The sequence below is a fragment of the Microcebus murinus genome, chromosome 16 (assembly GCF_040939455.1).
Source record: "Microcebus murinus isolate Inina chromosome 16, M.murinus_Inina_mat1.0, whole genome shotgun sequence".
Taxonomy (NCBI): domain Eukaryota; kingdom Metazoa; phylum Chordata; class Mammalia; order Primates; family Cheirogaleidae; genus Microcebus; species Microcebus murinus.
The window spans coordinates 8,988,974-9,277,331 of NC_134119.1; positions in this window are offsets into that span (position 1 = coordinate 8,988,974).

Genomic DNA, 288,358 nt, shown 5'->3' on the forward strand with positions numbered 1-288,358 from the left:
AGCTTCGTTTTCTCCATCTGTAAAATGGGGATCAAGCCAGGTTGTGACTGCTCTAGTAACAGCCCAACCCAGAGCCGGATTTGCTTGACTTCCATTCATGGCTCTCCCATGTGATCTTGGAAAAATCATTTAAGCCCTATAAACCTCAGTTTCCTCATCCAGAAAATGGGGATAATAATGGCAGCTTTGTAATGATTTGTTGTGAGAACACAGTGAGATGATACATGTAAAACACTTGGGGCATCACCTAGTGCCAGGTGAACATTCTGTAACTGTTAAATTATGAGTATTAAGATTACACGTGACCACACTAGGGTGTCAGGACTGACACCTTCCCCTAGAGCCACAAGCCTCTCATCAAGTCATAATCCAGCCCCATCTGCCACACTTGCCAATGCAAACACACCAGCCCCTGCTCTCCCCCGAATCTTGCGCCCCTTTTGCATTTCCCTTGTCGCGTCTCAAGGCAGCCTTATTTTTCGCCACTGTCCTGTCTCGAGAGCTCTGTAGGCCAGGGACGATGTCTTGTTTCACATACAGGTAATTGGCAATACATATTTCTTGGCAATAAATATTTGATGCATTTGCCGCACTGCCCGGTGGAGCCGTGCTCTCACTCGATTCATCCCACACTCGGTGGACACCTTTGCTGGCCTGCAGTGTGTCGGGCTAACGTCCCCACTGCAGGGACCGGCCCCATGCAGAAGGATGTCAACACCCCCTCTCTACAGCTTAAAGACCACCATACCCAATTTCTCCCTAGGCATTTGGAGATTCAGGATTTTAATTTCCCCAAATCAATCCACAGGTGGGAAGTTCACATTTTGGAATGTTACTAGTTTTGCAAGGATATCTCTCTGGTACTAGAACAATGTGACCAAAGGAATGGATTTTTCAGGATAGTCGGGTTTGGTTTGGGTTTTTTTTTTTTTTTTTTTTGAGACAGAGTCTCGCTTTGTTGCCCAGGCTAGAGTGAGTGCCGTGGCGTCAGCCTAGCTCACAGCAACCTCAAACTCCTGGGCTCGAGCGATCCTTCTGCCTCAGCCTCCCGAGTAGCTGAGATACAGGCATGCGCCACCATGCCCGGCTAATTTTTTATATATATATATCAGTTGGCCAATTAATTTCTTTCTATTTATAGTAGAGACGGGGTCTCGCTCTTGCTCAGGCTGGTTTCGAACTCCTGACCTTGAGCAATCCGCCCGCCTCGGCCTCCCAAGAGCTAGGATTACAGGCGTGAGCCACAGCGCCCGGCCTTGGTTTGGGGGTTTTAAAATTATTTTATTTTTTAGTGAGTGAGAGAGAGAGTAGAGGCAGCATATTATAGTGTTTAAGAGTAAGAATTAGACTTCCTGGGTTCCAATCCCAGACTTCCCAGTAGCCTTAGGCAAGTTTCTAATCTCTGAGTTATTTTCTTACCTACAAAATGGATTATATTAATTTTTACTTCATAAAATTGTTAACCTGCGTCAATGGTGAGAGCACTGCCTGGCACATGGTAGGCACCAGTGCGTGTTAGCTACTAGAATTATTGTCCCTTCAATGATATCGAGTGTGAAACTGGATCCCCCAGTGCCAGTTGAGTCTCACTATTGAGGATGTTTGGTAGGTTTCCTTTAGAGCCTGGGTGTGGTGGGCGGGGTTGGGAGACACCTGCTATGTGCCAGGCACTGTTCTAAGAGGTGTTAACAACAAACAATGTCTCTGTCTGTATATGAAGACAAAGGAAAAAAAAAAACATTGAATAAACATATGAACAGGATAATTTGGTTCTGAGCACCATGAAGCTCATAAGGCAGGATATGTGACAGTTTTTGATTGGTGATTAGGGCGGGGTTCTCTGAGAAGGTGGCATTTAAACTGAGATGTGAGTACCACAGGGGAATTATCACGCAGAAAGCCAGGGGACAGAATACCTGCCAGAGGGGAAACTATGATTAACCAAGCATTTATCTGAATAACATCTATCTCACTCATCTAGACCAGAGATCAGGAAGCTACAGTTTATCAGACAAATCTAGCCAATGGCTTGTTTTTATAAATAAAGTTTTATTAGAACACAGCTATGCCCCTTGGTTTGCGTGTTTTTTCATGTTGCAACAGAAGAGTTGAGTAGTTGTGACAAAGACCGTATGGCCTACAGGTCTGAAATATTGATAGTCTAGCCCTTTACAGAAAAACTTTGCTGGTCCCTGGTCTAAGACCATAAGCCCCTTGAGCGTGGGGGCCACATTGTCTGTCTTGCTCCTGCTGTTTCCCTCCGCCCTGGCTGTGTCTGACGTCACAGACTCCAGTAAACAGCTGGAAAAGGAGGGGATGTAATGTATTTTGTGCCTGTGCCATTGGTTTTATTTTTAAGGACTTTTCAAAAAATAAAAGGTCATGAAATGATGGCTTCAGAACACACGTTTGTCCTTTAGGAGAACATCACCGGTTCCCACATGGACAGCGAAGCAGAAATATGGAAGTGGTGGCCCAGGTGGCAGCTGTAGTTTTTATCGTGCCATATGAATCTCCTGCAAGGGACCCAGATCAAGACGGGTTCCACCCTGAAATGCAGCAGCGGCTCTGTCCCCCCGTCTGGCGAGGATGGAAGTACAAGTAAACCGCCCCCTGGCCAGCTCTGTGGGCAACTCCACACGTGTGTAAAGCCAATGCAGAGCGGCATCGCTTCAGCTTGGCCCACACCAGGGCCCCTCAGCCCTCAACATCTGGGGTCAGAGAAGTCTTTGTCGTGGGGACCGTCCCGTGCATGGCGTGATGTTTAGCGGCATCTCTAGTTGCCACCCAGCAGATGCCAGGGCACCCACTTCTCCAATCAAAAAATGCCTCTAGACCCTGCCAAATGTTCAGGCCTAGGAAGAGGAGAGTGGACAAAATCACCCCCAGTAAAGACGTCCTGGCATACACTGAAATAGTCCTCTTCTTTCTGTGAGAACTTTCAGGTGTTGGAAGCAATTCCTCTCTCAGATGAACGTTTAGAGATTTGTGATATTTAGTAGCCAACCTTTCAGATCAAATCCAGTGGAATGCGGATGCCTATTAAAGATGACAATGTTGATGATGCCCATAACATTATGGAGAGGACTTTTTTACCTACGATGGGAAAAAACTTTTTAAAATTGTGAAATTTAATCTGAGGTTGAGAGTTGTGGGCCTTCTTTAAAGTGGGGTTAGTTATTAAGTGATGCTTATTATTTAAAAGTCTCTCAGGCACAAATGCAATCCAAGTGCTGTGATCCCCACGCCGCTGCCCATGGATCAGATGTGATAAGAAACCTCTGAAGTCTCTCCCTGCCGCTCACGATGGCTGGACTGAACCTGCCTGCCTGCCTCTCACTGCTGCTTAGCAAGAGGCAGCACCAAGAGCAGGTGCACGCGTGGGTAGCATTCTTTGCTGACAGGATCCGGGAGGGGAGCCCAGAACAAAAGAGAGAAACAGGAAAACAGCGAGTGTAGCAGACACCTAAGTGGATTCCATCTTTTCAACAGAAAAGGAAAGGGCATCAATATGACCTCTTGGGAACAGAAATTCACAACAGGGCCATCTTGGATACTGAGCCTCAACATTCGTGGTTGCTTAGTGTGTTTTAACCTCCCTACATTACTGTAACTTTTGATACAGTCTATTTTATTATATGTATTATTATATATCAAATAATTTCAACAATAATTTTCCTAACAAAAAAGAATCATAGGTTGTAAACTAGCAACTTACAAATATATATGCACGCATATATTATAAACACATGTTGTACATAGGCTATATATAAACACATACATAAATGTGTATATAGGCGCATACTTATATACATATATATGTAATACATATGTACATATATATGTCTTTGATTCACATTTTGTTTTTAACTTTGAGTTGCCAATGTTTAAAAATAGAGAAATCTTTTATGAAAAAATTTGGTCTTTTGCTTCTTTCTGAAATCCAAAATACCTGACACTGCCACCACACCCACCTTCTAAAATGATTTGTATTCCCTGGAGACCAGCAGCCGGGTATGTGCTTGCATTTTACCACACTCCCCACCACTCCTTAATACATGAACCGTGGTCATTTCGCACATTTAGATTAGCTGCCTGGAACATGTTGGCAGCTCTGCTTGCAGCTTTTGGGTTAGATTAATTTTATCTGTATCTTTCGCCTCTTTTTGCAGCCAAGCTAAGTCTCTTTTCACTTTCAAATAATCTTGCCCTGCATGCACTGCTTCCATAAAAGTTTCCTCGACTAGTATTATTCAAATTCCTTCCTCCCACGATTTTCTCCCCTCAAATATATCATACTTAATTTATGGCAGCACTTCCCAAAATGTATGTTGTGGAACAAATATATATTTTGTAGAAAATTTAAGGATTCTATGGCTGAATTAATCGAGAAAATTCCATAGTACACAAAGTGTTTTTTACAGCATTATTTTTCAGAACCTATAAAACACAAATGTGCATTGTAAGTCTGCAGGAAGAGGCAGAGTATGTAAGCATTTCTTAGTTTTCCAGAAACTTCGAAAAATTCACTCTGCCATTCTATTTGCTTGCCTTTTAAAAATGTAAGTGTTAACACTAACCATTTAAAAATTTAAACAATATTCTTGATAATTATTTTCAACCACAAATATATTGCAAAAAAAAGGGAGGGGTAGACCATCATGGAGGCCCCACCTTTTTATTTTGCAACAATCATTAAAAAGCAAACTATAACTCCCATCCACAATAACACCTTTGCATAGAAAAGTCATTTTGAAAAGTAGGAAAAACAATGTCTAGATAAAAAGTCCTCCTTTAAATTGAATACGTTTGGCTTGTGAAATGTGTTCTATGTTTTTCTCATTTTCTTTATTTCATTGATGATCTGTAAAATCTTTGTCACAGACTGTCACCAATGTGCAAAACTGAATTTGGGAAACACTGGTCTACATTGCATTAAATCTGGCAATAACACAAACTCAAAAGCCATGATAAAAAGAGTTCACACATGAGAGAGAGACAGTGAGTTTCCCGAGGAAAGGTTTTCTATGAGGCTGTGGAAATATGCTGAAGCAACAGGGGGAGAAGACAAGAATGAGATGAAACTGGACCTTCTCTTTGAGTGACGTCTGTAGGTTTCTTTCCGCTAAACCTGGTCTTACATCGGAATCACACTGGGGAGGTTTTGAATTCCTGCTTGAGCTGTAGGGACTGCCCTTGGTGGACTGACATTGATGGGGACAGGGTGATGATCAAGATGCCAAGTGAATGACCTTGGCAGTTTGGGTCAGAATAAAGAGAAACAGAAGTGATACTCTGAGAGTTGAGCCAGTGTAGTCTAAAATTTTGAAAATATGTGATTTATAAAACCACCTCGAGACGAAAAAGGATGATGATGATTTTAGTGACTTTTAAGGAGGTAGCAATGCAGGCTATAAATATGTTTCAATTATCCATCATACGCATAGATCTTGCCCTCGGAGGGAGGGGTTGTTATTTCTTGCTGCAGCAAATTGAGTCAAAACTGGAATGGAACTTTATAAAACTATTAAGTATTTTGTTAAGTACTCTTTTTCTTTGCTATTTTACTATTGCCACTTGATCAGGGTGATAAAATATGGAGCCTCTGAATAATCCATTTTTAGGGAGAAACTTTTTTCTTTTTTATTATTTTACATATTGGTGTTTTGTCAAGAGATTAATAAATCCTTGAGGGCAAGAACTGAAACTACACCTTTTAGGATCCTCCCTGCCTGGTGCCCAGTAAGTCCTTGCTACATGCTTTTGTGAATGAATAAATCAATGTGAAAATAGTGAATGAAGACCCAAAGACAGACTGTTTCATTTTTTTTTTCATTTTGCACTTTTTAAATTAAACTTGTTATTTTGAGATCATTCTAGAATCACATGCATTTGTTAAAAAAATAATACAGAGAGATCCCTTGACCCAGTTTCTCCTGGTGGTAACATCTGGCCAAACTGCAGTATAATATTACAACTGGGAGGTTGACATTGATACAGATGTAAAACATTTCCAACCTCACAGGGATCTCCACGTTGCCCTTTTATGGCCACTTGGCAGAAGTCCTGGTTCCCCACTCCGCCTCCACTGACACCAGAAAGGGGTTTCCGGAATGCCTGGTTATGGCTGGTGGGTGGGAATTCTCTCTCTCCACTGGCTAGGAGGGTAGGAGGGCCTTGTTGGGGCTTCCCTGTGGCCTGTACTGGCACCCCAGGGGGAGGGGATGGAACTGTTACTGCAGGACAGTGGTGGCCATCCTGATGCTCCTTGGGCCTCTCTGACACCTGCCAAGTGGGGACACTGAGGTGCCCTCTCGTGGCCTCGTGAGAGTGGACGTCTTAGCTTTCCACGGGGTTTTGGCTGGCACGGGAGGGCTGGGGACACATTTTTTTTTCTGTGTTATCTGGCCAATGTAGAATGTTTGTTATTTAAAAGTGTTCTAGAGCCAGGTGTGGTGGCTTATGCTGGGGAAGTACTCAGCTAGTAGGGAGGCTGAGGCAGGAGGATCCCTTGGAGCCCAAAAGCTTAAGGCTGCACAAAGCTATGATCACGCCACTACACTCCAGCCCAGAAAACAGAACAAGATACTGCCTCTAAAAAACATAAAATAAAACAGTTTTCTGTCTGACTAGGCTGCCCCTTTCCGATTCCTTCAGTTAGAGAGAACAGGTATTAGTTGTGGCTTGCTGTAAATACCAGTCGGCGTGTGGCTTCTTCAGCTCTAAGTCTGGATGTGTAAGGCACAGAGAACACCCAGGGCTGTCACCACCACGCCATCCTTGGAGTCTCGGGATCCCCAGCTGGTCTGTCTCCTCTCCACCTTTCAGTCCTATGTTGTGTGTGTGTGTGTTGTGTGTGTATGTGTGTGATGTCCAGATTTTTTAGTTGTACTTAGTGGGAGGAATAGAAAAAGTACATATACACTATCTTTCCAGAAACGGCAGTTCTTATTTCCCATTTAAAAAGAGGAAATTAAAAAAATAAAATCCCCTGAGCATAATACATTTCAATGCTCTTCTTGAAGATTGTGTGTTTTTTATCTAAATGGACACCTATTCAAATATTATTTTAGTGTTCATCCATCCACAAGCGGCACCAATCAAAACTTAACTGGTTAAGTAGTAGGAATCCCATAGTCAATTTAATATATAATAGACCTTCCATTTCAAAAACAAATTCTCACTCATCCTGACTTCCTTCCTTGCATGCATAAAATGCACACATTTACATTTTGATGTATTACTTTTCTGATATCTCTTACCCCTGTTTAGAGGCAAACAGTTTACTTTGAATTAACTTTTCAAAACATAAAAGAAACGAAAGGTCAAAAACTTAGAGTTAGATACATTTGTCTTGTTTTCACATCCAGTCTACTTATCTGAGGTTAACAGAAACAAAAGCACCACAGAATGTATTCTAATTTCTCCTATAAAAACATGTTTTTCCTTTTTTTTTTTAATAAAGAAAGTTCATAAATGTGAGAAATCGCTGAAGCCCTTTCAAAATAAGGAAGGAAGCTTCAAAACACAGATCCATTCTTGATGTTCTCTCATTTAAGAGATAATTTTATTTTAGCGCATGGGGCTTTAGCACATTGGATGTTGGGAAGTGCCCAAGTTTGGGGTAGGCGGCAGGAACAACGATGGGTGTGGAAAGAGCCTTATGCCCGAGACACTTCGATCTACCCCCTTGCATGCCTGGCCCTCGGCTGAACCTCACCTTTCCTTCGGCCGTCGCCTGGGTCAGGCTGACTGTCAGTCTCAGAGGAAAAACACCCAGCTCTGGATTTAAGAATGAGAAGGAATTAACGAAGGGAAACTTATGTTACAGGCTTAGAACATGGTAGAGAAACAGCAAGGCGCTATGTTTACGATAGGAAATTTGGGGCCGAAAACCGAAAATGACCTTTAATCGTAAAAATTACAGTTTGAACCCTCAGTGACTAGAAACCTAGCTGATAGAGCCTCTAAACTAGGAGCAGTGATTTCTTCCTCTCTAAAATATGCGTGCACACAGATAATACACACATTCACGTCATCTATCTTTGAAAATTTCCAAGATGCTTCCTCTGCCATAGACATTCGCAATTCACAGACTCTTGCCTATTACTTCTCCCCTTTTCTCGCCTTTCGCAGTCTCATAAGGAATCCAGCTGGTGCCCTTAGTGGCGTCCACGTGTGAGCCAAAGCCATCTTACCAGCTCGCGTGGCCTCCCCCACGCTAGGGCCGGCGCCTTTCCACGGCGGATTCCTAAGCAGCGAGTGAAACTGACAGCACTCTTCCAGGGAACTGTCTTTAATTCTCCCTCTCTACGTCTGGTCTAGAAGTCCCACTGTGTGCCACCGGAGTTGCATATACCCGGCTCTATCGCAAAATTTATTGCCCGAGCCGCCTGAGACCTGGAGGAAATATCCCCGTCGATTTGATCTGATTTCTCCAGTACCCACCAGAGCAGCCAACGTAGGGTTAGAGCATAATAGTCGAGTGAATGAAGGAGTCATCGACCAACTGCACAACAAACAAAAACAAAACAAAAACCAGAAAAATCTTTCAGAGGCAATACCCTGGCACCACATGGCCAGAGTGCAGTATAGTGGACAAGGCAGGGTGGTCACGCTTTTCCAGACCGATGTGCGTGGCAGCATTGTTGGGGAAAAAAAAAACAAAAAAAACCTGTGCCATCAACATGGGAATAGATAAATTAAATGTAGGATATTTAGCATTTTAAAGGAATGAGCGAGATCAGGAGGTATTGACATGAGGGACCACAGAAACCTGGGGGAAAGAGACTGCAGAATGAGCTGGACGTCATGATACGTTTATATAACAGTAATAGGAATACCAGACAATTCTCTATATTTTGTGTAAAAATAAGAAAACAATTATATATATTTTCTCAGGGAATAGAACATAGATGCAATTTATTTTTTTAAAAAAGGTCGATCAGAAGGCCATATTTCAAACCCATGACTAGTTCCCTTAGGGGAAGAGAGGACTCAAATGAGGACGGGGTCACAAGGGGACATTCATACTATTCTTATAGCTCATTTCTTTTTGGAAGGAATATGTGTAATTTAGTCACACATATTCCTTGCATACTGAAATGTTTTTTCCTGTATGCTAAAAGTTGGTACCTTCCTAGACTTGAAACTTTCGCAATTTGTGACCCCAATGCTCTAGAATATCTTGGGAGGATTTACGGGCTTTTTTTCCTTCCCTTCCCCTTCTTCATCAAAAGCTGAGAAAAACATTTGTGAAGGATATTGTTTAGGCCAATCCTCCTCATTTTGGAACAATCTCATTGTTTGTCAACTGCCAGCTTTGACATTCTCTCTCACTTCCCACGGGCTGGCAGCTGAGAAGGAATCCGCAGCCAACTCGGCTCCCCCCTCTGGAGAAACGGCCTCGCAGGCTGCACTGTATTTGGAGAGAACTAGTAAAATGCGCATTTTTCCCTCTGCTCCAAATGCCCGGGCGTGTGTGTGAAGATGGGGAAAATCTGCCTCGTGGCAGAAATGTCCGATCAGCATCTTTCATAAGAATTAATTTTCTGATGTAGCTTGGTGTTTGATGGAAGGACTTGATAGTCCAACAAAAGAAGCTTCCAGACTCTACCCATTACTTCCAAAAGTTTGCAATTAAAAACAGACGATATGGATGCGAATGTTTCATAATAATGACAAATGCTGACTGAGCGCTATAGATCTCAGAAACTCTATGAACTAAGCCCTCCTGTTACTGTGCCCGTTTTACAGATGAGCAAACTGAGGTCACGTGAGTTGCAGAGGGTCACAGACCCAACATGTGGCAGAGCCACAATTCAAACCGTGACCATCTGGTTTCACTTTTCTATTCTGCCTCATATCAGAGTCTCTCCTACCTAGTTCTTAGCATATAGAAAACCCTCAGTGAACATTTCTTGAATGAATTAATGAATATTTTACAGTTGTCAGACACTTGACTAAAGGACACTGTGCAAAACCAAGGGCGAGGTTGATCAGTGTAGGTATACCGACAACGAGTGGCAAGACCTCAGCTAGAAAATGATCGTGGGATGTGGAGCCATAAAGACATCGATACAATCCCTGACTACTCCACTGACAAACTGGGATGAGGTTCTTGGTCTTTCTAAGCCTCAATGTCCAGGGGCAGGATTCTAAGCCAGCCCCCAACACTCTTGGCCCCTAGTGTCCCACAGCCTGTATACTTCCGTCCCCTAGAGTGCGGATGGAACCTGTGACCGTGATGAAGTGTCACTCCTGTAATTGGACTATTAATCAGTTGACTTGGAGTTATCAAAGGAAAGATTATCTGGGTGGGCCTGACCTAATCAGAAGAGGCTTTAAAAGAAGATGAAGCATCACAGACGTGATTGTCCGCCGGCCCAGGAGAAAGCTCTCTGTCGTGTGTGAAGCGCCCACACGACAAAGAATTGCGTGTGATGCCTAGGAGGTGATAGCAGTCTCTAGCTGACAGATAGCACAAGAAGAGGGTGTCATTCATACGTCCACAAGGAAATGAATGACGCAAACAGGTGGTGAGTGTGGTCGCAGATCCAGAGATGCAGAGGAGAATCGCAGCCTCAATCAGCGCCTGATCTCAGCCGGGGAGACCCCGAGCGAAGCACCCGGCTCGTCCGCTCCCTGATACCTGCCCCATGGGAACTGTGAAATAATAAGCTTGTTTTAAGCTACTAAGTATGTGTTAACTTGCATATAGCGATAGAAAACTAATACAGATAGTGATAACATCATAGAGTGACATAAACATTAAATAAAATAACAGAGGTGAACTGTGCTCCTCAAGGTAAATTGTGCTAGACAATTCACCTACATTAGTTTGCTCGCCTCATCCTTGTGCGATAGGAAGCTGCCACGTACTGTTCTGAACGCGAGTGTGATGGCTGGAATCACAACAGCCGATGTGGCCAATGAGGACAAGAGCCACGTGACAGATGAAGAGTGGGAAGTCGGCGGGAACCCAGAGGCCTTGGCCATCACCAGCTGGGACTTGCGCATCCAGCGGCAGCTCTCATAGCTGAGCTACTCTGGAGCAGTTTCCCTGTTACTTCAGCCCAAACCAATGCCAACTAAGCCAGTTACAGACATTTGCGTACAACCCAATTCATTGACTCACCCTCAAGCTCTCACTAGCAAAAAAAACCTGGCGATGCTGACTTGATTCACAGAAGCAGGATACTCTGGACTGTGTAGAACAGAGGAAGCCAAGTCACATATGTGTGTGTGTGTGTGTGTGTTTAAAAAGGGTTAGTCTGTTGTTGGCCAAGAAGTCTGGAGGAAAAAGGTGAGACTCTGTCTGATTGATTGGCGGAGGTGGGAATAAACGAGTGAGAGAGAGAGAGGCACACGACAGTCCCCTGTGGAGCCGGGATTCTCAGGGTCCCCACGCCGACCTCAGCCCCCTCCTGCATCAGCCCTGGGCTCTCCTCCCTCCTCCCCCCTACCCCCCATCGGAGGAGGAAGCAGCCCATCTGCAAGGCAGGGTCAGACTCTCTCCCGGAGCACGCTGCAATGCTTAAACGGCAGGCCTCTCCTTTTCTGGAGAGAATTCCTGTTTTACCATTAAAACTGCTGATTGTAACCCTGCTAATCTATGAATATTGCTCACACACACAGAAAAGGAGCTAATGCGATCAAACACAACACTGATATTAAATTACCGTAACTCATTTACCTCGCCCGCACGGTGCCATCGCCCCCGCCCCTTCCCAGGAACTTGTACACGCACACACAATCTCTAACGTCTTCCCAGGAATACAAAAGCCTCCTCTATGATGTTGATAAGAAACAGGACAGTCACTCTCTCCTGACATATTTGTTCTTTAAAAACAAATCAATGGCACGGGGATTTGGCACCTGAATGCAGAGCAACGGCTTGATGAGGCAAAGATTGTCTTCATTAAGGACATTAATATTCATGGGGAGTAGAAAATCTGACACAAGAGAGGACTCACTAACCTTTTCTCATATTAGATTTTTACTTCTTAACACAATTACAGTCCGGCAATGACTTAATTAATGCTGCTTTTCGTCAGCCGCCTTTAAAGAGCTGTCAATTTGGTCCTGCAGAGGCTGTCAACGAAACAGAAAGACAGTCATCTCGGTGAAAAAGACACAGGAAGAAATTCAAACACTTAATAATATTCGAAGTGCTAAGCAAAGTCACATATCAACTGGGATTAAGGAGAATTTTTGTCTTTTCCTTCCATCTTGTTTAAGCGAGTCTTGGCCATGGCGCGATTGGGACTCGACTACTGCTTGCGTTTAGAACAGGCGAAGAAACGTGGAGTGAAAGATACAGGGGTGGAAGGAAAGAACCTCCCTAAGTTAAAAATGTGGCATGTCAGTGCCCTATAATCTGGGATGATCTCAGGGTTCTGCTCTTTCTAGCCCCAAGGTGTGGAATTGGAAAAGACTGAGAAAGCACATTGTCCAAACCTCTCTCTTTATAGATGAGGAAATGAGTCAATCCCGTATCTTTGACCCAGATGTTGCAGATTTAAGCACAGCAGGCCAATATTTCACCTGCAGATATTTTTTTCTTTACTGAGCATGCACAGTGTTAAAAATGATTAAAATAAAGCATTTGCCAAGGTATAAAGTTTCAAGATGCAGGCTGTTCTTTAAGACTTAGAAGGCTCAGCCACTCTGTGTCTAAATCTCTTGGTGGCTCTGACCTGCAGAACCTGAGGGCTGATGGCCCACTCCTATTTTACTGCCCTTCCCTTGTCTATACCCGCTTGGCTTCACTCCTTTCTTTAGCCCCCTGGACCTCTAGGCACACGCAGCTGACTCTCTTGCTTTACCTAACTTGACTTCACCTCTCTCCGAACACAACCCCGGACCTTTCCAGATGTTAACACCTGTGCTCAACCCCAGGATTATCCGTTTGCACAGACCATATGACTTTCAAGGCTATTTACCTCTGGTTATTTCTTGACTGAAACAGTGTACTCCTGCCACATGGCTGGAATCCTCCTCCCAGCTCTTAGCCTGCATCTAGGTTTCTCAACTGTGGCACTATTGACATTTGGGCCTCGGTAATTGTCTCTGGTGGGGGCTGTCGTGTGCATATTAGGACATTTAGCAGTGTCCCTAGGTTCTAGCCACTAGATGCCAGTAGTACCCCCCCACCACCACTACCTCTCCCCAGTGTGACAAGCCAAAATGTCTCCAGACATTGCCAAGAGTCCCCTTGGGGGGAAATTCATCCTTGGCTGAAAACACTGGCCTAACTGGTCCCTTCACTATCCTCATCTTCCATGCCCCAGCCTCAGGGAAGCCTGTCCTGATCACTCCAATTCATTCTCCCTCATTCCCTGCTATGGCCACCGTGCATATCACGGGCTGTATCAAACATAGCATTGGCTTTGTTTGTTTCTTTGTTCAATGTCTAGATTAGAAGCAGCAGCATGGAAGTAGAGGCTACTATAAATGCTATTTGAATAAATGATCCAGCCTTTAAAAGATATACTGTAAGATCAACTCTTAATTATGCCTCATCAGCAACGAGTTTCTTAAATCCAGGTTCCTGCACGGCTTTGGGGAAGAAAGGCGCCGGGCGGCTACTCCTTCCTGTTACACCACCAGTCACCACGGGTCACACAGACCTGACAAGCACCTTCCTTAGGACTATGCAGCTCTGATTCCAGTGCTCAAAGGTTTCAAAGGTGAAGCCCCATTTGACACACTCTGGACCTTGACTTTTGGGTTAGAAAAGACGGCCGATCATTTAAAAGAGTGACAATGTGAGAATGCCTTTATTTCTTCCTGCCTAAGAAGCTACTGGAAGCAATTCTGCCTGTGAAGACACAAAGGGAAACTGGCAGATTTTCTTTGCTCTGGGAGGCAGCCCCGCCACAGAGACTTATCCAGGCCCAAATATCAAGAATGCCACAGTTGAGAGACCTGATGTGGCAAAGAGCTGGGAGGAGGATTCCAGCCAAGTGGCAGGAGTACACTGCCCAAGCCAAGAAATAACCAGAGGAAAATATTCTTGAAAATAGAACAGTTTGTGCAAACTGATAATCCTGAGGTTGAGTCCAGGTGCTGACATCTGGAAAGGTCTGGGTGTGTTTGGAGACAGGTAAAATGTTTGTTTGCCTCGACAGGAGGATGTTACAGGACCTCCTGTGGGGTTTCCCCTCTCATCGTTTGCCACCAGAGCTGCTGACTGCAGATGAGGTTTTAAATTTGCACAGGGGCGTGGATGCTGATGCAAAGAAAATGTTCCTGACTCCTTTCCTTTTCAGGCTCATTGTTTTTAGGCCCTGATTGACTGAGGTATTCCTGTCTGAAGTCTCTTGATGGGCCCCAAAGAGCATTTTGGCTGGTGATCCAGAATTAATATCAGTCCCTAAAGGTTTGCTGAAGAAACCTGTCCTTGGCACACCCCCTGTGACTAAAACTGGAGAGATCCTGCCATTCCAACCATGGGCATTGTTTACAGAAATTGCTGACCACACAAGTGAAACCTAAGAGGGCTTAACCCACAGGATTCTAAGTTTGGGCTATCACTCTGGTTGGAGCTAGGATCTTAAGCAGCAAAAAGGCATCCTTGCAGCAGTGAGCAAAGCCACATAGGCTGCATGGGAGAAATTCTCAACAGTGACACCATGTGCAAGCCCCAGAAACAGCAGCAGCTGGAACCTGAGGTCAGTTTCCAGACTTCTCACCTGGTCACCTGTCCCTCCAACTGGCTTTCAAAGCAAAGATGACTTTATGAAGCAAATGTAACTTCTAGAACTCCAGAAAAAGTCACATGGGCATGGGATCAGGACATGGGATCAGGGTATGGGGTCGTGAAAAATTGCAAGAGGGATATATGAATACCAAAATTTCCATTTATGAGTGTTTATGGGGCTTTGAGTAATTAATTAGAATAAAAGAGGTAGGGTTGTTTTTATTCCTCCAGTTGTAGAATCACATTATACCAGTTATGCCTTTCAGAATACACAATTTAATCTGGTTCTGATGTCAAAGACAAATGAATCTGTTATAGGACTACCAGTAACATAGAATTTAAATTTTCAGAACCGAATTTGTAAGAATTTCTTTTATTTATTATTGACCTTTTTTCTATCCAGTAACCTACTGCCTGATGGAAGCACATTCAGTCTGGAAAGTTCTAAAACACAGAAGCAAAGAATGGCCCCTTGCCATGTAAGGTGAAACATACAGGCTTTGGCACGATCTGGACGTGAGTTCAAGGCCCAGCTCTGCCACTTGTTAGCTGTGCAGCCTTAAACAAGTTACTCAACCTGCCCAAGCTTCAGTTTCTTCATCTATAAAATGTTGTAATTATTTCATCCAAGTTAGCACTTATAGTATTGAAAATTTATTATAAGCCAAGGGAAATGCTTTGTATGCATTATTTCATGCAATCTTTTCAAAATCTCTATGAGGCACAGGCACCATTTTTATGAGTAAAAAGGAGATGTAGAGCTGTTAACCATTAACCAGGATGATGCAGCTGGTAAGCTGTAATGTCAGGATGTAAACTCAGGCTGCCTTTGAGCTTGTGCTCTGACCATCACACCATATGGCTTCTCTCATGGGGTTTGGGGATTATTAAACAAGATCAGGGATGTGAGCACTTAGCACAGAATGTAGCACATGGTAAGTGATCAATAAATGCTTTCTCTTATTATTTACACACCTTAGTATCCTACTCCTAAACATCACTTCCTCCTTATTCCTTTCTTTTAACTTAGAGTGAAATCTCCTTGTTCACTTTCACCTTGGCCCAATTCTACACGATTCTTATGTCAAAGCCTTCCTTCTAAGAACTTCTTATTCCCTTTTGTTCACAAAAATCATTCTTGTCATTGTTTGAGCCTTCTTACTCATTCACATCTATGAAGTAAAAATTTTCACACAGTCCTAACGTAATTGTTGGAGTGTCTGCCTGGATCGGAGACCTGTGACCCGTCATAGCATCCTTGCCCCTGATAAGACCCCCTCAAGTTGGAAGTGAGCCTTCCTGTGTGATCTGAGCCAACTCTGTAAAGAGATTGAAAGCTCATAGCTGAATATCAGTGGAAGGTGATTTGGCCTAGCAACGCCTCTGGTGGCTCAAGTTATATTTTATCATTATCAGACTTTGAAGATTAAACCATTTGCCTTTAGAATCATCACTAGAAGACAGACAGCCCTATTTTCCCTCTGTAGTACCCCCTAACCCTTAGCAGGCCTGAACCTGTGCCTACATGGTGGGGTACGGATGGGAGGCATGGACATTCCTCATTCTGCCAAACTTGAACTCGGGGAATTGTCACCCACAGGTGGTCCAGCAGACACTCCGAGGGTGAAGCACATTTATCACTGAATGAACTCACTTATCTCTGAGGACTTTGTGTCTTTGGGGAGTCACACCTGTCATGGGGAAGACTGAAAACACCTTTCAAAGAAAACCTAATTTACTTAAAGAAAAGTGTGCGTGCCCCTTCAACAATCTTTTTGTGTACTATTCCATGGACAGGATGATGGAACAGACAATTTCAAGCCAAGGCACTTTTCTAAGACACCTGTCTGCAGATAACTGATCATGAAATACAAGTATCTCCAACGCCCAGGAAGAGGGATTACTGATGAAGCCACTGCGAGATGCTGGGGCAGAGACGGATGTTTGCACACCTGTTTTAGGTGGATTCTGCCCTACTGAAGGGAATAAGAATAAAGAATACATCTGAATAAAGAATGTCAGACGTAACAGAGCATCGCCTTCATCCTGGACACCCCTCGCCTTCCCATCACGGAATCAGTCTGAATCATGTGACAGGAAAGTGGGAAATACCATTCTCATTCTATAAATGGGTTCGAGGCAATGTAGGGAGAGCAGTTAATATACATAATGATAAGCAATTTACTTGTTTTAGAACTAGAACACAGATATAACAGAATAAACTTAAAATGTATATCTTACTACTATTTTCGTAATTATAAACATGTTTGTATTGATGTATATTTATATAAAGTCGGCTGTAATAATAGGTACTACTTGTTGAAGGCTTACTATGTGCTGTGCCAGATAACATTCTAAATTATTTACGTATCTAATTTAGTCCCGACAACACAGTGTGGAAGGAGTCACTATTTGCATTTTATGGATGGGGAAACTGAGGCTGGTAGAGGATAAGGTTTTTGCACACAATTGGTAAGGAGAGGTGACTTGGAGTGAAATCAGCTCCCTGACTTTAAGGTTTATGCTGTTAAAATTAGGCCATAAAATCTCATTTCACACACACAATGTACATAGAAATTTGTGTCTGTTCACACTCCCAGATTCTCACATATGTGTGTAGATTGGACTCTGGGATGTCTCAGATAATGCACAGATGTAGAAACAATGGGACTGGATATTTGTGCGTGGCAATAATGTTTATGGTGGCTGTCAACAAGCCTTAATTTAGAAATAAACAAAGTGAAACAAAACATGCAAACAGGGTAACAGCAGTATGCCACGTTTACCATTGTCTCTTTAATAAACAACTTGGAACCTGAAACAGAGAAGGGTTTAGTGTTTGGGTGTGTAGAATTCTCATCTTAATGCCTAATGCAACTTCTATATCAAATGCACTCCATGCCAGGATGGATTTCATTTAGCTACACCCATTTGAGGTACTTTGGGGAAGCAGCTATCAGAGGTAGAGCTAAAAGTGAACTTTTCAGTATAAACTTGTACTAACTCTTACATTCACTTTTAATGAACAGGTCATATGTAGTTCTAAGCGTGTCTGCATTTTTCTTTAGACCTCGTTTCTTCCCTTCGGCTGTAATGAGAGGGGAAGAGAGAAGTGGAGAGCCACTTTGAGTCTTGCAATAGTTCATAAATATCTCTTTAAATATGAAACTGTCTAAACCCTCGGTGGCCATGACTTATTTATGAAGCTCCCTATCCAAACTTCTCTCCACATCATGACCACTCTCTGAACTCACATGATGGTCTTTCAACATGTCAAACACTGAACCCTTCTCCCTCGGAGCCTATCACCCCCTTGCCATCACCTTTGTATCGGCCCACATTCTCTTTCATATTAAAATTGAGTGCTAGGTGCAAGTTGCCACTGGTTTTGTCATGTCCCCTGCCCTGGAATCCAGGGTGAACGTAGGGAATCATCCTTAGAACGTGCACGTGTTCTCTCACCGAAATCTTTTTATCCTAGAGGATAGAACCACAACATGTCACTTGGAATCTAACAACACACTTATTTTTCTAAAATAGAAAGCAAAGCATATAGGATTCACTTTAAAGTATTTTTTAAACACAGAAAACTATGAAGAACAAAACTTTAAAAATCACAACAGAATGACAAACACTCTCACCCCAAAGTAATAATTTTAAATATTTTTGTGCATTCCTAAGTGGCCTTTGTCTATGCATTTTTTGCATAGTTTAGGTTGTGCTATACGCAATGTTGTGAATGTTCCTCTTAGTAAAATATGATCTTCACATACCAGTGAAAACATCTCCTAAACATCATGAAAGAAGAAGCACAAAGGGATGTATTTATTAAAATACAAACAAAATAATTAATGGAGAGGGTAAAATTTTACTCCAAAACTTTAAAAGTTTTGGGTGTTCGAGCTTGATCACAGCTCAAATAACATTCTTCCTAGTCTCAGATACAGGATATCTGATATATCCTAGATGGTCTGCAGAGCTGAGTATTGTCCTGTTATTCACATTTGTTTCCCTAATTAATAGTCTTAATTAATATTTTGCCTGACTATATGTTCTGAGAAACAAGGTAGTGTATTGGTCTTATTTCTTACATAGATCCAATTCCTAGCACGATGCCAGGCACATGGTAGAAGCTTAGGAAGTATAGGCTGAACGAATAAATAATTTGTCTCTTTTTATTGTCTAATCCTCAGGTAAGAATTAAATGTCAATCAAAAGGCATTGGAAATAGACTCAGAGAATAGGGAAACAAGGATGTTTCACTCTGGTACTGAACATAACAAGAGGAAAAGGGATTCTTATCTAATGCAGCATTGTTGTTTTTTAATTATTCTGCCTGTTTAGAGAAATAAATAATTACAAATCCTTTTGTGAATTTCAATATGTTTAATCTCTGAAAGATTGGACCCGGCCAGGGAGCCCTTATAAACATGTTAAGCTTTCTTAAATACCTTTTGGGCAATTCTCAGACTTCTTCATGTTGGGTTGATGGTAATTAATACCATCCCAATAGTGCACCTGAACACCTTATTATTCCAAAAGGACAGAGACAGGAAGCAGTCCTATAAAAACAGGAATCAGAAATAGGCACCATCATTAAATATTGGGCACCCCCTTAAATTTTGAGATGCTTTATAAAACTTAGCATATGAGACAAGTTTTATGCACAAGACTCCATATGTAGAAGGAATCATGGCTCATTCCCAGAAATATTTACCAACTGTGCTTTACTTTTATTTTTACAAATAGGGATAAAAATAGTACCTACCTTGTAGGGTTATCCTGGCGGTGACTGGACAAATTAATACCTTAAAGCACTTAGAATATTGCCTGGCACAGAGTATGTACCCCAGAATTGTTATAATCTTGCCTCCTAACAATCTACTTTATATATATTTTATGCCCAATTATAGGAGTTAAAATATTTTTAATGTAGAAATTTTAAGAAAAAAACAGAAAAGAGTAAAAAGAAGAAAAGAAAAGAAAACCCACATTTAACCCTACATTCAGGGATAATCATTACTATTACAAACTAGCATCCTTTTCCTTCAATCATGTTACTGGTTTTTAAATGTTTACAAATCCTTTAGCATTCCCCGCTTCAAAAGAGGGTGCCCAGTTCTCCTCACCTTGAATGGGGGCCTGACATGGTCGTTCAATTCTAACAGATAAGTGAGGAAGGGATGCTGTGTGACTTTCGAGGCTCAGCCATCGAAGGCATTGCTCCCTCTGCCTTGCACATCTGCCTTGCTCTAAGGGAAGCAAGTCACCATATTGTGAGGACACTCAAGCAGCTGGGGAGAGGCCCAGGGGAGGAAGAACTTAGACTTCTCGCAAACAACCAGAACCAACTTGTCAGCCATGCAAGTCAGCTTTCTTAGAAGGGGATCTTTCCAAGATACAGCCCTGGCCTACATCTTTATAACTATAGGAGAGGTCTTGGGCTGGGATCTCTCAGCTAAGCCACTTGCAAGTTCTTGGACAAGAGAAACAATGAGATACTGAATGTTTGTACTTTTTAATCCACTACGTTTTGGGGTAATTTATCCCACAGCATTAAATAACTAGAACAACAATTATATACAGTCAAGTATAGTTTCTAGAATTTCTGTGAGGGTTTTTTCCTTTCAACTAGGTTCATTGTTTTTTTCATAAAATTTCATTATAAATTCTACCTATGGCTTTATCACTTTAAAATATTACACCATAGTATTTTAAAATCTTTTCTAGATTGTCCTTTGATCTGTTGTTACTGGGGAACAAATCCTGTGTGTTGAATTTCTGTGTGCTGACGCTCTCATGGTGGCTTATTTCCTTGTGTGGTTTGTAATGTCTGGCTCTAAACTCACTTGGAAGTGAGTTCAGGGAGTTCCTTGGATCGTGGTCACACCGCTGTGGGGTGGACTTAGATATATGTGTCTCATCTGGGACCTAATGGCTTTTACCAGTTCATATCAGTTTGATGCTAAGTTCTGGTTTCCATGTCTCACACTCAGGAGAGAGTGTGACCAGGGATCCCACAACCTTGCATGATAAAAGTGTGGAATTCCCATTTTCCTACTGTCAACTCTTTCTACTCATGACACTGGGCAACTAATGAGCAAGCTCTCCTTACAATGGCCCTGGGAGGGAGGGGAGTTTCTTGAGCTCTCTTTTCACTGATTGGTGGGTTCCGACTTTATGCCGGAAGTGTATTTCCAGCTCCCACCCACCATACAAACCCGAGGCCTCATTCTCCCATCCACACACTGACATCAACCTCCAACACTGAGCAAATACTTTGTTTGAGACTTCTAAGGATTTCCTCTGCCTGCTCTCAAGCTTAGCTATGTATTTAAAACATATAATTTTCCAGCATTTCTATGTTATGGGGAATTTCAAACATCAACTGAATCTGTCCTATTAACCAGAAATCCTCCAGAATCTTCTCTCTGTGTAAGATTTAGGTACAATTATATTCCTGCTGGCTACACAATTTTTTATTTTGCTTCTTCATTTACTGTTACAATAAAATTATTAAAATTTCCCTAGATTATTAAAATTCTTTGTGCATGGAATTTGAATGGCTGTACAATATCCCATTGAATGGATATAGGCTACTTAATATTCCTTCCCTTTGTTTTATTTATTTTAGAACTGAGGATGTGAGGAAATAATTTATCCATGGCCTTACAGTCAGAGTCAAAAGAAGGAGGCATTCAAGTGGCTTGACCCTCAAGGCGCACTTTGACTCATATCATACACTCTTCAGTAAAAAGGGGCACGGAAAACACGCAGTCACAGCAGCGTTCTCTGGAAGCGCAGACATGCTCATGGAAATCACCAGAAGGCACCTCTGAGCACAGGCAGGCCTGGCCAGTCCATGTGGATCTCCAAGAACTTGGGTTATTTACACCAGTTGCTCTTAAAATGAAAAATGATATCGAGAACTGCACCTGTGAGTGAGATCTAGTTTGAGCTTCAGAATATGTCTGAAGACCCCATGCCCCTCAACACACAAACACATGCAATTTTATTGCGTGTTCTCTAAGCAAACTCTTCTCAAAACTTCACCTTGCCTTCTGCTCCTCTCTGGTGATTCTCAGAGCACCACGACTATAGCATCTCTTCCTTTTTTGTTTTGCGTCTCAAAATATCACGCTCACTGAGACATATTGAATTCCATTGATTCAACACATTTTATTTAATCCAAATATTAGCTATGCCCAAACAAACATATGTGCTTCCTTATAGAACCTCTCGAGGAGGGCTGTTTTACCACAAATACTGTTAAACCCTCTTGTTTGTGGCTCCGTGACCACCAGTACTCATAACACAGTACACTCCCTCTTTTGCTAGCGTACAATGCCAAAAACTGTGTCAGACCCTCTTTTAACACCGCCGGGCTGCCCCAGGGCACGAGTGGCAGTGCCTTATGCGGTGAATAGCCGCTCGCTATTCAATTCAACCACAATAATCAACAATCTACCCTATTGTCCAAGGTATTTGTGGCAACACCATGTTGCCTTTTTTTTCTTCTTTTGATAAAATGGGTGCCTGAGCCTAGTCTTGGACGTTCCGTAACACGCCAAATTCCTCCCCGAAGCACAGCTCGGAGGCTGGCATGCAGCGTGCAGCGGGGCTCGGAACGCAGTGCGCGTGGGGGCCCCGTTTCCATTGAGAACAGCTGCTCCTTTGCTGTGGCGCAGAGGCCTCGGGGTTAGAAGGGACCGAATTGCTCAGCCTTTAATGTTTTTGCAAAATTATCTTGTTGACAAGTGCAGCATTATAAATTTGAATCCATTAGCTAAAAGGATCCATAAATATTTAAATAATGGCCTTTTTAGAGTTTCACCAGTCTATCAAACTTGTCACATGTCCACTTTTTACATTTTTCCCACTGCCGAAAAGAAAAGGACTGAACTAAATCTTCTGGGTGGTTTCTAGGCATGGGCGTTTTGTCCTTGCTCCCAAAATGGAAAGGCTGCACTGAACAGAAGTGGATTAACAAAACCGCACTGCTGGTATGTACCCGACAGGAGTGGCAGAGGAAGGACTGTCCACCCACATCCGCCCTCCCCTTCCACGCGGTGGCAGCTGCCGGCGGGGCTCTGTTTCCTAGCCTCGGGAGTGGCCAAGTGATGAGTTCTGGCCAGTGAAATGTGAGTGGATGTGACATGAGTCACATCCAGGGAGAGGTTTTATGGAGCCCATATGTCTTCTCTGCTGTCTCCGCTGCCTCATTTTCTTGCTAGAAACTGAGGACTCTGGGGGAGTGAATGATGGGGCCATAAACTGGAAGGAACTTGGGATCCCAAACCACTTCCTGGAGTGAAGGAAGCCGCATGCATGAACACCAACGTTGGTGTGTGGCACGCTTGAAAATGCACTTCTACTGTGTTAAGCCATGGAAATTCGAAATTTGAAATTGCAACTAGCAATAATCCAAGTAATAAAGTGACCAATTAGAAGTTAAAATAGTAGCAAGACTTTTTTTTTTCCATACTCTGGAGTTTTGGATTTCTTTGTTTTTCAAAAGACATCTCCTAAATTTTGAACCAGTGATCCCCGAATGTTTCCAAAAGGCAGATCACGACTTGGCCCTATGTTGTTTGTATTAGATTATGAGTCCATTAAAGACTGCCTGTGTGAAAATCCTGGTGACGGGGACAGGCAGGTATTTAATACGTCATTCTACCACCTGTTTCCTGATTTCTAGAGAATGCGGTAGAGCTCTCAACCAACGACGACAAATAACAGTATTGTGAACTCCTTTCAGAGAGCTCAGCCCCAAACTGTCACATTTAAGGTACCTGTGGAAGGTCATTACGTACATTTCATCCACATTTCTAGGCTTTCTTAATTCTATCAGTAGATGAAATAGCTCACAGTAGAGCTTTGTCCTGCAGCTCCTCCCAAACTATAACCGTCTTCCAGGAGTAACAGTTTGGTGTTCTTTCTACGTGTGGAATTATTTTAATGGTTAACATTCACTGAGCTCTCGCCGTGTGCCAAGTACTGTGCTAAATGTTCTACAAACATTATTCCTGCTAATCCTTACAACAACCCTGTAGGATTTACGTAATTATCTCCAAGAAACCGAGACTTAGAGAAGTTAACCAACTTGCCAAAAGTTACGCAGCTGGTAAGTAGTGGAGCATGAATTTAAACTCAGTTCTGCCTTGTCCCGAAGCCATGTGCTGTGGGAATATCATCAAAAACATTACGAACATCCACATGAAAGATTTATTTTATAAACTCAGGGTTTATTAACCTTGACATTTGGGACCAGATCATTTTTTGTGGTGAGGGGCCCTCTTGTGCATTGTACAAGACACTTAGCAGCATCCCTGGCCTCTACCCAGTAGATGCCAGTACCATCTCCTCTCCTTCACATGTGACAACCGGAAATGTCCCCAGACATTGCCAGATGCTCCTAGGGGGTGGCCAGGGGGATACTGCCCTCAGTTGAAAACCACTATTATAACCTAATGTTAGAAATCCATTTCCTTCCCCTAAGGAACTGATGTCCCCCCTTCCTTCTGATAAAGAAAATGATGTAAGTGATCGTGTCTCCATTTTCACTGTGGCTGCCAAGAAGCTCCAAGACAAATCTAAGTTTCAACTATAGCTAATAGCTATTCCCAAAGTCCTGAGTAATTTTATCATTCTCTAAATCTTGATCTTCTCCATCTTTTCCCCTGCTTTCCTTATTTCTTTACTCATTTTTTTTCCCATTAGAGATGTCCTCCTCCAAAGTTATTTGAAATGCTTCATGAAAGACAGCAAGGTATAAAAACAAAAACACTTTTATACTGATTTTGAAATTGAATTGCCTGATTATTCAATCAAAACGGAATCTTTCTAGAAATATTTCTATTTTTAAAAAATATTTTTAATGATATTTTAAAAATCAAAGTTGGATTAAGAACTTGAACTTTATTGAAATTTACTGGCTCCCAGAATCATATTTTAAAATGGGTTCAGGCATAGTAGAATACTACAAAGAATAAAACAAAAACCTAGAAAAGCTTTGGAAATAGTTTTCTCTTCAAGTTTTCCCACTGCAACTGATGAAAATTATCATTGTATTAAAATATTTTTATCATTAAGTTTTTATGGAGAAGACATAATGATAAAATGGGTACCTTTCTAAGATGCTTTTCTAAGATTTTGCTACTACTCATGCTCCCAATCGAAGCACAGGCATTGGTAGAGCCAGTTGAGAGACTCCACTTTTAGAATTCTACCACATGTTTTCACAAATGAATTTTCCAGTCTGTCAATTACTGGGGAGATAAAAATTGGGTCCAGAACAAAGGGTGACTCAGAGGCTCATTTGGAAATTTGGGATTTCTGGTTCTGCTTTGACAGATTTGGAAGAAGAGGCAAAACATTTCCTGTAAATACCATCGCTGGGATGGATTCTCACTCTCTCGTTCCCCCATCAAACAGAAATCTATATTGTGCCTTGAGTTGAGCCCCAGAGAAATTATCAATATTCACACATCTGGCACAAATCTGTTAGAAGAAAAAAAAAAAAGCATGATGCCATCTGTATTTCTTCAATCGTTTTATAGCACAGCTCTAGTCTCTTGCAGTCATTTTGTCACTCGGTCTTGTAAATATAAAGTTATATTACTTCTTGGCTTGTTTGAGGACACTGTTCATCATAAAGGGAGGATGAGGAGATGATGTCACTGCCAGGAAAAAAAAACCCAAAAAAACCCCACAAAAAAACTTGCCTTTCCCAATCCCCCACCTTCCCGGGAGTGTGGAGGGGCCAACTCTCATCAAGTTTGGCACAGTTGTAGGAATTAACATGACTGAAATGTATGCCAGATTTCAAAACAATTTCTAACAGTTTCTGTGAGGCCGTGTAAGCAACTGAAAATTGACATGTTGTGTTGTGCCCGAGCCAGCCAACTGCTGTCACTGCATAATTAGATTTTCCTGCATGAGAGGAAAGAGTTTCCTTTAAAAAATTATGAAATAAGGCAGAAGCTAATATAAAATACAAGTGGACCTGGTACCCGCAAAGAGGTAGCCTTCCGCCGAAGGATGACTTTGGACACACACACACACAACACCCCCAAGAGAGGCCAACGAGCTTGGATTTCTGTGCTTCACAGGCAAGAAATGCTCTTTGCAGAGGGAAGAGGATTTACGGCACAGGCCAGATGGCAGCGGGCCCACTTGGCTGCCCAGGGAATGGCTGGAACCCAGAACCAAGAACAGATTTGGAGCTAATGAATGTGCGGTTACTTCCTTCCGATAGGGGATAATAGACGTGGCAGAGCATGCCGGGTGTCCCCAGTATTTGTTCTGCCCTTCTTCAACGGTGATAGCAGTTTCTGTTTGGCATGGGGTCGCCCAGCCCCCTGGCACCGTAGGTTCTGGCCAATGAGATATGGGAAGAAATGAAAATTTCCACATTCCAGATTCTCTCTCCTCTCTCCTTTCTTGTCTTCTTGGGGCTGGGAGTAGAAGCACAGTCATGACCCACCGTTGACCATAAGGAAGAGATCTGTGGCACATGGGTGAGAGCTAGCCCTTAAAGGCTGCAGAGCAGTAAGGAAGAAAATGACATGCTTTTGACACTTTTAAGTCACCTTACTGGCCTTAGATGGCCTTCTGGACTGTTCCATAAGAGAGAGACTAGTTAGTACTCTGTTTAAACCATTGTATTTTCAAGTTTTGCACAACAGTAGCCTTTTCTGTTTTCTAACCAATACTGCACACTTGGAAGTGAATGGCTTTCCAGAGTTCATCAGAGCTAGACCCTTGCCGACAGGGGACTGTTTATACCTGAGCACAGGTATCTTTGTTCTCCAGTAATGCCCTTCAAAATAGATACCTTTCCCCAAATAATCTTATCTGTGTGAAAGGCAAAGTATGACTCAAAATATCATTCACCTATGATGAGGTGGTTATAATTATTGTTACCATTTTACAAATGAAGAAACTGTGGCTTAGGGAAGTAAAGGAACTCACCCTAAATTTCATGGCTAGTAACTTCAGGGTTTTTTTTTTTTTTTTTTTTTTTTTTTTTTACATCATATACTCAAGTGGAATTCTTAGCATACAGAAAGGCATTCAATAAATATTTGCTAAGTAACTGAATCAATCCCTACACCCTTAAACTAAAGAAGTAGGTCAAGACCAAGACTAGAACTCAGGTCTGCTGACTTCAAAGACAAAAATGTTTCTGTTCCACAACCACGACTTAAATTAGGATTCTCTGAGTTGGATTTGTAATGTTGGATGAGTAAATGTTTCAGCGTATTTATAAACAACAACAACTATTTATAAACAACTATATATATATATATAAAAGAATCTTCAATTTGTTTAAAGATATCTTACATCAATATATTTTCCTATGGCCAACAATAGAAACTTTTCACTTAAACTGGCTTAATTATTAATGGGCCTTACTGACTTACATAACTGAACCCCCAGAACGTGACTCTGTCGTCCCTCGGCACAGTCCTCCTCCAAGTTGGCTTTGCTCCCAGGTTCCACATGACATCAAAGTGGCTGCCAGCCTCCCCAGGCCTCCATCTTATTCTGTTTAATTCCAACAGAAAGGAGCCCTACACTCCTTGGTCTGATGGCTTCCTGGCCTGTTTGCTAACTAAACAGGTATTAGAGGGCTCAGGGCCCTGACTGGCCAGGCCACTGGCTCTAAGAGTATAAAAAATGAGACTCCTCAAAGGCCAGAGTGCTGTTCCCAAAATAATAGGAAATGGACACTGGACAAGCAAAAGTAACAAATGCCTACTGCAAGAGCAAGACTCTTTACATACTCAAAGCTGCCCTATCGTAGGAATCTTATATGCTTTCCTATCCCCTACCCCAACTTTGACCTAAATTATTATCATCTCTCTGCAGAATATTTTGCTGATTTTCAATCCTAGACACATACTCACAAACATGGACACAAAATCAGTACACACACACACACACACACACACACACACACACACACACAGAGCTCATTCCTCTGCCCAGTGCTATTTTAGTTTCTTTCAATACCACTCATTTTCTGGTTGCAGCCCCCTCCACGGGTAACACTGCACCACAGTGCTGGACATTGACCACCTGCATTTTGTAGCCCAGGTCTGCCAAAAAGTAGTTGTGTAATCTTTGCAAGTAACTTGACCTTTGTAAGTCTTGATATCTTCATCTGATAATGGGATCACAATCACTCCCACCTCGTGGAGGTGTTGTGAGGATGAGATAAAGAATGCATGTGACACTCTGAGCCCACGGCCTAAACTCACAATATGTGCCAGCTAGTGCCGGTAATGGCTGGTCTCCCTAGACCTCCTTCCTCTAGAAGTCCTGACTTCTCTAACAATCTGGCCTGAACTGCCCTTGTTCAAACTTCCATAATTTTAAAATTGAAATAATGTTTATTTGGTTCTGAAGCACATGCTATCTGCGCTGGTTATCTGTCTTCCCACCAGTTTAACCTCTGTGCCAGAGCATGTTGCCATTTCCACACTGGGATTCTAACCCCCTTCTGGTGGGTGAACTTCATAGTAGATCTGGAGTCAGCTAGACCAGGCCCAACTCCCAGCTTTGTCCCTTACCAGCTGTGAGATCATGGACCAATTATTTCACTTATATGAACTTCAGTTTTCTCCTCAGTAAAATAATAGGGTTGATGTCAAACATAAAGACTGCAATGTATATACAGCGCTTTAGTATGGCTCCAGACACAGAGTAGGTTCTTAATAAATGGCAGCCATTGTTTTATATTGCATATATTTTTAACCTGCATCAATTTCCTACCTGAATCATCCCAAGAAATGGTCATGGAATGAATTTAGTTGACCTAAAGTCCCATCTCTTCTATGCATGATTGGATCAATCTCTGGACATTCTTTACAAATCCCATTAGTCTACATGGTCATATCAGAGCAGAAGGTACACTCATATTCTTGACTAAAAAAATTTAACCTGCCAAGTTCAGAGTAAGAATAATGACAGGGAACTAAGAAGAACTGAGTTCCTATTATGAAGTGAAAAATGCACTGGAGACTAGTTTTCTTATCTTGTTTGGTCTTCCAGTAATCCTCAATAATGAACCACCCCCGATATGTTGTGGCTTAAAATAATACCAATGTAATATTTTCACAATTCAGTAGATTGGCTACACAGTCACTCTGGTGGTTTTATTTGGGATCATTCATACAACTACATTCAACTAGATGAGCAAGCAATCTGTAATGTTCAAAACTGGCCTCACTTATAAGTCCAACAGTTGCTGCTGCCTAGCAGTTAGAGGACCTTGATTCTTTTGCAAGTGGTCTCTCATGTAAATCCAACTCGCTTTCTTACAGCATGGCAGTCTCGGGACAGAGTTCCAACAGGCAGGTTCCAACAGAACAAGCACCAATGAGCTAGTGACTAACAAGCCACAGCTTGCATAGTTCGTCCCAATGGACAACAGTGTTCCACTGGCCAAAGTCAGTCACATGGTTGAGCCTAGACTTAACCTGGATAGGCACTTAGACTCTAACTCTGAATGAGCAATATGGCAATGAATTTGTGGACATTTTTAATCTATTTCAGAGAGTTTAAACCAGGGAGTCTGTGGCAAATAAATGGCAAAATTTATAATTAAATTCAGGTCTGAATATTGTTGCACTCTTTCCAACATACCAATATATAATATCGGAATAGACCATGGATGATAATTTCCACAATCACTTAGATTTGTGCTTTCTTTCTTGTGATACATATTAGAGTTCCTGCCATGATCAGGCATCATTTCCAGCTCTGGGGATGGAGCAGTACATACAAGACAACCAAACACTCTGCCTGCAGAAGGATAAGAGCATCAGATAATGTCAGATTAGTAGGATGAGAGTAACCAAAGGAGAGTAAGACATCAGACTGATTGGTCAGGAAAGGCCTCTGTAGGGAAGCCCAAAACAAGAGGGGAGAAGTGAAGAAAGCCATGGGAAGACTGTTTCAAGCAAAGTGTCTGGCAAATGTGACATCCCCAAGGCAAGAAAGGCCTGGTGTCAGGGGGACAGAAATAAGCCAAGATGGCTGGAATAGAGGCCAAGAGGGAGGATGTAGGGGAAGAGTTCTGAGGAGGAGAAAGGGCCTAGAGCTTATGGGATCTTGGAGGCTCAGAAAGGTGTCTATATTTTGTTCTAATTGAAATGCAAAGCACTTGGAGCATTCTTGAGCAGGGGATTGATTCAGTTTACATTTGACCTAGGTGACACTTGAGAAGACACCGTAGTCCCAGCTGCTAGGTGGTGTGTAGATTGTGGGACAGGTCAGGGAACAGAGAGCCCAGTTGGAAGGGTAAGTGCTGACCATGGCAATGGACGTGGAGAGAGGAGGATGCTCTGTGACTTGCTCTGGCATAAGAGGTTTTGAGATTTCTTACGAGGTGGAGGTTAGTAAGGATGGAACATCAGGAATAGAGAGCTGAGAACGCCGGCAAACGCCACGCACTGGAGCCACAGGTAAGCAACAAAGGGGGAGTCTATTTAACTATGGAACCAAATGTCTTTATTTTCTAAACAATGTCGTTACCTGTTTTCAAGCAACATGAATAGGCGTCTTTTTGATCCTTTTCAAATTCATACAAGTGCAGTAGGTGGAAAGGAAAAAAATGCTTTAATGATGAGTAAAGGGAGAAACAAAAATTTGGAAATACATACTTTCTGGTTGCTGAGAACGCTTTATATCCCAATCCTATTCTCTGATTAGAATGTGGGTTTCCACCTGTAAACTAAAAGGCAGTCAAAGCTAATAAGGAGAAAAGAAGAGATGGATATCACTTGGGCTGCACCCATTGCCCACACGGATACTTAGTGGGTGATACATCCAAATGCAGTGCAGTAATCATGGCAATAGTAATATTTCTCAATAAACTTGAGACATATTAGCCTCTCCCTAATCTAATTCCTAATTCCCCAGGATCCTCAAGCCTCTATTCAGTCCTTTTCTAATTCACAAACTCTAAAATTGCCCTTGGCACTTGTATAAGTGGAGCAAACATCCAACCTTTTACATATACTTGTTAGCTTCAAAATACCGAAATCGACCCCTATGATTCAGAAGGCAGCCACACCTTGTCAAGGCAAAAGACCTAGATCCCCATCTTGTCTAATAAATTACATCCCGAGACTTCGTTCCCTGTTGTCTGCATATTTTTCCTGCATAAATCTCCCTCAAACAATAAATCATCTTCCTGTCTTACCCATCATGTATGGGCTCATTACTTCACACATCATAATTATAATCAACGAACAAAACTCAAGAAAAAAAAATTCTGAACAATGGAACGGTACTTTTTTTTGCTTAACATCAGTGCAACTTTGTATGATCAAAGCTTATAATAAGATAGATGGGTACTTTGGATGATTTCAAGGTAGGTTTTTTACATTTTGCAGAAATTCTTAACAGGTCCAACTACCTAAGGAAAAAAAAATAGCTCTTTTTGCCTTTAAGACTTCTAAGTCTGATTTTTTAAGTGCACAGATAACTTTAATACCTAAATTGAAAAATGAGAAGAATATCCGTAGGGAAAAAGGAGCTTATTGCTGCCTCCCTAAGTTCATCAAATGTTGTCACATATTTCTCTAACATTTTTGACTTGGTTAAGTGCAAATTTAGGTGAACACACTCTTTTCCCAGGGTTCATGGCAACAGAAATATAATATGTATTTTCTGATTAATGACTGTAGCTCTACAGTCTGAGTGAACTTAGGTAAATGGTACTTCCTAGAGGCAGAGGGCTGGACCAAATGACCTCTCATTTCCATATTTCATGACGTAGTTGTCACTCACTTTTTAAACACTCACATCAAACTCCTTCTTAGGTATATTTGTGAGGTACAAAAACCTAAAATCCCCATTGTCAGAATTTAAATCATAAACAAGTGTGCACATTATTTCCTCCTTAACTATGGAGCAACACTTAAGTATAAACATATAGATAAAAGGTAAAAGAAAAAACTCGTCTTTAAGTTATTATACCACTTGGGAAATCAGTGGGTTCCAATTCACGTGATTAATGAAACACTGCCATGCATATAAATCTAAATCTAAATCCAAATCCTTTCTTAATGTGTGCGATTTGGGGCAATAATGTCTAATTCACTGATAATAGACTAGATCCTCTTATCAATCTGGCTTTTTATTTCATGGTTATCATTGATGCCATTTCAAATGCCTTGTAGTTATCAAGGACAAAATGACAGAGACTCCTAGGTCATGAGGAAACCTATCTTGGTCAGGAAGCTCATAAAATGCTGACCTCACACCACAAGGCGGCCCCTGAGAGTATATGCTTGTATATGCAAACCATGACCATCTCGTTCTGTGTCATATCCCCCTGAATCTTTGTCTCCTATTAGCTCTGTGACCTTGAGCATGAAGCTTAACCATTCTGTGCCTCAGTTTCCTCATCTGTTGAATTTGGGTTGTAGTAAGAACAAAATGAGTTAACACTTGAAAAATGCTTAGGAGGGCATTTGGTAAGTCTTAAGAGTGTTAGCACAGATATGAGTCCTGTTGTTATTATCATCTCCTTATTTGGTGAACTTTTATTTGTCCTTTCTGCTCTAGCTGTCTAAGCCCTCCTCTGAGAAGCTTTCCTGACTTTCATAGACAAGGTTAGTAATCTCTTCTTCTGTAGTTCCATACTTCCTTGATTCTTAAGAAATTTGATTGTCATCATTTGCTCTTACATCTGTCTTGCCCACTGATCCTGTCTGGCCCCTTGGTTGGTGTTGGTGTCATTCTAAAGTAGAAACAATGTCCTCTGTGTATCCATCCCAGATACTGCCATATCACCTTGCACATGTGAATTGAGGAATGAATTTGTTTCTGGTAAGTTTATTGGTAAAGAATTTAGGCTGATTCTAGAAATAATAAATCATTTTGCTTAGTCTTAACCTTTTTAAAAGGTTCACTTGAATTAGAATATCACCGTTTTGTAAGAATAAAGGAATGAATCTACTCAATGATCAATGGCTGCTGTATCAGAACATAATAGATACAATTGGATATTATGAGCCTCCTGATAGAGAAATCAATGCTATCTCTAAAATAGTCCTTCCTCCAACAGAAAAGCAAACTTGAATTAGAGCAAGCCTCTTCATCCTTGATCATATTCTAGGAAATACAGAAGGCAGAGGGACGTGTTACTAATTTTAGTGAAATTAGTAAAATCTAAACCATGACTAACTCTACAGACAAACTCTCCAAGATAAATGAACAAATAAAATTCAGGGGAAAAAAAGAAAAAGAGAAAGCTGTAGATTGAAAGAGATTTAAGATTCTGCTGAGATGTTCACTGTAAAAAAAAAAAAAAGAAAGAAAAGAAAGAGACTTACAATACATGTCAACAAATTGCAATATGTGAACTGTACTTGGATCCTGATTCGAACAGGATCCAAATACTAAAATTCTAAAATAAGTTAAGCACTGACTGGATATATGATAATATTTTTGCTTGGTCTGCAGAGAGTTTAAAACTCTTTTGAATGCTTTTCTAGACTTTAAAACTCATAAAATTTCACATAATAATCTATATTTTAGGGCTTTATTTAATAGAAAAATCAGAAGAGCCAACAGCAGTGGGCCCACGTTTCTACATAGTCATTAGAAGTTAAAGTTCTGAAGTAGGTGAGAGATTTGTTGAATGTAACATTTTAAGGAGTAACATAAAGACCGTGTTTAAAGGAGAAAATTCTAAAATCAGAAATGCTTTTTAAATATGGTTTAAAATAATGAGGTCCTGGCCAATGTAGAGGCAGAGGGAATGAAAAGAAAGGAGGAAGAATACATGTGCAGACCTGGCAACAGGACTTGGTAACAGAATGGACTTAAGAACTGAAGGGAGGGATGAGTCATAATTGGGTCGTTCTTTAGCGTCCATGGCCAGAAGAATGAGGGTTTGGAGGCAGGACCTTTGCCACGTTGGGACCCTTAGAAACTGGGACAGATGTTGATTTTGTGTTGGAATCTTTTGGAAGATGGCAACACAAGAGATCAGTATACAAACTTATTTAAACTAAATAATGGTGTAATATCCACATCCGTATCTTGAAGACACTTAGAAATAGGGAAACGGGCTTTGTGTAAGAGGCAGGAAAGGTAGATATTGGAAAATTGCTCAGTTCTCTACTGACTGCTTCAAAAGATACAAGACTAAGACATAATCACCCCTCCACTCAGGAATTTTAGAGTGAGAACAGAGGAGAGAGGTGTACAATGAGTAAAGATGCACATGGCCAGTGTACATTGGATGAATGTAATGCAAAAGAATGTTTGTATGTTCTGAGGACATTTCTTGAAAGAATCGCCTCTTCTTGAACATGCCATGGAGGAATAGTAGAGACAGCACAAGAATGTGGAATCAATATAGCAAATTTTGTGCTGACTCGACCAATATTTAATGTGCTCCTAGTAAGTGAACAACACACACAATGTATCTCTCCGCTTGCCAGATATCACATGACGTGTTAATATCATATATGTGCTAACATGCTTGATTCTCGCCTGTCTGCCCCAGTGGAATACAAGCTCCGTGAGAGCAAGAACTTCCTCTCTTTTGTTTCCCAGAGTATCCTCCAGGCTTAGGACAGCTTATGAAACACAATTAAGTTCTCAGCCAATATTATTTGGAAGCGTTTGTCATCACAGAGTTCATACCCCACAATCAGAGGCAGAAAACTGAGCAGGCAATGCCTATACAGTGTGACCAGAGCGAAAAGTTCCCAGGCCATGGAAGCGTGTAGGTGTGGCCCGGAAGTATCACTTGGAAGAAAAGCTTTTGTAAAACCCAGCTGATAGCTGACCTCACAGGAAGAGAAACAAGAGAGCTCATTTTCTTTGCAAATTGATTAAACAGCTGGTACTGAAAGACACACAACCCAAAGCTACAAGGGTGACAAAAGTCACACCAATTTTGACTTCTATCTCCAGCTAACACCCACCTTATATAAATGAAAATTCTGGGTGTGATTTTCTCACCAAATTTACGGGTCCCTGATGCCATTTAAATGGGGAGTGGAGAGACCCAAGCTGAAGCTGAGAATATCCATGGCATTCGTGAGCTACACAAAATCAGCTTAGCCTTGGTGGAATTCATTTAAAGCTCTGGATGAGGTGTGTGTGTGTGCGTGTGTGTGTGTGTGTGTGTATGTGTGTGTGTTCAATTAGAACGCATTTGCAGCCATGGGAAGGGAATCGGTGGACAGTCATCATGGCTGGAATACCAACACTTCCCCTCTCACCCCAGCTAGCCCGTCTGAACATCAGGTAAGCACCACTGCCCACTTATCAAACGCTTCCATTTGCAAAGCAGCAAGAACTTGTCAGATACAGATGGTGATGCTGACTTCTCAATAGGGGAAAAAAAGGGCCTAAATTAGACTTCTATAAAAAGAATATTGCATATTTATTTCCACAATAACACCCAGGAAAAACGTTAGTCAAGAAGCAAGCAATTGGGTGAATAAATAAGCTTGTCTTTGTTCTCATCAATTAAGTTATTACATCAGTTGGAAAACCAGTGAATTATAATACAGATGTTTAATGAAACACTGCTGAGCCTATAAGTCAAACTCCTATTTTGTGGTGTGATTTTGGCTGCATAGTTTTGTGTGTGTTAAACCGTATTTATTAGCTGATACCCATTATTATTTTGAGCAAGGTATAATTCAGTTGTCAGGCTCCATCGCAGGCAAGGAGATTTAATCAGTAAGAGCCGCTTTGCTACTGAGTATAAAACAATGTGGGTTTCATGAAGCAATCACGGCAGTGTGAAAAAATGGGATTAATTAGTATTGTACAAGAACAGGCAGCATGCTCATTAAAACCTTGTGAGGTGGCTCTTGATAAACTGCCACTTGATAGGACCGCATTAATGTGACAAGGCAAAGACTTCATTTCCAAATCCTTTCTGATTGTATCTCGCTTTTTAAGTTACCTGAAATGACCCACACTGGTGTTTGGAATACAAAGATCAAAATGACTGCCAGGGATCCCCGGGCCACCTGGACCGAGGAATCCAAGCATAGATGGGGAAGCTTCAAAGACAACTTTTTTTGAACTCACAGTCAAACATGAATCAATAACTGCAAATGAAGCAGCGCCAGGGGTGGTGGATTTGCATTCGCACTCGGCAGGTTGGGCAGAAACTAATTTGACAATTGGCAACCCACCTTAATGAAGGCCACATACAAATCCTCTGTCTGTCTGTTTACTCAGTGCTGGTGATGTTTGGAAACGTATATGCCTGAGGAAGCTATCAGGGGCTCCAGAGAGCAATGGGGCAAAGTTGGAGGAAAAGAGGAAGGCAGTAACTCAGCCAGCCCTTTGCAGCACCTTCCTGTTAGTGCCCACTGATAATTGCGGTCACGCGTCGCTTAACACCAGGGGGTACCTTCTGAGAAATGCATCGTTAGGCAATTTCATCGTTGCGTGGAACATCATAGAGTATACTTGCACAAACCTAGATGGTATAGCCTACTACACACCTAGGCTTATGCTACAAACCTGTATAACGTGTTACTGTACTGAACACTGTAGGCAATTATTATACGACGGTAAGAACTTGTGTCTCTAAACATAACTAAATATGGAAAAGGTATAGTAAAGATACCGTATCATACTCTTAAGGGGGCACCATCCTATAGGAGATCCCTGACTGCATATGGATTTCCAAAGCGTTCTCATGGTTCCTAAAATGTATAATCATTAATTATTTTGCTTTGTTTCCACAGTAAAAGCATCTGTGCATGAAAAAAAGCCCTCTGAGAACAATCTGCTTTGGGTAAGGAGCATTTCTGATGTGCATTGGACTCATTTTCCCCTTTGGGCACCCAATTTTATTCTCTTTCAAATGTGGAACGGTTTGGGTCACATCTTCATACTGCAGTCATTTGGGGAGGGGGCGTGAACTCACGTTAATATCTCTGGAATGCATTCTGAACAATTTATCAAATCCATAGATTCCTCAAAGGATCTTTTCTTACCTGCATCCTTCCAGCATCTTACTTTCCTGGTGGCTTTAGCTAACACAGCATGTAAGTCAACTCTACATGCTACAGCTATTTGTTGGGGATAATTCCTAGGACTAGAAAATGCTGCTCAGAAACCTCAAAGTCTCTGCACCCCTCCCCCAATTATTTTACTAAAAAACATCTTTTTAAATCTCACCAGCATATTAAATTAATGCTTTCTACCATGAAGCTCAAGTATTCAGCTCACAATTATAGGTTGTTTGCAATTGAACTTGGGTAATTCCACTGCAGTGTGCAGATTCAAGGCACTGGGCAGAAGTCAGGCTACCTGAGCAGGCTAGATAGGATTAAACACACTGCTTTATCAAGTGATGTGTTGCAATATTATTAATTTAAACCCTAACATCTCATTGTTGTGATCTGAGCTGCATGATGTAATGCAATATGACAGCCATTGAATTAATAGAAAATGGAATTCATCTCTCAAAATTTCACACAAAATAAAGGCACAGAGACAGACAACAATAAAGGGAGAAAGACAGACAGATAAATACCTATAACACTTTTCCTGTATTCAAATGAGTCTGCCCCTATCTGGCAGCATTTGGAGTATTATATAGCATCAGCCCATTTGTGCAGAGATCCACCATCTTATTTATTCCTCTGTAATGCAAAGTAGCGAATATGTTCCTATTTTGTTTCTTTTATTTCAGCAAGTGAATTGCATAGAGGTAATATGCTGGAAGTGGAGGTTCAAGCATTACCATTTATGCATGACACAGTAATAGGAAATTTTCTGCCCCTCTTAGCTTGATGAGAACCTTCTGCAAAGACCCTACAACTCCTTCAGGTAGTAGCCACCTACTTGATTTATAATCTCACAGTGGCGGAAGAGCTTAGCTGGGTAATTTAAATCAGTAGATTTCACTAATGAACTAGGGCCAGGGAGAAAGCACTTTACATTGTAAAGGCTCCATTTCACCTTCCTTTTGCCCCACATACTTTATCTCCAAATTTTTACATTATTTATATAAAAAGGGAAATGGTTCTCTCACAGGAAAATGAGTGAGCAAAGCATCTCCACTGATAGACTATCTCCTACAATTCCCTGCAAATCAGATACCCTCTCTCGGGGTGATAAAATAGGGTGACTAGATTTAGCAAGTAAAAATACAGGATGCCCACTTAAATGTGAATATCAGATAAACAATAAATAAGGCAATGTTTGGGACATATTTATATTAAATGTCATTGGTTGCTTACCTAAATTTCAAATTTAACTGGGCACCCTGTATTTTATCTGGAACCCTAAACTCGAAAGAAGATAGACAGGAGGCATGCATACTTAACCCTGTAAGGGCCCCACACGAAATGTCAGAAGGAAACGCTCTGCAAAGCTTTGGAAAACCGACGTTCAGAGCAGCCTTCTGGCATCTCTGCCTCTCGGTCGAGCATTTTTATTCAGCAGATTACTAAAGGCTTCACTGAGCTTTGAAATAAACTATTGGTCATTATTTTCCCCACATGGATAAGCACATTTTAAATGATGTTTCCTTCATATTAACTTCAATGAGACTTTGCTACTGTTGTAGTTTGTATAAAAAAATATACAGTGGATCCTGAAAAATCCTAGAATGTTCCACCCACACCACCACAAACACCAAATATCTCCATCTATCTCTGTAGACTGCAGATTGAAAAATATCGATCTTATATTTCCCCAAAGAACTGAAAACAGATACTCAAACAAATACATGCAGGTGCATGTCCAAAGCAGCACCACTCCCAATAATCAAAAGGGTTACCGAAACCACCCAGAGGGCCATCAGCTGATGAATGGGTCATCACAGTGTGGTCTATACCCACAATGAAACATTCAGCCATAAAAAGAAACGAAGTACTGACACATGCTGCAATGTGGCTGAACCTTGAAAGCTATGTTAAGTGACAGAAGCCAGACACAAAAGGTCACATATTCTATGATTCCTTTTATATGAAACATACAGAATAGGTAAATCTATAGAAACATAAAGAAGATTAGGCATTTTCAGGAACCAGGAAGGGTAGGGGGTTGGGGTAGGATGGATAGTGACTGCTAATACATGTAGGTTTCCTTTTGGGGAGATGAAAATGTTTTGGAACTAAACAGAGGTGTTGGCTGCACAGCACTGTCAATGTACTACCTAAATGCCACTGAACTGTTTACTTTAAAATGATTAATTTTGTGTTATGTGAATGTCATCTCAATAAAAATAAATACATAAATAAACAAACAAAATCATCAAATTTCTTAAGGAGAAAATGAGATTTGTTAGTCTGCCTTTGGTCTCATTCTGAATTTTTTACCAGCTACAAAAAGACCTTCTCATTTTCTGTAATGCTTATTAACTAAAAGACATTTCCATATAAGATATTAAACTCAACTAATGCAAACTGAACACCAATGAAAGAGTCCCGGGTAACTACATGGACCCTTTATGCAGATCAGAAAGGGGTCCCCATCTGAGGCTACTTGATGCATTGACAGTTTGAGATCCATATATATAGCCTGTGTTGTATATTCTTTTTTGTCTTTTTAAAAAAAATAACCCTTTAAAAATGTAAAAACCATTCTTCACTGTCAGGCCACACACAAAAAAAAACACTCCACAGGGTTGAACTGGCCCACGGATAGAAGTTTACCAGCCACTGCTTTATGTCATAATTCAGGTGTTGGTTACGTGGACATATGCATTTGTCAAAACTCATTGAACAATACACTTAAGACTTATGCCTTGTACTGCATGTATTTCTCAATAAAATATAGAACAGTGCCTGGTAGTTGAGTTAATGGTCAAATAAACATTAGATGATATTATTTTAGCTTCATATAAATGATATACTTATTTATTTTACATTATAGCAAGGAATATATAATTCTTCTACATTGTAAGAAAAGTCCAAGCAATATCTTTTAAGGTCTCCATGAGATTCCCTCAACTCCCTACCACCACTTACACACTTCCATTGTCTTTCCACAAAGAGAATGTGATTTATTAGGGCAGCATCTCAAACCTGGGAACACTCCAATCCAGAGAAAGTATTCTCAGACCTCAAGAGGTCCTTGAACCCTCGTCAGGAAGACAGACATCCATGATGAACCAAACGCAAGAAGTAGCCGCAAGTCCACAAGGTCATCTTGCCTTTGATTAGCGTGCTGCTCATCTCCCTTCCCAATTAGAGCTCTCATGTCAGTGCTGAGAAAACGCTTTTGAAGAAGTGCAATGCGTCACGCTTAACATCCAACCAGATAACAATTTGAAACATTTCCAAAGGCTACGGCACTATTTCTAGAATATATTCTGTACCTTCCTATCTACTCACGTACATAAGGGCACCACTTTTCACTCATGCTGAGGAATATTCTCTGTGGAACCAGCAATTCAATAGTGCTGAGCAAAGCAGTATCAGAGAGTATCATGGGGAAAGCTCCGTGTGGAACGGAAACTGTCTCATCTGTTTCTAGCTGCAGAAGCCCTGATCATGGTGGCGATAGGTAACATAAAAGTACTTTGCTAATTGAAGCATAACAGGGCACTGGGGTGTGGCTACCACAAACCAAATTATTGCACTTTTTCTTAAAATTCCCATCAGAACCCTGAAGTCGAGAGACTGTGGTGGGGATGTTATTCCTAGCTAGGGCTTCTTCCTGTAATTAAATTATTCATCTCTCTCTCTCATTCTATGAGAATATATGAATATGACAGATAATAGCGATGGGAAAGAAATAAACTGCTTAATTAATGGAATTAATTTAATTATATTGAACAGTTTTTATCACTAATTATGTCTCCGTGAAAGGAGGGAAGGAACAAAGAGGTGTCGATTGCCATCCTTAGGGAGCCGACAGTCCTGCTGGGCAGATAAGGTGAGTGTCCAGACACTGCCATTACAACAGGCATGATGCCTGGCCTTCAACTTTGGGTGCCTGACTCATTTAATCCTAACCACCACCCTGGAAAACAGACACTATTTTTTATATGCATTTTACAGATACAATAACTGAGGCTAGTCAAGTAACCTGGCTGAGATTTGACCCCAAACAATAAGAAACATTAAGTGATGGAGTTAACATTAGAGCCTGACTCTAACTTCTATGCTCTTGAATCAGATCTCTTTACTGTGTTCCCAAATACAACTGAAAATATAAGTAACAATGGGCCGCACTGTAGCTAAAATTCCAGAAAAACACCCAAGATGAGTAAGGACTAGAATGGAAAGACTGTAAATTAAGTAAGACTTTATCTCCAACTGAAAATAGGAGTAATTTCTGGGTGTGCAAAGATAGGAAAGGATGGCGTTTCACAAGGAGACCCCAACTTATCTGGGCTAGATTCCTGGAAATGTCACTTTAAAAAAAAAAACACATGAAATTCTCACAAGGGAACTTCAGTCCAATTTAAACAGCTTCAATTCATTTGCTGTCAAGCATTATCTTTTTACAGATACCCGATCTGTTAAAATTGATCAGAACATGATGAATCTTTCAAAAAAATTACTCTTCCCAAAGATGGGAACAGAGACATGTCATAGAATTTGGGGCAACTACTCACATTAGAGTACTACGGGAACGCCACAATTTTGCCTGGTAAATGGAGATGGGTACCCTGTCTCAAATACAAGCTGATGCATATTTTATGTGCATGGAGGTTGTTGGGGAGAGAAAGGGGGGCCGTAGGTATGAAGAAATGGAAAATAATTCCAAAGAAGTATCCAGTCTAGAAACATCTAACATGTTTCACTTCTCTCTTCGATGCTCAACAACTAAGGGCTGAGTAACTTTCCTAGACTGTTGAAAGGGCAGCTGAGTCCTGGAAATGCCCTTTGCACAACTCCACCCCCCCTACCCCCTCACTCCCGCAGCTGGGAGGACCCTCCCCTGCCACCCCTTGGCAGAGGGATTCTGGGGATTCTGGAGAGCAGGGAGGAGGAGCCTTCGCAGTGGCTCCTTGTGGCCTCTGTTACTATGGCAACCTTCCCCTTTGTTTCCCTGGATCCAGAGCTGCCGCCTCATTGAGCGACTGGCATTCAGGTGAGGCAGCTGCGTGATGGCATTAGGAAAATGAGGAAGCGGAAAAACAAAACTGCTTGAGCAAACACACACACACACACACACACACACACACACACACACACATGTATCCCGGCCCCGAGAAGCCTTTGTCGGGATGAGTTCCCAGGCCTCTTGCCGCTTTCTCTTTAAGCCAATCAGCGTCACAGGATTGTGTTGAATAATATGCTTGGAGAATTTTTGCTTTATTCTGGCTGTCATTTGGATAGCCAAATGACAGAAGAACTTTCACAGGTTCTTCCGTGTCACCTGCAATGCTTTGCTCTTCCTCACCCCGTGGAGAGGTCGCTTCCCCTGCCAGGGTTTCCCTGACCACCCCCTCTACCCTCTGCTAAGATCCTCTCTCCTCATCCTGTTTGCTTCCTTCCCTTCCTGGCAGTGAGCACAATTCCTGACTATGTCATTGACTGCCCTGCGTTCAGCAGCTTTTGATCTGCCTCCCCAGCCAGATTCAAAGCTCCATGAGGGCAGGACACGCCATTCTTGCACAGAAATGTGCCATGCACACAGAATCCAATGGATGTGCATGAGATAAATGAATCATGTGATAATCGTGAGAGTATGAGCTCGGGAACTGAGCTACTTACTGAGTGCTGTTCCAGTGGCTTAGAGTCTCTCAATTCTCCTAAATGAACAATAAACGAGAGTCATATTAAAATCATAGAACTTGACCTGAGTCTCAACTCCACTGTGCTCTCACTGCAGTGCCTGCTTCATTCCCTCATCTTACAGGAGCCTACTTGTATATTTACAACTGAGTAGTGTAGGGAACAGGAGAATGTAAAGTTGTCATTTTAGGACTAGGGCAAATTGAGCATCCTTTGACTAGGTATTTTCCCATCAGCTTGAGACCCTAAGAAAGGAAGGACCTCAGTACCTTTATATTTCAAATGGTCTTTATCATAGAGAGAGGGAAGAGAGAAGGTAGGATAAGTGAGAAAGAAAACAGAGAAAGTGCCACAAATGCACAACATCCTTTCCCCATCTGCTCATTTGGTTCTTCAGGATGTCATGAGGCTTATTTACTTTCTTGATCTCCCTGTTTAGAAAGTTCTACAAAATGAAATCTACTGGTTGTGGGAGGTAGGCATTCCACTACCCCATACTGGAATATCTTTTCAAATTTATAGTGGACATGAATGAGAAATTGGATGCATTTTATAGAATAGTATATTTTAGGCAACTTTGATGGGACTTATTCTTTCCAAGATACAGAAGCATTTGGCCAAGTAAAATGACTCAGTAAGAATGTATATCACTCTCATACACATGCAAAAACATTACCAAACAAACAAAAATAAAATTTAAAAACTTAAACAAAAGCTAACATGACAAGATCTGTTAATTCCACAGAAGGCATATCAGAAGGTAATTTTAGAGATGACTTCATGGAAAGGCAAAGTATCATACCTTCCTACCTCTAAAAATAATTCCTGGAAGGGAGAGCTATGAGCCATTGACTCCTGGTAATTTGTCAGTGATCATACTAATGACAAAACCAGAATTATTTCAAGGAGCTGGAGGTAACTCTACCTTTTCTGACAATCTAAAATTTATCTCATATAAGATTCTCTACCTTATTGACTCATCAACCAATGGTCTATATTGTTCCTGCTTTGCAATATTTTAGGCTTAATGGTCTGAGTTGAACATAACTGGCCAAGCCTAAGTTTTGAGCCTGTGTTAGAAGCCTGGCTTCAAGGGAGCCAGGAAAAGGAATATCTGGTCTTCAGGGCTGACATGTGGCATGTGGGCTCTACCTTCCACCAAGACACATATCATGGGAGATCATGGTTAGGCACAATCAAGTACCAATGTCCACTCTGGAAATGCAATTGGTTATGCAAGAATTGATGAGTCTCTTGACCCAAAACTGTTTAAGGAGAAATTGGATGATCTGAAGGGTTGTTGGCAAACTTTTTTCTATAAAAGCCCAATAGCAAATATTTTATGCTTTGTCATCTCTGTCATAACTACTCAACTCTGCCATTGTAGCATGAAAACAGACATAGAAAATGCATAAGCAAATGAGCGTGGTTATGTTCCAATAAAACTTTAATTACAAGAACAGGAAGCAGGGGCCAAATTTCACCTGCAGACGCAGTTTGCTGACCCATAGTTTACAGCATGTGTTCTGGGGTCTGGTTGCCCGGGTCTGACCTCAGTCACTCCCATCACTGGCTATGTGATCTGGGGTGGTTTTAATTAAATCTTCATTTCAATGTTCTCATCTGTAATGTGTGACTCTTAATAATGCCCCCTACCCAGAGTTATTATGAAAATTACATATCATCTGCACAGTGAATGAAACAGGGTCTGAGGCCTGTGCTCAAAGAAGTTCACTATGTGCTGCTATTCTGTAGGGAATCTCAGCATCAGATAGGAGTACTGTGCACAAGTTTACTTAGCCTCCCTATTATCCTTTCTTTGGAGACAGCCCTCCCTCTACCAAACAGATCCTGCACAGTTTATGTCGGGGGTGAGGTGGACAACATAATTTCTTTGTTCCAATGATGGGTGACCCCAGTCACACCCAATAGAACTTTCTTCCTCTCTGGCCATACTGAATATTTTTTGGTGGGCACATGACCCACGCTGATTTCTCCCTGAGACTATTGTCTATTAAAAGAGAATTCAATAAAAATAATTTGAAAGGTCCAAACCCAAGAATCAATAAAAATACTATTAATATAAAATAAATGTCATAGAACCTATAGAGCTGTGGTTCTCTACCAGGCATACCTGGGAGGTTTTTTTATTATTATTATTTGTTTCTTTGTTTGTTTGAAGCACAAACTTGGTCCACTCCAAATAAATCTAATCAATCAGTATCTCAAGAGAAGGGACCCTGGTATAAATCTCTAATTAAAAAGCAATTTTATAGAAATGCTAGATTCCTACAGACAACTGAACTATGCTTTCACATTGTATTTAGATCCCCAAAAAGGAGTATGTGGAATAAAACTGGGGAGAGAATTCATTCAACTGCAACTTAAAAGATATTTCTTATAGTAAAAAATTATGCCATAGATCTATAGGTTAGGGAAACAGATTAACATTAAGAATGATAGAAAATAAATAGCCGTATTAGCCAGGATTCTTTTTGGTTGCAAGTGACAGAAAACCCAAAAGGTTAAGTTAAAAGGGGGAAGACAGACCAGCTCACATAGTTGGGAAGTCCAGGGTTAGTGGCTACCATTAGGTAAGGCTGGACCCAGAAGGTCAGGGTTGTCCAGGCTCTCTTGTTTTCTCTATTTTAGGTCCTGCTTTCCTTTGCTTGGATGTGTCCTTCAACATGACAGAGGAGACAATCCCACACGCTCTACCCCCTACAAGCCACTATTGAAGCTCATCAACTCCAGTGGAAAGAGGATTTCTTCTCTTCAATGTCTATTTGTTAATTTCAGAGAAGACTCCAAACAGCTGAGCTAGTTAGTAGTTCATGCCTGGACCAATAAGAGTACCAAAGTCATGGGTCCTTTTATGAGAGGCCCATTCATAGTCACATGCCATGGAATAGGAGATCATAATTAAAATTCCTGGTATGAGGAAAGAGGTCAGCTGCCTCCACCCAACCCTGCAAAGGAGTGATGGAGAGAGAAAAGCCAACATGTGACCACAGTGAGTCCCGCCAAAGACTTTCCTTTATTCTTCATTCTCAGTGACCTGCCAATGACTCCCAAATGGATGAGATACTTACCAACAATAGCAAAATCTCATTACTGCTCAAGTGCAAATCGATGTGTACAGCACTGGCCTAGAGGGCTGTTGAGCAGAGCTCAGATCTGCAAGAGCCCTCCCTAATTAGAATGAGTCTTAGAGGACAGTAAGATCTGAGTGTTTCATATCCCTGAGACTTTATAAAAACTCTCTCTTCCATTCCAGTGAATTTAGTCTTCTCAGTGGTAAACTGAGTCCAAGAAAAGGGAAGTATCTGTCTAAATCTCCTATGGTTTCTGATAAAAGCCAATTCAAAACTCTTGAGTGGTACCTAGTTCAGCAGTCTAGGTAAACCTTCCAAAAAAAAAAAAGCTAAATGTTAGTATCCAAACCAGCTGCTAAGTGGAAATAACACAATTAGTGCAAATAGCTGCATTTACATGAAGACTTTCTGCCAAGAAAGCTTTGCAAACTGAACTTTGCAAATTAATTGTATTGGAATAACACCCCCTTCAAACCACTCCCCCTAACCACGACCACCACATGTACACTGGAATCACAACTGGAAAGCACATGATAAGAGTTCTGAATGCACCATGATTGGGAATAAAGTATGTCTGGAACTGTGGGAATAATTTTAATATGTCAAAGTGTCAGGAAACAGAACCAGATTGGCTACTGTAGGTCTCATGATCAAATGTATGGACTGGGCCACAGGCTACAAAGACAACGAATGAAACTAATAAGTGACTAAGTCCATCAGAATTCATAACATTCTACAGTGCTGAGTGGCCTCCTATCGCACCATGGATTATACATTCAGATGATAGCTCAGTTCCAAGACCTGTAATATTTGCATAAAATTTATCAAACAAGAATATATTGTGGAGTGAAGATATTAAATCAGATTCAATCTAGCCTGAATGAAGTCAGGGCTAAGGTGTTGAAATAAATTCTAACGAAACCCCAAATTAACTCACGGTACTCTAAGGCCAACATTTTGTTTTAAAAATAAACCAAAGGTATCCATTAAAAAAATAACAATGTCATTTTCCAAAGTTTCCAAAGATACTTTGCATTGCAATTCAAAATAATAGAATAAAATAGCATAACCACCACTACCACTTAGGGGAGGCATTTGGTTCATTTGTTTAGTGTATATTTATTGAACACTTAACATGCCTTTATGTGCTCAGAATATAGTAGTAGATTATATCTGTAACCTCTAATGGTGGATTACTCAGTAGATTACATTGCTGGCCTCATGCCTCTCAAATTGTCATGGAGAAAGAGCCAAAAAATCTGGGAAATAAATAAATGCACACATAACTTTTAGACATTAAAGTTATTTTAAAGCAGAGGTTGGCAAACCATGGCCTGCAACCTGTTTCTGTTTTATTAGTCCACAGCCATTCTCATTTTTTCCCCCCATGCATTGTCTTGGGCTGCTTTGGTGCTACAGTGGGGAGTTGAGTAGTTGTAACAGACACCGTGTGGCCCACAAAGCCTAAAGTATTACCTATCTGGCCCTTGACAGAAAAAAATGTGCTGACCTCTACAAAGAAACCAAAGTGCCTGGGGTGTGCAGTTGAGTGTCTGGGAAAGAGTCAGGAAGACGGTGGCATTCGAGTTGAGACCTGTGTATGAAGGAGCCAGTCATCGGAAGCAATGTGCTTTAGACAAACAGAACAATATGGCCATTTTGGTGTTTTTTGTTTGTTTGTTTCTAGCACAGTATTGCCATCAAGATGATGAACAAGTTGCCGGACTATCCCATTAAGCAAACATCAAGAGGTGAAATAAACACAAAACTTTCAGCTTGTTCCTTGTGCAAGGTGATGAACGAGCATCTGAGTCTCCTCTGTGTTCTCATTCAAAAGAGGCAGGTGGGTTCTACATAGTTCAACAAGCAACTGTCCAAAGAAGGAATGCGCTGGCCCATGCCTGGATAACAGCCTTCACTTTTTATGGTCAAGGGTTAGAGCGAAAACTCTACTTTCTTGAGCAAGTCTTTCTCCTTGCTTTGACCGGGATGAACTCATCCTCGTCTCCAATTAGGATTCTCTTTCTCTCCCCTCCACGCCGCTGTGCTGATACAACACACCTGCTTGAACCTTGCTGGGGATACATCTTTTCTCAGCCAGGTATTCCAATATCACTGGGGGAGAGCAGGAGAATCCGGACCAGGGAATCCAAGTGAACAAAATAATGAGGAAGGACATCCAGCCTCTCTAAAGGGAAGCGCTTGTTTATTTCTCCCTGCACCTTACGTGCTCGCTGTTGCTGGAGCAGGTAGATGCCTGACTGGCCAGAGAGCACTGCTCTCTTCCATGTCCCCAGGCGGGACACTTTCCAGTAGAAGTTAAAAAACCCACTTCGCCTCTTGTGCAGTATCTCACACCAAGGTCCCTTTCACTCTCCGTTCTAAAACCATATTTGAAACTCTTTCCGGTGGAAATCCGCACTTAGCAAGCATATCCTTGCCCCTATTAAAAACCTCATGCTCCAATTTCAGATCTTTCCACGATACTTGCGGTGGTCTTGGATGGATAAATTAAATCTGCTTTTCTCCTGATTGCCTCGCTGGCCCTCTTTGTAACTTCACTTTGTATTCCTTTCTGTTCAATACTTTTCAGAGTACTGAGAGTTTAAAGAGGTACAATAAATCCCAGATCAGTTTTTAATGACCACGGTAAGCCTGCTTGTAATATGTCAGTAAGCTGAACCTAAAAGCCAATGGGGAATAGGCCATTTCTGCCTTAGTAATTGCCTCCACAGAAAGATTTATAATGTCATTATCTGAATCTATAAGAAATAACTCATGGAGCTGAAATACCCTAAAAAAATATTACAATTCTCTTAAAATCTAGTCATTCATAAATGCTAAATCATAAAACTTTTTTCAAGATGTTTTATGTTAAAAGTAAAACCCAGTAAAAATATAAATGCTCGTTTCTTAATCAGATTCTTCATTCTTTATGTATCTGTTTGTAGCTTTGCAGTTTTCTGGGATATATTTATAAACCTAACATTGGGCTGCCAGAGTCCCCAACCACTACAAGAAGCTATGGCATCTGAAAAGGCATTTCTCCTCACCTTTTTATCTCTGTGTGATACCAGGGAGTGAGGAGGAAGAGGGCTCATTAGCCTGGCAATAAAATTAATTTCAGCAATAAAAGTCACCTTTCCCCCTAATTTCTCCATGGAAAAACACATACACACACAGACTAAACTTGCTGCCAAATGCACCACTGAGCTGTTTTAAGCCATTTCTGCAGCTTTTCTTCCCCTTTAATATGTCCAAATTAAAAAAAAAAGAGAGAGAGAGAGAGAGAGATCAGTCACTTCTTTCAAATAGCAGGAAACATCCTCCTCAATTTGTCCGGAGTTTAATAAAGTCTTACTATTGCCATGTCTTCTCGCTTCCCTATGCCATAAAATAAAGCAACATTTATACTAATTTCTGCAGTGCTAAAATGTTCTTTGGAGGAGAGAATCTATTACCATTTTAAAATGACACTTCAGATGTTTTTTTTAATTTGTAAAGTCATATTTTCTCCCTTAAAACACAGTAATTTGCCACAAACTTGAACACTGAATTGAGATCCTTCCAGGATTCCCTCTTCGTCCATTAACCTACTCCAGGTTGGGAATTTTCTCTACGTTTTTAATATCGAAGACAGCTAGGCCTTTGAGGGGAGCGGGTCTATGCAGAAGGTGATTTAAAAGCATTTGGAAAGAAAATGAACCGCGTGTCTTTTGTTTGCCATCCCTATTGCTCCTTGCTGAGCTGGCATCATCGTTCCATTTCATGATTATGATTTTCCATTTTGACATATCTAGAAATGGTAACTTTCATGTATTTTAAGGTATCTTGAGTCAACATACCCAAAGCTGAACTGACCTTCCTCCCAGGAACCTGCTTATCTCAGTAAATAATACCACTTACTTGTCTGTTTCCTAAAAACCAGAAACCTAGGAAGAAAGGCAAAAAACACTTTGTCTCCTTTTCCCTCACCACCTGTATCCAAAGAACCACCAAGAAAAAAATTCACCTCCACATGTCTCCCAGATATAAATATTTTCTTCTCTCCCTACCTCTCCACCTTAGTTAGCTCATCTGGGCTATTGCAACTCCTTCCCAATGATTGCTGTAAATATGTACATATGTTAATATATATAAAAAACAAGATAGAGTCGCTAGTGAGGAAACAAACAAAAAAAAAAACAACTATATATGAGAGCTATGAGGAACATATACCAAAATCATACCACAACACTTCCAGGAGGTGGAATAAGAGTTTAGATCTAAATGCAAAGAAGGAATTGGTCAATTGATTACTGAAAAATGCAGAGGAAGAGAGGTCCAAGCCAGAGGCCAAGAAAGTACAGGGCTCCTTTGGTACAAATAAGATTTGTGTGTTCAAGAAAGAAGACAGTGTGGCTGGAACATAGTGATTTTTGAGCAAAGATGTCAAAATTGAGGCCAAGGCCAGATCACACAAGGTCATGGGTGATGGTTCATTTTACATGTCAACTCGACTGGGCTAAGGGATGCCCAGATAGCTGGTAAGACATTATTTCTGGCTGTGTCTGTTAGGATGTTTATAGAAGAAATTAATATTTGGATCTGTAGACTGAGTAAAGGAAATCACCTTCCCCAATGTGGGTGTTCCTTATCTTATCCATTGAGAGCCCGAATAGAACAAAAAGGTGAAGGACAGGCCAATTAGCTCTCTCTTCTTGAGCTGGAATGTCCATCTTCTCTCACCCTCAGACATCAAAGCTCCTAGTTTTTGGGTGTTTGGACTCCGGTACTCAAGCCTTCAGACTTGCACTGAATAATTCCACCAGCTTTCCTGGTTCTGCAACTTGCAGATGGCAGATGGTGAGACTTCTCAGCTTCTATAATTGTGTGAACCAATTCCCGTGATACATAAGTCTATCTATACTTACATCTATACCTATACTTATGCCTACACCTATATCTACATTGCTGTACTATTGGTTCTATTTCTTTGGGGAACCCTGACTAACACATCATGTAAGCTGCAGCGTAAAATGTAGGAAACCATCTGATAGTTTAAAGTGAGTGAACAACATGATCAGACTTTTATGTTAGAAGAATCAGTCTGTCCACTTTTAGAGAGTGGATTAGATGGGAGCCATGCATGAAGGCCTTGGTCTGTTAGGAAGCTGTATACATATTTTAATTTGTATACTTACTTCAGTGGCTACCCATTGCCTATGGAATAAAGTTCAAGTTCCATCACATGACATTTAAAGCCCCCTAAGTCCTGGTCCCTACTATACCTTCAGGCTCACCCCCTTATACTCCTTCATGGTCCTTATACTACCACTCGTTGACACCCAGCAACTTGAACCCATCTTAAATGTTTTCTCTCCAGCATTGAACATATCGGGCTCCCATTTTTTCCAGTTTCCTTGAGAATATGTCCCCTCCTTCAAATCCCAGTTCTTACATACATACATACTGCAGAACACACTAAGCCATAGCAAACTTTCTTCCTCCTGAACAATGGGGTGTACCTTTTTAAAACAAACAAACAGAAAAAGCAGATATTCCTCCTGCCTCCTCTTGGATTATTGCTCTGTATTGCTGTTTATCTCTTGCTTAGTTATTTCCTTTTCCATGCGTGTGTGTGTCCCATTCTCCAGCCACGGCAAAGGCCCTGAGGGCAAAGACTTTGCCTGTGTTTCTGTGGGTCCCCGCAGCGCCTGGCACCAGGCCGTACCCACGGCCCCACGGCGTGGTGCCCGGGGCACACTGATCTGCCGTGGAGGCAGCACGAAGGCCCTTAAAACCTAGAGAAGCATCAAGTGACCTAATGACTAGGTAAGTAAAGGAGTTAAAAGTTGGAGAGACATTTAAAAGAAATATATAAATACTCTTATTTTTTTTTAATAGCTTCTTTCCGGAAAGCTTTTTTTCCTATAAAAACCACCATGCTTTGAGTAGCATCAGATATGGAATGTGAAATAAGCTTGACGCACGGTTGATCATTAGCTCTGAAGCTCTAATCTGGATCGAGATCAAAGATTTAGAACTAAACCCCTCTGAAGGAGCAGCTCAAAGAATCTCACAAAGGAAAATGCTGTGCACTCGGTGTGGCCCTGGATAAATTAGACATTCATGTGGTGAGAGGTTTAAAAGTGAACGGCGGATTATAGGATCGAGGCCAGAGAACGTCAAGGTCAGGTGGAAAAGGGAAGACGTCGACATGGCCTATTGCATTGCGTGTGGCACCACCTACCTGGCGGAACTGGGAATTAGGTTTGGGGAGGACTGGCCCCTGGTTTCTCATTGATTCCCATGCGTCTTCACTTTTGTGGGCGGGAAATTCTACTGACAGGTCAAATGTTAACATGGAATAAGAGAAGGCTAAAGGTGCAAAACTGAGCGAATCACAGCAATGGCACTTCTGTTCTGTAAAGGTAGTTTTCTGTGTTTGTCATGTTGAAAGCCCAGGAAGGGGACCATGGAAAACCACATGGAGAAAGGGTGAGAGCTCTTCAGTCAACTGCATGTAGAATGTGGAACTGGTAGCTATTGGGGAAAACAACACTTATTATCTAAGTTTTTTTTTTTCTAAGAGGAAGAAAGAGACAATTCAGGAAAGATGGAGTTTCAAATTGCTTCCCTGGAATTAAGGACAAACTAGAACTCCCCTCATGATAATCTTCTAAATCTAGATACTTAGGAGTCTCTATTACTGGAGCAAGCTCTAGCACAGGGTCCCCAGTCTTGCTATTATTGACATTTGGGGCCAGATGATTCTTGGTTGTGTGGCACTGTCTTGTATATAAATGTTTACTACCATCCCTGGCCTCTGCCCCCTAGGGACCTGAGCCCATTCCCAACCCAGGTGCAACCTAAAATGTCCAGAAATTGCTAAGTGTCCCTGGGGTGGAGGGAGAGGGGGGGAGCAAAATCACCTCTAGTTAGAATCCACTGGACAACAGTCAGATAGACCTGAGTTTCATTTTCAGATTCTCCATTTTCTTATCTGTACAATGGGGATAAATATCAGTGACCTCAAAGAGTTTTGGGATGTACTTAATAGATGAGGAATGCCAAAACGTAAGGACAGTTGTGGCACATAGTAAGGACTTCATACATTTTAGCCATCACTACTACTATTGTTATTGTTGTTATCTACCGACCATGGCTCAGGCACATAATGCCACACTCTCAATATTAGTTTTAACTTTTTTAAAACAATTTAAAGAAAAATCCGTTTTTCTCCATATGACATTATGTCTCATCCCTGCTGATGAGGAATAAATGTATCTCTCACCAGGTAATTTCTTACAGGTAAGTTCAAGGCCCTTGAATTTTCTTAACCTCACACTAAAATCAACTTGAGCATTAAGGATGTCTTCTGATATTTGCCTTCTCTAAGGGGGAAAAAAAAGAGAAATGTTCATTTTTTCTCATCTTCAAGTCAGTTTTCAAATGAAGCCGTAGATGAATGTCACGCACACCAATTATCTAATTGTGAAACTGATCTTCACTTAAAGCATCCATGTTTTTGACATAAATAGTCATGAGTGGTAAGTTTTTAGCGTGATTGTTAGGCTGATTGCTGAGTTCCACACACCAGAGGCTAAAAGGAGGAGTAAGTTCAAGAAATCTATTGTACGGTGTGGTGACGACAGTTAACAACCATACATTGTATTCTTGAAAAATGCTAACAGAGTGGATGTTAAGTGTTCTCACCACAAAAATGATAGCTATGTGAGGTAATGCATTTGTTATTAGCTAGATTTAGCTATTCCACAATGCACATATACTTCAAAACATCATGCTGCACACAATAAATACGTATAATTTTATATGTCATTAAAAAAATAAATAAATTTGAAAAATAAAGTGGTTTTAGCCCAGAAAAAAAAAAAAGAAAAAAGAAAATACAGTAACAGCTTTCAGTTGAAGAAAAATACTTTAACTCAATTAAAATAAATTATTGCCTCAATGTTGGCCCTACATAGTCACCAACCTGTGTGTTAGAATTAGTGGTCTTGTGACAGATCAGAAAGGAGTACAGAAAAGAATTATTTTGTTTTTAGTTCTTCCATGACTGATTTTATTTTGTTTTGATTTAAACTTAAGAAGAGATATGAATAAAAGAATATGAATGCGTCTCTAACTTGGGAACAAATCTTTTTTCCTATATGTGAACTCTACAGGTAAGCTTGCCAACAAATAGCAAAACTGTGCAGGTCAACAGAGTATTTCCATGCAAAACAATTAGATACATGGAAATCCTAAAATGCACACCAAAATATATATATATATATATTGCATCAAGGTTAAAGGTTGGCTAACTTTTTCTGTAAAGGACCAGATAGTAAATATTTCAGACATGTGGGCTGTATAGTCTCTGTTGCAATACTCAACTCTGTTGCAGCACAAAATCAGCCAAAAATAATATGCAAACAAATGGGTGTGGCCATGTTCCAATAAAACTTTATTTACAAAAAAGGCAGCAAGTTGCATTTGACCCAAAGGCCCTAGCTTGCTGACTTCTGATTGAGGTCATACCCCAATAATTGGCTTATCCTCAAAATCACTGGTCTTCATTATGTATCTCTGTCCTTTCAGTGCATCGAAGACCCTTTCTGTGAAAATGCCCTTAGGGAAATGATAAATACATAGAGGCCTTTTCATGTTCATAGGACTCGACAGAGTGATCGAGAAGGCTGCTCATTTTAACAAAATTATTTCAATGTCTTTGCAGACTAAATAAGCCTTGTATGCAGCAGCACATTTAATTTAATTTTTCCCCTCCAAAAATAAAAAGCAGTTGCTTCAGGAAATTCCATCACTCAGCGCTGAGAGGAAGCTCCTTCATGTCTTCAGGGCTGCAGTAATTACTGGCAAAGAACCCCCGATGAGAGCTCCTTGAAAAATGGAAAATGTACCCAAAGAACTAATAAAAACCCAGTCAATTGCTGTTAGATATTTCTAAATAAGATGCAGGGAGGAGAGGAGGAGAATTACAGGGTTGCAGCATGCACCCACTCCAAAGTCAGAGGAAAAGACTTAAAGATGTTGATTGTGAGCAAAGAGCCTTGGGAGTACCACTGAGGGGGATTTGGAATTTTTCCTGGGATGTGGGTTTGGAATATAGTTCATAGCCATATTATATAAAGGTTAATTCTACAGGTCAGGATAGCAAGAAGACAGAAGATGGAAAAATGTCATAATCTTAGAATCAGCTGTGCACATTGATATAGTTTACTATTTAAAACCATGCACGGACAAAAGGGAGGAAGCAAGGAAGGAAAAAAGGAGGGAGGGAAGGAGGGAAGGAAGGTAGGAAAGGGAGGGAGCAGAGTGGATTTAATCCTTATACACATTCTTGAAGGATTATTACCTGCCGGTCATCACGAAGGGTATACATTGATAAAACAGATTTAACCCCTCCCCTTCTGGAGTTTACAACTTAGTAAGGAAGAGAGGTGATAAGCAATTATATATGTAAAAATAAAATTGTATGCATGCATTGTGATAAATATAAAGGGAACTAAATGGATGCAGTATTAGGTAAAAATTATATACGCAATAGATAAAATGGTCAAGGAAATCTCTCTAAAGAGGTGACAATTAAGGTAATACCTAAAGATTAAATTGCAGTAGTTATTATTAATAGTACTGATACCATTATCATTCATTAAATCTAGGGTAAAATTACAAGTGCATAATTCAAAAACATTTATAAAATTCAACTGTAATAATTATTTTGCATAAAAATTAAACTTAGTAATTATCCGTGCATTCAATATACAATTACTGAGTACCAATGTAAATCCATTCAACCAACTGTTGGTTTTACATCTTGAAATGAACATGAAAAACGTGTGAATCAACCAAAATGAAACAATTCTTACAAATGTCCATAGAAGAAAGAACATATAAATATATGTATGTATTTGTAAATCTCTTTGTATTTCTACCACGAACCTTCCAAGTTTGTTTCAAATTTCCTTGCCAACATTAAAGTCATTATTACTCTCTATCACTAAATGACAATAAAATGATGTCTTTATTTATTTTGTGAATTTTCTAATTCCCTGTACTAGAATATAAACTCTCAAAGGACAATGCCATTTTCTACATGTTTCTCCACTGCATCTATAGTGCTTAGAAGAGTACTTGACACATGCTAGGCACTCAATAAATTGCTGTTGAATGAATGAATCAATGCATGGATAAATATGTTTGCATTTTACCACACATATTTGCATCACAGAATTGCAATTTCGCACTGGGTTTAGTCAATGTTTTTTAACACACTGACACTTATAATCAAGACTCGGAGTTTTACTTATGCTAACAAATGCTGATTCTTCCTAATATACAGTATTGCTTTTCCCAGCTCTGAATATTAGCTCCTCATTCAATCTTTATGACATATATTTCTGAATAAATAAATAGGGTCCCATGTGTAGTAGTAGTGTCTATTGTAAAATGGATCACTATTATTCTATTTCATTAGGGGCTGGATACAGGATTAGAAACCTTCTGGGAAATACAGAACCATGACAAGACCATACAGATAATTATGAATGGAACCAAACTCTGACAAAGCACATGAGTCTCCACATGGCCAAAGCCCCTGAAAGGGTCAAACAAAAAAGGGGGGAGATCATAAGTAGATAGCATGGTCAATACACCTGGGTGAGGGGCCTTTGCAATGGAAAGATATTCATGAAGAACCAGTCCTTGCTGAATGGGCATGTTTCAGTCATTCTGGCAACCAGAACTGCAACCCCATCTCTTGAATAAGATACTGCTGCTCTAGCAGATCAAACGAACCATTAATGACACCAACTAACCTATGTAATCCTCATTCGTACCACTTTATCACCTTCCATATACTCCGTGTGATACATTACCCATTCTATTAATTGTTAACATACACTAGAGTCAAGATCTTTTATTATGTGAGGTCATCAGTCAATGATAACAGAGATATTGATGAATTAGACTCCTCATCAGAAGTTGAACATTTCCATTCAGGGTGATACATGGACTCTTAAAACATACTCAATAATATTGAGTCTTGGTCTTCTGTAGCTTTTCTCTGAGTATGCATTTAGACCTTTATACATCTCGCTACCCATCCCCCCCAATTCATTAAACATTCAGCATCAATTTTCTACTCTACAGGCCAGAACCATGTTTATCTTGTTCCCTGTGGGGCCCCTATTGCAAGGACCTAGCACACCATAGGAGCTCTGCACACTCTTGAGATTGAAAGTACATAAATGAGGAAGTGGTAGGAAGAATTCTAAGACAGCCCCCATTACCTCCATCCCTGGAGTTATTCTGTTGATAATGTTATATTACGTGGCAAAAGGATTTTGCAAATGTAATTAAGGCTAATAATCAGTTGACCTGAAGACAAGATTATCTGGATAAACCTAATCTAATTATGCAAGAAATTTAAAAGCAGAGAGTTTTCTATGGCTGAGAGCAGAATGGGAAGTCAGAGAGTTTCAAAGGCCAAGGAGGATTCAAAGCACCTTTACTGACTTTGAAGATGAAAGGGGTCACAAGAGGATCAGAAAGTGGTCTCTGGGACCCAAAGTGACTGCTGGACAACAGCCAGCAGGAAGCCACAGTCCTACAACCACAAGGAACCGAGCTCTGCCAATAGCCTGAATAAGCCTGAATAATAGCTCTGCCAATAGCCTGAATCCTCTTGTGAGAGGATTCTTCCCCCAGGGCCCCAGAGAAGATCCCACCCCAGCTGACACCTTGATTTCAACCTGTGAGACCCTAAGTGCAGAACACAGTTGAGCCCACCTAGACTTCTGACCTGCAGAGCTGTGATATAATAGATGTACATTCTTTTAAGCCAGCAAGTTTGTGATAATCTGTTATGCAACATAGATAACTAATATGGGGGAGGGGTGAAGTTGATGGTATCAGTGACAGTAAAATATTTTAACCTTCTAAAATCCTTACATAAAAACAAACATACAAACTAAATTCTAAAACCAAAGATTCGTGGACAATATATGCTAAAAAAAAAAAAAAAAAAAAACAGGTAACAAGGAGTTTCTACAAACTCCATATTCCAAGTTGGGGGACAGGGACAAGAGCACCAAGTCCTCAAGAGGTCAGACACTCTGCTCAGAGGAAGCAGAGGCAAGAAATGGGATGTCCGCAGACTTGAGAGTGGTAGAAACCCTAAAGAACTGATAGGAACTCACTGGAAAAGATAGTGGGCCAGTCTGAGGCAGCAGGCAAAACTGGGAATGCTCTGACTACTCTAACAGAGGCCAGTGTGAGTTCCAAAAGGGCAGGAGCCGACCAGGCCACACAGGTTCTCAGTGGCAATAGCCAAAGTCTGCTCCCAGTACTGGGCCCCACACTGAGGAGAAACTACTGGGAAGAGAATCAAAACTGAAGGTTCAGATAAAAATTGGAAAGAGGAAGGTGGTTTTGGAAAACCAGCCAGAAAAATCTCAGAAAGCAAGTCACTGTGTTTGTAAACACTAAATGAAAACAGATGAGGAAGCTCTATGAGATCAGAAAAATTATCCTGAACCACATTTCCTTCAAAAGTTCAGGACAACTAATTTCACTTAACAATGATGACAGAAAAGTATTGAGTTCACATCCCTTGCAAAATTATAAGAGAAAAAAAAAGAAAACTAGGAACCAATAACATGCTTATAGACATGAAAACATGCCAGAAAAGTATGTCTACAAACAGATGAAAACTGTAGCATACAATAACATGTATACAAGATCTGAAAACACAGCACAAATCAGAAGTAGATTACTCAGAAATGAGGTGAAAGAACACATGAAATATTTAGAAATAAAAAATATCATTAAGAAAATGAAATTGAAGCTAGGAGAAAAATGCAAGATTAAAAATATAATAAATACAAGAAGAAAGGAACACAATATACAATGCCTTAATGTAATAAAAGATTTAAAAATAAAATTTTTTAAAATTAAAAGAAAATGAAGAATTTTAAGAGAAAGTGCCAAATATCGAAGATAGGCAGTAAAGATTCAAAAATACATGGAAAAGAAGAATCCTTGAAGACATAAAACCAATGCAAGGGAACAGAACAAAGACCACGATATATAAAATAAGAAAACTGTACTGAAATTAAAAAAAAATAGATTTAAAAATGTATAGTGAAAAGACACACCAATGTATGGAGAATAGTAACCCGGAATAACAATCTCCAAGATACATTCAAATAAAATCTATTGGACTTTCAAGCAAAAGGAATATTAATTAGACATTTAAGCAAAGAGAGAGAACTATTTATAACAAAAAATTACTGTTATGAAACTTGTGACAGCAACACTTTATGCCACAAGCAAATGGAGTACCATATTTAAGATATTCAAGGAAAGAAAATGTGAGTCAAGGATTTTTATATCCAGCAAAACTAACTTCCAAGTATATAGGGCACAAAGTATTACCAACACACAAGAACTCAGAGCAAAAATCAGAACCCCCATGAACCACAAATTTCAAGTGAGAAGATGGAGACAAGAGGCATAAGTCCTGGGTGGATAAGACTATGCAAAAGATGCAAAGGAAAGAAATCTGGCATTGTATCTTTCCAAAATTCATGTGTTGAAACTTAATCACTGAAAAGGCAACACACATAACCTAAACATTTGTACCCCCATAATATGTTGAAATAAAAAAAAAAGAAAGAAAGAAAGAAAAAAAAGAAACTTAATCACCAAGGTGATGGCCTTAGAGGGTGAGACTTCTGGAATGTAATGAGGCCTTTGAGAGCTATACCCTCATGAAAGGGATTAATGCCCTTATAAAGGGGACCTGAAGGAGCTTAGCCCTTTTTGCCCTGCTGCCAGGTGAGGGCACATTAAAGTTACCATCTCTGAGGAACAGATCCTTACCAGACACAAATCTGCTAGAGCTTTGACCTTGGACTTCCCATCATCTAGAACTGTGAGCAATCAATGTCTATTATTTATATATGAACCACTGTAAGGCTACGGTCCCCAACTCCCAGGGTGTAGACCAGTAGCGCCCTGTGGCCTATTAGGAACCAGGCCGCACAGCAGGAGGTAGCAGCAGGCAAGTGAGTGAAGCTTCATCTGTTATTACAGCTGCTTCCCATCACTCGAATCACTGCCCGAGCTCCGCCTCCTGTCAGATCAGCGGTGGCATTAGAATCTGCATTATGGTGAGTTGGATAATTATTTCATTATATATTATAAATAACAGAAATAAAGTGCACAATAAATGTAATGTGCTTGAATCATCCCTAAACCATCTCTCACCCCAGTGCATGGAAAAACTGTCTTCCATGAAACTGGTTCCTGGTGCCAAAAAGGTTGGGGACCACTGCTCTAAGGTATTCTGTTATAGCAGCCTGAACAGACTGAAATGGGCATTGGACGGACTTCAGAATAGAGGAAACTCTCAGCTGTTCTTGAGAACCCTACCGGAGAACGAGCTTCAGACAATCAAAATTATTAGAGAAGCATCTACATTAGGATACTAAACATACTTATAGATCTAAGACTAAAGGAGTTAAAGGGGAAAGTGTAGCATGTAATGAGCACATGCTCAGACCACGTAGATACAGTAGAACAATCTTAAAAATAGAAAGGAGTACTGAATAAGGAAAGCATGTGAAAAATAATTTTAACAGTTTCAAGTAATCATATTGGTAATAATGGCATTAGTATTGTTATTCCAAGGTCATTGTACAATGTGACATAAAGCAAATGAGTAATTATGAGATATTTTAATTTTATTATTCCCTATGTACTTGAGAACAAAAGTTATCAACAAGGAAGAGAAGGAAATATAGATATAATGTAGAAGAGGTATGTCAAAGTCCTGAATTTGAGTTGGTAGTATCAGTAGGAACTCACATGGCATTTTATCTTCTTGGCTTGGTATACTGTAAAAGTCTAAAAACAATGACCAACCCCATAAAACGAGCATCCACAGTCACCTATCACACAGGTTGTTGTCTTGAAATGCCATTTTGAAAGGGAGGAGGAAAGGCTCCTTCCAGATCTGGGACAGAAAATGTGGAAGATGAGTTTATAACATCTTCTCACACCAGAAAACGAAAGACCTACCAGACTTCACAGTCATGTCAGAAGAACTCAGGAGCCAAACTGAAAAATCTCCCACTGGCAAAAATGCGATATTTGAGCTTTATTGTTATAAGAATAATAAGTGCAATGAATTAGAACTCATCATATATCTCATTATCTTATAATGACACATAATAATAATACTGCTAAATGGCCTCCTTTGGAGGATAACAGAGAAGAAATTCAGCATCTCAAAAACTGATAAAGAAAAATAATTGAGCATTTATCTGCCTTTCCTATATGGACTTCCAGGATCTCAAACGAAAAATAAGGCAAAGTGTCTTTTTATAAAAATAAATTGCAAGTTATGCATAAAAAGGAATTGATTCAATCAGAGTATCTTTGCAAGTCACAATGAATGATCAGATCCAGGCACTGTACCTCACCAGCTGTAGCATCACAGACAGAGAGATGACCAAACATTCTGTGCCTGGTGATGAATGAACTTACCCCCACCAAGAGTCTTGCTGGAGAGACTGAACCCACATCTGATCACGTCTCTGGATGTAGCTCTCAATTTGCTGGAAGTACAGTGGACAGAGGAGCACGCTGCACTGCACCAAAAGGATGCCACCTCCAAATTCCAGGTTGTGGGAAATTACCGGTTAAATGGCTGAGTGTTCCACAAACAAACTGCAAAGAAAATAATAGGATAGAAGGAGACCCTGTAGATTAAATAACATTTGAAAGACATGCAATAAAGAAAAGGCAACCCTAAACTACAGTGTCTAGGGATGAACACCTGGGTGATAAAACCATTTAAAAACTTAAGGAAATTTCACTATCAAAGTTAAGGTTAGGAATTGGCAAATTGTGTCTGCACCAAATATTTTTAAGACTTCGAGAGCCAGGCAGACTACTCAACTGCTCAAATATGCCAGTATAGTGTGAAAGCAGCCACAGACAGTAAATGAATGGGTATGGCTGTGTGTGCCAATACAGCTTTATTTACAAAAACAGATGTCAGGCCAATACCTGGCCAAGAGCAGGGCTGCTTTTGGGGAAAGGGAGTGAATAAGAAGTGGGATGGATACATGAAGGCTTTTTGCAGTGGCCAGTAGAGTTCTATTTCTTGAGCTGGGTGTTTGTTTATTATGAGGGTGTTCAGTTTATATTTTGCATTAAGCTATATAATTCTTTCATGTGATTTTCAATATCAGTGCTTTATTTTAAAATATAAAGGCAAAGTCAAGTGCTTTGTGTAGGGAAAGAATAAAGATCTGCTATTCAGTTTTCTTATGAACAATAAAAATTGCCTTCCCTTCACATAATGCTTTATCTTCAAAAAAGCCAAGTCAGTCCTGTGGGTGGTGGCCTCGTGAGAAAGCCCGTGCCGTGGAGACACTCCCAGGATTTGGGTCCTAGCTTCTCCAGTCACTAACTGTGTGGTCCATTTTAGGTGTCAACTTGGCTGGGTTACACTATCCAGATATTTGGTCAAACCCCAATCTAAATGTTCCTGTGAAGATATTTCCTAGATGAGACAACCATTTAAACCAGCAGACTTTGAGTTAAGCAGAAGACTTCTGTCACGTGGGTGGGCCTCATCCAATCAGCCAAAGGCGTTAAGAGAAAGAAGACAGGTCCCCTGAGGAGAGGGAATTTGGCCTCATATGGCCTTCAGACTCCAGCTGCAACATCAGTTCTTCCCGTCCCCAGCCTGCCGGGCTGCCCTGCAGCACATTTTGGACTCGCCAGTCCCACAATTGCATAGGCCAGTTCTTTAAAATCTCTCTCTCTATATATATATATATATATAAATACACATAAATACACAATCATCTTATTGGTTCTGTTTCTCCAGAAAACTTTTACTAATACACTAACTGTGTTACCTTCCATCTCTGTGCTCCAGGTGCTTCCTTGGTAAAGTGAGACAGTAACTGTAGCAATTACAAAAAATTAATGTCCCAATGTCCCAGGAAGGGCTTCCTGCATAGAAGACACAGGCTTCCTGGGAGAAGGCCATGCAGCTTTTCCGCCTTGTCCTGACATCGTAAGAAGATGCCTGGACGAGTAGCAGCTACCTCGTGACCACAGAGATGAAAACCACATGCTGAGGATTGTGGACAAGCAAACGCGAAGCAGCCCGGGCCCCTGATGTCACCACTTGGCCGTCACACCTGGTTGTGAGAGAAAACTGCTAAGTTGAGCCAGAAAATTGCTGTGGTTCAACCTGATAAATCTTACTGTAACCTTCACCTTCAGAGTCAAGCACAAGACTACAGGCAGAATAATGAGCAAATATACTTTGCTTGGAACGGTACCCCAGATAGGAAGCGCTCAACAGATACGGTTACTGTCATTACCGCTGTGTGCCGCCCTTCCACGCTGATCTCCGCCAGGGATCTACGCGGCTGCAGCATTAGCTTCAGGTAATGGGATCCTTAGCCCCAAATCCAGAGGAGGAAATTCGTGTCTCTCCCTCTGGCATCCACCTACGTTCTAGTCTTGGCTCTCAGTGGCCATCAGAAATGCTGATCTGACCTAGATCAGTCGGGGCCCAGGCCTGGTGCTGAGGGTTGGGGCCCTGTTGTCCAAGTCAGCAAATAGACCTACAGGATTCCCAGTTAAATCTGCATTTCAGATAAACGATGAGTTGTTTTTGTTTTAATACGTCCCATGAAACAAAAGTATCACTGTTTATCTGGCGTTCAAATGTAACTGGGTATTTTGCATTTTTTCTGGCAGCCCTATTTGGGGCCCGTTACACACAAATACCCTAGCTGAGAAAGTGGTGGGAGCTATAATTCTGGGGCTATTTTACCAAAGTCAGGTGAATGTATGCTTGGAGTGGGAAACACACACACACACACACACACACACACACACAAGCGCGCGCATGCGCACATACACGCACATCAATATCTTCTCCAAACATCTCATTTTTCAAAATAAAACAACTCATAGAAATTGCAAACTGAATATCTGCAACGGATATCTATAACGAGGTGGTACAAACCTTAAAAATGCAAAATTTAAAGCATGAAAAAAATCCTACTTATACATAAGGTAGTTGTAATCTAACCTCATTGATGTTTATGACAGACAAAAAATTTCTATTTTTTCCCTCCAGTCATGCAATTGCTGGATGAAACCCCCAATAAGACATAAAGGAAATCATAGCACAGAGTATAAAGATTCAGAGAGAATATAATTATACGATAGGGGTGTGTGTGTGTTGTAAGCTTGCACATATCTATCTCTTTCTTAAAAATAGAGTGCATAAAGAAAATCTCTGATTTCATTGAAAACAATAATTATGTCAGTTATACTAAGGAAAGGATTATAATACTCAGAATTTGGAATACGTGGTAACTCACAGTCTAGTATTCTGCATATTTGTTGCAAACTGGTATAAGCTGGTATAATAGATGCCAGTGTGTGTCTATGTGTGTCTGTGTGTGTCTGTGTGTGTATATACAGATATAGGTATACACATATATACATTTTTTTATTTTCCCTGGTTTTAGCCTATGATCTACTTGGATCTAGTAGAAATACACTACAGAGACATGATAGGAATTAACAATATTATATGAATTTCAATGGTCTTAAATTAGACAGCTCCTAGAATGCCAGGACTCAAGTCCTTTGATTTTATATAACTGACAACTTCTGCACAGTGCTTTAGTCAGGCAGACCCTACAACAATTAAATAAGAACAAAAGGCTTCTAGTACTGACATTATTGCAAATATATACGGGATGTGCAGTTATTTCTCCCCCTTTACATATTCCACTAACAGCCTAAGCTATAGCCTCACTTCTCTTGTCCTTTGTACAAACACAAGCCTTGTGATGATGGAGGAATTCGTTTCCACTTTTTTTTAAAAAAGTGATTTTTCCATAATGGACAAACGAGTTTTAACATATAACAACTAAAAATTGTGTTTTCTTTTTCAACAGAAGGTAATAAGAAATCTGTTTTTAAAGTCATCAGCATTGAATGAAAAACATTGCTTTTCCTTCACTCACTTTTTCAGTCATTCATCCAGTGTTAACTGAGCACCTATTTTGTGCCAGACACTAAGCACTGGGGACACAGGAGGGAACAGGACATATTGTCTACCCTCCTGGGAAGAGACTTTCACTCTGGATCATCAAGATTGCTCTGTTGCTACAATCCATGAAGTGCTTCATGTGTTTGGGTCTCTTGTCCACTGGAAAAATGCTAAGAAGAAGAGTTATTAGAATGAACTAGAGATATTTTATGCTTTTGCTGCCCAAAGAGTGGTAAATATATCCCTCTTATACACAATACTACTTTAGATGGTGTACAGATGAACACTATTTAAATTTTATTAGCTATAAATTTATTTTTTTGTCAATGCAGCCTTTATATATGGATTTTCCAATACCATTTCCTTTTAAAATAGATTTATAAGTTAGTTAAGACAGTGAAAAATTAAGTAGAAAATAATATAGGTGGTGCATGGATTGGCAATATTCACTGGAAGTGACTTGCAAGGAGCAAACGCTGTTTTGTGTCATTTCAGGGACACCAGGAAGAATACTGCCTACGTGAATTCCTGACGGCTTGTCTTCCTAGAGGTGGGCATGGAGGGGAGGGATTCCTCTCCTCACAAAATCATCCGGGAGATGTTGCAAAGCAGTAAGATAGGAGAGCAGATACCACCACTACGCAATCTAGCCATATTACACTTGTACCCCATGCGTTTATACAAATAAAAACAAATAAATAAATAGAGCAAATATGCTTGAGCAAAAGAGCATCTTGGCTTACAGTTATACAAGGCATAAGTGAACTACCTGGGTCATTCTGACATTTTGTTAGAGTCACCACCGGAGACTACAACAGTCTCTGGAAAGGAATCGAAGGCCAGTGGAGAAGCAGTGGGTGGGGCTATATGAAGTTTTATGGGATTTGGTGTTTTGAGCCAGATAACAGTATCAGCACTGATTTCCAGGGTCCCACAAACATATGGTGATGTTTAGAGCAAAAAATGAAACTAGAACATTCTTGGTTCTTTATGAAAGATAAAGGGCTTTATATATTTCATTCAATCTTCCAAAGAAATAAAACCACAAGGTGGTACTGTCCCAATCCATATTGTATGCTTGAAGGCATATATGCTCAGAGTTGTTAAAGTTAAGCCAAACTGGAACCCAAATATCAGCCCTCTAATTGTCATTCTGTCCTCTTTTTTATTTATGCTTTGTTTTCCAGAAAGACGGCAAGAAAAAGTAGGAAAATATTGAAAATAGAAATGGAATTTACCTTTTAATTCTTCTCCCTGTGACCACTGTTGTTAATCTTTTAGTGCTATTTTTGTCAAGAGCTTTTACCAGGCTAATAAAAGAAAGCTTGGTAGACAGATGGACAGACAGACGGATAACATGACTTTAGGACATATTCTTTATTCTCTTCTTTTTCTTCCTTTATATATTGTTTTTCTTTTGAAAAATAACTATACTCACATTCAGGATATCTTTCCATGCTTCTACCTCAGATGCACCTCCATTCTGGGGTTTTAGAAACAGAATATCTCATCCTATGGATGTACCATTCCACATTAAGCCTGTCTCATTGATGGGCATTTGGGAGTTTTCAGACTGTTTTTCTATCCAACAATAATGTAGTGACCATCCTCATACATATCTCCTCCCACATTTACATAAGTATTTACGTAGAATTCATTTCCATCAATTTGCTAGTTCTCTTTTAATTTTTAGTTTTGATACATACTATCAAATTACAATACAACCAGCAAGAGTTGTGGGACCCAGCAACAACTCAAAATGGTATTTTTACTTTATTTCACGTTTCTTTTTCTTTTTTGGTACAAGGTAGGAATGATCAAAAGGATATTTTTAAGTGAAATAAAATATTAGATAGTAAAATCCAAACAGGAAAAAATAATAACAAGTAGCATTTATCTAATACTCTACGGTCTGCAAATACTCCCAGTAATTCCCAATGAATCTTTTCGTTTGATCTTATCGATGAAGGAATCCTCCTGAACCTCGGCTCCCAAAATGAGGTAGAAGGCCGTGGCATACATTCAGCTTCAAAGAGTTGAAATTTCTGTTACATTTCAGACCTCTATTTCCTGCTCTGCCTACAGCAAAACTGTTCCTTTTAATGACACGTTTCTTTGTATCCTCAGGGGAAAATTATGAGACCTCTTATATATAGAAAAGAGGGATTCTCTGACTGGTAGCACTTTAGGGGGGTGTGTGTCCCATAGTCGGTGCCTTTAAGACTCATTTCTTTGAACTCCAATTGGTTTGTCAAAACCAAGTAGCATTACAAAAATATGACAACATTTGCATTATAGGCATCACTTAGGAATGATAAATCATCAAATTGAATCAATGTGGATAATGAGGCTATTTACATATTGTGGGTTTTGTTTTGTTTTGTTTATTCTTTTTTTTTTTTTCATCTCCACTTTTTCCCTAGTCGATCCATTCTCTACCTCCATTTACATTTAAAGGCATCTGGTTAATATGATTTAATTTAGGGACTACTGTAACCCTATGCTAGTAGGGACCAGCGGCATCCACACCCCTGGGAGCTTGTTAGAAATGCAGAATTCCAGGTGCCAGCCCAGACCTCCTGAACCAAAATCTACATTTTAACAAGATCCCCAGGTGATTCATGTGCACATTAAAGTTTGAGATGCCCTGCTGAAAATCTTTCCTACACTCATCCAAGACAGAAAATTGATTTTTAAAAAATAATAACAACAAAAGAAGGAACCAAACCACAGATAGGACCCGCACTAACCTGCACTGACACAGGCGGGGAAGAAGGAAGGAGGGGAGGGAGGGAGAGAGGGAGGGGGGAGGAAGAGGGGAAAAGAACAAAAGGGCTAATTATTTACTAATCTGGAAATATAGACCTTATTTCAAAGAACACTGTAATAATATTCTCTTCCTATTCCTGTTTTAAGCATGACTGTTCCGTATTTCTTCAGAAAAGGGGCTAAAAGCTAGAGCGCCATATATTTTGTATAGGTGAGGCTTTAATATGCTTCAGACCCCCCAGTGCCTAATGAAAGCCTTTTAAGTAAATCTCACCAAGCTCTAATCTCAAAGAGCCTCCCATGTTCTTCTCTGCTGTTCTTATTTAATTTTTAATAAGAACAATTCCACACAGCTCGAAAGCACGGCTCAATTAAGAAATATTCCTACCAGGCATCTTTGAAATCTTGCAGCATTCTCTTCCTTCTGTTTCCTCGTGACCCTCAATTTGGTTGTGTTGAGACGTTTGTGGGGAGGAGGGGAAAAATGAGGCTTATTTTTTAATTGCGAGTTCAATTTCACACTGTTCTTTATGAGATGGCAAGACCAGTTTTTAAAGGCAGAAATGCAACTCATGGAACTGCTGCCAGAAGGCTACAGTGGCATATCTTAGTATCCTATTTTGAAATTTCAAGTGGCATCTTTGATCTGATTCCTTAGGCATTAGATGTCCTTGAAGTTATATCAAGGTCAAGAGAAATAATTTTGAAAGAAACAATTGTGTCTAAATCACAGAACCCCAACCACAAGTATTATAAAGTAATCTAAACTCCCTAATAATGCTGTATGGTTTATAATAGAATTATTGCTTAGTTCTTCCTAGTAAAATTTACCTTGCATTAATATGTCCTTTCTAAAGACTAGTTTCTAGAGATTAAAATTCGGCCACAAATTTTCACTAGCTGCTCTTGTTTTTCAGCTGAGAACTCATGTTTATACCTGTATCTGCTTATCTAATACATCAAAACACATACATGTATGTATATATGTGTATGTAACAACCACCACCACCAATAGTGTTGCCCTCATTAATTCTGAAATCACAAAAGCAAATGTACAAAATTACACATTCATTGTTTTTATGATATTTGTGACCCATCTACTGTCTAAAATGTGAGGAAGCTTACTGAATCAAATATAATATAAATGGGATAATTATATATGGAATCACTGGGGGGAAAAGACATTTAAAATGGCAATAAGACAGACTTCACCATACATCAGAGCTACAGGTACACTGACCATTGAATTTAACTTTGCCTGTCCTAGTGGCAGAGACAAAGAGAAAAACAAATTGAACTACATGTCTCACACTCCATCACAGGAGAAAATGTACAAACATAACAAAAGTAAAACTTTCATGGCCCTAAAGAAATGTTCACATGAATCCATATTTCAGGGACCTCAAGCGACCTAACAACCAATGTCTTCAAATATGGCCACACCAAAGACAAGATACAGCTATAGTGAACAATCTTTCTATTGTTCTATCGGAACAATCTTTAATAACTTAGAGAGGTGATTCCTACAGGTAGATGGGATATATACCACATAGTTCATCATAGGCATGGAAGTCAGAGATCTTGGCATAGACATGGCTCAAAATGTCCCATTTCCCTTTCAAATTTCAGACATTCCCAGCAAAGTCATCAAGGTTACTTCTCAGATTAGCTAAACTGCTAATATTCCATTTGATTTACCTGGAGACTTGGTGCCTTTAGAAACCAAGTGTCTTAAAATAAAAATTAGCATCCTACCATAAAAATATAGAAGCTTGAAAGTATATTTATCTCGGCCACAAAGTACCTTTTTAAAAATAACTTTATTGAGGTATGATTTATATAATGTAAAATTTCATCATTTCAATTGTTTTTAGTAAATTTATGGCATTGTACAAAGATCACAACAATCTACTTGTGAAATATTTTATCGCCCAAGAAAGATCATGCCAATTTTTAGTTAATTTTTCCACCCCCCAAACCTAGGCAACCACTAATTTACTTTCTGTCTCTATGGATTTGTTTTTTCTAGACATTTCATATCAATGGAATCACACAACATGTGGTCTTTTGTGTCTAGCTTCTTTCACTTAGCATGATGTTTCTGAGATTTATCTATGTTGTAGTACATATCAAGACTTCATTCCTTTGCATTGATGAATAGTATTCCATTGTGTAGATATACCACATTTTATCTATCTATTCACCAGTCGATAGACATTTGGGTTGTTTTCTAATTTTAGTCACAAGGAAGCTTTCCCATCTGAAGAGAGATTCACAAATCCTAAAGGTGGGGCCCATAGCACTTTGGATTTGTTCAAACACTTGGACAAACAAGGAATGTCCAAAGTCTCCGGTTTCCAGATCATGTAACATGCAATAAATAAATTGGGAACACGTTTTTCCGAATCATAAAATAATATTCTGTATGCCTCTCCTTTTGCCCTTCCCTTAGCTAAGTTTTAATAATTACCTTAGCTTTATTGAAGGCTTATAATATTTGAGGCTTATGTTAATTTTGCATGTATTATCTCATTCAATTCTCACAATAATCCTATGACATCAGGATTATTTTTGCCTCCTTTTAATAAATAATGAAATCAAGACTTTTGTTAATTACTCACTCAAGATCATGTAGTTAGGAGCAGGGGGATTAAACAATCTCCTAATTTGATTCCAGAGCCTGTGTGTATATCCACGGTATATACTGCCTCTTCACACGGCAGTGCAAACCTCCCTTCCTCAAAGGAGTCCTTTCCTAATCCCCTGGGAACTGAGACTCCTGGTAAGTGTCCTGAGACCTCTGTGCTTCTTCATGGCACCCCTGCCCTGGTAATTAACGTTTCACATGCATATTTCCTTCCAGTCGGTTCCAAGAGGACAGAGAACTGGACTTAGCTCTGTTTTCTTCTTCTTATACTCTAGCCCCTGCCCCATCCTGAGCATATTATAGGCATTCGACAAATGTGCATTAAATATATAAGTAATTTTAAAAATTAGAAAAACTTCCTAAAGTTCACACCAGGATAAGTTTGTTAGTTGCCAAGCACTTCCAAAAAATGGTATGATATTTCTACTCTCTTTAGATCATTTAGTATTGACATTTAAATATTGGAGAATCCTTGCCAAATGCAAAGAAAAATATATGATTTCAGAGTGTTTGATGATAAGGAGAGCCCTTTGTGTTTTTTTTGTTTTTTTTTTTTTTTTTTTTTTTGAGACAGAGTCTCGCTTTGTTGCCCAGGCTAGAGTGAGTGCCGTGGCGTCAGCCTAGCTCACAGCAACCTCAAACTCCTGGCTCAAGCAATCCTCCTGCCTCAGCCTCCCAAGTAGCTGGGACCACAGGCATGCGCCACCATGCCCGGCTAATTTTTTGTATGTATATATTAGTTGGCCAATTAATTTCTTTCTATTTATAGTAGAGACGGGGTCTCGCTCTTGCTCAGGCTGGTTTCGAACTCCTGACCTCGAGCAATCCGCCCGCCTCGGCCTCCCAGAGAGCTAGGATTACAGGCGTGAGCCACCGCGCCCGGCCAGGAGAGCCCTTTGAAGTGAATTAATCAATGGGTTTGTTTCCTTCAGTGGGCTGAGATGCTAAAACCATGTCATAAACCCAAGAGGGGATTATGACATAAACCCAAGCTGGTTATCAATTAGAAATGCTTTTTGCCTGCAGGTTACAAAACCTGTATAATATTGGCTTAACAAACAAGAGTGATTTTCTTACAGGACAAAAATCTTGGCATCAGGTAGTTGGTTCAAGCCAGTGCAGTGGCAATGAGATACAGGTTCCTTCTATCTTTTCCCCCTTCCATCGGCATGTTGGGTACCGTGGTGAAAAACGGCTTCTGTCCCTCTCAATGTATCGTGGCTGAGAGCACAACTGGAAGAGGTTGGATGCAAAAGTGTTTTCCCAGAGTCATCCTGTCTGTCATTCATTCATGTAAAACATATTTACTGAGCAACTATTATGTGCCAACCACTGATCTAAGCTCCAACGATGGGGCAGGGAATAAAATAGTCTCTCTGCTCTCCTGCAGTTTGTGTTCTAAACTGCCTCAAGCAGCTCACATTTTCTGAGTAATCATTAAGGTCTAGGCTAGGATTTCCCAACTTTGTACTATTGACATTCAGGGCTAGATAATTCTTTGTTACGAGGTCTGTCTTGTACATTTTAGAATGTTTAGCAGAATCTCTGGCCTATACTCACTGGGTGCCAGAGGCACCTGCCCCCACCCCCAGCCCACTTGTGACAACCAAGAATGTCTTGAGACATTGCCAAATGTCCCCTGGGAGGCAGACTTTTCTCAGTTGAGACCAGTCAAGGCATTTTTCTAAGTGTGCCATGTGTATTAGCTCATCTAACCTTTACAACAACCCCATTTCAGAAATGTAGGGAAAAATAAACAAACAAAAAACCTTAGCCATGGAGACACTAATTCTCCAAAGTTGCAAAGCTGGCACCAGAGCCCACCTCTTAACCAGTCTACCAGCTGCACTGCCTCTTGTGGGCACAGGGACACCTTAGCTGCATGGGAGTCAGGGGCAACAATAACATGACCAGCTGATACTAATCCCAATCCATGGCCTTCATATATTAAGTGAGTAAAACCCACATTACTAGCTTAGAACAGTGCCTGAAACATAGTACAAAATACCTAACGTATAGCTATTATAACCATTCTTATTGCCTGGGTCTGAGCACATTGTCACCCAAAACAAAATTAAGGGTTATTAGCCAGAGAGAAGCATGGGCTGGATGTCATGACAAAAATGACAAATAATGGTGCATTATATAATAGCATATAACAATGTCAGCAACATCTGTTTCCTAGTACTGGGGGATCAATTTCATGTAATGGCTCTACTAAGATATTGAAATGTAAGTAAAATAGGAAGCACGTTGAGACATAGTCCCCTCTTATATCATTTGAATCTGGAAATTCATCCATCATAAGAACTTAACTACTTACTATGAGTTTAGAAGTGATAATATGTTACAGGCTTTAAAAAGCATTAAAAGCCTGTGTTTTATTCAGAGAATATTCAGTTTTCTTCATCTATTGTTTCTGCATGTGAAGTTAAAAATGGATGAGAAAATTACGAAGCACATAGAGGACAGATGACATCCCTAACCACGTCCAGACTGGAGAAAGGACTAGTAACTCAAAACTGTGCCCCAGCCAGCTCATTACCCATAAAGATGTAGAAGGATTCAGTCACTCATTTAACAAATGTATATGGAGATATATAAGAATCAATAATTATTTTGAGGTCATGCTCTGAGCCAGATACAGTTCAAAACACTAAGGATACAGCAGTAGGAAAATCACACAAACTCCCTGCCTTCATAGAGTTTTCATTCTAGTAGTGAGACAGAGAAAATCAACAAGAGAGTCAGGATTTGTACTCGGAACAGCAAGATTCCATTCCATTTTGCCCTCCTTCCCTGTATGGCTTTGCTCTATGGAAACAAAGGCTTAGATGAGATTCACAAAGGCTGAAAAATATGTTTCAGATAACATCCAACCGAAGAATGGTAAGGAACCCTTTATTTTGTAGATAAGAAAATCGAGTCCTGGAGGAAGTGTCTTCCCTAAGGTCACACTATGTATTAACCAGAAAATTTTAACAATAACAACGAAAAAACTTCAACTCAAACTCACTTAGCCCTAAAAATGGGCAAATTTGGGTCGTATAATTGATTGGCACGCCTGATGGGTGAACCATGACAGCAGGTAAGGTTTGATCCAAGACTTCGGGTCCTATTGTCGGAACACTGACACTTTCACATGTCTCAGTACTGTTTTCTTCTCTGTTTCCATGCTCGTTGAGCCTCACTCTATCGTGGTCACTCTACAAGAATGGCTGCAGCCAGAGACACAGGTTCAAATCCCAGCTCCACCACTTACAAGCTGTGTGACTCAGGTATATTCCTTTAACCTCTCTGTGCCACAGTTTCCCCATCTGTGAAATGGGGACAATAAAAGTACATGCAAGACGGGATTTTTGTGAAGATTAAAAGAGATAATTCATGTGAAAGCATGTTCTGAAATCAGTGCCTGGGAAAGAGTAAACACTCAGTAAAGGTTAGATAGGATTATTGCCAGTTTATTCATTATTCAACTCAGACTAGGCTGGGCCTGGGCCAGGTGTCCACTCCTCAGAGAGTCACTGGAGCTGGTGACAGGACACCCTGATCAGCCGAGCTGGAGCCATGAGGTGCAGGAAGACAACACAGCCTGTTTTCAATCCCACAAGCTGAAACTGGGGGAGTATGAATCCCCAGAAGAAAACAGGCTAATACCAGAAGGGGAAAAAATGCACGCTGGGTTTACAAACGAAATAGCTGTCCATTGCAGAGAGCTTTGGGCATGTAAGGAGCTGGGAAATGGAGACAAAGAGGGGTAATGTGCTAAAAAAAAAAAAAAAAAAAAAAAAAAGTACCAAGGAAGACACAGTGGTAGAATAGGGGAGCCACCGAGCCATCACTATGTGTCAACTCAAACAAGGATATCCTGAGAAATGAAACCGAGCCAACAAAAACTTTTCCTCTGATGTCCTGTGTTTAGGCCAATATTTCTGGTGGGGTTATGGGGTTGTAGACTTTGTTTTTAAATTTGATCTGAGATCTTGCAATTTCTTTGACCATTTTCACTGCACAAAATTTTAAATTCCTGAAACTTGATATATAGCCAAAGTGACAGACTGGTTTTACTTGAGACGAGTTTGGCTTTCAGAGTGCCTTGCTTCACCCCACAATGTTTTCTAAAAATTAAAATAAGTTTCCCAATATTTGAGAATAGGGAGACTTTGATTGCCTTGCGGATTTCCAGTGTCCCTTTTGACCAATGGAGACAGTGGGCACTTGGGGACTGAATTCCCGCTTGGCAGCGGGTGGCGCTGAGTTGCTCCTTGGGACAAAGCCAGTAGGTTCCAGATCCTTGAGACGCAAAGCATGGTCCAAGCACCAGCAGCACGCGCATGAGCCAGGAGCTTGTCGGAAAGGTAGGACCTCAAGCCCCACACCAGACCTTCTGAATCAGAATGAACAAAACTCCCAGGTGATCTGAATGCATGTGAGAAACACTGCCCCCACCTGGGCCTTGCTCGCTTCTCACACTGAAGGTCAGAGCCCAGGCAAGAGAAACAGGCAGGGCATAAAATTTAAGGACGTCCTCGCTCCCAGCGTCATGCAAGTGCCTCCTCCGTAGGGTCATGCAAATGCAGCGTCAACCCTTGCACAACTGAGAGCACACACCTCCTAGGTACCGTGCCCCGCACGCAGCTGTTGCCTGAATCTGGTCCTGGCTCTGCTGAAGATGTTCAATTTACTGTAATGTCCCACTTGCACAGTGTTAGGACTAGACAGGAGCACAGAAAAATCTAGTACGACTCCTTAGTTTTGCAACTGGAAACATAGAACTAAAAGAGAGAATACAACTGGCCCAGAGTTGAGCTTCTGATTGATTAGTGGCAGAACAGAGAAGAGAAATCAAGTTCCCACTGGCTGGGGCTCACCAAAGCTCTGCCACCAATCCACAGCAGCTTCGCTCCCAGGTTGGCCACAAGCCCTGGATAAACTTATAAAGGGACGAGACTTTGTAAGCAGATCAAGGATCATGGAAAGCAAGATTTTCTAATTCCTTTATCAACAAATCATTACAAATGATCACCTCTTGATAAATAACTCAGTTGCCTAGGTAACATAGATAGATTTAAAGGAACTTGAAAGTACATTTTCTTTTACTTGAAGAGAAAATCAATTTTTAAAATAATCAAAGGCAAAGATTTCTTAGATATAACACCAAAAGTCCAATGCATAATGGGAAAAAGATAAATTACACTTGATTAAAATTAAGAAAAGAATGTTAGGAGAATGAAAAGACAATTAATTCACAGGAAGGAAATACTTGCAAACCATATATCTGATAAGCTACTTCTATCCAGATCATATAAAATTTTAAGAAAATAAACAGAACAATTAAAAAATGGGTTAAAAACTTGAACAGATACTTCACCACAGAACACACACATGGATGACAAAGAAGTACATAAATAATTGTCAACATTGCCAGTCATTAGGGAAATATAAATTAAAACTACAGTGAAATACTACTATTTAACCATATAAAATTATAAAGCTGACCGTGACCATGTTGATGATGTTGTAGAGCAACTAGAATCCTCACACGCAGCTGGTGGGAATGTAAAATGCTTCAAGCACTTTGGAAAGCAGTGTGGCAGTTTCTCAGGATGTTAAGTGTATGCCTACCATGTGATGCAGTCCTGCAATCCCAGGTATGTACTCAAAAGAAATGAAAGCGTATGTCCACGCAAAGAACTCTATGGGATTGCTCACAGAGCCTTGCTTGCAAGAGCCCCAAATCAAAAATGTCCCAAATGCCCACCCACAAATGAGTGGACAAATATATTGTGGAATGTCCATACAATCAAAGAACACTTGTCAATGAAATGAATTATTGATACATACGATATGCCTGAATCTCTGAATTATCATGCCGAGTGAAAGAAGACAGACTAGAACAGGACACTACTCCATGATTCTGCTTATACAAAATTCTGTAAAATGCAAAGGAAGTTATAGTGACAAGCAGCAGGTCAGGAGGGGGATGGGGGTGTGGGAAGGACAGTGTGATGACAAAGGGGCACCAGGAAACTTCTGCAGGTGACAGATATGTTCATTATCTTGATGGCGGTGATGGCTTCATGAGTGTACACATATGTCAAAACTTATCAAATTGTGTACGTTAATATGTACAATTCATTGAATGTAAACTACACTTCAATATTTTTTTAAAAAGTACTATGACAACAGTAATACAAATATAGTCAACCTTCTCATCCATCAGCCTTCTTACTGTTCCTTACACACAACAGAGCGCATATTTACTGCTTCAAGGACTTAGCATTGGCTGTTCCCTCTACCTGGAATGCTCTTCCTCATGCATTCAAAAAGCTTGCGCTACACATTCTACGTCTTTGCTCAAACATCACCTTCTCTACTATGGCTTAATCCTTTCCCTTCGTGTTTCCTTTTCTCCTTCCCAGCTTAACTGCACTGGCTCACACTTCCCATCTGACATGCAATGGAGTTGGCTTATTGATCATCTGCTTCTGCCCTCTAGCATATAAGCTGTCTTAGAGCAGGGGGTTTTGACTGTTTCATTCACTGCTATATTTCCAGCACCTGGAATAATGCTTGGCACATATTAGAAGCTTGAGAATATTTGCTGAATGAATGTATCCACTTAAGTCTTTACCATTCATGTGTTCACAGCACCCTACAGTAGCATTTTTTGTGGTTACACTGCAGATACATAACATTAGATTCAACTGTGAAAAAACGCACTTGTCAAAATTATTTTTTTTGAGTTATCAGTTTATGCAGCAGAATTATTTGAAAACCAAAATTAAATATGAGATAATGGATGATACAGTACTTTATAAGCTGCAAAACACTGTATTATTATTAATAATAATCAGACTTATGAAGAACCACAGGCCAATTTCCTGAGTCTGGGGTAACATAATTCTGAACAAGTGACTTGGCAGTATCTAGACCTCAGTTTCCCCACCGACAAACAGTCAGAAACCAACGACGGCTAGCATCTTTTGGGAAGTTTAGTGTCGTGGTTAAGAATATAGACTGCTGTCAGACAGATCTTGCCTCAAATCTTGGCTCTGCCCACATTCTCACAGATCTTGGGAGGTTACTTAACCTCTTTAAGCCTCAGTTTCCACATCTGTAAAATGGGGGCAAAAATTGTCCCTGCCTCTTTGGGATGCTTTAAGAGTAAAGTGAGATAACATCTGAAAACTGCCAAGCATACAGTAAGCACTCCAAAAATGTTATATATTATATATCATTGTATCCTTCCTTTCTTGAGTTTTTGATTCATTTTTCACTCACCATTGGCTCCATCTGGTATTCCAGTCCCTTCTATCTTTTAGAGGGATTTGAATTTAGTTCTGATTCTAATATTTCTAAATCTTGAAAGCGAATGAATTAAAGCTGCTAGCCAGTGAAAATTAATTAATAAGTGCTCCCAGGTAGAAAGTTTCCCTAAAAAATTGAGTTCCACCCACCCATCTGGGCCTGGAGAGTCAGTAAGTGTAACCACATTGCACACTGCTCTATTTTAAATGCCACAATGAACAGCACAGGCTTAACTGCAATTAAATAGTCCCTGCTGACCACTGAATATACAGTACATCATGTCAGGAGAGGCAAAACTGTCAGATTAGTGGAAATTCATTTTGGGATTGCTGGGTAATTTCAAGAGCTGACAGCCAAAGAAAAATCCGTGATCCCTTGTGTGTGCCAGCATATATCACTCTTTAACAGCAGTTGTTTGGGAACTCAGAAGGCAGCAGTACTCCAGACTCTAAAGTTCACTTCTAGAGCGAAGTTGGAAAAGAAAACGTGAGCGATGAGATCATTGTTTTAAATCATAAAACACGGAAAGAGACCCTTCCTATACCAACCTGAGCTAACATACAGGAACTGGGCTCGCCTAGCTGGAACATGCCTTTGTGGCCAGGCACTTCTGAGCTACGGACTGAGGGCTACTCACGTAGACAACCGCCAGCCACCAGTTCACAATGCTGGGGGGGCCTGTGGCTTGGGGTCCCTTGCCTGAATGGGCATTCTTTTAGACGGACTTTTGAAAGTTGCTTGGTCCTAGCTTGAGGGTCTTCAAACTCTCCACTCCAACCAGAAGTCGGATGCTCTCCATGTGAAAACATTTTGATGAGAGAAAAAAAGCCAAACATTCCAGTAAACAGATCCGATATCACGGGCTTAAAGTAATAACTATAGTAACATGAATTAACTGCTCACTGTGTACCAGGCACTGTGCTCAATGCACTGCCTGTATTTGCTCTTAAGCCCTTCTTGGGCCTTATGAGGTTGGCATTCCTGTACCTATTACATGAGTGGAGAAGTCCAGAGAGGCACTGCAATGTGACTGCAGTCATATCACTATGACAACAAGTGGCGATGATTAAATCCAATCATCTCATTCTTGAGCAGAGGTTCTCAACCAGGGGTGATTTTGCCCCACAGCAGGCATTAGGCAACGTCTGGAGACATTTCTGGTTGTCACAACTGCTACTAGCGTCTAGTGCAGGCATCCTCAAACTACGGCCCGCGGGCCACATGCCGCCCGCCTAGGACCTTTATCGGCCCGCCGGGTGTTTTTGCCACCGCTGCCTGTCCTGCTTAGCAGCCGACTCATCCCAGGCCCACAGTGCACACTCTCCAATGGTCTGAGGGACAGCGAACTGGCCCCCTGTTTAAAAAGTTTGAAGACCCCTGGTCTAGTGAGGAGTGGCCTGAGAGGCTGCTAACACCCTATACTACCCTCTGCAACTGAGAGTTAGCCAGCCCTCCATATCTGCGGCATGAAGTTGGGCAATGCAGCTCTAGAACAGTGATTCTGAAGTGTGGTCCCTGGACCAGAAGCATTACACCAGCTGGGACTTTGTTAAAAATGCAAAATATAGGGCTCCACCCCAGACCCACGGAGGGGTGGGGCCAGCAACCTGTGGTTTAACAACTCTCCAAAATTTGAGAACCACTGGTCCAGAGCCATCAGAACACAGAGGCTGAGCTCCACGACCCACCCCAAATGCTCGCCAATCCTCCAAGTCCAATACAAAATGAGTTTTAGGGCCTTTGGTTTGTAGAATTCTGTCCCTGTGAGAATTCTAGATTGCTGGACTCTCTTTCTGGTTTCTGAAGCTACAAAAGGATGCCACATGCCCGTGCAGGTCCTCCACCCGAGAAGACCAGGAACCAGGCAGTGTGACAGTGAATTCTTCAGGAGGAAGCAGAGTCCCTGCCGGTGTTTCTCAGAACATTGGGGTACTGCTATTAGCAACATACACGTGAATATATACTGACACCCCCGCCATTTACATCTGATTCACGGAGAGGTGCCTGTACATGTGTCATCTCAGTGATTATCAGTTATAAGGATAATGGTTATTTCTGTTTCCAGAGAACATTTCACATGCCAGGTAGCTGCTAAACATTGACCTGCATCATCTCATTGTTCATCGCTACTCTGGACATTAGGTTTTGTTATTGTGCCCATTGTAGAGATGAAAAAACTAAGGCTCATGATTGCATGGTAGGGATGTTCCATCTGATGCAGACATGCTCCAAGTGGCTGCCAAACTCCACCAAGCTAACTTTGTTGGCAGTGGGGGAAGAGCACCAGGCTGGGGTTCATGGAAGTCTTATCACTAAAGTCAGTTTCTGTCTTTGTAAAATGGAAGGTGAGAACTAACATGGCTCTAATTTCCTCCCACATCTAATCACCTGTAATTATAGCGTATAACAAAGTCTCTAGTTCCTTAGGATCCGCACAAAAAACACTATAGCTATTTACACTGATATTTCCATTGATTTCATTACATTACATTGATAAAGGACTTTTGAATTTTCCAAGTGTTTTCTTATCCATGATCTCATTTCAATTCCCAAACATTGTGCGAGGTACAAAGGCAAGACATGTCGACTCCCTTTGATCTTTGAGTACTAGACTAATGCACTGTTAGCAAACACTTATTGGATCCTTGCTGCATGCCTGGCATGTGCTGGGTGCTTTATGATTCTCGTCTCTTTTACCCCAACAGGGACCCCATAAGATAAGCATTACCATCCCCACTTTTTAGATGAGGAAACTGAGGTTCAGAGAGAAGTCAAGGCCCAAGGGGACACACTAAGTGCCAAACCTGCATCCACACACTGACCCCTGATCCCTTATTCCCAAGCCCAATCTTTAGCCCTCCTATACACAGGTCTTCTGAGAAACTGAGGTACACAAACAGACAGGACTTCCTAACATTTATCAATTTCAAACCTAGAATAAAGTCCAGGTGTCTGCCTCCTGCCCTGTCCTGCTGCCAAAACACAATTAGACCTGACCCTTTCCTTTTTGGGGTGGGGATGGGCATAGAATCAACGCCTGATTCATCCCCACCCTGCCTGAAAATCTGCTCACCTGCACCCTACGCTGCACCATAGGGAGGCTGGGGGGGCGGATCTGCAGAGCGCTCGGCTCCCTTTAAACAGATGCGCCAGCCTCTTGGGAGATGGAGCTCGTTGGTTCTGTCACTCGTGAGTAATGCACCATAGCTCCCTAGTGGGGAAAATGCCAGATTATACAATAGCATGCTTTGGTGTGCAACTGTCTTTAGAATAACAAATCTCCTCTTCTGCTTGTGAGCATTACGCTTTAATAAAAACCAAAATAGTGGCCACAAATCCCAGCTCTAGCTAAAGGGCATGTCTTGTAAATTCATGTTACGCCCCTCACCATACCCCACCCCCAACACACACCTTTTATAGTTCACAGGGAATGGCCCAGCCTTTGGCTTTATTAATTACACTTTTGACTTTTTGCTGGGGGCAGACGCGGGGAGCAGAGTTTCACAGCCTGGTAACTGTTAACATTTTGGGTGGGCTAATTCTTTGTTGGGGGGTTGGGTGTCGAGGTGGGGCAGAGGACTGTCCTGTGCATTGTAGGATGTCTAGCGGCATCTCCAGCCTCTACCCACTGCCCACCAACCCACGATATATGTCGTTTTTCTCAAAATTTGAGCAGCATCTTCATCCTAGTTGTGACAACAAAAATACCTTCAGATATTGCCAAATGTCCCCTGGGGGCCAAAATCACCCCCCAATAAGCACCACTGCATTAATAAGAAAACAAATAGCCAACCATGTCCTCAAAGGGTTGGCATTGGTAGATGTGACGCCTTATACTTGACACTTTTTTCCTAAAAAATCCCACTAATATAGTCTTTGATGGAAAGCATTCAGTCCCACCAGTGGGCAACATAAAATAATGTCAGCAGTGTGGTCTTAGCTGAATGTCACCCATTCCTCCCCCGTGGCTCTTGAGGGGGAAATGGGGGTGTCGCAAATACTCTGCGGTGCTGGCCTGGAAGTCCGGGGCGAGGGCGCCTTGCAGAGTGAAAGCCCCCGGGACAGCTGCTGCCCGCCTGCTCTCAGCTGCGCTCGCTCTGCCTTCGCACGTTCCAAACTTAGAGGTGAGAGCTCCAGGTGAGAGATGCGCAGAGCCGTGCAGAGCGACAGGTTGGAAATAGCACGCTCAGGGGTGCAGTGGGACGGGTTTCCTGCCTGCCTGCATTCAGAGCAGGGCAATATGGCATAAATAAATTTAGGCATTCTTGTTGCAAATGGGCACTGAATCAGTGTTCACCTCCGAACAGTCTACTTCTGAGGCTCGATATGCCCCCCAAAAGATATTGCTTGCCCCCATGGACTCTTAACATTTGGAAATGGGGATCTTACTCATAAAAGTGCAGATGTCAGGCTTAAGAAAAATCAGAAGTTCTGGATGCCTGAGGCCAGCAAGCCTGTACACAACCGTGAGTGGACCGAGTCGGTGCCCTGCAGGCGGGGCAGGTGCCAGCTGTTCCCCAGGGACCCACCCAGCGGCTTCACCAACTTATGCTGCCTGCCTGGATACCGTAGACACTTCAGTGCCCCCTCCTCTATGTTTTAAAAATGTGTTGTAGTAGGCAATGTTTGATATACAGGCATCCTGGGGTTACAGACGAGATACGTTCCTGAGAACTTCTTTAAGTCTGGTCTGTATGAACTCAGATTCCTCCTGAACATGCATGTGCATTAATAATAATACCATAATGGCTCATATGTGGTAATAATACAGTGTAGTACTATAATCATAATAATAATACCCCTGTAATCATAAGTTACAGAAACTATTATTTTTCCTTTTAATTCAAACAAACAGAACATAAAAACAAACTCATATAAAAAGTTTAGATAGGAGACAGGAGAAATTTCAAGAAAGAATAGTAAAGTATAACACTCACCTAACATTGCATCAGTGTCTTGGTTACTTGAAGGGGCATTTTTGAGGCAAGAAGGCAGCTGACATTCATTGGAAGGTCATGATGGACTGGGTGCTGGAGGGGACGGACTGGGCGCTGGGGGGGACGGACTGGGCGCTGGGGGGGATGGACTGGGCGCTGGAGGGGATGGACTGGGTGCTGGAGGGGATGGACTGGGTGCTGGAGGGGATGGACTGGGCGCTGGAGGGGACGGACTGGGCGCTGGAGGGGATGGACTGGGTGCTGGAGGGGATGGACTGGGCGTGGAGGGGACGGACTGGGCGTGGAGGGGACGGACTGGGCGCTGGAGGGGACGGACTGGGCGCTGGAGGGGACGGACTGGGCGCTGGAGGGGACGGACTGGGCGTGGAGGGGACGGACTGGGCGCTGGAGGGGACGGACTGGGCGCTGGAGGGGACGGACTGGGCGTGGAGGGGACGGACTGGGCGCTGGAGGGGACGGACTGGGCGCTGGAGGGGACGGACTGGGCGCTGGAGGGGACGGACTGGGCGCTGGAGGGGACGGACTGGGCGCTGGAGGGGACGGACTGGGCGCTGGAGGGGACGGACTGGGCGCTGGAGGGGACGGACTGGGCGCTGGAGGGGACGGACTGGGCGCTGGAGGGGACGGACTGGGCGCTGGAGGGGACGGACTGGGCGCTGGAGGGGACGGACTGGGCGCTGGGGGGGACGGACTGGGCGCTGGAGGGGACGGACTGGGCGCTGGAGGGGACGGACTGGGCGCTGGAGGGGACGGACTGGGCGCTGGAGGGGACGGACTGGGCGCTGGAGGGGACGGACTGGGCGCTGGAGGGGACGGACTGGGCGCTGGAGGGGACGGACTGGGCGCTGGAGGGGACGGACTGGGCGCTGGAGGGGACGGACTGGGCGCTGGAGGGGACGGACTGGGCGCTGGAGGGGATGGACTGGGCGCTGGAGGGGATGGACTGGGCGCTGGAGGGGATGGACTGGGTGCTGCAGAATCGGGATTCAATTCTGTCGCTGGAGGAGGGAACTTACCATGGAAGTCAGTTTCTTGAAAAAAGGCATTAGTGTTGTCTGCACAGCCTTTTTCTTTTTTTCATCATAAACGGCCTTGTACCAGCTGATGTTCTGACTAACCGCACGGTAAATCTCTGTGAACCGCTCACTGTTAGGTCTTGCTCCCCAAGCTTAGCAAATCTTGCTTCAGTGAGACAAAAGGCTTCAGCTCATTCTTTCCTCGTAAACTTTCTCAGCTGTGGATCTTCCGATTCCTGGCGTTCTTGCGTTTCTATCAGCTGCTTCTCTATCTAGCTACGGGACTAGCCGCTGCGTAAAGACGCCGCACCGATGAACTGCTTACGCCATGCGGGTTTGTTTACACGCGTGGAAGAAACTAGAATATGTTTTCCTCAAAATTTGATGACTATTTACGGGCAAGGAAATGCGATCAGAGTCCCTGAAAAATGCTAGCTGGCCTTTTAAACTGGAGGCTTAAACAGGGGAGTTGCCCAGCAAGGGAGAAGCGACAAGAAAGAAGGTTCCAGGTGCTGATATGGCGGGCCTGCCATGTCATAGCAGCTCCAGGCTTAGCAAGAATGAACATCTCTCTTGGTTGAGCCAAGGTCAGGGTGGGTCTGCACGAGAGCAGTCAATCCTCTGTGCTAACCAGTACAGTCCACAGGTAGGACCCCTCTGGGACTGGAGGAAATTCCTTTCCCCTGGGGGCAGGTTCCCAACCACAGCGGTCCTCTGACCCCTACCGTCCTATCCGCTGCCCCCATGAAGGTGATGAGTGGCCCTCAGGGTCCAGGGTCCCTGCCCCAAGCACCACTCCCTTCCCTTTCTCCGAGTTTCCTCTCTCTCTGATCCGTCTTCCCTGGTTGACAGTCCCTTTAACATTTTCCCTCTCTCTGTCACAGTTGGTTCCGTCCCACCAACACCCTTGACTGGGCTTCATTCTTGGAATATTACAGGATCATAGAGGAAGGCGGCAACAAGAAGCAGCTGGGATGGGAGTCAGAGGACAATCTGGTTCGGAGGCCAGAATTTTCAGATTTTACCCCAAATCTTATTCAGAATCTGCCCCAAGACACATAATAGACAGCCAAGATTTAACAGGGGCCCTCAGACTTTTTAAACAGGGAGCCAGTTCACTGTCCCTTAGACCATTGGAGGGCCGGACTATAGTTTAAAAAAAACTATGAACAAATTCCTATGCACACTGCACATATCTTATTTTGAAGTAAAAAACAAATGGGCAAAAATATCCACACGTGGCCCATGGGCCATAGTTTGAGGACACCTGATTTAAGAGAATTTGACATTTCTGGAAGAGTTACGGCCTGAAAATGTGGAAGGCGGGCATAACCAGGTGTCCTCCCTGACCAGAATGAAATCTTCACAAACCACCTGTAGCTACGGTAAAGCAACTTGCCAGGGAACCTTCCGGAACAGACCGTGCGTGCGAAATGCACACCAAGGAGACGAAAGGAAGTGACGTCTTATATGAGATTATTATTTACACACCAGGAAAACCTTGAGGAACATTTGCCAAAAACAATAGTTTTAGAAGAGTTGGTTGGAGGCCGAGCCATCTGACAACAATGAATTAGTGGGAGCCGTTGCCTATTCAAGCTACTTCAAGGAGGATATAATGGAGCCAGACCACTTGACAGTAAGAGGAGGCTTATTTTTCAGTTCTCAGTATTATTACCAGGGTTTGTCTACAGCGCATCTAATAATGTCGTTTGCTCATGGGTAAAAATAAGATACAATAGTAACAACACGTGGCAACTATTTCTTGAGTGATTTCTACATGCCAGGTAATAAACCAATTGTTCTATACATATTATCTCATTAAAATTTTATAGCAAAACATATTAAACATGATGTACATACTATCCCCATTGCCATCTGAGGAAAACCAAGGCGTGGCAAAGCCAAACAACTTGCTGAAGGCCATCTTTCCGGCGAGGCAAAAATTCAGAATTCAAAACCATCTTTGTTTCATCTTTGTTTTTAACAGTTACAACAATATTTCTTAAACTCCATCCATTTGTGTACCTCATGCACAATTTTTACTATGTCTGGGTGACAACTGTTATAAAGATGTGAAATACTTTTCTTTCCATTAGCTTTCCCTTCCTTTTGGGTTAAATTTATTTAAATGGCAATATTTTAGGAAAAGCGCAAATGTAAAACATCAAATATCATTTACCTTAAATAGATAACCAGCTTGAATATATCACAAAGTCAACATAAAAGTGTCACTGAATTCTAACCGGACTTGCAGGTTGAGAGTCTGAGCCTGAGGTCAGCTCTTGCTTTGTTAAAAAGGAAGATTAACAAGTGACAAAACTGGCGCTGGGGACGACATACACCAGCACCCACTGAGACAGTCTCCCCACCCAAAGCAGAAGGATCTAAAGAATCCAATGGGCAAATCTTTGCCACTAGGAAAGACTAATGTCAGTGTTATTTGATGATGAGTCTAGGTACCCCCAAATCATACTGAGTCTCCTTTTGTTCTGTTGTTTTGTTTTTGATATACCACATTATGCTCGACCCTCATACAAAAGATGTGTGCAGAGAACAAAGATTTACTATTTTGGACATTTTTAAGATTCTACATCAACAATCTAGAAACGACTTTAAGCTGGCTCATCTTGAAACCCATCACGAATTCCTGCTCATGGACTAAAAACCTGAGTAAAGCAATAAAAGTCAAAATCAATCTACTCTTCTTCAAGATGGCTTTATCCATTAATTCATGAATTCATCCATTCAGTGAATCATCCTTGAGAGCCCCAGTGCTGAGAATAAAGAGACAGGCAACACGGACGTTGTCCTGCCCTCACAGAGTTTGTGGCATGGAATAATGGCATGACTAGCACACGAGGCAGCAACACTTACCAAACAGCAACGAGGCAATCGTGTGTAGAGCCTTCTGCTCCTTAAGGAGGACATGTGAGAAACTAGACTGGCAGATAGAAATGCAGAGGAGGGATCGTTCTCTGGCCTCTCTCAGATGGTTTCCGGGGGTGGCAGCACTCACAGACTATGATTCTCCTATGGGAGCAAGGAAGCTGGGAGCCCCTGAGGTGAGGAACCCAACAGGCTCTTAGAACTCCACAAGACAGACGTGCTATCGGCATCCGGCGGGTAGAGACCAGGGATTCTGTTCAACCGCCCACAGTCCCCACCACAGGGGGTATCAGGTCCAAAATGTCCACAGTGCTCATGTTCTGGAGTAAAGAAAGCTGCACCAAACCAGTGTCTGGTGGCGAAATAAACCCCTAGACTGCCTTCAGTCAGGACACCTGTGCCCTCGTGGGGCCAGCTGATGTGAATGAAGATAACAAGGGAATTTCAAAGGGAAGGAAAGTTAGATGAGAGGGGAAAATGGGCTTGGAGGAGAATCTCTGCTGACTTGAATATCTACTTTATGAATCTAATGAGAGCAACAGACATGGGTGGTCCACAGACTGCTTGGTAGTGTGTCATTCCTTTTTTGTGGGGTCTTACACAAAGACCTGCAAGAGAAAGACTCACGAAGTCAGAGATGGGAGGCAAAACTCTGAAGTTTGACTCAGTAAAATTTCACACTCTTTAAGGACCTGGAGAGGCAGTGGTTTACCGGACAAATATGGCTCATATCCAGTATTTTGACTTTTGTGTATGAACCAATACAACGCAGTGTAAAAGTAGAAGTAGGAGCCAAGACAGAGGGCAGCCCAGAGTTCAGCTGGATGATCCTCCGGGTAAATAGGGGTGGGGGGACTTGGAGGGCAGCAAGCGCGGGGCAAAGAACCCGGGCTGCCAAGGGAGTACTGACCCTACCTCCTAGCTGGGGAGGTTCCTTCATCTCGCTAAGGCTCAGTGATTTCATCTGTAAAATGGAGATGCTGGGAGGACTGGGAGAGATTAGACATGCAAAGCACCTGGTACGTACACCACTAACATTAGCTATCATCATGGCTGGAGTGTGCAATGTCCCAGCTTGGTTTTGAAATAGGCACTGAACCCAGCACAGAATAAATGCTGCTAACCTACAGCCTGGGCTACTGGTCTGGTAGGTAGTTGGGCTTCTGACGGGAACATGTTCTCCGTATTTGAGCAACTCTCACTGGGGGCATGAGGTCCAACCCAGGATCAAGCACGAATGTGCAAAATTTCTATCTTCTGTATAATTCACAAGCCCGAATTTCCAGTGCAATCTTGGAGCCTATCCTGTCTTTCTTTAGGATAGAAATATTCTTGAGACAGAAGAAACTGTAGACAGCTCTCATTGCCTTCTGGGTAATCATGTCTTTAAAGTAAAACTCCTGAGGCTTATTACGAAACAAATTGCATTTTACCCATGTCCTTGGAGAGAAGTTTTAGATGGATGGGTGTTGAAGTGAAAGCTTCTAGAAGCTGATCTTGTTTCAAAGGAAAAGAATGTGCTTTCAATTTTTGATGGTGTGCAGTGGATTATTTTTATACTTATTCCCGAGTCTTTCATTGGAACACATAATGGCTACCTGCTGCCACAACAGCGAGGGAATTTTCTACTCTAATGTCTGCGATCCTGTTTCATCTTTATGATGTGCAGAAGAAATGAGAGTTTGCCTGGAATTAGCAGCTTTTGACCCATCTTCTCCTAGGAGCTCAAGATGCAACAATAGCATCTAGCTAGCATTTATCGGATGTGTGTGACTCACCGTGGTGGCATCTTTTGTTGCAGTGTTCTAGAAGATACAGTTACAACTGGGGTGAACTCTAGGGAAGCGAGAAGGGACGAGGGCTGGAAGTGATAGTCTGAGTCAGTCAGGGTCTCAGCAGGAAGGAGATACCCATTCAAACTGTGTAGTGCAAGAAATATTTAATAAAGGGCCTGCTTACGCAGACTAAGGCAGCGTTTCGGGAGAGCGGGACATCTGGAATAGTAACAGCTGGAATCAGGCCTGAAGGGGCAAGAAGAAAAAGTGCCACCAGAAGCCAGACAGGTGACTGCAGGGAGAGGGGCACAAGAGAGAACCTGCAGCCTTTGTTAGAGTGACACAACCAGCCCGTGGGCATGGGACGGGGAGGGGCTGAGGGAATGCATGCTCCAAAGCCTTTCTCTCCCACCTTGTGATCTTTGCTGCCCTACTAGCCAAGCAGACAGGAAGCTGGAGGGCAGAGAGCCCATCGGTGCAGACCCCACAGCGAGCCTCCCAGGGCGCCTAGCCGGGGGACTGACCAGTGGATCTGGAGAGACATGAAAGAGAACCGACACTGGCCCCAGAGGCCGGTGTTCTTTATCTGTGACGTTAGGATTTCACAGGAGGAGAATGCATTAACATGAAGGCGGAGAAGGAGAAAGAGGGAAAGGAAGAAGCTAGCAAAGGCAGTAACTGGGAAGAAAGACAAGTAAACAGGCAATTACATTCAGAGGGAGTGTGTCCCGGCAGCAAGCACCGGTTGCCATAGGAACGCCAAAGCAGAGTCTCTCCCTGGGGCCTGGGGAGGCAGGTGAGGCCTCCGGAGGAGGAAGGAGTGTCTGAGTATGAACCCGAAGGGTGGGTGGGAATCAGCCAGGTGAGGGGTGGAGAAAGGCGTCTACAAAGACCCTGAAGTGAACCGAAACGTGGCTGGTTCTCAGAGGTCAGGTAAGTTTGGGGAGAGGCAAGAAGACAGACTGGTGAAGGAAACAGAGGACCAAAAAGAGCCTGATATGTGACAACAAAGAGCTCAGATTTCATCCTACGGAAAATGAGAGACATAGAAGAGAGTGACGAGAATAAATTGGCACTTTCATGTTTTCCTCCAACTTGACTCCCAGGAAGCACGTCTGATGCTGTCAGCCTCTCGGCAAACACATACCTGTTTGTCGCCATACTTGACAAAAAGAAAGTGTACAGGGAGGATTGATCTGTCTTTTGAATCCGTGGCAAAGATCCAAGTGGCCAAAGAAAAACACAGGTGGCTCCTTTGGTTAGGTGAATGTTTCCATGACAAAGGAAAATGTTGATGTACCTCTCCACTAACCACTGCACGCCTGAATAGAGACACCAACATTTCAAAAGGCAACCTGACACACCTTTGGCATTTAAGAAATAGAAGTCTTAAGCCTCAGCATCATGAGCTGAGCCCAGATTAATGACCTTTCAGACTATAGGCTCCAGGAATTAGAAATAGGTCAGCCTTGCAAAGAATTTTAAGAAATCACCGAACCACTGCAAATCAGACAGCTTCTCACTGGTTCCACCCACCCTTAAGAAAGTGACCCTCCCAACCCCCACATCCTGTTTGCCTCTATTTCATCTGTTCCCTTCGTGTTGGGTGTTGGGAGAGCAAATATAAATTTCCTGCAAAGACACTACCTTGGGTGCAAAACAAAGGATATATATAATTAGAAGTATGTTAATTTCTCACTGGGTTCATGGAGGAAGGCCGATTTTCATAACTCATGTGCGTGTCCTTTGCATAATTGCTTTTTGTCAATTATGTTTTATGCAATAAATAAATCCTGCAATATAGTGATCTGAATGATAAAATTATCAGGTCACATTTTTTGTTTTATCTTTATCTTGGTAAAATTTGTTCTGAAATTGTGAGTTTGGAAATAGAAACTGTCTTCTCATACCCTAGCATGGATAACCACTGACAATATTCTCAAACATGAGCATGGTCCATTAAATTGATCAGTCCGAACATCTCCCAGAGGGCAGCAGAGTTCTACTGATTTGACCTTTCTTTTTCTGGAGTCCTGAATTTTGCTATTGAGATGTAAGCACCAGCACTCACCTGATGTCATTTTCTAACACACTGAATACCCTTCCAACATTCAAGTTTACATTTCTGCAAAGGGCTGTTTTTGGGAGAACCAAGGCTTTTCCATAAGGGTTCTGTCTAGAATAGCTACCCTTTCCTGTGGCCAATGGCTCCTACTCCACTGTCCCATCTTGCTGGTGGGAGGTGTTTATCACAGCACTCCTGCCTTCTTTGTAACCACATGAGTGGGGACAAGCTGGGCCAATGGTCCCATCATATCCTGAGGCAGTAGTGGGTCCAGGGATGGCTCTGAGTCTGAAGGCAAGCACAGCTTCAGAAACAGGGTAAGACTCTAAAAGTGAGTGTCAGGTTGGGTCAAGGCCCTGGATCCACTCATGCCTGAAGCTATTCTGCTCCATCCTTCCCAGGGTTTGATTACGTAAGGTAATCAGTGTCCCTCCACTTTGATTTCTCTATAATCTGAAGGAGTCCTGATAAATGTATTATTCTCTTCATGCTCTTTAGAAAGTACAATTCCCAGTTCTTTCTACATATTTTTCTCTAACATCTCTCCAGCTGTTCACAACCACAGATTTGCACAAGAGCTTGGTTTTTGCTGCAGGAAGGAAAGGAAAGAGAAGATACTAGAGGGAACATCAGATATCAGTGCCTCCTAAGCCCATGGACTAGATTTGATCATCTTTAGCTGGAGTGAAGACCAGAAGCTGCAGAACCCATTTTCATAAGAAGGAGTGTGAGACCCTGAGCTCCGGGACCCGCCTCATGGCCAGGGGGTATAACATGGGACAGATTCAGAAAGGTGGTGAGATTTCCCACCTCTGCATAGAACCTAGAGCCAGTCCATGGGCATGTAACTGAAAGAGCACCTCGCATGGAACCCCGTGCTCAATCAACACTGTGCTGTTACAGTCTTGGAATGTTATTGTTTGAAGAAGAGGCCCCAATTTTCATTTTGCACTGGGCCCTGCAAATTATGTAGCCAGTCTTGATAGAACACAGCACTCATCATCTCAAAAGTCGTAAGGCAGTGGCTTCTACACAAAGGGCATCCCCAGTAGGGTGATGGCAAAACTCCTTCAACTGGGTTTGTAACCAAAGGACACTAATCAGTGGCAGGAAGAGAGAAGAACACAGAGGATGGCTGTTGATGGAATTGGGTGTGGCCCCACGCAAGATACTCTTTTGGGGGTTTCAAGAAGGAACTGTGAAGACTTGCTTGGGTGGAGTCAGGGGAATGGACTCTGATCCCAAAATCAAGTTAGCTAGTGGGAGACTTAGAGCTTTCAAATGGAGGAATAATATACACACAACTGGCCAGGCGCAGTGGCTCACGCCTGTAATCCTAGCACTCTGGGAGGCCAAGGCGGGTAGATTGCTCAAGGTCAGGAGTTTGAAACCAGCCTGAGCAAAGAGCGAGACCCTGTCTCTACTATAAATAGAAAGAAATTAATTGGCCAACTAATATATATAGAAAAAAATTAGCCAGGCATGGTGGAGCATGCCTGTAGTCCCAGCTACTCGGGAGGCTGAGGCAGGAGGATCGCTTGAGCCCAGGAGTCTGAGGTTGCTGTGAGCTAGGCTGATGCCATGGCACTCTAGCCTGGGCAACAAAGCGAGACTCTGTCTCAAAAAAAAAAAAAAAAAATATATATATATATATACACACACACACACAACTCACATACATAGGGAAAAAGCCATCAGGGGCAGAATCTCTGCAATCAGACTGCCTGAGAGTCTCATTTCTGCTACTTCAGAGCTGTATGACCTTGGTCAAATTACCTAACTTCTCTGTACCTCACTTTCCTCACTATAAAATAAAGCTAATAATTGTATACATCTCATATTTCATTAAAAATGATATTAAGTGATCCATGCAAAGCAAATAGCACATTGGTACACATCAAGTCTTTAATAAAAATGAACTATTATTAAAATTATACATAATTTGGAAATAAGTAGTTGTAGGTATATGAATAACTAGTTAATAAAAGAGTGAAGCATTATCCACTTTTTAGTGTGTGTTAAGCAATGTTCTAAACCAGCGATGAAACTTTTATTTCTCAGGATGCCTTTAAACTCTTAAAAATTATGGAGCTTCCCAAAGAGTTTTTACTTATAGGGCTTATAGTGATCAATATTTGCCATATTAGAAATAAAAACTTGGAAAGTTTTAATATATTTATTTATAAATTTGTGTTAAAATAGTAACAAGTTAATAATAAATGGTTATGAATCCATTACATGTTAACATAAACAACACATGCCTATATAAACATAACTATGGTTTCCAAAGATAGGATTAATTTTTTAATGTCTAGTTGTAGAAAACAGCTAAAGTCTAATTTCTTTTCCTATATTCAGTCTGTTGTGATATGTTGTTCTGGCTGTAGTAAGTATATGAGGAAAATCCAGTCTCACATATATATGTACTTGGAAAAGAGAACAGAATTTTAAGAAGCCTTTCAGATAAGTGTGGATTTTCTTCTCTGATACTATACCAAAACTCAACAAGTAACAGTTTTTCAAAGGTTAGTTGTAATGTGGAATTTGAGCCCCTATCAATAGATTTTTCGTATTCTGCTACATTAAAATCCTATCTTGCAATTTGAATGGAACTTTTACCAATGCATGATTTTGTAACATCGTATTTTTTGGTCATTTGGAAAATACTGACTTACCAAGTTATAAAGACATTCCAGATCTTGACATATTTCACATCAACACCACTCTCATCAGAAAAGTATTTAAGTAGGGAGAAGCTGTCAAGCTCACAGTGGTGGATTCAACTTTTCCAAAATTCTAATTGTTGCTTGAAAATAAGAATGTTATCATTGGCAACAAATACCACTAGCTGTTTTCCTTGCAGTGATAGCTCATTTTGCTCATTTAAAAAAAAAAAATCTGCCAGATCCTGAGGTCTGAATAACCATAATTCATTAGTCATTCTTCCCAATGAAAATGATGTTTCATGGAAACAATGGCTGCTTCAGCTTCAACTCAAACCAGGCAAGTGTTTTCACTAGTGGCAACCATCACGATGCCTTATATAGCAGAAGTGCTTTATATATACTTCCCTTTTTATCTCACAGAATATTTAAAAATATTGCTTTAATAAAATTAAAAATTCTCCCACTTCATCAAAGACACTCTTGAAACTCGTGTTTTGTTCTTTTTTTTTTTTTCCCTATCAAATATGTCACAATGAATAACACAATGACTGCTAGTACAGCTGGTACCACTGCCTTGATTCACGGAAGGCACCAGCAGTTCCACCCAACACTACTCTTGCACCATTAGTGCAAAAGCCAACTCAGTAAAAAGACAAATTCCTTCTTAATGTTATTATGAAAATACTTTTGATCCTGTGAATCCCAGATCTTTGGGACCCAAACCCAAACTCCAGATCTTTGGAGTTTCCAAACCACACCTCCTTTGAAGACTGCTGTTCTGAACTGTCCCCATACTCTCAATCATCACAATAACTCGGTGACATAGGTGTTACTACTATCCTCATTTTAGAAATAAGAAAACTGAGGCAAAGCAAGCTTGCTTAAGATCATACAGCCACTAAGTGGAAGGACCAGGAATTGGCTGGAGTGTGAGCTCTTAGCCACTAGGATGAAACAAGGGTGTGGTTTTATCTGCATATTTTATAACCACATATTTCCCAGCTTTTTCAGAAAATATGCTATGGTGATGAGAAAAAAGGAAAAAGGGCCTAAAGCAAGACTGACCAAGGAACAAAGAGAAAGATCACAAAGGAGATTATCTCTGATGAAATTTACCATTCACCCGTGAGATTAGGATACCTCCCTAGACACAACCAGAACACAGCACACTTAAAATTGCATTGATGTAAATACAATTTAGATTTTTTTTGAAATTAGGTGATATAATAATGAAAAGTGTCAACTAAAAGCCTTGGATGATACACTTGGGTCAACATCAGAATTCGAGGAGAAGGTGGTTAGGACTGAGCTGGGTTCTCAGCGAACAATACGCTGCCTTTACTTTAAAGGCAATTTATCAGGACTTATCCAAGCCTGTAAGAGCAATCCCTTAAGACCATCCAATTTCCTTTCTTTCTAATTCCATACTTAGCACAGCAACCTTCTGATAATTAATTTGGTTTCTCAGGTAAGTCAATACCGCGAAAGAGACTGGTTGAGTTATTGTGCTGGCTATATTGCCTGCTGTAAATGAATAAATTGGTTTGTGGATTTATCAATCTACCTCCCCAGAGTTCAGTTTGCAAATACCACTTTTCCTATGGTACACTGTCATTTGACTTGTAGACCTGCAGTGCTATGTGACCAAAATGAGCAGGGCTCATTCAAGACTTTCGTAACCCTGGCCACTCTTGTTGTAGGAAGTACCACGCATGTTATACCAAGTACATTCAAATGCACTCAGTCCCAGGGCTGCCTTGTTGCAAAAACAAAGTTCTGAATGGAGCTCCCTACATGTACATTGTGCAATACATGGCCTTGCTTCTGCTACACAGAAAATAAAATTTATATTGTTAAAGATAAGTGGAAAGACTGTTTAGAAAGCTGCTTATTTAGTTCTGAGTCACTCACTGGGCCAAAAGTTCCCAGAAATCATTATGAATGGCAGAGAATGCTCTCAAAATAGACTTTCCATTTCTCCATTTTAGTAACAGAACCCTCTCCTTGCACCCAAATTTAAAGGGTATAAAGTCACCTAGCTGGAGACTTTCCTTGTACTTCTAAATGTAGTGCTGTGTATTGCTCAGAGCTCACCAGAGAAACAGAACTAATGCAATACAGAAAGATATGTAGAAAACAATGTTTATGAGGGATTAGGAAGGCTGAGAAGCCCCACAACCTGCCACCTGCAAATTAAAGATCCAGGAAAATCAGTGGTCTGAGAACCACTGAGACCACTGGGGAGCCAATGGTGTAAGTCCCAGAACCCAAAGGCCCAAGAACCAGGAGCTCTGACAGCCAAGGGCAAGAGAAGACAGATGGCTCAGCCCTAGGGGAGAGAGAGAGAGTGAATTTTTCCTTCCTCCACCTTTCTATTCTAGTCAGGGCCTCAATGGATTGAATAATGCCCACCTACATTATTTTTTTACTCAGTCTACCAATTCAAACACTAATCTCTTCTGCAAACACCCTCACAGACACACCCAGAAATAATGTTTTGCTAGATTTCTGGGCATCCCTTAGCCCTGGCAAGTTGACACATAAAATTAACCATCACATCATGTTGTTGAGCCTGGCCAAAGGCATATGAGCAGGCAGAACATGTGTGACTTTCGGATAACATTCCTTTGAATGGAAGACCCTTGGTTTCTCTTACCATCATTCCTTCTTGCTATGAACTACATCATCCACATCGGACTAGTTAGTCAAGATTAATAACAGGGACAGGGACAACGGCTCAGGGGCTGGCAGAGCAATGAGATGGAAGGAACCCGGGCTCCTGGATGACATCACGAAGCATCCCCCGATCTTCACTCTGCAGTGTGAGACAGAAATAAACTACTGTGTTGTTTGTTTTATTTTGGGGTGTCTCTGTTACATACCCTTGTCCCATGCCCTAATATTAGAAAATCAAATCATACATTTTTTATTAGTGTTAAACAAAGCCAGTACCCTTGTGGCTATAGCCGTATCCTATCTGGCTCCTCTCTGCCCTTGTTTCCACCACTCCCTGCGTCACAGCTCAGCCACACTCATCTCCTTGTCGTGTGTCACCACGTCAGGCATCCTCCTCCCTCGGGATCTTTGTACTTGCTATTTCTTCTCTGTGAATTCTCTTCCCGCCCTTATGAAACTTCACGGCAAATTCCCTCACCTCCTTCAGGCTTTTGTTCAGACGCCACCTTCTCCACGAAGCCTCCCGCAATGACCTTATTGAAAGGTACACGTTGCCACCACCTACCACCAAGGGCCACATTTCTCCTCCCCTGGCGTATTTTCTTTGTGGGACTTAAGAACATAAGATGCCACATTCATCTTGTTTATTGTCCTTCCATTCTCATCACAAAAGCAAGTATTTGTGTGTTTTGTCCACTACACTAACCCCATCACCTAGTATACAATGGAACCTAGTAGATACTTAATAAATATTGGTTGAATTAATAAATTTGTTAATTTCAAGTTAATTTTTTAGAGGTTAAATACAGTGGTTTTTAAAAATGTTTTAGGTCTTAAATATTTTAGAAGCCCTTAAACACTGTATAGACTATAGGTACTCTATAGTTCCTAATGTATACAATAGCACCAGCACTGAATGTGTGCATGTTGAGGGGGGTCCTCCTCCCCCAGCTTCTACCCTGCAGGTACAGAGCACTTGGCACCCCTGACCAGGGACAGCAGACTCTGCCTGTGCTCCTCTCATACCACTTTGATTCTTTTTACATTTTCTGTGCATCCTGCTCTCACCACTAATTTCTGTGGGCCCTTGCTTATTTATACCTGTGATTCTTTATTTTTTTTTTTTTTTGGAGCCAAGATCTTGCTCTGTCACCCAGGCTAGAGGGCAGTGGGGCACTTGTAGCTCACTGTAACCTTAAACTCCTGGACTCAAGCTATCCTCCTGCTTCAGCCTCCCAAGTAGCTGGATCTACAGGTGCACACTACCATGCCAGGCTAATTTGTTTCTTTTTTTGCAGAGATGGGGGTCTCTCTATGTTGCCCAGGCTGGTCTCAAACTCCTGGGTTCAAGCAATCCTTCCACCTGGGCCTCCCAAAATGCTGGCGCATCTGGCTATACCTGTGATCCTTTTTAAGGAGCTGCCACAGGCTATGGGAACTGCTTTGCTCACAGGGAAGAGAACCGTAAGTGCCTGGGAGTGTACACCCTCCCAAGTGGCTCTTAGCCAGGGACCAACTGTGGGAGGAGTATGAGAGCCCCATTCTTTTCCCACCATTTGAGAAAAAGATCTGAGATATGATTGATGCAGTAGAGCTCCCCAGGGGATCAGGCTGTGGCTGGGATTTGCCTGAGGTCACACCTTGCTTGGCTTCTTTCTCTTCCCTGTCCTGCTCCTCCCATCCCCCTACACGGTTCTTCTGGGGGAACATTCTCAATAAACCCCTTGCCCATGAATCCTCATCTCAGGCTTTGCTGTGGGGAGTCTGACATTACCACAGCAGCCTCCCACCCACATTTGCCTAAATTCCCTCGGAGATCAAAGTCCCTGTGGCTACCACTGCTGCCGTCTTCCCCTTGAGGGTTAAAGTAAGAGCGAACAACACTGTCATGCTCTTCAGGGAGCAAATGCCTCTGTGTGAACAGACATCACCAGGCAGATAACTAAGAGGAGGGAGAAATTACTGGATGAAACAGGTGAAAAAAAAAATGACCACAGGGTACTCAAAAGCACAAAGGTTGGAAAATAATGCCAAATATTGAGAAATGGGTTCAAGCTCAACTCACCGACAGATTTGTTACCTGACCCTAGATGAGCCTCCATTTGATAAATTCTAGCTATCTTGCCCTCTAAGATCAAGTCTGTGTTGAGCTTTTGATTCTCCCAAAGAAAATTATACCACTGCATAGCTCTCGTTTCCAGCCTGCTTGTTTGAATTAAAGCTTTGCAGCATTTTAGTTTATGGTATCTCTGGGGAGGAGTGAATATGTCAGTGTAATTAACTCATCTGATGAGAGAGGTCTTGTTTATTTCCCCTACAAAATAACAGGTGGTGGTTGAGCTCCGATACATTATGGTGATATGAAATGCATTTAGAATAAATCACATTAAATAAATAGGGAAACAAAATGATTTCAAGGTACATTTTTTATTGTTTTAAATTAAGTTTTGAAAGTGAACAGCTGCATACCAAAAAGCCACAAAAAGCTGCTACTCACCTCCAATCTGCTCCTCTGAGAAAGGGTTAATGGGATCCTCAAGTTCAACCGATTGGGACTAATAGAAACTTGAGGATTGTTTTCAAATTACTATCAGGACAATCACTGGGTGTCTGAGCACCCTCTTTGTGCATGGGACACGACAGTCTAACCAATTTGGGTGATTAGTTAAAACAACCATATGCAATTCATTTTACAAAATCCACAATGTCCTGCATTTCATAAACATGTAACAGTAACACCATGTGTTGAGCATTAAGTACATAAAAACAAATATGGCAGAGTCTTTGCCACTGGGAGCTCACAGTCTAAACAAACATTATAGATAAAAGGTATTTCCAGGTATTAGAATTGTAAAAGTTATTACTCCTACTTCCAAAAATTTAATGAAATTTTAGAAATTGATTTTTTTTTACAATTAAATAAATCAAGATCTAAAAAGCAAGAACAACAACCACAACAAAATAGCATCAGCAAACCAGACCTATTGAAGACTTCCTGATGTGGCATAGGTGAGACTATTTGATCGGAGCTGTGGAAATGTTAGGCTGGAGAGAGCCTTTGAGAAAGACACATGGTGTAAGTGAAGGGGAAGGTGGCAATCTGGAGAGAAAGGGGGAGAGAAGGAAGATGAGAAAGGCAGGTGAGAAAGAGGGACAGAGAAAGGGAAGGGAGACAGGGAGATGAGAAGAGTGGAGGGAAAGAGACAGGGAAGGAGAGAAAGAGGGACAGACAAGGAAAAAGGAGGAGATGCAGGGAGAAGGGGGGGAGGCTGGAGGTGAGGAAAGAAGAAGGTGCTGAAGGCAGGAGAGGAGGAAGATGGGAAGGGAAATGGAAAAAGGAAAGAGGTAAGTGCTGGGAATGTTGGAGAGGGTTAGAAAAGGAAGGAGAGGGGCTGAGTAGCAAGTTTCTCTTTGAAACTTGAAGGCAGTGCTCAGCTGGGTGCGATGGAAGAGGACATGTCTGGGACTGTTGGCACAAGGGCAGCACTCCAGCCTCAGAGTCGACAGCCGGAAGGAGCAAAAGGGGCCCTGCCCGTAAAAGGCTGAATAAGGGCCCTCAAAGATATTGGGTCCCTGTCCCTGAAGCCATCAGTGTTAGCTTCTATGAAAAAAAAAAATGGTCTTTGCAGATATGGTTAGGGGTCTTGAGATGGTGAGATGATCTTGGCTCAAAATGATGCCCGCCCACCCTCCCCCCCAAAATTAAAAAAGGCATGGAGTATAGATTCAAAGTTTCTATTATTTCTCAAGAATGAATTCTAGAGGGGAAGAAGGAAAGTATTAAACAAATAATAATAAAAGAAAACCTCCTAGAGTTGAAAAATAAAAAAAAATCTTTAAATTGAATGGGGTGTTTATACATCAAGAAACATAAAAACTAATAATATTAATAAGAAAATAAAAGACTCACCCCAATAATCATGATGGCAAAAGTTCGGAACAAAAACCAAAAAGATAATCTGAAAATATGCAAGACAGCTAAAATAATTTACCTAAAAAGATTAAAATTCGAATTGTCATTAGATCTCATTGATAATACTGCAGGTTAGAAAACAGGAAATCTAGAAGGAACATTGTTACAAACTTAGAATTTTGCACCTAATCAAACAAGCTCTTAGATCTTTCCTAACATGAGAAATCAGAAACTTTACCATCCACAGATCCTCTTTGAGTGCCTTGAACATGGACCAAAGGAAAATTACCAAAGAATCTATGATAAAGGAGAATGACATACAAGAAAAGATAGGAAACAAGAAACCAGTAAAACATAAGGTCAAAGTGTGGAATCCCCAGAAAAGCTGAACACATAGAAACAGAGTAGAACAGTGGTTACCAGGGACAGGGAGTTGGAGGGAGTGAAATGCAGGTCAGAGTGCACAAACCTCTATAGTTCCTTCTTTGATTAAGAATCATTAAGTCTGGGAATATTACAGTGAACAAAACTAGAAATTATCTCTAGTCTACTAACAATAATCAAATAATCCCTCATTTAATTCTCACAACATGCCTATCAAGAAGCTACCATCATACCACCTTGGAAATGAGGAATTTGAGTCTCAGAGGGGCCTGAGGGCCCAGGCTAGTTAATAGTTGAGCCTGGCAGTGTAGCCATTTTTCTACACTGCTGAGGGTGGTGAGCTCTCTGAGTGGGTTGCAGGTGTCAGAGGTGCATGCCAGTTTCATATCTGGTGGATCAGGGGCCCTTGGCTGCCTCCCTAAGTGCCCTGCTCCCAGGATCCCCTGGGCCCTCATTGACCATGGCATAGACCTGACTCTATTTATGAAACTGCCTGATTAAGCCCATTTCAGTAGCCAGCACTTTCGCCTTGACCTTGAACTTCCCAGCCTCCAGAACTGTGAGAAACAAATTTCCGTTGTTTATAAGCTACCTGGTCTATGGTATTTTGTTGTAGCAGCCTAGACAAACTAAGGCATTCCTTAAGTAATATTCTTTGCCATTAGTTACAGAATAAGCTTCAACTGTACAGAGTCCCACATGGCTGTCCTCGCTGAGAGCAGGTTAAAGCAGCATAATAAACACAGGAGTGCAAACGTATCAGTGAATCAGGAGCTACAAACTAGACACCTAGAATTGGGTCTGGTTCAAAGACTTATTTAGTTGCTCTAAAAGTAAAATGATAATAATAATTAAACAATTAAACATCAGACTATCCATAATAACTCAGGTTTCTGACCTCTTTTAACAAAGTTTGTCAATACTGAGACCGTATTCAGACAAGAAAACAATCAAATGGTACCAGCTCTGGCTCCTCACTTTAGAGTTCAACAAGGAATCCCCTGCACCTCCTGTTTCCTTACTCCTGCCCGAGTCACCCAGTTACTTTAGCTAACTGACCACAGGAGGTATTTCAATTTGCAACCCTTGCCATAAAGGAGAGACCTCTGTTAGCCAATCTGGGACTAGCTAGAGTGAGGTTTCTCCCCCTCACCCCGTCTGAAACCCAGGCTCAAGGGACGAAGGACCTCAGTTCATAACGGGCATGTTATATAATCACAATGCAAAACAGTTATCGTTTCATTTAAAAGTAGTGACTGCTGGAATTACATTTCCCATGTAAAACAATAACACAATTCCCAGTTGATCAGCAAATAAATAAGAGAAAACAGCTTTGTAATTATTTCGACAGTGGTTGGGCTCAAAGAAACCCATCAAATCCCATTTCATGAGAAAGAGAGCTAAGCAGAACTGAGCAAACATTCTACCTGAGTCTAGCCCAACACATCCTGCTCCGAAGATGACTCCTATAATGAAAATCTGTCGTTCGCAAATGACTCATCATCTGAAAACTGTGCTGAAGATGTTGGGAATGCGGGTGATGCATGTGAAAATGAAATTAATCAATATGAAGATGAAGATCAGCAGTCTATCACAGCTGAGCTGTTTGATAATAATGAAACTAGGGGAACAGACAGGGCTCAAAAACTCATGAAAGTGCAGGAAATGTCAGTGGTAATCATGAATTAGTAACCATTGCCAGGAATGCAGAAACAAGAGAGAGGAAGCAGACAAAAGAAAAATACTGTGTCAGGGAACAGTCCTGTCCACTCCTACCCCCCTCGCCCAAGCCATCAATATCTCTTCCCTGTGTTATGACAATGGGGTCACTTGCCTGCTGTACATCATGTTATCCTTACAGCAGCAAAAATAGTCCTGTAAGAACACAAGTCACATGGAGGCACCCCTCTGCTCAGAAGCCTGTACTGGTTTCCATGTAACTCAACATAAAGCCCAACATCTTCACAATGACCTGTGAAACCTGCATGACTCGATCCCTCATCGCCTCCCATTTCCCTGCACTTGTTCCAGGCACACGAACCAGAAACACGTTTCCAAAACACCAGCCCCGGCTCCTTCTCCACGCGCTCATGAGCACTCTTCTGGGCACTTGGATTTGCTTCTCCCAGGGAACCTCAGAACTTGTTCCTTCACTTCCTTCCATTCTTCCCTCCAAGACCCCATCTCAGCGCAGCCCTCCCACGGCCAACCTACCCCAAAATACAACCCTCTTCTCATCCTACCCATGGACACTTTCCTATGTTCTGCCCTCTTTCACTCTTCTTCTTAGCAGATCATTATCTCAAATGAGAATGTTTTAGTCAAGTATCTTATTTATTGTCTGCCTCTCCTGTTAGAACGCAAACTTCAGGAGATCCAGAAGTTTCACCTGTTTTGTTCTCTGTTGTGTCTCTAGTACCCAGAAAATTGCCTGGAGTGAAGTAGGTACTCAACAAATATTTATCTAATACACAACTATAATTCAGACATGAGTGGGAAAATAACGATGATAACAACATATAAAAAGGATTTGTTAAATTTGCCTGAAATATGTCCAGGTAGCAGGATTTGTGAAGGTGGTGTGACAACTGCAGTCTCCTCCCAAGTGAACAGATAAAGTAAGTGGAGGTTCTGGGACCACTAGAGTTGAGCACTGTGCCTGCAGAGGTGATATCCTGGCCCCTTTTTCTCCAGCAGTTATATGGTGAATCCTAGCTTGAAATTATGAGTCAGTCTCTCTCTTTTCCCCTTTCTTCACCAAGAATCAAAATGGATTGATTTGCAATTCAATTCAACAAACATTTATTTACTGAATTGAATTTTCAAGTACATTAAGACTTTGATGTGACATAAAGGGAAAATTGTTAAGTTGGTTAGTCTTGCAAGGAGTTTTCTTCCACTCGTTTATGAAGATTAATGATAAATATTGGGCACCAATCTGATTGCTTTTTATTTGCACATGTCTTCTGTAAAAACCATTGACGGTAATCTGGCAATATTTGATGCTTTTTAGTAAAACTATAGCAAGGAGTAAGAGCTAGAAAATGGTACATTTGCAAGATGTCCACTCTCAAAATCTATTTTCTGTGTCTGTGTGGGTCCTCCTCCTCTATCTGGGAAACTTATCCTCTTATAAGGTAGATCACGGCTTTAAGACAGGCACAGGGACCAGAAAGGAGGGACCACCTCAGCTGATAGTCCTGGACAGCTATACATCTAAACTGGTGAGTATATTTTTCATTATCATTTCTCCTTCCTTCAACTTAGAGGAACCATCTTGAAGGTCCCAGAAGCCCTCTTGGTAAATAATCATGCTCATGTCTGAGCACATTCTGTTTACTTCCACAATACTCTAGAGCAATATTTCCCACCCTCAGCACTGTTGACATTTGGGGCTAAAAATGCCTTGTTGTGGGGGGCTGTCCTGTGCACTGTAGGACGTACAGCAGCTTCCGTGGCCTCTACCCACTAGACGCCAGTAACACCCCCTCACAATCAAAATGTCTCTAGACGTTGCCAAATGTTCCTTGGAGATCAGAATTGTCCTTAGTTGAGATCTACTGATGTAGAATGAGTCTTTCCATAATTTTAATTGTGTTTTCATCACTAACAGTTTAAAATGGTATATGATCAGGTCCTGTAACTGTATCCCATGGTACATTTTCAAGTCATCCCTTCCTACACCTATGTATGATTCCATACCACCATACCACCATACTCCAGCCTCTCAGGAGCTGTCCTCATCAGGGGACAATTTGGTTGCAATAAAAGTAGAAATATACTCAATTTAACCAAGTAAATAAATAGATGTCCTAAGTATGCACAAGAATTTCTCAGACCAAAGATAACAGGGTGAAGACTTGCAGGACTTACAGAGTAGACAAGTAGTCAATCTCTTCTCTCTCTCTCTCTCTCTCTCTCTCTCTCTCTCTCTCTCTCTCTCTCTCTCTCACCACTCCCCATAGCATCTGTCCTCCACAAAACAGCAAAAGTTATCTCTTTAAAACATAAATCTACTCATGTCACTCCATAATTTTCCATCACCCTTAGGATAAAATATCAAGTCCTCACCATGAGCACAGGGACCTCCTGATCTGGCCACTGCCTATGTCTTGGACCTTACAACTTTCTCCCTGTCTCTCTTCTCTAGCCACAGAAGCCTTCTTGCCCCTCCACATATGCTGACACCTCAGGGCTCTTTCACTTGCCTTTCTGCCTGCAACTACTGTCCCCAGATCTCCATGTGGCTTACTCCCTCCCTTTATTCAAATCTCTACCCAAATAGTACCTTCTCATGGATATCTCCCACAGCTATTCTATCTAAAATAGCAATACTCTCCACCTCTGTTACCCTCTAACTCCCTCTTCTATTATCCTTCATTCATAGCCCTTACATCTATAATATAACTTCAAGTAGTGTTATTTGTTTATCATCTTTCTTTTACTTCTATTAAGCAAATTCTTGGAAGAAGCCAATTCACTATTATAATCCCAAAGCCTAAAGAAGAGGCTGGCATTTTGGTAGGTTCTCAGTGAATATCTATCAAGTGAATAACTATGCACCTAATTCTTTATTCCATGAAGATGGACTCCCTATGTTATGGATGGACACATTTACAGGTATCCCATCATAGATACTCCAAAACAGCAGCCTTAAACCCCGAATCTATGAGAATCTCCAATTTAGGTTCTATTCTAGTTAATTAATCCAGTCATTCTAAATGTGGAGAAGAAACTACCCTGCATGACCAGCATTGGCTGGACGCCCACTCCTTGTTCAACCAGCTGGCATCAAAGATCAGGTTTCTAGGACAAAATATTCTAAGCCATAAATAGGACAGATTCTCTAAAAAAAAAAAAAGTATAGAATGGGCTAAGATGCTGGGATCTTATGTATTGGATATTTAAACCCTTCAGTCCCCACTGGCATTACTTGAAGAGTTTTCTGACTAAAATGTTTTGGGGAGCCATGAATGAAGCTCCTTCACAGGGTCAAAGCTCAGAGTTACATGGTTAATGTAGTTAAGGAGGAATGGCTTGGGTGATACATAGGCCAGAGACCACAATTAGTGGGTGCAACCTTCCCCCATGATTGGCTCATTGCTAGGAGTTTTAGTCTTATGATCAAAGCAAAGATGCCAAGACCAAAGTCAAAGGAGTCTGGTCCAGAAAGAAAATATAAAGTAGTCTCAAAGAACAAGAAGGTGAGAAGACAGTATGTCCCAATTTGAAATCAGATATGATTCAAGCTGAAATGTGACTGGGTATATACATGGGAATGAGTTGTCAGGGGGAAGAAGGGAATATTGACACTGAGAGCCAAGATATGCAGGAAGAAATTGACATGAGGATTGTTAGGGCTTGAATATGTTCCCCAAAGTTCATGCTGGGTTGATTAGGTCACCAGGGCTCTGCCCTCCCATATGGATTAATGTCATTGTCATGGGAGTGGGTTTGTTATAAAAGTAAGTTCGGCCTTTTCCTGCTTTCTTGTGTGCTCTGTCATGCCCATGCGATGCTTTCTGCCATGTTATGATGCAGCGAGAAGGCTCCCATCACACGCCAGCACCATGCTCTTGGACTTCCCGGCTTCCAGAGCCATGAGGCAAATAAATGTCTGTTCACTATAAATCACCCAGTTTGTGGCATGCTGTTATAGTAGCACAAACCAGACCAAGACATGGACTGAGCATGAGGAAATAGGTAAGAAACGGAATTCTTACCTATCGTGTAATAAGCAAGTCTTGCACAAGAAGGCAGGCAGAACGGGATCCCTCAGCAGCGTTTCAGCTAGGATCAAACTCTGATCACTGGGGAGGATGTCTCAACACTGCCTTAGTATTACAGGCCTTCCTGGTGTGAGAAGATGTGTGCTGTGTCCCGAACAAAAGGCTGAGCTCAGCAGGAGGCAGTGGTTGTAGCTGGGCACTGGGCCCAGGAGATTTTTCATGGTACTAATAACCAGTTTCCATCATGAGTCAATCCATCATGTACACTATTTCCATGTTAATGTTATTAGAATGACACTAACAGCATGTCACTCCTTTGTTCCGAAGCCATCAATGACTCATTGATGCCTAGTGGATGGAGTACAAATGTCTCAATCCTGCACTTACAACTTTCCATGATTTATGCTAAAGAGTTCATTGTACAAGGACCAAAGAATGAAAGACTGGGTGTTATGGATTGAATTGTGTTCCCCAAAGACATGCTGAGGTTCTAACTCCCAGTACTTCAGAATTTGACCTTATTTGGAAATAGGGTCTTTGCAAATTTAACCAAGTTCAGATGAGGTCATTAGAATAGATTCTAATCCAACACAACTGGTGTCCTTATCGAAAGGGGAAATTTGGACACAGACATGGCACAGAGGGAAGACCACGCAAAGACACACGGGAGAAGATAGCCACGTGACGGTGGAGGCAGAAATGGGACTGAGTCATCTATGGAGCCAAGGAACACCAAGGACTGCTGGCTCTGGCATCAGAAGCTAGAAGAGTTAGGGAGGGAAGTCTCCCTGGAGCTGCCGGGCAGAGCAGGACTCTGCTGACATCTTGATTTCACACTTCCGGGTTCCAGAACTGTGAGAGAATTAACTTCTGTTCTTTTAAGCCACTCAGGTTATGATACCTTGTTACATCAGCCCTAGGAAACAAATACACTGGAGAAAGAGTGCACGAGGATCTTTTGTTTAATTGTACATGGCTGTAAGGTGACTAATGTCCAGTTTTCCCAGGACTGGGGGGTTTTCTCAGGGACTTCCAGTGCTAAAACTGGGGAAGTCCCAAGCAAACTGGAAAGAGTCGGTCACCTTCTATAGAAGCCCCCTCCCTTAGCAGGCAGAGCTCCAGTGAGGAAGTAAACAGTAGGCACAATGATCCTTTTCTGAGAGTAAATTAGGAAGAACTGTCAGGATGGGACATGGCAGCTTCAACCAGTGCAGAGTGGTAAAGAGTCTCAAAAGATAAATTTCCTAGAAAAATCCCAGAAATTGATATTGGGAAACTAGTCCCCACAGAAGATAAATAAAGCAAATAGTGGCCAAGTGTGGTGGCTCACACCTGTAATCTTAGTGCCTTGGGAGGCCAATGTGGGAGGATCACTAGAGGCCAGAAGTTCGAGACCCCCATCTCTACATAAAATGAAAAAAAGAGGTGTGGTGGCCTGCACCTGCAGTCCTAGCTACTCGGGAGATTGAAGTGGGAAGATAGCTTGAGACCAGGAGTTTGAGGTTACAGTGAGCTAGGATCATGCCACTGCACTTCAGCCGAGGTGACAAAATGGGAGCCTATCTCTAAAAAAAAAAAAGAAAGAAAGAAAAGAAAAGAATAGTAATTCCATCTTGGGGAGATGGTAAGAGATAGAAATTGTCTATATATGGCTTCCTGGTGTAGATTCACCAAATGTCCCACAGCATTGATATTTTTTAAAATTTGCTTATTGAATAGGTAAAAAGATATCTTGTTTTAGTATCAATTTCTTCCTTATTATGGTAGAACACTTTCAAATGTTTATTAGCTGTTTGTATTTGCTCTTGTGTGAATGGAGTATTTGCCCTCTGTTTTCCCTCCATAGGCCTTAGTTTTTAAAAATTAGTTTGCATGAGCTTTTCACCAGTAAATGTATTTAAACTTAAGTTGCATATGTGTTGCATATACATATATATATATATCCATGTTTATAGTATGTTTTTATATGGTTTATGTTGCTTTTCAAAGCATAAATCATTATTTAAATTGTTGATGTTTCCTTTGTGATTTCAACCATTGTTGTTTTTTTTTAATGTTGCTGTTAGACAGTCCTTACCCACAATTTAAAGTTGTTTTTAATTTTTAATAGATGATGTTAATATTTTATCCTTGGAAAGAGAGGACCATCAGGTTAAAACACTCATATTTCTATTTCATTATAAAAAGTCACGTCATCTTTGCTTATTACAGTAAATGGCTCTTGTTCTTCCTTCCTGGGGGTGGCACACCACGGACCAGTGCCTGGATCAGAGAGAGGTGCCCAGGGCACCAAATGGGAAGGTTAAATAGTAATTAACCAATTACCATGTTTGAAAACATAAATATGACACTAAAAATCCAAACAATGACAGAGGGCAACAGGGGAGGGAATGCTAGGAAAAATAAGGAAGAGAGTAAGAAAGAGAATGAACCAACTTTTGAAAATGGTATCTGAAATAAAATAAAGAGGAACCTTCCTAAAGGTGAGCTTGCAAGCATGAATTGGAAACATTTTCATTTCCTTATTAATCAATGCACTAGATACTGGATAACCACATTAATGATTGCTCATTTTTATATCATTTTGTACTTATTGAGCTTACTTGTTTAAGCCATATTTCACACTTTTGGTATGTGGTATCTTTGGCTAGAAGAAGTAGAGGCATGGTGTCTTATATCAGAAGTCAAGATTCATGATGGAATGTAGCCTGTATTTAATTCCTTCCTTACGGAATTGAAGAATGAGGATTCTCAGGCCTCCATGGACGGCGCCTGCTCTCTGTCCTTCTGCACCTGGCCTCCCAGAGGTCAGCATGAACTTGGGGAGCCGGCCGGGAGTTCTCCCCCTACACCCTCTTCCACACTGCTGTGGCATCATAGAAAGAGACTCAGTCTTTCTCCTGGCTGCTGACACATATCTCTTAAATCCCTTGTAATTTCCTGAGTGATGGGGTGACAGAAGCATCTTTGGCTTTAATGAGGTGACTCTTGGTTGGTCCCTAGATAGCATCGGGATGGGGATTGGTTGCCAGAAGGAACATGCCTTGATTAGAAGCTTCGAACTTCCAGGCTCCAGCCTCAGCCTCCGGGGAGGGGAGAGGAGCTGGAGACTGAGCAGATCACCAGTGGCCAGCGGTCTAATCAATCACGCCTACGTAATAAAACCTCCATAGAAACCCCCAAATGACCAAGTTCAGAGAGCCCCTGGGGTGACAAGCATATGCATGTGCCAGGAGGTGATGCACCCCAACGCCATGAAGGCGCATGCTCCTACACTTGGGATCCTTCTAAGCCTTGCCCTGTGTGTCTCTTCGTTTGGCTGTTTATTTTGGTCGTTTATAATAAACCCGTGACAGGCTGGGCCTGGTGGCTCACGCCTATAATCCCAGAACTTTGTGAGGCCGAGGCGGTTAGAGCGCTTGAAACCAGGACTTCAAGACCAGCCTTGGCCACATGGTGAGACTCTGTGTCTTAAAAAACAAGAATAAACCAGTAAACGTAAGTAAAGTAACTTCCTGAGTTCTGTGGGCTGTTCTAGAGAGTTATCAAACCTGAGGAGGGGGTTGTGGGAACCCTCAATCTATAGCTGGTTGGTCAGACGTACAGGTGGCCCAGGCAATGGCTGTCTGAAGTGAGGACAGTTTTAAGGGAGTGGGCCCGTTAACTCACGGGATCTGACGCTAACTCCAGGTAGATGGTGTCAGAATTCAGTGGAATAATTGTACACCCAGCTGGTGTCCAGAGACTTGGAGAATGAGTTGACGTGAGAAGAAACTTCTTATTTGAGGTCAGAGCCATTGTGAGTAAAGGCAGCCCAACTGCACGACTTTTCCCTCTTGAGAATCCCCATGCATGGCGTCTGCCTTTGACAGCACAGCAGCCTGGCTCCTTCCATCCCCCATGAAGGAGCAGAGAGTTCACCTTTTAAAGGAGAAATGATTATATAAAATACTTTATCATTTTTATTATTTATCTTAAGTATTACTTTATGTGTAGGGCAATACTAACAGATTTGATGTGTTATTAATATATGTTCAAAATCTGGGAACATGAGTCATCCTCTTTTATTTTACATCAAATTCTCCCCCAAATAATTCTCACATATAAATTCTTTCTCTAGATGTTGTGCTTTCTTCTTAAGCACCCTTATACTCTATCAAGGACTAAATCATTCTCATTGATAAATAATTTTTTCTTGACTGTACATTGTATTTTCCTGTAATGTAATTTTAACATATAGGAGAGACCCAATCAGTCCCTTCACATTTTTCTAGGACATAACCTTGGCATGTACCGAAATCCTGTGTATTTACAGAGTACTCCGGGCCAGTGCTGTTCTAGGTGCTTGGAATTTGGGTTAACAAGATGGACGTGGCCTTTACCATCGGGAAACTGTAAGTATGGAAAGTGTGTTAGGAAATGTCTTTCCTCTTCTGGCCTTAGTTCTGCCTGTCTGTACTGCTGCACTTAGTTTGTGGACAGGAATGATCCACAGGCTGTTACAGAATTTGATGTGTAGCAAACAAGCTCACCTCTATTGTTTCTTGGTGGGAAAGAGTGGTGTAGCAGCGACTCTGCAATTGTAAGCAATAATTTCCAAGAGAGATGCAAGACATTGCTGATATTGTCAACACCTTGTTGATTAACTTTCTTTGGAAGAACATGTATAGCAACTAATCAATAACAAGTCCAAGTCTTCTCATCTTTTACTACTGACTCTTTGGTTGATTGAGGTTGAAAAAAAAAAAAAACCACTTATGTTTATGTAATTTTTAACAACTACCAGAACAAATCCTGAGTCAGTGTTTGACAATCTAAATCCCTTTAAAGGCCTCCTAGGGATTGCAAGTTGTTTATTGATCAAATCCTCGTGTTTGGCAAATGAATTCCTCTATGAAAATTGGGGGAAGAAAGTCCAACAGTATGAATGACTTAGTCTTTTCTTCCAAGGCTAATAGCAAAATAATTTATAGAGAAGAATTATATGTGAATTAGCAATGGAGACACTGTGACTTATCTTCAGGGGAGAAAATCCAAATATTTGCCCAATTGAAAATAGTCACACTTGTCTACTGTCTGTTAAAGAAGAAAGTAAATAAGAGAGGCAGTAAGTACATTAATCCTAAGAAAAGTGGCTAGAAAATGAGGATTTAAAATTTTACTCAAGAAAAGGAACGAAATATGAAAGGGTTTTTTTTACCTATTTATCCTTTAAACTGGTAACATGTGTTGAAAATACACATTTATAGATATTTATAATCTGGGTAATTGAATAATTCTTTATTGCATTTTGTTCATTAAGTATTACTTTTAGGCAGGAGCAATACCAAAATAATCAACAACCTAAGTAACACCAGCATGCCATAAGCAACTAGAACAGACACTCCCTTCTGCAGGCATTAAGTCTTTAGCTACTTGATCACTTAGGAGTCCTCGGGTGGGGCCTTAGGTGACCAGGACAGGGTAGGGAACATTTAGAAGAAACTGGAGAAGGGGTGACATACAAACTAGTATAGCAACACCAATCATCCTTTCTGAATATCAACTCTTCTCTAAGTTCGAGTTCAAGCTTCATTATAAAGGATGTCACAGAACCATCCCAATTCTTTTTCTGTGATAATATTCGGTTTTAAGAGACTGTGTTACTACCACAATCTTAATTATACATTCTTAGTTTAAAGGTGAAGAAAACAACTGAGGTGTAGTCCCTTTAAAATACCAATGAGGATATGCAAAGTTCTTAGCAAAATAGAAAGTTTTAACATTATGTGTCTGTCATTACCACATTTTCCTTTTTCAAGCTCTTAAATTTTTTGGTATGCTACATCTGATGTGGATGGTGGGTTAATCAATGTTCACCAGAGAAACAGAACTATTGGGATATGCAGAGAAAGAAAGAAGTTTGTTTTAAGAACTTTGCTCATGCAATTGCAAATGCATGGGCTGGCAAGTCCAAAAAACCTGTAGGGTAGGCTGGAAATTGAAATAAGATTTGATGTTGCAGTATTGAGTCCAAATTTGCAGGGTAGGTCAGCAGGCAGAAAACTCAGGCAGGGATTCTATGTCCCAGTCTTGAGACATAATAGTGTCTTCCTCTGGAAACCTCAATCTTTGCCCTTAAAACTGTCAATTGATTAGATGAGGGCCAACTGCATGATAGAGGGTAGTCTGCTTTATTTAAAGCCAGATGATCCTAATGTTAATCACATCCACAAATAGCCTTCACAGTAACATCTAGGCTAGTGTTTGACCAAATAACTGAGCGTCATAGCCTAGCCAAGTTGACACACGAAATTAACCATCACAGATAAGTATTTTGGAAGCTTAATAGTAGGCAGGATGATGGAGCTGCTCATATATGGCAAAATAAAAACCCACAGCTAATTCAGTACCTTTAAACATGTACTCTATGCCAGGCCCAATGCCAAGCACCTCTCTCTCATAGCTCATAGTAGCCCCAGGGGGATAAATGTTGTTGTTATTCTACATTGTACATGACCAAACAATGGTTGAAAGAGATTGCATCACTTGCTGTATTAGTTTCCTATTGTTGCTATAACAAATTAGCACACATTTAGTGGCTTAAAATATCAAAAATTCATTATCTTATAGTTCTGGAGCTCAAAAGTCCAAAATGGGTTGTATTGGGATAGAATTGAGGTGTCTACAGGGCTGCAGTTTTTCTGGAGGCTCCAGGGGAGAGTCCATTTTCTTACTATTTCCAGCATCTAGAAGCTTGGCTTGGGACTCCTTCTCCATTTCAAAGTCAACCATGGAGCATGTTCTAATCTATCTGGCTCAGACCTTGTCCTTGTGGTGACATTGGGCCCACTCAGATAATTCAGGATAATTTCCCACCTCAAGACTCTTAACTCCATAGTATCTGCAAAGTCTCTTTTGCCAGGTAAGTTAACACGTTCATAGGTTTGAAGGGTTAGGACACCCTTGGGGCAAAGGGCATCTTTAGGGGAGGCATCTCTGTGCCTGCCACACTGGCTCAGTCTCACACAGCTGGAAGCCAGTGGGGAAGCCAGGATTCCAACTCAGTTCCATCTGACCCAGAGCCTACACTCTTGACCATGGTGGAATTGCACTTTTCACAAACAGCACCCAAATGGAATTTAAGTCATCAGGGTGACTTTATTTCATGAGCAGAGACCATCAAAAGCATTAGTCATGGAGAAGTGAGCAGATGAACAAAGTACCATTCAATAAGTTATCCAAAGGCACTTGGAAATGCTTTGTTAGAAAGAATGATTAAAGCTCATGGGGTTTTACTTTCATGACCAATTAAAAAAGTGAATTCTTCAGGCTTCCAACACTGAAATGAAGCTTCCCTGATCCCAAAGATTAGCGATGAAGCCAAATTTAGAGGAGACTGAATTAAAGAGAATTTTGGCACAAAAAAGGAGACAAATAAGGACAGTTTAATGCCAAAGGTATGGCTATTGTACTCACCCAGAACCCCCAAATCTCAAGGATCAATTTTCAAACTTGACAGGCTTCCAGAAGCCACATGGATAAAATGGGGTTTGGAGGATTTGGAAAATAAAGCTGGGAATCTCCCAGCTTGTGACAGAACGATGAAGGATTTATTTACTTGAGTAAGGAGGGTTCAAAGCAGAATGCTAAAAAAATCACAAATAAAATTACCCAAGGAAAATGAAAAACAGCAAAATAGAACATTCCACTGTCCCTTCTTATCTTATGTTCTTCTCACTAATTTCTCAGTTAATCAAGTTGCAAGACGATGTTTAAATAATTGACAGTGGGAACAGCCTGTTTGCAGGCACGCAGCAGAGAGCAGTGTGCAAGGGTGCCCATTCACTACACAGACGCACAAAACAACCTGAGTGTTCAATAGCTTGATTCCTACTTCCATTTTCTCTGTACTGGAAGATATTTGGCTGTTGATTTATGGAGGTGATTAGCTCTAAAAGACTACTTTTCTCCTTATTTTGTAAGAAGGAAGTTTAAGCAAAAAGAAATTTTCATCTGCCTTCTATAAACCCTTCCCCAGGCAAAACTGACTGTCTTATAATAGACAATAGCGGTTCTCAACTGGGGCTACTTGCACCCTAGTGGACATTTGGAAATGTCCGGAGACATTTCTGGTTGTCACAACTGGAGGTGGGGAGGCAGGTACCACTGGCTTCTAGCATTAGAGATCAGAGATGTGGCAAAGCATCCTACAATGCACAGGACAGTTCACATGACAAAGAGTTACCAGCTCAGAATGGCAGTAGGGCCAAGGTTGAGAAAACCTTGATATACAGGGTAGTGGGCAAGGGCAGGGCCCCAGAACCAGGCAGCTTGTGTTCAAATCCTGACTTCGCTATGGACTAGCTGAACACCTTAATGCTTCTATACCTCCATTTCCGTATCTCTAAAATAGAGAAGACAGGCACCTGCCTTGTAGAGTTCCCATGGAGATCAAATAAGTTAATCTACGTTAAGTGCTTAGAGTACAGGCCTGGCACATAATTTGTGGATCACAAATGATACCCACATTGTGAAATCTATGATCATATAATAATAACCTCACTGGCTCAAAATTATTTATTTACCTGCCTAGCTCCTTCGACTCTCCCTAACCTGTGAGCATCCTAAGGACCGCACTGCATGTTAATGATCTGTGTCACCTCAGCACCAAGCGCAGAGCCCAAACAGAACAAGCCCGAAGCCAGAGATTCAATCAATAGATTGTAGCCGTCACCACCGGCGATGGCCCACATCTGCCCAGCTGTTGCCACACAGGGCACCGTGGCCTGATCCGGCTGAGGGCTTTCCCTGACCACCAAGTCCACCCTGTGTCCAACAGGGCAGGCCCGAGGTGCCAAAGAATCAATGCCCCCGGGGAGCAGCCCTCGACCAGTAGCGGAGGGAAACTGGCCTATAAACACCCCGGCTCCCTCTCCGCTGGCGTGGGTCACGGTGCGGGGCATGGTCTACACTGCCTCCCAGGCTTCCCCGGCAGGATAAGCTCCAGTCGCCCAGGAAAGCGCTTTGCTTGATAACATGCGCTTTATCGGCCGCCTTCCCAGCCTGGCCTCCCTTCCACTCCTCTCCTAGCGTGCTTTGGCGTCACCTCCCGCACACAGCACCGAGCCCTGACGCTGGTCTCAGAGCTGCTCCCGGGGCGTCCGCAACGCACACCGCACGACGAGGGCGGCACGCACCGAGCCTTCCTGCAAGACGGCAGCATCTCGGACTGGAGTGCCATCTCGCGAGAGTGGGAGGCGAGAACTCGCACCCCGACAGCGCCGGACCCAAGCTCCCCTCCCGCTCGTTTCTCACTTCTCGGGAAGCACGTCCCCCCGTCCAGTAGATGGCAGGGGCTGAAACAGGACGCAGAAGAAAGAAAATCCATTCTCAGAGTGATAAAAATAAATAATACGCCTCCAGGTCTGAGAATGGTATTAAATGAAACTTGAGGTAATCTTCCGAGCAGAGCTCGGGGGCACCTGTGACGTTTAAATGGAGCTACTCTGTTTCTAGGGAAATACATACTTTTAAAAATTACGCTTGAGGCTAAAAGCTTCCAACAATAAATCTCCCCGAGGCGCACTCCTCTAGGGACAAATATACCGGGAAATCTTCAAAGAGGGTGCTTGGTTTATCGCTTAGTGTCTCTTTCCCACTGAGGAAGGAAGTCTCTTTGTTTCCACTGAGAAGCTGGGTCCACCAGGACCTCTTCAAAGGCTGGAAAATTCTCCAGGACCCACCCCCCACCCCCACCCCTTAAAGACTACAGATCATTTCATTCTGAAAATAATCCGCAGGAGTTGAAAGCAGACAGTGTGTTGGCAATCAGTGCTGTTCCCCTTGACCTGAAGAAAAGAAAATCAAACAAACAAATAATGGCAAAAACCCATCCTGCTGGGTTACTAAAATACAACCTCAAATCCATTCTTTTATCCATCATGGAAAACTGTATAATAATAGTCACACAAATTTGTTGAGCATTTACAATGTCTCTTAGTCCATACTCTTATAACAGAATATCTGAAACTGAGTAATTTATAAAGAAAAGAAATGTATTTCTTACAGTTATAGAGGCTGAGAAGTTCAAGGTCAAGGGTTTGAGGGCTTTCTTGCTGGTGAGACTCTCTGCAGAGTCTGGAGGTGGCACAGGGTGTCACATGGTTTGGGGGTGCTAGCTCAGGTCTGATTGTGCTAGCTCAGGTCTCTCCTCCTCTTCTTATAAGGCCACCAGCCCCACTCCCAGGATAACCTATTAATCTATGAATGCATTAATTAGTTCATGGGGGCTCTGAAAGGTGCTATCTCTCAATACTGGCACATTGGGGATTAAGTTTCAACATGAGTTTTGGAGGGGACAGACATTTAAATCATAGCACTATGTACAGGGCATTTAGATTTATTACCTCACTTAACAACTGCATAAAATAAGTAACATTATGTCCATTTTACAGTCAGAGAGTTTGAGAAGCAAAGCTTAAAAAATGTACCAAGGTCATGTCATGTAGCTCATGAATAGTGGCGCTGGTATTTTCAACCCAGGAGAGTCTAACTATTTTAAAATTCTGTACTAGGCGATCACCTTATGTGAAACTTCAGTCCAATTTAACTGATAAACATCATCTGTGTAGAGCTGGCAACTATTCCACTAGATATCAGGCATGGAGACAGGGAACATATAAAAACTGACAGTTATCAGCGGCAAAATTCCAATAAATAGGAAATAATTGTTGCACATTGCGAGTGAAGATTTCCGTCTAAGATTCCATAATCATCGTAAACTGTATCTCTCATATGTGTGTCAAGCATGCATGCAACTATGACACAGTTGTCCGGGAATCTAAACTGTAGGAAGATGAAATTAAAGCCAGGAGTAATTGAATTAATAGAGAAATGAGAGACCAATTTACTGTCACTAAAGAAAGTGAGGAAAAGAGACCACGTCCCACTGCACGGATGCTAGTACTGCGCTTGCAGCACCTCACAGCTTCCCCGGCAGCGAATGTGTTAAGCCCTCCTCACGTTCACCATCTGCCTCACACTCCGAGTGCCAGACTGCCTTGGTTCCACTCTGAGCACCAACACTTGCTAGCTGCAGGGGCTTGAGAAGTTTCCTCATCTTTTGTGAGCCTCTGTTTTCTCACTCAAATATGGCCAGGGATAATACCTTCCTCAAAGGAGTATCGTGAAGATTCAATGAGAAATGCATGCAAAAGGTACAACTCAGAACATAATAGGCACGCAGTAAATATTCCTGGGTGTCCTTCTGCCCTCACCTGAAGGCTGAGACAGCCAGGCAGGTGCACACAGCCTCCTCGGGCCCCAAGCTCTACCCAGCTGCCTGTGTGCTTGGCTTCCCTTGCAGCCCAGAGCAAAGCAGAGAAACCTGGTTAGGTGAACTGGCCTCTGCACCAAGCTCCAGAGAGGAACTCTTGCACTGAAGCCACAACTAGTTATAGGACTCCAAGGCCAGCTTTCATTTGCAGCCCCCCGGGATAGGATCTTACAGTAAACGGCCTTGAGGATAATCCAGCCGGGGTGCATGGATTCTCATGCTTCCTTGGGGTGCACTGAGCAGGACGTGAGTGCTTATAACCAGGAGGAGAAGGCATGTACAGGTGGGTGTCAGGGAGACAGATGAGTGGCGCAGAACATGAACTCTTTCTTCAAACGTTCATAAGAATATCCCCTAACTGGCTGAAGATAACTTAAATCATTTCTAGTCCTCACCATAAGCCCATAAAATGGCACCATTATCCCCATTTTACAGATTGGATTGATCTCAAGGTTCAACTCATCTACCACAATGCCCTATCTGGGAAGAGGTAGATTTAGACTGTAAATTCAGACATCCTGCTACTGACCCCTATAATCTTTTTACTCCCTTCCCTGTGTGTCTCGTGAGTGACTGGTGTTTCCATAGATAACCTGAAAACAGTGGTCGGAGACACAGAGATGCGGGCTCAGCTCCATCTCCCTTCAGGGAAGGCCTTGTTGCCCAGCTGAGGGGCGCGTGGTCAGCAGACAGCCCCGGGCCGCCTGCCCTTGCATGCAGGGGCTGCCTCAGCTGCATGGGGTCCACGAAGTCCCCCTCAAGCCCTCGGGACAGCTCCCACAGTGACAGAGCCAGGTGGGGACATAAAGACCCAGTGTGGACACTCTGATGGGCAGCACCAGGCCCAGAGCTGCCCCGGGGTTGGCAGAGGCTCTTTCGGGGCGGCATGTCAGTTTGCTTCTGCCTCCGCCCGATCTTGCTGCCTCCCCTTCTTCTTATAGGTATGTATCCCAATAAACACCTCAAACCCCCGATTCTGCCTCAGGGTCTGCTTCGAAAGGACATAACCTGTGCTGCAAAGCGAAGCACAGAGTGTGGTCTACACATCAGTCTGATCCTAAAGTCACAATTACTCCTGTTCAGGGGGCCCAGGGAGCTCAGGCCTTTAAAGCCACAGAAAGGTAGGCTCTGGTCATGAAAAACAGAAGTTATATTTTGGAGTCAAAAGACCTCAACTGGACTCCTAGCTCATCCAATTTCTATATCTGTGGTGGGCAATCCGGGTGACCTCACTGTACCTTACGTGAAAATTAAGACTACTATTACTGCATGGGAGCAATCGAGACAAGGCAAATACAGATCAAAGCGCATCTTATCACGTTCATCACCGTCACCCTGACAGCTCCCCTCGTTCCATTATGGATGAACAGGAACAGTTACGGCATGGGCAAAATGCTCTGCTCTTCCCCAGTAACCCAATTCCCCTCTCAATGAGGAGAGCAAATGTCATTCTTTCCCAAAAGTTTCCAAAATCAGCAACCCCAGCGATAGATAGCAGGAAACAGGGAACATTGTTATTCTTGTAGAGCAGAGCTGTAGCATATAATTAAATCATTAAGAGGCAAATTAACTCCTCTAGCAATACTCGTCTCAGTATTTGTGGGCAAACCCATTAGCGTTGTGCCAGTAACTCCTGAAATTTCTTTGCATGCAGACTGAGTAACTACAGCTTCAAAGGCAAGGGACGGGGCGGGGAGTGCGGTGTACAAGTGATTTGATCCACTGTGGACATGCAAGGGAGGGATAGGGTGGGGAAGAGACGGGATGCTAATGGCATGTTGTGACTATATTTCATAAACCCTTTGAAAATATAGCTGCCAAACTTCCCTTACCTAGAGCCAACAATAAATCTATTCTTTTCCCAGGAAAACCATTCAAGAGCTTTTGGTTTCCCATTCACTTAGTCTTCATCAACTGCTCTCAATTTTGCTGAATTCTTCCTGCTTGGATTATTTGTTTTTGGAGGGGGCATAGCTGGGGGGTTACTGAGTAAATAGAACGGGCATCTTCCAGCGTGCCACTTTGGAGCTGTTTATTTAGCAGGGTTAAAAAAAAGAAGAAGAAGAATGAATACAAAGTTGGCTTCGATTCTGTGGCCAAATATATATTTATGCTATTGACTCAAATTCAAGCTAACCAATCTGGTTGGCTGTCTCTGGCCTTCAATTCTTCCAGGCTTGAGTGTTTCAGTCAATATGTTGATCGTTTATATGATGACCCTGCTTAAACCCTTAATAAAATGTAAACAACACGAAAGTGTATTGGAAGTCAACATAACTCATTATGGCTGCTTATACACTCATCAAAATCCTGGGGGGGTGTCTGACCTGATTGGAGGTTTACTCCAGAGTCATACAATAATTTTAGCTGTGAAAAAAAATTTTATGGTGTGTAAGATTAGCCCACACTAATGCAAGGTCAAAAATAATAGAATCAATAGGCAAACTCAATACTGTTAACATTTTGAGAAAATTACTACCAGAAAACAATGTCAACAACAGATTGAAATGAGTCTCCAAAGTCGTCCCATTGATTTCCTTTCAATTTGGTGACAATCTAACTCTTTCTTTTATGCAATATGGAATTTTTCTAGCCTTTTTTTTCCAGCTCTGCTTTAAATGTGAAATATTTCTGTTGTACTTTTTTTTTTTACTAATTTCAAATGTTACATGTGTTGAAAAAATGTGTATGGGTATCCATATCTAAGAGAACAGAATATCAAGATTTATTCCATCATGTAGAGCCTTTAACGGGTCTTTAATTTAGGATTCAGCTGATAAATTCAGGAGCTATTTTAATTATAGCAAGGCACCCAAGTGCAAATGTAAACAGTGCCATTAATAAATTACCAACTAAATAAAAACCTTATACTGGAAACACATGGCCTTGAACGTGGTTTTTTATCAGCTATATCATATGCGTTATTATCCTTGATGTTGGAAGGGGAGCTTACTGCTTGGAAGATCCATGTTCTTTAGTATTACTTGAGAGACCAGTAAGTAACCATGCATTAGCAATGGAATGAGAAACCCAACCCAACCTAGACCTTTCTGCCCAAGCCTTCCTATCTTAGTCAAAGGCTCCATCATCACCCAACCAACTCCCACCTCCACTGATTTATTTAAGCCCAAACATTAGGAATTATCATTAATTTCTCTCTTTCCTTCTTTCCCATAGCCAATCCATCAGCAAGTTCTAGCAGTTTTAAACTCCAGATTATAACCTGAATCCACCCACATCACATCCCTGGTCATTCACTGCAAAAGCCTCTTTCTTGGTCTCCTTGTTTTCAGTTTTCTACCCAACAGGGCACAGTGATCACTTAAAAACACAAATTAAATCATTTTGTACTTGTCCTTTAAATTCTTTCGTAGGTTCCGCTGTACGTCATATAAAACCTTTCATGACCCAGAATATGCCAAGCTCAGTAATATTTCAAGGCCCTCGCCTGGGCTCCTCCTTTCTTCTTCCTGGCACATCTTTCTCCCAACCTTAACCATCACTGGTTTACTGTTTTGAACGGGTCTCAGTTCTAGAAGAACCTTCTCTGATCATGTCATCAAAGGGTGCCCATTTTAACCTCACCCTCATACCTCTCAGTTGCTTCTGTCATCTTTATCATTTCTGTGAAGAAGCTGACATTTATAACTATGACTCCAGTGTGTAAAAGAAAAGGCGGGAGGGCTGAATATATAAATCATTTTATCTAACATATATACCCCTTTTGTTCTCAACCTTCATTTTCATGGACAGCAGGAATTTCTTAATCGATCAACGAAGGGCACTAATACTCTTTTTGTTAAATTTTCTTTGGGGTAATTTTCCAACCTCTCAGAGTTTCTCTCCAATCTCAGGGTTCTTGTCCCCTTCCCAAGATGTATTTGGGTGAAAGGTCAGGTCCTCCTGGTCCCAGGAAGGCATGTCTGGATCATGAACTTCCCTTGCACTTAGGTTTCTTCTGTTCATGGTCCTCAGGCATCGCCCTCCCTACTTATTGCAACCACTGTCATGCAGTGTGGCCCTCCTGCTCTGTGGGTGTTCCAGCCTGGCGTCCACCAAGACGCAGTCCAGCTCAACTAGTCTTTTGGGCTCTGTGCTGGCACCTGGTGTGAATGACTCTGGATCTCACCATTGCCTCTGGGCGCGAAGTCCCAGTCACCTAAACTTCCTTTACCTGAACCCAGGCTTCTTCTAGGGAAATGGTTCAAACAACACTTCCACATGCCCACTGGTGTAAGTGATTGCCTGTTTCCCCTTGATGCTAAGGTACCCGGGGCCTTAGAAGGCTGCCCAGGCAGACCCGTGGTATTCTCTTGTTCCCAACCACGTCAGAAGCACCCTTGTGCCCAACACAATGCTCGTCTCTGGGGCTTCACTCTCCCCAATATTCAAACTGAAAAGCTGTTCTTGCATGGCCTAGAATTAGGATACTCCTTTCAGAATTTCCTTCCCTCCTCTCTCCTTGCCATGTTTCTGGGCTCTTCTTTTTGGACCCCAAGGGCTTTTCCCTACCATTGTGATCAGAAACTTCTTTTACTTCATAATTCCCCCTTTGTCACGCTATGTTTCCCTTTGTGGTATGCCCTCTGAGCCTTGATGTTGAGATATAAAATCCCAGTTCAGGAAGTACCCACCAAAATTGCAATTTCTTGTAGAAGTCTGGCTTATAAGGCTATCTTCTTACTATAAATATCTATTTTGAAACTCAAAGCCAAGAATTGTGATTAAGATAATTATATTTCTGTAAGTGTTGCTTGAGGATTATTAAATACGTTTTTTAAATTTTGAAGCCATCTTAAAATTGCAGAAAAGTTGCAAGGATGGAAAAAAGAATCTTTTTTCCCCCTGATCTGTACAAGTTAAGTTGCTGAACTGATGCCCAAACACCTTACTGTGTATTTTCTACAAACAGGCTACTTTTTTACACCACCAACTAACATAATCAGGAAACTGACATGCTGTATGCCTACCATGGAATCCTCAGATCCCACTCGTGTTTCTCCAGTTTTCCTAATAATGTCCTTGGTAGCAAAAGGTTTGAGCTCAGAATCAGCTGCTGCATTTAGTTCTCATACTTCCGTCGTCTTTGGGCTACAACAATACTTCGGTCTTTCCTTGACTTTCATGCGCTTGACAGTGTGGAAAATTAGACGCCAGTGATTTTGCAGACCTTCTCTGGCCCTTCTGCTGTGGCCTACGCTTAGTGCTTGTGAGACGGTATAGCCTTGTCTGAAGCCATGGCTAAGACAACAGATGCTAAAACACACTTCCAGGGTCACATTCTGTCTTCATCACTCCTGATCGTGTGGTCTTGGCAATGAAACGCTCCGTGTTCAGTTTCTGTGTTGGTAGGATGAAGGTACCCACTGCTGTGTTATCCTGGGGCCGCTGTAAGAATACTCTTCTTCCTGCACACTCCAGCCTGGCTTCCCTGAGGATTTACGGCCCCTTACAAATGACTGGTGGGTACAAGGAGTATAAATTACACCCCACTCCCTTGCTCCTGACTGCGGCAATCGTAGGCATGGCCTGCACTCTGAAGCTCCCCCGTGGGACAGAGCCCAAGTCACGTCCTCAGGACTTGGTGACTTTGCTTACTTGGCCTTATTCTCCTGGCCTCCCTTCCTCGCTCCCTTTCTGGTCTTTTCTGGGGGCACTTCCTAATAAATTACTTGCATACAAATCCTCCTCTCAGGATCTGCTTTTGAGACACACAATTTAAAGTAGCTTCCACCTTCTAAGAAAGCCGTTTGCCTGCCACGCGGAGGACAGGTAGCAGAGAGAGTACCAGTTTGGAAGCTGCCAGAATGGCCCAGATGTGAACCACGTGGGCAGAGAAGGGAACACACACAGACTGTATGTGGAGGTGGAGTCTACGGGATGGATTGGCTTCTACACAGGGTACAGGGAATAGGGAGGGAAAGAGACAAATCAGGAATGAATTCAGGATCTATGCAAATTGTTTCCCATGAGGAGCAGAACAGCACTTTAGCAATGGAGAGCTGAGAGCTGATATTCTTAGAATCTCAGTTAATAATACTAAACATCGTTGGTAACAAGGACTGTAGACACACAACAGAATTTAATCGCTGGTACCACAGTCTCACAATGGGAAATTACAATGCCCTGAATTTAATAGGTTTCATTTTTCAAAGCGAATATTTTGCTTTTACAATCTCTCACTGCCAGTGATGCTCTTGGATTAGAACTGATTAGAGAGTCTTCTTTTATCTAGAAACAAGGCCGTTGGCTATTTACACAGATTGGTTAGCTTTGTCCGACTGAAACAAAGGTCCCTTGCATGCCTCTTCCCCCTTTGTGTTCCAATCTCTTTGACTACCTCGGAAAGGGCTTCCATTTCTTTCCATTTCAGCAAGGCAGTGATGCCATAAGGAGGAAGAATGTGGGGTAGGTGTGGGAAGACCCGTGTTCCAGGCCACCAACCCCAGCACTAGGGTGGGTCACCCGACATCTGATCCCTAGGATCCTCAACTGACTTAATAATTACATCGTGCACAGATCTACTGAGTGGGAATATAGTGACAAAATCATCCTAGTCCTTGACCTCACGGGATTTATAGAAGGATCAAATTCCCCACCTTTATTCACAAACAAAAAGTGGGACATGCAGACATACATTATTAGAATTTGTGTGATTTGTCTTTTCATTGTCTGTGTCTACTTTTAATATTGTCAGTTATAACTCAAATGCCTTTTTTTACATATTGTGAAGAAATAATCACATATGGTTGTAGGGGCCATAATCTGTAACCCTTTATGCCAAATATATTTCAGAATTCAAGTTTTACTTGGATCTTAGTTAATTAGGTTCAGATATATTAAGTAATAATCTCAAAGAGGACTGGGGAAGATCTCTGTAATGAGACAATATTTCTGCAGGGCAACATGAAATTCCCACTCAGTAGGATAAATAAAGACCTCTCTCTCTCTCTCCCCCTCTCTCTCATTTTGGTTTAGTTCAACTCTGGCCATCATATGAATCATCAAAAAAGAAATTTTAAATTAACTTTGGTCTTCAGGTGGTTTTTTTGGATTTCAGAACTGCATTAAAGAAATCGTGGGCCTATAGCCCATATTGTTTGAAATAAGTTGGACATGAGTTGGGACTTAAAAACCAAATTTATCAAAGATATTCATTACAATTGCATTTGCTATAATGGTATTTGACCTATAGATGACCCAGCTTTATAAATAAACTTAAAGCACCTCCAGGTCCATTAATATTTCATTGATCCATAAAATACTCCCAAGTACTTGTATTTATCAGCCTCGTGGAAAGACTGTGTCTGATGTAGAAACCGCACGCATAAAGAAAAGCAGCCTTGCTCCGGTGTCCTGGCTCATAATTCACATGAACATTAGGAGTCAGCGATAATATAATTTTTAAGGCCCCAGGAGGGACCAATGAGAGTTGGCCTGACAGAATTGGACCATGCCATATGGTGGGTCGGCCTCCCCCATGCTTGAGACGGCAGTTTCTGGAGCGGTCTCTTTAAAACGCACGCTCGAGCCCATGACTTCTACTGAAAACCCTCCCGTGGCTTCCCACGGCACCTGGAAGAAAGGCCACATTCCTTGTCTTGGTCTGGCACCATCTGACCGCCTCTTTCTCCATCTCTCCTGATCCTCCAACCACCTGGCTTCTAATTTACAAAGCTCCCACCCACCTCGGCCCCTTTGTGTGAGAGACGGAGCGGGCCCCACTCCCAACCCGCGCTCTTCTTCATCCTTGAGTCTTCAGCTTGAAGGTCACCGACGGGGAAAGATCCCCTGCCCCACCTGCGTCTGATCGCCTTCTCACGTTGCCCTGTTTATCTTCTTCTAACCATTATTCCTCTCTGAAACGACGGTGTAGTTTATTTATATTTGTGTTTCATTGTTTATTGGAATTGCATTGCTTGGAATTTGGTCTGCTGTCTGACTTGTGCTGGTTCTTAGTTTATAAAGGGGACTATGGACACAGAGAGGTCGACGCTGTTGAAAGAAAAGTTCAATGTGACTCACGGTTGCCCTAGAAATGAGAGGCGCATCCTGCAGGGCCACAGGGAAGGGCACCAGGAGGCAGAAAGTGGGCGTCGGGGTGGGGAGACACGGAGGTGTAAGCCATAGCCCTTCTCGGGCTTTCTGCAGGAAAGGCCAGGGAGGGCAGGGTGAATAGTTTGGGATTGGCCAGTTGGAATAATTCTGGTGCCCTCAGGGGCATACAGCTGTCCCTGGTTGTCTGGCACTCAGCTCCAGGTTGATTTAGGGTAGGAAAAATATTGGGGTGGTATCTGAGCATTAACTAAAGGAGAGAGAGGGACCCACCATGCAGGGGTGGGAACCTGCAGCCTACTGATTTCAAGACTGTTCTTTTATAAGCACCAAAGGAGGCAAGAAAAGCTTCATCTTTTTCTGCTGCACCCTGTTTAATACAAGGATTTGTTCTGCAAAATTTGGATTCAGTCAAAAGGCTGCACTTAAGGACCTAAAAGGCTGCATGCGGCCTTAAGGCCACAGGTTCCCCACCCTGATGTGGTGGTTAGTTTTGCTTTGTCATTAATGGATGCCGAATAGACAAATTCAGAATCTAAGAAAACAGAGAACAGTGGCACATAACACCAAGTCCAGAAATAAGAGTGCTTTCAGTGAGATGTAAGTTTATTTTTCTTTTGCATTAAATAAGTCCAGAGGTAGCAAATTCAGGGCCTGTGGTGGCTCCATGGTGTCATCAGGGAACCAATGTCTCTATCTTTCTGTGTCACTGACCCAACACAAGGTTCCCTGCTCAAGATCACTTTGCATTAGTTTCCTATCGCTGTTTTAACAGGTTGCCACTAACTTCAGTGGCTTAAACAACATCGATTTATTATCAGACCATTCTGGAGGTCACATTCCAAAATGAGCCTCTCAGGGCTAAGAGAAAGCTGTCAGCAACACCATGTTCCTGTCTTGCCTGGCCCAGCTCCTACTTGCTGCCCGCCTTCCTGCACTCCTGCCCTCCACCCCCCCCAAAGCATGTCACTCCACCCTCTGCTTCCATCATCACCCCCTTTTCCCGCCTTTGACTCTCTTGCCTCCCAATCCTAAGAACCCTTCTGGTGACATTGGGCCCATCTGCATAATCACCCCATCTCAAGATTTTTAACTTGATCACATCTGTAATGTTCCTTTTGCCATGTCAGGTGACATAGTCACACAGTCAGGATGTGCACATCTTTGGGAGCCATTATTCCATCTACCATATTTTACGTTCTCCAAGGTGGCAACGAGAGCTCCGGGCATCACATGCACGCTCCAGGCAGCAGAAAATGGAAGGAGGGGCAAGTATCACCACCTCCACCTGCTTTAAGGAGCCCTCCCAGAAACCCCCGCAGCACTGTCTCCCACATGTCTTCAGCCAGCTTTCATCGCAGCGCCATACGTTCAGAGTAAATACAAGACAGGCAAGGAAATGTAGACTTCATTCCAGGCTATGCGTGCCCGGCTCAAAATGAAGGCTTGTTACTAAGACAGACGCAGGAATAGATACGTGGAAGCTTCTAGCCATCCATGTTGCGTTCCCCAGCTGAGATGTAGGAGTCATAACTGTAAAATCCTCATCTCTCTGCTCCGTCCTCTCCCACGGAGCTGGGACAGCATCTGGGACCCAGCTGGCCCAGTAAGAGGCTGTAGAAACATGGGATGGAGCCCTCTGGGATCTAAGCTCCACGAGGCTGGGCCTTATCTTCCATGCTCGCTTCTTATCCCCGACGACGTCTGCAGCAGTGCCCGCTGCCCAGCAGGCTGGCAATGGCTGTTGACTGAGGAATCAATCTGATCTCTTTAATGTCCAGGGCAGAGGCCCCCAGGGGATATTTGCCAATGTCTCGAGACATTTGGGGTTGTGACACCGATGCAAGGGTGCTACTGGCATCTAGAGGGCAGAGGCCAGGGATGCTGCTAAACTTTCTATGACACACAGGACGGGCCCCCGCCACAGAGAATTCCCTGCCCCCAATGTCACGAGTGCCAAGGTTGAGAAACTCTGCTCTATGATAGGCTGTCAAAAATCCTTGGACTCCAAAATTCTAAATCTGTTTGAAAATGCCCATCACGAACTCCCTGCTAGGACTCCTGGGGTGGATAGATTCTCGTTGCCCCCGAGTTAGGATTCAGATTCGGTGGCGGTGAAGCATAAAGCTGACGGTGGCTTGGCCCGCACCTGCCCGTCTTGCGTCGTGCCCCCTGGAATCTCTGCGTCCACGCCTGCTGGAGCAGCACCCGCTCCTGCAGGCCACCAAACGCATGTCCTTTGCTCAGGACACTCCTCTCTCCTTAGTCACCTATTTAATTTTTATACGTTTCCTAAGTACCAGTGCAAGGGACATTTTCCTTTTGGAACTTTTTTCAAAATCTTTTTCATCTTCCCATCAGGGTGAACCATGTTCTTGCCATAAACTCCCATAATAACCTCATCATGGCATGTCCCTTTTTACTGGTGTGTTAGTTTCCCATGGCTGCTATTACAAAATACCACAAACTGGATGGTTTAGAATCACAAAAACTTATTGCCTCACGGTTCTGGAGGCTAGAAGCCAAAAACCAAGTTGTCAGCCAGGCCATGCTTTCTCTGCAGGCTCCAGGAAAGGATCCTTCCTCGCCTCTTATAGCCTCTGGTAGCCCCAAGGGTTCCTTGGTTTGTGGCAACATAACTCCAGTCTCTGCTTCCATCTTCACATGGTCATCTGACCCCTGTGTGGTGCTGTTCTTCTTAAAAAGACACCAGTCATATGGCATGAAAGGCCCACCTTGCTGTAGTTTTATTTCATCTTAACTAATTATATCTGCAACGATCCTACTTCCAAATAAGCTCACATTCTAAGGTACTAGGTGTTAGGACTTCAACATATCTTTTTGGGGCATAGAAGTCAACCCGTATCAATTGGTATTGTAATAATTAAATGTGTTGGTCTTTGAAAAGAAAATGAGAAAAAATCCTACCAAATAAGTTTAAGTGAAAGAGGAGAATGTATTGATTTACACACCTAGACATACCAAGGGGATAAGTATAGCTTCAGGCATAGCTGGATCCAGGGGCTCAAGGGCCATTGAAAGGGCTTGATCTCTGTCAGCCTCTAAATTCTGATTTCCACTGTGCTTAGCTTCGTTTTCAACAATGTTTATCTATGCGGTAGCCTCCAGAAATCATGGACCTATCAGGTGCAAATACAGCAGACAGAAACTTGTCTTCCTCTGGTTTCCTGCCAAGTTCATGATTGAATATTACTGCAGAGCTTTGGGTCAGGTGGCTCAGAGCCCTGGCTACATGTCCACCCTGGAGTTGAGAATGGAAATGGTGTCAGCCCTCTCCTCAACTCACGGCCTGCGAATGGGAAGGAAGAATGAAACTAGGGAAAATCAAGAGAATGGATGGATGGTTGGAAAAGTCAGCGAATATTTACTACAGATAATTTTCTGTTCCTTCTTCCCCAAGAGATGCTGAGGGTGTTGATGTAAAGCCTGGCATCCGTCTCCTTTGATTTTATGAGAAGCAACACCAGACAGAGCACCCAGCACACAGCTGCTGGTCATTAATAAATGCTCCCCAAACTGAACTGAGATTTTCTTTTTTCTGGTTCTTTGCTGGTCCTCTTTGGGCATCTCTCCCTTTCTTTTGGTCTAAGTGCCATGCCTTGCTCTTCAAGTGTGTCCCTCTTTTCTCATCAGTGAAAGTAGTAAACTATTCTACATGTAAATTTATTTTCTCCTCTTTTCCCAAAAGTATAATCATACTGTTGGTGGACAAAGAATTACTAGGTAAAGCTACATGGCTGTGACGATCGTGATGACAACGTGTTTAAATGCCCACCTTTCTCTCAGGGCTCCAACCAAAGTTCTCAGAAGATGTCTGATTTACAAGTAAAATATTATGCTCAAAAATTCCCACCATTCCTTTTCTGCCATTCTAGTGTTGCCCGATGAACAGATGTTGGGCAAAGAATATGTCAGCAGCAATTGAGTTCACCAGCTTTTGCCAACAGATCATAAAAGAGTTTGCGATTTTAATCAAAGTTTGTCATCCACCCAGAACTTAAGAAATGAATTTCCATCAAAAGGAAATTTAAGCTTCTGGAAGTTACCGCGCCCAAGAGCAACAAGGGTGAACTCTGGGTCCAAAAAGAAAATAAAAATCAATCATGACAATTATTTTACTAAATTATTTTCAACTGCATTGTATCGAGAAGACTCAGGTAAATGTCGACTGTCACGCCAACAAGCGGTGCCGTTCCCATCACTGACCTTTCTCTTGTTAAAATGCATGTCAATATGCAAAACAGAAGTGTTCCCTATCAGAGCTGAATGCACTCTCCATTTCTAGAGGTTCCCAAAATAATCTGCAGGAAATGGAATTCAAAGGACAGTTCGGTTTCGCTTGAGACGTGTACAAACAACCTTTAAAAAATTGTCTTGTCTAAGGTTTGCTCCTTTTGGTTTGTCAGCTCCCGTTTCAATGGATTCAGACCTGCACTTGCTTCAAAATAAGGTGCAGCGGAGTGGGATGTTCTGATAGCAAAACGTCCTGAAATATCTCATTTATGCAGAGGTCACCTCCCTGCCAACTTTCATCTTCTGGAATATAACTGAAAGCCTAGTGAAAAGCAAATGGAATGGCCCTCTGAGAAGCCAAAACAGATGTGGCCAAACTCAAGCTCTTTGCTGATGAGAGAGCTACAGTCAGAACCTACAGCAGACTCTTCGTCAACTACTCATAAATATCTACAATCTTGGTGTAGCAGTCAGGAGCCTATCAGAAATCAGCCTGCACACTCAGAACGGGGTAATTCAAGGGCAGTGTAGTGAAGGGACTATTTATAACAGGATTTGGTGTAGGGAAGTCAAAGGAGCTGTTACCTTTGGGTAACAGGGTAGAGGAGGGAATAGTTCCCAAAATCTGGAACAAGGAAGACTGCATGGAAAAGGTGCCTGGAGAGGAACACTGACCATCAAGGAAACTACCAGCCAAGGCAACTGCCCAGGAAGTGACCCAGGAAGTAAACACCCCACCCTTCTCTCCCTGCATTTCCTGCCAGCTTGCCCAGGTGACAGCTAGGGAGAAAGGGGGCCAGTTGATGTGTCCCCTAAAGGTCAGCCCTCTGGCCAGAGAGCAGGGTGGGAGAGAGTGGCAGGTGGCCCTGCCAGGGTTAACCAGGAGATGATGGGCACACTTGATTGATCATTGTGGGTTTCTCCGCCCACAACACGTGTGGGGAGACCAGAAGCGACTCTTGCTAGATACAGAACATGGCCATGCCCAGAAAGGGACATTTGACAACAAAATAAATCAGTTTTGCCTGCAGATACTCTACTATTCTAAGACGTGGATGGGAATGTTTGCAAGCTTCCTTCAAAGAGTACAATTTCTTCTCCCCAAAGGAATTCAGATAAAAATTATATGCAGTGGGACCATTTAGGACAGAGCCCCACTTCTCCATGGTGCCAGAAGACATCTCTATAGTGCAGATACCTCAATAATTCAATAATAAGTAACCCACAAACGCTTTTTAAAAACTCCTTAAACTTATCTTAAGCCAGTAGCGACATGTTTGGGATATTTTTAAAAGGTTTTTTCCTCACCATGGTTAAAATTCATTTTAACTCACTAACCACACAGTAATAATAACTGCTACTTTATTGAGTTCTTATTGTGTACCAGACACTACACAGGAACGTCATCTCATCCTCTCCCCTATCTTATATGTGAGTCTGATTGTTCCAGACCTAATGTCACATATGTCAGTGAAGTGATTTGCCCAAGGTCCCACCACCAGGAAGACACAGCACGAGGCTGAAACCCAGGCAGACGCACAGCCTCCCCGGCCCACACCCTCAGCACCTGCCATGTGTAAGCACAATGCTAAGGAGATGATGCTCGTAAGAAGAAGAAAAGAAAAAAAGAAACACTTTTGTGGCACTTCTGCAGGTCTACAGAAAAAGCCCATGGGAATATGTGGTATATTAATTTTCTATTGTTGTGTAACGAATTACCACCAATTCAGAAGCTTAACATAATGCCCATTCATGAGCTCTCAGTTCAGTAGATCAGAAGTGCAGGCGCGGTGTGGCCGGGCTTTCTGCTCAGGATCTAACAAGGCTGAAATCGACCTGCTGATTGAGCAGCATTCGTATCTGAAGGATCTGGGCCAGGCTCCATTTCCAAGCTCATACAGGTGACTGACAGAATTAAGTTCCTTAAGGTTGTAGGACTGAAGTCCCCATTTTCTTTCCAGCTGTTGGTCAGGGGCCACTCACAGAGGCCACCCACATTCCTTGCCATGTGACCCTTTCCATCATCACCGTCAGCATTGGAAAATCTCCCTCATGCCAAATCACTCTTTCTGTGACTCCCTCTCCAAGAAAAGCACAATCTCTTTCCAGGGCTCACCTGATTAGGTCAGGCCCACCTGGAACAATCTCCCCATCTTAAGATCAACTAATTACTCATTATAATTATAACAGAAAAATCATTTTATCCATAAGAGTGACAGCTGGTCATATTCACAGATTCCACCCACACTCGGGGGAAGGGATTACACAAGGTGAAGTCCCCTGAGGGTCATCCTAGCATTCTGCCTATAACACCTGGCAATGCCTAGCATAAGGCTTTGACATAGGAGGATCACAAAGCAGGATGGAGATGAACCACATGAACTTCTAATAAATAACAGATATGTAGAAGTCATTTATTAACCTGGCAACCCTGGACTCAGACTATGGTGTCCTCCCTGGGCTCAGTGTCTATTATTTAAATTATTTAATTTCTCTGAACTTCAGAGAAGTTCCTTGCTTTGCTGTCAGATAAATGATAGTCTATACCTCCTAGGGTTGTTCCAAGCAGTAACGATTAAATCCATGTGGCTACCTAGCACAGCACCTGGCAAGGAGTAGGCTCTGAGTACTCTTAGCTATTACAATTAATATTAGCATTGCTGTTAGCAAAGCTGAATAGCTTTGTAGCTATTCATGTTTGAATTATTTAGCCAGGACTGAAATAAGCCTAGACTGAGTTCAGAGCACAGCTGAGAAAATCTCCGTCGCTTGTGTGTTTTAACATGGATTCCGGGAGCAATAACCCTGGTCACTGATGCATCAGCTCAGGAATAAATGCGGGTGGCCCCTGGCAAGAAAAGAATGAGAATATCCCAGATTCCAGCTCCATGTATAAGATGGCTTATTGCTCTTTATAGAGGCCTCAGATAACAAGAGCACAAAGGCTTCCAGAGAGAAAAGCCTGAGATATTCTAACACGTGTATGGGCAGGAACATTGGTAAGAGTCTTCAAAGCATACAGTCTCCACCCAAAGAGGACAAACAACTGGAGAAATAAAAGAACTCCCCCTCCCTGGATGTATTTAAGCTGTGTGTAACAAGCATCTTCTTTGCATTCGCTTTAATTTAAACATTGTATGTCAGGCTACTTCCCCTGAGATACGAGTCATCTCAGCTCCTTTTTCTCCATCACTCAAGAGAAGGCACTGAAGGAGTCAAGGTGTGGGGGCTGTTTTGTCGCCAGGCACTGTGCTCTTTCTGGAAGCATCGCCCACTTTAACTGGTGCGAGACGAAGAAGTGTTTTCTGATTTTTGTCTAGAGCAGTAGCCTCCAAAGTGGAAAATAAGCAGGAAAAAAGGACAACATTAGATCTTCTATTTATACTTATTTTCCTTCTAAAAATAACAAAGAAATTAAACTGTGCTGTATTTTAATAAGCAGCTTGACACTTGTCTCGCTCGCTGTGCGCCGGTCGCATATGGCACTGCAGAGACGCTGAGAGAAGATGGGAAACCTACTGCTCAGAGGAATCGGGGCGAGGGGAAGACAGAGGTTCTCGCTGCCTCTCGCTTACAGCTTACCCAGTTTCCTCGCCCTCCACACGTGCCCCATAACGCGGGTTCCGGGACTGCATTATCCTCTCCTAACTGCAGCAGCTCTCACAAAAACCACTTGTGCCTTAAAGACCCCTACGAAGCAATCTGAATCGAAGGAAATACCTACAACGCAAGCATCCGCATGCAACGAGAACGTGGCAGAGCTCTGCCTCCTCCCACTCCTGATAGGAGCTTTCTTTCTATCAGTTATGTTGTGATGTGAAAAATAATGGTGACCGACTCGTATCTGTCAAGAGATCGAACAAAAAATAAAGTTATCAAGAAGATTATTTAAGACATAGATTTCCATTTGGATCCGTGGTCCAATATTTTTTGTGCTAGGATGTAGGCTCCAGAAGGGCAGGGATCTTGAGGTTTTTCTAGGCGGTTTCCTCATATTCTTAGTCTGGCATGTCGTAGGTGTTCCATAAATATATACTTTTTTATTTTTTGAGACAGTGTCTCGCTCTGTTGTGTGGGCTAGCGTGCAGTGGCATTGTCATAGCTCACTGCAACCTCAGACTCCTGGGCTGGAGCGATCTTCCTGCCTCAGCCTCCCAAGTACCTGGGACTACAGATGCACGCCACCACATCTGGCTAATTTTTCTATTTTTTGTAAAGACAAGACCTTGCTCTTGCTCAGACTGGTCTCGAACTCCTGGACTCAAGCCATCCTCCCGCCTCAACCTCCCAAAGTGCTAGGGTTACAAATGTGAGCCACTGTGCCTGGCCCATAAATATCTATTAATCAATGACTGAATTTGAAACGATGAGTGGGGAAGATTACATTTTTCAGAAATGGCCTCAGCCATACCTCCCATCCCATATGCTGGCCTATCATGCAATCTTGCTGTCGCCTCATCAAAAGCAGGTGTAGTCTAATTCCCCAGCCCTTGACCAGGGGCAGGCTTGTAACGACTTTGATGGATAGATTACAGTGGAAGGAATGCTATGTGGCTTCAGAGGCTAAGTCAGGACAAGCCACATGGCGTCCCTGTCTGCTTTTCCTGAGATGCTCGTTCCGAAGGAGGCAAGCTTCCATGCAAGAAGTCCAGCTACACGAGACCACCACTGGAAAAGGGTCACTGGAATACTCTGGTTAACAGCCCTAGTTAAGCTTCCAGGGGTGCTGGCCACACAAATGGGACAATTTTGACATCCTTCAGGTGACTGCAGCCTCAGCCAACATCAGACTTGACTACATGACAAACTCCAAGTAAGAACCAGCCAGCTGAACCTTTTCCTAATTCCTGACCCAGAAATCAAGATCAAAACAAAATTGTGAGTTTAAATCACTAAATGTTGGGATAATTTGTTTCACAATACTAGGTAACTGAAACAACTAACTTACCCACAGGAATGTCAAGCACCTACCCCCATTTTAGTAATATCTTAAACCATATAAAATGTAAACATGTTGCTTAGCAAAAGATATCATAAATTAAGTAAGACAAACAATGGGCTAAGAAGAATGTTTGTGACACATATTACAGACTTTTAGTTAATCCTTAAAATACAAAGAGTTCCTACAAATAAATAAGAAAAACACCAGCAACCCATTAGCTAAATGGTCAATTATAGGAAAGAAAATTCAAATGGTCCCAAAGCGCCAATGAGAAGAGCAAGAATGACAACAAAAAACAATTATGTTTCACCCATTAAACTGACAGTACCAAGTACAAAACATTCTGGGACAGAGGTGATTTGGAGGAATAGAGTTGTAAGAATGTGAACTCATGTAAGCTTTTGGGAAAGTAATCTGCTATGTTTATTTAAATTAAAATTATATATACAGTTTGATGTTGCAATCCTACCTTTGAAATATACCCAAAGTAAAAATGTATAAGAGTATGTTAAAAAAAAAAGTGTGTATATGTATATAGACATATATATTAATCCATACATACATGCATTTGTGTCTGGTTGTAAGATGATAGGAAAGAAATAGAAGGATATGTATTAGCTGTTAATATTTGTTACTCTAAGAGAGAAGGAGAAGGAAAGGGATTGAGAAAAAATGTCTTCTACACTACATTGCTACCCTTGCTGTAATGAACTGATATTTGTTTTGTCATGTTTAAAAAATAAAGAAAATAGAGACCTTGTAACTTCATGGTGTGATTTTAAAACAAGTCACATGTTAATCACACCCTTCCTTCTCATGATGAGGACTCTAAAGTCTTTAAAAGCTGGTATTGCAAGTGGTGGATCCCTGTACTTTTCCAGGCTCTAAGGAGTAAGCACTGAGGAAAAAGAGACGGAAGAGGGAAGAAGATGATGCAGAAAGTTAAATTCTTAGAATTTGGCATTTCAAATCCATAGGAAATAAACCAAATAGGCGAGAAGCAACAATAAGAATGTTTTCTCACATAAAATATCTTCTATTATACTCTCCAAATTAGAAACACGTTTGAGATTTGCCAAGTACATATTTTCTAGTACTTAAAAAAATGAAAATATGCAATTTAGATAAATACTGAGAATAATTTTTAAGTACCTACTGGCTGTCAGTCACCTTCCAGCTGCTTCCAAATATTGATTTAATCCTCAAAGCATTCCAGTGTTTGAGTCAACACTCCTAGTCATGTGCAACTTTTGTTTGAAATGTTTAATACTATCATGGGCCAGTCCAGTTTCCGAGGGAGATTCTTCTGGTGTACAAGGGAATTTTGCCCCAAGGAGATGTTTTATTTGGGATTCCTTTGGCAGCAAGAGTCAAAATCTAACTCAATCTGACTTAAGCAAAAAGTGGCCTTTATTGCCTTACATATCATGGAAGTTTGTGTGATAAGCCTACCTCACAGGACTAGATTCAGAAATTCCAAGATTTTATCAGGATTCTTTCTCTCCCTGTTTTTCATCCCTGTTCACCTTAGTGTTGCCTTTATTCTCTGGCTGACTCTCCTTTTGTAGTGACAGAGCCCCAGGCTTGCATGCTATGCACTTTGTAGCCTGGTGGAAAGACAGCTTCTTATTCCCAACAGGGTCAATGAAAGTACTTGGTATCATTGTCATTGGCCATGTTTGGGTCAGTTGGCACACCTGGAGTCATGTCTATTCAAACTCCATGAATTGGAGCGAGGGAGGAAATTTGAAATGTTACTATCAGAAGAAGGACTGGACTTGGGGTAAGCAAAGCAACATATGTCTGTTCCAGGAGATAACAAGAGGGAGTGATTTGGGCCGTAGAGTCCCCTGGACTGTCTACAGACCATCCTATAACACAAAGCCTGCCACGTGGTGGGTATATGAGTGAGAAATCGAGGAGCCCCAGGAAGCCTGAGGTCACACAAGGATAATGGAAACATCCAGGCTGCTGGTTCAAAATCTGCATTTGGAATCTCCCAGTGAATCCTGTGCTCTTTAGAGTTTGAGAGCCCTGGGATCTGAGCTCTGTTAAAAAGGACACCCTTGCTATATCTGTCCATGAACCTACAAGCTTAATAAGAGGACATTTAAGGCAGTGCTGATGAACATGGGCTCTGCAGCCCTCCCTACCACCTGTTAGCGTATGATGTGTGCAAGTGATTTAAATGTTTTGAGTTTCATTTCCTCATCAGGAAAATGTAGCTGATTACCAATTGCATGGACTTCTGGCCAGCATTACATGAAATAGTGTTTTCTTTAAGAGTTGGATAATGCAACAGCTGAGAGGGTGGGGAATGAAACTAATCCCCGTGCTTGGGAGGAGACTGCTCTCCTGCTCACCAGATAGGTTAGCTTGAACAATTTATTTAACTGTTCTGAAATTGCCTCCTCTCCTGGGAAGAGGTAAATTGATAGTAGTACTTGCCTCCCATGTTTTTGTGGGATTAACATCATAGATATATTGAACAGTGCCTGGGGGATAGCAAGCACTCAACATATGGTAGCTGCTGGTGCTGTGAAGGTTCTCCTCTCACTCAGATACAACTCCCATGAGGACAAGGATTTTAATCTTGGTTGAGCTGTAACTTAGAACAGTGCCTGGCACATAATAGATGTTCAATAAATAGTTGTTAAGTAAACAGGTGAATACTTGTCATCAATTCAGTGTCACGTCAACCCTCAGCCTTGTCTTCTACCACTTTGTGTATTTCTCAGATTTTTTGATTAAGATTTTATATTCATTGGATAGTTGTCAGTTACCTATAATATTTTGTTTCAGGTACTCATCTTCACCATGGAAACAGGGTCATGAACAAGACACGCAGAGCAGCTGCTCCTGGGAGTTCATATTGCCCTGGAGAGAGGGAAGGGGATTTTACATCAGATGGTGGTAAGGTCTAAGAAAGAAACAAGTACAGTGATGACAGGGAGTTGCAGGGTGGGTATGGTCGGGGAAGCCTCCTGAGAGGTGGCTTTTGAGCAGACCAGAAAGATGTTAAGGAGCAAGCATGGAAAGGGGCAGTAGAGGGAATTCAAGGTAGAAGTCCCAAGGTGGTGTTACAGGTTGAATTGTGTCCCCACAAAGATATGTTGAAGTCCTAACTGCCACTACCTGTGCATACAGGGCGTTTACAGATGTAATCAAGTGAACATGAGGTCATAATTGATTAGGCTGGGCCCTAATCCAATGACTGGTGTCCTTATGAGAAGAAGAGATATAGAGACATACCAGGAAGATGCCAAGTGATGACAGAGGCAGAGATTGGGGTGATGCATCTACAACCCATAAAATGCCAAGGATTGACAGCAATACCAGAAGCTTAGAAAGGCATGGAATAGATTCCCATAGAGCCTTCAGAGGGAGCATGGACATGCTAACACCTTGAATGCAGACTCCAAGCCTATAGAACTGTGAAAGAATACATTTCTGTTGTTTTCAGCCACGCAGTTTGTGGCACTTTTTTATAGCAACCCCAGTAAACTAATACAAGTGGGAATAATCTTGGCAGGTTCAAAGGACCACAAGGAAGAACAGTGACAGCAGACTGCACAGGAGACAGTCAAGATACGGAGAACATCACATTAAATGAAATTGGTCAGGCACAGAAAGATAAATACCATATGTTCTCAATCATATATGGAAGCTAAAAAAGTTGATCTCATAAAAGTAGAGAGTAGAATAGCGGTTACTAGAGGCTTAAAAGGCACGGGGAATAGGAAGAGGTTGATTAAGAGATACAAAAGTACAGCTAGATAGGAGAAACAATTTCTAGTGGACTGTAACACTGTAGGGTAACTGTAGTTAACAATAATTTATTCTATATTTCCAAATAGCTAGAAGAGAGGATTTTGAATGTTTCCAAGACAAAGAAATGATAAATGTTTGATGTGATACATATGCCAATTACCCCAATTTGATCATTATACATTGTATATAGGTCCCCTACTATATTGTATTGCAGTCTGTCTTTCACTCCCTATTAATATTTGATTTATATATTTGGGTGCTCTGATGTTGGGCATATATATTTACAATTATTATATCCTCTTGCTGAATAATGACCTTCTTTATCATTTCACAATGATCTTCTGAAGAAGACACCAAAAAGTAGGAAGAGATCCCATGTTCATTGATGGGAAAAATTAATATTATTAAAATATTCAATGCAATTTCTATCAAAATACCAAAAACATTCTTTGCAGAAATAGAGAAAACAATCCTAAAATTTGTATGGAACCACAAAAGATCCTGAGTAATCAAAGCAATCCTTAGCAAAGAAAACAAAGCTGGAAGCATCATACTACCTGACTTCAAAATATAAAATAAAGCTACAGTGAGCAAAACAGGATGGTTTTGGCATAAAAACAGCCACATAAACCAATGGAACAGAATAGAGAACCCAGAAATAAATCTACACATTTATAGCTAACTCATTTTCAACAAAGGCACTAAGAACATACACTGGGGAAAGGACAGTCTCTCTAATAAATGATGCTGGGAAAACTAGACATCCATATGCAGAAGATTGAAAATAGACCTCTATCTCTCACCATATAGAAAAATCAAACCAAAATAGGGTAAATCTTTAAATGTAATACCTGAAACTCTGAAACTTCTAGAAGAAAACATTGGGGAAACACTTCAGGTTATTGATCTAGGCAAAGATTTTTTGATAAGACCTCAAAAGCACAGGAAACAAAGCAAAAATAAACAAAGGAGATTATGTCAAGCTAAAAAAACTTCTGCACAGCAAAGGAAACAATAAAGTAAAGAGACAACCTACAGAATAAAAGAAAATATTTGCAAACTATACATCTAACAAGGGATTAATAACCAGAATATATAAGTAACTCAAACAACTCAATAGCAAAACAACAAATAACCTGATTTTTAAAATGGGCAAAAGATCTGAATAGACATTTCTCAAAAGAAGACGTACAAATGTCCAATAGGTAGGTGAAAACATGCTCAACATTACCACTCATCAAAGAAATGCAAATCAAGACCACATCAATTTACCACAGTTAGAATGGCTATTTTCAAAAGGATAAAAACAACACATGCTGATGAGGATGCTGAGAAAGGGGAACACTTGTACACTGTTGGTGGGAATGTAAATTAGTATAGCAGCTATTAAAAACAGTATGGAGGTCCCTCAAAAATTAATTTACATATGATCTTGCAATCCCACTGCTGAGTATACATCCAAAAAAAAAGGAAATCAATATATTGAAGAGATATATGCACTCCCATGTTTATTGCAGCACTATTCACAATAGCCAAGATATGGAATCAGCCTAAGAGTCCATCAACAGATGAATGGATAAAGAAAATGTGGTATATACACACAATGGAATACTATTCAGCCATAAAAAAGAATGAAACCCTGTCATTTACAACAACATGGTTGGGACTAGGGGACATTGTGTTAAGTAAAATAAACCAGGCATGGAAAAATGTTCTCACTCATATGTGGGAGATAAAAAGAAAATGAACTCATGGAGGTAGAGAGTGGAATGACGGTTACCAGAGGCTGGGAAGGGTAGAGAGGAGGGGGAATGAAAAGAGGTTTGTTAATGGTAAAAACACAGACAGAAGGAAAAAGTTCTAGTGTTAACTAGTACAACAGGGCAACATAGTTAACAAGAATCTGTATCATATTTCAAAATAGCTAGAAGATTTGGAATGTTCCTAATACAAAGAAATGATCAATATTTGAGGTGATCAATACCCCAAACTCCCTGATTCAATCATTATACATTGTATATGTATGTATGCATCAAAAAACCACATGTACCCCATAAATACATACAACTGTTATGCATCAATAAAAATTAAAATAAAATAAAGATATAAATTTTGAAGTTTTTTTAATTTTAGAAAATTTTAAAAAGGAATTCAATATGAAAATAAAAAGAAAGAAATTAGAGAAAAACAAAGAGTTAGGAAGAGGCAGTCCCAGTAGGACCTGGCGGACCATGGTGAGAACCCTGCCTGCTTCTTTGCCAGCAGTGGGAAGTCGAGGGAGGAGAGGTGAGTAGGGGAGAGATGTGATCTGATTATGATGTTGAAAATCACTCCAGCACCTACAATATGGGGGAACATGATGAAGCAGGAGGATCAGTTAGCCCGGAGATGGTCATCACTGTCAAAGAGCACAGGGTGGTTTTTATTACCCTGGCAGCAGCATCCTTTACATGCTGAGAGGGACCATCAGCTGAGTTTAGTGAGCCCAAAAGCATCCTGTGGAACCAGGAGTTGCTCAGGAAGCATGTCAGATGCTCGTTTTTCTTGAGCCCTCAGATCTTTCTATCTCTAATCATAATCTGCCATCTTTTTCCCATTCTAAATTCACTAAGAGGCATATTATTTTCTGTGAACATGGGCACACCTGTACATGAACACATATGCATTTTGCACACTGCTGTAAATGAATGAGTCATACTCAAAGGAGAAACAAGTATTGATTCCTGCTACATAATGGTCAGCCTATGTTTTCTCTTTCCCTCTCTATCTAAGCATGAAAATACTGCATTTTGTATTTTTTCCCCCACTGTGATCATCCTGTTTTTGTGACTATGTATTAGTTACCCTGGCAACATGGTAGACTTGGATTTGATTTGCCAGGTTGTCAGGTTCATTGTGAGAGCCAGGGGCCCAGTTTTGAGCGCTAAACATGTGCATGTTTACCAGAGCTGCAAAGACAAGCTTGGTCTGGAAAACCGGATTGAGCAGAACATCCTCTCTGTCTGCCGGGGAGACCCTTCCTCCACCTGCTGTGTGAATGTCCCTTGCACTGCTTTCGGGAAGATGCAAGGGCTCATCTATATCTTTTAAATATCTGTTAGAAAATGTGCTTAGCATTGGTATGTTCAGCCCATGGTGCAGAATGTAGCTATTCGTAATGTGAAATTAATTCTCAACAAAGCTTAGGGAGAATGGTCCAATTGCTGGACCGTGGGATTAAAACCTGTTACACAGACTTAATTCAGACTTGCTGTGTAATCTTAAGTAAGTCACAAATTCAGCCAAATGCTTCATTTTCTGTAAATAAATTTCATTCATAAAGAAAGAGCCTTATCTTAAGAATGAGGTCCTAAGAGCATAGTACACTACCAATCTAAACTGGAATAAAATTGTAGCCTAGTTCTGCCAACTATTTAATCATTTATTTAATCAATTTATCAGATGCATGGTTCACTTATTAGAGTGTGGCTCTATTCATTTACCATTTACCACTTAGGGGAAGAAAACAAACCTCTACCTATAACTGAAAATCTTTATTAGCCAATGAGTAAATAATCCCAACACAGAATAAAGTAAGGTACAGGCTGATACCTACAAAAGTAATAACTATATTTTTCTTATTTTTCACAAATTTCTAAGTAGCCTTACTTGGCTCACTTTTTGTAATCCTTTTGTTTGCAAAGGAAGAATATCACTGATGCCTGGATCTACTACACTCTCTGTGTTTGAACATATTATATTTAACAGTGCTATGTAACCAGCATAGTCTTAATATAGATGTAAAAGTCATTGGCAAGCAGTCATTTTTCACCTGGGTTAAGTGTTACAGTATGTTCAGCTCCGGTAAAGCTAACATTTAGGCTGTCCAATTCAAAAAAGAAGAAGAAGGAAAAAAAATAGTCTGAAGGGAAAAGAGACAAGAATCACATTCCAAATATTCTTCCAAAAAGATGATTGCATAGTAATAATTCCTCTGTTAAAGTTACTAGAAAAAAATGTGAGCTTTCTAAACCTCATACCAAGCCCCCTACCCCCATACTACCCTCATGCAGGAAAAAAATGCCTTGTTAATCATTGCACACAGCAACAAGAGTATGATCAGGGACCCAAACAACTCCTTCAGGGTTCAGCCAATTTACCAAGTGATATTAGCTTTCAAACATCACGTGCTTTCTAAGATATCTTGTGCGGTTGAATTTTGTTAGTGAGTCTTGTTTGCAAGGCTATCAGTAGTGCATACGGATTAAATGTTGTTTACAAATCTGCTAATTTGCTTGCACATAGCACAATGACATGGCCTTAGATTTACCTGAGTAGCGTTAATTCGTTAAGTGTAAATATCTTAAATATACCCCATTTTTATCATTCTACTTTGGTCCGTCTTTATTATCTAACACATTCAGAGCCCCCCAGTATGGAAGCAGCGTGGGACTCTTGGCCCCTTAAGCAGCCTGCTTGCTGTAGGATTTGCGTGCAAGGAAAGTTCTTCTGAATGTCCCTGTCTTGGCCAGGAGGCAGGAAGGTAAAAAGAGGCTTCCCCTCTGAGCCCTGGCTTTGGGCTACTTTCCCCGACTGGTCTTGTGGTATCTCTACTCGGAAGCCACTCTCCCCCACCTCTCCCTTCCTAGAACTCTGGGCCCCAGACAGGCTCCTGAGTGCCACATAGAGATTTTCAAAGAAGACAAAGAAGAGCAAAAAAAAAAAAAAAAAAAAGGAAAAATGCAATATAAGTCTTCGGGGATGGAATTAGCTGCAAAGAAAAATAATAATAAAGCCAGGGAGGGGAGAAAAAGTGGGAAACAACAACAAAACCTCATTTGGAGCCAACAGAGATCATCTGAGGGAAAACAGAGAATGGAATCCACATGAAAGGTTCCGTGCGAGTCCGGGGAGAAGACAGGGTGTTGTGCAGAGAGACAAAAGGACATAGGCATTAATAAAACAGAGGGAAAAATGAAAACGCAACACAAAGCCCTACGGTTCCACATACAAGCCAAGGTACGTACACACGCCAATAAAAGCAGGGAAATGGGGAACAAAGGATGTCATAGCAACCTCAACGAGCCCTGTTGTGCTACGGGCTGCAGCACACATGGGCATCCATCAAGAAGCCTCCGATACCCAAACCGGATGCTCAGGCGGGGAGGGCTGTGCCCCCATCCAGAGCGATCCCGGCCCCTGCAGTGCACTCTCGCCTTCCTTTCTTTCTTCCTCCCTCCCCAAAATCCAAACCAGGTCTGTGCCCAGCCTCTCCCTTCTTTTCAAAAAAAACAGCTGTTTTTCTGAAATGCAGGAAAACATAACCCGGGCCCAGCATCCTGATGCTTCCACGTCCCCCGAGTTATGTTTCCCAAATTGTTTCAAACCTGAGTAAAGTCGAAGCATTCCCCTGTGCCCTCAAAAAATTTCCCTGCTCCTTTGAAAACAAAGACAATGATAATAACAAAAGAAAAGGCACACCAATGTGTTTGATTGCTCTTGCAAAATCGAGCATCCCACGGTTCGGAGTCATTTGGGACTGCGGATGTCCAGTGGGATATGTAGCTCATTTACCTGAGCCTAATTCAAAAGAGAAATGCTCATTTCCTTCCTCCTCTATCTTCTACTTAAATTATAGGTTTCTTCTTTATTAATAGACCATCATTTCTTTCTACTTTCTTGTGGTTTGAGTGGGGGAAATACTGTGACACTGGAAAGAAAAAAAAAAAATAGAAAGGGAAGATGAGTGTTTCACCAGCAAGACTTGGAACGCTGTGGAAAATAAAAGAGAACTAACTTTTACAGGAACCTAATGGAGTTATTGACATGTGTGTCTGGAAATCTAAACTTAGCAAAGTGTAAGGCAAGAACAGGCTTTCTCACTTTATTTCTGTATCTGGAAAGTTTCAGCGGCTGGTGCCATATGAATATTTATTAATGCATTGTGAATCAGAACCTGTGATTATTACTCAAACTATCTTTTTACCTTGCAAGCTTCAACTCAGAAGAATAAAAACACATCTGCTTTTGCTCTTCCCATATTTTATTCAATGTTTTAACAGCTTTGCTGTAAATATCTCATCCATTACGATTCAGTTGTGACTATATCGGCTTCACGTCTCCTGTTTTATTACTGTCATCACAGTGAAACAACACACTGTTAATTCTGTTAACTAACAAGTTCATTGTTTGAGCTAGTCAGCGATCTCCCATTTGTTGGGTCCACATGTTAAAAGAGAATTGGTTATAAAGCAAAGAGGGGCCTGAGTGAGGCGTGTTGCCTTTGTTCAGATGAGTGGGTCTTTATTTGAAAATGTCATTTAATATGCTGTCATGGAAGAAATGAGTAAATCTGTAGATAGGGCCAAATCCAATCATATTAAACGAAGAGGTTGCACAACCCTTAAAGAATTCAGCTCTGGAATATGCAACACTTACAGCCTCAGAATTTCTGCATGAAACCTATACCTCCTTTATAGCTCCCATCCAATTTAGACCTTGTAAACCTGTCTTTTTCTAGATCTTTCCAGAGGAAACTTGCTAATATTTTTTTTTTCCCATAGAGGTGGAAACTCAGTCAGTGTGGTCTGATAGTGAAGAATGTGGACTTTCAAGTCCAGCAGCCCTGGTTTGCTTCCCATTCTGCCATTCCCTTCTTGGTTTGTATGGACTTGAATGATTTAGTTACTACCCATGGGCCTCATCTGTAAAATGGGGGGAGCAGCAACACCTACGTGATTGTGACAATTAAATATGAGCAATTGTGTTTAAACTTCTGTATCGGTCAGGATTCAGTTCAGGAAGTAGGAACCACTCTGGATACTTCAAGCATATAATGAGTTAATTCAGGTTTTAGGTGTACACTAGTTATACACCAGTGACCTATTATTGTTATGAATGAAAACACATGAATGTGCATGTACACACGTGCACACACAGAGATATCATGCTTTAAAACAATGAGCGTTTATTTAAATCATAGGTCTGCAGGTCAGATATTTGTGATAGGCTCGGCAGGGTGGTTCTTCTGGTCATGCTAGGCTCACTGTATGTCTTGCTGGCTCTTGGTTGTTGCATCTTAGCCAAATGTGTAATTCTCTAGCAGGATAGCTGGGGCATTTTCCCAGCAGAGAGAGAAGAGCAAAAGGGCCTCTCCTTGTGTGATGTTGGCTAGTGTCCGACTGGCCAAAGCAGGTTACATGTTGGGCACATAGGCAAAGTTTGGGATAGATAGAATGCCCCACCCAGAGTGCCTGGCTCTTAGGTGACCAACTATCCTGGATTTCCAGGGCCTGAGAGGTTTTCCAGGAAGCAGTATTTTCAGTGCTAAAATCGACAGCATCCAGGACAAACTGGGACAAGTGGCTCCCCCTGCTGGCACTGCAAGTCTATTCTACAAAGACATGGCTACAAGGACGGTTGAAGAGTTGCAGCCGTGTAAAATGGACTGAGAAATTATCTATCAAATTGTTGGAAGGATTGAAAAAGGAACATTGATTTGGAGGTCATGGCACTGTTGTTTTTCCTATACCACTTCTGCTGCCATCCCCACTGCCTGTCACCCACGAATCTGGCAAGCAGACACTGGAGAGCAATGTTAGGTTGACACAAGATCACTCTGTGAGCACTGGTTCATTTGCCATTACAGTCACAAAGCGCTATCTCTGCCCCACTCCCACCTTCCCAGTCTCCCATGAGAGCAACTAATGACTCTAACCCAAAACTCTGGCTGTAAGGGAATCTGGAAACACAGTACTGCATTGAGCTTCCCAACCTTTCCAAAAAGGAAAGGGAAATGGAATGTGAGAGATTCGGTCCAAGCATCTCATGCAAAGGCTTACGTGAACATCTGGATCATAGGAGACGTTAACAGTTATTGTGATGGTGGCGCTCAGGTTCAGTGATATGACCTGCTACTAATTCTCATGATCTGTAACCCTCTGCCTGGTTTAGCTAGAATTATAAGGAGATGGGTTACCTTCTAAGATATTTGATTTCTAAAAGGCTATTCTCAAAGGGCAGAATCATTACAAAGCAAATGACTTTTATACACTTCAACTCCCAAGAATAACCGGGGAATTTTAAAGAAGGGACAAACCTTTTATCACTTTGTTATGCTTTAGGCATTATTGAGTTTTTCTTTCCTTTTTCAAAAAATTTCTCTTCTTCTTCTGCAAATTATCTGGGTATTCTCAACCTTGGAAAGGTTTTGTTTAAATTCTGGGTGAAGATTTATGTCAATTCCCATCACTTTAGCCCAACTGACTTCTTATTATCACACAGTGTTACGAAACAAACAAGAAAAAAGAATGAGTTCTACAAGTATCTGAAATGAGTACCATAGATCTTGGCCTATGTCTGACCTATTCGAAAGAAAGAAAGAAAGAAAACAAAACAAAACAAAACAAAAAAAAAACCTTTACCTTAGGAAGGTCATTTGAGTCTACTGATTTCAAAACACAAATGAACTGAATTTATTAGGGAACATCCTGGTTCATTAGAGCTAATTTTTCTAAAATACAGTTCCTTAAGGAAAACGTACCTTAGTTGTGATTCTAAATCTGTCTCCTGAGAAATCTTGGATGCTTGCCGATCATTTTGAATTCTTTGCCGCCCTTAACTTTCTGGCTGTATGTTAGAAATCATTTTAAATGAATTGAATAAAATTCACAAGTGTTATATGCCAGCAAGTGATGAACTCACAGGAAATATGACTCGAATCCACTTTTTTCATTTTGTTTTTTTTCCTCATAATAAATAGAAATGAACAAATGTGGATTTAATGACATCTTGGAGTGAGAGCTTTTATTGATATATTATCAGTTGGAAGTGTGTAATGCTCTGGTGAAATAAACTCCATTCTGCATATTTATAACCAGATTGAAAAAGGTATGTTTGTTATTTTGTGTGACATTTCCTAATGATAGTGAAGTTTTATATATGAAGATATACACGTACCATCATAAAAATGAACAATATTTCAGCTTACAAAATGTTCCTTTCATTGGAGATGTTTTTGTACTTAGTTAGTTTCCAATTACTTTTTTAACCTGTGCTCACAAACTTAAAAATACCTTTTCCCCCTTCCTGTAAAGCTGTAAACAGATGCTCTAATTTGTGTCAGTTGAGACACAATTTGGAGCATCTGTTTTAGGGTGACAAGTTCTTCTTTGGACAGCTGAGGCTTTGATCACTAGCTAAATACAGTTTGTACCAGGTCAAACTCTTTGGGTTGCAAAAACTGGAAACTGGCTTAAGAAAAAAGGGAATCCACTGGCTCACAACCACTGGCTTCAGACACAGCCTGAGGATGGTATTCAAATGATGTCACCAGAACCTGGTAGCTCCCCAGCTTTGCTTTCTAATTTGTGTTAACTTTCCCTTAAGACAAGTTACCTCCACAAAGTTGCAAGATGACAACCACTCCAGAGAAGCTTCTTTGTTTCATATCTGGCAGAGAATAGTCTCTTTCTTTCTCCCTCTCTCTCTTTTTGTCCTCTCTCTATCCCCCTTTTCTCCCTCCCTGTAACAGCTGAAAAGCCAATGGTCAACCTAACATTAGTTCAATGCTAATATACACACACCAGAACTACCTGCAGTAACCAAGGGTATATCAGTTATCCATTGCTGCATAACAAATGGACCCCCAAAACTTGGCAGTTTAAAACAACATGCATTTATTATCTTACAGTTTCTATGGATCAGAGACCCAAATATGGCTTATCTAGGTCCTCCAGCTCAGAGTCTTTAGCAAGTTGCAATCAAGGTGTTGGCCAGGGCTGCAGTCACTTCAAGAGTCAACTGGGGCAAGATCTTCTTCCAAACTTGCTTAGTCGTTGCTGGCAGGATTCAGTTCCTTGTGGGCTGTTGGACTGAGAGCCTCAGTTCCTCATTGGCTACTGGGCAGAGGCCACTCTCGGGTCTTTACCACCCTCTCCATGGGGCAGCTCACAACAAGGCAGTCAGCTCCATCAGAGCAAGCAAATGACAGAGACGGAAGTCAGTCGTTGTTAACCTAATCTTGGAAGTGGTGTCCCATGACTTTTGCCATATTTTAGTTATTAGTAGCAGGCAATAAGTTCTTCTTCCCACACTCAGAGGGAGGGGATTGCACAAGGACACAAATAACAGGAGGTGAGAACCATGGGAGACACTTCAGAGGCTGCCTGTCACCAAGGATAATGGCATATGCTGCTTGGTTTAAGCAAATCTGGACCCACCACTGGAGCTGAGGGAGAATCAACCACAACACTTTCTGAACTTTGAGTGAAGGTGACCATCCCAAATGGAAATCTGCATTGGGTTAGGAAATCTACATAAGTTATGCATACAGTTGAGTGGCCAAAATTTATGACTGCTATTCATGACACAGTCCGACTCTAGTTTGTTACTATAAGTCTTGAGAATAATATGGTAAGCCACTTTTTCCTGACTTTGGTACCTATAACACTGTTTCATGAGTCACAGAGACAAAATATTCAGAGGCAGTGAGTTAAAACCACAGGAACAATGGTTGCATGACAAAACCCATCTTCACATACTTGAATAGCAATTTAAACAGAGCAGATTCACGTCACAGTGACTCCATAGGTTCCAAATGGAGTGTCTGAGATTGAGATTCCTGGACAGTTGAGGCCTAACGTACACTGTACTATTTTTAAGAACTTGAAAATAATGGGTGTTTATTTTAATTTGTGGTGAGAAGGAAGGAAAAAAAGAGTATTTAAAAACAACTGACTGTAGTCATTTTTCTATGCTAGGGATAATTACCTAATTTATATCAGCGTTGATGGCTCTTTGCTTAGAAAATCTTCTTGATGGCTTGTTCGGCTGCGAGAGGTGAGTTTGGGGACTTAAGTTGCAAACAGAGGCTAATTGGTCTGTATAATAAAGATGGAGACTTTCAGATGCCCAACACGGAGGGAGACAAAGAAACCTTAGTTGGAACGAGGGCCCAGAGAGCACTGTTTGAGCTTTAAATGTCAGCTTTGGGAACCGCTGACACTGGAGTTATGTGACAGTGACAGATTCTGTCTGTTACTTGTTTAATAACCATTCCCTTTTATTGCATGTATAATGAACAATGACTTTTTGTCCAGAGTACAAAAATATTCAGTGAAATTTTCCTTTCATGGGTTGCCTTTTGGCCAAGTGTAGCCATGTGAGATGACATGTCCATGAGACGAACCAAGTCCGCCAGTGGCCTTCTAGGAACACGTTTGCTTTCCTAATAAAACAAGATAGATTCAGTTTGCAGAAGTATTTGTCTCTCTCTTTTTTTTTTCCTTCCTGAAAGCAGATAAAACAACTGGTACTAAAGCAACCGCATTGTAACCATGAGGATAAAGCCAAGAACATCATAGTTGGTGGCCTGGTCATTGCACAGTCATTAAACACACTTCTGAACTTGCTATTATGTAAGAAAAATAAACATCTGCTTTTGTTACTTGTAGCTCAGCATAATCCTAACTTAGGTAATATTTATCAAGTTTATACAGATAGGAAATAAATTACTTGGGAATAAAATTTCCAATAGTTATAAAGCATTCCTGATCTTCTGATTTTTTTATGTACCTTGTTTTCCCATTTTATATTTTTTCCAATAAATATCAATCTTCAATACTCAGACAGAGCCCTCATTATGTCAGAAGGAAACCTCTCTGAAGCTCCAAATCGCAGAATTTGGAGAATTGCAGTAGGAAATACATCCAGGAGTATAGCCCTGTATCCCCTAGAAGTTTCCTTCCTGGAATGTGTTCTCTCGTGTCAGAGTACATCAACAAAACAGAACAAATGATCTTGTGTGGATGACCTTATTCATTGTCTTTTCAATTCTTTAATACTTATGACTTAGAGTTCTATCTCATTTTCTTTGTTAAGAAGATGCTGTCATGTCCCATCCTAATCTGTTCATTCAGAACTTAACTTTCCTCCATGTCTTCCTCATAGTGGAATGCAGGGATGCACGATGACTTTCAACTATTCATTCAAATGTTCTTTATACACATACTTCCGACAAACTTCAGCGGAAACCAAAATGAGGCTTCAAATTGTTCTCAAGAGCATCTTGTTAGACATAAACTCTAGTGAAACAAAATGGCTCTCAAGGGTCTTATAGAAGAGATAAGTCACCCCCCCCCCACTAACCACCTTAAATATAAAGTGATAAAGCAGGAAAGGCCACATCACAGGCAGAGATAAAGGCAATGGGCATTCACAGGAAAGAAAATAATATGAGGGCTATCTAGAAAGTATCCAGCCATGTAACATGAAAAATCGTATTAACAATGGCTGGATACTTTCCAGACAGCACTATTTCTGGAGAATGAAGGGGTCACACTTGAAATGGACCATTAGAGAGGGGATCAGTAGAATTATTAAGTGGATGAAGTCAGGCAGATGCTTAATGAATGGCCTTGAATGCCCACCCACAGAGCACTGCAGAGGCTATAGGGAGCCATTGAAGGTGACAGAACTGGGCAATGGGCATCTGTCATGTGAGCTTCCAGAGCTATTTTAGAATGCTAGACATAAAAATTCATAGTTGCTGCTGGCCAGTGTGAAGGTCAAACAAGAAGCAAAAACATGAAACACTATACCATTTGTAGATATTAAACTTTTCACTAAGTATGGGTTCAGGGAAGAACCCACCTTTTGAAGAGGTAGAATAGAATGGCTTGAATCAAAGCACATTTCAATGCTTCACAAACTCAGTTTAGTTCATTATATACAGAAGTATTTCCCACACATCCATATATCAGTTTGTTGAGGCATCTTTAATTCCTTCGAAATAAATGTGGACTAGAAGTCAAAATGCAACACAGCAAATAAAATGGTAGTTCATCCTTATTTAAAAATCACTTGCTAATCAGATCTAGTGAAAATCCAAGTCAAATGCTCACAGGGGGACGTGAACGTTGTCCCTCTAAAGGGACAGTAGCTTCCTGCTGATATGTGGGAATATCTGGTGTATTCAGATCTCCTGATATTTCAAGAAAAACAGGAAATTTAGATTTGTATGTGAGCTGTCCTAACTATTGGCTCCATAAAAACAAAATATACTAAAACAAGTGTGCTGGCTAAACAAAACTTATTTGCAGGCTGGATTCAATACACTGGCCCCCAGTTTGAGATTTCTGACTTAACGGTTATACTCCTGAAATCAACCCTATGAAAAGAATACCAAATACCAAAGAAAAATCGACATTCAAATTAAAACCTGTAAACAACTCAGTTTAACAAATTTAAAAAGTTAAAAAAGCTATGGCATATCCATTCAATGGACTATTACACAGATTAAAATAGTTGTTAATAAAGCCTATATATTAAAATGGGAAATTCACACTAAAAGGGAACTAGCAGGTCTACAGAGATAGTGAAAAGATTAGTGGTTGCCAGGGGTTGGGGGGAGGGAGGGATGAATAAATAGGTAGTGCACAGAGGATGTTTAGGGCTATGAAACTATTCTGTACGATACTATAATGGTGGATATATGCCCTTGTATATTTGTTAAAAGCCACAGAATGTACAGCACCAAGAGTGAGCCCTAATGTAAACCATGTGCTTTGGGTAATAGCGATGTGTCAATGTAGATTCACCAATCGTAACAAATGTAGCACTCTGGCCAGGATGTTGAAAGTCAGGGAGGCTGTGCATGTGTGGGGACAGGTGGCATATGGGAACTGTCTGTACTTTCTCCCTCAATTTTGCTATGAACTTAAACCTGTCCTAAAAAATAAAATCTATCAAAAAATCAGGAAATAAAATTCTTTAAGCAGCATAATCACAAGTATATAAAACATATAGTTATAAAATTTATACCTATCAATGACTATTATAAAAAAGATACATTTATTTACTAAGTGTCTTTGAGGGGTGGTGTTTATATATACATTTTTTCTCTTGCTCTATTTTCTAAATCTCCTTCAGTGAGGAAATTGTGCAAGCTGTACAGACAAGTGTGGGGCCATAAAAATGATTGTACAAGCTGCAACTGTGCAAAGCCATCTTAATAATCAGCAGTAAGAATTCCAACTGCTCCGTGACCTTTAAAAATGTTTGTCAAAATGTTAAAAACTGTTTTATTGTGACTTATAAATGCATAGGGAAATACAAAAACACTAAAACTAATATTTACTTAGAACACTACAAATTAAAATATTAGAAACATTGAGAATTAAAGTGTTTTTAATCTCTATGAAAAACTTAAGAGTAGTTTGGAGAGTTCTTGTCTTCTCTTTGTGTAAGTTACGATACAAAGAGAAAACCTTTTCCACGTGTTGATGAATTGTCATACTTACCTGTAAGTTTGGATCAGGTTCCCACATTTTGACGTTAGTGCTCCCAATGTTGTAAAATACCTTTGAGAAGTCCTTTAATGTGAAGTCTTTGCCAGCATCACTTCCCCTGGGCCATTGTCATCCTTTCCATCACAAACACTTTTTTTGATTAGTTTAATAAATTTGCCTCTGCGAAGTTACTGTGGTGGCACAGGTAGAGCGTCTCCAACCACGACGGCATCAACGTTGCCATGATCGGCTCTTTCTTCGATAACTTCATTCACATTCAATGCACATTTCACTTCCAGCATTACCGCTTCTTGTTTCTTTAATGCACTATCTTTGCCACTGGTTCTCTTTTTCGATTACTCACTTTTACAAAATGCCATGTGGGTTTATCCCTGGGAGACAAGGAGACAGCACAACTTTATGCTTTGCTGTCTGTGTATGAACTGAATACAGATGCACAGCGATGGGTCACCGGCAGACTTTGAAGAAGTGACGTGATCAGTCACGCAACACGACGTGCATCTGTTATTTACATAGTAATCTGCGGGCTGAAGAGCTAGCAGTGCAGCTTGCACTTTACACAATTATTCACAGTTAACATACCATGGTAACTAAAAATCGAACCACATTGTTGGGGGACTGGAGTTATTTAATTAAAACATGGTGAGTGAAATTGGCACATATTGGAACCGTGCAAAGTAAGGACTGCCAGTACTTCAATATTGGAAAATAAACTTTATTATATAATATTCTTGTTCCTTTTTTTGGTCACGGGCAGACCCGAAGACTAAAGATAGACTACTGAAGAAGACACACTGCTGGCTGAGTTCAGTTGATTTATGGTCCTGAAAACCTCATGGAACAGTTCATAATGCCGTTTTGTTCTCACTCCCTGCGAATACGTACATCTGGAGACATATATATTTATGGAAAATGCTAAATATTTTTTCTCCCCTACCTTATGTCTAAGTAGGTCATGTTGGCAACATTTTGAATAGTCCTTACATTTCAGCCCGTGTATTTTCAAGAGCATATTGAGTGTAGCCGCAGGGTACCCACAGGTAGCAACAGTGAGTGTCTCCCACCTCAAAGTCCTTTAAATACAATTTTTCTCTGGGAAACTGCAATAACACGGATCAAAGCACTGAAATGCAAAGTCAGCTTAGAAACGAAATTATAAAAGCCAGATTTTAAAATTTTAAAAGCCTGATTTCCTTAGTAGGTGCAAAATGGCTAAAATTCAATAACTTTAAGTGATTTTTATAATAACAGAAAATTAGCAATATAGCAGTAGAAAGGAAAATCCTTAACACGATAAGCACCTATAGCAAACGTCATTCTTAATGGTTGCCTATAGCAGGCTGCTATAACAAACTACCATAGACCGGATGACTTACAAACAACAAGCATTTATTTCTCATAGGTCTAGAGGTTGGGAAGTCCAAGATCAAGGCACCAACAGATTTGCTTGTGAGGGCTCACTTCCTGGTTTATAGATGCCATCTTTTCACTTGGCCTTACATGGTGGGAGGGGTGAGAGAGCTCTCCAGGTCCCTTTTATTAGGGCACTCATCTCATACCTAATCACCTACCAAGTCCCCACCTCCTAATACTATCACCTTGAGGGTTAGGATTTCAACATATGAATTTTGGAGAGACATAAATATTCAGTCTGTAGCAACTGTGAAGTTTTAGAAGACTTGCTATCAAAGCTAGCAATAAAACAAGTGTGCCCATCACTGTTATTTTACAAGATTGTCCTGAAGTTCCCCACCAATACATTAAGGAAAGGTAAGCAAGTTGGAGGCCTATGGTTTGAAGTATACAAATACATCAACATTTGCAGCTGAGACCATCAATCAGGAAAATAGAGTCAACAAATGATTGCAACTAGGAGAAGTGTTTGTCAAAGTTGGTAGACATAAGATGGGCATTCAAAATGTCCTGGACACTAGAAATAATCAATTAGAAAATGTAAAGAAGCATCGATGTGATTCCTAAACCTGCAAAGCTGGAGGTAACCAGATAGGCATTAACACAGATAAGCAAATACGTGAATACTTAGGGGACAAGATGAACCACGAATTCAGGGATAGTGAGACTCACAGAGGACAATATTAGCTATGCCCAGGCAAACACTGTCACATGACATGGATATGTCAATACCGTGAAACCAGATAGTACCCGGAGCCATTACATTTCTTAATTGTATGTAACTAAATCACCCAAGGTCACCCAATTTCTTAAGATTTTATTAAATTTGCTTTGTGCCCTCTGTCTAACAGTTCCTGAAAGTTCAAGGCAGCCTAATAATTTATCAAGTTCAATCAATGACAGTTCATAGTCTGAGTCAGAATTTTTGAGCCCATTAGCAGAGAATCATACCTTTCCAGGAAGGCAGCCTTCTCCTGGGCTCAAACCCTCTCCTTTCCCTGATATTTGAGAGCAAGACGCTCATGATTTTCCAGTGTATTGCTGGTTGCAAATCCTATTGAAAGAATTTAACCATTTGAGTCATATCCCTCTGCCCAGAAAAATGCACATTCGTGAAACTACTGCACATATTTCCAGGGGGGTTTACAGACCTCCTGAAGTCTATCCAGGGAACCCCAGTTTAAGCACCCTTGCTCCACAGCAGGTGGCACCTCTGTTTCTAGATGCATCGGTGCTCACCATGGTGGTTCAAAATAAAGAAGCCCTCTCCATGGGCTGCCTGGATTGTGTCTCATCTGTGTGACCTTAGTTATATCACTTAACCTATTTGCACCATAGTTTCATCATTTGCAATGGGGATCCTAACAGTTCCCACCTCATAGAGCAATTATGAAAATCAAATAAGACGAAAGAGGGAAAGCTGTTGGCATGACTCCTGCCACATAACAAATGACCAATGAACATCAGTTATTATTATTTCATTATTAACTACAGTGCTTTTTAAGATAAATATCCTTTATCATCTATACCAGAGTTTTTCAACATTGGCACTACCGACATTAGGGGCCGGATGTTGCTTTGTTGTGGGGGGTGTCCTGGGCTTTGAGGGATTGTCCCGCAGCATCCCTGGCCTCTCCCACGAAGATGCCAAAAGCACCCCCCATGGTTGTGACAGCCAAAAATGTCTCCAGACATCTGCAAATATCCCTGGGTGCATAAAACCAACCCTCCCTGATTGAGAATCAGTGTTCTATCCTGATTATATGGATATTTTTGAGGGGCATTTTTATGGCAGAGAAGAAAGTAATCACAATATTTTAAATGTTACCATTGTTAAGGGAAGCTCAGTGAGGCCAAGAAATGTGTACTCAAATGGAGAAGAGAGGATGGGCTCAGGGTGAGGAAGAGGAAACAATAGTATGGCTGAGGTTGGAGAATGGGGAGCCTCAATCTAATGTAGATGGGAAAAGGTGATTAATGTCAAACATAGGGGTTGTGAAAGAAACAGAGGGAAAAAGAACTTTTGGCAGTGGAAGAAAATAAATTGGAAACTCTTTCAGAAAAAAAAAATCGCTTAGCCTAGAGAATACACAACGTGAACAACACCTGGAAAGAGTCAGTAGACACTGAATATGAAAAACAGGGAGGAAATGAGGGGAATGGTTCTATGGATTCCACGAGAGGCCAACACCACTGATTCAGGATGAGGCTGATGGAGGGAATAACTTGATGTGGAATTAAAGGGTAGAGCCAAGGGATAAGACAGAGAGGCTTAGAAACCTTGGATTAGGACCAAGGCTGATGTTGCACTGAGACTCTGAGTATCAACCTTTTAAGAGACTAACACAGTACACTCATTCCTGCAACAAATAAAATCGATGCCTTGTGTATACAGTCTATATACTATAGCAAAGCTAGGAAATAAGTTTGTTAGGGCTCAAAGACTCCCTTTAAAAAAAAAAAAAAAGGAAGAAGAAGACAGGTCAGAGAAGTTAAACAATCAACCCTGATCATAAAGTACATAGTCTCTGGATGAGACACATGACCCTTCCCTTGAGTGGTGGCAGCAGAAACATGGCATTTCAGTGTTGATGTTGGTAATGAGTTTACTGAGCACTTCTGAACATTTCCCATATGTCAGGCTAAACTATTCGCCTGTTTTACATCATTTCATCTCACAACAATCTCCTGCAGTAGCAACAATTATGACCCCCACTTTACAGATGAGGAAGCCAAGGGTTTGAGAGGTTAAATGCTTGTCCCAAGGCTACATAACTACCAAGTAAGGATTTAAAGCCCAGCAGTCAGTCTTGAAGACTTGCTCTCTTGGCTCCCGGGCTGCACTGCCTTGAGGCTTCTACCACCTGGGAGAGTTTGGGTGCCAAATTCACCTTGTCCCAGTGTGTGCAAGCCAGGGCTAACCAGATTAAGAATGCTTGAATGATGTGGTTCTACTCTGTCTAGCATTTATTTTTATTTCATTAATATGTCACTCTGTAATTGAATGGTCCCTTAACATGTTAGTTGTATCAATGAAAGTGACAGAGGGTAGAAAGCGAGGGGGAGAACATTCAAGTAGGGGAAAGTAAGACAGTTTTCTGCATTGTTAGTTCATCCTACAATGGTTTAAACCAATCTACAGAAGAATATTTACTGCATAACTACTATGTGCTACAATATATGCCAGGTATTTTCATGTAAATTGGTTTTACTTATATTGACATTTTAAAAAAATGTTTCAATATTGGCATCACTATCCTCATTGTTCAGAGAGCAAACAAAGATATCTCAAGCCTCAAGAGAGGGAGCTGATACTCAGACCAATCTAGATCTGACTCCAAAGTCTAAAGTTTTTTCATCAGATCGAAACAAACACATTAAAACTGAGAATCCTATGCTCTGACATCTTCTCCTTGTCTCCAAATTCTTTGCCATGTGTGACCAATTATCACAGTTGGCTAGAACATGGTGCTAATGAGGCCAAGGTCAGGGGTTCAATTCCCCTATGGGGTGAAACTCAATGCTTCCTTCCCACAGTACAGGCTGTGGCCTGAACCACAGCTGGGCCCTTCCCAGGGGCATCATATTGAGAAAGTCTTGCTAAATCACAATAACTCCATCTGCACTATTGGAACAATTCAAAACACATGCAACATTGATGGTGTGACTATAGCTATAAATAAAAACCAACATTGTTATTAGTCGGATAAATTAACAATTTTTGCTTACACTCTATAAATTTTAAATGCAGTTTTTATGGCTCAATGGAGCCATGACTTTATTTTAAAAACTCATGTATATAGATGTTTTGAAATTTTGAGATGTTAAATGTATTGAATGACATGTTGGGTAATACCTCAGTTAAACTCATCAGGAAATGAATTATTTAGTATATGTAAATCATCTTCAGATAATGGATGTGTCACCTTAGCACCAAGACATTTTCATATTAAAAATTTTGGTGGAAATATTTATAAATAAAATTCACATTTTTATGCCTTCTCAAATAGGAGAGATGTAACATAATTTATCCTAGATATCTGTTATTTATAAGAAACACAATTTTTAAAAAGTGACTTTTTTTAAAAAATGGAAATAAAAGTATGGTCAAAGATATACAAAGAAGGAAAGTCAATGTTAACAGTAGAAAAAGTAGAATTTAAAGTTAAAATAATAGTAAGATAAAGAGGAATATAATGTGATGATAAAAGACATATTTTCCAAAGAAAATACTATAATTGTAAACCTATGTGCACCAAATAATATAACATCTTCCCTGAGTTCCAGCTTTTTCCACCTTCTTGCTATTTTTAGCTAAGTAAGCCAAAGTAATTCCTAACTCAGGGCCTTTGTGGCTACAGATTCCTCTGCCTGAAACTCACCTTATTTGGTTCTCTGTCCAAACATCACACCCTAGTTAGAACTGACCACTCTATCTGATTTGTCACCTATGATCCTAAGATTTGGAGTTATTCAATAGCTTATCCCCTTTATATAGAAGATCTTATTGCCATATGAAAAATATAAAGATACCAAAGGCCCTGAACCCACCTGCCCTAAATGTTATTAGATTCTCTAATAGTGACTACCAACTTCAGAATCCTCTAAACAAATGTACTATTTATTACCACCCAAGACTTTAGACTGTAAATTCCATAGAAAAATAAGCCCACGGGCTCTCTCTTCGCCCTTTTTCTCAAAAACCAATTCTAATCTAGAACATTAAGTTCTTATAGACCACCAACTATGTATTACACTATATATTGTATAAGTGCTAAGGATACAGTGATGGGCAAAACCCATCATGGGCTCACCATCTGTAAGGAAAATGGACATTCATTAAAGAGCAGCAATTGCAAATGTAAGATTGCAACTGTGAGAATTTCTCTGAATGAGTCCTCTGTAATGACAGCCTATAATCAGAGGATTGGAACTGCTCAAGAAGTTGAGAAAGAATTCTCATGTGGAGCAATGCTTGTGCAAGGACCTGAGGGAAGAACAGGAGTTCACCAGGTGAAGGCGACAAGGGTAGAGCAGGTACAAAGACCTTATACCAGGAAAACGCACAAACAGAGGGTGGGAGATGCAAGATGAAGCTGGAGCAGTAATGAGAAGCCAGATCCTGCCGTGCTTTCTGGCCATTTTAAAAGTTTTGCTTGATTGTTTGTTTTGTAAACTTAGAGACATTGGGGAGCCATTGAAGGTTTTGCATCAGGGAGCTGGCATGATTAGATCTGTGTTTTGCAAAGATTACTCTGGGCTTTCCTTGGAGAGTGGTTTGAAATGGAGACCAAGAATGAAATTAGTGCACAGCTGGAGGTTCTCGGAGTCCAAGAGGACAGTGATGATGCCTTAGACCACATGGTGGAAGTGTTAAGAGATGGAAAAAAATAAATAAATGAATTTAGGTGGTATTTAAAAGATAAAAGTGGCAGGACAGCATGGATTGGGTACAGGGGTGGGGAGAGGCAGGTGGCAAGGGTGAGCCCTAGACCACCAGTTTTCCTAACAGGTGTTTTGCCATTCACTGAGAGGGAGCACTTATGGACAGACAGGTTGGGACATAGGGGGGTTTATGACAAGCTTGACTTTGGACACACAGAGTTTGGAGATGTCTCTGTGGGATCCCAGAAATGATGTCCGGGTGATCTAATATGAGACTAACATTCAGAGGAGCTCACAGGAAAGGGCTGGTTTAGAGACATAAGCCTGTGAGCCTGCAGGACCCTGGTTATGTGGCACCTGGAGCTCATACAATTTGGGGACCCTAATTAAGAACAATATCACAAAAATATAAAATTAGGTACATACGTTTATATTTATTTAAAATGAAAATAAGAAATCACAACACATTATAAATTTTGAAAAACTTAAAATACCACTAGTTTCACAAGATTGGGAAAAATAACGTAACAGTTTTAATGAATTGCCTGATACGCCTCCACAAGAGATCACTTTTCCACATTTTAGGCTGTCTATAATTTGATGATCTTTTCTTATAACAATAATTTTTTCATATTTTGCATAAAGAATAGTAATTCAGACCTTCCTCTAACATGGTTAATTTAAATTGGTTTCATATTATTGATACTTGGGATACATAAAATAGGTACCTCCATAGACACGTGCTTGCCTTCATGCTAATGCTACCTTATGCCTTACACTTCAGGAATTCTGGGATACTTCATTTCATATTTTTTAAAAGAAAAATGCATGGTGTTTTTATAATTGTATACACTGTACTATAAACTATGTTTGGGGGGGGGAAGGAATTCTGTTTTGCCATGGTATCAGTGAGAAATTCATCTCATCCTCCACTTCAACTTACACATTTGATGACTGGAAAAATATTCCAAAGACCAGCTTCTTGCTCCATAGGTTTTAAAACTTGTGTCTCCTCCACTACCCACTCCCAGTGAGTGCTAAGTGCCTGGAAAACACAAACAGCCCTACGGAGCCTCTGGCCTTTATCTTTGCATCACCACATGCTGGGAAAGCCAGCAAAGTAGACATTAGAAATGTTCTGGAAGCTATTCCAATACCAGCACAACAAGCACTAGCTTTATACAAAATCACCTAAAATCACATGTGCATAATCCGCTAAACACAAACTAAATGAATGCTCAGATCTTTCCCTCAGCCCTGTCCAAACACGGCCGACAGCCACCTACATTTGCAAATTAGATGAGAACACACGACCATGCGAATATATTGCTGTGGTCCCTTCCAGAGCCCGAGAAGGGTTGTGTAAGTGAGTGAGACTCTAAAGCTTTGTGAGCTTCCCAGAAAATTCATCTCCCATTCTGGGTTTGTATGAGACACCTGTAGGTAGAGAGGGCTTCCCTACTTGGGGCTAGATAATTCTTTGCTGTGGGGCGCTGTCCCATGCATTGTAGGGTGTTTAACAGCACCCTCGGCCTCCACCCGCTAGATACCATTGGGACTCCACTCCCACCCCAGTCTTGAGAACCAAAATGTCTCCAGACATTTCCAGATGTCCCCTGAGGGGCAACATTGCTCCGGTTTAAAACCATTGCTCTAGAAACAGAGTTCAGGGAGAGCATAATTTACATATTTAGTGTTAGTTTATTGAATACCTACTATGTTCAAAACTCTGTGGAGGCTCACTTTGCACAAGGCCACGGTGCAGCTGGGACGACACACAGGAGACAGTGAATTTCAGCAGAATGCAATAAGCGCCACAGCAAAGCTATCAAAGACACTGTGGGAACCCAAGACAAACCTCTTTCCTACCATTGGGGGAATCAAAATGACGGGAATTACAAAAGGTGAAATTACTGCATCCGTTTCACCAAAGCATCTCTTAGAAAGTGTGTTCATCATGATGAGGTGGAAGAATCCTCTCCTTTTCTTTCTATTCTAGCAGTTATCTTTCTTACCCCACGCTTTTATTTGCAGTCTACAAAATATATAGATTGACTCATTCCTAGGAGAGGCTGACAATTTTATTCATAGAAGATCGGCCACAGGGGTTTATCCCAGTGAAATGGAACAGGGAAGAGAGAGGTTAAATCAGTGAGAATTTAGCTGGTGACAGCACTGCATATAATTAAAAAAACAAAAAAAACAACAAAAAAACCTCACCTAATTTGACATAAATCATTCCTCTAGAACTCTTGAGATAACCCTGGTATTGTTCTTACCCTATTGTGTTTTCCCTCCACAATCAATTATTAAATCTATTGACAACAAAATAAAAGAATTCAAGGATACATTGAAAATCAGGGCCTATTTCATTCACGATGTCGTCTCAACTATCAAATGCATTTGTTCACCGAAAGCCTTGGAACAGACAGCGTGTCCCTTTGCTGAGCTGTTTGCGTTTCTGTAAAATTAGTAATTGGAGAGGGAATGCCGCTAATTCCCATTTCTCCATCCGAAAGCTACTGCGGGGTTCTTTATCAAATCGAACACGATGTAAAACTGTGCTCGGCAGAAATGAGTTAGCCCATGAGTTCTCCCTTGATTGCATCTAATCACAGGAGCCCCTTAAAAGCATTTTCCTTTAATCTTTTTTTTTAATCATCATTCTTTATTTTGCTGATCTTAATTTGGCCATTGAGAACTTCTAGAGAGTGCTTTGTGGCCCTCACATGGATGAACTAATCAATTATTACTATAATTTCCACTTATATAGTACTTGATCATTAAAAACTCAGTTTGAAATAGACACGGAGTGGCTTAACATTGTGGTTTCAAAGTAGTGATTCCTCAAAATTTATTAGAAAAATAGTGTATGCTAGGGTACTGAACCAGTGATTCTAAGCCATTACTGCTAGGGGTAAGGGTAAATTCATTTAAATTTTTAAAAATCAGGAAAACAATAATGCAGGTGTCTTGTGGATATCACAAAACTCACTGAGAGGGTGTTAAATGAGTGGTATTTCAGAGATCCTAGCTAAGAACATGGGCTTTGGGGCTGAGATAGGCCTAGACTGAGATCCGTGTGTCTCACCTATCAAGGCTCATATAATCCTTGACAAGTTACTGATATCTACACCACAAGCTATCATCTTTGAATGGGGTTAATCACACTCAGCATTGTGATGATTAAGCCAGATCATTCATGGACAGTCAGTCCAACCCTATGCCTGATGTATAAACATGCAAGACATTTTAGGATAACAAAAAAGTTATTACCTTGCTGTACAATATCACTATATACACACACACACACCCACATGCACACGTGCACACAAGCACACACACACACACTGCCATTTCAATCAACCCAAGAGGCCAATTTTATAAAATAACCAAATGTACAGGCTTTTTTACCCATAAATTGATTAGTTATTGAGAAAAAGAAGGGAGTCGATTCATGGTATGGAAAGAGGTCCATATCATTAGTCAGTTGGTTAGTTAACTGATTGGTTGTTTAGGTAATTGACTAATTAGTTATTTAGCATAAGGCTGTTTCTCTGGTTTCTCTGGTTCAGGATCTGAAAATCTCAACATTGGGTCCAGATAATTCTCTATTGTGGGGCTGTCCGGTGCATTGCAGAGTGTTTAGCAGCGTCCCTGGCCTCTACCCACTAGTACCAGTGGCCCTCCCTAGCCCTAGTTGTGACAACCAAAAGTGTCTCCAGACATTGCCACGTGTCCCCTGAGTTGGGAATCACTGCTCTAGCCCAACATGCCAAATGTTTAATCAACATTAATGTAAATTCTTTCCATCTGCTATTTACTTTCCAATCTCATTTCCCTCCAACCCCTACCCTCATTATTTCTGGAGTTCTCACCTGAACTTAATGACTAAACTGAGTATGGAATTTTGAGCTTTGCTAATCATTTTTAAAAAATAGAATTGCCAGTTGTTACTCATTATAATTGTTATTTTAAAATTACAGCCTCAATTTCAAAATATTTGGCAGGGGAGAAGTCCCAGTTATGCCAGAAACTGCAAAAACATAAATGAGTCCCTGCCATCCAGTTTGGGAAATGACACACAAAAGTTTAAACTTCTAAATGAGGCTAACCAAGTGGAGAATAGTGTAATTCCCCAGAAGTGCGAGTGTCTGTGTGTGCCGTGTGTGTGGAGGAGGGTGCGGTGAATTCTAGCAGTGTCCACAAAACCATTCATGCCAGAAAACTGCCTGCACCAGTTTAGGGCCTTCATGTAGTGAATGGGAGGGTTTCTGGGGTTTTAAGAGTGTTAGGTAAGAGATGGAACAGAAAACACAGGGCATCAGGGTGATGAGGGTAGTAGGAAGTTCAAGGTGAGAAATACGGACGTTTGGGGGCAAGGGACTTTTAGGGGCCTTTATGTATGGCACACCACATCAATTCAACTGCTAGGTTAGTCCCTTCAAGGAAAGCTGCAGTAAGGATTTTCACAATTCCTCAAGGTTTGCAGTCGTATTTATGTTCTGTCTCGTTTTGACTTGACCTATTGATAGTGATCAGGGCCTCAAAGGCTCACTGCTATACTGGGGTTGCACCAGAATCTAGAATCCTAAGATCCACAACAGTAGGGACCCATAGCGGATTTACCACCAAAGTAATGAAGCTTAAGTTCTGGCACCCATCAAAATTGCACAGGCACCTTCCCTGGTTCTGAATCTAATGGTGTATATGTAATTTAACGTTCTTTTCCTAAAGAGCCCTGCCCCCCACCCCCCATGAAGGTTTCAGTACCTGTGAGATCTGGCTCACAGGTACTCAATGGCGACAATGTCTCTTCTGTTCTCTGTACTCTCAGCACCTCCCACAGTGCCTGGAATACAATAGCCACACCATTATGTTTGCTGAGTGACCAAATCAATGAATGAACAAAGGCAATAGTGATTTAAACACTTCAGGAAAGCCAGGGAGGCCATAATGGACTGGAGGCCATGATTTATTGCTTACTGATTTAGATGGACAGTAAAAGCCACTGGAGTTCAAAAGAGAGAGAGATCACTCCAGATGTGATGAAAAGGAAAGACATTACAAGCCAATCATAGACTCATAGAGTTTAGTAACAACATCACAATTAACCATAGTAGCTGAGACAATAGTGACTGACTCAGAGCTTGGATTCTGAGCCTGAACTCCAGCTCCACTGCTTACCAGATGGAAACCTTCCCGCCACTCTCTCAAAAATGAGGGCAAAACAGTACCTACAGCATAGGAGAGTGGTGAAGATTAGGGATGTCACCCACAAAGCATGCAACATGGAGCCCAGCATACAGCAGGCACTCAATAAATGCTGGTTGATATTATTACTGAGTGATTTCTCTGTGTCAAGAAGTGTGCTAAACGCTTTCCAAGCTTTAGGGAGAAAAGTTCCCATAAGTAATGGGAGAAGTGATCATTTATGGAGCACCACTGTAGTTCATCAGTGTTCAAGGTATTTCACTATGTTCTGTATTTGAAATTCACTGCAACTCAGTAAATTGTTTTTATTCCAATTGTCTAAGTGTAAACTTGAACTGAGAGAAGTTGCATGCAAAGATGTTAAGTGAGAGAGCAGGGATGAGCCACAAGTTACCTGATGCCAACACCAGTATTGCTGCTGATTGGTTCACTTTGATTCCATCCTGTTGGCTAAGAGCTCTGGCTCAGCGGTCAGGTGTAAGAGTTCACATCTTGGCTCAGCCTTGCTTGAACCTCGGCAACTTACTTGACCTTTTAAGTCTCGGTTTTCTTATCTGAAAAATGGAAAGACAATAGTGCTTACATCATAGGGTTATAGAGAAGATTAAGTGAGATAACGCTTGCGAACAACCCGACTTGGTGCCTGCCAGATACATAGTGAATGTTCAATACATGTTAATGATCATTTTGTCCACACTTATAAACAAAATAGAAAGTTCTATATGTACTGTTTTGTCCTCAAGGCATGCCCTAAGAAAATTTTATAAATTGCAAATTCGAATTATGCCCACCCAATTAACTAAAAAGGTTTGGGCACATCAGTCATTAGTGTGAACGTGACTGATTGAGAACATTCCAGTGGGGAAACTGGGAAGAGAGAGAGTCCGGGATCAGGAGAGAAGAGAATCCCACGAGGATGGGAAGCAGATGCAATTCCTGTGCCACACGGCCACGCCGTCCAAGGTATCTGAGGAGCAAAACGATGGTCTTGACATAAGTGACTCAGGGTCTTGTTGAGGACATGAAGTTTCCCGGAATAGCAACACTGGCCTCGAAGAGGGCAGCCAAACCTTTAGTTTTGAAAGTTATTAATCATTACATGAAATTCCTAGTCAGTGGCAGGGGGAATATTAGTATTATTTAATTTCATTCAAATTACACTACAAAAAACAATTAAGGTGAATAATTATGAAAGTAAGGTCAAGTCAATTTTCTATAATAATGTTTTTTGTTACCAGGCTCATTATTGCTAATTCCTTTCATAATCTTTGCCATCTAACCTCATTTGTTTCATTTATAAGTGGCAAGAAATGCACATCATAAAACAGCAATGAAATCAAGACAGCAGCATGTCACTTTGGTGATCTCTGGAGAAAGTAATTATTGTCTCTAGTTAACCTTTTAGGGATAAACTCGTCTGCATATTCCCAGTGTAGGTGTTACATTTGTCAAAGTAAAATTTTCCCTGTTTTTTTTTTTTTTTTAACATTTTATTTTTCAGTCGTATATCCTAGCTGGAGAGGGGAGAGTCTTGTTAAAAGTTAAGGTTTTATTCTTCTGTTCTGAATACTTATAAACAAAATGAAAAAGCACTCAAGGAGATTTTAAATGGGCTTTTAGTGAAACCCAAAACACACACAAACACTCATTTTTAAACATTTAAAATCATTTTGCTTATGCAGCTTTAAAAAAAAAAGAAAGGTTTTTCATGTTCATTACCAAGACACTCATATTTGAGATCCTTGAGATTTAATTTGCCACCATTCCTGCAATTTAAACCTGTTCTGTTTGGGTTTATGAAGAATCTCAAAAACATCACTAACACAGGCATGTCCTACTTTAAAAACTTTATGTCTTAGACATAGCAATTTTACTTCTAGAAACTTACTATAACACAGGGTGGGCAAACTTTTGAATGATTGACATTCCTGCATACTGGTGTTTAAATATTAATACTTTTAATATCACTCTTTGCTACCACTAAAGAAACATTCAAGAACAAACATAGTCCTGTGCTCTTGAACTCTACAACATATTAACAAATGTACAAAGAAGGGCATGCTTGCCAATTGTGCTAAGTGCTTTCAAGGCCATGGGCATGAAAAAGGAATAGAGAACAATGGAAACTGCAGGGGACAGCCAGCACCCAACCCATGTCCCCTTGGTGCACCCATGATGCCACCTGCAACCTGCTGGGCAGCTCTCTCACTCACCAAGAGCTTCCTACCTATAGCACTGGTGTCTCTGTGTCACAGCACCTTCTCCATGCAGCGAGCATCGTGCTCAGCCCAGGATAGCACAGGCTGGAAGTGACAAATACCACCTCCAGTACTGACCCTCTACCTGTGCCCCCCAAAACAAACTATTCACGTCTACCTTTGTGGAACCTACACTAAGATCAGAACCTATGTGAGAAAGTAAAACATAACCTGGTTCATGAAGGAAGAGAAGGAGCCCGTCCTGTGAGCATCTGGGGAAAGGTATTTCACAGAAGAGGACGCAACAGCACGGCCAAAGGCCCTGCGGCGGGAAGTGGCTTTTGTTACACTGCAGCGCCAGCTGGGGCTGAGACCAAGGCAGGGACTAGATCCAGTGAACCTGGTGGACCACAGTAAGGAATTGGGGCTGTGTCCTAAATGTACCTGCATTTCACAAATGAAGAAACTGAAGATTAGAGAGGCTACGGCACAAAATCAAGTGGCTAGTAAACACGGGAGCCGGAATCTAAAAACAGGACGATGTGTACACAGACCCGATGTTTTTAACTCCTCTCCTACCAAACCAGATACCAAACAGCTTAAACCTGTGTTTCCCTCCTGATTTATACCAGGCTAGCTCCTCTTTCTCTTTTCACACCTTTCTGACAAAGGTCTCTGCTTTGTCCCACTACGGATGTGACAGATAATGAACTCCGAGTCTCGTATCAGCTGGAAAAGCTGAGCACCTGCATTGCTGGCCGATTGCTGGCACATCCCTTTGCAAACACCAAGATATATGGCCTCCGTAAATTTTCCGAGACATATTAACGTGCACCTCCATAATGCCTTAATTGTACAGAAACCATTAGACAAGAATGTTAAGGTGACAAAGGGACCCATGCAAATGGTAAAGAAAGAGAGCAAGATGCCTAAATTAAAAGAGGTGAAGGGTCCAGGACAGTCTTTGATGGGGGAAAAGATTCATGGAGATTTGCTGCCTTAACAAGAATGGACTGCCTCATAAATTATCTCCATATGATGCCAGGAAGTCAAGGGGAACTTTTTTAAAGTAGGAATTTGCAAAAGGTTAAATTAAAATGAAGGCTGAACAATTATTTTTGTCCTACTGCCTAGCAGGGCTTCTGCTAATGTTTGTGTACAGAAGTGATAACGGCGGGATACTTCAAAGGCTTTTCAGGGAAAATCATATCGTTGGTGAGAAAGGATTTGATTTTGTAAAAAGCTTACATTGTAAGTGATATTGAAAATAAAGAGACAAGATTGCATGAGCTAAGTGCTTTATTTTTGTTAGTGCTGGTGGGGTTCCACAGATCCTCATTGTGCCCATAATTGGGGTTTTATAAGTGGGAATAAAGAAGTGTGTGTTTTCCTTTGTCTACGGAGATGGCATTCTTGACCCATCAGTGGAGGGCCATGCACTTTACATTTTGTTTCTGGGAAAGAAGAGAGATTTGCCCAAGAGCTCCTGATTTTCTTGGCAAGGCCATAGCATTTGGCCAGGGACCACGCTGACAGAAACATGTTGAGTTTGCCCTCATGGTGTTCTTGATACTTTGGTTAACTTCACAGAGAGAAAGATGTAAAATAAACTAGTAAAAAATAACGACTTCTACCTCAGTAGACTGTAAGCATCATATAAGCAGAGGATATATATCCTACTATTTCTTATCCTCAATGCCTGGTCCTGGACTCATCACATACAGAAGGTGCATTAGCCGCAAGTAACATAAAACCCCAATGTAACTCAAAAAATGGAAAGCTATTTTCTCATACAACTAGAAATCTAGAGGTGGGGATCACTTCGAGAGTCATTAATTTCCTCCACAAAATCATCCAAGAACTCACACTATTTCATGTACACTGGGTCCACTGGTTAGCTCCCTTTGAGGGCCTCTAATTATATATATATATTTTTTAGAGCAAGAAAAACTTTCTTGGAAGCTTCCTGAAGACATCACTTCACATTTGATTGCCCCAAACGTTGCTTATGTTTATACCTTAAATCAATAGCAAAAGGAGTGGCACTGAGATGATTGGCTTAGGCTTAGACAATCAAGACCCACCCTTGGGTTTCCAGATGGAACAGTCATCTCTCAAACACGTGGCCACTTAAAGGGGGACGAGTTGAGCAAAGTCAATGGCCCTACTAGGAAAAAGGAACGGAAGGAGGGAGTAGATATTGGTAATCAACAGTCTCCGCTAAATATAAAATGTTAGTAAATGTTTATTGAAGAAAACATTGAATGAGCAAATGCATCTCTTTCATGGTACTCATTATTTTCTTCCTCTGGGATGTTGATCTTGGTTTGTTTCTAATGAGTGTCAGTTGTTTTTACCTTTCCAGCATTTATTCCTCCTACTTCTCTTAACAGCATCCCTATTTCTCCTTGAAGAGCCCACGGACTCCATCAGCTGTCCATGTATGTGTTTTACTTGGTGCTAACTCCTCCCAGATACACAGAGAGAGACACATGTCCCAAATCTGACCCATCAGTAACTTCCCTCCCTCTTGCCACATCAGTTGATTCACATGAAAGGTTAATCTAACGAGAGTTAATTCAAGGAACTATGGGAGAGGTTCATGTCTCTTCCCACTGGAATTAGGAGGTATTTGGAGCTTCAATAATGTGATCTTGGACGGTGTTTGTTCATAGCAGGGAGTCAGTAGGAAACATGAGAGTGAATCCAACACTGAGGAAAGCAAAATCAGGACATGCAAAGAGTAAATCTTGATGACACAGTTTAGACTCTGGGTCCAGGGATGCCTGAATGAGCTAAGAAAGTGTTTAATTCTGAACCTTTTGGCCAAATTACCCAGTACATTCCTTGTTTTCCCTTAAACCAGATTGAACTGAATTTCTTTCACTTGCCACCAAAACATTCCTACCTAGTACATTCCTTTATCCCTACACCATGCCACTTAGAACTGAGGTTGTGACATACTGATCTCATCATTTCCATAGTCCTCAGTACCTAGCAGATTGTTTCCCAACCTTTTTATCGTATGAGAACTTTTGTTAAAATAAAAAGATGTTAAGACTTGCACACAACAGTGGTTTTGCTTTTAAATATCTGTTGAATGAGAAAATACATTACAAAAAGCTACTCTGAAACTAGGTATACTTTTGTTCAACAAATTTGTATTTTATGACTCATGAAGGGCTCCACCTATTTTTTAGAACACTCGTAAATAATGTGCAAACATATTACCTATTAAGCCTAGACAAGTTTTTGTTCACATGTTGATTTGTAGTTTCTGAATTTAATAAATACACAAAGGGATCCATAGACCACAGCCTGGGACACCAGAAGAAAGTAGGCGGTAAGGGAATGTTTATGTTAATAGAATGTTATAGAATGAAAGAATAAATGACCTTTTGGAATTCACTTTTCAAATGATTGACTTACGTAAGAAGCACCATCCAAGGACGATGTCAAAAACTCAAGGCTTGCAGATTGTTTTAGGAAATTTTGAAGCTAAACACCCATAGGTCAGGTGTGTACTCTCAACTTCATTATAATTCCTACCAGTCTGTAGTGTCTCCAATGGAGTGAAGCACACATTTAAATCCCTGCAGTCTTGTAGACATTTGGATTTGTGACACCATGGTGTGCAAGGTATTTATAGTTGCCCACTTACTATCTATTATTCCCTTCTTGTTTAGCTTAAAAAAAAATCTGGAAAGTGAAATGTCAGTTTCCCCAGGGGCTCTAGTGCAGCTAGTTGCAGCCGTGGGACATAGTTCTGCCCAGCAAAATGTACTTGGAAATCTGCTGGTGGGGATTTCTGGGAAGCCCTATAAAAGTGTTCCCTATAAAAACGGACCAAATCAGCTGACATGTAACTTCTGCTCATTGACTTTCCTCTTTCTGCCTGCCCGAGATGTTAACATAGTGTCTAGAGGTGGATCCATCATCTTCCCAAGAGCCTGAGGACAGAAGTCACACATTAAAGATGGTGGAAGCAACCCAGGTGCTTGATGCAATCAGGAAACCTTGTTACCAAGCCTGTACTACACAACTGCAGGCTTCTTGTGACAGGAGAAACACAATCCTAACTTGTTGCGTTGTCAGGTTTCTGTTACCAAACTCTGCTGTTGTAGCCATTGTAGCATGAAAGGAGCCATAGATGATACGTCATGAAGGAGCATGGATGTGTTCTAATAAAACTTTACTTACAAAAACCCAATGGACTGGGTTTGGCCTGAGGGTCACAGTTTGCTAATCTGTGTTCTAAATGATTCTCATGTTTGTTAGCTGTTGAATTGTTGCTTATGCTTCTTTCATTATTTCTCCAAATTACTTAATATAATGCTACAAGTCTATAAGAATACACTGGAGACAAGGAAAAAAACAAAATCTTTCCATGTGCTTTCCATTTCATAAAGGTACTAGGATGGATATACATAAAAGGAAATAATGCTTATGCCTTAAAAAAATTAAAATGATCCGTGGCTCAATAATTCTATCAAGGATGGAGAACACATCTTCTCAGGCATCTTTTTTGAGGAAGGGAGTGATTCAAGATCTTGGTTAAGAGCTAGAGCATGCAGGACAGGCAGAATATCATTTAGGAGAATGCTAAGATTCTTTAATGGGAAGCTGATATAAGGAACAAGACACGGTGCTGAGGACAGGGCCTCTGTAAAACACTGCCATGGTTATTGTTTAACAATTCCTATTGTTGATTTTGAGAAAATACATCATGATACATATATTTCAGAGTAGCAGTATTTCACATAGAGACCTAGGAACAAGGGCCCAGGATACTCACTTTGTAAAAATTACCCATCCACTCCCTCTTTTTTGTCTTATTCTTCAGAGTTGATTTGTGGTGCAAGTTTCTCTCTCCCTCCACTCTCTGCTCCCCACACTGCAGAGCAGCTATTAGATGTGAACCCAGGGCAGTTCCCAGTTGGTCCTACCCCTTGTCACAATGGTTGGCTCAAGTTTGTTCCTTATCAGAGTGAAGTTCAGGACTTTTGCTCAGCGGCTCAGTGGCCCTTCCTGAATGCAAATGAGGAAACATTCAACTCCAGTTTCTAAGGGCAGCCTTGATGGAATCCTGGCTCAGGATAAAGCCAACCCAGGAAGGAGGGCAGGAAAAAGATATCCCAAAGAAATGAAACCAGAGTTCTGAATTAGCTCATTTTGAAATCTGCTCTACCTGGATTTTTTTTTTTAACTATGTGATTCAATAAATTTCCTTTTTGGTTAAGCCAAGGGTCAGCAAATTACAACCTGTAGGTCAAATCCAGCCCACCATGTTTTTGTACAGCCCATGAGTTAAGCATAGTTTTTATAGATGGACATTTGCAATTGATTTGATGACAGGGAATACTACCTTTGAATCCTAATTAAGGAAAATATTATCCCCCTCAAAATATGATTTTTTTAAGAGATGAGGTCTCACTGTATTGTCCAGGTTAGGATGCAGTGGCTATTCACAGGTGTGATCATAGCACACTACAGACTCAAGTTCCTGCCTAAAGCAATCTTCCCATCTCAGCCTCCCAAATGGCTGGAAATATAGGTGCATCCCACTGTGCCCAGCTTCCTCAAAATAAGAATTCTATTTTTTTTATTAATAGATATGTATTATAAAAACTTGAACTCAATTACTATATTTTGAATTTTGTCATTCAAAAATTTGTGAAAAATCTGTTTTCTCTCTTGTTGCCTAAGTGCTCGCTTAGTATCCTCTATTTTGCCTCTTGGCTCATGAAGCTTAAAATATTTATTCTCTTTCCCTTTGCTGAAACAGTTTTCTCACCCTTACATTAAGACATGATATTTCAGGTATCTGCAATATGCCCTTAAAATCATGGCAAATAGGACACTATTGTTTTAAGGGAAGAAATGAAATGTGACCATTTTTGCTTCTTAAGTTTCAGCCACATGAAAAAAACTCAACCAGACCCACCAAATTAACTGTCTGAAAGAGATGATTTATGTATCGTAAAATAATTCTTTTATGGTTCTTAGAGACTTCGGTCCTTTCCTGTATCTAAGCATATCCAAAATAGTGAGGCATTTATGACATATTTTTCATGAATTAACTGGAACTAAGACATTGTTTTTTCTCAGAAGATAGCACTTTTTCCTCAAAGTATGAACGGTCAGAAGATGTGGGTGTGAAACTGTACAACACTGATCCTCTTTCTTCTGTAAAAGAACCAGCGTGCTTTGTGGCCCAAGTCTGGCCATTTATACTTCACAGGGCACCGTGACTGGTTCAGAGATAAGCACGTGATGCAGTCAGAGCCAATCACATCTAACCTCAGGATTTAGCAGGTGTTGTTACCTGGAGGAAGAGGCTCTCTTTGCCACTGAACTTGAACCTGGGCTCACGTAAGCTTCTGGAAAGATGGTCTGCCTGAGAAAGAAGTCAACACAGAGGAACTGGAGCGGAGCAGTGGAAAGAGAGAAATCAAGTGCTGGTAACATCGTTGAAAGAAATAGATTCAATCCTGCCTGAAGCTAGAGCTATTAGACTGGACTGTTCAATTACATGAACCAATAAATTCTTTTCCTGCTTGAGCCAGTTTAAGTTGGAGTTTCTGTCACTTACAATGGAAATATACAACCACTATCTAATGTTGCGGCTGTCTTCGGTTGGGTTGTACCAAACGGAAGCCCTCAGACAATGATCTGGGTGCAAGTCATTTGTTTGGGAGGCGCTCCCAGGAAGCGCTGGTCATGGCACAAGGAATGAAGACAGGAAGGGTGAAGCAGCTGAAATGGTGCATGACCAAGCATGCAACTGAGGACAGCTGGGGCTCACTCCTGCCGGGGACTGAGAAACACAGGGCAGGTCACGTGCCTCAGAGCTGTTCTCCCTCATTGCTCCTCACTCCAGCAACAAGGAATCTGGGGTATCTAACCTCCAGCTCATATCTACCACTGGCCCAGAGGCTGTCTCTAGGGGCATTAATGCCTCAGCATTTCCAGCCTGCCCCTGGCACGAGGCGGCTCTCAGGAGGAGAGCTGCACGGGTGTGTAGGAGAACTGCAAGGCACACGCTGGACTGCTGACTGGGAAGTGAGCAAGGCGCTCATCGAATCTGCTCCAGTGATCTCAAGCCATTTACTGAATCTTTCTAAGCCTCGCTTGCTTCACTTGTAAAATGGGGGTGACATTCACATCTGTGATACCCATTTCACAGGATCACTGCAATCTTAGTTAATTCTTGCACTACAAGCGTGAAGTCCCAAATGGTGGCACCAGGAAGCTAGGGGTTTCTGTGACTTCTGGGCCACTTTGCTGGGGCATCTTTAATGCATAAGGGACACACTATGTGTCTATAATTTAGGCCTGTTTGTACATTTTACCTGAGCTGATTCTTCTTTGCCATAGACAAGGAAAAGAAAATAACACAATATAATAATAGTATTACACTGTTGTATATTTAACAGTCCTTTGCATACCAAAACCCTAGTCTAGGCAAACACACAAAAAACAGATAAACCCAAACTGAGGGACATTCTACAAAATACCCAACTGGTACTCCTCCAAGTTGTCAGGGTCATAAAAAAACAAGGAAAGACTGAACTGTCCCAGACCAGAGGAGATCATAGAGACACAATGACTAAATGCAAAGTGGTCCCCCGAACTCAAGCCTGGAACAAAAATAGGACATTAGAGAAAAACTAGTGAAACCCAGTCAAAGCCTGAAGTTTAGTTACTATCCATAGTAATATTCTAATGTTGGTTCCTTAATTTTGACAAATGTATCATGCTAATATGGGATGAAAACATTATAGGAACTGAGTGAGAAATATAGGAAATCTCTGTATCACCTTTGCAGCTTTTCCATAAATCTAAAAGTACTTTTTTAAAATAAAAGATTCTCCCTTTCCTTATTGCTGCTCCCGCCATAAAGCCATCTGAGCAGATAGGGCCAGACAAGGGCGCAGAGACAGCTTGTTGGAGCTTGGGTTCCCTGGAAACAGACTCTCAGACAGAGATGAGTACCTTAGGGATCTATTATGGACTGAATTGTGTCCCCCCCCTCCCCAAAATTCATGTGTTTACACTCTAATACCCAGTATAACAGCATTTGAAGATAGGGTCTTTAAGGAGATAATTAAGGTTAAATGAGATCAGAAGGGCCCCTAATCCAACAGGACTGATGTTGTTATAAGACGAAGAAATACCAGAGGTCTCTCCCTCTCTTCTCACATGCGTATCAGAAAAGCCATGTAAGGACACAGCTAGAAGGCAGCCGTCTGCATGCCAGGAAGAGAGGCCCCACCAGAAACCAACCTTGCTGGCACCTTGATCTTGGACTTCTAACCTCCAGAACTGTGAGAAAATAAATTTCTGTTGTTTAAGCCACACAGTCCATGGTGTTTTTTTATGGCAGTCCAAGCAGACTAAGAGAGGAGCCATCCATGCCTATGGGAGGGAAAGGAAGGAGCAGGATTGGGCATCAGGAGAATCTGAGTTGTGATATAGTCTCAATGCAAGCCTCAGCTGACCATGCAGGGAGTTCCCAAGCTGGAGCAACCTTCAGAACCATCCAGAACTGGGGTGTACCTCCCCATCAATTAGTTCTTGGATGCCGACTGCCCCAGGAAATAGGTAAAGTGTCTCTCTTCAGCCATAGCATCCTGAAAGTGGGACAACCATACAGGGTCATCTGCTGCGGCACTCTTAGCAAGTCCTTTGTCCTGAAGGGGACCTGGGTGGGGCCTCAATCATCCACCACACAGCCCACGGCCCTCCCCACTCCCAGGGGAGGAAGGGGTAAGAGAAGTTAACACATGGCTCATAACATCCTCCTCCAGCTTTATGTTTCTCTAGCCACAAGCCTGCCTGGCAATAATGTTTAAAATGAAAACAAGATGAGAATTTTAAACCAAACAGAATTTTAACAATTATAAGGAAATGAAAAGTTACACAATCTGCCCAAGGTGTCAGGAAGGGATCCACTATCCGAAGGGGAAGGAAGATTCACCAGAATATGTACAGGAGCAGTAACCAGAGAAACACAGAATCACCTCGTGGGTGTAGCCACCGTGGTTCAACTGTTGGTAAACCGGCTGCGTGAGCCTCACACACCGCTGCCCCTTGAACGACACAGGTTCGAACTGCACGGTCCATTCAACACACGGACTTTTTTTCACCCAACACAGGTCGAAAATACAATATTTGTATGATGAAGGGCCAACTTTCCATATATGCGGCTTCTACATGACTGTGAGCAGACTTTGGTATTCATGGGGCTCCTGGAATCCATCCCCTGTGTATTGAGGGATGACTGTACAACAATAAAATGCTCATCCCCTTCCTTCCTTAAAATGCTCTGAGGATACATTCTAAAATCCTATTTCTACAAACCCTGTAGGATCTGGTCCCCTCAATAGCTGCTTCTCCATCTCGGGAGGAAATTTCTTCCTCTCTCAAAGCCTCTGCAAATCCCTCTACCCAGAGTCTCTTCCCCTCTCTCTTCACCAAACTCCTGTGCATCCTTTGGGCATCAGCCTGAAAGTCACTGCTTGGGTGACTTGATTCCCAGACACCCATTCCTTATGCTGCTCCATATCCAAACCTACCCCATATCCCACGCCATGCCCCGGTCACTACTTTGTGCAGTGTGGGAGTGAGTTCTCCCTGCCTCTGTCATTTAACTATCACCATAAACATGCCATGCAACAGCAAAACTCAGTGACTTAGAACAAGGATACAGCTCGGGGTGACAGGCAGTGGTACCTGGAGGAAGCTCTCTTCATGGCCATGGCAGAGGGAAGCCCAACTGTGCTGGCACTTTGCAAAATTGAGCCTGCAGCACTGGCTAACATCTCATTGGCCAAAAGCAAGTCACACGGTCAACCCCATAGCCAATAAAAGGAAGTACGTGTAGCCTGGGTGAGAGTCTTGAAAAGTCAGGTGTCACAGGGCAAGGATGCCCAGGGAGGTGTAAAATCTTAGAGCAATAACTCAGTGTACCACATCCATCACATTTTAACTCTCTGAAAGCAAGGACCCCATGTGCTTTTTTTTATTGCTTTATCTCCACAACCAAGCACAAGACAGTCACATAGTAGGTGCTTCATAAGGATCTGCTAAACACTCTGAATTCCAAAGAATATAGTTCAGCTGAACTCTTGCAACCCAATCCATTTCGGAGTCAGCAACAGCTCATAATGCGAGGATGCATGAAATATATCCCCCCAGAAAGGTAATGGCACATGTGCTAGACTCTAAATCAGCCATCAACGAGCTACTATCATAGTATCTTCAATGGATTATACAAATGATGGCTTTGAAGAATGTCTTTGCTTTGCCAGAATTATGATTTGTTATTCATCTTGTGGATTTTTAAACAGAACCTTGTACTTAGTATTCAAATTAATGACTCCAATGTATTTGCCTGTATTTTTTTTTTAAAAAAAGAACCATTTTGCACAATACACGTAATTGTTACATTTCTATGATAAACTTACTTGGTAAAAGCTTTCTTGATTTTATCATTTAGACAAGTAGATATCAGTAAATCAAACTCGAAAGCCGGAATGGTGCAGGGAGAGAGAGGCTTGCAAACCAGGGTGTGAGGCAAACCTTCAGTTCAGTAAGGACAGTGGCAGGAAAAACAAGGGAGGAAAAAACTCAACGAATATAAGAAAGTGTAAGAATGTTTCAGGATAAGCCTCTCTCAGCAACCTGTTATTTTGCAATCTCTTGATTTGATTCATTAAAAATTCATCTAGCCTGAGTATTACTTGATAAAAAGAAAATGAGCTTTGAAAATAGTCTAGGTTTAAATTCTGGATCCGTCATTCCCTGACTGTGTAAGACAGGAAAACCTGACTTCAGTTCCCTGTGTCTCAATTTCATATCCTGCAAAGTGGGAAAGAAGGTCAGAGGGTCCTACCTCACAAAGTTGTTGTGAAGATTAAAAAAAAAAAAAAAAAAATTGCACAGGTCATTCATCCCAAATGCCTGCCCACAGGCCCATGCTGGTCTCTAAAAATGTTTCCATGTGTCCACCACAGAATGGTAAAAATACAGTGTTATGTGTTGAACTGTGTCCCCCCCAAAAAAGATATGTTGAAGTTTTAAGCACTGGCATCTCTAAATGTGACCTTATTTGGAAATAAGGTCTTTGTAGATGTCATCAAGTTAAGATAAGGGCTTCAGGGAAGGCCACCTAATCCGATATGATGGTTTCTTTATAGGACAAGGGAAGTGCCACCTGAAGGCCAAGACACACAGGGAGAACACCTGAGACGACAGAGGCAGATTTGCAGTGATGCAGCTGCAAACAGAGGGACGGGAAGGAAAAACAGATGAACCACCAGAAGCTGGGAAGAGGCAAGGAAAGTCTACCAGAATTTCAGAGGGTGCACGGCCTGCCACCTTGATGTTGAACTCTGACCTCCAGAACTGTGAGACAATAAATTTCTGTTGTTTTAAGCCAATCAGTCTTTGGTACTTTATTATGACAAATCTAAGACACAAATGCATATGGTAACAGTAAATGTTTAATTTAAAAAAATTATTTGATTAAAAAAATAGTCCTTTTTAAAAATTTTTTATTTTCTTATTCTCTTATAACAAGAAGCGTGAAGATGGCCGTTCAGGGCAGGAGCTTCCTCTGCTTCCCACTCACCAGCCGCGGGGTAAGGTTCTTGTCCACGAGCTGGTGAGTGTACATACTCAGTAGGAAACAAAGGGGACAGACAAGCACAAAAGGCACAGGCGGCCACTCCTTCCTTTAAATCAACTTTAAAACAAGATTTCAGAGTAGTTTAGATATACAGAAAAATTGAAAGATATTATATCCCATATACCCTGCAGCCAGCATTCCCTCTTACTAACATCTTACATTGATATGCAACATTTGTTATATTTAATAAACTAATATGGATACATTATGATGAACTAAAGTCTATATAGATTTCCTCATTGTTCACCTAATGTCCTTTTTGTGTCCTGGGTTCCCACTCAGGATTCCACATTAGATTTAGTTGCCATTGGCCGGGCGCGGTGGCTCACACCTGTAATCCTAGCACTGTGGGAGGCCAAGGTGGGTGGATTGCTCGAGGTCAGGAGTTCGAAACCAGCCTGAGCAAGAGTGAGACCCCATCTCTACTATAAATAGAAAGAAATTAATTGGCCAACTAACATATATACAGAAAAAATTAGCTGGGCATGGTGGCACATGCCTGTAGTCCCAGCTACTCGAGAGGCTGAGGCAGAAGGATCGCTTGAGCCCAGGAGTTTGAGGTTGCATGAGCGAGGCTAACGCCACAGCACTCACTCTAGCCTGGGCAACAGAGTGAGACTCTGTCTCAAAAAAAGAAAAAAAAAAGATTTAGTTGCCACGCCTGCTTGGCCTGGACAGTTTCTCAGTCTTTCCTTGTTTTTGGTAACCTTGTCGATTTTGAGGAGCACTGCTCAGCTATTTTGTAAAATGCCCTCTTCTTGGTTCTTTTCTTGAGGTAAAATTTATATAACATAAAATTACCGTTTTAAAGTGTGCAATTTAGGGGCATTTAGCATATTCACAACATTGTGCAACAGTCACCTCTACTTACAAACAATTTCATCTTCCCCAAAAGAAAGCCAGTACCCACTCCTTCCCTTCTCCCCCCACCCCCTGGAAAGCACTAATCTTTCTCTCTCTACGGATTTGCCTATTCTGGGTATTTCATATAAATAGAATCATACAATACGTGACTCTTTACCACTGGCTTCTTTCACTTAACAATGTTTTCAGAGTTCTATCATATTGTGGTATGTATCAGAACTTCACTCTTTTTTACATCTGAATGATAGTCCTTTATATGGATATTTCACATTTTGTTTATCCACTTGTCTATTGATGGACATTTGGGTCATTTCTACCTTTTGGCTGTTGTGAGTAATGCTGTGTGAACAACTGTGTACAAATATTTGGTTTGAGTACCTGTTTTCAGTTCTTTGGGGTATATACCAAGGAGTGGAATTGCTGGGTCATATGATAATTCTATGTTCAATGTTTTGATGACCTGCCAAACTGTTTTATATAGTGGCTGCACCATTTTACAGAATTTTTAAAAATTAATAGACTATTTTCTCAGGGCAGTTTTAGGTTTACAGAAAAATTGATTGGAAAGCACAAAGAATTCCAACATTCCTCCCCCCATGCACTCAGTTTCTCCTATTATTGACATCTTGTATTAGTGTGATACTTTTGCAGAAGGGCTTCTTAAATAAGATGTTTTCCCACTTTTTCTCCAAGGTAAAAGACTTCAACATGGAATAGCAGTGATACTGGATGGTAGGTTGTGTGAACTTTGGTATATAGTGGAGACTAGATGCCTTCCAGCCTTTTCCCTGTTAATGAGTCAGATCTCAACAGCGCTTGCATGCTCTCATGACGTATCTGCAGAATCCCTCCATCCCAGTGACTTTTCCTGCACAGGACAGGTGCTTGAGTTGAAGGCAACATGGAATTTGAAGATGTAGCAGCCCCAGGTCTAATAAACTTAAGGGAAAGCCAATCAAGGCTTATCTTTCTTGTGGGGATGGAGAAAGCCCCATATTTTAAAATGTGCTATCTCCATCTCACTAAAAGAAGGTGGGAGGACTCAAGAAATCAACACCATCCTCCAAAGTAAGGTATCACAAGAATGGAAGAATAGGCTCCACATGTACTCGCCATCAAATTGGCACTAACTGAGCAACACTATGGTGCTCACAGGGTAGTAATATTCTTCAGGAATTGGGGTTTTGGGGGTGGGTAAACTCACAACTAATGGACGCAGTGAGCATTGTAGGGTGGAAGGGCATGCCTCAAATCATGGTTTGGGTGTGGCAAAGTCATAACATGTAACCAAAATGTTTGTACCCCCATAATATCCTGAAATAAAAAGAAAAAGAAATGGACACCAAAAGAGAAGAGGGATGGCCTTTGGAATCTGCACTTTTTATAGAGGGATAAAAGTGCTTAACACTGGTACAAGTGCATTATCATTTTCTCCACCACAACTCTTGGCATTCACATTTTTCTAATATGAATCCTTTAGTGTCAGAGGTTTCCTCTGCTTCTTAAAGTTCAGGGCCCAGAATGATGGTCCAACTAATTCTTCTAAGCTGTGCTCCAGGAAGAACACACTTTTGTGTTCAAATAACCACTTTTCATGTTACAGCCTGTCTTGATCTGTTTGGGGCTGCTATAATAGAATACCAGAGACTGGGTAACTTATAAAGAAAAGAAATTTATTTCTCACAGTTCTTAAGTCTGGGAGATCTAATATCAAGGTGCCGGCATCTGGCAAGGGCCTTCTACCTGAGTCATCTCAGGTGGCAGGGGAGAGGGTTGTCGTGGAGGTGACAGGGGGGAGGGAGGACAGAGAGAGAGAACTGAATTCGCTTTTTATAATGAACCGACTCTCAACATGACACAAATCCACTCCCACAATCAGAACCGCAATCCATTCATGAGGGGAGAACCCTCAATTCCTAATCACGCCCCGTCAGGCCCCGACTCCCAACGCAGTTGCACTGGGAATTAAGTTTCCAACACAGGCTTGCTTTCTGGTGGACACGTTCAAACCACAGCACAGCCTCCAATTCTTGCATATCATCATGCAGAACAGGAAAGTATATTTAAGTAGCAACTGGTTAGGTTATTTTCTCTTCAAAAGACCCTTCAACTACCAATGAAATCATTTCCTTATTAATTTTTAAATTTTGCTTACTATTTCTGATTTAGTATAATCCCCGTGAAGACTCAACGAGTTAGTCATTTTGAAAATATCTTTCACCTGTCTTGTTTTAGTTTGCTTAAGCTTAAATTTCCAAGCAGGTGGAGTTCCTTTTTCAGATAAAGGCAGTACAAATTTCAGAAGCTGGAACTGGAGAAATTCACCTTTTCCTTTCGTTTTATCATTGTCCCCTGAAGTTTTTATTTTCTCTTACCACATAACGTCACAGTTTTAAAATTTCACACATTCCATGCAAGGCTAGGATAAAGCATTTCTCCTATATATTTTTTTTATTTACCTGTTCCACCTGTCATTTTTCTCTTTCTTCTCTTCTGCTGAAGCACGTATGTCCCCTTCTGATGATCACATACACATACGGGGAGGCAAATAACCACTCGTGTATACCCACATGCATAGTACACACATCACACCTGTTATTCTTCCTTTGCTTTGAATCTTTTTGTTCTACTTATTCATGACTCTTTTAAAATGTGCGAAACAACCTTTTAGTTACCTTGAAATCCACTGCTATGGATGTTTAACTGAGTGCAGAAGCGAGAAAATTAAAATAATCAATGAATGTAGTTTGCTACCTGGTCAATGTCATCAGCATTTAATTTACTCATTCCTTCAAGCTTCACTCTTTGCACGACTAGTTAGCCATAATGCGATTATCTCCATACCCATTCCTACTGGAAGCTGGGATGGCTTAGCCATAGAAGGACCCTTACCTGTTCACTTCATTTAGAAAAAGAGGAAGTTGGACTCTTAATTGATCATATTTTCTTAGACAACAAATACCTAATTTTGCAAATGCTTCTCTAATTCCCTCAAACCTGGTTCCAAACGGTAAGAATGGAAAGTGTAGCAGAGGCCAAAGGTGACCCTCCATATCCCCAGGGGAGCATCGTGCCCATGCGTGTCACATGACAGATTCCAAGCGCCAGCCCCTGGGACTCCCCACAAGAGGGTTTTGCAGGCTGCCAGAGACTCTCAGCCCCTCACATGAAGTGGACAGACATGCTGGGGACTTAGTACTCTTGGAAGCAGCTTTTAACCAATGACTGATTGGATTAGGTGGGTAAACCCCCTAGCTCCCTTGAGCCTCGGCACGAGTGACTCCAGACCTCTGTCCTACACTGTCTGCATAAGTTGCCCATAGTCACAACTCATTAGATAATTCTCCTTTATTTGTTTCCCACACTTTGTTACCCCACACTCCACTCTCCTACCAGGGCTCCCTGGGCTCACCTTCTACCCCAACTACTGCCACTCAAACCCTATCTCAGTATCTGTAGTATCCAAATAGTGTCTCAGTCTGAACCTACAGGATATCTTCAGATTGTAGTAGAAAGACTTGTTTTGGCAAAGAAAAAAAATCAGTTCATTGTGGTCAGTATGTTAAAGCTGCTGTAATTTCAAAGGAGATCGTGGTAATTATTATAAATAACACCACAATCCACCCAGTAACAGAAGGATATTTTTTAACAACCTCCTAAGTTGCTAATTTTTAATTAGAAAATCCAAGGCTCGGATGAACTAGAATTAAAATATCTTTATTCTTATATGATATAGAAACTACTTTCAAATCTGATTTCTTTCTAGGTTTGAGTTGTTTAATGAACATTCAACAAGTACTGGCCATATACCAGACGTGATGCCACCTTCTGAGAATACCAAGAAGAAATTCTTCTCTTCCTGACCCAACAGAAAGAAGTGTAGGTTTCAGTCTGACATGCCCATGAAAGGTTATTTTTAAATGGCCTCTATGTGAGTCTGCAAATATAACCAAGAGTCCATATGCCTTTTGATCTGTTTTTCAGATACTGAGGGAACTGAGTCTATCAAGATATCAGCTTTATGTTTGATCTTAAATTTCATTTGACTCTACAAAAACCACATAATCTTAGATTTTTTTTACTATAAAGGTCATTATTATGAAAATTGGAAAAATTTGAATGAAATCTGTATACTGGATAGTAATTAATATCAATTTTAATTTTCTGGTTATGATAATTATGTTTTCATTATGTAAGAGGATTTGAGAATTTGTTTTTAGTAAATAAACACCTACATATTTAGGGGTAATCATGTCTGCAACTTACTCTGAAATGGTTCTGGAAAAAAATCATTTACTTATGATACATGCACAAATCTATCTATATATACATGCACACATATTTAACTATCTATATACATATAGACATAGTCTATGTGTCTATGATATGTAGAGATAGAAATATATTAAACAGAAAGAATGAGAAGGAAAGAGCAAATGTAGTAAGCATTAACATTGAAGGAATCCAGGTAAAAGTTACATGGGAATACTTTGTATTATTCTTGCAACTTTTCTTGAAGTCAGAAATTATGTTAAAGTAATTTTTTTAAAAAGACACAGTTCTAGCCAAGACATAGTTCTAGCCTGGTGTGGTGGCTCAGACCTATAATCCTAGCACTCTGGGAGGCAACGGCAGGAGAACTGCTTGAGGCCAGGAGTTCAAGACCATCCTGAGCAAGAACAAGACTCCCATCTCTACAAAAAACAGAAAAATTAGCCAGGTATGGTGAAAAGCACCTGTAGTTCCAGCTACTTGGGAGGCTGAGGGAGGGGAATCACTTGAGCCCAGGAATTTGAGGTTGCTGTGAGCTATGATGAGGCCACTGCAGTCTACCCAGGGCAAGAGAGCAAAACTCTGTCCCCCCACCAAAAAAAAAAAAAAAAGACACAGTTTCCTTCTTAGCTAGCAGCACTATGTGCACCAGGTATAACTGGTCCTATGTTCTCAGTGCTTTCTATAAAATAAACAATCTCTTCTAAGGGTTTAATTCACGGCTGTTTTTCTAACTAAACAAATAAATAAAATTGCTTATATTTTGGTTGGAAAGAATTCCTTTATCTCAGAGACTCAGAGTCAACTCAACATTTGGTCTCTTCCATTAAAAAAAATTATTGATTGATTGATTCATTCATTCATTCATTTAAAGGTAGTTCCACAGCTAGAGCTTCCTCCCTGCCTACTGCAAGTGTTTTATCTTCAGTACACTTCACTGGGATTTATACACGAACTTGTCTTTATCCACTCTGAGGAGATGGTAGGAAGCTCCCTGATTGTTTCTGGACTCCAGGCAATTATGGAGAACTGTGTGCATCCTACAGACTTGGAGTTTAACACTGACTTAGCCTATTCCTCTCTAAATGCATTACACCAGTGGTCTTTCAATACTTCTATGGGCCATTTCTAGAGCTTTCCATAATGGAACTCTTCCATTGTTTCACCTACAGACTACTGAAAACTGACCAGAGGCATTATTAACATTTTAGATGTTTCTGTTAGCGAAAACAGCATATTTGCCTTTTCACCTCAGTTGAACTCCATTCCTCAATTCTTACAAGTTGTGACTCTAGACTAGTCATGGAATATGTCCTGCTGACTTACTACACACACAAATGAAACCAGGGACATGCAGGGCTTGAGTAAGAGGCTGTCACAGATTATAATTTCTAAAATTGGCCAAAGTTGTCTACCTGTCCCATAGGCTTTACCAGAACTTGTCACCCTTCCATTAGGATGTAGAATGAATGTCCCTGCTCCTGGAAGCTGGGTGGGACTTTCTGTCTGCCTCAGTGAGTAGAGTACAGCCTAAGCAATGCTGCGTGCCTTCTGAAGCTAGGTCATAAAAGGAAACGTGGCTTTCCCCTAGCTTCGAACGTTTGCCCTTGGAATTCAGCAGCCACTGCACTGTAGGGAAGCCCAGGCCACATGCAGAGGAACTGAAGTCCCCAGAGTTCCCAGCTGACTGACACACCAATTCGCCAGCCACAGGAGTGAGTCACACTGGAGACAGATCCTCCAGCCCTTAGGCAATCCTCCCAACTAATGCTATGTGGTGTGGAGTCCAGCCTTCTCCATAGAGCCCTGTCCAAATTACAGACTCATGCACAGGATAAATGTTTGTTGCTGTTTTGAGCGATTAAGGTTTGGAGAGATTTTCTATGCAGAAGTGGATAACAAGGACATTATCACAGGATGTGCCAAGAAACCCAAGCCTCAAGATGGTGTTTATTGACATTATTATGTTTTCTCATATTTTAAGACATGGCTCTGTTGATGCATTCTTTACTCTTAAAGTGGGCAGTGAGAAGAAAGAAAGGAAGAAAGGTGTTTTACAGACTTTGTTCTTGTTGCAGCATGTTTCACATGTATTTAGGAATAACGTGTAGCCAAGGAGGGGCTGAATCATTGAGTGGTTTCCATGTACAGCTGAAATCTACTAATAATGAAAAATAGCTAATTATGTCAGATATCTTTAGATACCTGCAGAACCCCTCCACCCTTCTCCATGAGGTGTAAGGGGCTGACTGTATAAGAAATAACAAAAGGCTCTCTTCTTCCTTCTGGAAGGACAGTGAGTCAGGCAATAAAGATCTGTTGAAGCAAGAAATTTAGGTGGCAGCATGCTGGTAATTGTTCAAAAACTGGCTCTCTAGGTAAAAAACATGGGTGCATATATACACATATAGGTTTGTTAAAAATTTTACTGATATAAAAATGTGTGGCACACAATTTAAAAGTAATAATAAAATATACAATATTTCTTTATTATAAATTCTATAGAGTTAATTGATTCTCATATAATGCTTTCACTGATTTTCTCCCCAGCTCTTGTATCCATAGTCAACCTATGGTTACAATTGATAAATGAGTGTAGTTGGGACATGATTATTGGTTAACATTTTTGTTTGCAGTAATAAGTAAAATTAAAGTAAAAATATAAAAATATAGGAATTTTACTTATTCCTCAATGATATGAGCTGCTTTTTTTTTCTCAATCAGTAATATCTTTCAAATACTGGAGGAATACACCCTCAGTTTTTTATAGTATTCACAACAGTTATAGACATGAGACATTTTTAAGTTTAATCTTCATTAACAGTTTTTCCATCATTTTCTTAAATCCAGACAATCAGCAAAACAATAAAGCCCTGACTTGTAGTGTTTGCCAATGTCTGTGGTGTAAATACCACCCCCAGGGACCATCTCAGGCTACCAATGAGACATCACTTACCATGGCACTGGGAAATGATCTGCAGTAGTACACTATTACAGGGCATTGCCACCGTGTGGATACAGATACAATAGACATAAATAGCCTCAAGGGCATAAGTAATAGTAAAATGTAAAATAATTAGGAAATAATGAGTTCTGGGGATTTATTATTCTTTGTTGTTAATAATATAATTTATTTAATTGACATTTACTTATTTTTTTTATAATGGTTGTGCTTAACAACTAGGTGGAAAATTCCTGAAAATTTACCAATTGGCTTTCATAAACCGGTATGAGCCCACTAGCTCCGGCTCAGCCAGGAGGTAGGCAGTGACAGAATGTTGATCTGCAATGAGGACAAGCAGTGGTTCCCAACCCTGGCTGCACATTGCAGTCACCTGGGTGGCTCTTAGAAATGCCAATGCCAGGGCCCCACCTCAGAGCAATTAAATCAGACTCTCTGGGAGCAGGCCTTGGGCGCCATTATCTTTTTATGTTCTGCCAAATGATTCCAATGTGCAGCCAAGGTTGAGAACTGCCGGGAGAGAGGAAGAGGCTGACTAGCCTGCTCCTGGAGAGATGAGAGTCACCCAGGCTGGGAGCTCAGAGTGACTCAATGGAGCCCAGAGGGGGTTAGAGAAATGTCTGGAGCAGGAACTCAGTTGTAGGTGAGGCCACCTGGAAGGGGCAATCAGCCCCCAAAGAATCCAGTGCTCTGTCCCTTGCCCACAGCAGGGAGCCCTGTGCAGGTGAGCCCGTCCCTCCCCTGGCTGTTCCCTTCTCAGACAGGTGGGGGCTGACCCTGGCCAGCCCCTCTCCCCACCTTGAGTTATCCTGTAGAAGTGTCTCCCACACATGCCCTCGATACTTTGCTGACTCCAACAGTGTCGCGCCCACCTCGCCAGCAAGGAAGACGCGGCAACAGGAGTTCTTCTGACAGTGCTTTATTGGGGGATCCCTTAGGCTACATTTTGCGGAAGACCCAGAAAAGGGGAAGGGCAGTTCCTTATATACACTGCAAAGCAGGAAACTCATATCATTGGTTACATTCGACACACAGGCGCAGAACTTGTTTACCAGCGGGAGAAGCAAGGGCGAGGCACCGGATATCAGCGCCATATTTTAATGGCGTTGTCACCGCGCCCCACAGCTCCCCCTGTTTTATTTAATAAATGAGCACTGAGCAGCCGCTCAGCCCCGTCCTTCGACAGAGCGATCAAGGCTGCAGAGCCTCATAGCCAACAGCTGTCACCTTGCCTCGTGCAATGAGCAGAACTCGGAGGCGTGCAAAGGCTGACTGCCAGGCAAACAAAATGGGTAAGGCCTCTGTCTTAGGCTACATGGGTTGCTTCCCCATCATGGCTCAAATCTACGACGCTCAATGATGGGGCCCCATGCATTCCCGTCATGGAGTAACCTTACAGCCAACTCGGGGGGCTGCTGGGGCGATAACAGCGCCCTAGTTCAACATGTTTAGCCAAACCTGTGGGTTTTGCCCAAGCTCTAACGCAGCAAAAGCCTGAATCATCAATATCTGATTACGTTGATTCTGACGCGCCATTTTGACAATGCACATGAGCCCTAATATGGCAATAAGCGCAAGGAGACCTGCCAAGGCGCCCATACCAGCCCATTCCTTAAGATGATTGGCAGCCTGTGAAATCCAGCTAGTTAAACCTTCAGCAACAGCAAGATCAACCCGTGTAGAATTAATATGAATAATGGACTGCTGTAACTCAAGTAACAGTCCCTCAAATCCACGAGACCAATTAGACATTAGGTAATGGGACAGTTGGCGAGACAAGTTTGCTGCACGGGACAAATTATGATAGGGGATGGAGGTAACACATAAACCGGGCCACCGCTGCTCGCATCCCAGCTGCACAAGCTGCAATAACGAGTCCACTTGTTCTTGGACTAAGTCCACTCTTTGATTAATGATCGTAATTCCTCCTTTAAGCTGCGAGTTGACATTCAAAGCAAAGTGACCCTGGGATAGTAATGTTTGCGCTATGGGAAAAGTTTGCCTGGTCGGGGTCGAAAGGAACATAAGGCAGGTCCAGTGAGATGTTGGTGGTGAGGAAACGAGGAAAGACGGTGGAGTCATGGCGGATCGGCATCGGCATCGGGAAGACGTCCATCACCGCCCACCTGGGCTCCGCCCCGGACCCCGTCATCATCAGGTCCATCAGCAGGCTCAGCCACAACAGGCTCATCGTCGCTGGGATCTGGGCGGACTAGTCTGGTCAGCCGGGCTGGTACCCAAACAGGGTTCTCTTGGTCCTGTGGGAAAACACAAACAGATCCCCTGGATCTGGCCACTACCGGATCCGGGCCTTTCCACTGGTTAGACAACACATCCTTCCACTTTACCAGCTCCTTCTTAGGCTGTCCAGGTGCAACATGCCTGTCAGCGGCGGAGCGCCCTCTGGCATCTAGGTTCAAAAAATTCAAAGTAAAGAGAGCAAGGGAAAGGCGTCCTTTTGGTGCTATTGCCGGTAAGGCATCTCCCCCTTTTTGTTTTTGCAGATACATTTTGAGTGTGCTGTGAGCACGTTCCACAATGCCTTGCGCTTGAGGGTTGTAGGGAAGACCGGTGCGGTGCTCCACACCCAAGCGAGTGCAAAATTGTTGAAAAGCTTTGGAAGCATAGGCTGGGCCATTATCAGTTTTGACAATCTGGGGTTTACCCCAGGCTGCCCAAGCCTCTAGGCAGTGGGTAATTACCTGACTGGCCTTTTCCCCAGGCAGAGGAGTGGCATGAAGGACACCTGAGCAGGTATCAATAGAAACGTGCACATACTGTAATTTGCCAAATGAAGGAATGTGGGTGACATCCATCTGCCAAAGTTGCAGTGGGCGCAACCCTCGGGGGTTAACCCCAGTGTGAGTAACAGAACGAAAGGGAGCGCAAGGTGCGCACTGCAGAACTATGTCACGAGACTCAGCGCGAGAGATGTTGAACTTGAGGCGCAGAGTTTCGGCTGGCACGTGATACAACTTGTGAAACTCAGTAGCAGCAACAAGTGGGTCTGCTACCCAGAGGGCCCGAGTGGCGCGGTCTGCCAAGTTGTTCTTTGACGCCATGGGTCCTGGTAGCAGAGAATGGGCTCTGATGTGCTGAATAGAAAATGGGTTTTTCCTGTTTAGAATAGTATTCCTAATTTCTGTAAATACAGAAAAGACTGTACTTTTGGCAAGAATGTGAAAGGAGTTTTCTAACTGTTTAACTGCGTTGACTACATAAAAGGAGTCTGAGATGATGTTGATAGGTTCAGTGATAGTACTGAGAACCAGACCGACTATGGCACACTCTACTAGCTGAGGAGAAGAATAGTCAAACTGTTTTGTATACACCTTGTCTTGAATGACATAGCTCCCAATACCTGTTTTAGAGCCATCGGTATACACATCCAAGGCATTAACCAAAGGTAACAGTGACGTTACTCTTGGGAAAATAAGCTCATTTCTCATTGCAAACTGCAGTAAGGCATGTCTGGGATAATGGTTGTCAATGCTCCCTGGGAAGGTGCATCTCAATATGGCCCATACATCAAGAGTGGCACATAAGGTGTTTACCTGATTGGCAGTATATGGACAGATCAGGCTATCAGGAAAGCGTCCGAAATGAGAAACAGCCAAGTTAATACCCTTTAATGCTATCTCAGCCACACAGGTAGGATAATGGCCAATCACTTTTCCTGGAGAGGCTTGAGGATGCACCCATAAAAGGGGACCATCCTGCCAAAGCACTGCCGTAGGAAGCGTAGGAGAAGGGAGTACACAGAGGGAGAAAGGATCATGGTGTTGAATGCGCACTAGTTGCGCCCTTTGAATTGCTTCTTCTACCTTATGAAGAGCCTTAAGGGCCTCAGGAGTCAAAGTTCTAGGAGACGTGATGTGTGAGTCTCCCTCTAGAATTTGAAATAATGGCTTCAGCTCTGCTGTGGTAAGACATAAAAAAGGTCGAAGCCAATTGATATCTCCTAGCAGTTTCTGAAAATCGTTTAAGGTCTTCAAGGCATCTCTTTGGATGGACAGTCTTTGGGGCACAATCTTGTCAGGGAGAATATTACTGCCAAGAAACGTGCCTACCTCTCCCTCTTGCACCTTTTCAGGGGCAATCAACAAGCCTTTTCTTTTCAAGTGAGCCTGAAGGGATGCGTAAGCTTGGCGAAGCATGCCCTCATCACGATGACATAAGAGAATGTCATCCATGTAGTGAATAATCTTTACCTTTGAAAACTTCTGCCTAACCGGCTGGATAGCTGAGGCCACATAAAGTTGGCACATAGTGGGACTGTTAGCCATGCCCTGAGGCAAAACCTGCCATTGATATCTTGCATCAGGCTGCTCGTGGTTTGTGGAGGGCAGCGTGAATGCAAATCTGTTCTTATCCTGCGGATGCAGAGGAATAGAGAAAAAACAGTCTTTGATGTCTATAATAATAAGGCTCCAACGTTTAGGCAATGCTGAGAGAAGGGGCAATCCTCTTTGAACAGGCCCCATAAGCTGCATCTGGGCATTAATTGCTCTAAGGTCATGCAACAGTCTCCATTTACCAGACTTCTTTTTAATTACAAAAATAGGAGTATTCCAAGGAGATTGAGAGGGTTCAAGATGTCCAAGAGTAAGCTGTTCTTGTACTAAATCACAGGCAGCATGTAACTTCTCTTTAGGCAAGGGCCACTGAGGCACCCACACTGGCTCCTCTGTTTTTCAGGGTATGGGCAGAAGCTCTCTAGCGGCGAACGGCCCCTAAGAAAACCCAGCCCTTCCCAAGGCGGGGCATGCGGAGGTGGGCGGTACCGCTCACAACCTGCCGCTTTCTGAAAAACTGGTTTCTCTTTCTTTTTTAGTTTTTCATCTGACTCTGGGCTATACGGGGGCGGCCACTTAGTACCTCCGCCCGCTGCACCTGGAGCAGTTTCAGGAGCGATCTGTGTCGCCTCCTGTGTGTTGAGCCGCCGGAGCTCCCTCCTTAAGTCAGCGAAAGTAGGGCACGGAGGGTCTCCTCCCTCGGAGTCAGAAGACTCGGACGAGGACCCAGACTTGTCAGAGTGAGGCTCAAAGTGCAAGTCTGGAAACTGTGGTACCGGGGGCAGGGGCGTGGCCAATGCCCCTGAGCTAGTCCCCGACCTTTGTTGCTTGTTTCGCAACTTCTCCTTATCACTCCTCGCTGCAGCACCTCTCCCACATCCTCCTTCTGAACACTCGGACTGAACCTCCGCTAATTGCTCTGCAGCACTCTGAGAACCGAGAGGATCACAATTCAAACAATCTAAAATTAATTTATGAAGCAGAAGCACACCGGGTTTTAAATCTGATGCTCCCTTAAGGTCTCTCCCCAGCTTTTTCCAGGACGCTATCGTCAGCGAACCAGAGCCTAAAAACCAAGGAGCAACCCGGTCCACTTCCTTCAAAAAATTCTTTAAATCACGTTTCTCAATGTGAATCCTATTACTAGATAAAAGATTCTTCAGAGGCCACACAAAGCGCCGAAGCGGTATGTTGCCCATAGTGACTTGGGGAAAGGGAGAGAACGGCCGTCCCGCACGTCAGTTCTGAACTCACCTCCTAATGAGGTCGTCTCCGCTGGTGCTTCAAGGTTGTTTCGTTTTCCCGGGTTTCGGCACCACTTGTCGCGCCCACCTCGCCAGCAAGGAAGACGCGGCAACAGGAGTTCTTCTGACAGTGCTTTATTGGGGGATCCCTTAGGCTACATTTTGCGGAAGACCCAGAAAAGGGGAAGGGCAGTTCCTTATATACACTGCAAAGCAGGAAACTCATATCATTGGTTACATTCGACACACAGGCGCAGAACTTGTTTACCAGCGGGAGAAGCAAGGGCGAGGCACCGGATATCAGCGCCATATTTTAATGGCGTTGTCACCGCGCCCCACACAACAGGACTGCTCCCAAATGGCTCGGGACACTCAGGAGCCACTCAAAAAAGAGAAAGTGGCAGTGTGAGAAGTGCTATAGACAGAACAGCTATGTCCCCCCAAAATACGTCTGTTGAAACCTTAACTTGGTGATAGTACGAGAATGAAGGGCCTTTGGGAAGTGATTAGGCCGCAGGGTGGAGCTTTTATGGCTGAGACTAGTGCCCTCAAAGAGAGACCCGGAGAGCTCTTCCTGCCGTGTGAGGACACAGCGAAGAGGCAGCTGTGTGCGAGCCAAGACGTGGGCCCTGAGAATCTCTCAGCGCCTTGACTGTGGACTTTGCAGCCTCTAGAACCGTAAGACATACAGTTCTGCTGTTTATAAGCCATGCAGTGTATAGTATTCTGGGATAGCAACTGAACGGACTAACACAAGAAGGGAGGGTTCCTTCGCCAGCACCTGGGTGTGACTGCACAGTGGTCACACAGATCTGCGGTGCCCAGTACACCAAGTGCGTCCGATCTCAGAATCCTCACCAGCCCAGGAGCTGCACGTGCTACTCACCCTCACTGACAGGTGAGGCAACAGGCTCAGACCCACCTGCTCAAAGTCACACAGCTAGAAAAAGGCAGAGCTGGGCACTGGCCACTGGCCATGTCACAGAGACGCACATACCTGTTCCAGCTGCCTTGTCACTCAGAGGCCTCCACCTAACCTGCCTTTTTGTCCCAAACCCTCAGCACATTTATCAGGAAACAGTGATGATCCTCATTCTTCCATCTGCTTTGGGTGACGACAAGAGTGTACGGTTAGGGGAAAGAAGGCATTGTCCCTGAGGCCATTAACAATCAACTATTTTAAGACACTCTTTAGCAAAGACTCTTCCTCATCTTGGTTGGTCCTGTGGGCCAGGCTGCACATATGACTTGCTTTGGCAATCTGCACAGCGCTGGCTTTGGAATTAGATGGGCCTGGGTTCGAATCCTGGTGCCACTACTCTCAATCACTGAACTGCTCTGAAACCCCATTAGTCTTCAGTCTTCTTGTCAGTTAGTCTATGAGAGGGGATAACAATAATTATCTCATGTGATTGTTTTAAATTCCCAGAGAATTTATTTAAAGGGGCATGTGCTTTACCTATAGGTTCTTGAAAGTGCTTATTTTTATTTATATGGTGTCCTACCTCTTAGATATTCTTCTTGTTTGTGTAAACAAAAGATCCTGATTTGCTGAAAATGTATGGGTGTATTTGGGGGCTTTTGCTAAATGAGCAAATACTCAAGAAGCAGGACGGTTGCTGGCAGGAATGTAAAATAGTGCAGCCACTTTGCAAAACAGTTTGAAAAAAAATGTTAAAGTGAGATATAAATTACCATACAAGTCAGCAATTTCACACCTATGTATTTATCCTAAAGAACTGAAAATCCATATCCACACAAAGACTCATACTCGAATGTTCACAGCGGCATTAGTCATAGTAGGCAAAAAGTAAGAACAATACAAATACCCACCCACTGGCGAATGGATAATCAAAGGGCACACAGTGGAATACTATTTGGCAATAAAAAGGAACAAGGTACTGACATGCGAGATGGCACGGATGATCCTCAAAAACACCACATGAAGTGAAAGAAGCAAGATACAAAAGATCCCATATTGCATGACCATGTACATAAAATGTACAGAAAGCAAATCTTTAGAGACAGAAAATAGATTCCTGGTCACCTGGAGCTAGCAGCAGCAGCACAGAGTGACTGCCAAAGGGAATGCGGCATCTTTTTGGGGGTCAATGGAAAGGTTCAAATATTGAATTGTGGATAACTGCACATTCCTATAAATTTACTAAAAGTCACTAAATTGTACATTTAAACGGGCAAATTTTATGGCATGTAAATGACACCTCAATAGAGCTGGGGAAAATTAAAAGGAAAAGCCAGACATCAGATTACTCAAAAAGAATTCCATTTTTAACCGCCTGGTCAGATAAGGCAAGGCCCTGCCATTCCTCCATCTTCATTCTGAGAAGAGACATCTAACATTTTTTAACCTGCTTTATGCTAGAAACCAGGGGAAATAATAACAACAATCTCTGTCGCGTACGGGCACTCCCAGTCTATCACACCCCACGATAATGACCTGATAGGATTTGTCCCACATGACCCTCACATCTAATCTGCAAAAACCTTAGATGATATTATCTTCCACAAATTTATAGATAAGAGGCTCTTACAAGTCAAAAAAAGAAGTCCGAGATTGCCCAGGACGCAAATGGCAAAGCCAGGCTTCCAATCTAGCAAGAGTTAAACAATCCTTTCATTCTCTCTCTTAAGGAAACCTTCTGGGTACCCATTCTGGATATATTTGTTACCTCTTCTGATCTAAAATGAAAACTTGTACATCAACTCACAACAAATCGGTAAACAGGAAAGAAATACAAGCACACTCACTTAATTGACAGAATTTAATCTATGTTATAAAAGTGAACATATATAATCCCTCTTACTGATTTAAGAGACAACGAAAAGCTCCTTGTAGGCTGAATCTTTGTGAGTTGTAAAAAAAAATCCATTTATGTATCTTTGACATTCTAATATAAAAAGATAAGATTATGATTCTTGAGAATTATATAGCTGATAAACACAGAATAGCTAAAAGACAGAGAAAATGCAATAAATAAAATACCACATTGCAAAAAGCCAAAACAATCAGCATGTCTACCAATAGATAAATAAATTATGGTATATCCATAATGTCAAATATAATGTAGCCCTAAAAAATCATGTCTCACAAAATACTTAATGACATAAAAGTTTAAGATATAATTTAAAGAGAAAAGCAGGATATAAAACTCCATAAAGAATGTAACACCAAATTTGTAAAAAACAATTATAGTATATGCGCACATATACACACACGTATAGACTCAAATAAATATATGTTTATACATTATGTGCATGTGTTTGTGTGTGTGTCCAGGTATGTGTGTGTGTGTGTGTGTGTGTGAGAGAGAGAGAGAGAGAGAGAGAGAGAGAGACTAGAGGAAAAATGCACCAAAAAATAATACTAACAGTGATGGGATAACACAACTTTTATTTTCTTCCTTACACTTTTCTATATTTTGCTCTTAAAATCAGAAAAAAACTATATACATAACTGTGTTTAATGGAAAACATGGTCTTTAAAAAAATGAACTTTATTTTTACAGAAACACTTGCTCTAAATAAACTCTTACCTAACCATGATGTTGATGCATGCATGTGTGACATTTTATGTGGAGAAGCGAGGTCGAGCTTCTCAAATGAAGCTTTTTTCTTTGTTGCACTTGAAACCAATTTGTGAGGCGCTGCCTGGACACAGTCTGTCCTTTCCCGACGGCACCCTGGCCGCCAGCCCCGGACAACTCTGTTCCAATGAAACGGGGACCTTTTTTGTGTCCGCTTCCTGACAGCTTTGAAAATTATTTAGCTTCCATCATGATGGATACTCTCTGCCTAAAATGACGGATGGGCAGCCTCTGAAAATCGACGACATGAAATTTGAAAAATGATACGAGTGCTGGTGGACAGATATTTTTTTAAAAAAGGAAAGTTGACATAAGTTTGAAATATAGCATGGAGGTCTGGCCTATCATTTTTCTCCCTCCAAAGAAATCAGTAGCTGTCCTTTATCCATATGCTCTTCAGGGAAGAAAACCTAGATTCCAGTTAAAATGAATCCTTTCCCCCTCCTTAAAAAGTACATGGGGTAAGCCGCAGGAGTGGCTATCTGTTCACTCACTCAACCATCTACTGAGCAATCTATTGCGCGGAGGGCACTGGAGAGAGGCTGGGGATATAAAGATGAATTAGACACAGGCCCTGCCTCGGGGGAGAGGCCCACAGGCCCACAGCCCAGAGGAGAGGTGGACGAGTACACAGATGATTATAATCTGATGCAATTTGACCGAGGACAGACATACGTGTCTAGAGGTGCGGGGGGCCCGGGAGGAACAGGATGATGGTCTTGCACAGGGCTGAAGGGTGTCAGAAGAGTCTTCTCCTGAGAAGGTGATGTCTGAAATGTGTCCCTTTCAATGCTCAAATGTTTTGCTCATTGTCTTGGCTACATCTTGATGAATCATGAATCATTCGCTTATCCGCTGGAGGCAACCCTTTTCTTGTGGACCATTTTACTTTCCCACATAATTCTAGGCCACCTCTTGGCTGTGGGTTGGCATGTATTCAGGGACTTCCAGTGCTGTTAACAGATTAATTTTCAAATGCTTCATCCATCTCAGCAAAGCAAGGATTTTTCCCCAAAGGTGAGCTAAGTTTCTCTCCTCTTTCCCTTCAACCTGATGTCATCAAGGTATTTGTTTTCCTGTTGGGAGGCACAGGCGGGTGCTCATGTTACCCCAGGTGCTGGGGGTTATGGTGAGACCACCAAGGGAAGTCAGGGAAACAGGAGTTGCCTCACACCCACCCCCAGGGCGAGGCAATGTCATCCTACAGGAGCCCTGGGGACACTGGTGGTTCTGGGACTTGTGTCTCTGAAGCTGACATCCCCTGTCCTCTCCCCTGTGCTTCGTGGTGACTCAGTTACTCTCAGCCCACACCTTCCACCCTTCTGGCAGCCACTTTAGGGCTCCTGCAGAGTCACAGCTCCTGCTCACTCTGTCCCTGTATATCACTCTAATTTAAGTTCAAAGTACCTTCTCTCTAGGCTGTACAGCTGAAAGATCTGAGTAGAAAAACATGCAAAAACAATACATTACAATCTTTCCATATTTATTTTTAAAGTATTTTTATTTTTAATAGATTATGTATATGTAAGAAGATGAAGGTTTTGAAATTCTGACATCCTAGAAGCCAAAAAACAGCAGAAGTCTTCCTAGAAAGGTTACTACCTGGAAGAAAATACTTTGACTCAAGGGTGTGAGCAGACCTAGTGGATCAAACAAAAGAGCTGAACTTGATGTCTTAGAAAGAAACAGGGAAGAGAAGGAGGCGGCTGAGTAAAAAGGAAATAAGGGTTGGGGTGGCTGAACAAAAGGTCAAGTCTGGCTGAAAGAGGGAGAACACAAATATTTTATTTCTGACATTGTTTAGCATTGATATAAGCCTCCTCTCTCTCCAAACCTTCATATGCATTTATGATATATGCATAAATGCTTTGTGTGACTAAGATATTTATGGAAATTTAAGGAAGGCATTGAGAGTTTTATACCTTGGTCAATATAGCACAAAACAGAAACAGTGTATATGATGCAGAAAGACCAGTTTTAAAGAAAATGTACTATTCATCAGAAACATGAACTTGGAACCATCCTCTCAGGAATGCACAGAAGTACTGGGGAGAGCATTAGACTTTCTTACTAGCATGGAATGGGTATGTAGTCAGACTCATTTAGATTTCAAGGGGCAGGGACAGCCTGTCCCCAACTCACCTGTGCAATTAATAGAGACAAAAATAAAAAGAAATGATTTACTACAATTATCTCTAGGTGGAAGAAACACATACGATTTTTGTTTTCTTTTCATTTTGCTTATCTCCACATTCTATTTTTCCCAATAAATATGGATTGCTTTTATCATAAGAATTTTTAGTGAAAAGTTAAAGACTTTAAGAAATTCACATTGTCCAATGCTAAAAATCCTCAGTTCAGGTGGTTTACAGCTAGCATTCATTTTGTCCACTCTGTGTCTGGCCATGGTGCTTGTTAAATATTTTTTAATATCACCAGGGGTAATATTAAAGTATAATATCCTCAAAATCTGGCCACAAGCTTCCTTCTCAGGTCTATATTTCACCACTTCTTCCCAATTCCCCCCATACTGTGAGAATGGCAAGAGGGTAGGATGATTTGTGCCCCCAGAAAGCCTTATTCTCCCATCTCTACTCCTGGAATGCCTTGGCTCCCACGCCTGTAACTGGGGGACTTGTAGTCATTCATCAACCTTCAGTTCAAACATTGTCTCCTTTGGGCACCTTCCCTAATGGTCCTCCTCCACCCTCAGCAGAAACGTTCAATCACCAACCTTAAAGCACACATTGAACATCAAGAATTTGTCCTAGATACTGGTCACCTGGTATTGGCAAGACTGTACCAAGCTGTGATTGTACTGTAAGGAACCAGCCATGCTCTGGGACACCCCACTTCCCCCCAACAACATTTGGCTCAAAACTCTATTACAGTGGCTCTCAACCAGGTGGTAATTTTACTCCCAGAGGACATTTGGCAATGTCAGGGGCATTTTTGGTTTTCAGGACTGGGGGATGCTACTGGCATCTAGTGAGTAGAGACCAAGAATGCTGCTAAACCTCCCACAATGCACAGGACAGCACCCCACACAAAAAGAATTATCCCACCCCGCATGTTGACAGTGCCGAGGCTGAGAAACCTGCTCTGTTATAATGGACACCGTGCAGCTCGTGCTTGCGTCTGCTCCGCAGGCTCACCTCTTACCCCATCCCTCAGCACAGAACAGGCCGCAATATGCAATTGCACAGGAGAATCATTAAGCACGATTAAATAAAGAGATGCCTGCTGCCCTCACTGGAGGGGGCCACACAGAGTTGCCCACAAAGGAGCAGCTCAGCTGCAGATCGACTCCTGAATTCCAAGCACTGCCCCTGTGACTTTTGAACTCGAGCTCACGTTGAAAGCACCGTTTGTTACTCTGACCATCTTGCTACGTCTCTACTCTAGCTGAAGTCACATGGGCCTCCGTTGAACCTGTTTTGGACTACCTGAGAGTAGCCCACCCATCTCCTTGAGGCCCCTCTCACCACCACAGATGGATTTCACCAACTCTACAGAAACTACAAGTCCACATATTCACAACTATACCCTCTAAATTTGGTGAATATCCCTGTAGCTGTTATTGTATAATGCTATAACCAGCAAATAGAAAATTCAGCTTATTTCTACAGATTAAATGATTATGGAAGAGAAGCAGGAAGCCACTGAAAAAGAAAAAATAATTTAAATGCAGTGAAAAAGTGGTATAGAAAGAGAAGAAAAAACAACAAGCAAAAGAAGACACTGACACAGAGGAATAACAGACTCCTAATGCCATGATCTTCTTGGTGTCCAATCTTCAGGATTACAAGGGTCTCAGTATTAAATACATGTCACTATGGCACTGCTACATTCATGGACTACCTAGCATGTCATAAATGCTCAGAGACTATTTATTATGGTTGTTGTTCTGACCATCACCTATAAAAAGTCAGAATTTGTTCTTGACTTTTTTTTTCATAGCCCCAAACAGAGAACCTTCATCTTGAGATGATGGAGAAAGTTTGAAAATCCTCCTAGCAGTTCTCAGCCAAAGCAAATGGGGTCCCCCAAGGTGATGTTCAGAGCTGAAGGAGGGATGCTTTTATTAATATTTGTCACTGTGATGCCAGAGAGGCATCAATTGGCATGGAATCTGCCAGGGGTCTAGGGACCTGGACAGGATAAAATGAAGACCTGGCCTGCTCCTTACACCAGTGTTGCTCTCCGACAAGAGAAACCCAGAGCCAAATGGCCCTCGGAACCCAATGAAATCTTCCATATGCTTTCTGAGTTGCAGCCTCCTCAACAGTGGCAAATCAAATGTTAGCTCTTGAGTGTACTGGGCCTCTCTGGGGGTGGCAACGTAGTTAGCTCGGAGTGCCAGCATAAAAAAGAAACGTGCAAGGAGAGGAAGAGGATTGGAAGGGGGTACATACAATTAAAAATAGCCTCACATTTTTCTAGGACCCTGGTTTGATTTCTCCCTTGCAGTACAGCGCACACTATAAATTAGGATTGCAGAGGCTGGCCCGAGGTTGGAGGCACGCCTATTTTTCCAGTACATTTTCGACTTGGTGTAGTACCATTTAGAAATAAAAGCAACAGGATTTATCTCTCATTGCATTTTATAAAGACAAAAAATAGTTCCCGGCATGAAGAGGCAAAGGGATGCCAAATTTCAGTCTCTAATGAAATTTTGTTCCTTGCTAAAATTCACTGAAAATGGCCATTTATAGTGCAAACTATAATTTACACTTCACTGTGGATGTGACAGAGGAAACCTAGAAAGATTTTTGGAAAAGATAGTAGCTGAGAGGGAAAAAAAAATGAGAGAGAGAAAAAAAAATACACTGATTCCATTTTTCCTGCTGGTTCCTATTTTTCTTCTCTTTTTCTTTTTTAATCAAGATGCTCACATATTTATTTTAATGACTTGACTGGGGCATAGAAACTGTGTCCTAATTTGTCTTATGACCCATTCCCCCTTGAAATGGCCCCTGCATCCCAGATCCAGCACAAGGCGCTGTCTTAATCCTACGAGCCAAGGTTTGTGAGGGTTGCTATAATTCAGTCAACCACTAGGTATCAAATTAACATTCATGCAGTTCCAACAACGTGAATGCTCGCACTCTAGCATATTTAACAGAAACAGATGATACATGTCTGCCCTCCCAGCCCTCGCAATCCAGTTCAGGAATGGCGACGTAGCCTGCCAGCCCGTGAGCATCCACTCAACAAGTATCTACTATGCCATTGTGCTGGGCCCTGTGCCAAATGCTAGGAATGTGGCTGTGGACCTGACAGGTGCATCCTGTCCCCGTGGAGCTTACAATCTAGATGGAGAGATGGATCTTCAATACAAAAAAATCAGCAAACAAATCGCTGCCAGTATACACGGTCAGAGCTAGGAACAAAGGCTCTGCAGTGGGAAAGAATTACAGAAAGACTGGTAGATGAGTTAGCCTGCGTCGGGGACAATGAAGAGCAGATTTGCTGTGTGAAGACAGCTATAGGCAAAGAGTCAGGGGCTGCGAATTCTAGGCAGAGAGAAAGGGTGTGAAGTTTCCAAGTTAGATAAGAATTCACTTCATTAAGGGGAGGCCAATGAGGCGGGGACAGAGGCATGACAAAAAGTCCTGAGGGAGGCCAGAGGCAGAGAGAGGACCAAAGGAAGCCAAGGACAGGGATGAGCAGGTCCAACAATGACAGTCCCCTACTCAAGTTATGGGAATGCCCCCGCTGGTCCTGCGTGGAGCCACAGAAGAGGTGGTTGAGAGTGTCTGCCGAGACTTGTCTCCCAGTCTCAGACAGACAAGTGAGACAGACAAGTGCCATGGGTGTGAGACGCCTCTTGCAGGACTTACTAGTTGGGAAGAGGAGGAATCAAAGATGACTCTGAGGCTTCTGGCTCGAGGACATGCTAGCAAGGCCAAGACACTGAAGGGCAAGGTAAGGAATGAGCTGGGTGAACCTAGAAGGAAATGGCTTTGCAAGTCCTTTGTGGACCGAATGTGTGGGGAGGTGAGAAAACTCACACCCTGCAGCTCAGGGTGTGTTGGAGACACCTGTGAGCCGGGAGGGGCTGAGAACAGGAAAGGTCTGAGAGTGACAAGAACTGTCAGTCATGAAAACTATTTACCAATGCTAATAAACCCATATTTCAATCAACTCAACCCCTTATGTGCACACAGGGCAATTTGCAGCACCTAAACAACACCATGGTTAAGAGCACGGGACCAGAGTAAGAGTATGGACTGTACTGAAGTTCTGCTTACTGGCTGTGTTGAACCCCTCCATGCCTCAGTTTCCTCGTCTGTACAATGGGGGAAATTACAGTTTTAGCCACCTAGGGAGGTAATGAGGATTCTACATCATAACGTATAAAACGAGCTTCACCCGGTGATTGGCACACGGAAAGAGTTCAGCAAACCTTCATGACTTGTGTTTTCATGATTATTATTTTTGCAAATGCTGCACCTTTCAAACGGCCAAATCTGTTTTTCGATGGTTGGTACCTGTCAGGGCTTATTCTGAAGAACCTTGAGTATCAGGGACTCACTAATGTTTTATGATATTTTACCTCACTTTATGGTAGTCATTTATGACAAGACCAGGATGACATAAACTGCCATAAAGCAAAGCGGTGCAATCACACAAATGACCATAAATCAGGGGGCGCAACCGAAAAGGGTCATAAAGAGAAGGAAATTGAGGGAAACAGGAGAGAGGCAGGGAGGGAAGTTGGGAGCTGGCAGCACAAACTTTGAGAGAGTGGAATTTCAATTGAGAACAAGCTCAAAAAGAAAAAAATGAGATGGATGTCTTCAAGGGTTGTTTAAATTTCACATACACATTTGCAGACAAATATGGTCGGTGCACTTTCCGTGGTTTCAAAGAGAAATACACTATTTCATGCCCTACACTGTTATGCATTTTTTATTGGAAATGCTATTTCTAATCCTATCAGTATCTTTGGGATCCATATTGGACTTTAGAGATTTTTATAATTCACAAGACTAGGAAATATTTTTGCAGTTCTGGAGCTATTGATGTCCCTGGATCCTCTTGGTGCCCCACTGGCTGAAAGAGATTTTTTAATAAGCAGAACTTTTTTCCTTTCCCCTTCTTTTCTTTCTTTAATATTTCTTTTATATTATTTTTTTCTGGAGCTCACCATAATGAATAGAAACTCAGAGAGTATATCATTTCAGTGTGCTTGGAATAATTCTGCTCAGGTAGATGCAGATGAGCAGGAAGGATGGATGGGAAGAACAGGTAATAACATTTTTCAAGCCCTTTGTTGAGTAGACTTTGCTAAACTCTGAAACAAAATCCCAAAAGCAAACTAGGACAATTGACTTGGACCTATTTCTGATTGTAACTTTCCTTGCTGTTTTAAGATAATTCAAGTAATGAACAGAAACTAGATGGGGAAAAGATACAAACATGTAAAATTGTACCCTCCAGTTTTCTTACAGAGAAAATATTGGCACCTAAATATCACTCTCACCCCAAGTGGTATATTTGAAAGTACGTGCAGTAGATGCAGTTCAAATTATTTTAGAAAACAAATCCTCTTTCAGATGGGTTAAGGATCTGCCTAGTTAAAAGAACGATTCCCGTTTTTATGCCCCCAAAGCAAACAATCTTTTTGTAACATAAACAGTCTACTTCCAAAAAGTACATTATATTGAAGTCAGAATTCATGTATTTGGAGTTTTCCCAAAGCAGAGCCCATGTGTTTTTCAAACTACATTGATCTTGTGGAGTGTGATCTGCCCCATGTTCCTGTGCAGACTTAACACAATTCCAGGATTTCCCAGGAACCATGCTTGTACCAGCTTAGTGGCTGGCAGCACAAGGCTGTAACTTTGTATGGGGACATTTAAGCTAGGGACTTTTGTGCCTTGTCCCTCAGAAATGTTTGAAAACTCCCAGAAAGCAGCTTCTCACTTCTGCATTTTCCGATTCTCCTCTTAAAAAAAAGTTTTGGGGTTCTTTTTCATTTTGTTTGTATCATGTTTAGGTACCACCTCTTAAATTCTCGACACTTATTTTCCCATAGAACTTCCTGGTATTAGGGTTTTGTTTTTAGTTGCTTGATTTGTTTGATTTTTGCATAAATTTTGAAATTCATGTGGAAAAATGTATACTCACACATATGTACCTGAAAAATCTGGAAAGATATATATCAAACCATAATCAATGATCATTTCTGAAGGGTGGGAATTTCTGAAGAAATTTTCATTTTCACTTCTTACATTTATTTAGAGAACTCACATAATGGGAATATATCATATGGGCATTGTGGTTTTAAAAGATACTTTATTTGGAGAAACATGTTGAGTAAATTCCCTTTTTTTTTTTTTGCACACATAGGTATATGGCATTAATGACAGTTATCTCTGAGGAGTGAGAACCTGAAGGATTATTATTTTCTTCTTCATGATTTTTCCTATTTCTAAAATTTCCTATAATGAACATTTATTATTTTTGTAACATGGGAAATTTAATTTTTTTAAATGTCCTTAAAAATGAAACAAAATAAAATGCAAGAAAGAAAGACCAACTTTCCTACTTATGTCTTTTGTTTCTTAAAAACCAGGGGGCCAGAAGCTCAGAATGTCTGTTTTGCACAATACACACAGCAATCTAATCAACTGTGATGAAGAGAGACAGAGGAGCATAAGTCCGTATGATGCATTTAGAGTTGGAGATGAACAGTTGCCCTGATCGTAGACACATTTGGGAGTGCCTCCCAGGCCCCCTTCCCTGCAAACATCCCCCGACCCTCGGTCTCTGGCAGCCGTGTTTGTGGTGTGCAGCTCATTTCTCCAGCTGTAGCATGCTGCACCAACAGTGGACACCTAGCACAGACGGGAGAGACCCACTGACACAACGGCAGCCAATCAGATTCTCTCTCGAGAATGTCACCCAAGACCCAGGTGGCACTGAGCTCAAGAATACCAGATCCCGGCCGGGCGCGGTGGCTCACGCCTGTAATCCTAGCTCTCTGGGAGGCCGAGGCGGGCGGATTGCTCGAGGTCAGGAGTTCGAAACCAGCCTGAGCAAGAGCGAGACCCCGTCTCTACTATAAATAGAAAGAAATTAATTGGCCAACTAATATATATAGAAAAAATTAGCCGGGCATGGTGGCGCATGCCTGTAGTCCCAGCTACTTGGGAGGCTGAGGCAGGAGGATTGCTTGAGCCCAGGAGTTTGAGGTTGCTGTGAGCTAGGCTGACGCCACAGCACTCACTCTAGCCTAGGCAACAAAGTGAGACTCTGTCTCCAAAAAAAAAAAAAAAAAAAAAGAATACCAGATCCCATCCAGTCAAGCCTGGAGTGGCCATTTTCTGCCAAGTATACACTTGATAGAAGAATAAAAAAATGCTGGTGTTCAGAGAGAAGCAAAATACTAGAGCAGACCCACAGAAAGAAAAGAAGCCCCAAAACAATGTGGCCTTAGAGAGTATAAAACTGTGGTTCCATATCTAACAGAAAAGCAGTTTCTAGCCCCAATGTCCATGAGGCATTGCCATTTCTATAAATTGTGGCTTCCTTGAGCATTTCGGTAAAACACCTTTCACTTACATGGGCTTTGGGAGAGCTTCCATGCCTGGCAATTCCCACAAAATGCCAGTTCCACAGCGTTTTATCAATCTTGGACGTTGTATCCTCAGGTCCTAGAACATAGTCTAAGTAATCAATATGTATTTATTGAATGAACTGATGGACCTAGGGACTTGATGAAAAGAATCCTGAAGCTCCAAAATGGGTAAGAGCCCTGAGAAAAAACGGATAGAGTGGTTTCATTTTTCAAAAATCCACCGGATGACATGACAGGAATGGCTGGGACTTCTCCTACTAGGGTGTGTGCAATTGGATGTAAAACATTCTTGAGAAACTTATATAGCCTTTAAAATCTTCATGTTCGGCATCACTTATACCAACATAACATCCTTGCATGAGCATTTGGGTAGCTGCTGATGAAACATTTGAATGAGTTCACTCTGCCCAGTGTAAAAAGTCAAAGAGAGCCCTTGAATTGAGTGTGTGATATACAAACATATAAGCAGTCCTCAAGCCCATGTATATGCAACAAAACTGAGAGCTACTCTTTTTTCGATGAAGTGGGCTACATTACCCAAGAAGCAGAGCCACAAATGATTGCTGGAAGGAGCAGGAAAATAGAATGTGCTCAAAGAGTACAGCAATTTAACCCACTCCAACAGATAAAACATCATCTTTAAAAAAAAATATATGACTTATGTTTCTTTCTATATCCCAGTAGGTATATTTGCAATGATCCAATTTTATGTTGAACAACCATAATTGAGAGGAAACATAAAGATAGGAGTCTGGGGCAGAACTCTATGGATTGCCTTAATAGGCCAAAAAGACAGAAATAAAGTATCAATAGTAGCATGCAACATAGAGACGGTTTTACAGCTGTTTTGCATAATGTTCTTTCAGTCCTTTCTTCTCTGTCCATGAAGCTTTTTGTTAATTTCTTTTTTGGGTGTTTTTTTTTTTTTTTTGATCTTTCAAAATAAATTCTAGAGAATGAAGAACAGGCATGGAGAAAATAATAATAATAAACCTTATACTCTCTACTGTGTTTTGGCTCAACTAATAATCATTTTCTGAGGCAAAAAGGGCATTTATTAGGATGATGCCTTTGTGGCTACATCATTTGAGAAAATAAAATAAATTAACAAAAGGATGGCAGAGGGAGGGATGAGCTGATATCTGAATTTTTGAAGCAGCCTTTGCATTCTCGTTATTACATTGTCTTTTTGTATTACTTTGAGTTATAATGTAATTGGGAAACTTTAGAAATGTTAATAGCAGCGGTACAGCTTTAAGGATGACAAAGTCGTTTACTAATTATTGTCTTTACATTTGGTTAATTACTGAAGCATGAATTTTCTGAGTTCATTGCAGATGGGACTACCATTAGGGGAGGTCAGGGGAAATGTATTGTCTAGTTAGAAAAGCAACTTTCATAATTTTGTTGTAGTTCCCCTTGGCTAACCTTTTAAAGGAAGGGACACATTATAAACTAAGACTTTTTACAACACGAAGTTTCAATAGCAAACCTTAAGGTGAGTCATTCCATTTTGTTTTATATTTAGATAAGAAATTGTTGCTCATGTTTACACTTTTTTTTTTCAATGTGTGCTGCTCATTATCTTAAGGGAGAGGCTGAGAATGTTGCAAAGATTATTAGTGAGGCTGGTGATGAGATTACTGAACCATTTGGAGTTGACTTTTCTTTTGTGATGCATAATTATAAAGGGTTTATTTACAGTCTTTTTTTTTTTTTGCTTTTTAATGACACACATTTTTATTTTTGTTCTTTCCCCATGAAGGGTATGATTTCTCCATTTTTAGTGTGAATTATTATTTGGAATGTTACTTTATTTCCCAGAATGCTAGAATTAAAGAAAAATTTTCAAAACTAAATAAATAAAGAGCCAACCTGACTACATTAATGGCATCAAGATCTGGATAAAGCATGCCAAAACAGGAAAGGAAAGCATAGAGCCATTATTCAACTAACCCGTTTCCCACTTGTATGGCAATCCTGGGGCATATTATGTTGTAAAACATCTTATTCCCCTTCTAACTTCTTAAATTGTTCCAGATGCTCTTTAACCATAAAGAAATGTAATGATGATTTTTTTTAAAGCTGCATCATCTGTTTCCATATCTGACTTCCCTGCAATGTGCCAGTTAGTTTAGGAAGTTCGAAACAAGTTTATGTACATGGTTCATTTGCACATAAATAGGGATGAAAGACCCAGGGCTGAGCATCACAGCAGTAGAGACTGACTAACCAATCTCACTTTGGCTGAGAACTATTCCAATGCTCTGTGACACAATGTCCTCATCCACATAATGGCAATGAGAATACTGCCTACCTGATAGGTTTTTGTAAGGATTAAATTAGTTCATACATATGAAACATTTAGAATCCAATACTGAGCAGATAATAAGCACTTACTAAGCATAAACTGTTATTTCCCCAAATTTGCTAATCATCCCTTTTATGGACGTAAGATGGTTTAGTGTGATTCATAGAGAAATTTTTCTGTTAATGCTTAATGTATATCAATTAGGAGGCCATGGTTATGAATGGCAGATATTGTTTGAGAATAACAATTTCAACCAATAAACATTTTAAAATAAAAATTATCTTAAAGTAGGGATTGGCAAACTATAGCCCACAACTCAAATCTAGCCCATTGCCTGTTTTTGTATGATCTGTCAATCAAGAATGGCTTTTATAGATGAGAACTAAAAGGAAAAGAATCCCATTTTTTTTCATTAGTAGACCTATATTACAAAAAATAATATAATCTATTATTATATTTTAAATTTCATCAATAAAAAATAGGTGGAAATTTGTTTTCCCTCTTGTTATATAATTACCTATATAATACCCTTCATTTTGCCTGTAAAGCCTGAAATATTTACTCTCTGGCCCTTTACTCTTCCTCTTACAATAAGAAATCCCGAGAAGCAGAGCAACTCTCTGTAGCTGGTTAAGAGAGTGGGCCTGTGATACACCAACATTAAGATTCTTTCCTTCTGTCCACTCTCCTGCGCAAGGCGTGAGCATCACCTGGAAGCCAGCTGCTTTCATGGTGGAATAATGAGCTTCTGCAGCTTCCAGGATGCAGAAAGAGCCTCTCCTGATGTCCCCTTAACAATAAGAAAGCCTTCCCCATATCATTACTTCTGACTTCCCATTGGCCATAGCTGGGTCACATGACCTCCTCTGAACCAGTCGTCGTAGCAGGAAACAAAATTTTGAGAACTGGCTTAGACTAATGATGTTCTACCTTCTTGAGCTAGGAATAGAGTCAGCTTTCCTCAAAGTGCATGACTGCATGGAGGAAGGGTGGATAACCCAATACATTGGAGTTCTATTAGAAAAGAGGAAAGGGGAAAATGGACATTGGATAGGCAATCTATAGCAGGTTTCTTTCTTTAAATGTACATTAGAAAAAGCTAAAATTGGCGCACTGAACACATGCTCTCATAACCCAAATGCTCTCCAACTCCTATTTATTCCTGAGGTCTCGGGTTCAATGTGGCTCCTCTGAGAACTTCCCAATCTTCCCAAAAAAGATTAGGCCACATATTCTATGGTGCCATATTTTTTTTCTTCTAAATAGTTATCAATCTTTTATTCAAATTGATCCCTTGGATGAGTATGTGTTTGATTTCTGTTTTCCCCTTAAGAAGATAAGTTCTATGAGGTTAGGGCTAACTGCTAAATCTACAGTTCTTAGAAGAGGGTCTGGCACATAGTAAGGTTTCACTAAAGAATGATGGGATAAACAAATGAATGAGCTTGTCCCTGTCCACATAACAGAGAGGTCACTGCCTGGGCTGACTGATACTCCCCTAGGACAACACAGAATTGCAAACTCATTTTCTCTTGACAACAAATACTCATTTCTGCATTCGCTCAACAAGTATTCACTGAGCACCTGCTGTGTGCCAGGATCCTTGCAGTCAGTGGGGACAGGGCCATGAACTAACTGACCAAGTTTCTTGCCTCAGGGAACTCACACTGTGGTGGGGAGACTCAAATGAACACAACGAGCAAATAAATATGTGACAAAATATCAAGTAACAATGCACAGTACACAGAAAGCACTGGAATTTTCTTTGAAAACATTTTGTGTGTGTGTGATAGTGGTGTCCTTTTCCAAAAATTGACTGTGTTATGAAAATAACAGCCACCATAAATTTAGCAAGTATCTGAGCTTAGCTCACCTCAGGATGACTCTTTCCATCCGCCAGGAAGAGAGGCTCTGTTTACATGAGGATCTCTTTCCTGAGTGGAAAACAGACAACAAATAATATATTTCAGGGTTAATTTAACTTTTCAAATTACAAATTCATCTAAAAAGCCATCCACTGCTGGGCAATAACTCAGGGTGCTGCCAGGGTTTACGTACTGTAGCGACGGCTGGCGTTAAACTCCTCACGTGCACGTCTTAAAAGATGGCTACCCTGGGGTTTATATCAAGCCTACATAATCATATACTGAAGCTGGGATTATTTATTTCCATGTTTCTGAAGTACTACTAATCATTTTTTTAAGATGGTCGATGTGTAACATAATTAATAAAACACAAGAGCTTAGGAAGAAAGCCCAGAGAAAGAGACCCGGGCAATCTCGGAGAAACAGTGTCACTTCTTGGTACCAATGGAAATCCCAGTCTTGAGAAGATTAAGTCTTAACAGTGAGAATATGAAACAATAATTTTTCTTTCCTTTTCCTTTTGACCTTCTCCTTCCTTTCTGTGTTTCCCAAACTTAGACACTGGTCAATGCTAATGTTTTAAAGGGAAAGAAAGTGTGTGGAAGGAGGGGTGAGAAGTGGTGAATAAAATCATTAATTCAATTTCTCACCGTTTTGCCTCTGGTGATTGCTGTCCCTACGGGTGATAGCTTGTCTGTGGTCTTGACCCAATTCTTAAACCTTTCCTATGGTACTCCAACAATTAATCTAATGGTTCATTAATTGCAAACATCTGAAATCATTAGACTCTGATTGAGCACAGAAGCATCAAACCTTCCAAAGCTGTAACTGCTTAACCAGCAAATGGGCTCACTGCAAAGGAATGTCGATGTTTATAGTAGATGTAACCCAAACTTGGGTGTTCATTGACACATTGTTCCATTTGTATACAACCACCCTGGCATCTGTCTGTTCAAGAGAGCATGATTTATCCAGTGCTACATCCTGCAACTGACAGGCCAAAGATTAGCACTTAACCCAGATGAAAGTGGAGGCTGTGTGTATTCCTAAAACAAATATTTAGTGTCTGACAAGCTCTGCTTAATATTAAGTCATGATAGAAAGCAGTCAATTTAAGCTTAGTTCATGCCAAAATATATTTGGGTTTTGTAAATCATTTTTCAGGATCATGGTATCAAAAATCAGACAAGAAAGAGACTTACTAAAATTGTAAAACTGCAGGGCTGGGTAGGGCTTTCAGAAAACGTCTAGCCCAGAGTTCTAAATGGGCAGCCCATAAACATGAAAGCCTCCAGTAGATGTGATTTCCTCAAATAGTACAATGTTTTAAAATAATCATTTTTAATTATTTGCAAAGTACGAATTTTTTACTCTTCTTACAGGTCTAGCAATACTGGGTCCAAGTTCCAAACAGTCAGCTGAAATCTAGGAAAAGATGTCCTACAAGAGACACATGCTCTCCTTGGCCACAAACCCCCACCCCTCCCTGGCATTTACACATGTCCACTTACACCTGCCCTCTGCTCACCTGAAAGATGAGGAAACTGATGTCTAGGAAGGAAGAAGGTTATCCCAGGTTATTGAGTTAGTGTCAGCACTGGGATGAGAACTCAAATCTCCTGATGCTACTATATTTATTTATTTAGCATCACTCAATGCCATTTCATGCTGATATGCAATGGTTTTAGGAAGAAAAATTCTAGCTCAGTGTTTAGGGGGTTTTCAAAGAGCATATAGCATGCCTGGGTATTAGCATTAATATCAATCAGTCTTCATTATAGGACATGTACATTATTACTTCTAGATGATCTGAATAAGAGTCACTTTATGAAACTACAAAAATCCATTAAGACCTTCCCATCTATATGCATCTCTAATTTGGGTGGGCACTGACCTTCTGCATTGGGATATTGGCATCCTTACCTGACCTCATGCCAATTTTGTAATCATAAGTATAGCTACCATTTACTGGATACCTCCTATGTTCAGAACTTTGTCTTTAAATTTTTTCCTTAGTACTCAAAGCAATCCTCAAAGATAAGTTTATTGTTTTCACTTTATAGATAAAGAATTTAAGTGTCAGGAACACTAACCAACTGTATCTGGTTTACACAGCTAGCAAAAGACAGAGCTGGAATTTGAACCCAGATAAGTTGGGTTCAAGCTCCTAGTCTTGCTACTGTATCCCACACTGCTGGCTGCTGTGAGTTAAGCTTTTGCTCTATTGACACACATAAAAATGATATTCATGCATCATATATGGCTCAAAGTAAGGAGGCAAAGAAGTACAGGAAAGACGTGCAGTTGAGAATGGGTTAAATTTTCTGATAGCACTGGTTTCAAAAATGAACTCTTTGCATCTTTTAAATGTGTGTGGAAGCATATTTCTCAGTGTGCAACAAAAACATTTAGGCTTCCCTGTCATTTTGGTGAATTTTGTTTGCATGCTCTCTTCATAGAATACTGATGTTAATTTTTGGTTAAGTTTAGTCTTACAAAGTATAAAGCAATTTGCTAGAATAAGTAACCTTTCATTAAAGTTCAATACAGTACTTAAGGAAAATGGGACTGTGTGCATTAATTGATAGTTGACAGCTATTATTTCCATGAAAACCTTTTATAGTAAAATTTCTATTTGATAGATTGGAGTTTATAAAATTTGCATTTCACAAAGCTGGATTCAACTGGTAATACTGGGGATGTTTTTCTTCTTCAAACAATATTTCATCTTTACATTTTTATTAAACATTTATTAGTGGATAGAATCTTAATTTAAAGAGTACAGCACAGATTTTATTTAATAACTCAGGTTTAGTAGTGCATGAACATAAGCATTTGCCCTGTATTTGACTTTGATAAAATGTGACTATTTATGAATATATTTATCCATAGAGACTTAATTAGTATAGTTGGGTTTGGGGCAAATTGCTTAATAAAAGAATTCTATTTTATTTATTTTTATTTTTTAACTCATAATAAATCACATAAATATCACTGGGAATTTTTCTTCCAGTTGGCAGGTTAGAAGGAAGAAATATTATCTCAGATTTGTCATATTTCACTAAAATTACAAAAATCTGAAATATAATTGTAATTCTGTTCAAATTCTGCCCCCACCCTACTCCTTTATGAATAACCCTTTACAAAGATACTTGAATGACCACTAAGATTTGGTCTGGCATCTTTATCCAAGATTTTAACAAATGAGCTGATGTTGTCATAAAAGCTATTTTCTATCATCAATTCTGATCAAAATATTAGCAAAATTTTCCATGTTTTTTTATAAAGCACTCACTCATGTTGAAGCTGTTCTTGCCATTTAAGATATGGGAAGTTTGGGGCCAAGAATGGTGAAATTACTTGAAATTAAACTAATTTGAGAAGGTGTCAAGATCAGAATCTAGGGTCTGAGATCTTTTTCCAAATGTAGCCCCCAGATTAAAAGGCTTTTCCTTATGCTGCCCCCTCTTCCTGGAACACTTCCTATTCTCCCAGGTAGACCTGGTTCCATCACAATTTTCAGGATTCAAGTGAAGTCCTCAAATAGGACATTCCAAATCCTCCTCTCTCTATAAGTGATCCCTCCTGTTACCTATCACTGCAAATTTTTATTCTTGCAGAGCATATATAAAGGTGATGATTATATAGTAGTTATATGAGCACTCTTTTATCACATATCTCCCCCATTAGACTTTCCATCTCCGTAAGGACAAGGACCTTACCTTGTTAGGCCACAGAAATGTACAGCCCGTGTGGGGGAGAGACGACCGCTCGAAAAGACTCAGAGTCCAGAGACTTGATGCAAGTGCAAGAGGATTTATTCTCCAGTGCAGCGGAGGGGCAAGTGAGCTAGGGAAGCTGCCACGCCGGCCTTTTTTTTCCTTAGGATTTTTATAGGCAGAAACCACACGCAGGTGGCTAGGGATCACAGGGTGGGGGGAAATTCCATGGGCTTTGACCTTGCACAAACATGTACCAGATGGGCTAATATTGGGAACTTCTAATCTTGGTCAATAGGTTCCAAGGACTAACGGCAAGCAGTTTTCAAGAAGTTACAGAGTGGCGCTGGCGGGGGAGGGAGTAGGGTTGAGCGAGCGGCGCCCGCGGGGGAAGGGAGTAGGGCTGAGCGAGCGGAGTTTACAGAAGCAGAATGGCAGGTTAGATTTTTCTCCACAACCTAATTTGCTCAGCCTCTATACTCTGCTGCATACTTAGTAGGTGACATGGAGTAAGTTTTCAGTACCCTGTTGAATGAATGAGTGGATGGAGATTCTTAAAACTCAGAGCCCAGTTACTTTTATAGTGGAACAACCTGACAAATACTACCCTAGCCACATGATCAAGGTCAACAACCACAGTCACAAATCATGTTGATATCATATGCCCTTGATATAATGTAAAAGTGATACTTCATGACTGTCATCTTCCTCCCAGAAACCCATAACACCAGTCTTACCATGAGAAAAACATTAGACAAATTCCAATAGAGAAGTAACCTACAAAAAATACCTGACCAGTAACTCTCAAAACTTTCAAATCATCAAAATAGGGAAATTCTGAGAAATCAACACAGCCAAGAGGAGCCTGGGAGATACGTTGACTAAATGTAATTTGCTACCCTAGATGGGATCCTGAAACAGGAAAAGGACACTAGATAAAAACTAATGTTCTTAATAAACTATGGACTTTAATTAATAATAATATATCAATGTTTACTCATTAATTATATAAATTATCTCATGTTAATGTATAATCATAATAAATAGGGGAAACTGGCTGTAGGGCATATGAGAACTATCTGTATTACCTGCTTAATTATTCTAAAAATTTAAAACTATTCTAAAAGATAAAGTCTATTTAAAAAGCCTCAATAAATTTTAAAGAACTGAAATCACATAAATATTACCTCTAATTTACAACAGAGTTAAGTTAGAAATCAATAATGAAAACAACATATTAAAATGTGTGGGATTATGCTACAGCAGATATTAGAGGAAAATTTATAACTATCTATACTTACATTTAAAAAGAGGAAAACTCTAACGTCAATTATCTAAAATTTCACCTGAGGAAGCTAGAAAAAGAAGAACAAATTAAACCTTAAGAAAGTAAACAAAAGAAAACACTAAAGTATGAGAAAAAATACTTGCAAATTCCAAAGTTTGCAAAGGAATTCAATACAGAATATAAACAATAACTTGATTATAAGAAGACAAACAAGCCAACAAAAAAAGGTGAAAGATTTAAACAGACCCTTCACATACACACACAAATATATATGTATGTATGTATACACATACACACACCAAAAAAAATACACACAGGCACAGCTCATTTTATTGCCCTTCACTTTATGGTACCTTCATAGGTATTGTGTTTTGAAGGTAATATTATAAATTGAAGGTTTGTGGCAACCCTGTGCCAAGCAAGTCTACCGGTGCCATTGTTTCAACAACACGTGCTCAATTCATGTCTTTGTGTCACATTTTGACACAAAATGTGTCAAATATTTCAAACTTTTCATTATTATTGTATCTGTTATAGTGATCTGTGATCAATGATCTTTGATGTTACTATTGTAATTGTTTGGGGATACCATAAACCATGTCAATATAAAATTGTGAACTTAATTGATAAAGGTTTTGTGTGCTCCAGCTAATGGAGCAGTCAGACCTCATCTTTCTCCCTCTCCTCAGGTCTCCCTATTTCCCAAGACATAACAATTAGAAATTAGGCCAATTAATAACCTTATTGGCCAGTAAGTGTCTAAGTTAAAAGAAGAGTTATATGTCTCTCACTTTAAATCAAAAGCTAGAAATGATCACGCTTAGTAAGGAAGGCATGTCAAAAGTCAAAATAGGTTGAAAGCTAGGCTTCTTGTGCCAAAAAGCCAAGTTGTGAGTGCTAAGAAAAAGTTCTTGAAGGAAATTAAAAGCACTACTCCAGGGAGCACATGAATGAAAAGAAAGCAAAGTAGCCTTATTGCTGACATGGACAAAGTTTTAGTGGTCTGGATAGAAGATCAAACCAGCCACAACATTCCCTCAAGCCAAAGCCTAATCTAGAATGAGGCCACAACTCTCTTCTATTCTATGAAGACTGAGAGAGGTGAGGAAGCTGCAGAAGAAAAGTTTGAAACTAGCAGAGATCGGTTCATAAGATTTGAGGAAAGAAGCCATCTCCATAACATAAAAGTACAAGGTGAAGCAGCAAGTGCTGATGTAGAAGCTACAGGTTATCCAGAAGATATAGGTAAGATAAGTGATAAAGATGGTTACACTAAACAACAGATTTTTTATGCAGACAAAATAACCTCCTATGTAAAAAGATGCCATCTAGGAATTTCATAGCTAGAGGAGAGAAGTCTATGCCTGACTTCAAAGCTTCAAGGACAGTTAGGGGCTAATTAACTGGTGACTTTAAGATGAAGCCAATGTTCATTTACCATTTTAAAGATACTATACAGCCTTAAGAATTATGTTAAATCTACTCTGCCTATGCTTTAGAGGTGGAACAACAAACCATGGATGATAGCCCATCTGTTTACAGCATGGCTTATTGAATATTTTAAGCTCACTGTTGAGACCTACTGCTCAGAAAAAGATTCTTTTCAAAACATTGCTACTCACTGGCAATTCACCTAGTCACCTAAGAGCTCAGATGGAAATGTATAAAGACATTCCTGTTGTTTGCATGCCTCCTAACACAACATTCATCTTGCAACCCACGGATCAAAGAATAATTTCAATTTTCAAGTCTTATTACTAGAGAAATATTTTTCCTACAGCTATAGCTGCCATAGGTAGTGATTGCTCTGATGGATCTTGGCAAAGTAAACCAAAAGCCTTCTGGAAAGGATTCACCATTCTGGATGCCATAAAGAACATTTATGATTCACTGGAGGAGGTCAAAATATCAATATTAACAGGAATTGTAGGAAGTTGATTACAACCTTCATGGATGACTTTGAGGGATTCAAGACTTCAATGGAGGAAATAACTGCAGATGTGATGGAAGTAGCAAGAAAGTTAGAATTAGCAGTGGAGCCTGAATATGTAACTGAATTGCTGCAATCCCATGACAAAACTTTAGCAGATGAGGAGTTGCTTCTTGTGACTGAGCAAAGAAAATAGTTAATTGAGATGGAATCTACTTCTGGTGAAGATGCCGTGAACACTGTTGAAATGACAACAAAAGGATTTAGAATATTACATAAATTTAGTCAACAAAGTAGTGGCAAGGTTTGAGAGGACTGACTTCAATTTTGAAAAAGATTCTACTGTGGGTAAAATACTATTAGACAGCATCTCATGCTACAGAAAAATCTTTCATGAAAGGAAGAGTCATTCTATGCAGCCAACTTCACTGTTGTCTTATTTTAAGAAATTGCCACCCCAACCTAACTTTTAACAATGATCACTCCCAGCCATTTACATCAAGGCAAGTCTCTCCACCAGCAAAAATAATTGTGCCTCACTGAAGGCTCAAATGATCATTAGCATTTTTTTTAGCAATAAAGTATTTTTTTCCTTAAGGTCTATACATTTTTTAAGATATAATGCTATCGCACAGTTAATAGATGGCACTATGGCGTCAACATAACTTTTCTATGTGCTATAAAACCAAAATATTCATGTAACTAGCTTTATTGCTATTTGCCTTATTACCATGGTCTGGAACCAAACCACAATATCTCCAAGGTACACCTGTACACAAATGGCCAAAAAAACACATGACAAAATATTTAATATTAGTATCATTGATCATAAAGAAACACAAATAAAACCACCATTAGACACTCCTATAAATCTACCAAATAGATAAAATTAAAATGACTGACAAATGCTGGCAAGGATGGAGAACACCTGGAGCCCTCACATATTGCTTGTATAAATTTGAAATGATACAGTCACTTTGGGAAACAGATTGGTGGTTTCTTAAAAAGTTAAAAATATATACATTTATTATGTAATCTAGTAATTCCACTCTAAGGAGAAATGAAAATACAAGAGAACTTCAAAAAGTTTATAGAAAAAATGAAGTTAAAAGATAAAAATTAAAAATATAAACCTTATATCTCAACATAAGGTCTACCAAGTTCAAGACAGCTTTTGTAAGAGGTGATACAAGCCATTCAGTCCATCTCTAAATAACTGAGGATCCTGAGAATTTAACAATGCCTATGCAGTCCTTTTTTACACTATTAGCTGAAGAAAAATGGGTGCCCTTTAAAGATTTTTTAAGATCAGAAAACAAAAAGAAGTCAGATCAGGGCTGTAAGGTAGATGCTTAATGGTTTCCCATCAAAACTCTTACAAAAGTGCCCTTGTTTGATGAAAGGAATGAGCAGGAGCTCATTGTGGTAGAGAAGGACTCTCTGGGGAAGCTTTCCCCAGGTATTTTTTTGCTAAAGCTTTGGCTCTCTCAAAACACTCTCATAATAAGCAAATGTTATCATTCTTTGGCCTTCCAGAAGGTTAACAAGCAAAATGCCTTGAGCATCTCAAAAAACTATTGCCATGACCTTTGCTCTTGACTGGTCCACTTTTGCTTTGACTGGACACATCCACCTCTTGGTAGCCATAGCTTTGATTATGCTTTGTCTTCAGGATTGTCCTGGTAAAGCCCTGTTTCATGTCCTGCTACAATTCTTCAGAGAAATGCTTCAGGATCTTGATCCCACTTGTTTAAAATTTCCATTGTAAGATTGCTCTTGTCTGCAGCTGATCTGGGTGCAACAGTTTGGCACTCACTGAGTGGAAAGTTTGCTCAACTTTAATTTATCAGTCAGAATTGTGTAAGCTGAACCAACTGAGAAGTCTGTGTTGGCTATTGTTTCTGCTGTTAATCATCAGTCCTCTTCAATTAGGGCATGAACAAGATTAAATTTTTTCTTGCAAATTGATATGGATGGTCTGCCACTGAAGGCTTCATCTTCAACATCATGTCATTCTTTCTTGAAATGAGTTATCCATTTGTAAACTGCTAATTCCTTCTAGGCACTGTCCCCATAAACTTTTCGTAAAGCATCAGTGATTTCACCATTCTTCCACCCAAGTTTCATCATAAATTTGATGTTTGTTCTTGCTTCAATTTTAGCAGAGTTCGTGTTGCTCTGCTAAAGGTTATTTTCAAACTGATGTCTTATCCTTCTTAGTGTCTCAGACCAGGTCCTGCTCAGATATGTTATACCAAGTCAGTATGAGTTTATTTTGGTGTAAAAAAATATTGAAATACATGCATAATTTTATCATAATATGAATTTTTCCAAGACATTTATGAAGTACCTTCATATATAGCTATTTTATTTATAACAGCCAAAAAATATTAAAACACCCAAATCTACATCATTTGGTGAATAGATACATAAAATGTGGTATTCTCCATGGAATATCACACAGGAATAAAAAAAAATGAACTATTTATTGATATATGTGCCTATTTTAAAAATTAAAAAAAAAAATCTTAGCCCAAAGGATTCAAATGAAAATACATTTTGACAGAAAGACATATTATTGAAAATAAGCCCTGATTGCAAGCAATTTGCTTTCAAGAGTTGTGACACAATTTCCTAGGATTAAAGAAGGTCCCAATAATCCTTTTATAACCTACGAAACTGCCTTGAAAGGTCCTTTGAGCATGAAAACTGAGATCTTTTAGGTCATAGTATGGAAGTCATAATTTGGATGAGTAAAACATAGAAAGGGTTAAATACTTTCACATGAGGGAAAAAAGGGATTTTATGACTCTTTGCTGGCACCTCTAGAGGCTGGGAGATGAGGAGTCTAGAACAGAGAAAAACAATATGATGCAAAGAGAAGGAGAATGAAAAAGGATTCTCAGCAAAATAGTAGGAGTTCAGAGAGTGCCAGGTAGCAGGAAATTCCATACAGCAAGAAGGAACTTAGAAATGTCCAGGGTCAGGGCTGACATCGAAATGCTTTCATTTGCTAAGTATTTCTTGAGCTCCCATCTGTGTCATGCTCTATTCTAGGCACCAGAGACACAACAGTCAGTTAATTAAATAGAAAATTCCCCAGAGGATACTCTCAAATATCTTGAAGCTATTTGCTCCTCTGAGTTGTAATTTCCCTTCACGGCATCACAAACTAGCAACAAAATTCTACTATATAAGCAAGAACATGTTTTTAATGGAGGGTTGGGGGAATAAAGGACAACAGAAGTTGTCCAATGCGAGCTAAAACAAAACTGGCAACTTAGGATGACAATCACAGGAAGGAAGAGTAATGGCTAAAAATAGGCAACAAGCACACCGTAGCAAAGGCTCATGCCAGAAACTGTAGAGGTTCCAAGCAGGTCTTCACTGATGCCACATGACGCAGTATGGCAGAGTGCTAATTTCTAGGGCTATTCGCCAATGTTGCAGATCCCCTCCTTTCCGGAAAGTGGTAGAACTGCACACTCCTGCCTCCTTCAAGTTCAGCATGGCTATAAGATGTGCTTTAGCCAACGAAATATGAGCAGAAGCAAAATATATTACTTTCATGGTGATGCCTTTACAGGAAAATTAATAAACAGCCATGTTCTTTTGTTGTCCCTCCATAGCAACCAGCAGCCAGCCAGGTAGTGAAGGCTCTGTCGCCTTCTGTCAACGAGTAAATTTAAAGAGCCCACCAGCCAACTTGAAACTGACACGGAGCACGAGCAAGAAATCAACCTTTGCTGTTTATAAGCCACCAAAATCTGAGGGTTATTTATTACCACAGCACAACCTCGCTTATCCTGGCTGATACCGGCGGATTGAGCTAGTCTATGTAGATATTGTGGGCGAGCTGAAGGACCCGGGGACATCTGAAATTCTCAAACGTATTTTTCAGGAAGGGAGTACTCCAAAGGAACCAGGAAGAGAATGTGCTTTCAGGTGGCAGGCTGGAACAGATGAGAACATAAAAGCAGTAAATTCAGCCCTAAGGATTCTAGGAGGTAAGACGAGCATCGTGGCAGGTACACTTGTCTTTTTCTGACAGGAAAAAGTATACACTTTTGTTCAGCGACAATACTTTTTATCCCCCTGGAACTAAATTCAAGCCGGATTTGTCCTCTGGGGATTTGTTTAAAGGATGAGTAACAGAGGGAACAACATCTTCTGCCGCAAAATCACAGAAACGCTATAAAACTGGGCAGTCCTCTCAGTGACCCTGTCCAGAAGGAAAAGGCATAACTTAAAACAGTGAGGCAGGGAAGGCAGTTTTCTGTGAAAGACTCGAGACGACATGGATCAAGCATGCGACTCTCTGATGACCTACGTCAGTGTTACCTAAACTCCAGCCACTCAAAAAACAGTTTCACAATTTTTTCCCATGGCCACCTGCTCTCTGTGCTTCACTTACTTGGTATTTTCTTTAAACTGATCTCCATGTACAGACATCACTCAGTTTATTTGAAAAGGAAAAAACTGATTTGAGAAGGATAAATTGAAAACCAGTATATTAGCCATAAACGGAAACACAGGGTGTCCGAAAAGTCACCATACATAGGGAAAATGGGAAATTGTAGCTAAATGCACCTTTATGTGCAAAATGTTAAAATTTTACAAAATGTTTTCTTTGTACAGAGACATCCTGTAAATTAAAAATATCCATGATGATAAAATACACAGGAAAACAAACCAAGGTTATTCCATTTTATCTGGATGTTGTGATCTGCTAACGTTTATAAGCCTGAGGTACGCCTGTCGTTCAAAGGGGAACAGAAAATGATGGCACCAACCTGAGTCTTGCTCCTTCACTAACCAGAATGAAGGAGAATGATAAAGAAAATAATTTTCATACTAAACATTTCAATGTACCACCTCAAATCATCTCAAGTACTCTCTGTGGTTCATGTGCCACACTTGGGGAAATACAAATCACAGTGACCATGAAGATGCATCTGTCCTATCTCTGACAATGGGGAGCATCAATGAGACACAAATGCTGCACTCTGAAATCTGTCACCATGTTATTGAAGAGGCCATGCTTCATGGCGGGCAGCTCCATGAAGGCAGGCCAGTCCCTCCAAGACACGGGACTCCTCTGTCAGGCGATCAACTCTGCCAAATATCCTTAGAGCTGCCGTGCAGCCCAATAGGCTTCCACCGACCTTCCTTCCTTCCACCGACCTTCCTTCCTTCCTTCTCTCTTGGGTTCAGACCTCTCCTCGGTCCACTGACCACTCCCCAGCATCTCTCCCCATCCCTCTCCATCTCGCCCTGTAAGCATCTCCCCTAACAAGTCTCGTGTGTGTCTACCCTGCGTCCGCAGCCGCCTCTCGGAGAACTCAGACTCACACATTGACATCACCTAATGCATCTTTTGCAGACAAAAGGAGTAGGCAGGACAAAGTTCCACTAAACTGTTTTGTTCAAATACCAGATGTCTCAAATAAGCAGCAGATAGAGTGAATCTCGGTCTATCTTCCCAAAAGCTTACACACTGCAGATTGTCTGTATTGTTGATTAAAGTTTCTTTTTAAAAAGCCACAAGATCTGTGTACTGGGACTAAGGAAGGCGAAGCTGACATTTTTGTGGTGGAATTTTAAAAAGCTGCTTTTATTTCCCTCCCGCAGACATTAGGCAAACATCTACTTATCTTTGAAACCCAGCTCGAGCATCACCTGCCCTGAGAACTCGTCCCTGGTCTGACCACCCAGCGTTGGTCCTGTCTCTGCGTCCCCACAATACCCCATTAGCCGCCCCTTCCAGAAAGCACTTACCACGCTGCATCGTAATGAGAGCCGAGTCAGCTTATGAGAATCAGGTTGAAAAGTCAGAGCCTAGAGCAATAATTATGTAGGGGGAAATTATCTTTCAAAATCCTTTTAAAAAGTCTCACGATGCAGATGGACCTACTGTTTCTCAACGAGTCCGTCATGGCTAGTTTTTCCTCCCCCGCTGGAAAAAAAATCACTGTGCCTTCAGTTAAGCACCTCATAAAGTAGTTGGCTTGCACACTATTTAGAAACCACATTGTGTGAAAAATAGAACCATGTTGGATTTTTAAATGTGAGAATCACACTCAACACAAGAAGCTATTCTATGGGAGGCACAGGCAACCTGAGGCTGACTTCGAAAACTCCAGCTTCCCGCCCCCATCTCACCCGCCAGCTGGGGTCTGCGTGTATTGAACAGAATGGCAGCCCTGGACAGTTAAATAACATTTATTTCTCTCACTTTCTTAACCCTTGTGTATTGCTGAGTTCACAAAAGTTAAACTCAGTACTTACTACAACTTCTATCTCCTTCGGTATTGTCTACTTGACTGGAAGCTTCCAGAACCTCATGCACTGTACACAGCTGGTATTCAAAATATGAGAGAAGAAGGGAGGGAGGGAAAGAAGGAAGAAGGGACAGGTCCAAAAGATGGACCCCACACAAATTCATTCCTGGAAGGTGTCTCAGGTTGGGTTCTCCCAGGAGTAGATGCCAAGACAAGGATTTGACTAGAAGGTGATCCCAGGAAGCATAAGGAAGGGAGTACAGAAGTGAGACAGTGAGCAAGTGATGGAATCCTTCCCTGAAGGGGGCATGAATGAGCAGACGACTGCTGTTGACAGCTGCAGCTCCATCCTACAGAGACTTCTGGAAGACAGGGTAGAACACAACTCCAAAGCCTTCTATGCTAGAGACGATTTGTATCCACCAACTCTACCCACGAGCAAAGGACCAACATTCCTATGGCAAGAGAACCCTCGCCCAGCCGAGATTCGCAGCGTGGCGGTGAGAAGCCACAGGCATGCATGAGAAGGTAGGTGAGAGAACATGGGTAGAACACATTCCCACTGCCACAGAGGGAATGGTGCTCTGTTACTTTTATTTCAATCTCTGCCCACTTTCTTTCCAATAAAAATAATTTTACTTTTTTTTCTCACCAGTGAACACTGTCAATTACAGCAAGAGTGAGAAAATGTGAACAGTTTGGGATTCTGATTTTTTTTCTTGTCCTTTGCAAAATACTTTTTTTTTCCTAATTATAGTTTAACAGAGAGCCACTGTCACCCATGTCCCTCTCATGAATCATCTCTTTGTAATCTTTAGCTTTAAACCAATTTCTGAAATAAAAAAAAATATATTTGTAACATTCTAATTTCACACATATTTTAGATATATAAATATATATACTAAATATATAAATCTATATAATGTTTCTGGCAATGAGTTGCATAGTATTCTTGACTGTTAGCATCATTTATACTTAAACGTTTATACTAAGCAGATTTTTATTAGTTAAAAGAAATTAAGATTGTGCAGACTTGAAAAGAATTCTCCCCTCATTATCCATTAAGAGCTTATCATGATGAAATATTTGTTAAATTAAATTAAAGGTAAGAATTTAAAGGTAAAAATTAAAGATCACAAGATCATGAGGCAAGCAGGCTTTACTTTAAATTTTCACATACATGCTGGCACTTGACTGCTTAAATAGAGGGTGGAGAAGTGGGGAGATAAGTTGCATAATTCTGATTTAATGCCCTGGATTCGGGCAGCCTATTCAGAAGTTGTGAAAAACCGAAATGGAGATTCTTATTCTACAACCAACCGATGGAATATGAACTTAGACATTCGTGGTTCTCATTACATCTTCGTACATCAGTATTTCTAGCCTGTTCATTGGCCTAAGCCCGAGATGAATCTTTCACCTGTAGGATATTACGTGGCTTGTTCACTGGAATACTAATTCTTCTCGTTCAAACCCCAGTCCGTGACATTGAGCAGCGTGTTGCGAAGTTCACAAAGGTGCACTTTCCTGTAAGCAGAGGCCGTGCGTGCGTCCCAGATCTCTGTGCTCTGCTGCTGGGGAGGGAATGGTGAGCTCACTCGCTCCGAGCTAAGCCCCAACCTCGGCAGCCTTCGTGACTCATCCCCTCAATCTCTGTCCTTGAGCTTCAGCCCCCTGCCCTGATCTCTCCCCACTGCCATATGGACCCCTCCTTAAATAAATAACTCCAGTGTTTAAAACTCCTAGAAGTTTGTGTTATCTTAGGGAAGCCTACGGTGCTTTTTACGGTAAAGAAGGGAATTGGTTCCATTGTGACCACGGCACAGAAACAGGATGGACTCCACTCAACATTCGGCTCAGACAGCAAGACTCATGACATGGCACACAGAGAGTGAGTGAACAGGTTTATTACTCACATAATGAGGCTCTCTGGGGAGAGTAGAGCAGGCCCCAAGCAGATCCAAAATTCCTTGAGAGCAGCGAGAGATTTACTCGGGCTTTTGTGGTGGCTAAGGGGTGGCTCACAGGAGGGTTCCCATGCAGGGTTTGAGCTTCCTGCCAGCACCAAACTAAGGATTACCCAGAATTTCCTATCAGTTTTCCCAGATGTGGAATAGACAGGGAGGAAGAATGAATGAGGCTTAAAGGCTGTCAGCAGTGAAACATCAAAAAAAGGGAGTCAGACTCTTTTTTTTTCAATGCCTTAATTTCATCAGAGAATTAGGTAAACTTCCGATTACAAAACCAAGGCCAAAATAAATTTGCAAAATTAAAATGCATTGAATAATCCAGTCCATTTAACTGGATTATATTTCAACATGGACATGATTTTGTTCCCCCAAATAACTTTCACTTAGGAAGATTACTTTCTTCCAATATGCGGAACGACAAAACATGCACTTTCTTCTCTCAATCGCTAAGGAAGAGATTTTCTCTCTTGATGGGCCAACGGTCTTTTTTTGCTGCTCTTTTCTCTTCTTCTCTCCCTAGTTTCCCCTCTCCACCAAGCTTCTTTGGATGCACTTGCTCATCTTTATAATCTTGACGCTTATTTCTGCAGAGGCCAAGAAAACGAGGTGTCCTTGTGAGCGCAAAATAAGAACTGTGATTCGTACACCAATCACACGTCTCCTTCCTCTTGGCCTAAGACTGTTCACTACATGGACACCACTTTCACAGAGGTGGAATCAGTAGGCCTGGCAACTTCACCAAGTAGCCAGGCATTCAGATGAGTCATGCGCAAGGAATATTCTGAAAGTGAAGACATTTCTTGAGCAGCATCCTTAGGACTTTCAGGCACCCCGGTAGGCTTTCTTACAGAATCGTTCAATTTTATCTGGAACTGACCGTCCTCAACGACACACCCTGTCCCTGGAGTCAGACTCTTTATTACAATTTCCTGTTAGGGTCAGATCTCTATATATTGATATAATAATAATCATACATAATAAAATGGTTATTTGGGAATCTACTACACGCCAGACACAGCACCAACTATTTACATACATCATTTTTTTTTTTAATTCTCACAACAACCCTGAGAGTTAGTGTCTTTCTTTGGGTTCTCTCCAAAGGAAAAGTTGCAGGATTTGAAAAGAAGCTACTTATTTGGGGAGTTAGGACAGGAACATGGAGATGGACTGGGAAAGTGACACAGGGTGGGAGGAAAGGCGACAGAGGCAGCTATAACAAGCTGGTTGCACTGCCAGTGTCTGGAACTCAATCCAACCAAGGACCCACTGGGAGACTGAGTGCAACATGGAGCTGTGCCCTGTGGGGGAAGGAGGCAGGATATTCATCCACCAGCTCCTGTCCTCATCATTCGTGGGTCGCTCCTGGGGGCACCACCCCTGCCACTCCCAGGCTGCCCACGTGCTGGTTGAGCTGCTGCTTACAGCCAGAGAAAGCCTTCAAGTAGAGACGCTGGTGCTGGAAGTGAGACGCTATCAGCAGGTATGGGGACCTTCCTCTGAACAGCAGGGCACGCCCAAGGTGAGCCATGGAGATACAGGCAAGGTAGCTCCTACCTACCTGCAGGCAGGAGCTCTCATTGTCCCCATTTCATGGATGGAGCTGTGAAAACTCAGAGAGGTTAAATAATGTTTTCTGTGGTCATACATATAATGACTAGAGAGCTGTAACTAAAACCCCAGGCCACGTCACTCTTGAGCTACATTCTTAAGCAAGACACCCTGGTATATTAAGGAGAGGGAAAGAGGGAAATTGAAACTAACAGAGGTGGTGGGGCAGAGCAGTAAGAACACGGGCTTTGAAGTCAAACCGTATCATCTCAAATTTGGACACTACCCCTTACTAGCATGGTAACCTTGGGCCAGTTTATTAGCCTCTCTGTGCCTCAGTTTCATCATCTGTACAATGGGGACAGCACTGCACCTACACCAATCACCTAGTTGTTAAATGGGTTTACACGATGCCTTAGAGTTGCCTTTCCTAAGCCACTATATAAATGCCAAATAAATGCTGTCATTTTTTTCGCATGTTTGTTGAGTGTCAGTTCAGGAGTATCTTGAAACCTGGTTTTCATTCCAAACCAATAGTTTTAGAATATAATTAGTGTGACCTGGTTTCCTTTTTGGAAACCATTTTATATGGTTATATAGTTTCTAAATTACATGTTGGCCTCCCTCCCTTCTCTCTTCTCTGTTTCACCTTCTCAATCTTTCACCACGTTGCCTGCCCTAACTTCCCAAATCAATTGCTTCTTTTCAAATCCTTCAAGTTCTCTTTTTTGGGGGAACCCAAACAACTAAAAAATATAAAAATATATTTATAAAATATGTATCTGCCTATGCAACACATTAGGCCACAAATAAGAAAATTACTCCAGTTGTGTTCAGGTTCTGATCCCTTTCAGATGGGATTTACATGACTTATCTTTCTAAATGCCAAACTTTACACAAGCAACAGCAACACTCTACCCTGGTTGAGTTCTCCACTCCAGCCTTTGATTAGGCAACACATGGGTTAGAGAAAGGTAGATTAAAAAAATCAAACAAAACTCAGGTTTCCTGGCTGCTCAGTGTCTGGAATCCCTGGCCCGTTTCAGTGGACACAGAGTCAAGGAAAAGCCTACCCGGGAGGTGCTCTGTTGACCAGGAATTCTGGCTGCGTTATCTCTGGACCATTCTTCCTCTCTACCCCGTCCCTTTCCCCATGCTCAGTAATAATGACAGCCAATACTTACTAGGAACTGACTGTGGGTCCAACACTATATGAAGCATTTTAAATATATTCACATATTTAACCATTACAACAGCCCTAGGAGGTAGGCAAGGCATGCAGGGAATTAGGCTGACTTCTTTGAAGAACAGTTCAATTGGCCATTTGTGTCGTGGGCAGCCAATCTAATGGGTACCAATATTTTAAAAGTGGCTTTGGGCAGGCAGGTGGGAGCTGTTTCCTAAATTTCTGCCCATCTATCTACTCACAAGAACTCCCTGCAACCCTGATTTAGAGCCCCTTACCCAAGTACAACCCCAAACAAAGCTTTTTTTTAATTTCAGCATATTATGGGGGTACAAATTTTAAGGTTTCAAATAATGCCCTTCCCCTCCTCACAAGTCTGAGTTTCCAGCATGACCATCCCTGAGACGGTGCACATCTCACTCATTATATATGTATATACCCGCCCCCTCCCCCCTCCTACCTGCCCTATACCCAATTACTGTAGTTCCTATGTGTCCACTTAGGTGCTGCTCAGTTAATACCAGTTTGCTGGTGAGTATATGTGGTGCTTGTTTTCCCATTCTTGGGATACTTCACTTAGTAATATGGGTTCCAACCCCACAGAGATATCCTTGGATATTCAAGCAAAGAGAAGGAGAGAAACGCAGAATATGTGAATAAAAACAAGTTTTTTAATAGAGCTGGCTAAAACAGTCACTCCACAAACTGCTTATCAGGTGTGTTTTTTTTAATCAAGAAAATCTTCAGAGATTTCAGCTCAAAAATATAATGTACCTTCTTTCATCAGTAGTCTCTTTCCATCTTCCTTTAACACCAAGTAACACCCTCACCTTGTAGCTTTTGATTTTTTTAACAGATTCTGCAGTAAGTTAGTCTAAGATGAGTGTTATCATTCTATCCCAGATAAGATCCTATAAGCTGAGTCTACATTTGTTCTGCGTTTTGAGGAATAGAGGTATACCCTGGAGGAATGCGCTGGATGCTATGGTTAATTAACTAATTTACTCAATCAAGTTTAACAGTGGTTTTAACTTTAATGAGACCATTACATTTTAATATGGAAATAACAGCCTTGTATCCTTAACAATCCCCACAGTGTGCAAACCCGCCTCCCTCTTCCGCCCACTTTGCTCTGCTGTTGATGTTGATTTGTGAACCTGAACGCCTGCATGTAACATGCAGAACTGTAACACACATGCCCAGGGCCCATTACGGACACACCCCACATAAACCACTCTTCTGCCTTCTGGTGGAACCAGCCCTGTACTTTAAAACCACACAGGGCTTGTCACTCGTGGTTAAGAGCCAAAGTCTTAATATCGGCAGAGCTCTTTCCAGATAAAAGTGGAATGGGAGCTTCTGATACTGAAAACTGGTGTAGAGGAGGACGGAAGGTGGACAGCATCAGAAAATCCAAAAAGAGAGAAACAAAAGGAAGTGTAGCCACATGTGCACGATGGCTCCCAGTTGTCCTAGAGAGACCTACCCTTGGGCTACCATCCCCAAACTGGGTTGCAGTTAATTGGGGCTCCTCTGAAGGCCAGCAAATCATTAATATAACGGCTTTCCAAGCTCTTATTGAGAACTTTTATTATCCCAGATACAGTACTTTGGAGATTAACTACGAAAAGTTTTACAAGACGGTGAAGGTAATGAATCATGAATTCTGTAAGGGTAAACCTAACATGCTGAAACCAAGTACAGCTGTCTTATATTTGCTCTGTGTGCATTTTGCTACCCGTAATTTTGTCATCAATTTTCATCTTTTGTTTAAACATATTTGTCTTTTGGACAAGATAGGTCATATTTCATAGGTTTGATGAATTTTCTCCTTGGTCCAGTTTTACAGAATTTGCACTTAATTAATTGCCCAACCTTTAATTCGACAGACTGTTTTTAATGGCTATGTAGTTTCAAAAGCATATACACAGTGGAATTTCGAAAAAGTAATTGTTTTTGTGTCACTTCCAAAGAAAGTCGCAATTATTAAAATGTGTAAATAATTTGTCAAATGCGCAATGGGCAATAATTAGGAAGATATCAAATAAACCTTTAATGGATATTTTTAATTTGGTGTTCAGCAGGAATATTTAAATAATGCAACAAAATATGTCATTTCTCTCCTCAGGACTAGAGAAGCCAAATTCCGGCGTGAAAATGCACCTTTCAATTGCACAGACTGGGTCATAATGGAGGTGACACTCATAAAAGATTTTCTAGCTCTTAGCAGAGCTGTAAACCAGGACCCCCTCATCCAGGCAGACAGCACAGCATCTGAAAATCTGCCTATCAAAAGCATCATTCAAGCCACAAGGCTCTTCTGTGCCTGGTAAAAGGCAGGCAGGAAAAGAGGAGACAAAGGTCAGTTGTTGTCAATTCTTTATAAATGTGACGGTGCTGGCAGTTTGCAAGGGACTGCTATGTTTCCCTAGCAACTTTGTGTGTGTGCAGATGCGTCGAAGACATTTTTTCTTCTTGTTATTTTCAGATCGTCTTTTGTACTGCGGACTATTTCGAATGTATTCTCCCAGTTACATGGGCCTTTTCATTAAGAGGATTAAGAGGCTGACATTTTTTGGAAGGAAGGTCAGCTGAGTTTGGGGTGGTAAAAGCCAGAGTTCTGTCTTTAGTCAGAGTACAAATCAAAAGCAGGAGGGCAGAGCGCCGGGGTAGAGAAAATATAGTAAGACCAAAAGAAAACTGAAAGTACCTATTTTCTAAAAATTGGAGGCTGAGATACCATGACAGGCCTGAGATGGTACTTTGTCATCTCTTTTAAAGACACATTAAGCAAATTTTTGGAGCAGACCCCACCCCACCCTCTATATCCTCCCCTTAATTCTGTGATTGTTTGAGAGCCTGGAGCTAATGTATAATTTTGGTTCATCCATTCCTCTTTGTTTATTAGCGGCAGGGAAGGGACATTTGGAAATAACTAACCAAGCTCTGCTCTTTATTAGTGCATCTACATTTATTCAGCACCTATGAATTTCCAGGCATTGTGCTGGAAACTTCTTCTGTAGCAGGCACTATAATAAATATTTTAGGCTTTTCAGACCATATAGTCTCTGGCAACTACTAAACTCTACCATTGGCCACAGTAGCACAAACGCAGCCACAGACAATATGTCAATGCACAGGCATGGCGAAGTTCCAATAAAGCTTTACATATAGACACTGAAATTTGAATTGCACATAATTTTCATGTGTCACAAAATTGTTCTCGTCTGGGACCATTTAAAAATGTACAGAGCATTCTTAACTGGAGGCCCACACAGAAACAGGCGGCGGGCTAGACATGACGGCGGTGGGGAGGGGGGCTGTGGTTTGCTGACCCAGGGGCTGCCCTCTCCTGGGTCTGACACCGTAGATGGGACACAGACAGGATGTAAAAGAACCTATAAACAAGGTGACATCAGGTTACAGTAAGTGATATGAAGGAAATAAAATAGAATGACATGCTAAAGAATGACTGAGCAGGGCGGTTGCTGCAGATAAAGCTGTCAGGAAGGGTCTCCCTGGGACCCAAATGACAAAGGGATCCAGTCCACTGTTCACCTGGGCATCTCTGAGCAGACTGCGAATTCTCTAAGGCCCCTGCACTTACATCTAATTATGAATTCCTCCATTTGCACTGCAAAATGCCACAAAACAGAGCAATTGATTCACTCAACCTTGTTATCAAAATTGTAAGAGATAAGCATATGCTAGTAAGAATAATCATACCTATTAATATTTACAGATTTCTAGGTGCTATGTGGAACATCTAATCCCCAGCCACTAGGAGATATGCGTTTTAAACATGCAATGCAGGTTTTCAAAGCAGTTTTTAAAAAATTTTTTTAATTGGAAATAGTGCCATGACCTGAGGTCATTTTTATTCTCGTTTCAAAACTTATGAAGTCTAAATAACAGCACACTCTCAAATTATAACCTTGAATTGACTGGGCCTCTTTTATTTACATCTTATTGAACTATGGTAACTTTATTTTTCACAGTTTTGAAGGCATTAAAAACAAAAACAAAAGCAAAATTATCTTCATGAATGTTTTCTTGGGGAAGAGAGAGAATCACAAAGGGATTCCCTGCTTAATTTGTCATTTAGGGGACAGGCCAAATGTGAACAATATTCCTACTCTCCTCAAAATTTGCTGGCTAATTTCAAACCCAAGGCTGAAGAATTTGATGGTACTTTTTTTGTTCAAATGGTTTTAAAGTGGGCCTTCCAACAGTTCTGAAACAGGAAGCTGGTGCCTGGGTTGCTATTAGTTGGTAAAAGTGAACTCAAGATTTCTAGCCTATACTAGTGTTAAGGCTTAAAGGGTTATTGTGTTGGTTAGTTGGTTGGTTTTACATTAACAACTATTGATAGTCGTGTTAAAGGTTTTTGCTGCCCCTTACGTAGAAATTACTATTTCTACTTTTGTGCCTTTTCTAAAATCAACCTTACATGTGTGAGCACACACACACACACACACACACATACACACACAACTATACATTCTCTTAACAACCATATCCATGAGCTCTTCCCAGATCCACTCAAAATTTTCCTTTTCTTGACAATATTTTCACTAATTTTATAGAAACTATAAGAATTCTAAGGGAGGCCTGAGTCCTCAACTTGGCACCTCACTGATGGTGTGATCTTGGACAAGTTGCTCCATTTCCCTGACTGTAAAATGGGCCGGTAAACCCCGGCCCCTTCCCAACTCTCATAGCTCCTGTTAGTATCAAATGAAATGGCACATGTAAAAACAATGAGAGAGTTATAAGATTATAAAATGCTTGTAGATATTACCATTATGATCCTCTGTTGTGATATCACCAACACCTGGGTCTTCAGTCTGCATAAGACCATGTTAATTTGTGTTTGTTGACATGCTGCTGGTAACCAAGTTCAAATTTCACTATAAATTTCCTGAAAACACAGAATTGGGCTTCATCATTTCTTCTACTTGCTTCCTGTTGTGTTGTGCTCACAGTAGGTCTACTGGGAGACTAATAATCACAGAGACCTTTCCCAGCGGCAAATGGCATTTCTCTACACATAATGCTGGTCACCACTGAAAGAGGGTGCCCTTCCTCAGACTCACACCTTGAGAGAGGGTTCCCCTAGGTATATGCCTCACACTGCAAGTCCCAGAGATGTTCTGCAGAATAAGAGTGTTGTGGCCAAACAATTGAGGGGTGTACCTTATTGCAACCCTCTTAGAGAAGTTGTGAAGTTTTATAGTATGTTAAAGGTTACAGAATTTCTGCTGAAAGGTAGACACCTTTGTTTGCTCTTGGGTGTCACAAACCTATCTGAAGAGAGATACTTTCCATTAGCACCCATTTGTATCCCTGCTGAACATGTGTCCCATCACAGTCACTTTAGCAAATGTCCCCGAAGAGTGTTTTGCAAACTACAGTTCATAAAATCAATTTAGTGGACGAGAGCAGGGATCGGCAAGCTACGTCCCATGGGCCAAATCCAGCCCACCACCAGTTTTTGTATGGCCTGCAAGCTGAGAATGATTTTTTTAAAAAAATTTATATTTTGTGGCACAAGAAAATTATATGAAATTCAAATTTCAGTGTCCATAAGTAAAGTGTTTTTGGAACACAGTCATGCCCATTCATTTGTGCTTTATCTATGGCTACTTTTACACGACAACAGGAGAGCTGAGGAGTTGCAACAAAGACCACATGGCCCTCAAAGCCAAAAACATTTACTATCTGGCCTTTTACAGAAAAAGTTTTCTAACCTTGGTCTAAATGATCACTTTTAAAAGTGAAATAGAAAAGAGTGGAAAATGCCAAAATGTATCACATGTAGGAAGGAATAATTGATGTTGTATGGTGCATTTGCTTCAACAAAGGTATGCATATTATGAATGAGTCACAATATAAAATATATTCCTTACTATGTATCGCAGTCCAAAAAAAATTGTTTTAATTTTTCCAAAAATAAATTAGAACCTGCCTATGTCTTTTGCCTACAATTCAATGAGGTCTACATAGGTACCTGGATGGTAAGCAAAAGAGAAAGAATAAAAAGAACTGATTGATGAATCCACAGACTCTACCAGCCATGTCTGCATAAAGCATCTCATTGAAGGTTCTTTTCTAATAAGAAAGAGGTGAAATTAGTCAAAAAAGTAGTATAATGATCTACAGAATATGCACTCTTATATTGAGAGGGTTTATCAAAGACTACACTGAATCAATGTAAAAGGTTACTGGTTTTGTAACTTCAAAAGGGGCTCCATTTCTAAAATAACCCACCCACCCATCCGACACACAGTCATCAGATCTGGAAATGCTTGAAGTGAGGAGATGCAGGGGGCCTGAGTAAAACTATCCAGGTAATAATTATAACAACTAAGTAATAAAATTATTATAACTAAAATAATATTAAAATAATATTTATTCAACATCTATTAGCAGGGATTATACTAAGCACTTTTATCTCATTCAGTCCTTAAAATTATATAGGCATAATTACCATCAGCATTTTCTAGTAAAAGATACCGAAGCACAAAGAGGCTAACTAACTTGCCCAAGATCACCCAGGGAGTAAGAAGACAAGATGGGATTTGAACCCAGAAAGTAGTATTGTATTTTCTCAGCACTCATATATCTCATCAATCCATGTCTGCTGGCGGTGGGGTTGGTGAGGGGAGACTGAACCCACTGAGTGACAAAGCCATAGAAAAGAGGTTTTATTATGGAAATTGTCCTATGGAGATAATGCTACAACCAAAGTAATAAACAACACCCAATAACACATGTACAGCTTGATATGGCTGGAAACGTAACTATACCAGTATTGAATTATCCCCAAATTTGAATTATAGAGGCATAACTCAAATTATCCCCCTTGCCAGATACCCAGCTCGAAAGACATATTTTTTTAATAAACATTTTGTGCTGCCTTACCTCCACACGCTGCTGTGTGAAAGCTACAGCCTTCCTAACGTGATTCATCAGAAAAATCAAGGGAGAAAATAGTCGTGATCTGATATACTGAACACTCTTAAATTACATGGCAGCTACTTCCCGTGTAGCGCAGGGAAGACAGAAATGCGATGACTAAGTACGTCTCAGCCTGTCACGTCCGTGAACCGGGGAGTGGGGCGGTTCACTGAATCATGTTCGGGTAGCTCCACACATCCATCGAGACGCGAGGTAGCCAAGCCAGCCTGCCTGAGATGCAAGTCTGAGTAATTCAGAGGAGGCTGTAATTCTTTATAAAACATACACTAAGTAGTTTTGTTGACTCCTACATGACATTTCCAAGGTGGTTGGGAAACCAGACCATTTGTTACAGAGAATCGAGATCAATAGATCTAGATTCTGGGTGTGAAGGAAGATGAGCAATGTTAAAAAAAAAATTAATTGAACAGGGGCTGAATAATTCCATACCTTACACATCTCCAATTTTATGTTTAAAATTCAAGATTGAGAAGATTTAAAAAAAAAAAAAATCACAGCAATATGCCAAAGCACCAGGAGCCCATTTCTCTTCTTAGATACCATTTAAAGGAGAAAAGAAAATGGTTTTGCCTCATTAAACAAATAAAAATATACTAAGAAAATGGTCAACTGCCTTTATCCTTCCTCCTGCCCCCTTTTTTTCATGGCTGTCCTCAGTGTCACTCTGACAGGAGTCTGAAAAATTAACACATCACTAGGACTTACCATGTGAGATTTAACTTTTGATAAACAACAAAGTGGGTTACTGCTGTGCTAGCTATTTTTAATCCACCTTGTGAGTGTGCTTTTTTTATTGCTTTATACAGCATATCTGATTCCCTCTAAAGCACCAACTAAAAAATCTATCCAGCTGTCATGCGCTGCCCGGTAACATCTATCATCACACAGCCTGGCAGGTCTAGTCTATGAGGCCGAGGGGAGAGGAGACAGGAGGCAGAGTCAAGGACTGTCACATGGGATGGAAAAAAAACACTTGTCACAATTATTTATGACTCTTGCCGGGGCACATAATAGGACACATAAGCCTCTGTTTCGGTTTTAAGCACCCTCGCAAGGCTGCTCCCTTGTCGGAGTTGGGCGCAGGCGGCTCTACTTTACACATACAATTTCCTGAACAATGCTGGGCACTTGTGAAGTGACAGTGACAAATATGGGAGTTGGTGGCTGTAGCTCTGTGGGCTGTGAGGAGCGTGCGGGTGACAGTAATCAGGCGGACGACCACGTGAAGCCCCGACACCTCCATTCTCCAATCCCTTTCTTCCCGGTGAAAGACTTCCTTCCTCCTCGTTGCTTTGAACTGCTGGGGACACATGTTCAGAGAACAGGAGAGGGTGCCTTCCGGCCCATATTTCATTATTCTAAGCCATATTTGTCCTACCCAAGGAGGAGTGGGCTTCTGCATTCATTTGTTCTTTCCCCTCCCCCTCCCCATACATACAGAGCAAGAAAACAATGCCAAGATTTCGCCCATAAGCATCCTCTGTTTTCACGCCTGCTAAATAAATAGCCACGCTTCTGAGCAGTTGGTCCAATTAATTTTCTGCCTCTGGATGTATCTGCAAAAGCAAGGGCTGGATTAGATGGTCATTTTGTCCAGTTCTGTCATCTCAGTCCTGCCACAAGGCCCTCTGGCCCTAGTAGCCTCATAAGGTTCTAGCCCTTGGCTCCTTGGGGGAACTTAAAGGAAACTCCATCAACATTCTCGCTACCCGACAGAGCATGGCAAACAGAAGAGCTGAGCTTGCAACGCTTAAGGTAATTAAACGTAAATGGAGGTCCGGTCCAAAAAGTGACTCTTGCTCATTTTATGACTCCAGCGTGGCCCGACATTAACCCAGGTGCCCACACGGAGTCCTCAGGCACTGTGGCATCACCTGCCCAGACTCTGCTGAAGAGAAATGGCAAAGACCTTAATTAAAGATAATAGGAGCAGAATGGCCTGTACATACCCTGGAAACCAAATCAGAAATTAATATGAGGAAGAAGAAAATCTGTGAATAAAGGCACCTGGGAACATGAGTAATACTCCAATTATCTGTTTAGACTTTACTAAATCAAAAGTCAGCCACCTTCGGTTAGAAATATCACAGGAGGCCATGATAAAAAAGAAAAGATGCTCTCATTTTGCTGGGTTAGTCTCAACCTCTCACTCACAGTGCACGAGAACCAACATTTTATGATGCAATTACTACCAAACAATACCGTATTGTTGGGGGAGTTCTGCATACCATTGTCTCAAACCAATAAGGGTGTCTGTACGAATGAATTTAAAAAATGAAGAAGCTGATCACCCAGGTTTCACCATCTGCCCAGGAATCATTTCTCTTGGGTCCTCATCCCCTCCCCTTTCTGCTGTCCTCGCCCCATCCCTGTCTCCATCTACTGGGCAATTACAAAGTATGAATAGAATTCCAGGGGCAGCACTGTGGCTTTCTATGTCTTGTCTAGAAAGTGATCTTTTTTCACATGTTGAATCTGAATACATTTAAGCTGCATGTGGATTCTCCAGATCACTAAAGACCTCAGCACTCCCTGCCCTGTGCTCAGCCCGTCACACATGTGTCACCCATTTGGCCTCTGAAGACAATCCAGTTTGCAGCATCTTTTCCCTCTCCTTTTTGATTTGTTTTCCCATGGCCCTTTCATGTATAGTATGAGGAGGTGGTCTTTACCACCATGCATGCACACACATGCACACACACACACATACACACACACACACATACATACATGCTTCACATTTCCAAATAGGTGAGGGACCACCTTGCCACCACCCCAGGCAGGAGCACTAGAGCCTGAGAACTCCCCTCCCTCTGTTGCTTCCCTCGTTTTACTATTCTGACTGGGATACTGCCAGCAGACCTGGTGTCTGAGGCCATACTCCCAGGCACAGAGTCACTGCCCCAGGATTCCTAACGGCCCACCTGCTAAATGGCTCCCATGTCCAACTCAACTCATAGTGCGATAAATATCGTTATGATGCAAACTGCACTCAAAAGCGTCCCACTTCCATCCCTACCATTTTTAGAAACTCATTTATTAAACAGGTATTTACTGAGCACATACAGGCCAGGGGTGGTATAGCATGGTGAACAAGAACAATATAATTTCTGCTTTCAGGAAGTTTTCTCCATGATGGCACTTTAGTTACAGTAGTGACATGTGCACAGCAAAGCAAATACGGAGTGTCATGGTGAGAGCATTTAACACAGGCACCTGACCTTGTCTAGGGATCAGAGAAGTGACAGCTAAGCTCAGTCCTTGAGGACAAGTAGGAGTTATTCAGGTAGGTGACTTGGGGGAGTTACAGAGCTTCCCTTCCGTGAAAATTAAATGAGCTAATGTTGGTGGAAAAGCACAGTGAAAACTGCAGAGGGGTTAGCTAGTAATGTTGCAAACCCACAGTGTGAATAGAGGGACAGAGCAGGGGCTGTGAAGTCAGACCAGGATGGGTTCAAGTCCCGACTCTGCCACTCACTCCCAGTGGGGGGTAGGCCCTTATTTAACTTCCCTCAGCCTCAGTTTCTTTGCCATTAAAATCAAGAAGATAATACCTGATTAATTAACAGAATTGTGTATATAAAACCCCTTAGTACTACCGTCCTTGTCATCTATGTAGAAGTGCTAAGAGAATGTAAGTTTGCTTTTCACTGTTATGTCTGGCATCCCAAAAAATGGAAAATAAGGGATAAAAATACAATGAAGAATCAATGACCAGGAGCCATTCCAGACTTTCAATGTAAGATGGATAATAATGCCTTGTATTTGAGTAGCATCTTACAGCCCAGTAAATATTAATACTTCCATATCCATGATCTCATTCAGTCTTGCAATAAACTGGTTAAGCAAGAAGGACAGGTGCCTCTAACTAATACATAAGCTAATACATAAGAAACCATGAATCAAAAAGTACACGTAGCATATTCAAGATTTTCCAAATGCTAGAGGCAAACCTAGAATTCGAGTATCTGGGTTCTAATGCATTGCTGTTCAACCTCAACGTACTCAACTCTCTAAGGTACTGAGGACTCCTGGGTTTGCAAATGCTCTTTGGGTAGGAATTGTATTACTTTATCTAAACCCAGTGTCAGCAAACTATGGCCCAAGAATGGAATCCAGCCCCTTTGCCTGTTTTAAAGTTTTATTGGCACACAGTCCCATTCATGCTGTGTATTATCTATGGCTGCTTTTGTGCTACAAAGGCAGAGGTAAATAGTCATGACACAGACCTTATGGGCAGCAAAGCTGAAAATAACTTATTATCTAGCTCTTTACAGAAGAAGTTTGCCAGTCTTGCTCTATGCCATTTGTAATAACACCAGTTAAGTGTTGCCAAACTCAGAGTGAAATGAGGTGCTCATGTGACCGGTCAATGCAACAGCTTATCAGAACAGGTTAGTAACGCAAGCAAGGTTTTCTGATAGTTTTAAGTACCCCTACTATGTAAAAGGGTCTTATAATTTTTTATGATATTAAAAATTATTCCTAATTTATGATTATATCATAGGAAAGTCTTACTCTATAAAGATATATATTGAAAAATTTACAGTGAAAATACACAGTGCCTGGGATTTTCTTTAAAATATATCAGAAAAAAAGGAGATGGGGAGAGGTGGATCAGTGAGACAAAGATGAAATAAAAGTGGCAAAATGTCATTAACTGTTGAAGCTAGATGATGAGGTACAAAAATGATCATTATACTTTTCTTCTTAGTGTATTTGATAATTTCTATAATAAAAAGTTATAATAAACAGGGTATTTTTTAAAAGAGGGTATTTTATTAACTCTTTTTTATCTCATCTGACTATAACAATGCATATTTGTATTGTTGCAGGAAATGTTTGTGATCTGAAGATATGGCCCAAATAACCAACCATGCAATTTGTTTTCTGAGGAGAGGAAAGACCTAAGACAACTTTCTACAAGGAGCCCGTTCTCCATCTTTAATCTGGAATATTCTCTCCTCCCAGTCACCAAGCTTATCTCTGCTCTTACATTTGTTCATTTTTAGCATGAGGTTAAATATTTGAAAAGTTATTTAGGGAGCTAAAGTTCACTGTGGTTTAATGCCTTATAACTACAAAATAAGGTTGTTCTAACTAATCTTTCACATCAATGGAGACAAAAGTACTTTGGTATATTAATACATGTTTAAGGTTTAATCCTAGCAAAGTCAAAAGGTTCAGGTTGGAGTGCGTTAGGCTCGTGAGACACTCAAGTAGAATTAAATCAAAGATGGAATTGCAGGTTTCTAGGTATCAAGTATTATAGTCTGTACTTTTATAATAATATATTATTAACTTATATTATTTCAACTGTATTAATAGAAAGAATATTATCTTATGATTGAAATTTTCCTCCTCTTTGTCAGCATGGATAATCCTGCACCAATAAATATTAGTCTAAGGAAACCAAATAAGGTGAATTTCAAATCACCATCATGTCCATCATCATCTTGTTCATTTTCATCTCCTTCTTCAATATCTTCATCATCACTTTCATCTTTATCATCATCATTTTCATTATCTTTGTTATCATTTTCATCATCCTCTTCATCATTATTAATCTTCTCTGTCATCTCCACCATCATCTTCTCCTCTACCATTTATACAGAATTAGCAACTTTCCAATCAAATTCACCCCAAACAATTTCATTAGCTTCCCATAACAACACCATGAGGTGGATAAATTGGAGTAGTATCATATGTGAATTTAACCATGTGAATTGGGCAAAAAATCAAACAAGAGCGAGAAATGAAAATATTGATCTCACAGCAATACCACCAGTCACGTGCCACTTGATGATGAGTAGGAATGCATCACCAGGTGATTTTCTCATTGTGTGAACATCATAGAGTGTATTTACACAAACCTAGATGGTATAGCCTACTATACACTTAAGCTTTATGGTATAGCCTATGGCTCCTAGGCTACAAACCTATATGGCAAGTTACTGTACTGAATATTATAGACAATTGTAACACAACAGTAAGTATTGGGTATCTAAGCTTATCTAAACATATAAAAAGTACAGTAAAAATATGGTTTTATTAATATAATTTTATGGGATTACTGTCATATATATGGTCCATTGTTGATCAAAACACTGCCATGTGGCATGTGATTATATACTGTAAAATCATATTTTGTATCCATTTTCTTAATTTTATAAAGTACATTTTATTATGTGCATTATTATACATTTACAAATACCTATACTGTGTAATTGTATACATAAACCCACTAGTACCCTATCTTATGGTGATACAAGGGTTCTCCAATGGCAATATTAACTATGTCGAATTTACATCTTATGAGTTAATTTAAAATCTGAACTCTGAGTAAGCTATTAGAGTCATTGCACCTATTGTAGAGATCAGGAGAGTGGGAATTAAAGAGCCAAATACCTCATACGAATATTTAGATACATAAATGGACAAATTGTGAGGTGGTGCCAAGCCTGTATGGGAACAAAGCCACCTTGTCAACCATGACACTATACTGTCTTCCTTCCTGCTGATAAGGAACTGGAGAGAGAGAGACAGAAAGAGAGGAAAGAAAAAAATAGGACTTTACGCCTTATCTTTTTGTTTGTTTTCAATTAGCAAACCATGGAATTGGGGTGAGGCTAGAGGTAGAATCAGCCCAACTAAAACAGAAATAATGGCATTTCATGGGTGGTGCATCTCAATCTGTTTTTCCACACTGTTGGCAGAGAGATGTTTAGTGATGAGGCAATCCTTCTGAAGAGGAGTTTTGAACCCCTAAACAGTGGCAAAGCAGAATTGATTAAAACAATAGTTGAGTCTCTCTCCTAAACCTTCTTCAACTTCTGCCCAGAAGCCATTCTCATTGTTTTTCCAATGTTTATGTTATTATTTACCTGCCTTCCTTTTTGACAGAACAGAAAATTGTCATGTGAACTAGGTAAAAATAAAAAATAAAAAAATGGAGCCAATAAAGTCTACTCAAAACAAACAGATGGCCTGCTTCGAATTTTAATATTCCTTTAAAAGAGAACATGTGCTCATGATGCCTTTTGTGTAGGATGCAGAGCTTTCCTGAGGTCTCCCTCAGTAGCATAAACCTGGAGGAAGTATTTGCTGAATCGATATTTCCAGAATTGGGGCAGATAGGAAAGGGAGAACTTCGAAGGGAACAAGTTGCAGATTTGGCGGTAGATAGTCTGACACCCTCAAACAGAGCTTGGATAGCACCTTCCCAGTCTTCTTGGGGCTTTGGTGTGTTTAACAACAGTCCAAGGTTGCTCCTTCTCAATGTTCCAATTAAGCCCTCACGTCCATAGTATCTTTCCTGAAGCAGTGTGCCAGAAATAGGGATATGTTTGAATTATTGACTCTCTTCTGGCCCCAATATCAAGGCCATTTTTATTTAGGGGAAAAAAAGTTCAAATAAAATGAAAAGGAAAAATGTAAAGAGAGCAGCAGAATTTGTCCTTAAGGAAACCAAAGGACAGACAAGGTGCTACAATTTCTCCCTCTCTTTGACTCTCCCCTAGGAAGGATAGAGTCTAAAGGTTACAAAACACACACCCTTTCATCCACTTATTGAGCCTACATAGAGAAGAACTATGCTTGAGACCCTGGATATATACTGAAATGTCTTCCTTCAATGCATCTATATGTGCTCAGAACAAAAGACAGAGTATGAGAGTAGGGACAATTTAAATTGTGTGCAATTTTCCACCAATATGCTACCAAGTGAGCACACACCCAGCTGTGTGAGATGAAGATAGGAATCCCCTGTGTATTTAGTGGAGGTGACAGGAGGGGCTCTATTTTTCTCCTGGTATGAGCAATCCTGCATTCCATTGATTAAAGATGTGTACCTGTGGCTCAAATAATGAAACAGCAATCGGTTTCAATGCTGGAGGTAAAACTAGCTATTTTGGACTTATTAAGGGTTGACAAAGGACTGAAATCTATCAGAAATATGAAGAATTCTCAGGTGTCACTAGAAGCAATACAAATTTTACTATAAGCAACTTTCACTTTATGAGTTAACTTTAGTAACATATACCTGAGAGGTGATTTTACTGTATAGTGAAAAGTTTCTTACCTCATAAAATTCAGAGGATGAAATGAACAATAAAAAATGGAATAGGCAATAAACCTATTTATAATTTTCTTGAGGGTTTATGAGGAAAGAAGAGAGTAACATGCATGTGTTTCCTAACTCTGACCATTGAGAGAACCAAGAAGCAAAGATGCCTCCATAACAACGAGCACACTTGGGGGCCAGATCTTGACTTCTAAATACCATTTTCCAATACATGGAACCAGGAATCCTTGGATAAATCGCTGATTCCAGAGCTGGGGCAGGTAAAGCAAAAAAATCAGCCTGGAACATCTCGTGGTACAAAATAATGATGGAGCCATCCAAAAGACACAGGAGGCATCTCTAAGGAACTCCCGTGCACCCAATCTGAAGTAATTTGAGCACCAAAATAAATAGTAACAATAACAGATTAAAACATGTTGAATAAAATGGAAAACCTTAAGTTACAAATAAATGCAGATGTATTCAATTTTTTATAGAGTCCACATATGAGATCATACTGATTTTCCTTTGTGTATCTGGTTTATTTCACTTAGCATAATGTCCCCTAGGTTCATCCATGTTGTCATAAATCGCAGGATCTCTTTTGTTAAGGCTGAATAATATTCCATTGTGTGTATATACCACAATTTCTTTACCCATTCATCTGTCAACAGACACTTGTGTTGTTTCCATGCCTTGACTACTGTGGATAATGCAGCAAGGAACATGGGAGTGCAGCTATCTTTACAAGATGGTGATTTCTTTTCCCTTGGATATATATACCCAGCAGAGGGATTTCTGGGTTATATGGTTGTTCTAGTTTTAATTTCTTTAGGAACCTCCATACTATTTTCACTAATGGCTGCACCAATCTATATTCATACCAACAATGCACAAGGGTTCCCTTTTCTCCACACCCTCATCAACACTTGTTATGTTTTGTCTTGTTGACAAAAGCCATCTTAACAGGCATGAGATGATATCTTACTACCGTTTAGATTTGCATTTCCCTGATGATTCGTGATGCTGAGCACTTTTTGATGTCTCTGTTGCACATTTTGATGAGCACATTTTGATGTCTTCTTTGGAGAAATGTCTATACAGATACTTTGCCCATTTTTTAATTGTGTTATTCATAGTTTTTGCTATTAATTGGATGAATTCCTTATGTATTTTAGATATTAGATATATCAGATATATGCTTCAAAATATTTTCTTCCAATCCATAGGCTGCCTTTTTACTTTCAAAAGACCAAATATGTAGAAAGAGAGAGTAAGATAACTGGTTGTCAGGACAGAGGAGGGCAGGAATAGGAAGATGTAGGCCAAAAAGTATAAAGTTGCAGTTATATAGGATGAATAAGTCTAGAGATTTAATGTACAACATGAGGATCATAGTTAATTCTATTTTATTGTGTACCAATTTGCCAAGAGTGTAGATTTAAGGTCTCTTACCACAAAAAAAAGAAGAGTAACTATATATGGGACAATGTTAATTTGCTTGACTAGAGTAATCACTTCACTATGTATAAGAAAAATTTTCCAACTTTTGTAGCCATAGATTCCTGTCTTCGCACAAAACCTTATGCAGAAGTCCAATAAATAAAACAGATCACCTGGAGCTGTTTTGGAGGATGCCTGGGGTGGAGAGCTGGCCTGGGCCCTGGACATCCAACCACTCAGCAACTCCTGTCATCTTGAGCCCTCCAGCTCCCCGAGCTGCCCCCTGCATTCCTAGGGCACCATTTGGAAAACATCAAAATACTGAAATTCAGAACTTCATTCTCAAAATACAACAAAAAGAGCTTTAATTAAAATTGCTGTATCAGCAGTTTCACATTGAGCTTCCATTTTATTCCAAATGGTTATGATTTGATTATGAGCCCACTCAATTGGGTGGCTATGTTATGCTTTTTTATAATTAGATAACAGAAGGTCTGAACACCAATAATATTCATCTTAGCCATCGGTTTTGTGCAATCTTTCTAGACAGCACTCTGGTACTACTAAAGTATTGACTTTTTTTAACTTTTATGCAAATTGCATGTATAATAATCCATGATATGCTTTAGCATTAGTTGTTCTTCAATTTGATGAAATGCTGATTTAAAACATAATTTAACAAATTATTCAGTCAAGCATAATAAGGACAAAATTCTTTCTCCCATAAAATTTTCAGAGACATTTGAACAGAGACAGCAGTGAAATTTGCTGAAAAACCTCTAACTCACATACTTTTTTTCTTCCCCAAATATACTATTATGAAGTATAAATGCCCAAGAACACAGGCTATCCATTAAAAAGAATCTATCTAATGCAATCTTTAACAAACTTTTCTGGAGCTACAATTATTTCCTCAAAGCCCGCAGCATGGATTTTTTAAAACAAATTTGATGCCATTATAAAGTGATGGATCAGCAATTCTGAATACTGAAATCTTCCATTTAACCACAACCTGGGTGTAGCACAGAAGGTGGCAATGAACCCCTTCCTCCCCTCCTACCTCTCTGCCTTAAACTCACTGTGACACACTCTCAGGAAAAAATGGGGCACTGTGGATTAGGTTTATGTTTAATCCAAGGCCATTTCACAGGGTGGCTTTGCTGGAATGTCAGTTCTTATGCGTGTGGAAGAAAGGCCATTTATTTCTCTCTCTTAGAACACAGGATGGAGTTCTAACACTGATGTCATTTTGTTTACCATGCCAGATCAAAACCGATTGCTCAGAGACCTGTACCCATTCAGTGGCCTCTCACCAAATACAAAAACAAAGTGCAGAACAGATGAAGGAATGATGCATTCCCATCAGTCGCATCATCTCCTGAGGAACAGAAAGCTAGAACTGAAACTTCACAATGATGCTATAGCGTTGGGCCAACAGAAACACCTGTGCATGATTCCAAGGACTCTAGGTGACTAAATCATGTGAGTAACTGTCAAACTCACCAGCAGTTAGAGCCGAACCCTCTACACAGGGCTGCTCAGCCATGGCACTACTGACATTTGAGTCTGGTTAATTCTTTGCTGTGGGGGTGGGGCTGTCCTGTGCATTGTAGGATGTTTAGCAGCAACCCTGGCCTCTACCCACTAGATGCCAATAGCACCTGCTCAGTTGCGACAACCAAAAATGTCTCCAGATACTGTCCTAAATTGCCCCCAGGTGATTCTTCACTCTGTAAATCCTGGTTCCAGTTTTATCTCTTAGACCTCAAAATAGTCACAGTTGTGCTAATTTCATATATCCCTTTACATTCCTCCCTCCTTTTACCCCCAGCCCTGGAAGGATAATTCTAAACACACCACTTTACAAGCATGTTATCATATGGATAGCTGGGCTGCGTAGGGTTTGGCAAAGAGCTGAGGACTGCGTGTCGTCTTCTGTCCTTTATCGGGGTGACTTCCTGTCGTATAGCTGGCTGAATTATGCACAAGCTCCCAGGCAGAGCGGCCGGCTGGAGGGGATCTGATGAGAACCACATTGTCTGGTTCACAGAATGTGATTTACACCCCCCAGATACTGGGTTTTAATTTGTTATATATGTCTATTAAATTCTACCTTCCTCCTCCCCTTTTGTAGAATGAAAAGCAGATTATTTAGTGCACAATCTAAAAATCTGCCGGTTATTAAATTTTCCTTTTCGTTTAGTTTTGAAGCTTTTATGCCTCTGAAACTTATTTACATACTGTATATATTAAATAAAGTGTAATCCATAGTACTCACAGGATTCAAAAAATGATGAGGTACTCTTCCCGTGGTCCCAAAGCAGAGTCTATCTGACTACTCAAAAAAGGGAGACATTTATATCTTTGGTCTACAACTCAAGAACACGCTTCGACGGAAGCCGCAGGTTACACCACTACTAAGTGGTGTACCACTACACCACTACACACGATGCAGCAAATAGAAATGGTTCTGTACATTCTAAGTTGCCATACAGACATCTAATGCAGTGAAACATAGTCCTATATGATGCCGAAAAGAAAAATACAAATACTTGTACATTTATTTTGTATATCATGTTGTATATTTTATGTTTCATTTAGCAAAAAGCTTAAGAAGCAAAAATGATAGGAAAAACCACAACACTGTTATATTTTCTTGTAAAAAATTAAGTCAACTTCTAACATTTGTTCAAAATAAGATACATTAACTTGCATAATCATTAATAAAATGCATAATTCTTTTAATAAATATGGCATCCATATACTCAATACTGCCTATAAGAAGCATGTGACACATTTATTTTTCCAATTTAATGCTCACAACAGATTGAAATAGGAGGCATATTTAGTCTCATTTTTGCATATGAGAACAAAGGTTCAGAGAAGATAAGTAATTTTTCCAGGGTCACATGGCAAGCAAGCAGCAGAACTGGTATTTGAATCCAATCCAGATGACCCCATTGGTCATGGTGAAGCTACCTCATGATTTTACCTTCTCTGATCAGCTCTCTAAGGCCTGAAGTTGTTTGAAATTAAGCCAGTATCTTAGGCTTATCAAAAGCAGTATTAAAATAAATTGCAATCTTTGGAGTTTGTTAAAATTCTAAACAGATTCTTTAGCATTTTTATTTTATTTTTTAAAATTTTTACAAAGATCCTCCTCTCAGACTCACCAAGATTAATAGCTAAATACCACTTTCATTTCCAAAACAGCAGGGTACAAAACATTCCTGGTAATCCTGTCCCTCCTCAGCCGTCTGGCCACTCACCTTCCCAAGGCTCTTTCTTCTCCCCTGATCGAATCCACAACCTCCACCCTCATCTCTCTGTCCCGACCTCAAATTCCAAACCTCTGAGTTACTTGCAGTTCCCACAGCATCCCAGGCCTCTTTTAGCATGTATCTCATCCACGCATCACTGTTATCACATCCACGCGTCACATCCATGTATCACATCCACGCGTCACATCCATGCGTCACTGTTCAACGTATTCATCAGGTACTGCACTGGTGCAGGTGCGGGAAAGGCAGTGCTGAGTAGGACACGGTCGCTGCCCTCATACAGACTAGAGTCTAATTTCGAAAAGACAGACAGTGAATGACTAATTAAATAAAATATTTACAACATCAGATTGTGATAAAGACTTTGGGAACAAAAATAAACCTGGGAAATAGATTAGGAAAATGCTGGCTTGAAGGAAAGTCCTATAAGTTTGATCACAGGCCTACCCAGCCAGAGAAAACCACAGTGGCAAGGTGGCCCTTGATCAAAATCCACAAAGAAGAGAGAGAGTGGCGTGGATACCATAGCAAGGTGCCCACTTGGCCGGTGTAGAGTGGCCAAAGCAGAAAATAGTAGACAATGTGGTAAGAGTTGGGGCAGGGGGATATCATATAGGAGCTCGTTAGTATTATGACAGCCTTCATGAGGACTTTGACATTTACTTTTAATGGCAAAAAGGGTCTTTCCATTTTCTGTGCCTTTGTTAACTTGGAGGCCATGTCCTAACATAGTAGTGTCTTAGTCCATTTGTGCTGCTATAACAAAATACCTGAATGATTTATAAAAAACAGAAATTTATTTCTCATAGTCTGGAGGCTGGAAAGTCCCACATCAAGATGTAGCAGGTACAGTGCCTGGTGAGGACCCAGTCTCTGCTTCCAAGATGGCACCTTGAATACTGCTTCCTCCAAAGGGGACAAACACTGCGTCCCCACAAGGCTGAAGGGATGGAAGGGAAGGACTCACTCCTTCAAGCCCTTTGATAAGGGCCATAATCCCATCCATGAGGTCTCCGCCCTTATGACTTAACCATCTCTTAAAGGCCCCATCTCTTACTACTATCACATTGGTAATTAAGTTTCAATGTATTCATTGTTGGAGATACATTCCGACAACACCACAAAGTATCTGAACTATGGTAAACACTCAATGCCTTTTATGCAGAGACTGAAAACTCTATCTAAAGAGGTAAGAAGCTTCTGGAAATATGAATAAGAACTGGAGAGGGATGTCTGGTCTAAATGAGCCTCCAGCAACTGTTGGCAGATGGGATGTGGTCTCTGGTCTCAAACATCACACATCTCTGGCCCAGCTGTGGCTTGTGGGCCACCCGTGTATGGCCTCTTTTGTCACTCAAAATCTGTTTTGTGAATAAATCAAGAAGAAAAAACACTGCACTGTAGCATTGTCGAGAAATATTGTGAACAGTAAGAGTGTTCTAACAGCAGTAAGAACTTCAGAATCAACCCCCACCAAGCCTTCCATCTCACCAATGGGTTGAAAGTTTGAATGTGCTCTTGAATGCATTATCAAGCTATTATCAAAAAATGATACTTCCAAAATTCTGTTTCCCAGAGATTACTGTATCCTCCTGAGGTTAACAAGACTTTTCTTGGCTCCATAACTCTTTCCAGGCTTCTAGAAGACCTGCTAATTTAACCGAGCAGGAGTAAGTCTATACATTAAATTTCCTTAATTGTCACCAGAAAAGATTGCTATCTTTAAATGCAGATGTAAACAAAAAATAAAAGGAACTTTGTTTAAAAATGAGCCAGAGTTAAGCACAAAAGTGGGGAATATTTTCTGTTGGCTTTAACTGGGGAAATGCTGAATATGCAGTGATTTTTTTAACATTAATAATAATAGGAAACGGTAGATAGTGGCACCTCAGCACAATTCTAATTTAATGAGAAACAATAAAATAGTTTTCCAAAGGGGCCTATTTAGGTCCAAGAAAGGGGAATATTAAAGTTTCAAGATTTATTCTACTTTCGTTAAGGTATGCTGATACACATTTTCTAAGGCTATATTCTACTCACTGATTAGATCTCTCTCTTTATAATTTTCTTACTTGTAAGGGAATTAGATTGGTATTTTCCAGGCTAAATAACTTTTAGACAAAGTATTTAAACTGAATCAATTCATTTCCCAGCACAAGTAAGGTTGATAAAAATCCTATATCACACAGACAGCCCGATGAGGCAAATTTTTAATATATTTAGATGTCATTAAGTGCAAAACCGTGGGAATCACAACTATTAAGAAATGTTTTTAGAAAAGAATTGGATATACATAAAACTTCTGGCAAAGCACCACGTTTGAAGTAAGCCTCCTTTTTTTTTTGGTGTTTTTCAAATAAATTGCAATTTTGAACCAATACGTATTATTCACTGCAATGTTCATGCAGTATGCTGTGTGAGGTTAGAGATGATGATGATGATGACAATGATGAAACAATAGTGACAGCTGACCTAAATTGAGCCCTTTCTACATGCTAGACACTGTGGTAAGCACCTTATATTCCTTGTTTAATTAATCCCAACATTCGTTATGTGCTAAAATCTGTGTTAAGTGTGTGAAATACCTTCCCAACACCTTGCAAGTCATCTTGCCCTCCCATTTTACAGATGAAGAAACTGAGGCTGTGAGAAGTTCAGCAGCCCAGTCACCTAGCCAGACAGTCCTAGTCCTAGTGAGAGAGAGACGTTCACTGAGCTGGCAGAGGTGAGAGGCCCCACTCCTGGGGAATATTGAGTCGCTGTTAAAGGTCCTCCTCTCATAATCCCACAGCATCTCCAGTGAAGTCAAGACTCCAGAATGGGGAAAACAATATAAAGTAAGATTATTAAGCACTTAGTATCTGGTTGGCCTTGTTCCAAAGCCTTTATTCTGAGTATACTCTTTAGTCCTCATAATAAGTGCGTAGGAGACAGCATTGCCAACCACACTTTACAGACAGACAGGGCTTAGGCGAGGGCTGCGTTTGACCCAGGAAGTTTAAAACTGTGTCCTCAGCCACTACCATATTCTGTTTATGAACCACCTGGGCCTGAACTAAGCCCTCCTTCAAGCTTAGCGCTGAAGGAGCCGTGTGGAACCCTTCAACGATCACATGGGCCGGGGTCACAAGCTGCAAATAGAATGGCTACAGACCGAAAGACTTCTTTGGGGGACACACATAAAACCATGCAGCTTAAAAACACACACACACACACAGAGTAAGATTTTCCAGCAAATCTGGGTGTGGCCTTAGAAGAGATCGGGTTTGCTCTTAAAGAAAAAAGGAACGTGACGTGGTATGCACAGTCACAATGTGAACCCATACTGTTTGCACAGAGCTACGCCGTGCACAGTCATGATGCAAACCCACACTGTTTGCACAGAGCTACGCCTGGTGCAGCCCTGCCTTCCAGGAGCAGACATTCCGATGTGGGTGTTGGGAGATGGGAAAGCACAGAGCACCACGAGAGGTGGGCACAGAGAGCCACTGACGTTCCACCGTGGGACAAAAGGCGGTGCTTGGTCCCCTGTTGGGCTGAAGCACAGGCCCCTTCCTTGCCCTTGTCAGGATGAGGGGTCAGCTCTTCATTCAGTAAGAAGCCACTGAGATTTCTACCGTGTTTCCCCGAAAATAAGACAAGGTCTTATATTCATTTTTCCTCAAGAAGACATGCTAGGGCTGATTTTCAGGGGATGTGTTATTTTCCCCTCAAAGCCTCAGCTTGCAGCAAGCACAGGATGGCTGGGACCTGACAGGGGGAGCCAACCTTGTTGGTGGGGCTGCCTGCACCTTTCCGGTCACCTCTGGGACAGTAGCTGTCACGATGGGGCAGATGGGAAGGGCTGCTCATCTTCTTTACCGCTCCACAATGAAATGCATGGGTTGTGCAGATATGCTACATAGCCACACCTGTCACTAGGTCTTATTTTCGGGGTAAGGCTTATATTGCGCAAATGCTTAGAAATCCTGCTAGGGCTTATTTTATGGGTAGGTCTTATTTTCGGGAAAACACAGTAAGTCAAGGCACAACATGGGCCAAGACGTCCTTTAACAAATTCAATTCAGAGCTGTTCTCGAGATGGCAATGAATCAGATACCGCAGGTACAAGGCCCCTTTGGCAGGTGCCATGAGCACCCTAGAGAGTCTGAACATAAGGTCTGGCAGCAAGAAGAGAAAAGAGGCAAAGTCGAGAACAAAGTCCAGAAGACATAAGATGAAAGTCCCCAACACTGTGCATTTCGTACTACGGTTCTTAGGGCTGGGGCAGAGGTTATGGACAGTCTTTCGAAACTGGCGTGAATGCCAGCTCCACCACTAACTAGCCATGGAGGCTTGGTTGGGCAACTACTCAACTTTTCTGAGCATCAGGCTCTTTATCTGTGAGATAAAGGTAATAATCCAACTCCCAGGGATGTTGAAGCATTGTGCACACACCACACATATTTAGCAAACATGCAACAGATTCTACCTCCTAATACCATCGGTGTTCTTATTTCTACCAATACGAATAATAAGAGTATTGCTATCGTCCTCCTTTAAAGGATTCCCACTTACTAGTTAATGAAAGACAAGGGAAGGAGGGAAAGAAATCAACAGTAACAACAAGGAAAACCCACGAGGAATCTTTGTTTCATACCCTTGCACTTAAAATGCCCTTTGTGAGGACGGCAGATGGTGGTCCACTTTGGAGGCTGAATGAGAGTCCCTGATCAGATGAAATGAATAAATGAACAATGCACTACCATTTAGGACTTAAACGTAGTTTATAATCTGGCCAACTCTCCTCTCTGAGGGATAAGTGTCAACCTGATATCTATGTAACCTGAATTGAGTTTCCAAAGCTGGAGATAGTGACTGGTTTTAACTACATCTTCAGCAATGCGTTTGAGTCCACTGCATCCCAACTCTGTGATGTCCTGGCTCTGGGATTCATCCAGTGTATTGATACATCACTGACCTTCCCTAAGACTCATCTCCAACAATAATGAACACCCGGAGCTTACAGTGTGCCAGGCATCATGCTAACTGGCTCATACAACAGCTTTGAAAGAATGGAAGTCAGTCAAAACCTAGACTGTAAAATCAACCAAGTTAGCTATTCCTCTTTGTCCACTGTCTCCTAAAAAAAAAAAAAAAAAAAAAAAAAAAAAAAAAAACACCAGTACACTAAATCCCTTTTATGAAAACTTAAAGACGGACTCCTGCTAAATAGATACAACTGATCACCTGTTTAAGCCTCACACGATTTCCCATCACATTTATAATGGAATCTACATTTCTTAGAATGGCCTTTGAGGACCTACATGATTTAGCCCCCACTCACCTCTTTGTTTTTGGTTTCTCAACTCTTACACTCAGCACCTTCTCTTCCCCTGGAGAATGTGCTAACTTTCTTTTCACCTCAGGACCTTTGTATTTGCAACATATCCTCGCTGCCTAGAAAGTCCTTCCCCTGGATCTTCCTTCACAGGGTTAGCTACTCATTCGCATCTTAGCTCAAGTGTCACTTTCTCAAGGAGTCTTTGTCTGATCATCCTTCCTGAAAGTGATATAACACCCTCCCAGAGGTGTCCTGGAGCTGGCTTACCTGGAATGCATCTCTTCCCAACTCATCGTCACACTAGTAGATTGGAATCAGCCATAGTGGGAATATTTACACCAAAGAAATTGGCAAACACTACAAATCATGGCTCTCTCCCCTACCACCCCCAGAGAACCAGTTTGAACATCTGCCAGCACACGCACTTCTATCCCCACCTATCCCTCTCCAACACATGGCTTTTTCCATTTTCTAAATGGCATCTCTCATTCTGAAATCATCTTCTCTATGCATTATTCACTTTTTTAACTTTCTCTTCCCATTAGGGAAATCAAAAGAGAGCAAAGACATTATCCAAACTGTTTGTTGATATATCCCTAACCTTTAGAAGAATGTGTATAAGAACTTTAAAAATTCTTATTGAAAGAATGGATTAATTCAAAGTACTTTCTATTATTTTCCCCACTCTATTTTAGATTCTGAATTTCTTAATGGAGGTCTTTCTTGGTTAAGATATTTTCAACCTAGGATTGTCTAGTAGCTGCAGCTTCAAGCACCACCAAAACTGACAGCACATGTATGCCTTACCAGTCACCAATTAAGAATTGGAATGATGATTTAAAACATCATTTACTAGTTTTCCTACTCCATAATATCTGTTTGGAAATGGTGAAGAGCTCACCCTTGTCTCTTTTCATTCCAGAGTTCTATGTAGAAAAATGTCTCCCTTCTGAAGGGCACTTACTATGTAATCCCTTTGTTAGGATAACAGGACCATCTGGCCCCATCCATCTTGTTGCAATTTGATCCTGGGTTAATTGCACCCTGTCACTGGCCATGATTGACACTGTATGTTTTCTCTCTTCGCTAAGACTAGTTCATTAAGGAGGCAGCTTTTGAAGACTCAAATTCTTGAAGACATTTTCACAGCTGCTTGAATGAACCAAGGACTTTTGTTAGGGTTTTGCTAGTGGCCCACGGAATCAGTACATCACCAAAAGTAAGATGTGAGAGGGGAAGTTGGCCACAACATGAAAGAAGAGATCAATCCTTTGGAAGGTTAACAAGCATCGTCTAATGGGCAAGGGGAGAGAAGAGCAATTAAACAATCACTCTGATTGATTATCCAAGCCTGCTGGATGAGGTTGAGAAACACCACTTAGCACAAGTACAGCATGACCTGAAGTTTGTCGCTTTGGGGTCCCAAACTCAAATGTCTGCAGGACCTAAGCAGGCAAATAGAGTTCAAACTTATACAGGTGACGGACACTGTGGCAAAATGAAGACTCCATGTTCCCCTTTAAAAGGGGTGACACATACCTAGCTACAGACAATTGCTGCCAAGAGGGAATATGGAACCAGTAATGTCAGATTGTCATGGATATTATTGGTCACCCCCTGATATTCATTCTCCCCTTCTTTTGTTCATGTAACAAGTCAAGGAAAATTCATCCTATTTCCATTCTGTTCTCCATGTTGGTCTAAAAGAATTCCACTCCCCTTGTCAGTGATTAGTACAAGGATGGGCACGTAATCCATTTCTAGCCCATGAGACGTGAAGGAAGGCCACCCGGACACCTGGATTTCCAAAGAAATAAACAGGAAGAGACAGTTTCTCTTCCTCTGGAAAGAGTTATATCTTCCTGTGAGACCAGAAACTGCCACCACCATCTTGCTCCAAGACAAACACTGAGAGAAGGGCAGAGTCCCGGGCTCTAGGAAGGAGGCACAGGCAGCTGTGACACCTGGAACCAACCTCTGAATTTTGCATTATATGAGATAATAATTTTTCTTATTGTTTAAGCCAGTCTGGGTAAGGTTTTATTTGTTACTTGCAGACAAAATTACCCTAAGTGATATATCGATCTTCTAACTTTTCAAGAGAATTGAGAAATTCCATTTTCTTTTCATTGTGGCCACTAATTTTTAATATTATATAGAAAAGACCCCTCTGATTAAAACAAACTAACTTGTGGGGTGGGGTGGGGTGGGGTTCAGGGGAGCATTTTTTTTCAACTCACAGCCTTAACTCCCAGTTTTCAGTGGAATCTATCCCAAATTGCATATCTCAGAGAGGTTCTGAGTTCCTAGAACTTTACATGTTGCCTCACAGTTAATCAAAAGAACACTTATCCCTGCCTGACTTTCAGAGCTTCACTGTCTGCATAATTTAGCTCACAATATCATGATCCAAATGTACCATAGTGTGATGCTCAGCAAAAGAGATGTGAGGATGTTAGAGAGAAGACCTTCCAGAAACGAAAAGATTTGTTAATTAAGGGGTTTTCTGCAAGAAAAAGGTCATGAAAATGAGAAAATACTTACCTTATTAAAGTCCAGCAAAACCAATAAACTTGAATTACTATGTATATTAACATGGTTATTTCTGCAAATATGATCCATTTTTTGTCTTCTCAGATTTGCTCATAACTTGTCTTCTCTTATAAAATACCCTCTCTTGTCCTCTTTGCCTGTCCATATTTTATCCAGATTTTTTTTTAAGGCTCAATTCAAAGCCTGCCTCTTCCAAGAAGCTGCTTGTGACTGGGAATTCTCAAACTGTTTCTTTATGTGTGGTTGACACATCAACCATGCAGAGCCTTTGGGAGCCATCTGTCTGTTGCACAGCAGAGCTCTGACTTCAGGACCAGACACTGAGCTCAGGAATCTGCAAATTCTGTGCTCCTCAAATGCATCTCCTGCACATTATAGCTGGGAGACACTGTTCCGAGTACTCGCAATTGCATCATTATAATGAAGTTTTGAATCATTACCTGAGTTTATTTTCATATAATTCTTTCCAAGAAGGTCATATCATTTCAACTAAGCTTATATGCTTCTGGAAAGCAAGGACCTTATTTTATTCTTCCATATTCTTATTTACCCTCTCTGAGCTGCAGTTTCCTCATCAGCAAAATGCAGATTTATAGTTCTTGCTTGAGGGGTTGTTTTAAAAAGTGAGACAATTAAAATATGTTGAATCCTAACTGTATACCAAGACACAGTTCTAAGCCTTAGACACATCATTTCATTTAATCTTCAAAACACCATGGGGACACGGGGTCATTGCATTCTTGCCAGAAAAGAGGCCCATCCCCAGGGAAGTCAGGAAGTCTGGGGAAGCTCACACGGTAGAGCAGATTTTGAAGCTACATTCCTCTGAATCTAAAGTCCATGCTTTTACTCCTATCCTGACGTCTATGCACATATAAATTAAGGGGATATACACATTCCTGGATGTAGTCCCCAAAGACTCAAAATGCACAAGTGCCCAGAAGGAAGGCATGTTCACATGTCCAACCTAGACCTCAGAGCTGGGGAAAACCTGCTTTATCCTTCTCGTAACAAGAATAATCATGTGTTGGAATCAGACCTTATCCTGTGAGTGCAGACCTGAGGCCCTCACCTCGGAGGACAGAAGAAAACCAGGCAAAGCAGCAGCTCTAGTTGGAAACCTGTCAGCATGGAAGCAAGCACGGGTGTCACCGCAGCAGCCTGGGCTGGAGGAACACTGGGCACACATGTTCACCTGTGGCCATGTTCTCAGCCCTGGCTGCCTGCAAGAGTCACCTGGGACTTGTGGGGGGTGGGGAGAAAGGGCATTTATTGAAACCTTAAAATCTGTACCCCCATAATATGCCGAAATAAAAAAAAAAGAGTTACCTGGGAAGTTGTTATAAGCTAAACGCCCAGGCCTCAGCCCCTGAGAGATTTATTTCAGTATTCTGGAGGCTTCTAGGAATAGGAAAGTTTCAAAGGCTGCTCATGGGATTCTGATATGCACCCGGGCTGAGAAACCCCACCTGGCAACAGGCTTGGCCTCAGGCAGCTCTGACCTCTCTGTGGCCTGCCTTGTGACCCCCTGCCTGGTCCTTTTTTCATCACTAATGGGCCTCCAGTTCGGTGCCTGGAATACAGTAGACATTGCAGAAATATTTGTTGAAAAAATAGTGAGGAAGTGAATGCTGGCACTTGCTAAAGCACCTCTTTATCCTATCACCTATCCCTTCATCACTGTCTCACTCTTCCCTGGTGTTCTCTCCCCCCACTCCAGAAGTCCAGTCAGGAAAACTGGAACTCTATTATCGAACCTGGTCCAATGTCGGCTCACACAATTGCTAACAGAGTTTAGGCCTCACAAACTCAGCCCCTGTCTGCGAGGAGACAGTTCTCCATGGATCTCCCCTGCTTCTGCTTATCCTGCGAGCTGAGGACCTACCTACCAGCTTTTGTCCCAGAATATCTTTTCAAGGATTCATAACTGTGGGACAGCCCAAGCTGGGGCTATTCTGTTGACAACAAAAGTGTTGAGTTACCTTGTAGGTATAACAGATCCAAAAACTGCGAGTCATATAGCCCAGGCATGTGCAATAGAAAAGGCTTCACCTCTAACAACACACAGAACCAAAAAACCCTCCCTTCAGAACCAAGAAGACCCAGGCGTGATCGGAACATAAACACTGGAGCTCTTTCATTGGCCCAGAAGATTGAGGTTAAAATCTGTCTTAATATACCTTTACCTAAATGGTCAAATGTAAAGCCCTCCAATCAGACTCTGCCAAGGCAACGTTCCTAAATCCTTTCCCTTGCTCTGTGAGCCCATAAATTCACCCCAGATCCCAATTAGAAAGGACAGATTCGAGCCTGCTCCTATCTCCTTGCTGACTGGTTTTGCAATAAAAACCTTTCTTTCCTCAAAAGCTGGTGCCATACTTACTGGCTTCTGTGCCCATCAGGTAAAAAGCCCTTTCGCTCTGTTTGTATAACAGCCTTTTTGTATAACAGCCTGTTTGTATAACAGCCTTGGAAGATAGAGATAGTGTTTCCCTCTAAGGCAGAGAGCAGATGTGTTTCCTGGTCAGTAAAATAATGTCTCCCTCCCAGACAAAAGTAGGGCAGGTTTGCTTGCAGCCACCTTATTAAAGATTAGGATACTTCAACTCATGACCCTCAGCTGTGCCACAGACCCACAGTGGACAGCACCTACCTGGGCCATACCTCTTGGCACCAGGGGCCTTGCAAACACAAGGCTCAAGCTGCCTGCTAGTATGTGCATAATACAGTCCTTTGTCTCTAACCCAAGAGACTCACATCTTCTACCAGCATTTAAAGAACTGTGGCAGGTAAATTGATAGCCTGTAAGTAGGATAAAAATCTGAGATTCTTCACATTTCTTGACAAATTCCTATACCACCACCCACACTGAATCACCATTCCCTTTCTTATTCTTAGGGAGTAGAGCTTTAGCCCTAAGCACACTGGTTGAAACTGCCATTTTGCAGGTTGGTCTTACTCACAAGATTCAAAATCACTTAAAAAGAAGAACCAAGTGATATTTTATTAATAGAGCAGATACACATTTCATTTGGGTCTCTGCTTCTGAGATATTGTGATTTATAATAAGATATATGTATGTGTATATATACGCATTCATATATAGCTCATATATATACACACACGTGTGTGTGTGTGTGTGTGTGTGTGTGTGTGGTCTTTGTCCAGTTTCCAGGCACAGAGCTCCTAAAACCAGTGATAAGATATAAGAATGTCTTTTGTATGCTGGTGGCTGATGACCCCTAGATAGCCTAAGGATGGGGGCTGGTCAGAAAGACCAAGACAGGACTAGTGGCTCCTCTCCAAGGAGGGGAGAGGGGCTGAAGGTTGACTTGATCACCAGTGACGAATGATGCAATCAATTGTGACTCAATAAAAACCCAAAAGGACAAGGCTCAGAGAGCTTCCAGACAGCCAAACACATGGAGGTTCCTGGAGGGTGGCATCCCCAAAGAGAGCTCAGAAGCTCTGCATCCCTTCCCACATGGCTTGACCTACACTCTTTGTCCGGCTGTCCGGCTGCACCCTTTGCAATACCATTTACACTAAATGGCTAAATGTGAGCAAAGTGTTTCGCTAAGTTCTGTGAGCTGCTTTAGCAAATTAAGCAAACCTGAGGAGAGGGTCATGGGAGCCTCTGAGTTATAGCTAATTGGTCCTAATTATTAGAACAACCTATTATTTGCAAGTAGCATCTAAAGGGAGAGGGTCCGTCTTGCGGGACTGAACCCTCATTGAAAGTGACGTGTTGAGTGGTCTGCAAGAGTCAGAAAAACACTCTGGTTTTTTCCCATCTCTCATAGCTTCCCACCATAATGTAAACTCCACAGGGGCTTTGTTTTTCTCACTGTTGTGTCCTCATGCTGAGCACCAATTTAAGAACAATGTCTGACACCAAATAACTACTCCATAAATATGCACTGGCCTGGCAAAGGAACTGAAGAACAGGAGCACCTAGCACAGTGCCTTGCATATGTAGTAGGTGGTCTATAAAAGCAGCTGCCTTGAATCTCACCATGCTGGATATATACTCTTTAGTCAGCAACACCCAGTCCATAAACTGTCACATTTCTTTATTTCTCAAGATTAAGTTTAATGAGATCCAAGACCCTCTGTCGGGCTGCTGAGAAACTCAGTCTCAGTCACCGGGGTGGGAGTCTCCGACCCTCTCCAGAGCCGCGTGTGAACCCCAGAAGCTGGATGCAACTCAGAACATCCAGATGTTCAGATGGTAGCTACCCTGTTTCCCCAAAAACAAGACAGGGTCTTATATTTATTTTTCCTCAAGAAGACACCCTAGGGCTGATTTTCAGGGGATATATTATTTTCCCCTCAAAGCCTCAGCTTGCAGCACGCACAGGATGGCCGGGACCTGACAGGGGGAGCCAACCTTGTTGGTGGGGCTGCCCGCACCTTTCCGGTCACCTCTGGGACAGTAGCTGTCACGATGGGGCAGATGAGAAGGGCTGCTCATCTTCTTTACCGCTCCACAACAAAATGCATGGGTTGTGCAGATGTGCTGCATAGCCACGCCTGTCACTAGGTCTTATTTTCGGGGTAGGGCTTATATTGCGCAAATGCTTAGAAATCCTGCTAGGGCTTATTTTTTGGGTAGGTCTTATTTTCAGGAAAACACGGTATGACTGTGATGAACTGAATGACACAGCTGTGCCCCCCAAAACACACACACCACCCCTAAAGAATAGCATCTGTGGAGCACAGCACCAATACCCCCTCTAAGGTTCAGCCACCTCTCCGGGCATTGCAAAAGAGCAATGGGATCCATTCTACCTGCAAAAATGCAAAAGTAAATCCCCTTCCCCAGCTCTGAGGTTGAGCTCCAGCCTCCCTCCATTGCGTCTGCTCCCACCTCCAGCTCCCAAAAGTGCCCCTTGCCGTCCCTCTGGCACAGTACCCTTCAAAGGACTTTAGGTTTTCCAAATTTTAAGCTTGGAAAATTTTGCCTTTGGGCCTACCACACACAAGCTGCTGTGAAATGCTAAATGAGGCATTTAAACAGACTTGTTGAAATTCAACCAGGCAAATTCGAAGTCTCGGTTTCCTTCTTTGCATGGCAGGGGAAATACATCAGGGAGAACAAAATACATGGTGATACCCAATAAATTACCTGCCACATTAGAACTGGTCTTCGGAGGGGTGTGTGGGGGGTGTGTGTTCCAGCTTTAGCACAGTGCCTGGTCCGTAGGTGTGAAATAGATGTTGTGGGATTCATGACACCATGATAAATTGAATTTACCTGTAGGGATGGTTCACACGTCTAGATCCTGTCTCTAATCATCTCCACTCTTCTCAGGGCCCCACAAGGCTGACTTTTTGCCTTCCAGTGGGGTTGGCTCCATGGCCTGACCAGCAGCATACCTTAGGGAGGGAGGAGAGAAACGTCCAGGTGTGAATTCTGCCCATTCTTGGTCAATATATTCATAGTCACAGACTTCTATGTTCCTTATTTCAGGGAAAAAGGAGGCCACAGCAGCCCCAGTGGCTTCTGCAGGCCAAGGAGGTAAGCTGGCAGATAATAACAACCTGTGTGAGCCACAAAAGGGCTGCAGCTTCTGTCCCGTCCTCCAAATCTCACACAAGAGTCTCTCTGTGGCCTGCCCAGCCACGCCGCAGAGAAGGGGATTCTGGGAAGTGTAGCTCAGCCTGGCCACGTGGACACTCCCAGCCAGCTGGCGGTCTTGCAGGATGGCCCTCAGCCAGTAAACTCTCCTGCCCTTCCTCCTTCAGGTCAAGGGGTGGAGGCCAGTGCCCCCCTGTCACCAGCCCCAGGACATGGCATTGTCCCTGGTGGTCTCTCCACACACTCTCTGCCCACACTGACTTCAATACTCTTGTCTATTCTCCTCAAAGGACCCAACTGGGCTGTGTCATCTGTCCCCTGCTGGGATCCTGACAAAGGGCACTCCTCCCCCAGGTGCAGAGGAACAAATGGAATGTGAACTGGTGGGTTTATTGATGGCTTTTCCTGGCTGCAAATATATTTGTTTAAAACTATTAACAGAGCATCCACAAATTGAGCACCTATTTGTGCCAGATAAGGACTCTAGGGAGCCAGAGGTGGACAAAAGGCACACATTCCCCGCTGCAATGGGTCTTACAGTCTAGCAGAAAACACTGGTAATAACTATATCTGCTTCCTACAGCCTAATGTTATAGACACATAAACTTGTGATGTTCATTAAGTTTCTAGAATCTTTTGAAGAAATGTTAATGGTGACTTATAAAACATAGTTATTATGATGCTGCATCTTCAAAGACACAGTTTATTTTGTCTCTCTTTTAAGACTATTCCCCAGAATAAAAGAAAAGGGGACTTCTAATGAACACATGTCACATGGCTGATGCCGTGCTAGGCTCTTTATGTAAGACAACTCATTGAATGCCCACGCAATGCCACAAGATCAGTGAGCAGAAATTATTATCACCACTAAGTAAATGGGGAAACTGAGGCTGGGAGAGGTAAAGTGACCAGCTCGAGGTCATGCATCTACTAAGGGAAGTAGTTGAGATTTTTATTTTTGGTTTTGGCTCCCTATGTATGAGGAATCGTGCTAAGTGTTTTATTTTTTAAAACATTACATCAAGCCTAATAAGGTAGATTTTATTACTACCCTTTCTTTTACACAAGAAGGAACTTCGGTGTAGAAAAGACACAAAAATATATAAAGCAGTAGAGTCAGGCACTGAACGCAGCTCTGCCTGATTCCCAAACCCACCAGCTCCCTGCGCTGCAGCAGAGCCCGTAAAACACAATTGGCACGGCATTTGTTAAGGCTGCGTTTCAATCCTGAATCTCTTTCTCCATAAATACAGAGAGAGATCTACATATCTATAAAGATATAGCCCCACATATCCATTACATTCTATTCAACGCATAATACAGATATTCTATCTAATGCTTCAAGCTGTTCTCCTTCCAGTATTGAATTATTTGCCTCTCCCAACCTCCATTAACCAAGTTTGGGGGGGAAAACTAGCTGCCACATAAGTCTTGATGAGAATAAAATCTCTTTATTACTATTATTATTCCCCTAATGGTCTGTGCAGTATCGTACATAACTTTTTAGTCCTTCATAAAATTCCGTTGATAAACATTTGACAACTTGTTACAATTTTAAAACTTTCATTGCCGGATCTGTGCTGGCACCGCTGGAATCTAACAATGTGATATGAAGGCAGCCACGGTAGCTTTCTGTGATGCCATAAAGAATTTTGCAGCCTCTCTAGCACCTAATTTATGACATGTGCACTGATGAACGATCAAGATTCACTATTTGCCATTATAAGAAACAGGCCAACCAATTCATAATTTTCAGGAAAGCTGGTTTTAACAGCCCTATTAGTTTTACAATTCCGACTTTTGTAAGCTTCAATTTGTTATGTTTAAGTTATTTGCTCTGAGGAGTTTGAGTGCTCTTACTGGGGCCTTAAGGTCTATTTTTCCAAACAGAGTTTGCAGAGAAAGACGATGGCGGTACCCAAAGTTCAATTAAGATAAACTCTGAAAGTCAAAGGAAAATCTATGGATGTCCATTCCAGTTGAAAATACACAGAGACTTTTCACCTCTCTTCTGTTTATTAAAAATATATGTATAATAAACTAGAAATGATTTGTATTGTGGTCTATAGACGACACTACAGTTTTTAGACATTTGCTAAACTAGATCCTGTTCCTAAAATTCACAGTATTAATCCCTTTGTCTATTGAGGGATATGAGGAATGGTTAAAAAATGTTAAAATAAGTAAGACAGAGTCAAAAGGCACATTTGATTCTGGGCCATACCTGTTCAAATGCATCAGCTTAAAAATAGGGTTTTATATGTGCCTAAAATATTTACCAATATATGCATAGTCCTTATATATGTATTCAACCATGCAATAAATAATTTTTAAGTACCTAGTACAGTAGTTGAGAAACCACAACCTCTAGACCTAACTCAGCTCTCAGCGTGTTTTTTGTATGGTCCATAAGCTAAGAATGATTTTTCCATTTCTTAAATCAAAAGAACAATATTTCCTGGCATATGAAAATTATATGAAATTTAAATTTATGGTGTCTGTAAATAAAGTTTTATCAGAACTCAGCCACATGCATCTGTTTATGTATTATCTATGGCTGCTTGAGCTCAGTAGGGTCTACAGAGCCCTGTGACCCACAAAGCCTAAAATATTTATTATCTGTCCCTGATCTATTACATGCCAGGTACTGGAGATGGAAAAAAATAAATAAATAAAACGGTGAAAAGGAAAACAGAGCAAGCGCTGCCCTCACTGAGGGCAGCAGTAAATACATCAAATGGTCACAGTGCTATGGAGAAAAGTAACTCGGGGGAGAGTGGAGGAACTAATATTTTACATCAAGTGGCTGAGAAGTCCTCCTTGACCCACATGCAGAGGAATCCTGGAAATGGGAGCAGGAACCCTGTGGGCGGCTGGGAGTAAGGCAGACCAGGAAGAAAGCAAGTGCAAAGGCCCTGGGGAGACAAGTGTGGCAAATCAGGAGTGAGAAGGGGGTGGAGGGAGTCGTAGTAGGAGGGGTAGCTGGTGGCCAGAACACACAGGCCATGGCAGGTCTGGGCATCCACTCTGGGGGAGATGGAAGTCATTCAAGAGTTTGAAAAGAGGAAAGATAGGAATTGAAACTAGACTGTGTCAGGGCAGGAGCTGAAGTTGGGAGACTGTTAAAAGATCATTCCAATAATTCAGGTGGCTTAAACAAGGATGGTAGCAGTGAAGGATGGATAAGCGTGGTTGCCAGAAAAGAGGAAAAAGGAAGCTAGAAAAACAGGTACTATTTAGGACCCAGGGGAATGACACACACCTCTGTAAACATCTCACATGTTTCAGTAAGTGAAATCTATATTTTTCTTATCATGAAGTAGCACTGGCCAGAATGCAGGGAGGCTAATTTGGTAATAGTATCAAAATCCCTTCAAAGAAGTATCCAATTTCTCTTCTGGGAATTTATCCTAAGGTTAAGATTAAAGGTGTGCACAATATTATTCACCACACTATGCAGAGCATCAAAAACTTGGAAACAACCTAAATGTCCATCCACAGAGGTTAGATTCAAAACATGCTATGCCATCAATGAGAAGAGAGGAAGGAGAAAGTGCAGGGGTTCAGATTCTGGAAGTTTCTCTAAAGTGGAAGACCAGGTGCACTAGGCATAAGAGGAGGAAAGGGCTGGAAAAATCAGAGGTTGCTTATAAAAAGTAACTCTCAGATTTCAGAAGTGGGATTGTCTTGATGTTGAATATGTCCAGAGCATACCCTTAGGAATGACATGGAGCAAAAGGAATCACCATCAGAAGTTGGGAAGTCAAAGCAGCTTGAGGGGACTGTAACAGGTGTCTCAACCCCATCCCATCCAATAGTCTCCTTTATAATATAACACCCCCTTTTCTACCCCCTAAAATGAAATAATACAAATTTTCTGCCTGTGTAATATTTTTTTAAAAAATCATGATAAAGCTCCAACTCTAGTATAAATAAGATCAAAAGGATATAATTTATAATAATTAATATGTATTTCAGTATGTCTTAGGCACAGCAGCTATATTAGAAGACCTCATAAAGTGGGCTGATCCTCATAGTTATATGCTAAAGTCCCCCGAACACAGTAGCTTCAAATACAGACCGATGAGGTGTGTTGAATGGGTGACTTAAATACCAGGCTGGAATTGCCATCAGGAACATGATTTTTTTACATGGTAAAAAACTCTTGGTGAATTTCCAAACAAAACAGAATACAATTCTCCTTCAACTGGTACAAATTGTATTCAGATTGTACAAGGAATATTTTGTGCTATCTATAAAAAAATGGAATTTGGTTCCAAGTCCAAATAATTATAATTAGGTTTTTTAATGACCTGACTTTCTGACAGGAGGCTAGAAACTTGTGCAGGATGTGGAACAATCCTTCCTTGTGCTGGACTAGCCCTCCCATGGCAGGATGTTGAGTAACCTGGCCCTTGCTCACTAATTCAACATAGATGTCGAAACCTTTGAGAATATTGTCTGACTTGGAGGAAAAAATAATGTTGTGATTCAGGAACCAAAGTCTTCCACAAATGAGGAGGGTGACCAGAAGGAAAGCAGATAACCACAGAGGGAGGATCAGTACTGTGATGGTCAATGTTTAATAACTGGCTCTGACTTGTAGCACTGGCCAATGTACATGGTGTAAATACTCCTGCTACAGCCAATTTTAAGCTACAGACATGATGTTGTTGAACACGGAAGGTGGAAGGTGCCTCCAGCAAACCACAGGGATAGGTAGAGGTTGAGTGGTGCAGGCAAATGGCACAAACCTCAAATGAATAGAAATTTTTATATGAAGGTGTAGGGGCAGTCATCTGAAAGACGCATCAGTGAGTGAGATATCACCAACTCCACTTCCTAACCCAGAAGGACACAGGTGATACAGGAATAAACATCTCCCCTTGATGAAAAGGTGACCTCAGGAATTCAACTGAGTGGGAAGAGAAGAAATCATTCTTTTTAAAGTGGATAAGGATTTAGCAGAGTTTGTTTACTGGGAAACAGAATTCTGGAAGAAAACAAAAAGACAGGGAAGGGAGGAGATGTTCTGGAGAGAAGGTAGCAAAGGGAGGCTAGGTAAAGAAATCTCCAGCACAGAACACGTTCAGGGTGTGACCAAGGGTGACAGAGAGCCTCTCCCATTCCAAACCAAATCTGACAGCCATAAAGGAGGTAGTACTTCAGCGAATTCGTCTTACACACAGTCATCAAATTATTATAATTTAGCTTCAGCAACTACAGTAGCTGCTCAAAAAACACATTACTACAGTAGAGCTCTGCGGAATATTTTGCACATACAGCAAACGTGGCAAATTTTGCCACTTCATTGACTTTGTGAAACTGAAAGATCTCCCCCTTTGTCTTGCAGAGTTTCACTAATTGCGTCGTTAACAGAGGGCCATTTGACCACCATGGAGGAGAAGAGAACTACTTTTTCTACATTTCAAGGGGAAATGCAAGTTAAAACAGGAAAATGCTCATGCCTTCATGTCTTCGTGGTACAGAACCCATAGGAGACAGGCTAGTTAAGTAATTACAAAGATGTCATCTTAAAAAATCAAAAGAATCGACTTCTTTCATGTACAATTGGCATAAATGAATGACCAATCTCAGTTTCTCGATCTTCATAATATGGACACTCTTTGATGAAGACTGAAAGGCAGGGTGATTGCAGTCTCAGCACAGGAAGAAAAGGTCTGAAGGGAAAGGGATGAATGTGAGAGAGCAAATAAAGGCAGAGTCCACGAGAACGGATATGGCAGAAGTGGGAACCCGCAAACTCTTGCCAGAGGTGTATGGTCTCTGGAGGTAGGATCCGCTGACAGGAATGGTGATGGGTGGAGTCGTGGGCCTGAGCACACTGACAAATTTTAATGCCCTTGAAAGGGACCCGAATGACTAACGGATGTACTATATGACTACCGAGAACTTCAGTGATCTACTACGTATGTGAGAAGAAAGAATAAAATATGTGATATAAAAGAAAATGTGTCTGGAAAACATTATGCCTGTAGTTATAATTAAAAGTGCCATGAATTTATCCTAAAGTTACAATGAAAGATGTGTGCAATATTATTCACCACTCTCTGCAGAACATCAAAAACATGGAAACAACCTAAGTGTCCTTCCACAGGGGACACAGGCTCACAGCAAACTATGCAGCCGGATGAGAAGACAGAAGAAAGTGGAAAGATCAAGCTATGAGTTGGCTCAATTCTGTTCCAGTTAGGGCCATTAGTGTCCCTTGGTATTTGCAAATGTGACTCAACTGATGCCAATTAACTTTATGACCACGTTACAAATGGGGATTCAGCTAGAGAGAGTCACGGTGGGCCACATAGCAAGAAGGCACTTGAAGTAGAACTCTAGCAGTGTGTGTGTTAAGAACACAGACTCTAAAGTCAGATCTGGGCTTGAATTCTGACATCTCACAGCACCTGACAGTGTGACCCTGGGCAAGTCAGTTGAACTCACTGAGCCTGAGTTTCCTTTTCTGTAAAATGGGGATTAAATGGTACCTACATCCTGGGGTTGAAATAAGGATTAAATTAGGTGATGCACAGAAGTGGTTAACAGTGACTGACATCTATTACATCTGCTATAAATGTTGACTGCTAGCAACAATTGTAATATGAACAAGATTGTCATCAATGTTTATGTAGGGGTAGACCAAATCCAAAGCAATAGTCATGAAGAACAGGAAATGGGTTTACAAACCAGAGGCCTATACTCAATTCTAATCACTTATTTGGTTCAGGTATACTTTTTCTGTGCCTGAAGTAAATTTGTCCAAAAAATGTAAAGTGAGTATTTACCATGACCTAGGCAGTGACCCAGGTGCTGGGGTTACAGCAGTGAATTAAAGGGACCGAAGTCCTTGCTGTCATGTAGCTTACATTCCAGTGAGGAAAGACCAAAAACAACTAAAAATAAATAGAATAATACAGAGCAACAGTTCTCAAAGTGTGGCCTCTGGATCAGCAACATTAGGATCACCTGGTGTGGTGGTTAATTTTGCGTGTCAACTTGACTGTGTTAAGGAATACTTGATAGCTGGTTAAATGTTATTTCTGGATATGTCTGTGAGGATGAATCCAGAAGAGATTAGGATTTGAGACTGTAGACTGCATAAACATCACTCCCTCCCCATTGTGGGGCAGGCATCATCCAGTACATTCAAGGCCTAAATAGAACAAAAAGGCCAAAAAAGGGCAAATTCACTCTCTCTTCTTGAGCTGGGACACCCCTCCTCTCCTGCCCTCAGACATTGCAGCTCCGGGTTCTTGGGCCTTCGAACTCCAGGACTTACATGAGTGCCCCTGTCCCCAACTGTGTCAGGACCTTGGCCTTGGAGTGAGGGTTGCACCCCTGGCTCCCCTAGTTCTCAGGTCTTTGGACTCAGAATGAATGACACTCCAGCAGCAGCAAAGGGAAGCCACTGCCTTCAGATGATTCCAGTGATCACCTGATGCCACGGGGCCTCGTGGGCCACTGGACGGTCTTTGGCAAATGAGAAAATAGAAAGTCACTGGAAGGCTTGAGTGCAAAGACAGCATGGCCTGAGTTAAGTTCAAAAGGCTCCTTGGGCTGTTGTCTAGATATGTCTTGCCTCCATATACACACATATATATACACGTCAGATACATATATTATATAGAATTATTTATATAGAATCATATAGCTATATATAGTATGCAGAATTATATAATTATATGTACATATACATAAGTGTATATATTATGTAATATATACATATAATTTTAATATATAGACTATATCATTATATTACACATAACAAATATATAGATAGAATTATATTATAGATTATATACATACATATAGATATATTATATAGAATTCTATATAACTATATAGAATTATATATAGCTATATAATAAATAGAAATATATAATATAATTACATTATATGTATATATACACATAATTATATATAATATATACATATATAATTTAGTACATAGCTATGTAATTCTATATAATATATACAAATATATATTAGTACATAGCTATGTAATTCTATATAATATATACAAATATATATTATATACACACATGCATATATTATATATATTATATTTATATAGAATTATATATAACTACAGAATTATATATACAGGTATATATAATACATAGAATTATATAATTATATAAACATATACATGTGTACAAATTCTATATTATATATAATTATTTTTAAGACATAGAATTATGTAATTATATACATATAAGTACAGTTGTATTACATGTTACACACACGCACACACACCCCAGCAGGACAGGGACACCAGCAGGGAAACACTACCACACTCCAGGCAGAGTTGATAGTGGCTGGGGCAGAGGTAGAGCGAAGGAGGCGGAAGTGGTGAGGTTATGAACACACTTTACAGATGAGCCGCAGGGTTTGCTGGTGGGTGGAATACGGGCTGTGAGAACAGGAGGAGTCCAGCGTGACTCAGTCTCTCAGAGTTAGAACCCCAACATGTCTGGTTCAGCTGAGTGTAACATACTCTACCACTGAAGGGTCGTGGCTCCGCCACTTGGCAGCTATGTGTTCCTAGGCAAGTTACTTAACTCCTCTGTGCCCCAGTCGCAGCCCCTCAAAAAAGGGAATATTAATAATGACATTATACACCTAAAAGTATGACCTAAAAGTTCAGCACTTGGCCGGGCGGGGTGGCTCATGCCTATAATCCTACCTCTCTGGGAGGCAGAGGTGGGAAGATCGCTTAAGGTCAGGAGTTCGAAACCAGCCTCAGCAAGAGTGAGACCCTGTCTCTACTGAAAATAGAAACAAATTAATCAGCCAACTAAAAATATATAGAAAAAATGAGCCGGGCATGGTGGCGCGTGCCTATAGTCCCAGCTACTCGGGAGGCTGAGGCAGCAGGATTGCTTGAGCCCAGGAATTTGAGGTTGCTGTGAGCTAAGCTGACGCCACATCACTCACTCTAGCCTGGGCAACAAAGTGAGACTCTGTCTCAATAAATAAATAAATACATACATACATACAATATACATACATACATACAAGCTCAGCACTCAAGTACCTTCTCCATCAAAAGGAGTATTAAATGAATGGTAGCTAGATTGTTATTAGACTAAAATGGATATGCTGAATAATGTTTCCCCATTCGGCATATAATTTAGAAATGTACAATTGTTATTTTTGGTTTTTAAAAACCCACGTTGATCTTTATGTAGGATGTACACTAATAAACAAAAGTGAAAAATTATCCATCCATTCCACCAACATTCACTGAGTGCTCCTCAGTGACAGGCCCTGTTCGAGGTTCTTGAGAAACAGAGAAAGTGAGACACAGCCTGGAGGAGACTGAGCAGTGGAGCAGCTGGCAGCCTACGGTGTGATAAGCTCCATCTAGGGGCTCTCAAACCCCAAAACTCAACCTGGACCATCAAAAGAGGCTTCCAGAGGTCATGCCCCGGGGGTGTATGTGGAGCAGGATTTCTCAGCCTTGGCACTGTTGACATTTTAGACCAGATAATTCTTTGGAGTTGGCGGGGAGGGGGTCTTATACATTATTAGAGGAAATTTAGCAGCACGTGGCTTCTATCCATGAAATGACATTAGCTCCCTCCCTCCTAGTTGTGGCAACCAAAACTGTCTACAGACATTGCTAGATGTATCCTTAGGGACATAATCACCCCCAGTTGAAAACTATAGGTCTCAGAGGCCAGTAGGAGTTATCCAAGGGAAGAAAAGGAGGTTTCCAAAATTTCAAGCAAGTGCCAAATAGAAGCACTTGGGCTGGGGGGAAGAAAAATGAAGACAAGAACAGATATGATGTTCTAGCACTATGGGAAGCTGAGGCGGGCAGATCGCTTGAGCTCAGGAATTCGAGACCAGCCTGAACAAGAGCAAGACCCTGTCTCTACTAAAAAATAGAAAGAAATTAGCTGGACAACTAAAAAAAAAAAAAAATTAGCCGGGCATGGTGGCGCATGCCTGTAGTCCCAGCTACTCGGGAGGCTGAGGCAGAAGGATCGCCTGAGCCCAGGAGTTTGAGGTTGCAGTGAGCTAGGCTGATGCCATGGTACTCTAGCCCAGGCAACAGAGTGAAACTCTGTCTCACAAAAAGGAAAAAGAACAGATATGATGGGCAACGCTGGAATCATCTGACTGCAGCTGCTGATAAAATAAGTCAAACAAGAGCCGATTCCAAAGGGGCACATATTATCCGGAACTCTCTTTCACAGTGAATGACTGAAATTTAAATCCAAACTGGCCTAAGCAAAAAGAGAAAAGAGGGAAAAAAAGGAAAATAAAAACAAGTGAATTGGCTAATAATGTATTTGGGCCAGCTAGTTTCAGGTACAATAGAATCCAGGTGTTCCAACAGTGTCCTCAGGAATCCATTTCTTTCACCTCTCCCCTCTGCTTTCCTCTGCATGGGCTTCAGTGTCCCAAGAGGAGGCAAAAATGCCAGGACTACCTCCAGGATTACATTAAAGCAGTGAAGCAACGCCAGCAAAAAGAGCAATCTCTTCACTGCTGGTCACATCGAGGACCCAGGACCAAGTCTCTTTGTCCCAGCGTGGGCTCCACTGGCAACTCTAAACCAATCTCTGTAGCCACAGCGATGTGCAGTATTGAGGAGCCACGTCTGGGTCACATGCCCCCATCCCTGCCCTGGGAGCCAGAAGTGGGAAGAACGCCATCCCAATCGCATATTCTGAAACAGTACAGCAGACAGACTAATGGAGTTCCTGGCTGAATCCACGGCCACATAAAGTCCATTCTCCCCAATCTAGCTTGTGGCTGGGTGGGACCTGTGGTCAAAAGATGTGTGAATAGAAGTGACACTGTACAACTTGTGTAGTGTGCCCTTAAAAGGAAGAGGAGGCAGTCCTCCTCCCCTTCCCCCTGGCTGGAGTGCAAACCCCATGCAGCAGCCCTTGACCATGACGACAAAGACACCACCAGTGATAGAAAGAAATGAGACAGAAGGACCCAGGGTTCATAACAGATTTTCAGAGCAGGGTCACCATACCATTTGAACCTTTATTTCTGTGAGACTGAAATAAAATCCTACTGTTTTTAAGTCACCAACTACAGCGAGTCTGTGCAAAGGAGACTATAATCCTAGCTTGTACAGAGTTTCAGTTTTATCATCACAAGGGGGAATGGAAGATGGAAAAAAAAAACCAGTGATGATCACCATAATCACTCACAAATGGAACTGTTAATACTAGACCTTGAGCAGGCACTGGTGTGGGGTTTTTTTATAGGAACTTCACAATTCTGCTAGAGTTCTTTTCTACTCTAAGATCTATTGCATCGATTTGTTCAAACAAAGCTTTGAGCCTCTTCATTTACAAATGTAACCAACCTTGCTTAATCTTGGCAGTATGTCTTCACGACTGAACTCGTTGGTGGCGTTCCTTGGGCCCTTCTGAGATCCGAAAGAAGTCACCAAATCATTGAGTTAAACAGAGCTGACACGGCTGGAGTGCAGCCCAAGATCCTGCAGGAACAGAGAGGAGAAAATTACAAATCTTATCATCATATCATCTCCCAAAAGATTTCACTTAAAGGCAAGAGTCAAGGTTCCTGCTGCTCTGACAAGAAAGAAAAATGCAGACACGCCACAAACAAATGTATCTTATCTGATGTGCAAGGAGGCAAAGATGGCCCCCAAACCCAGAGGAGTGAAATAATATCTCTATTATCTTTAGCACGGATGAAACTGCCCTTTGTCTTACTAACATTTTATCGTCCCAGTTTGTCCATTCATACAAGCAAAAGAAGACTCCATTTATTTTTATATTATAAACTTTAATTTATATACCACACAAAATATAATAATGTGAATGATAATAAGTAACCTTAAGTAAGTACGGAGTATGTGCCTTAAATCCATTTTTCTCACCATAGTCTCAAATCACCTTATTAGGTAGGTATAAGTATTTAATAACACCATGCTACGAATAAGGAGACTGACGCAGGAAGACGACAAGTAACTGGCCAGCGTCACTGGAGTGGTTGATCCAGAAATCAAAGCTAGACAGGTAAACTCTGCAGCCTACATCCTTAAACATTACTCTACTTGTCCCTTAACCACTGTGGTGGACCCCGAGATGGGCCACCCAGATTTACCTTCAAGGAAGGACTTGGCGCCAGCTGTGGGAGTACGGTTGGCTGTCAGCAGAGAGCTAGAGGTCTGCTCCTTCAGGGTCTGCACACACACAAAGACACCTCCCCAAGGCCATGTCCTTCCCTCGGCAGCCCACAAGCAGTGGCCAAGCAAGGGGAGGGTACAAATCCTGCCATTTGGGTCCAACACAAGACACTCTGAAGGTCAGTACTTGCTCCAGAGCCCCCTGGGGTGCTGGCCAAGGCTCTGTAGGTCTGCATGGCAGTTTGACTTCTGCCCCTGCCCAGTCCTGCTACTTCACTTTTCCCTTAGCAGGTATTGATTCCAAATTAGCATCTCGGACTCTAAACTCCACCTCGGTGCCTGATTCAGGAGATGCCACCTGGGTCCCCAACAGAGATGTGTATTGAGTAAGTGAATGAATACATGGATACACGATGAATACACCATTTAAGCCTTGGGCTTTGCATAACAATCCATTCAACAAATAATTTTTCACTATTCCAAGCACCTTCCCAGGAAAGAACAAAACAAATAAGGTCCCTGCCCTCAAGGTGCTGGTGGCCTGCCTGCCTGCCTGCCTGCCTTCCTTCCTCTTTTTTTTAAGACAGATATGGCATGTCTTGGGCTAAAGTCAGGTGTTCTCAATTTTGATTGTTCATTAGAATCACCCAGGAATTTGTGTTTTTGTCTGTTTTAACCATACTCAGTCCTCAATGGAATTCAACTGAGAAAGAATGAAGTGAAGGCTGAGAAGGGCAGGGCTAAGTGACCTAGACCAGCTTTTCTCAAATTTTTCCATGCCTTTGAGCCACCTGGGGCTCCTTTTTAAGTGCAGATTCTGATTAAGTCTAGGATGCTGCTGCCACCAAGCTCCACTGGATGTCAAAGCAGCAAGGAGGCAGGGGACAGACACAAGTTGGACAGTAAAGAGCCCCCACCATGTGACTTGCAATTATTTGATGGTTTTATATGACAGACCCTGCATATGAGGATATTATCAGTTTTAAAGAAACTACTCAGCACTCTTCTACCACTGTTATTCCTAAGGATAAGACATCGGCAAAAAAAAAAAAAAAAGAACAATATAGAACACCAAACCATTTCTCCTTATACAATTGAAATACTCAAATAAAGCTTTGGATTATTTATTCTTTGCATTTAGAAGCTAATAATGAAGGCTGTGTGTGTCTGACAATTCTGATGTATCAAGATTTTTCTTCTTTTCTAAACGCAGTCATCTTCACACGCAACTTTGACAATACACTTTCATTTCATCAGAGTTGCTTGGGATGAAATTCGCTCAGCCATTAAAATGTGGGAAAGTGTCCTGCTGCTGTGTGTATGAGAGGAGGCCACTGTTTTGTCACATGTCAGCCACCCATCAGGGGAAGCAGAGGAAGCGATTGGTGCACGATAGGGTCGGTAAGAAGCCCTCCAAACCTTAATTATCAGGGTGCCCCCCAGTTTCACCGGGCTTGTCATTGACTCCTGACAAGCTCAGAGGCAGAGGAAAAGACAAACAGCACATCACCAACCGGTTAATTAGCAGCAAACACAAAGCAACCCAAATTACAAGCCCAAGAAAATATGCCTTTTTATCTGCTGAATTCAAGCAACACTTACAAGGCGAAAGGGTGAATGTTTCATGTTCCAAAAAAGTATCTCAATTGCCTTCCTGTGTCCGCTTCTGAAACCAGGAAGCCAAATGATTCTTTTATTCCTCAAAGAATTACCAAGGTGACCTACTGTGTGCCTAGTCCCGAGGCCATACGGAGGAATATAATGTGGCTCATTGATTCATTCTTTCATGTAATCGCTCCACAAATATACATTGTTGTCTACTACTTCCCACTACATCCACGCGCTGAGCTAGATTCCAGTCATATGGTTATAAAAAATAAAGGCACATTCTGACACATGCTACAACATGGATTAACCTTGAGGACATTATGCTAAGTGAAGAAAGCCAGTCACAGAGGACAAATATAATATGATTCACTGGTATGAGGTACCCAGAGTGGTCAGATTCCTAGAGACAAAGAATAGGATGACAGCTGTCAGAGACTTGAGGGTGAGGGGAATGGGACGTTGCTGTTTGATGACAACAGAGTTTCAGTTTGGGAAGATGACAAGTTCTGGAGATAGTGGAGAAGATAGCACAAAAGTCTGAATGTACTGAATGCCACTGAGCCTCATACTTAAAAAACATTAAAACAGTACATTTTATGTTGTGTATATTTTACCACACTTAAAAAAATGTTTTTAAAGAAAGGAAAAGAAAAACCCAAAGGCACAATTCCTGCCCTCATAGAAAGTGCAATCTAGTGGGAAGATACACCTAAATTAAACTGAGAAATCAATATGTAACTGTGCACAGTACAACAGCTGTGAGAAGAAAAGGTCTCTGTCATCAACATCAATGTGACTAATCTACCAAAATGCAAAACTAGCCACATTGTTTGCTTTATAGATGCATTCTTCCTTTTCAAATGGATCCCTTTAAATGTTGAACTCTCGAGTATGTTGAAGGTTTATAGATAAATCATTCACTACCTAACTAAGAGGCCCACAGGCAAAGAATTTTCAAGATAAAGTGTTATGAGGCAGTGCCAACTGAAGATCAATTAGAAATTACAATAAGCATCTTGGTAATTACAACAAAAACTAATGAAAAAAATTACTGAACTCACAAAAGTTTACTATATGCCCACACACATACACCTATAAAACGAAGCGATGAAAAAAAAATCCATATGGTGCTGCATGGTTTGCGTATTTAATAGACACAGTTATAGTGTGCAAGATAATATTCCATATTTACTTGTCTAATATTCCTGCTCCTGCTGATAATTCGAGCATTGGTGTTCTTCAAAAAGTAAAAACAGCATGTCACTTCAGTACTCACTGCTATTGTGCAAAGGTTTAAACTTTAGTGCCTTTGTTTAAAAAAAAAATCCTTAGCAAAAGCTTCTCATTAAAATGTAGAGAGATAAGCATCCAAAAATTTAACTTGGAACTTGCATTGAAAAAAAAAAACTACACAAAGCCTTTGGATTGAACACTGTGCTTTTATCCTCTGACAATGTGGCAAACTTTCAGCATTTCCTGGAATATTTTCCAACCCCTTTAAGCACCTGAAGGGTTTCTTGCATGTTGGATTGGTTGGCAGGAAGGATGTGAGCAAAGAGAAAATAGCAAAGGGGGGGGGGGAGACAGAAAGAGAAAGGGTATCTTTTAGATTAACCCACCAAATAATCACATCCTTTAACAGTGACTTTATCGGGTCTAAGGCAAAGAAAATACTGCCAGGATAATTAACAATTCTGGTTTTAAAAAGCCGAAGTTGATTATCTAAAGGGCAGGTTGCTCTTTAAATTAAAGATGATATCTGAGGCATTTGCAGCAAGGTATGTTATAGCCACAGATACTGTACATAAATATGTAGGTCAGGAGTCCACTCCCAACTGTCTACACGGGCCATCCAGCGACATAATTGAGTGGAGTGGGCTGGGCAGGGACAGAGGTGAGCTAGCGAGCATGCGCCCAACGACGTGGGCAGATGGTTCTCAGCTGACGGTGGCAGGGCAGAGCTTCCCTATTGACAGAGCTTCCAAATTTCAGAAGAAGCCAGAAAGACCAATTTTCATGTGATTTCTACTGGTTTTGAAATAATGGCCCATGTAGAATTTTTGAAATCCATATAATTTTACAATTTCTGTGCAGGCCAAATAAAATCTATATCTACAGGCCAAATGCAGTGGGGACCACTAATTTTGACCTCTGTCCTAGCTGATCCCAATTCTCGAGCATCGTAGTGGAAGAACATTCAGGAATCCTCTGCTGAGCATTGGAGTTCACATCCCTGGCCTTGGATGCCCTCAGTTAAGTCAAAGAACAACCCTCCAGGAGCTTGGACACATTCCAGCCAAGGGGCGCTACCTCCGCACCCCACATCAGAGGCCGAACATTCCCAAGGCTTTGCCTAAATCTCTCCTCTCTCTCCTCTTTCTCCTCACCCTCCTCCCCTTACCACAACTCAGACAGAGTGAAAATTGTTCCCAGTGTCCTGGTTTTCTGTATGAAGACTTGGGTTCATGAAGATAGAAGAGAATTCAAAACAAAACCTCAAGAGTTATCTTTGGCAAAAGAAGTAAAGGTATTCCCTCTAGCTAACTCTTGCCCCAGTTTCAAAAAGAACGTTTCATTTTTTTTTTCACCAAAGAACTACCTAGTGAAGGAGGGTGAGGGAAAGCTATCTGCCTCACTACAGATAAATTCTTTTAAGACAAAAACAAAAATTTCCCTTGGATAAGCCCAAATCTTCCAAGCTCCATGACCAGATTCTCAAACTGGCATATTTAAGGGAGAATATGTCCTTCAGATAGTTTGATCTGACCAGCATAGCTTTTTTGTTTTGCTTTGTTTCTAAAATATTTTTATTTGTTACCATCTAGGGGTGTGCACTCTGGTTTGGCTAAATGCCCCCCAAAACATGCCCACTCCCACTGATTCTGCCCATTTTAGTAACTCCATTCTTTGTGTGATTTAGGCCATGAATACTGCAGTCATCCTTGACTTTTTTTCTCTCATACCTTACACCCAAATCAATAGAAAATCCTGCTGGCTCGACTGTTGAAATATATCTATCATACACTTGGCCCCTTCTCACCAACTCTGCCACGACCCTGATGCTCGCCACCATGACATCTGGCCTGAATCACCACATGACCTCCTGATGTTCTGCTTGCAGCTTGCACTCTACCCACTCAACAGTCTACTCTTTGTCCAGCATCCAGATTGATCATAATAAAACCAAACTTACATCATGCCCCTCTTTTCTTCTACACCTCCCACTGACTCTCACTCAGTAAAAGCCAAAGTATGGGTTTGCAACCCAACCGGGCTGCATATTCTCTTCCTTGTTCACCTGAATCCAGCCACACTGGTACCCTTGCTGGTCCTCTGACATCCCCCCCACCCCCCGCCCCCCGCCGCCACATGCCCACTTGGGAAGTTTTCCATTTGCCACTTATTCTGCCTGGACTGCTCTTTAAGGAGTGGATTATTTTTATTTTCTTCATTTCTTGACTCAAACATCCCCCTATCAATGAGATCTTTTCTGAAAATCCCATGTAAAAAAATCCCGCCTCCCCTCCTATGTTCTGCACCCTCATTTGTCCATAGGACTTCCCACGATCTGAAAAGCTGTATATTAATAGTTAGTTCTTTTTTGATTCCTTCAACTAGAGGTACATCCTATGGCGATAAGAATTTTATTTTCTCCACTACTTTATTATCCTCAGCCTCTACAAACTGCCGGACATATAGTAGGTACTCCATATATATTTGTTGAACAAATAAATATTGGAATCAGGCAAATCTACACTTGAATCCCTGCTCTGACACTTACCAGCTGTGTGACCTTGGACAAATCACACTGCCTCTCTGAACTTCTGTTTCATCACCTGCTCAATGTGATAACAATCACCTCCCTTCGAGGCTTTTGCAAGGTAGGGAGGTAATACATTTTCAGCGCTCACACTGATAAGTGGCAGCTGCTATCATCATGGGTGCTGCGTATTTCCCACCTCTCTGACATCCTTGTTCAGCCTGCTTCAGGCTCCATTGTCTGAGCACACCAGGCTCGAGTCCACCTGGCCTGTGCTACTGCTGCCCCGTATGTCTGGAGGCTGGTCCCCAGGTCCCTGTTCTGTGGGACCTCCTCACCGAGGACATCACAGCCACACGGCCTTGAGTACCACGTCATCCTTTTGTCTCCTCTGTAGACTTGTCGTCTCGTTAGCCCTGGGTTGGCTTGCCCTCGAGTGGCCACCCTGACTAGGTGACAAACTCCAGGAAGAAAGAGCTCATCTGTCATGGTCACCATCACTTCTGCACTACCTGGCACATAACACACACTTAATATACAGTTCTTGATTAGAAAAACAAAAGACTCAGTGGAGGAAATATACCCGGCAAATAATGTACATGCACAATGATCTGAGGATTATCACAGTGGAATCCTAGTACCTCATGGCTTGAAAATCAGGTGATGTTGTGAGAAGAGAGAAAAGCAGAACAGTGAAAAAAAAAAATTTGACGGATTCTGCATCCAAGTGACCTGGAAGTATTTTATTTAAAAAAGCTTAAAGTGACAGTGTCATTTGAAGTATGTACTAAACTAGAAAATCCTCAGTCTTACCCTGATGCCACCAAAGACCCAGGAAAGTGAGAAACCTTTGGCCAGAGTCACAACTCAGGTATTTACAGATTGGCACTGCAGAGAGGAAGCAAAGAAACCTGCCTGATGCATGCTAGAGCAGTATTTAAATAGGGATAGTTGGGAAATCATTATGGCTGGATAATTCAGGGCCAGTTCATCTTCATTTCAATCCTAAATGGAGACAGTTTTGCCCTTTGGGCATAGAGACCAAAATGCCTCCTCCCCTTTGGAATTCAAAACAGAAATGAAAAACATCTCTCTAAAAAAGGTCAAGATTCAGGTTTCGGAGATTTGCCAGTGCAACCAGGAACCAGACATCAAAAAATAAAAATACTGCTTCAATTTCTGTAACTGCCTGATACATCTGTAAGTGTCTAAATGTAGTCTGTAGCAAGGACCAACCCACTGATGAAGCTGTGGAAGTTTTATAAGAGGACACAGCCAAATTCCATCTCCTAGGATCCAAGGAAATCATTTTGATTTCTAGAATTATTTCAAATATGTTATTTATCATCATTTGGGAGAGTGAATATGGAAGCATCAGTGTTTTGCTTCTGGTCAGCTGCATGAGTTTACAAAGAGGATGCTAATCAAAGTGGCATGTATCTTGTCTTTACACTTGTTCAAATTAAAGACAGATATTGGGGTGAATTTGCCATCTAGAACAAGCCATGAAAAGTCATTTCTTTCTATTTCTTTAGTGTTTCCTATAATTCACTCTGATCACAGTGTATAGGCAGCAAGAAATGCCTGTAAAAAGGGCTTTTAAACTCTTAGTTGTTTGCAGAATATTAGTAACACTATAAAAAGTTTATGTTAATTAATGCTGCATTTTAATAGATTTCCTGGAAGTTTGTAACTATGTACTATAAAGGCTTTCAAGATAATGTATTATACAGTGGTTATCATAAACTCCAAAGCAGTTCAAATATTCCTTTTATGTCTCAATAACTTTCCCCCCAAAGTTACAGTATTTAAAAGATTCAAATGCAGAATAAAAAGGAAAAATTTTCCCACCAGGGGATATTTTAAATTTTTATATCTCTCATCATGATCAATCTAATGTCTCGACAACACTGTACTTAAGCTTGCTTGTAAGCAAAAAGCCATCCACACATCCCATCAGTTATACTGGAATAGAACGTCCTCTATAAAGTCCAAGGCAGGTTCTACAGAGGCTAAACAATTCAGATAACTCACAACTTTCACATGCCTTTTGACCAAGTCTCTTTATATATGAACATCCCTTATCATTATTTATCTAAGTTTAAGCAAAAAAGAATCATTTGCAGTTCAAAAAAGCCCCATTTTTCATGTTCAACAGGCAGATTAAAGAGAGAGTTTGAGTGTAAGAGTTTCAAGCAAGATCAAATCCAAATTAAACTTCAACATTTGGGTTTAGGATGTTAAGCAGTAACACCAAAATACAAACCTCTGTGAATTTTTCAGGCAAAAGAAAGGCTTGGTTTCTATTCCATCCTGAAGGTTTGGAACATCCCATTCCAATATGAATCACCATTCCTTACAAAGACAAATAATCAATTTTTTTTCTTGTAACTTTAAAGAAGGAAAATAATAAGTATCACCCAAAATAGAATTTTTAAAATATGAATGACTTGAATTGTAACTACAAATGGGAAAACTTGAAGAACAGAAAGCTGAAATTATACAAATGGGGTTCCTTTTCAGTCTTTTGATATGGCCGGTGAATCGTAAACGTGGCTGCCCATAAATCCAGTTGGACTGTGAAAAATATACAATACTAATACACACACAAATATCTCACCTTTCTCCTGCCAAATTACACATACTGTATTATGAGTGCTTTGTGGCTCTCAGCTAAGGCCTTGGAAGCTATGTATCTCTTACTTTTCTCCATTCCCTAAGTCCCAGTTATAAAACATTTGTCATCTGGCCTCTATATCCAACAGCATCTGCACTATATTATGTTTAATCTTGACTCCAGGAAAGGAATACGTTTCCCGAACTTCTGAGCACTATTATAATTTTTCCACCAAAATTCTAAGCCCCCACAGTGACTTTAATCAAAGACTTTACTAGGATCTCAAAATAATCAAAATACACACGTTTATGTATGTATGCACGTGTATGTGTGTGTACGCTCACTTTGCTAGTTAACAGAGACCAAAAGTGAACGATTCAAGGTTGCAAATACTAAAGAGTTAACAACTGGCAAAAACACACGTAACTTACCTGAGAATTACAATCATCAGTTGTAGCATGACCAACCGTCCCAGTTTGCCCAGGACCAGAGGATTCCTGGGATGTCATCTTTTCAGTGCTACAACCAGTACAGTCCCAGGCAAACTGGAAGAGCGAGTCACTTTAAAAGCTCCAAAATAAAATTAGAAATGGAGATTTCTTGAAATGGAAGAAAATCTCCAAGTTGTCTTAGAATCTATGACTCTACCAAAAAAAAAAAATGTATACTTTGCTATCATTAATTCTTTATTGTGATCATCCTGGACTTCTAATCTGCACCACAAATTCTCTTAGACCATTCCGTTCTCTCCCTCTCTTTCTCTCTCTCTCCCCACCCCATTCCCTCTGTGGATTTTTCACAAAGTCCCATTTTACAAATACCATTTTGAATCCATACCTTAGAGACTTCATTTAAATATTTGCCAGTAAGAATCTTCTCTCCCCCTCCCCCATCCTGCCTCCCATCCCCCAATAATGTAAATACAATTAGTTGATTGAAAGCACATTTCATGTTTTGCTTCTCTCCTAAGTGTCTCTGTTATGGGGTCCACATTGTGTGAGTCATTCGTGCGTGGTCCTCGAGGAAGAGCCAAAAGATGGAAGGAAAATACAGCCCGAGGAAAAAGTCTATAAAGATTTCTCGCTTTCCTAATCCCTTCTCTCTAATGTTTCTTTGTAAATTTGTCAGATGGGAATGAAATTGCCTCATAACTCTCCAGACGTGAAGAGCATCTCTGAAGAAAATTACGTACTTGTCAAAGCAAGGGGGAATTTATGTTGGTGTTCCTGAGATGTGATTTTATTCCGTCTATTTCCTTTGTGCACATCAGAGCAACTAGAGAGACAAAAAACAACTAGTTTATGGATATTTTTTTCACTCTGGTGCATTTTTTGCTTCTATTTTTCCCTTTTGTTTTCTTATTCCCCCCTCCTTTCATCTATGTTTATTGCCCGTGACAGTAAACTTCCACACAACAACGCTGGCATGATAGGAGCAATGATTTCTACCAGCATACGGCAGTTGAAACAAGCACAAAGATGATTTCCCCGTGGACAGTTCCGGAAGGTGTGGGTTACATTTTTGAGTCCTACCTGATACTGGCCAGGGACGATTTGGGTACAAAAGTCTTGTTAATGTTCTTTCCGGGCAGTGGCATGCTTCCTGAAATTAAATTCTTTTCCCCAGACTGCACATTACGGCTTGCACTCCCTGCACTTTGTTTTCTGAATTCAGAAGCTGCAGGAGCTTGCTTGCTTGCGAGGTCCACTGTAAATGATGCAGCAAAACTAGTGGAGAATCTGGAGACAGGCATACCCGGGGTTCAAATCCTAGCTCTTCAACTATCTGGTTGGGCAAAACGTTCAACTTGTCTGAGCTTCACTACTCTTAACTTGTTCAATAGGAATGGCCATGTTGTGAGACTACTGTAAAGATGAAATAGATAGAAAAAGCTTCCAAACTGAGAAGTTGCATAACACGGCTGGTAGGAGCCAGGATTCTCGAGTCAGACAGCCTGTCTGTCCTGGCAAGTTCTACACCCTAGCCAGGTGACCTTGGCAAATATCAACCTCCCTGTTGCCTCAGTTTCCTTATCTGTAAAGTAGGTGTGGCAATAACACTTTCACAGAGCTGTCATGAGGATCCCACGAGTCAGTAGAGGACTTAGGAGTCTGCTTAGCATTTTGTAGCTGTTTGCTATTTCATTATAACATATGCCAAGCATCTGGCAGAAAATATCTATTCAATAAATATTTTTCCTTGTCTTCCTCTCCATAAGCTCTTTCCTTGAAAGCCTGTTTTCCTCACTGTGTTTCTTCGAAATCCTACACAAGGCCCTTCTCACCACAGGTGTTCAAGAAATGAAGAATTAATTAATGTCCAGATGCCTCGTTATTGATGATATTCCATATATTTGGTTCATTTCCCTCTTGCTTTGCAGTACTTTTTAAATATTGAAGAAAATGAGGCAAACATTTTTCTTTTAATGTTCAAGCTCACCAAAAATGGTGCATTGAAAATTTAAATAAAATGCATTAGGGAAAGGAAAGCACCAAAAACAAAACAAAACAAAAAAACTGAAATAGTGTATTCTTAGACAAGCCAAGATTCTACAAGGCAACCATAAATGCTATTTTGAATCTTTCTGGAAGCTGAGGATCCCTGAATGAAAAATAAGACAAATACTACATGGATGAGTCTAGATGGATTGGTAAGATTTTCTCAGAGGGGTTCCTTGAGGAAACATGAGTTGGGAATCTGGGTAATTGCTCTAAGTTTATCTGTGTAAGTAATGGCTGAGAAAGCCCAGAGCTGACAGAACTTCTCTGGGAATAATCCCATTCCATGGGAGAGAAGGTACGTTCACTCTCCTGCAAAATTCAACTGGAGCTTAGAAACAACACGAGAGGAAGTTCTCACTGTATCCCAAACCTTGCACCTGGAGAATCTTACAAATAAGTTATTGTTATTCCACATGCTTTAATTAGCTGTCATAAATAAAATTCAGTGATTTCAGCATGCCGTGACCATAGTTCAGTGCCATAGGGAATAGTTCGATGCCTTCTAAATGCCAACATAAGGAGAAAGTGGGTCTCTCAAAGATTGGGAAGCAAATGCAATTTTGTTTTCTTTCAGTTAGATAATGTTCAGCCATTAAAGTAATTATAAAGCTCAGGGAAGACCTACCTTTCCCCCAAGTCTCCTTCCTCTGCCGTTCTGATCAGAACATACATTGTTTATTACCCCCTCGTTTACCAGCCCCCAAATATCATTACAATGTCGGTGCCGTGATATATGTATGGTTGTTACCCCTTTAATGGATAAAAAAAGATTTAAGTACTTCATTCTGTTGCATTTTGACAGCTGTTAGCCATCATTTTTCCATTCACCTGCATTTAGCAATCCCATAAAGGAAGGCAATCTCCGAAGGAACACGAGCCGGGCACTGCAAGGTGATAATTCTGTATCACTCCGGCCTATAAATACCTGCCAAGCTTTGTGCTGAGTCAGCAGTCTGTGACGGAGGAGCAGCAGCAGTGCCCTTTTATCTGTGTGAGTGTCTCACAGCAATTGGACCACCAGCCCCTGCAGTGAAAATCCATAGTATCGATCAGGCCATTTCTCCACTGTAATTCTTTTGTAGGAAATCCCTGATGACAAATTTTATCTGCACCACTTTTTGATCGCTGGTTTGATGTAAAGGATCTCTGAGGGCAGAGTTAAGCGCCCGGCCGTTCCACGTTATCAAGCAGCCGTTTTATTTACTGAAACTACAATTGTGGTCACATGCACACACAAAAAAGGGAAGAGAGACAGAGAGGACCGGGAGGAAAAAAAAATAGAGCCAAATAATATTTCAAAGGGAACAGAAGGCAAATCCAGGGGTGGGGGGAGAAAAGGTTGCATCAGCTACTTGACTCAAACACAGGTTATAACAGGCTGTTCCACATTTATAATCACATAAACGGTGAAAACGGCGTTCTGATAATAATGCTGAGATGATGTAACGCTACGTATTGAAACTGAACTGGGTCTATGTTTCTCCCCACGCTATCCCCACATCTCTCAACACCCCGGATTTACTAAGCTTCTTCATTCTGTGTCCTCAATATGTTAGGACAATCTCTTTATCTGACGGTGTTCATCAGAGATTAGGATCGGGTGCAAACCTGAAACCCAGGTGAACTTCTGTAAAATATCCAAACTCCCAAAGGAAGAAGGGAAAGGTTACATAAGAATCTATATCCTTACAGAACTGCTGGTCTTGCTATTTCTGGGCACCCGAGCAAAACGAAAATGTCCCTCGATGGAGTTCATGGGCTGATACTTCCCCAGCTGCAAATCCAAGGCGAGTTCTTTTAACCCCCAGGTGCTCAGAGTGTGTAGGAAAAGCACGTCTCCCGGCTTGCTGGGGTGTGCCGTATATCCACACCTAACTGTGGCCAGGTTTCTCAGCCGTGGCACTGTGAATATGTGAATATCACCTGTGATATCACCACTGTCCTCATGTTGGTATTTCTAGTACAGTGGTTCTCACCTGGGAGTGAGTCTGCCGCCCATAAGACATTTAGCGGTGTGTAGGGATGGATTTTGTTGACACAACTGCAGTGAGGAGGAGGTCAGGACAGGGGACATATGCTGCTGGCATCTGGTAGGTAGAGCAGAGCTCAGGGATGCTCCTAAGCACCCTACAATGCACAAGACAGTCTCCCACCCAGGTAGGTGTCCATAGCGCCGAGGTTGAAAGATGCTCAAGCTAATCCCAATTCCCTCCTGCTGAAACTTGCGTGTTTCCATCTCCAGAAGCCAGAAAGAGAATCTTCCGTCCTTGCATAGAGCAGCCTTACTATTGGTATCCACCTCCCTCTTTTATCAAACAGGGGCCTGAGCAGTTGTTTTAAGCTCCCGCCTTCCATGGCAGGGTCTCTCAACCTGATATAAGGAAGCATCACCATCCTTCCTTTGCCGGCCCTAAGAGATGCTGCTTCTGCAGGGACGTTCTCAGACCTGACTCTCCAGCCGCAGTGAGAGTGCACAGAAAGCTCACGGGTGCTCTGCGTTCATCTAACTGCACCCTGAGCAGGAGCACTTGCTCAGGGAACTCACTCAATGGTGCTTCAGCAGTGTTAGATGATTTTGTTCTTTGTCAAGGTTTTATCACGTAAAAGCCCCCAAACTTGAGGGAAGTTCATTCAACAACTTAAAATTGCACTGCAGTGAAGATATACAAGTGAAGCTTATCAAATATGACCTCTGCTTAGAATTTTATCTCTAATCCTGTGGTCCCCGACACTGATGCCTACAAAGGTCACGTGGAAGTCACAGACCGATGCAGCTATAAGGTGCATGGGGAGAGGAGTGTTGGAAAAAATATACAGGATGCCTGGTTAGATTTTAATTGCAGACACACAAATAAGTTTTAGTATATGTCTCAATTTCAGAAAAATAAGAAATCTGTTTTTAGTGTAAGTATATCCCAAATACTGCATGGAACATATTTATACTAAAAAAAATGTATTCATTTATCTGACATTCAAACTTAACCAGTTGTCATATGTTTTTTTATTTGCTAAACCTGGCAACCCTTGTCTGGGATGAATGGTCAAGAACTAATTCCATCTGAAGAGGGCATCTGGTTTGCAGATTTGACCAAACGTTACCACCAGGGCAGGCAGAGCCAGCCCAGGGTTGCCAGGCCTTCTGATTTTTATAGGGAAAAACAATCTGGATGTTTATGTGATATTTCGTGATTTTACAATGCTGGCAATTAATTTGTTAAAACTCTAACAGTGCGCATGGAATGAAGCAAGCAGGTCTGCAGGCTGCCTTCAGTGGGGCAGGGAAGGGGCGGGGACAGGCTCACGATAGGACAGCAGAACAGTGAACATGTACTATTTACTACAAGCCAAGCACATTCTCAGGGACTCACAGGGTCCTCCCATCCACTAGGAGGCACTAATGATTATCAGCATCTCGTGCAGGCCAGTGAGGTCGGAGAGTGTATTTTGTCAAAGGTCACAGAGTAAGCGGCAGTGTCAGTTTAAAATCAAGCAGTCTTTGCTAGCGTCCACTTTTGTCCCCATCACGCCGCAGAAGAAAGCACCTAACAGATAGCTTCCCACGGGGCATGATAATAATAATAATAAATAATAAAAGTGGTTCCCAGTCCTCCTTCCAGACATGTGTCACGTCCTCCCCAGGGCCTGGACGGGCTCCGTGGCCGCGCTGCGCAGGGCTGTGTCGGAGCCTGAGGCAAAGGGGAAAATCACTAATACTGACCCTGCCGTTGCTTGGCAGGTGGATACTCTGTTCATTATTGATTTGGATTTTTTGTACTAATTCAGATTTTTTTTTTCTAAATGCTGCACTGTAATATTATGTTATCTTGATGACTAAGATTTTTTGGTATCTCAAATTTTTGTCCAAAATGAGTGCTTCACTAACCTCACCCAGATCTCTCACAGAATAGCATTCCCATGTTTCTGGATAGCTTTTCGGAATTTGAAGTTGTATATGAGGGGGAATTTTTTCAGACTCAAAGGTGTCCATTACCTATTTAAAACAGTAAAAAAAAAAAAAAGTAGCAAAACTGAAATGTTCAAAAAAGGGGTTTTGGTGAAATAAATTGCAATATGCCTATATGAAGAAATAGTATACATCTTTAAAGGGAGACTTAGGAGAAAGTTTTAACATGATAATAAGGTGGAAAAAAGAGAATAAAATTATATTTGCAATATGATCTAAACTATGCTTTCAAAAATGGAAGAAAAATAAAACACTAGGAATAGTACAGCAAAAGGTTACAGCAGTTTTCTCTGACGTAGATTACAGGTGCTTATTTTTTCTGTCTTCTTAAAAGTAATGTGGTACCCTAAAAAATATGGGTTTTTGAATCAGGCAACTCTGTGTCTAAACTCTAACACCAGTATCTACTTTGAGCAAGTTGCTTAACTTCTTTGAGCAACTTGCTTAACTGCCTAAAACTTAGCTACCTCAAACACTTGTCAGGAGTCCTTAAGGTTATATATACATGAGGGTTATGTGCTATGTAAATGCTCATACACACACATGTATAATGATTTGCACAAATCTGAGTAAAAGTGACACTCCATAAACGGTAGGTTATCAAACATTACACTTTTTTATTGTTGCCAAATTTTGATTAAAAACAAATATAACTATTATAATCCGAAGAAGATAAATTAAAGGACTAAAAGCCCCTAATAAAAGAAAATCCCCAGCCGGGCCCAATGGCTCACACCTGTAATCCCAGCACTTTGGAAGGCTGAGGAGGGAAGATTGCTTGAGGCCAGGAGTTGGAGACCAGCCTGAGTTAGAGCAAGACCCCGTCTCTACTAAACATAGAAAAATTAGCCAGGCGTGGTGGCGCCTGCCTATAGTCCCAGCTACTAGGGAGGCTGAGGCAGGAGGATCGCTTGAGCCCAGGAGTTTGAGGTTGCTGTGAGCTATGATGATACCACTGCACTCTAGCCCAGGCAACACAGCGAGAGTTTGTCTCAAAAAAACAAACAAACAAAAAAAAAATCCTTGGTAGAGTTAGCTCTCGTGTGGCATGTCACAGGATGCATATCCTGCAGGGAATGGGACATGTTCGAGAAGCCTGCAGACATGGATGAAGGATGTGCAATAGGAGGATGAAAGCACCTGGCGAGCCTAGAGCTCTGCTTCCCAGCTGCCACCAGGCGCCGGCTCTTCCTCTCCTTGCAAACTGTTACCTAGTCCTGTTTCAGGAGCGAGCAGGTGTTTCTGTTGCCCTGCCCCCCTCGAATCTAGGCGGTGCTCCCTTTCTACTCAACTAGCCTCGTAACCAAAATAGAATTCACCTGCTCATCCCCCTCCAGCTGTTCTAGTCCCACGTAAGTCCCTGAGACACTGAAGGAAGAAAGACTGAGCATTTGGAAATTAAAAGTGAAGACAAAAATGAAAAATCACCCAGAAAATGCTATTTTTGGCATACTCGGTATATACAGTAGCTCTGCTACCTCCACTCCCAATAATGAACAAGGAAGTCTTTAGATCTGGGGTCACAAACTGCAGCCTGATGGCCAAGTCCAGCTCACTGCCTATTTTTGTAAATAAAGTTTTATTGGAACACAGCTACAACCATTGGTTTCCTGACTGTCTACGGCAGCTTTCCTTCTATGCAGACAGGGTTGAGTAGTTGCAATAGAGA